Here is a 224,673-nt window from a genome sequence, read left to right on the forward strand (position 1 = left end):
TTTATTAAATTAACTGCAGTAATAATTATGTTTTTATTATTTAGAAAATTAATTAACTAGTGAAGTTAAAAGGTTTATAAAGAATTTATTAATATATAGTTTAATTTTTAAATTAATTAATGCCTTTATTTGCATGTAATATTGTAGGTGTATCTATTACACGGCTACATATAAGTACCAATATATCGTATATACCTTATATACCTAACCGTAAGCTCATGCAAAATTAAAGTATTTATTACAAATATATAAGTATTAGGTGGACAAGTGTAAACAAATATAATTATCAAGAAAGAATGTACAAAATACTTGCATAATATGCATTGGAGTATACTTTACAGTAGTTTCTATACTATGATTCTTTTGTGTCTCATTTTAAAAAAAAGCCCTTACCACGACTAGTGAAATCGATTCGCGTCACGTTCGTATTTTTTCGTCGCCTTTGGTAGATTTCGGATATAAATTTATAAACTTATTTTTTCGACAATGAACGACTCTTTTTATACAAACGCTCGTTGTAATGTCGTCGCGTAAACATCCAAAAACGCTAACGGAAAAAAAACACAGGCTAACTTTCTACCGAATAAAATAAAATATTTAAATAATTGTTGAAACTAATTGTAATTATAAAGTTTAAATAAAAAAAATAAAATAAAATATACATTTAATATAACTTATGGCCTTTATAGGTTACTGCCTGTATTTAGTACTCATCTGCCATTATATTTAATCCTTATTCTACTCGTTCTACGGCTTGAAATTTTCAGTAACACAATAATGTTAATATTTTTATTATGTTTGGATATTATACAATTTCTATAGTCAAAAATCTAAATTTTTGCGATTGAGTGAGAAAAAAACAAGAAATTAAAAATTAATTATTGTGTTACTCTATTATAGATATCTACAATGAATTGGATCTGTTCAAACTATTCGAAAATATTCAACTGTTGGTATGTAATTGAATAATAATTTTAGTTTGAATACGTAAACAAAAATAATTTAAATAATAGTACCTAATGATTTTGTATTATAAGGTGGTGACTGATGGTAATGGAAGATAGAGAAACTTTATGACCTAACTGAAAAAATCTTCTATATTATACTCGTATAACTGAGATCGTGATTCGTGTAACCGTGTGGTCAATATTCAAAATGGGTTATTCGAAAGTGTTTTCACCAAATTAAATGATATTGTTATTTGTTTAGGTTAAACAATTTCACTAGTTATTAATAACCACACAAATTATGAAGTAGGGTATAGAGTTAGAAGTATAGACTTCCCATGGTCACCGGTCTAAACCATATGTAAATTTATAAGCTTTATTCTAAAATAATATAATGATCGTAAAATGGTTGTAAATGTAGGTTGTCACTAATAAACCATACAGAAAATAAAATTTAATTCAGCTCGGGATTCCTATTTATATCTTTTATATATTAAATAGTAAGGGATTTATTTAAATGCAGTGTCAGCAATATATAAACCGCATGGTGTAATAAAATATACCTATTTAGTTATCTTTGATTCGCAAGTTACACAATGGAACAATGATATATCAACAATATTTGGTTGTTTAGACTAAACTTTCATCTGAAAAGTGACCCATGGGGTTTACTCTCTAATATACATGATATTATATAGAATACTATAATTACAAGTTAATATTAAATACTAGCTTTTTAGCTTTTAGAATGAGATTATCCAAATGTTAGTTTTAATTGGTAATTTGTACATGAAAAATAAATGGTTAATATTTTCAAATACACATGGTGTAAGTTAAAGTGTCCCTGATATTGTCAGCTAAACTATGATTTCTAATAAAATTACATATTTTTGACATTTAGAAATAAATAACAATGAAAGTGTGATAAGTCAGTAATGATGATCACATTATTCACATTACAACGTTTACAATGTACTAAATCTCAACTATAATATTAATAATAAAATGATACTTTACGTTTTAATGGTATTTACAAGTAAGAATATAATACAATTATAATAAAAGGTCGAGTGGACGTCCACGCTTAAATCAACATACAAAAGGCAGGTCATGAAAGGTGAAAAAATTTCACACAGCTAGCAGCGTTGATGTGATTGAAGAAGATGATTGCTAATTTTTTCATGTCCCTGCTAACTTATTATGGGTAGTTGGACGTCTTTGTGAAATGCAATATCACAAACAAACCATTGAGCATTAGATATTATCTTCAGAACTTTGGATTGAAATATTTGTATTTTGTATATTATGTAGGTTTAAGAACAATTTTTACACAGGGACTGCATAAAAAAGTAATATTCGTAAGATTTGTTTGTGCAGCATGAGAGAACAATTCCAACTTAAAGATGTGTGTCGGTCAATCAGTTGGTACCTATAGTATTTTTAGTCTTTGGAAGTTTTTTTGCAGTTAAGAGGTAATATGTAGATTCAATATTAGTTTCTGTTCAAAATAATTACACTAAGGTATTTGATATTAGGTGACCAAGGAATAGTATTATCGTAGTTTTAAATAATCAAGAGTTTTGGGACGACGGTTGATGAAGAGAACCGCTGTGCTTTTTTGAGGGTTTATAATAATTATTTTCTATTTTTTTCACCACTTTTGAATTTCATTTGAGCGAACTTGAATATTTTTAGTTATTGTTTCGATGTCCTTATAGAGCTTGAATACATGGTACTGTCATCAGCGTATAGTAAGATTTCAGTATTATTAATTGTAGGGAAATCCAAAACGCATAAATTAAAAAGTGTAATAAAGGTGAAATTTTTGTGCCTTGGCCCTTGAGGTACTCTTGCGGTAATTAGCTTTGTGTCCGACCGACGTAGTCTCGTTTACTCGGACTTTAGTATATATCTAATGATTTAATTAATTTAAATTGTATAAATTATTTATACCTATTATTTATATTATAATAATTTATATATCGATTTGAGGATTTTCAAAAAAAAAATTATTTTTATGAGTAATTTTTTTTTCTTCTGGTAAGCATCAAATATGTTAATGTTGAGGGCATTTAATCTCCTGCTAACCATATTTAGTCGAGCTGGTTAACCCTGCTTTCCCACTGAGCTGAACTTATATATTATAAATAGGCAATAGCTATATTCATTTTTAGTTTGACCCAATAAACGTAACTAAATTCCGCCAAAGGAGATTTTACACTAGGCGATTTGAACGCGCGCGTACGCGTTTTTAAGACGTCGCGAATCGCGATAAACTATTCAAAATTAAACCTCCAGTTTTATATGGGTTTATATGGATTATAAATCATAATCATACACATAAAGACTAAAAAGACGTACGTTCGGTAGCGTCTGATGACGTTGAATCGTGTATGTTTAATATTCTGAGTGTTCGGTTGCGACTCTCAGCTTTAATTATTGAATATTATTTTTTTAGTATAGGTAATTCTAATGTAATTCTGACGCTGCAATACATTTGGATAATTTAATCGCCAAGATTTCCGGTTGTAAGACACTTTGTACGCTCATCTAGAAAAATTAAAACCGTGAACATAGTTTGTATCTACTATTTTAAGGTATAGTAACCATAGTTAATTTGGCGGATAGTTTGTACTTTGTACTATTTCAAGTAGAAAAAATGTATCTATACATAATATTTAGCACTATTTTAATTTGATATTACATACAAAATACAAGTAACTAACAGATTATCTACTTCTACTATTAATAGCTCGGCTTTTCGTACAAGTTAATGTAAGGTTTTTCAGCATTAATACTTTATTGTAATAACTTGGATCGTAGTTATGGTCAGTCCATTTTGTAAATAACTTATACTATGGCTTAAACATAAAAAAGTATTTAAAAAAAAAATATTCTGATATTTGATGAAATAATATGATTAATAACTTTTAAGTTATAACTCACTAATTCATAAAGGTTTGTGGTAACTTTACCCATACTAGCAGGGCCGGCGAGAGGGTGAGGCAGGTGGGGCCCGAGCCTCCAGGCGGGCCCGTTTTCTGGGGCATATTTAGGCACAGTCGTACAGGCCCTATAGAGCCGGGAGGTCAATTTTACTAATTTTTTGAGTAGAAAAATTATTTTTATACAAATTATATGTTATATAATTTAGAATTACAAGTTAAGCCGTAAACATTCGCGTCCGAACGCTCAAAATTAAACAGCTACATGTAGCTACTATATTATCATTTATCACATACGCAACACAGTACGAAAGAGTACGCACAAAGATAACAAAACATACGCACTTCAATGCGAGTTAGATCTGTGTAATCGTCTAATCGGTTAGACTACTGTATTAAAGTGTTATGTATATCTTAGTATTCTTAGTCAAATATGAAATAACTATAAGTAAAGGGGCCCGGAATTGATCAGCCCCGGGGCCCACAAATGTTCTCGCCGGCCCTGCATACTAGTCATTTTTGAACACTTCCAATGAATATTCGATTTATTTGTTCTTAAAATGGTATATTCATACCCATATTTTTTAAATAAACAATTTTGGATTTAGTGTAATTTAGTTTTGGTTCATACTTTATAATGTATTTTAGAACGTATAGGTTATGTTCTACTATGTCACCAAACTCATGTATCATACTTATTGCAACCACGATTCGCGTTCTAAAATTTTGAGCAATTTAATTTCATCTTATTTTGTAAAATATATTTCCAAATTTATTTCTACCATACAAAGTCTCCGTGATTGATTTTACCAATTTATTTTCACTGTACAAAGTGTCCATGGTATGCAACTTATAAACAATAGATAGTACAAAATGTCTGTTAATCATGATTGTCTCGCATTTATTTACGTTCATTCATAATTTGTCTTTTATCGTTTTGAAACATATTTTACTAAGTACTTACATATATATAGTTACTGTCAGCTAAAACTATTACAATAGTTGGTAGTTATACTTAAGTATTTACATATTTATAGTGTTAACATAAAATGGTTAACAATGAATCATTTATTATCAAGGTGTCAAAGGAGGAATCTACATGAAATACAGTTAAGTTATCATTAACATATAAAGTTATTTAAATTTATAATCTAACTAACTTAGTTATTCTAAGTGGGTAGGTATGTAGAGCATGCAATACCATAGTGAAATGTTATACATAATAATATTAAGTATTAAATGTATATATAGGAGACAAATTATACCATGATAAAAAATAATAATACAAAAGACTTTGGCAAACTTGAAGAATATGTTAAAAGTAAAAAAGTAAGCATAAAATATATCATGTTTTAAGGTTAATTTAATTTTTTTAAATAACAATAAATACCAATTAAAAAAATATCGCTTTTTCTTTAAATAAAATATGTTGATATGCTACGTACTATATATTACCGAACTCGGACATTTTGCCGCAAAGAGTTAACCTCTTCATGAAATATCAATAATACTAATAATGCACTTACCATTCATATACAACAATACTAAGATAATAACATTTTTTCGAATTAACACACTTAAGGTTGTGAAACATCAATTTTGATATGTTTCTCAATTTAAATTAAGCACGTTTTATTACTTCCACACTGGAATTTGCAGCTTTAATTTCCGTTTGTGCATAAATACGCAGCTCTTAGGCATGCGCACGGGGTATGCAATCATACACTTGCATACATTGAAGCAGACGTTTTTTTAGAGAGCATAATTTGAACAAAGTCCTATAAAACAATACTTTAGAGAAAATAAATAACAACATATTTTGTAGATACGATCTACGTTCATAACTTAGTATATAACAAGAATCATGAAATTGTTACATACTTTTCATTTTTAATAACTACCTCTTATCAAAATATGCTTTTAATTTTAAACATGGAAAAATAACTTTCAAAAACTTATTATTTTTTAGGTAATGCATATCGTAATTAATTTAAGGCAATATCATGAACATTAATTTAGAGGAATTAATTATATTTTCGGGGAGTTAATTATTTTAAATACTTGATCTGTTATGTTCAAGAATTACCTCATATTCATGCACATGATCTATTTAGATTCTGAACGATGTGATTAAATGGGTTATTCTAAATTATAATTATTAATTAGGAAATATCACTTCGGAATACCCAAATGACTAAGTAAGATATTTTTTTTTCAAAGAAATTTACTTAAGATTATTATGAATGACTTAATCATTTACTTTTGAATGGATTTATTAACATTAACATTTTTCTCATAGTATTAGAGTATTTTAATATGTATACGGGAACACTGGGCTATTTTCTTCTAGAATAAAAATTTAAAAATAATAAGTATAATGTACAGTTTGGTTACTTTTAATGTAAAGTAACTAAGTGTTGTTAACGTGAAACTTCTAACTGTGTCATTATTCATCCTTAGTTTCTTTTTATTTTCCCATAATAACATAACTATAAATAAGTATACATTTTAATAAATTTAAAAAAAGAATGTATAGTTTTATTTTTGACTTTAGAGTATGTAAAATAATTTTTATACAATATAGGTACATTATATTTATCAATTATGTTAGGATTTTTGTAAAACGTTTTGTATACAATATATCAATCGTACTGGCTTTTGTTTATAATTGAACAACTAAATAGTCAGATACATATCTAAAAAAAATATACTAGTTACACTGTTACTGGGCATCCATAAGTAAAGTTTAAGAGGAAGAAAAAAATTTCAAAACCGAAGAAGCTAAATAAAGGTTTAATATCATGTTATTTTAACATGTATATAATATATACGCGATATTATACAAAGTGCAATACACCTATCCGTTTATTGAAACCAAGTGGCTGTCAATATTTGTATATAATTCTATTCAATTAAAAGTTAAAGAATAGTTGGTTAGTTATTCCCACCACACGAACCAGTTTGAAGGACCGGGTAGTTGAATTGATACAAATAAAGTTTTCTAAATTATATTTTACGGGTTCTAGAAACTTATGACCTACGTTCATAAACTAACACAATAAAAACGATGTTATAGCAACGTATTACAAGATTTATTTATATAACTAAATACCTATTAATACAATTATATAATACACTATCACTTGAGTAACCCTGTTCTTGAGGGTAGTATATTGAAGATCACAGGTGTACGAGTTGAAGCGATTTAATATATTATGATTTATCTTTAAGGTAGGTTATTAAATCTAATATCTATAATAAATCAAATTAAAAAATGTTACTTGAAAATCTCTATTTCATGAATAAAACTTGACTGATTGGTTAAATCAATGATTTATATATTCTCATACTCTACGTTCCTGTGTTCTTCTGACCTTAGCAAAAACCGCAGTGCGGGATAAATGACGCATCAGTATCATGTATATCGTTACAAAATATTATAGTAGGTAATTAATATTTATATTATCGTGTTTATAACTAAATATGTTTTAATAAATAGGTACAGTAAAAAAAAAAATTTAGCCAAATCAAATCAAATTTATTATTCAGTTCAACTCTATTTCATTCAAAACGGAATATTCGATAAAATATTTAAGTTCTGAGTAAATCCCCTTTTGTACAAGACGTTCACCCTTTCACAATGAATATTTACTACTTAGTAAATTATAAATTCATATTATTTTTTAAAAGAGGATTAATAAACGGTAGAGAAGAAAATCTTGTCTCCCGATCTATAACATTATAAGCATTTATTCTACAAATATTTATGGTTCATATAGTTATTAATAATACGTACGATTTGAAATTAATCATGCGTAATTTTAAAATTGTTCTTATTTTCAAAGGAAATATTTTTTCTTACAGTATAAGTACTTCGTTTATCTCTAATATTAATATTTATCAATTTATATGAGTACATAAGATTTATTTTATATATTTGAGGTTTGATATAATGTTTTTATGCCTGTATTACATTATTATATATATATTGAATAGAAACATTAAATTTCAATGTACGTATAATTAAGTTCTTTTCAAATGAATCACACATGATACATATATGATATATGTAAAGGAGCCAGAAGGGATGCATATTTAAATAGTTCCTTTGTCGAGTTATATTAGATAAAAATGTTTTCAAAATTGTACGGTTATACTTGTATTGTTATACCCATAAAAGCTATATATTTGTGATTTGTTAGTGAATATTAGTGACCGAGTGAGAATAAAAATTATCAAGCAATTTCATCAATATCTAAATTAATATTTCTCGTTAAATTTTAGTCCAAATTTACAAATGATAAATTGATTTTGGAAATGTTCGCGTGACTACTTAAATACGATCTTTACAAATGCGCGCAACCTGTGTATATAATAAATAAGAATGTATAATGTATAGGTTTATGCAGAGATTTTAACGACTTACACGTGTACAATATTTAATTTATAATGATGTCATCCTAAAACGAAGGTCGTTTTCCAGTCTTACGGAAGAATTTATAATATTTATTTAAATTTTAAAACTTCATATTTACCTTAAACTTGTTCAAGTAAGTCTTCAAAAAATATTTATTAAATTAAGACCATTGATCTCTACCAAAATTGATTATTATCCGTTATGACCTATTAACGAGTCGGAAAGTAAAACATAAGTAAGCGATTGTTAACGATTTGCTAGATAGTTACCTTATCTTCTATTTCTTCTTAATGAGCAATAAATATTATTTATTCATTTATAATTAAATATTACACAATTAAGTATAAAAACATGTCAGCATATTTTGAAAATAATTTAATTATTAAGTTATAAAATGATTATTAACGATGAAGAGAATTTCCTGAAAACACTCTTGAGAACCGTCAAATTACAATTTTTTATTTTCTTCACAAAATCTTTCAGGGTGCAACATATAGGCAACTTAAATGACAATTACGCGTCATTTACATTTTAAATACGTGTTTATGAACAATTTTGTTATTAATATCGCCTGTACACTTTTTCTTCACAAAGTAAAATTTTAAAATAATAGAAAATGATTATTAACGTAAAAATATTATATTATATTATACTTACTCAATTAGGTACATTATTTTGTACGATTATATTGAATATTAAGAAGTTAGATATAGGAACTTTTTATGTATACCCATAGGTCAGTCAGTACCCAGTAGATGTATATTGTTTAAACAGAATAAAAAAATAATACCTAGTATGCCATTTAAAAATCAATAAAAGAAAATAAGAGAGCAATTTTACATTTACACTCTTTTATTAATTGAAATGATTGACTAAAGACAAGTAGTTATCTGATACGAGCCTGAAACTGAATAAGTCATCAAAAATAATTCAAACTTGAATCAGGGCCTAAAATACATCTATTTTCAGGGGACACACTTATTAATTTAACTGTTAACTTTGAATTTGACAGATTTCTATAGCAAAAAAAACTGTGTAGGTTGTAATTCCCAAATCCCCTTTCTTTTAGGTAATACTTATTACCTTATACATTAATAATATTTATAGTATGATATTGGTATAATATCATAATAATCTGTTGTTCAAAAATGTTAAAATACCTACAACCTACATAGTATATTTATAAACAAAACCCCACGTTTGAAACAAGAATTTTGTAGAACTAAAGTCCATTGGAACTAGGAACACATGCTTTGTGGAACACCGAACAATGTGTAATGACCCGCCAAAGTGTATGATATCAAATATATATGTCTATCACTCGATATTTGTATAAAATTGATAATGATTTTTAATTTATTTTGAAATAAAGTTATAATAAAATTGTGTTGAAATTCCTAAATTGTTATTACTTATTTCCACAATCAAAACTAAAAACGTATTATAAAACTTGGGACACACATTTGTCATTCAGGGGACACGGTATTCTAGGCTCTGACTTGAATATGAGTCTTTCTTAGATACTAGATTGAGGGTAGCAATAAATAATGATTGTATAATGTATTTTATTTTATTTTTTGATTATCATAATTTATTTCCTTTTGGGACAGTAAAAATGCTTAGATTTTTAACAGTTGGCGGCAGTTTCTAATCATAAATTTGACTTAGTAGTTAGGTAGTCTTTTTTCGGAAAAAAATACTTTGACTTAAGGCTACCTATCATATTATTTATGGAAAAATAAGTTACATTTATAACAATATACTTAATTATTTAAGCAATATAAGCAGAACTGTGTCAAGCAATTCAGTGCCCTGGGACAACATTTTTTCGCGCCCCCATCCACCTTACGATTTATCTACCGATTGTTTTCTTATTAAATAAATCTCCATGGGACACCATATTACCATTTATCACACGCCATGAAGTTACTTTTTGTAGCAATCGACAGTCTTGTTTTTTATTAGTATCATAAATGTTTAAAAATAAACGAATAACGATCAAGGCTGATAATGATATAGATCCCGGAACTTGATCATTTGCATAATTTTTTTAATTTGTTTATACGAAGCTTGTCTTTATAGAAATGTGACTTATACGTATTATGTAAAATTCGATGAAACTATTTTTTTTTTTTTGCATTTTTCGGTAATTTTTGGTGATATGGTCATCATTTTTAGTGATTTTAATGCATTTTTCAATTTTGTAAATATTTTTACATTTTTATTTTATTTTATATTGACAAAACTAAATACTTGAAAACACTGACATATTGTATAGCCCAATCCTTCAATTATTTTTCTAAAAATACCGATTTTTTTTTGTAATTATTTTGTATTAGTGACATTATTTCTTATCTCCGCTTTAAATTTAATTTAGATTCTGTGCCTGTAAAAAAACTATGTATAAAAATATTAATTTAAAAATTATGATTTTTTTGATGATTTATTATTAAAAAAAACGTAATTTTGAAAATGTTATATTATGTTTAAATGTTTTGGTATTTTTAGGGTCATTTTTGGTGTTTAAAAGTCATTTCAATACTTTTTTTGAGTGCATTTTTTTAAAAGTTTTTTAGGTCATCAAGTTCCGGGCTCTAGTAATATATATACAAGTTTATCACTAATATCAGTTTAAAAATATTTAGTTATATTTAGCAATAATATACTAATATAGAGAAAGGGGTATTTCTTTATTGTCCGTTATTGCTATGCTAATCTATTTGGTACCGATTGTACTATAAATGCATTATTCTGAAATACATTAAGTAAATATATTTTATAAATTCATGGTTCAATATTTTATCTTAGTATTTCGTAGTATCATTGATTATAAATAGTAAATACTATAGATAATAAATGCTTATAATCAATGGTAATACACAATACTTAGTCAATAGTCTGTACAATCCACAATCCATAAAATTATATAATGAATTTTGTAGGAATTTTCGATGAGAAAGGTTAAATAGATTTTTTATTTTGTCATTGTTCACCACGATGTCCTTTGTTGTTTATTATTTATAAAATTGTAACACGTTTGATTTTCGGGGTCACAGGTAGCATATTAGTGGTAAATAAAGGCGCCCCCTTATTTTTACAAAACTACGGCGCCCAAGGGCAACTGTCCCCCCTTAAACACCGCTCTGAATATAGGTTGACAGACACTGCTTAGAATAAATTTTTTGTATTATTGAATTCAAATTTAACACATAGGTAGGTACATTACAGATAGGTACTTATTTTTCAACGATGAGGTATATTCTTCCACACAATCTGAGAACTGTATAGGAGAAAACATTTACTTTCTTTTTTTTTTTTATATATAAAATTTAATATGATTAATATTCTAAATTTTTAAATATTTATATTGTTAGAAAAACATTAATATTATATGCATAAAATATAAACAATTAATTATAAATCTGTATCAAAATTAAGGGTACCATTTTGTGAAGAACACCTTTAATGGCTTCTTAGACTTTAATTTAAATGATTCTCTTCATGATTTATAAAACTCAGAGTACTCATGTAGCCATGTAGGTATGACCTATGGGTACACTAATACACCAAACCTCAATAAGTAATAACTATCAAATGATACTAAAAAAATACGCATTAACAAATAATTATATTTGCTAAAAATTCTCTTCTGTAGCATGAATCATCTTTTTTATTCAATCACTCAACAGATGAATGCACATTTCATGTAAATTAAGTAATTATTGGTAGGTATTATATAGCAAGTGTACATTATCAAGATAGTAAAAGTACACAACCTATTTTTAATTTATTGCCAGAAAGGCAAATTCTATTTAATTAGGTTCATATTATGATTAGTGTTTATTCAAAAAGTTTGTTAAATATATTATTGATTTTTTAATTAAATTGAGAAAATATTAATTAAAAAACCGGGCAAGTGCGAGTTGGACTCGCGCACCGAGGGTTCCGTACAAACCTGTAGGTATATAAGTAAAAGTTTTTTTTATTTTTATTGCAAAATGAAATTTATAACATAAAAATATGGAAAGCTGGAGGATCATAAATTAATGACAAAGGTATCTTTATCGTTCCAGTAATCCTTCATTTTATATTAACATCTATCATTTATTTTATAATATACGATTTCACGGCTGTATTTTTTCAATAAACATCAAATATCGTTTACAGAGAAGGTTTTAATTCCCTCGCAAGTAGTCGCGAGTTTGAAAATATGCGGCTTAAATTGTTATTATTTCTTTCGATTGCGTTGACATAAAAGTTTGATTTTGTTACAGTTTAAAGGTATTATAGACTTAAGTATTTAGTATGAATTTTAATTTAATACCTCATCGCGTTCATGAGATAAGGAGTAGTAACTTTGAAATTTTCAAAATTGTCAAAAATATTTTTCAAAAATATTTTTTTTTTATATGATGAAACTAAAAATTTACGGTTTTCGTAATTTTTCCTATATCTGTACTATAAGACGTGACTTCGTACGAAACTTCAAGATTCTAAGTTCACAGGAAGTACCCTGTAGGTTTTGATTCCCGTGCGAGTTTCGAAAATTTGCGGAAATTTGCGGCCTAAATGGCTGTATCTTTTGATTGCGTTGGCTTAGAAGGTTGATTTTTCTACAGCTTCCAGGGACAGTAGACCTGAGTATCATATACAAATTTCAGTTTGATACCTCCACGCGTTCCTGAGAAAAACGCTCTTGACAGACGGACGGACGGACGGACAACAAAGTGATGTTATAAGGGTTCCGTTTTTTTCTTTTGAAGTACGGAACCCTAAAAAATAAGGTAACATTTAATACATACCTAATTTATTATTTTGGTAAATTAAAAACGTATCAAGTAAATTATAAATAATACCATTGCTTTATCATTAAAAAGTACTTATTGAGACACGTATATCACAATTAATTTAAAACATATAAAACTGTATTTTTTATGATCTACCACCCTAGACACAAAATACAATTTATTTTAACAAGGATATTTTTCAAGAAATATATCAATTTTTGCTCCTCTACTAATAGCAAACAAATGTATTTATGCAAGTGATATGCAATTCAAAAAAAAAAAAAAAAAAAAAAAAAAAAAGGTTAAGGAATTATTTAAAGAGAAATAATCAATAATTTGTTTCTTAATTATTGACATAATAACGTTGTTGTGCAATAATGGTTTTATCAAACATTGGTGTGCACTTTATTACTACGCAGTGCCCCATAGTACTGATAAAAATGCGCACAAATGATATATTGATTAATCTTCTTGAAACACATATAAATATTACATACCAATTAATAGAAGGGAAATGCACAATTTTTTTGATAACTCTTCCTGTGTAAATTTCTGTTTAAAAGAAAGAGAAAGAGTTAGTAAAAAAAAAAAATTGTTTACATACATTTTTATCTACTTATGCATTTGCTTCCTCTATTAGTTATCAATATAGTTACTAGTATAATCTATCTGTTTTTTTTTTTTTTGTTCAATGAGGTCAGAGATTAGATAGAACCATCCAAATTTCTTGAACTTGCTTAGGTTAGGTTGTTGAGCAATATTTAGGTTAAGAGTAGATAGAAAATATACAAAAATAATAATACAAAAATACATAAGTAATTAATTAATCTAACAAAAACTGTACAAAGATGTGTCTACAGAAGATTCAATAGTTCATGATTTTATTTAAATTTAGTATACAAAAATACATAATATTGGTTATTATCATAAAGAAAACATACATTATCAAAAAATTGAAATTTTATAATTTTTCATCATTATTTGTCACTTTATCGAATCTAAAGTTTGTTTAAGACATGTCAGTGTACAGATTTTTTAATAGTATATACACATACCAAAATCACAACAATATAGTTATACTGTGTTTTCTATTTCACAATTAAATACAATATTATATGGAAAAAAATATAATAAAAATTTTATTTTTAAACTGTCTAGGATTTGATTGTCTATAAAATTTAACTATTGGAAGGGAGGGAGCAGAGTTCCATCAAAATACAAATAATACAATAATATATATTTTTTTAAATAATACTTATCAACTAAACATTATCAAATTACAATACATTATATATCATTCAACGTAAGATATTGTAAAAATTATAATAATCATACAATTTTTTTCATAATAACAATTCGTAGGAACACAAAATGTCAATATACACAACATGACCATAATCCGCATCTTTTTTTTAAATAAATAGTTTTCTTTTGAAATTAATCAAAGTAATATAATAGTTGTAATACTCTACAGGGAAAAAATAAATTAAAATTAATGGGTCTTTTGTACTTTAATGATCACATAAATATTGACTTGATAATAATATATAAGATTTTTTTCATTGTTATTTATATTCTAAACATTAAATTATTGTGAAAAAGAATATTATTTTTATCGCGTGTATTTATTTAATTGCACTGCGCTTATCACATTTGTTTCCACATATACATGACTTTTTTCACCTTGAAAGGGGTATGGAATCAACTTTTATAATATGAATAATGTCATTACCTATTGATTGCTTAATAAATATATATATATTTAAGTATATATTTTTATACTTTTCACACATAAATATAATATATATTCAATTTCATAAAAAAAAAAAAACACACATTACATTAATACATATGTATAGTGTAGACTGTTGACATTTAGAACTTAAATACAATATGTGCATATATATATATGTATGTATTAACAACTATATTTACTTGAACATCACAATTTAGATACAGTTATATTGTTTCTGTGTCATTATATTTTTTTTTTGGTTGTTATTACATACATTTTATATTACAAAACTGAGGATTAAGTCAATTAATAATTATAATAACAGCACAAAGGTATTAAACAGACATACATTCATATATAATTGTATAAAAGCTTTTATATTTTACAGTATTATATATATATATATACCTCATGATAACGCGTGTCTTTGTTTTAAAATAAACAAATAAATATTTAATAATACCTAACGATAATGCACATCTTATAAGTTAAATAATATATTACCAAGGGGGAAGAATTTGAGATCACATCTGTATGGTATAAATTTATAATATCGGATATTATAGTGTTACTATGTGAGCAGTAAAACAGGATACAGTGCGTTGACTTTAGTCTATACTCTTTAGATGGAATACAACACATAAAAAACTATTAGGTGTTGAAAGTAATCTACCAACCACACTATGCACATCTCAAAATATTTTACAAAAATAATGATAAGAATATATGAAAAAATAAAATAATTATTTTAAAAACTATTAAATGGTAATACAATTATATGACATGCAGATATGATTAAAATTGTATCATAGAGGTAATATGAATTATTACTGTTTTAAGAACTGTAAACGGTGTTTATTCATTTTAATATGCTATATTATAGAAGGTAGATACTGCTTGCTTTACTAACACGCATAAAGAATTCAGAGTAGATCATGATACTTTTCATTGTCTCGAATGCGCTATTGAGAAAAACAACATTGTCCATTCTGTCTATAGATATATATAAATACAAATTTATATATATATATATATATATATATATATATATATATATATACCTACATATTTCATAAACTAGGTACTTTTAAATTTTTTGTTTTTGACGGATATTACAAAGTTCATAATAACAATTATTATTGCTTTTACATTGACTACTGAATACCATGTTAAATAAGTTAAATAGAATATGTTATTTTCCATTTAATATTAGGTAAGCTTACATGCTAAATATTTGGTCTGTCATGCTTAAATGCAAGACAAAAGTTATCACAATATAAATATTATATTATATTTTAAATGACAATAATTATTAATGATTTTTATTATTATTATTCTCTCTAATATTACAATTAAATAATAAGTCCTAAAGGTGCTTGATTGAATGTTACGAACTAGTTAATCTAGGAACTGATCGCGCAAAATAATTATATCCATTAGGATAACACATTAATAACTAATTGTAACACTGAAATATAAAATTTTTGAGTTTGAACAGTGCAAACGGTAGATGTTTTTTTAACGATTCAGTCAAATTTTTTACAATAACGTTATGGTACGTTAGAAAAAGAAAAAGAGAAAAAAGAAAAAGATAAATAATTAGTAATTTGATGGTCGAAATAATTAAAATACCTAAACCGTAGGTATTTTACCTGTAGAATTGTGTTATTATTTTATAGGTCACACACCTTTTGGATGAGAATATTTTGTGTCAACAGGAACTGTGTATGTCGTCTGTGCATTGTATTAATGCAAATTTCATTTGGTGACTGGTACTTGGACAACATAATGCATCAGTCGGGTGGGCAGACTACCTGCATTTAATTGATAAAACTCTACTAGTTGTAAAAGGTCATAAAATTTGATCACACCATTGTCTAGTGTAAAACAAACTTGATCATTAATTGGATCCATTTGCTGAAAAAATATTTTTAAAATTTAACTAATTGTAATAAAATTATGAAGAAATTAATAAATAAATTTGAATACATACTGCTACAATAGGTGTATGGATAATTTTACCACCGCATTTAAATGTTAGTACATATGATCCACATTTACTTTTGCTTTCTCGTATTAAAAATACCCTGAAATGTTTGTATTTAGATGAGTTAAGTTGAACATTTATAAACATATTTATTGTACTTACCCATCTTTATTCCCAAGTCCATTAAGGACATTGGCAGCTTGATCACGGCTCATATTTTTATGATACCATGGCTGAGATAAGTGAATATCATTTTCAAGTTTTGTGATAGCCGTTTGAAGACCAGGAGTTGTTCGACCACTGGATCGCCAGCTTCGTCGCACACTACCAGTCTCTGCTTGAGCAATGGCAAGTGCTTCTTTGGGATCTTCTACAATACGACCAACATTACCAGAGAAGTCCATAGCTACGTGGGACCGTACACTCTCATTGGGCAATGGTTTCTTATTATATTCATATTCATTAGTATCGTTATGCTTCTTCACAAATGATCGATAGTTGTCTCTTAATTGCTTTCCATACTAAATAACCATAAAAAGATATATTAAGTCAATATTTAAGTAATCAATAATTATTTATTTAACAAAATAGTTCAATACTCACTTTCGACAATCTCATAGCGCACATCCAATAAGATTGAGTTTTATCGGAACTGCACGCAATGTACTGCTTTATGCCACTAGCGGGCACCAAACATAGGCAATGATCTGTAGGAGAACCTGGTACTCTCTTATTAGTGGTGAATATTCTAAAGTCACCTAAATAAGCCCAGACTTGTACTTGACATTTATCTCGTGTTCCAAACTGTAAAAATATAGTGAAATATATAATAAAAATAAAACATTCAAACTAAATAGGCAGAAACAAATGAAAAATAACACCTAATGGTATCTCTCAAGAAGGAAATGTGACTATTCATATTATTTTAATAGTTACATAGAACAATATTAAACCAAGAAACAACGAAGTACTTAAAAAATATCATGATATTGTGTTAAGACAAAAGCAAATTCAGCTAGAAAATGTTTTAAATCAGCTATTTTGAATATTTATAAACCTACCTCAACATAAAAAACATGAACTATAATAATTATATGCATTAGCATAAAATCTATGAACAGTAAATTTTATTGGATACATATGAAAATAAAACATTATTAAACTGATCATTTTCTTTTTTTAGTTTTTAAGATTTTTGAATTTTAAATTTAAATTGTATTTAAATACATTTCGATGACGCTGTTGAGTGCGAGTACAATACGGTAAAATATGATTTAAATTATGGTTAAAAACTAGATAAAAAATTAAACGAACCCACGTACTATTTACTTCAGTGGATTGATTAATAATCACGATTATAGAAGTACTTTACTTACAATACACCATAAAAACATAAATTCATCGACAAAAAAAAAAAAAAATGGATTCTTTATAATCAAAACATCTGCGATATAAAAAACTACATTAAATAAATAGGTTACATTTAAATTTTTTGTAATAAAACTAAAGTATTACAGTAAGTGTATAAATGGTGTGAAAAAAATGGATAACATAACATATAAATTAGGAATACAATTAGACAAAAACGATCTAATGTTTAAACAAATTTTTTTATGCCGTACATGGAATACCGTCAATTGTATTTGATAAAATATGTTGGGGTATAAAATGTATAACAATAAATAATATTCTCGTTAAATTTTTGTTAGGATTCTAAATTGTTTAAAATGCCTAAATGATATAAGACTTGTTTAATGTATAATTCGTATTTATAGTGGAAATAGAAAGATTTTATAAATTAATTTGTCAGAAAAAGACCTTTGAGAACAATGACATTAATTTAAGATTTTCCCCAGGTAATAAAATCTTGATAAATGGTATATAATAACATTTAATTAGTAAATGAAAACGGGATTGTTGTTAAAAAAATCTCAGATAAATTGTTATAAAAACATAGTCATAATATTACTATACTAAATATTCAAATATTTTAACATTAATGCTATTTTTGGATTGATAAATAAAAAAATTATTTATAGAACAGAATGACTAATACTATTATCATTATACTTACAAATTAAAACCTTCACTGTAAATACCCAAATTAAATAACGGCTATTTCAACTTCTAAAACTTATGAAATAATTTTATGGGTAATGGTAAGTAATCGTTATGGTTTTGTTCCAAAATAATTAATATTAAATATTATTACAAGAAATTGCTATTCTTACACAGGATTCACGTTATGAAATAAAAAAATGATTCAGTTCCAATTCAGATGAATGAATGCAAAACGTTTTTTTAGAAAGAAAAAGAATTTTTATTTTTAACACAATACGATTTTCTAATTGAAATTTTCGTGAGCTCATAGTCTGTTAATCAACTTTTACTTAATCAAGATTGCCTATATAATTTTCAACTTCAAGAAAACGAAACTTATAATATATATAAAAAAAATAATAATAAACGTTGTAAGCTATCGAACGACGACTGACGAGCTTGGAGCTATTCATTGTCGTCTATCAGTCTATTATTTTATCGACAATCAACTATCAAGCAACGTTATAATATATCTAAGTTATTTTTAGTAGACAATTGATATCAAGAACATTATGATCATAAAAATTAAGATAAGATCTAAAATTTAGATATCGTATACAAATCGGACAACATTATCTTTGTACGTGGTATTAAAATAGATTAATAATTACGACTATGGGAAATACACAACTAGATTCAAATTTGGAAATATTCTGATGCGAGTTTATATCGTTGACACGTAAATAGAGTACATAATAACACTATGTATGTTGTATCATTGTACATAATACAATACAAACTAGTCATGTGATATGTGAAAAAAATATGTTTGTCTAGAATTCTTAATCTATAATTAACGAACCCTAACACAATTTCTATTAACACTGTTAAATTGTAAATTTGAATTAACACAAAAAGAACAACTTGCAAAAGAATCGGCATTATTAATCGTTACGAAATAAGATAATAATTATTAGCACATCATTAAAGTTATTAAACTATAACAACAGCATACGATAAAATTGTAATATATCAGTGCCACGGTTTTGTATTATAGGTATAGGAATTAGGAGTGGCCAGGCAGTTAGAGTGCAATCAAAATGCATTGTGATCAATCAACTACAAGGACGAATTTATGACGCATCGAAACTAATATCTATAAAAATGGTGCGCGACGGTACGAGTGCATAACATACATAATATATAGTTATAGTCACTAAGCTTCAATGTGTTAAAAGATATTATACTAATGCATGTGCATGTGCATGCCCGAGAGATACGGACAGAGATTGATTACGATAGATAATAATTTAATAACAAGCGTAATAAGATGTGCTTCCCCGCCGGGTCAGCGAACATGCTTTTTGCAGCGTTTCGTTTACTATAACGAAGGTAACAAATTATTACTAACAGAATTATGATGTTTTGACGACTGCACGGATTTCATCGAGGTCATTTCTCAAAGCAAATGTAGTAAATAATATATTTTATTAGATTTAAACGGCAACACTTTTTGCTAATTTAAATAATAAAATATAATAGTAAAACAACTAAAACATAATATATTATTAAGTACATGACTACAAAAAACTCAATGTACCGATAACGTTTTATCAATTTAAAGGGAAAGAGTATTAAAACCTGAGTACCATTAGACTACTAGCTACCGTATACATGGTAGAGTATATAATTGTACATATATATTATTATTATTATTAAACAATAAATTGGACATGGTTTTTATTTACTTTTATTATTTTATTTTAAAACACGTACCAGAATAATTGGAAATGTTGACTGTATTCTGAACATACATCTTAAAACTAGGAAGTTATTATTCTTAGACCAACTCCAAACAAAATTGAACACATAAAGAGTAAATATCTAAATGATTTAAGTAAATTGAATAAAATTACATTTTTGGTTTAAATAGTCTAATAACTGACACGTCGTCAGCAGATAATTCCAGACAAAGAATTCTGCAATGTACTTCAAGTTTAAAGATTATACTCATAATATATATATATATATATATATATATATAAATAGGTAGATCTTTTTTAAATAATACACCTTTATGGAGACATTTTTTTCGGAATATTTAATTTAATAAGCAATTACCAAAAATGCATTGGAAACAGATTAATAATAAATAGATAGATATTGCTTAAAATTCTGGTTTGATAACATATTTACGCTATTTCAATATCAGTCATACAGTCATACTTGACGCACAGAGTACACGACGAAGTGTGGTTATCTTTTCAAAATCTTACATTTACGATCCACTATGGTATCCGTGTATAGTGTGTGTGTGTGTTAGTGTGTGGTACTATTTATATTTGTTAATAATTCAAGTGTTGGTGTGATTGCATAACAATTATTCCCTGTTATTTTTTATTGATTTCGTAAATTTTTTTCTATGAGGCAGACAAGCCCTGTTTTCAGTTTTGCTACCCGCCATCGTATCTGTTTCAATAAAAAATTGTCTAGTTGAGAGTCATCGTTTGTTCGATGTATTTACTTACTTGATCTTGTAAATTTATCACCCGCCTGTGTATAAGATTATAATACATATTATTATAATATAGGTAATCAACATTTTTTGCTACTTATCTGAATTATGGTACCTGTATTATAAATAAAGTATAATATACCTAGGCCTATCGCATTTTTTGCTATTAAAATTACATTTTGTTAATAAAATATGTTGAGGTCTTTACATAAAGGTATATTATTATTTTATGTTATCTTTTACACATATTAATGCATTCAGAGTTGCCCGATTGCGGCCCGAATACAGGTAGTCGTATTTTATCCCAAATATAAGTATCCCGATTGCGTCCAAAGACGCATTGGTTCACAAAATACCTTATAATTAATAAAATAAAGTCAATATTTTAAATACTGTATAAATGTTTATTGGACGTATTTGTGTTTGAAATTCAAACTTTTATTATAATATTATGAAGTACGTCGATATACCTAAATTATTATAAAATAATTATAAATAAAAATAATATTTAAACACATGGCAAGTACACTATAATATAATTCTTTCTCAACGGATATAATAAAATGAATGGTTTACAATAAAAAGAGATATGAAGTACAATTAATTTGTCAATAAATAGGTATCTAGTCAAATATTAAACCACTTAAATAGTATTTCCTACCTACTATGGACAGGCCGCAAGGGTTAGGTTAGATAGGGATAGGCAAAATGGTAAAAAGTTTACTTTGGGCCGCAATCGGACGATGTATTATTAATCTGTTCATTTATCTGCACCATCTCTTCTTTATTGTACAGGCATCCCAATAAATTAGTAGACGAATAGTTATTTTTCCAGAAATATACAAAACATTTTACTACTAATTAAGAGCAATTATTAAAGTTTCTTTATTGATGATTGTATTCAATAAATTGTAAAATATTATAAATTATAGTTCTAACTATTAACCATTATTATTATTATATTTCTTTTTCAATTACTATTTCACATATTTTGTGAAAATATGTATAATATTTAATAAAATCAGACAAAATGCAGGTAGCAGGAGTTTAACTTTGTGGTCTCCCAATCAAAAATCTTTGGGAATGTCTTAGAAAAATACACCTTATGCATGCAGAGAAGTGCCTGCTGTGATTAAGTGTACATCAGAGAATAATAAATTCTATCAGGCTGGAAAAATTAACCAAACTGTAAGATTTAAAGAAATATACAAGGTAAGATTATTGAAATGTATGTTTTAATCGAATAGTGACATACCCCCACTTTAAATGAAATACACGTCATGGTCACAATCGCCAGACTATAATCACTTAATACGTATTTATCGTCTTATATTGTCAACACCCACAACACATATTATAATCTTTAGTACGCATCGTCTATCGTGAGTAAATTCTACTTGACATTTTTACAGTAAAATAATTATTGTTTATTAATTTATTAATTATTTCGATCGTATACGGAGAATCGTAACAAACTAACAGAAATAGCAATCGATATTCGATACACATATAAATAGATATCAATATGTATAAAAACACGTGGTCGATGATTTTAATTTTTAACTTATGGTCGGAATAATATATAATGAGATGATTCATACGCAAGACCTTCATGGTTGTTGGCTATAGTACGCGAGATCGGTTTCTCGATAGGCTTCTATCTATTTCAACTAAAGACAATAATATACTAGTATTTTTCATATTAATAAACTTTGCTCAACGCTTTCTTCAGCTAGTGGGCGCGAACTTCAATATGCCACGTTAACAAATTATTATTATTAATATATAATATTATGTATATTATGTGTGTTCTCGCGCGAACACAAAGATACTGTTAGAGTATTTTTAATTTTAAGCTATGCAACAAATAGGACCGCGAATAAGTATAGTAAAAAAAAACTGACAACTTTTTTTCAAAGTATTTAAAATAAACTACAAATTTTAATCTCTTTATTTTCTAGTGAAATAATATTGTATATATTTTAAATTTTACTAGAAGACTAAAATTATTTTTACTTCTTAAAAGATTCTACCTCTAGAAAAATAATAAAATACTTAAATTTAAGTAGATATATATTTATTTGTTACCTAACATAGATAAAGACAATAAATACAGTTTAAAATGCTTATAGACAAATTTAAAAATATATAGAAAATTATGAAGAACTAAAGTTAATACTTATACTTATAATAATAATTAGTAAATAGTAAATAGTTACACTAATTATTAATTAACATGTAATAAAATTTAAATACACTAAAGAAAAATTATGGTATAAAAATAATTTAGACAATTGATTTTTTTCCATTTTTTTTAAAAACATTTTCTATTGTTACCTATTTAGAATAATGAATGATAACATTATCGAAATATTCAATAAGTTCATACATTGAAATAATTTATCACGGACAACGGCTTAATAAATAACTGTAAATATTTAATGAGACTATTTTAGATTACCCAACTAATAAATATATATAAATATATATATGCTATCTACCTCTATATAATATTATTATGTGATTGATCAATAAAATCTTAACAGGTATTTAGTTTTTTAATCATTATCTATCACTAAAAAAGAAACAATAAACGAATTTATATTTAAAAAAAAATCCTACAACAAGATTTAGTCACATCAAGGTCTTCCAATTTCATTAAGTAAGTTTCTGAACAACCGAACGTGATTTAAAATATTTTATTGAAATTTATTTTGCTCGTTGTTTTAATCCACGTTATCTTTTACATTATTGATTATCATATTCCACCGAACTAAAAATTGTATTAACGCATTTGGTATAAATAAATATAAACATTTTTAATTCAATATCAATATGTATACATTTAACATAATTTTTAATGGCCATAAGCCTATAACTTATATAGTATTACACAAAATTAATAACAAAATTGAAATGTTTACATTTTTACTAAGTAAATATTTAAATATACGATAATTACCAATTAATGAACACTAGAAAATCTGAACTAGATACTAAATAACTATTTTTTATATAATTAATTTATAATTCAATATTTTTAAATTATAATATGTGCTGTTAACAAAGGGATTTAGTAATAGATATTTTTTAGTTCAATATAATATTATACTAATAGTTATATCAAAATGTATCTTTGAACTTTATATTATGTATATGATTGATAAATAGTATATTTAACGGTATATAAATGAATAATATTTATCTTACAACATATTTTGCTTAAAGGAAACTTCTTTAAAAATACATAAGTACAACTTTTATTTTTTCGATGATTAATTATGTTATAATATTAAGAAAATATTCCATAGACTGTAGATAAATACTAAGTTACTGAAAAAAAAAAAAAAAACAAAAAATGCAAAATTCAAAATGTTTTAAATATCATTTAAAATAGAATAGAGTCAATTTATAATGAAAAATCGTAAACTAAGAAAGCTCTGTTACTCTTGAAAAAGTTTTGTCTATTAAAAGCAATGTTTACTCATAAGTACAGTGTTATGTTTGATTATCTGTATTTCAACGGAAGTAAACCATCCATCATTAAAAAATAACATAATGCAATTAACCGTTCAAAAAATTGAGCAAATTTTTAATCTACCTAACCTTGAAAATTAACATTTGTTTGGGAAAAAATTCTCGTTATTAAATTAAATTGTCACATTATTCCGTACAAAAAGGTATTGTTTAACATTTTGAATAAATTAATTAAATTTAATCATAATGCACTGAAATACCCAATAAATAAATATGAATTTTACATTGATCAATAATTCTTCCAAGATAGTTCATTTTTATTATTAGATAGTAACATATTTATTTTATGGAGATAAGTGATCAATAATTCATGCATAGATAATAAGTATTAGTTGTTGAAGTACGATAAATATAATCTAATTTCATATATTATAATGTGTTAATACTTTGATAAGGTTAAAGTTGCAAAATAACTCAGTGAAAAAGATCATTACTACCTACTATATAATGGAATTTGGATGGCTTTATCAACATGATATTATTGTCTACGAATAATTAGGTAATTACCTATGATATTACACAATCCTATTACTATATTATTGTTTATACACATGTATTAGATGGTACTTTATTACATATAAAACCATTGTATTAGTAATAATTCCACACAATAATGTAATACATTTTTTCGTTACATATTTCTAATTTTAACTCATATGATAATATTTCGTGTTGACAAACTAAAAATGGGAATGGGACTATTACTATACTATATTTCTGAGGGCTAAAATAACTAAATGTCTGAACTGCATAGGTACTTTTTAAGTGGCATACACAACTGTGAAGCCTAAGATCCTCACGCATCCCAAATTAAAGTTGAAATCAAGCAAACCTTAAATCGATATAAGTATTTTATAAATTATTGATTTTATAAAAAATCAAAACAGTATATTTATTACTTATAGGTTGTAAATTTAAAATTATTAACTATAGAATATAACTTCCAAAAGACAATTCTAAAAGGCAAAAAACATATAGAAATCCTTAATATATTAAATTTATACATACATTTTAATTAGTTTTGAGTTATTGAACTTAATTTTAGTTACATTATTTAACAAATATTAAAAAATAACAACTTAGAAATATTGTAAATTCAAAAACTTATAAGGTTTGTGTTCTCATTTGATTCAATTGAATTAAAGAATGTTTTAACATTGGTTATTTTAGATCATTCTGTAGACTCCTCAAAACAATAATTTAAATAATTGTACATAACTGTATTAACACTTAGCCATAAATATTAATTTTACTTATTGTAAAAAATCATTACATTTTACTTATACTAGTCACTTTATAGAATATAATGAAATACATGAATGTATTTGTCTATTTAAATTTTAAATTAACGAAAAGAAGATGTTACATTATAACATAGGGAGATCAATATTCAATAAAGATATATATAAATTAGCATTTTTGAACTTATCTATTTGGTAGTTTGGTACTTGTCGGCTGTTTGCGTTAGCAATTTTCATGAATAGAGAAAGAGATACACGCACACACACACACACACACACACACACACACACACACACACACACACTATATGTATAATTGTGAAAGTATCTTGATGCCATCGGCTACTAGACAAAAGCAGTGGTTGTGTACGCACAGAGTACACCTTCACTAGCTAAGTATAGGCGAGGACAGAAAAATAAATTGGTGGTCTTTTTTATTAGGTTCTAACCGCAGGTTAAATACGTGCAAATAGAAACAAAAAAAAAAAAAATTGTAAAGGAAGGAGTGGTCAAAGTGTAGTTCAGCGCGTGTGTAGAGAATGATAGAATAATAGTGCTAGCTAGAATAGGATTTGATTGCAATGTTAGTTTCTAGTTATATTAAAAAATATAAACAAACATTTGTGTACCTAATCTATCTACTCTATCTTGATAAAAATATGTGAAATATATTACCTTGTAGAACAGAAATACAATTAGGTAGTAATAAATAATAACATATAAGCTATCGCTATTTAATAACCTAACTTAATCCTAATTGAATACAATATATTAAAAAATATTGAAAAACTATTTTACATAGTTAAAATATTTTTAAGCTTTTGTTGTAGTTGAATATTTACAAGTGATAAATTTACTAAATTTTTAAATGTACGAAAAAGAATCTACTTATATTATTGAATCTACAATAACCAAATAATTAAAATATTAAAGTTCAATTGTTAAAAAATTTCTAGAAAACTATAAATTAAATTACCAATACCTATCGATCACAACATTTTTTTTTTATATTGTTGAAAATAAAAACGATCTACACACAATACACATACATAGATACAATAATAGTTATTAATATCAAGTGTAAAAAAAGGAAATAAAATGTATTTATTTTGCCTGAGTAATAAGTCATAACTCTAGTTTCTATATTGAATCAGCGAGGGGCTCATAAAAATTATTAAAATGTTTAAATATTTAAAATCACAAAGCGTTGTTTGCAAAACTATTTATAGTCAGCGCTCAGTAAGTAGTAAAGAGAATATATTTATAATTCAAAATATTAACTAAGATGTACCATAAACAGAGTTTTTAGTAATTAAATTTAACTGTATATACTATATAGTAATAATATAGCTTCATAACCGATTATCAAGATGTGTTTATACTTTATACTTATATACATGCGACATTAACGAATTGATACCTAACGCATATTATTTATAGTTGTTTAATACATTGCTAGATGTAACATATTATAATATCTTAAATTATTGTTCAGAAAATAAAGATATATGACATATATGTAATTAGAAGGTTATTTTATGTCTCTAATGTGAGATTTCTAATCATGTCACTATTCATTCCCAGTTTTTCTCATTTCTATAATAATTATTACTTATTGTAAACATGTATAAGTTATAATATTCTTAAAATAAAGTCATATTAAAAAAAAAAACAAGATGCTTTAAGCGTAGGAAAAAATGTAAAACTTGTAATCTTGTATATACAAAAAGTATATTACGAGGTATATTATAATAAATTTCGGACCACTAAATAATAATAGTTAGGTAACCCTATATTTGCGGCTCTGTGACCTTTGGGCTTTGAGCTAAGGTATTTTACAAAATTAGAGATAAGAAAATTTTAATTTACTGCAAAGAGTATAATTATTATAGTTTTTAAATTGTTCTAAAGATAAAATCAAATGAATTGATTTCAAAGTTACTTTTATTTATCACAGTTAAAATGAAAAAGTAGAATTTTAACTTACATTTTCAATATTAATAAACTGCACATAAAATATATTTATGCACAATTATTGGATAAATGCATTTAAGCTTTTTTCATAACATTATATCGTTAGAAAAAGTTTTTTTTATATGGCTTTGTTAGTAATAAACCCGACAATAACCTACATTTACCTAGCGGGTTAACCGTTAAATAAAGTATATTTTATTGTTTTATTTTTTATGTGACTTAATACCAGTATGCCACTACCATTAACGACCTATAGGACAAAACAATTTGTTACTAAATTAAACACAAATATCTTTTAGTTTCACATGTCATAACTATGCAGTGTTCTTAAATGCAGCTCTCAACCATAACAATAAATTTACAAAATTATCTTAATTGTAGAGGTTTACTTATCTCTTTCTGGATAAAAATCTAACTCGCGGCAAAACTGTACACTTAATCGATTTTTCTCTCTCTTTTAGCATAATTTGTCATCATAATGATAGTACCTCATAATAATTCTTGGGTTAGAATAAATTTTCATCCATACACAAAGGACATTTTATTTTTTTAGTATGTCTGAATTTTGGTAATCAAAAACATAAATAATAATAACAATAATATTGTTATAATTATTTATTCTAATATATATATATATTGTCAGTATACTCGCCGGTATCGTATTTCGATGGTGCTTTAAACATAGAATTTGCGAAATAAACTCGATAGTATAGTATAATTTTATTGTTATATAAGCTTGGATATAAATTAAATGAACGTAAATACTATATAATTTAAAGATGAATATATTACTCACTATAATATAATAACTGATTGTACAGTTAATATGAATATTTTATAAATTTCGAACAATAAGTTAAATTTTAACAATACACATGCCAGGTTGCATGAAAAATTGATTAATTTAATGGTTCAATAAAAGTTATTGGACAATCACGGGCCAATAAATCATTTTTAAGGGACCATTAATTTACTATTGATTCATTAAAAATGTTAAATGATTATTTATGCAAACCACCGGCAATAGACTACTTAAAATATTAAACCTGTACTTTATATTAGTTATCTATCATGTATATTAATTGTTGAAAATGTAATTAACCTAACTTATGAAAATTATAATTCAATACAATCATTTTAAATGATAAATTAATGAAACATTTCAAATCCAAGTATTGTAATATTTAGAAAATTTGTTTTGACACCAATTCGAAACCGTATCCTGTACAAACCGCTGAGACGATCATCTACTGAGATTACTGATCGGAAGAATCGTGTAATTTTGAGAGAAAAAACTAAAAAGTGGGTAGAAATTTGTTTTTGAAAGTTTAGAACCTAGCCCCACCTAGGTATATATTATAATTCAGTTTATGAAATTTGATTCGACTTTTGGGGAAAACGCAAATGCTGATCGAGCGTTGTAATAATATAGATTGTTACTAACCGAGAATGGATAAAATTTCAACGCCAAGTGCACACTTATGCTTATCAACAACACTGACACAATTCGCGTGGCAATACTCTGCGTAAAAATGATTTGGTTTCGAATGGATGAAAATTGTTTGCCGAAAAATTTCACGATCCAAATCGCATAAACATTGCTGACGCTCGTCGTAACAAGTGGGTCGGTACGTACCTTCTCTTGTTCCTGGGTAAATGATCGCAGCAATCCAAAACGGCTGCTCTTGAAAATTCTTTTAGAAAATTCACTAGCGGTTTTCACGTCCCGTACATGGCGGTCGATTTTAACTGCGGTCGACGACGCACGGAAACGCCGGCGACTGACGTTCTTCTGGGATTTGTACGGCAATTGAGTCGAAGGTGTGAACGTTATAATTATTATTATTATTATGGTTGTTATCGAGGAAAACGACGACGCCAAATCGGCTCGGTGGACGGAAGGCGATAAGTGAAATACTGTAATATATTTTGTGTATCTCGCGACAGCACGCGATTACGACGGAGGCGGCGACAGTAGCTGTACGCGGTCGGAGACGACGACGACGATTGGGTTTTGAACGCGACGGATAGGCATCGGGGCCGCCGGACGAATACTTACACAAAGGAACAGCTGATATCGAACGGATTGGGTCGTCGTCAGTACTAGTAGTGATGGTGATGGCGGAGGAGGTGGTGCCGGTGCTGCTGCTCACTCGCTCACTCACTCGATGGCTGGCTGGCGGAGTTGGCGGACCGGCCGGTAACACCGTCACCACCACCACCAACATCACAGCCACCGCGCGCGTATAACGGTTGAATTGAGCGATCCCCGTCCCCGCCATCCGACCGCACAGCTGAACCCACAGTGTGGGCGACTCGCAAACGTACAATTACCGTATCGCGCGACCGACCGGTTTTTTATTTCCCATTGTTTGGTTTGTTTGTTTTTTCACCGGACGAGTATGACAATAACTGGGTACTACTAATTATTACTGATAGTATAACTAATATTTTTATAATCAATGTATTTGAAATAATCATACGATATACCTATCACGGATTATAATTACGATTTATAAACAATAAACATAAATTCCGCCAAGACTCCAAATCGGAAAAGCCAAATATATTAAATAATAATGGAAATATAAATGAAAAGACTATTCAGCGGCATGGTATGGAAAAGTAAAAGTTTATGATTACTCTAACGTAATTTTAGAATGTCGTGTCGATAGAATTAAAATATTTTTTTAGCTTTAAAAATGTAAAATGAAAATATCTGAAGGTGATAATTTCGATTTCTTTACTAAATATCTTAAAATTATAAGGCATATAATGCTACTTTTCGGAATTTATAAATATATATAATTAAATATCAAAGTTAAGAATATTAAAGATGACATTTTTTCTTAAAATGAGTAAAAATCAAATTTTCTGAATATGCATTATTCTATTCTCTTAAGTCTTAGATAAATGTATACAATAAACTTAAATAATGATAAAACAATATAAAAACGACGATTGAATCTGTCAACTGTTATATATTTTATTATTCATGCATTCACGACCGATTGCAGATCGGATTCAATAAGGTCATATAATAAAGTCAGTGAAGATATACACAGCGTCTCATCGTGTAGTTTATCCCGTTCGCCTACAAAATACCATACGTCCATACATTACATTTTTATCTATCGGCTATTTAACTTATAATATTAATTATTAACTTAAACAAAAACGATTTGAATTCTAATTTAATAATTGTATATGTATTACATATAAATATTATAAATAAATAAATAAGTATAGATAATTGATTTTAAAACATTACATGTTCATAAAATAGCTCTATGAATTGGAAATCTATTTATAGTAAGAAAATAAATTTTTTTTTGAATTATAGGAAGTCAAAAACTATACATTGATAAGTAGATAAGTATAACTTTCATATATAGTAATAATATTTATTTACAAGAAATCTGTCATATAATATATTCCAAGAAGATTATCAATTAGAAAAAGTTTAATGACAAGGCTAAGTCCACCAAGATATCCTAATAGGATACATGGAACAATGAATATGCCACAAATATATTTTTGAAAAAAATCGTAAAGCGAACCACACCAACACATCAGCTGCGTGCGAGACCACAAAGACGATTATCAGCGTGAATATTATACATGTGGGTCGTGGTACGCAGCAGATGGTGCAAAAACGTATTCGGACCCTAAAACCTATTTTTCCATCCCTAAAACAGAATTCGAAATTGGCGATGACGTGAGTGTCATGTATAATGGGTACGTGGGTGTATATAAGTACTATGCAGTCCCGTATTGAATTAATGACTTGGATATGTCGATTAAAATACCTCCATCTAATATCCTTGCAATCGTATTCATAAATAACGTATCAAAAATTTAAAAATTCCACTTCTCGAATGGTCATCTTCAATCTTGTGATTATATATATAATGAAAATATTAATCATAATTCAGTGTAATTCTAAATGTTAAAAAAAATGTTATTTTCTCATTTAAGATTACAGATGTAATCAAACTTAAAATATGTGCTTCATATCATTTATACATACATATTTTGACCATAATAATATTACTATTTTATTTTACGTATGAAAGTAAAGTACAAAAATTCTAATTAATACTAACTAAAAAAAAAAAAAAAAATGCCAACAAATAACTTGAGAAACGTGTAAAAAAGAAAAAAGGAAATAATAGTTTCGAAAGGCATCTTATGATTTATTATAAAATTGTTCCCTAAGGCCTGTGAAAATAATGTAGTCAAGGATTTGACATTTGACCTAAAATTTAATATATATATTGGTCGACAAAATAACATAATAAGTATTGATAACATGCAACGTATTGTTTTTATTTAAGAGTAGGTCTACTGTTAAGTAGAACTTTGTCAAATTGCGCTCTACACGACTATTTCACTAAGATTTTATTTGGATTTTATACACCTTTATTATACGATAAACATATAGAGTTATTCCGGTAGCCTACTATGCAATAGGGATATTGCCCGATGGTCTGGGTTGCTTAAATAAAAAGTAGCCTAATGGTTCGATAACAGACCTTTTATAAATTTATATGATGATAAACCGGTTGTTTGATTTTGTAATAGGTTGACGTTATAAATAATTTAATATAATGTAGGTACTTGGAATAGTGATAATTAAAAACATAGTAGGTGAGAATATTTTATTTAAAATTACAGTTTCTGACTAATGTACTAAAAATTCGTTCATGATTATTGCAACTCAAAAAATACACCCCTGCTATCATTTTTACACTATATACAAAAATAATAGTTTTGATATGGGATAATAACCTTTAGTATAACCAAGTATAAATATTAGTTTTCATTCTGATATAGAACTTTTATATTTTTATATAAAAGTACTATAAACATTTACATTTTTAAAACTTGTTATTAACATATTTATATTTATAAAACCTAGGTTATAAATAAACAAATGATTTTTTCTTAGTCAATAAGAATCAAAAATTATAATTTAGGATTTTATCAATGTCTTATATTGAACAGTAATATAAAAATTAATGATATTGATATAATATATTTGGTAACCAACTGCCATAACACAAGGCATTAAAATAATCTTTTAAGTAAATTATTATTGTAATTAAAATTTTATTAATCTCATTTATCATACATTTTTTGTTATAATGTTGTTTATTTTAATTATAAGCTATAATTTTTATACAATAAAATAAGGTAGATACTAAATATTTAAATTTGTTAGATATTGATATTTAAAATAATGTAATATCTTTATCTTTATGTAATGAAATTTATAAGCTATATTAAATGATAATTTTGAAAGTAAGAAGAAAGAAGTAGGTGGCTAAAATACATTTTACAAAAAAAATGTATAGGAATAACTAGTAAGCAATATATTTATAAATTGATACAATATAAGAAAGTGGGATCATTAAGTCGAAAGTTGTAGCATGATTTTTTCATGTTTGTAAAGAGAAGGGATAAAATGTTCGTACACTTTACCTCCTTCAAAAATGTATGCATCATAAATACCCCTCAACACAATTATTGTGATATGTGTAATACAAGTAGGTACATATATAAATATTTGTACACTTGAAAACAAATAATTACATAATATTTAAATATTCACATACAATTGCTATAGTTATACGTTATAGGTAGATACTATGTCGTTGATCTTCGATCAAATATTCGACCATTATTCTGTACCTATATTTTTGTGACACAGTACAATATAATGTAATATATTTGTGCAATAATGTTTATTATGAAGTAATATTATCTTAGTTATGTAAACTAGCATGAAAGGTTTTTATGTATTATGTGTAAAATATACAATAATAGTGTTAAATAAGTAAACAAAAGTGCTGAATTAATCTTTAAAAATTTTTGGCAGGGATACGCACAGCATCGAAATCACTTCCCCTGCAATAACACCACAGTGCATAGATGCATATATTGTTTAATGAATGTTTTTTGGTTTAGTGGTTGATATTATAGCAAAAATAAGTGATGATCAATTGTATCATTTTAAAAATTATCCCAATCAAATATTCAAACTACAATTGCTATATGTATATTAACAAATACATGTCAATGATAGTAAGAGTAAAATTGAAAAATGGTATTTAATTGGCGAGAAATTTAATATGCTAGCTCGAAAAGAATTTTGGTGACACATCGCTTCTGTATTCATACATTTATAATTATGTTTTCAAATTACCGTGGAGGAACCAGTGGAGTGTGAATAATATATTTAGATGACTTATGGTACGTCTTACGGTCCTTAAAGCACTACTTTTGGCTAATAACCCTAGGAAAATTGGCGATAGGTTTTATTGTAATTTTGTCATACTGTAGTACATCACTGAATTATATATTGATATAGTATGCGAACTTCATAGATTTAAAAACGGGTTGATCAAGAATTGGGCGGCGCGTAAGAGAAAATAGCCGACGGCAGGAGTCGTTTTTCTATGACTGATTGACCGAAAATATTGCGGTTACCAGGTCGCGGAAATACTGTAAACATTTAAATAATATGGACCGTGGTATAAAATCTACCAAGAATCAAGATATTTGCCTTCTACATTATATACCTACAGTATTTTCGAAAAAGTCAAGTAAATACGATATCTTTTGAAGGTTAACCTTTAGAAAAACGGTTAATCGCTGCACCGGCCGTATCATCCGCAACCGTTGTTTTTCAATCAAATTTTTTTGGCGTCGCCGTCCGCGAGTGCGTATAGATAATAGATACTAGATATTATAGATATTTACTTAATACTATATAGTAACTATAGTGGTAAATGGAGTGTAATAAAATTCCAGTTTATCGTTATACGTCTTCACACCATTGACTGTGACTTTTTCCGCAAACCGCGCATGACAGATATATTTAAACTTTGGTGTTCGCTCCATCACAGATACCAAGTAATCGCGAATGAGTAATACCAATTTATTATTTTGCATTGAATTATTGATAAATCGATCTCCACCACTCGTTTCTTTCGAGTCAGATTATCAATCAAGATGTTTTTTAGTTCACAATAGTAAATGTAATATAATATCTTGAGTGCTTAAGTGGGAAAAAATTCTGATGAAACGAGTCCTGTATTAGTGTACTTGTGAGCCTATCATCACTTCCGGTTCGACAAAACGTGTCTCTCATTTTTTGAGGATTATCGGCCAATGGCAGCACATCAAGGTAAGATTTACATCAGTCACATATATTATTCACAGGTTTTTATAGAAATAAGACAGTAATTCATATCCATCTTTTAGTATATAACATATTATATAAATATGATGTATTGTATTGTAGACTATCGTCAACTGTAATATTATTTATATGAGATAATAATAAATATAATACATAGATAATCTTTAGTAGTATTATATCAGGGGACCTATCAATTCCACATTTCCGCCAATATAGAATCGACTTTAATAACACAGGTAGTTTAAAAACAACCTATTAATTCCGCAATATACTAATTTTCATCTATAGCCATACTATTTATTTCTTAACTTAAAAAATATATTTGTAATTTACTTGATAATGTAAGTAATATTTATGCCTTTTGTTAATAATAACTCTACATAAAAATAAAAGATACATTTTAAACAAAATTTACACATTATAATAAAAAAAGATGATATACATATAATAAAAAATACCAGTATAATATTGACCTGATTAATGTAGACTAAACTGCATGCCAAAAAAATAAACATAAATTGGAAGTCCAAATTACACGTCACCTCTTACAGAGGTCTGTTCGAATTGCATGTTGTTTATAATTTTACTAATCGCGATATATATAAATATATAACATTTTATTTAAATGTTTTAAAACCTTTAACAATTTTGTTAATATTAATTGAAAACTTAAAACATTTGCCAGCTATTCATAATTCGCAGTGTAAAAATCATAATCATACACCACTCATTTATTTTATTACGGGAAAAACCAGACGAATTTATGAAAATGTTTTAACTAGTTAATTAATACATAAATATGAACAATTTGAACTTAAATTTATCACCAAAAATAATTTACAATGACTTTGAACTAGCTATATATTCAGGACTATTAGTTGTTTTTCCAAATTCAATAAGAAAAGAATATAATTTTCACTTAAAACAAAGCATATGAATAAGAAAATTTAATTTATAGGTTTATAGACTATAGTCTATAAAATAATAATTTTAAAAAGAAAACAAAAACGGAATATTTTTAAGATAATTTTTGGACTGTCATTCTTAAATCCAAATTACGTAAGCTACTGTTTTACAAACAACATCGTAGCAATTCAATTTGATGTTGATAGGAAATGTGAATTTTGTGAATATTTTTTAGAAACTTATGTCATGGCTAATAGTTTATTTCTTCAACTTATTTGGGCTGAATTTTTGAGTTCTACAATGCGTGCACTAATATTTGTGAATCATTTCATTCTAAACCGAATAGCATGTTTCACTCTCTACATCCTAATATATTAATTAAATTAGTTGATATTTTAAAGTAAGTATAATGTGATATATAGGTATGTAAAAATTCGTAGTTCAAATTTATAAGTAGAGCGATGACGCATTTATAAAATAAAGTAATAAGTAGAATAATATTAGTAAAATAATTACCATGTATGGTATTAATAGATAGAAAAATGAATAAAAAAAAACAATAAATTTATAATTGATTAGTATATATGACGTTGAAGATGATAATGTAGATGATATTATATTATAACTAAAATAATAAAATAGTATAACAAATTATTTTTAAATTAAAACATTTAAACGTTTAATATGAAATTGAAAAATATAAAACGAAAATTAGTAGAATTGTACAATGTTTAAATAAAATGTTATACATTTATACTAAATATATACTTATTGTGATAAGTAAAATCATAAATGGTATGCAATTCAGATACAGCCGAAATCGATATATATATATATATATTTCACAAATATAAAAAGGTCTGGCAGAATCGAAACCCTATTATTTTAAAGGCGACAATAGTAGTGCAATTGATTAGAGTAGGTAAGTACATAATAGGTATATATTTATCACCCAACTATATATTGGCTAATTAATTTGTTGCTAAAATATTGTTTATATAAATTATACTTATGCTTTTAGTATAATCACTAAATATTTAATAAATAAACACTGAGCTAATAATCCCTTAAACATAATTTAATGGCCCGTGATTGGTTGATTAAATTTTAGTAAACCATTGAGTGCATCAATTTTTTTTTTTTTTGTTACAACTCGTCATTAGAATTTTAACCTAGTCTAACATAGTTACCATCTTTTAGTATAACCAAGTAAAAACATACCCATTTATATATTTTGTTTATATACTTCGGTAAACGAATATACTATATGAATACTTTCTGCAACAGTAGACGGTGGATTATATATTAAATAGTTTTCTCTTTTATATCTATGCCCATGTGAGTTGTTTTCGATTAGTCTTCACTCTTTACATAAGTTTACATAGTAATTATATGGCTGTATTAGAAATATTGTCTTGGTAATTAATCAAATCATACAATATCAAACTACATATTATAGGTACATGAGTTTAGTCTTTTATAATAGGTCAAATTGATTGTAATAAGAAACGATCATATTCATTAATTTTAAAACATTTAAATAAGTTGTCCTAAAAAAATGTATATTTAAATATGTACTTAACCATTTAATAAGCGTTTTTATTGGCAATAGTTAGTTTAATAAATAACATTAAACAATATTCAACAACATTTGTACACATTTAATAAATTTATTAAAGTTAGTGTTAAATGCCATATGGAGGACAAGGTTTTTATTTCAAATTAGTATTATACATTTTAATCATAACGAACCAGAGTATTACAATCATTATACTAACTACACCTATACAAATTAGTAATAACACACATACCATATTAAGATGTATTGGCGATCATAATTTATTGTTTGTCAATTTTTTCATGAACTAAAATTACGTAATATTGATATGAATATAATAATTATTTTACACGTCTATGAGTTTAAAAATCTTTTAAACTCAAAAGTAAGAAAAGTAAACATTTATTTATTGCTGTAAACAACAATTGGAGGAAAAAACCAACAAGCATTTCTATAATTTATTTAGTGCATTAATATTTCAAAAGATATGGCATACAAAAAACAATAGATTTTTAATCGTCATGTAAAAATTTCAGTTGAACATTAATAATTTCCTAAATATTTACCAAACAGCCATAACTCCCAATAATCGAGCACATTTATTGTAAAAAAAAAAAAAATACATAAACTTTGAATTAAAAATTTAAAAACAAACCCAATTCAAATACTTAATTATAATGATATTCAATGATTAGTATTAATAAAATAATGTTAAGTCATGTTTGTGGTATTCAAATTTTATAAAACAATATATATCATTAAACATTAACCAAGAATTTTAAATTTTAATAGGTAACAAATAATTTATAAGTTTAAAAAAAAAATATTTACATGTATAAAACATTAAAACTGTGTATTTTATATTATAATTTAAATTCTTCAATGAAAGAATAATTATTATTCAATTAGAATAATATTTCTCAGCAATATTTTATAGTTCATATTATATACTAACAGATTATAATATATAGTAGCTAGTAGCTACATAAGGTACCTATTTACTATACATGGAAACATCTGCATTTTTCTATATACCACTGACAAATGTGTTTAAACTGTATTTATCGCTGTGTGCCCAACAAAACTTTAATTTCAAAAAGAGTTCTTATATTTTATAACCATCTAAATTCAAATAAAAATTACATAGTGTTTACACATACAAAATTTGTTTGATTAAACAGAATAGAAACGGGTTGCAGAATTATTACTTCTAAAATAAAAATATTTTCCAAATAAATTACCAAGTTTACTTATGTATATACAGAACGTAGGTTGTTAAAGTTAAAATTAAATAATATTCAGGTTGGGTATTATCGGAAATTAAATTCATAATATTATATGTTAAGATTAATAATTTACATTGATAAAATTAATCACCAAATTAATATTTAAATTATTTAATATTGTTATAAGATTGTGAGACTTTTTTTTAATTTCAAAATAAAAACTATTTCGTATCAAATCACATTGAAAATAAAAAAGATAAGGAAGATAATTATGTTTATTATGTTTCAGCAAAAATTGTATACGAATTAAATGTATTTGTAAATTATTGTGCACAGACATTTTATAAATGGAAAGTCATAGAAAATAATATATAAATAAACTAAAAAAAATAAATAATCTTTTACACAACAATCAATTACAACTTTAAATAAATAAAATAATATTGTAAAAAATATTTTTTGAGTTTAATTAACCATAAATAAGAACATATTATTAAAACAAATATAATACAACTTAAATGAAAAATTAAGTAGAATATCTCATGTTTTCTTATACAGTTTTGTATTCAATAAAACAAAAGAAATAGAATATTTTGTTTGAATAAAGTATCTTCATTTACTTGATGATCGTATATTTATAAATTATACCAATACGGCTATCGCTATATATTATTCAAACAAATTTTTCGATCGATTTATCTCATAAATAAAATATTAATTCTATTGAAAAAATCCAATTTCATATTATAAATTAGATCATTTAATAAAACAATTTTAAATTAAATTTTATGAATACTAGAATATTAAATATTTTGTAGTTTATATAAGTATAAATGTATAGCGAGACATATATTATAAATTAACGCTCTGCGTTAAATGTATATCAGTAAAAAAATTAGAATTGAATAATTAATATATATAATTTATTAAATATAAATTACATTATTATATTTTAATAACTTCCTATATAATTTTGGTGTAGAAATATTTAATATGACATTATAATCATTATCAGTGGTAGTGGTGTATATATCTGTAGAGTAATGAGTATATATATACATTCAGGCGCGAACGCAGGTTTTTTTTGGATGTTTAACCTTTCCTTCCCGAAATTTTTTCCTGCGTTCGAGTCAGTATATATATATAAAAAAAAATACAAATGATAAAGCTCGCTACACTCCAAAAAATATAACAGAGAGGATTAATAACACTATAATAGTTATACAGCGTCTCTTATCACGTTATGTTTGTCTTCGTGTACACATTACACACCCGCTTGAGTAAAATAAAAATTTTACCTCCCGACACCTGTCTAAACTTTTAAATTTACTTAACTATCAGAATTAAAATTACTTAATGGAAACTTAAGTAATTTAAAATCTAAAATATTTACATCAATTAGCGCTTTAATAATTAAATCTCGAAAATGATAAGGTTTTATTTCATGAACCAACAGATTTTATTTGAATTATAAAAAATGAACTACACTAGTGCGCACTACTAAAGTAATAAGTTTTCAAAAACATATTTTGATCATACGAGTATGAACTATGCAAAATAGGTTAATTGTGGGAATAAATCGAAAGCTTGAAGTCATCCTCTAAACTTTAGAGTCTAAAGTGTGCCCATATGCGTATACATAGAAATAAAATATAATAAATTATAAAGGTGGATATGTATATAATATATATAGTATATACATTTTTAGTTATATACGATTTTTTTACATCCTATTGTTTATCCTAAAAGAAAAAATGATGGTCACTGTCATTTAGATTTATATTTAATAATATTTCGTAGAATATAGTATAGCAGAAGAGAGGAGTACATGTGTCATATCACTAACAGCCGTTTTTTTGTGTTATGCTTGTTACTTGTACGTCATTACAAATTAGCCTTTGAGCAAAATTATTATTCAAGAAATCGTAAAAATATTAAGTAGATACATGATTTTAAAAATATATATATTTAATCTAATATTTCCTCCTACGTCAAATATAACTGAGCATTAATTATACATAACTTGCACTGCATCAGGATTACCCAACTACCAAATTTGCACTGCAGAGAGCGAACAGCACGAACTAATTATAGTATCATTGTTAATTGATACTAAACTTATAAATGCGGTATAGTATAAAAATCTGTTTGCTAATACAACTGATACCATTATGTATTAACCGCAACATTGTTACAAATCCTTCCTCTGTTGTATAAAAGTTAATTTCTTTATCACTTAGAAGTTTCTGCGTAAATGAGAAACATCGTTCTTCTCTTCACTATGTTTACCTAAAAGTAGGTATGTTAAGTGAAAATAGGAATGCTGTATTTATAAGTGTAGTATCAATGATTATCAAATAGCTGATGCTGCTTATAATTATTCCTTTTCTTTTTCTTTCGCTTTGATTTTAAATGGCCCTCTAAATTTGACTACTTGTGTGCTGTCGCTTAACGAATTTGTTACTATCCAAAAACTAGTGAAAAATAATAAAAATCCATCTAGATATACCGAAGTAATCGTGTAAAGAATTCTTTTAAAGAAAAAACTTGATGATATATGTATAATTGCAACGCACAATAATGATATTTTTTTTCACTGCGTGTATTATTATTATTATTGTATCGTCGTCGAAACAATGTTGCCCTGCAACACTCGTAGTGCATCATTAATTATTTCACAATGGCAGCGTTTAAGAAGCGGTTTTTTCCCTCTCTGCAATAACTCCCCTTCCTTCAAACATTTATTCAAAGATAAATCACAGACAAGTCGGAGATTTTGACAACTTAACAGAATAATAAATCGCCAAAAAGTGTGCTCCGTCGTCACATAATAATAATTGGTCGAACGGGAGTGGCGAGTAATTTATATACATTGAATAGACTATAATAATATGTATTATTACACAGTTCTTTAAGTTCTTTATAGCATAAAAATATTTTATACAATTTTTTTTTTTTAGACAATTGTATACAATGCATAGGTATACTTATTCGAGTTTAGGCCTTTAATATTCTGCTACTGCAGCATACATGATGTTAAATGATAAATATACATACGACAATAAATAATTGGCATAATATTGAAGAAGGGTTTTGCATTTTGGATGACATTTTGAGTGCACACCGGCGCATTATGTACCAATATTGCAGCACAAAAGGTTATCAAGGTTAAAACCACGTATAACCTATACAACACCGGTATGACCTCGGTTGTGTTTGTACAGTGCAAAGAGAGGGAGAAAGAGTAGGCGAGTGAGTGAGTGACACTAAATCAGAGGGGAACAAAAATTGAAAAACTTCTGACTACGCACACGGCCACACAGGTAATTATTGGTGTGGCGTACTACAATGCTGCAACAGTACTACAGAGACTGTCAGAGACAGACTAAACTATACTTATTACATCTACATATACTACCTGTCTAATGCCTATATATACAACATAACAAACGCATTGGGCCGGGCTAGGTATTATACGCGCAATGAAACTAGTTCCACAATGTGTTATACTCATTAGGCTACGTTTGCTCTGTGCCAAAATAAATAAGTTGCAATTTCTTTTTTAACTTGTTCATGCACTGTTTTCCGGTGAAAAAATGCTTGTATTAATGACAATTTCGTAATTTGTAACAAAGCCGCAAATGACAAATCGCGGTATAATATTATATATAAATTAACTTGCACCATAGTAGTTAGACAGCTAGCCAACTTTTGCTATAATACTTAGCAAAAAAAAAATTAGGTAAAGCCTGGCAGGTAAAAGCGATACAAAAAAAGTAGAAAAGTCGAAACACAAAAATAGTCACTATTATACCTATATAGATACGTTAAGCCCCTGCAACAAAATTGTTGTTGTCATTATATACAATATAATATATTCATGAACAGTTATTCGTTTTTATATGGCGTGATTTATTTAACGTAAAGCAATCATTTCAGAAAATACTTATACAAGTATACGTTTTGAAGATATTCCTTTTACATATTCATTTCAAATCAACACAAAATAACATTTTTAAGTCTTTTACACTTTTGAATGAACCATTTACATTTTAAAAAAAAAATATTAATTTTTTAAATTTTCATTTGCTATGTTTCATTAAAATTGTAACTAATTCAAAGTAATTATTATAACATTTTATTTTTGTTTTTATCCGTTTTTTATTTCTTTTCAAATCGTACAAATTGCATATGCATATTATATTATTTTAAATTGGAATTAATTTCTGATCAATAATATATATATATATATTATTTACTTGTCGCCACTATAGACTGTGGCCCACAGGTCATACTATATTATAATAAAGGATTATTTAGCTTATGATACCATTTGATATTGAGAATCATGCTGCGGGGATGTAATATTTCGGGTTCCCCAAAGAACATTATAACAAAGAAACGAGTTCTTTGTGGGCAGTTAATTGCTAGAAGTGGGGAGAGATTTTAACAGCGAAATGACGTAGTGCAATATTTTTCGAATTAATGAAATTGATTGATTAATTCTCAGCGGATGAGTTGGGTGAAGGATTTGGACAAGTGATACGATAATATTGAACGATTCTGAGAGAAACTGCAGCTGTAAACTAATAAATTAATAATGTGTGCATGTAAAAGTTGTTTGGTGTTTTAGTGTTAATCTTGTAATTGGATGAAGATTCTTATTAAGGATAGATTATGGTGAAAGCTAAAAACAATGAAATTTTAATATTTCACGGATGACTATGCACATATATTTATGAAAATATGAAATATATAAGTTACTCAATTTGGATTTTTTTTTTTTTTTTTGGCATTGATGAACATTTTAGGAGCCAAATCTTATCAGGCAGTTATATATAAAATAAAAATTGTCAGGTAAAAATAACCAAAGAAGAAAAAGTACATACCTACTAAAAATATACATATAATTTATAGACACTAGATGGGTTAATAAAATTTATAATATTTTATAACAATAATAAAAATTGGAGAACTCAATTTAGTTGAATAGTAAGCTTCAAGTATAGGTCACTTTAATGGATGAGATAAATTTGGATATGTTAAATCATCGTACACAAAAATGGTTTGAGTGACGAAGACGAGTTGTATGAGATATGTTATACCAGGAAACTTTGTATTCTATTATTATTAAGTATGTATTTTTAATTCTGTATAAGTTGAACTAATTTTGCAAAAAAGATTGCATATAAGTTTTAAGTCAATTTTTTTTTTTTTTTTTTGTTGCTATGATTAAATTTACTTAATCCGTTATTCATAGTCATGTGATTGGTAAAAAATACTAAATACTACACACATACATACAAAATAAGTATAGATTAGTATAACTAATATAGAGGTATAGGTACTATCGCCAAAAATTAATTTAAAACCGCATAAAATTCTATTAACATTAACTTTACATTTATAACATTAAATTATAGGTACTATATCTTTTTTTGGGAAAATATGTACTCAAATATTATATTAATTTGAAATTAAATTTATAATTTATGGAATAAAGTATAAATAATATAAAAATTACTGTAAAATTATTTGATATATATAGATAAACATTAAAATCTGTTGTCAATATAAAATAATATAATTCATATAAGGAATTTTTATAATTAATTTTACGATTTTCTTTAACTAATCAGTAATATTTAATTCGCATTTACTTCCACATGTAAAATTTAATACCCTGAATATTTATTATTTAAATTTTTTTTTTTTTTTTGTGTGTATTACAAATTGTTTATTTCAATTAAATTGATTAATAATAATAACACACATATATCTCTCTTTCTTTATATCAATAGTATACATTATTAATATTTTCAATTTTGTAATAAAATAGCTTGGTTAGTAAAAAAAGTATTTTAAGCATTACTGAGTTCGCAGTTTTTTAAATGAATATTTTAATATTATAAATTATTTTAACGATGTATTTCGATCATTATAAATTGTAACGACTAATAAGTAATAACATTAATTTAAAACCGCATAAAATTCTATTAACATTAACTTTACATTTATAACATTAAATTACGACTTAAAATACATATTTTATCATAAAACTAAATTCAGCTAGTGTCTAATTACAAATAATCGCATTTATATTTTTGGCGATAGAATTTATGTCATATTTTACACAAAATTCAATGTTCTATTATATAAAAACTCTTAGACTTTTCAACTTTTTAATTAAAATTTTACTTTAATATTTTATTTTTATTTTTACTGTTTACTCGACAAAGTAGAATAAAACACCGATTCGTATAACAAATAACTGTTTATATGCTTTATACATGACAAGTCGTCTTGATTTATTTAAAATTGTTGTTCTACTTTCATTAGACGTTTGAATAACACAAAAATGCATGCAAAACTTGGTAATTGACAGTTATAATTTTATATCAGTCGTAAGTATATTATTTAAGTTTTTAGTAGTTAAATTATTATAAAATAAAAATTGTTTTTGTGAAGATAAAATTGTTATAAAATTTTCAATAATAAAACCATATAAACTACCTGTATGTAATATTAAATTTAAAATTTTGATACAAAACAACTTATAAAGTATTTAAATGACAAACGTTAAAATAAAATAGCAGAAAAATAATTTTCTTATAATTTCACACGACGAAAAATTATAGGTATAATTCAGATCACATGCTGTAGTATTATCGGTAACTATACTATATACTTAAGCATGTTATGTAGCTTCAGGCTAAATTTATATAGCTTATATTTTAAAAATAACAATCAATAAGTTTTAATATACGTGACACAATATTTATTATTAAATTATTACTGTAGGAGCTCTTAATTATTTTCATAAATCATATATTTCTAACATCCGTTTTATAATTATATTTATTTATATATATAAACTACGTTATATATTTATGAAACTTAAATGTAGTGATAAGTTATAATGACTTGATTATATATCATGTAATAGTAAATTCATTTTAAATTTTTATAAAACCAATTCGATGACATATCGAGATTACCAAAGTGAAATTAATTTGAATACTAAATAATATTAAATAGTGAAAGAGATATCACAAGGACAGTTTTTAAGAGTTCAACAATAACTGTATTGTATAGTATTACAGTATAAAAATACAGTAGTGTTACACAAATTAATATGCCATACCTAGGTTAGGCTATATAGTATATACATATAAATAAAGAGACATATTGAACGTTGTAACATTTAAGCGTAAACAGATTATGAAATAAACAGATGTTCGGTATATTTTAAACGAAAATTATTACTTTATATTTCTTTAAAAATTGAAAAGTGTTTAAAGTAATAATTTTTTAGGAACTAAAACGTACATGTTTTTGCGCATTACTAACTTTTACCGTCTTTTTTTTTTTTGAAAAAAAAAAATGCTTATTTTTATAGTTTCTGTGTAAAACAATAAATATATTATATTTGATTTACAATATGTGTATTTTATGTCTTTAGCAACAGTAAAAATTCTCCTCTCTTAAAAATTGAGAGTAGTTTCTGATAGAAAATTGAATTTAGTATTTACATTGAAGGAATATTTACAGAAAATCATTTAACTGATTTTTTACAATCTATCATATAAATTGAAACATCCCACAAATACTTATAATTACTTATTATTAATTATGCACAAAAGTAATTTTTAAATTATTAGACTTATTTCAAGCTATTTTTTAAATTGCTGAATTTCTTTTATTTAAGTCTAAAATAAAAACTTAAAAATTTAATAAAAGATTTTTATTAGTTGTTTTTATATACATTTTACGGTATCGAAGGTAAATAGACATTATTTATATTTTTTAAGTTTTTCAGTTGAAATTTTGAAAAATGCACCAGATACATAAAAATATGCCAAATAGTTTATATAGTAAAAAATGCATTGAATTTCTTATTTTAAAACTTAAAATTTAATAAATATTATTATACAATATGTTTATGCAATGTTTTTGGAAACAATTACCTAGTAACCAATGTCCAATACAATCTTACTAACAGAAATATAAATTTATTATAAAATAATCTAATATAGAAACAGAGTCCTTTAACAGTAATAACACACTGTTTCTGTTCAAATCGTTTTTCGTATGCAATAATGTATCATTAAATTTAAATTTAGTGCACTCATCACAGTGACCCCTACTTAATTACAAGGTATACTTAAAACTTATTAGACAGTAGTGCGACTTCTACGATTTTTCTTTTTAATTTTCATACTTTATTACTGACATACGTATACTTATGAATGTCAATTTACTATAATTAATTGATAAAATTAAATTAATATTTCGTTATATTAATTATTTATACTAAAAATTATATATTATAGACTATCTGTATTGAAGTAAGAATCATTAATCAAAAAAATATATAATTCACTATTATTCTTGAAAATATAAAATTAGACTAGGCATAGTATACTTAGGTATACAAAAAACATCTAGATGCGGATTTTTTGTATTAGGTAGGTAAACAGTAAGAAAAGAATGGTATAGTTTTAATATATTTTATTACCTGAACTTTTACTATACATATACATATGCGATTAATTATGAATATCATGAAAAATCCAAATACATATTACGTGCACGGTACGCCAATCTTATAATTAAATTAATCAATACAGTTTTATTCTAACATAAAAATTATCATTATGATACCTGTTGTATACACTATGTTAATTTTCGATATTAAAGTCTTACAAAGAAAACTCAAGTTATTAAAAGAAAAATACTGATGAATAATTTATATTTATATATTGATAAAGAGCAAAAAACTTCCATCTTAATTTTTAAATGAATGCGTATTCAAAGTAAAATTATAGGAAGATAATTATAAATAAAGCATAAAATTATAGATACTTGATTTAAGTTTTGCTACCAAGTAGTTAGCTGCTATTATTAAGTTATTACATAAAACGATTCAAATTTGGTGAAATTTGCCATTGCTCGATAAATGTCAAGTATTTTTAAACTTAAGGAATCTTGGTCATATATTATATATAAATATACAATAACATGTGGTTCGTTATATAATATATTATATTCAATAATACAATAAATTATTACTTTATCCTACAACTTCGAAATTTTAGGAACAATTATATAATCGATAAGACGCTGAAGTAGTTTAATATTGTAATAGATGTAATAAACAGTAAAACTAATGTAAAAATACAAACCAAAATTATCTATTTGTACATAAGTATATTCAAAAATTAATATTTAGATGAAATAAAGGTTATTCAAGTTAATATTCTCAGCACAGAAATATGCATAAAGTATAGACAAGCTATAAATAACTATAATTATTAATCATTAGAGCCGTTTCTGACGAGATAGGCCTAGGCCACTAGCGTAGTAAATAAGGAGTGTAAAACAAAAATAAAATATGACAAGGTTGTTACTAATATTAATATATATAATTTTATTTAGAATATGCGCAAATAGCTGAACTAATTAATGACATAAATCATAAATATAGACAAATTTAAACTATTAGATGGATTATTATTCAAAAATACACGATAAAAGTATATGTTTATTAGTACACAAATATTACAAAATGCTTTCGATATAAAATATATGACGCTATAATCATAGGCGTAAACAGAATTGAATTTTAGGAAATCCTACAATATTTTTGAGTCCTTTTCTTAATATTTTTCCTTGAATCTAGTATTTATTTCTAAACAGAGCTCGAACTTGAGGGGTAAGCAGAGGGAAGAAGGCTCTTCGACTATTTTATTTGCGTACCTCGACTGTTTTAAAGAAATGGTGGGACTGCGGCGTAATCTAATGCTCATAATAATTTTTCATCAAATATAGATTTAAATTGTTGTCAATGATACTGTAATTTCAATTTGTTGAAAAATATAATAAATTTTATAATTTTTAATATTTTTTTCTGAGAAGTTTCAATTGTACTAAATGACAATTCTTTAAGTGAAAATAAATTCATGTGTTTATTAACATTAATTAGGTGTATATAAAATAGAAATGCAGTAATACACATTTAGAGATGATTGGGGGTATGGGGTAAAAGCTCCTACAAGGTACTGTGTTGAATTATTTTATACCTACAAGGAACACAGTTTTTAAACCGTTGAATTGAGTTCTTCTACTTAATTTTTCCCAAATCAAGCACTGTTTTTAAAATAGTTTTTATTTAATTTATGAATTCTGCGTTCATGTAACATTTAATTATGTTATATCATGAAAAGGTTTTCCACATAAATTTAAAATATTTTAGAAACTACTAGGTTTATGTAAAAAAAAAAAAAATTATGTTTTATTTCAGTAACATCAATTTAATATGGACCTCTAGTTCTGAAATTTTAGGGCTCAATAATAATTTTGAGGGTGTACAATAATGCCCTGCATCCCCATGAGTACGCGTATGTTTATAATATTATACCGATTAATAATAATAGTTTTAAAAACTGATTTGCATATTATTATTATTAAATATAAGACACAATTTTAAGTTAAAAATAGGATTCAAAATTCAATTTCCGTTATATATTCACTTTCATTAGTAGGTAGACTCTATTTATATTTTAATATTAAATTATTTATATTACATAAATTCATGAAAGTAAGTTCTAGAAGAAATTCTAAGACGAGTTGTTTATAATTATTATTACTATACAAAATTAAAAACTTATACTAATATAAGTCGTAATCTAAATTTTAATAAAATAATTATACATAAGAATGAAAATATATAGGTAGTAAGTATTAAAGAGCTTTAAGAAAGCTATAACTGATCGTTAATTTTTATTTTTATCGATTAATTTAAATTCAAATTATACAAAAAATTTGTTTGTTGACACGTTAAAACACAATAACTAAAAAATTTAAATCACCATTCAAACATTTATATCTTATTTTTAAAAAGGTTATGAGGATGGGATGATGGGAAGGAGGCTTAAAAAAGTACAATGGGAAGAATACGTTAAATAGCCAGGAGCATTCTGTTAATCATGGAACATTTTTAAAATAAAAATCTAATTATAAAATTAGATTTATTCTCATCTAGAGTAAAACAAGATAATTATTGATTAATTATTTTAGATAATTCTAGAATTTTTTTGGTTTAAATAAAACTCATTGGTATATATTTACATCAAAAATGAAGAGTAAAGAATACGCATCTTTTTAGTGTGCAGTTATATCACGTTAAATACGACACCTTTAGACTCTCGCTGGTCAGCTCTTTTCCCTACACCCTCTACGATACACTATACTGGCACTAAACACGTACACCTATAAATAATGCCATACCCTATATAGTTATTTTTAACTTAAAATATAGTGATATTATACATGAATAAATATACTATACTATATATAGTAACGTTACATCTCTAAACATATATAATAATAATAATAAAAAAAAACAATAATATATACGACACCGACACGGCACGCGTAACCCCGACCTTGGTACACTATAGCGAAATCACGTTGCGCGGTTGTCCGTCAGTGCGGATGCACATATGAACACGTACCCATATTATACCTATATAATATTGTGCCATGCGTGTATGCAACGCGCGTGAGCCAACAACCAAGAACAGCGTAACACGGTGGCGGGTAAGTGTGAGCCGGCGGCGAACGAAATTTTTTTTTTTCTGATGACGGCGACGGGCGAGGAAATCACCGCGTAGGTATACTGAGTGTATATAACAACATTTCGTGTACTTTTATGTATGTATAAATGTATGTATATGTAGATATATAAGTGATACGCGTACAACACCGCCGGAAGGGGCGACGTAGGAGAGGAGTGCGACGTTGCCGTTACGAATAATGCCGCCGCCGCCAGGATGCTGACGATGCCGCCGTCGAGCGAATGCATATTGTGAAAGCGGCCGTCGACGAGTCGCGAGGTTTATTGCACATCGAGCGAGAGTAGGGTTTTCCGGTTGCGGTGGGGACCGAGAGAGAGGCTTTTGTTGCCACGCGGCGTTTTCGATGAAGGGCGGAATTCCGGGCTAGGAGGCATAGGGTAGGTCAATAAAACGTTAGTCGTGTGACGGAAGGGTGATGTAGACCTACGTGGCACGTGCGTGCGTGTGCGGGACAAGCCATGCCGACCCGCGCGCCGTTCGTATCCGGACAACAGAACCGCGGAAGTCTAATCCTGCAAGGGCGGAGCGCAAACAGCTGTTCGGAGTGGGGTAGGAATGAGTAGGGGTGCTGTACGCTGCGTGACGTTTCGTCTTTGTGTCGGCGCGACGACCGTTCGACCCCCTCCCCCCGCTGCTGCAATCGAACACTGTGCGCTTTGAACACCCTCGGGCCGACAGCGACACCCTTTCCGTCCATGCGCATAAAGTAAAATAATAAATATAATAATAATAACAACACGTCGGCTGTCGATAAACGCACTTGGCCAACAACGGAGGTTTTCTTTCTTTTTAGACAATATTAAGCAGGCCGTATTGCAATATTTCTTTGGTTTGGTTTCAAAAAAATTTCAACTAGAACGACAACTACGATCGTAATTTCTTGTCTGAGATTTGTACCTCGCAAGTCGCAGTTATGACGATGCGGTAACGGATTGTAATTATACGAGTATAACACCTCTACTTCTATTAAACAATCGTTTTACCTATAATAATTTAGGTGATTCAAGTTGTACACCAGCCAAAATATCCAAAAGAACTAATCGCCACTCAAATACTTACTTTAATATACGCTTGCTCTATACACACAAAAGCCAGTTAGGGTATAACACTCCCACTTAAAGATAAAACTTTACAGTTTTCTTGACAAATACAATATTACTAGGAGATATTTTCAATATAAAAATCTCGAATTCTGCATCAGGTTTTTAAAAGATAAGTTATAAATTATATATTGATATGCATAAATACATTATATTTTATACATTATATTTGTATAGATAATAACCTAATAGATATAGAGTATAAAGTATTTACAAACTTAAAAATTGAAAAAAAATGGAATAAAAACATATCATTTTAAGTACACTACTTTTATTTTATGATAAAACATAGTAAAATATCTGTAACTTATATCAAACTATACAAAAACATTTATTTTTTCAAAAATAAAAAAGTTAGATGTTTGTCCTATGTTTATCCTAATGATTCGTATTTCCATTTATTTATTTCAGCTTAGAGGTGCTTTTCATGATAAAAATAATAAAATAAATATAGTTGTATAGTTCCGTGAACATTTTACCTTATATGGTGGAAAAACGTAGGGTGGTAATATAAAAGAACATCTAATGTGGTTCCATGTTTTATAAAATTAGAATTACATAATAATTATAGTTATATTTTATTGTCGTACTAACATAATAAGTAAGCATTTATAATCATTTCTTATAACTTTGTATAGTAAAATATTGTACGAAACTAATATATTCTTAGTATATAGGAAGTAAAATATTTTTAAGCTATTAAGTAAAAAACATGAACATCAGCAAGATACTTAAGTCTAAAGTTTATACAAGACTATTTTAAAATTTTCTCTAGAATATAAGAATATGAAAATTTTATTTTTTCTATTAACTGGTGAATATTGAATAAAATAAGAGCTTTTTTAAATATTAATTTAATAAATTAAAATTATTCCAGAACATTTCTAACCTAATTGGTTTATGCTTTTATTTTTATTGTTTCGAACATTTTTTAAATAAAAGTTCAAAGTAATTCAAACTCAATGACCTTACCACAATAATAATTTGAGATTTTTTTTCGTCCTTTGGGAGTGATTAGTAAAAAATAACTTATAGTAAAATTTATCAAAAATTCCACAATTCAACTGATAAGTCAAATATTTACAATTTTAAAGAAAGCTTTTTCATATATATATATATAAAACATCAGCAGTCGACAAATAATGTGTAATTAAAAATATTAGGTACTTTTAAAAATTTGTAAAAAAATATTGAAGACAAATCAACATCATACTATTTCCAAATATTTAATTAAAAAAATTGAGGAGAAATTATTTACGTTAACTGAAAAAAAATATTTCGTTTGACTATAATATAAGCATAAACAGTTGTTCTGTAATAATACCAACTTTTATTTTTCAAATGAAAATCATTCTTTTAAACTGTAAATTAATAATAAATATTTCGAAAATACTGATATACCTATATCATAATTAAAATGTAAGCAAGTGATTTCAAAATTATTAAAATGTATAGGTACCTATTAGCCCTTTTAAAAATGGTGTTACAAAAATATTGAATATACATAATATTTAATCTATTATAATACCCATATACTTCAATCTTCAATTTTTACAAATTAAATTAATTATTAATTACTATAATTTTCAAATCATCAAACATTCTATGTTAAATAACTCAAAAAATACTGGTTCAAAATGAATCGTCCTAATTTATTTTGATTAAAATACATTAAAATTTTCAAAAAAAAGAGTTTCTATTGCTAAAGAACATTTCTTAAATAGCATAAAAATAAGGTTCTTAAGTATACTTTAAAATTCTAAAAATCAAAACTAAAATAAATTCATAGTAAAAAAGAAAAAATAGCTTATCACCCTGTGTATATACGATGGCTAATTTTATTCTTCTTAAGTTTAATAATTGAGACAAATATCAGGTAAAATAAAGACTGTTAATTTTTAAATAAATCGTCTGCAGCTTTCTAAACATACGTAATAACCAGGTTTGCAGTTTTAAAGTATTTAAATATTTCTTATGAGATGCTTAAAAAATAGCAGAGTAAGCTAAAAATGTATTTCATAAAACAGAGAAATCAAATTAAAAATTTTATTTTGCATATTTTTGCAATATTTTTTAGTTTTTTTAATGCTTTTTTTGCATTTGTATCTGTTTTAGAATCAAAATTGGTCATATTTTAAGAAATTATACTTTAGCAAACCGTATTTTTAGATTTTTGTCAATCGAATTACCAAGCAAATTGTAAATGTATAGATTAAATCGATTAAGTTGATGTAACGCCGTAAAATTACAGCGATAATATATAGAAATAATATAGTATTACCATAATTTCGTATTAGGTATTTAGTTTTAATTTTTGTTATCTGCTGATTTTTGGGTTTTTTTTTTGTCGATTTATATTGTACGATTTCATTTTTTTTATATATTTTGTTATTTTTATTGCATATGTTTAGCGTTAACCCATTTAGACATACGAGATCCAACTATGGGGCTCAGCCAAACCCTTCAATCTAAACCGTATACAAACATTTCAATCTAAATGTCTTCGTCAAATCATTAAGACTCCTAATTATGTAACTAACCACACACGCCATCAAAATCTTTCGACCTCTCTCATTTAAAAAGTCGCCAAAACTTCGAATAAAAATTTCATTCCTGCCTGCAAAACCATCCAAACCCCCTCGGGACCGACCTATTAAATGCTATTAAAAAAAAATTACCATCCCTGGTGATTCCGGTAGACGATTAAAGCGTAACTGGTGTTGTGACCTACTAGATAACTAAAATCAACTACATACGACGACGAAGTGCTACTAATAGGGTGGCCTCTTCACTCCTGACATCTTCAACGACCATTTAATAGAAAAAAAAATTACATTACTTATGCTTATTGTAAACTGTTTCATAGATTGTATAATAAAAATATTATATGACAAAAAAAAAATTAAAAATAACATGTTTAGCGTATAATTAGTTATATTTAAGGTAATATTATAGCGCATATTTATGCAATTTTAAACGCTATAAAATCCCAACCCTAGTAATAAGTAATAACTCATTCTTTGCGAAGATCTATTCGCTACATGCGGAAAGACTATAAATAGGATTCATCATAAGAATTCAAAAGGAACAGTTATTGAAGGATTGAACGGTTTTATTATTTTCTCGAGCTTACCACACGAAACGTCGTTGCCGATACGGCAAAATTACCTATATGCAAAAAAAAACACAGAACTAAAATTTCACATTTTTTATGAAAATGCATATAAATTCAAGGTTAAGAAAACCACAATGGTTATTAACAATCAATCAGAATCTGTTATTACATGCTATTTAGCTATTGAAATAATACATAATATTATACCCATTATTTTGTTCCAATACATAAAAAATATACATTTTTTAAAATTCAAAGGGGAGCAATGTGTGTGTTTATTCTACAGTGTTTTTTTTTTTTTGTGTTTGAAGGTACTTTATTTATTGTAGAAGTAAAGCTCCAATCTTTAATTTGGAGAAAGGCTTCTGATAAAAAAAATGACTAAAAATCACCAGTTTTGACAAAATTGATTTTGTTATCACAAATACATCAAATTTTTTTCTATAAATATTTGAATTTCAAATTTTGACGAAATTTGTGAAATTGAGAACTATTTTATAGATTTATAGACAGTTATTTCTCCATAGAATCGTATTAAACTATATACAATGATTTATCACTGAATTTAATTTGACACATCCATTACTGCAGTGACCTACTAAATGACAAGTATACTTCAAACACCTACTATACAGCAGAGAAATATCCCGGGTTTTCTTTATTCCATAGTTGTAATCTTTATAACAACCAAAATTAGCCATTTCTAATAATTTATAACACGAGTTAGGACACCTTTAAAATAATTTTTATAAAACCTGATATTAACGCAATGATAAAACGACTATAAAAAAATGAACAATCATCATTTTTATTTCAATTTTAACTAAGCTGCAGTAATGCATATTTGTCGAATTTATTCAAATAATTATCAATATCTCATTTTCAATAAAATACAATATTTATTATTAGTTTTTCAATGCATCGAATATGTTCACGCTTTTACGTATTATTGAAGTATACCGTACACGAATTTACGCGCAAGCTGGCAACATCTCACCATAAGCAATGTGTCAATCAAAAATTATGTTTGGGTTCTGGTTCGCATACGCTGTTGCCAACTATTCCGAAGACTTATTATTACTATTACTATTATTATTATTATTACTGTATGCTGATAAAATTGACCGAATTTTTAAGGCCAAAAACCGTGTGGCACGGTCCCAAGTTATTTTTCACTATTTTACATTGGTTTTTTTCTTACACAGTCAAGAGATCCAGATAGAAGAATAATTCCTATTTTCTAATCATTTTAAATTTTATAAAGTGATGTACGTTGGAGTTTATATTTGTATATATCAGCAGGATCACCAAAAGTCATAAGAAATATCACTGCAATTACATAACGTTTATGCAATTTAAGGGGATCAATCTACAAATATAAAATATTTTTGAGACTTTTTTTTCAAAAATACTTATGAGGTTCAGGTGTCCAATAGTTCATTATATATTTCAATTTACATTTAAATCTTCTCTAGAAATATTGAATATGTTTTTTTTTTTTTTTTTTAATACTAAATTTATAAATAAATGTTCGAAAAAAGAATGACATGCCAACAAATCAAATTTTAACAATTTGACAACTGTGTGCATCAACACTAAAATCATAAAACTAGCACTTTTTAGATGAAAAAAAATTTTTTTTTCTAAATTTTTTATTTTAATGAAAATTTACAATCTATATAAAGTACAATAAGTAAATGAAAGGTAATACAATATGAGGCAGTGAAAATGAAATATTAAGTAAAAGTTTAGAGCTTTAGAGGAAATATAATTGTTAATTCTTATGTTTTATTAAAATAGTAATCAAATTATGCAGACATTAGTTTATGTATATGATAAAAATCATAATATATTTAAATAAGAGAAACATATTCAATAACATGTATCTACTTATAAAAAAATAGATAAGCTATAGCTTATATTTTATTAGTAATTCATATTAAACTACACATATTCTAAAAGATATGAATTATAAGTTTCTTTACGTCATTACAATCTGATAAGATGCATAATAAATAGTAAGTAATAATTGTTTTGGATTATACATTAAGAGCATTAGTATTACCTAACAAAAGTTTATATAGTAATAACTTATTATTTTTAATCAACCAAATACATATTTTAAAATTTTTTATTGCATATAAATCCTAGCCTTACTAATAAGGTACTCCACATAAATTATTTATAATAAAACAAAAATTACACCATTGTTGTTTATAATAGAAATTGTAGAATCTGAACATAAATGAAATAATAAATGGAAATTACTGAACTTGTTAATATTGGAATAAATAATTTTTGCTTTCTATTAGTTGAAAATTAATCAAATTGAATTTGGAAGTATACAAATAACAAATAAAATATAAAAATAAGTTAATTAAGTAAATATAAAACATATGCAATATTAGCCCATCTTGAACTCCATAAAATTCAATAAAAGTATAAAATATTAATCGAAATATTGTAAAATTAATAAATAATAATGATAAGCTAGTATAACATATTAAGTATCCATAGAAAGAAAATAAATACATTTTTAAATATTTGAATAAATTTCTAGACTATCTGCTATGTACTAATAAGAAATTGAAAAGCAAGATTTATGATAACTAATAATAGAATACATAGGTAAAGAGTAAATTTATTAATAACAAGGTTAAAATTAAAATAACTTAAACAATAATTATAGTTTTTTTTTTTTTTTAATTAAAAGAATTTACTATAAATTTTAAAATAGATAACAATAGATATTAGATTTAATTGTCCTAAATGAGAAAGTAAGTATTTCAATTTGAAATGTTACATTATTTAGTAATTATTTAGTATTATATAAATAATTATAAGCTTCAATTTAATCAAGCAAAAAATTGTTATCTATGATAACCAAAGGTTTATAGAGGCTTAGCAAACCTAAACCTTGGTACTCTACCAAGAGAAACACGTTAAGTTTTTTAAAGACTATGTAATATTTTAACTAAATTTAAAATTTAAAGTTTAAGAAAATATAAGCATACCAATTATTTATTTATTTATTTAACTAAGTATTCAAAAAAATGCATAATATTTTTAATTATTTAGATTTTTAAAGAAAATTTATTTAGATAACGTTTATATACCACCTTATGTTATTGTGATTAATACATAAGAATTAGTGTTATGCTTGAGGAGCATAATACATTTTTATCTATATCATTAATAAATAACAATATTCTTTTATTGTATTTATTTAAATAGTTTTTAATTTCTATTTAAACTTTATAAAACTTATTTATTTTTATTCTCTTGAGTATATGTAAATACATTTGATGATTCAATAATTTGGAATTGATTTAAAAACACCTGGACACCAAAATTATATTACAACAGATTAAATTAGAATCAAATGGTTTTGATCATTGCATACCTAAAATTTCAGTAATGATATATTTCTAATTTAAATCATGTATAATAACTAATATAATTAAAAAAATTACCATATACATAAACTTAAATTAATAATTAAATAATAATTTAAGTAATAAATTATTTGGCAATTATTTAGTTAAGTTAAAATATTAGGTATTTCGAATAGTAAATTTTTTAGTTACATAATTGTTGTACATAGCCTATAAATTTAAACGAGTTCATTATATTGAATACAAATGAAGTAAAATAAATTTAAAGCATTAAAAAGAAAATGAGAAATTAAATAACTTTATCTTATACACATTTTATCCTTTAACCAAATCTTGACATAATGAATTTATTTTGCATTCATAAATTATACTTTATTATTTTCATTTAAAATCTCATTATTTAAATGGCATTGAGAAACATCATCTGTAGTTACAGAATGATAGTTATTCGTAATAAAATGACAGGTTTCTAACTAGTACTAAAATAAAATTAATGGTAGTATGAAAATAAAAATGAATTTAAAATATTCATAGTAAACTTAATTTTCTATTATTTAGCTAGTACTAAAAAATAAATTCATATATTATCTTACCATAATACTGTTGAGAAAGCAGCTAATTCCGGCTCTCCTAATGAGTGGTACTATGTTTTTGTGCTGAAAAATTATAAACCAAGTATAAATTATATTGTAATTACTATGTGTACCTGTGATTATTAGTTAACTACTAGAAATTTGAAACACTTACATTTGATGAGAGATACAGATTTTTATCCTTGAGTAACAAAACTGTTATATCCCAAAAGGGTTTTGTTTTATTACAATCATAAACCCATACTTGACCAAAATGTAATGGACAAATGTCACCATTAAGAACTTTCTAAATAAAACAAACAATAATATTGTATTATTAACTACAGAATAGTAACACAAATGCTTGAATTAATTAATTATTACACTTTATTTAATATTTTGAAAATAATTTTATTGTTTTATTTATTTATGATTTTTGACAATATTTTACAAACATTTTTAAATAATTTAAGATTTAAGCTAAAAATATATAAATTTAAATAATAATCAAGTTGTTATGTCAAAATTAAAAATTAACAAATAATTTGTTTATTTAAAAAAATTTGACAAGAATCTTTTTTATTCATTCATTTAAAAAATACTTAGTTGATAAAATTGAAAATATTTCTGAAATCAAAAACAGCCACTCAATATGATTGAGTGTTGATGCACAATTTAATGGACAAATAATAAAAATAATCATTATGCCAAACATCTTGAAATCATACAATTTTATTATTTGATAAATTTTATAGTAACTTAGTATACACGTAGAAAACAAGAAAATATAACTTAACACTTAATGAACCTTTTATAATTAAAAAGTATTGTTAAAAGTAATAAAGGTTTTATGAAAGGAAAATTTTAGTTAATTTTAAACACAATTATATTTTATAAACTATTATCTAAGTATTAAAAAAATTGATTTACTTCAAATTTTGAATTTAAGTTATTATTTTTTATTAATAATAACAAGAAAAAATGTTTATACGTATCTCAAATAATACAAATTACATTTAAAATAAAAATTATTTTAATGAATCAATAGATTTACAAAAGATAAAACTTTAAATAAATAATTCAACTTGGCTTCCAATTGATACTCTAAACTTGGCTGAAGATCAAAATAATTAACATTCTGATTAAGACCAATCAATGCAATAGGTGTAGAGCTAGAATAATAAACAAAAAAAAGTGGGTTGTTCTTCAATTTCATATAAGTTTTAGACTAATTATGAATAGCTAAAATATATAAAATACTAGGTCAATAAAGAAATGGTTTAATTTTTAATGGTGTTTTATATTTTGTACAATAAATGTAAAACTAGTTAGATTAATTTAAATCAAAGTATTTAAATAAAACATAGATTATAATTTATAAGATATTTAATAACGAGGAAGTTCAACAATTATATTATAGACATATAGTATACATCAAGGATGGCCAACATCAAAATTTTTGAAGGCCACACAAATAAATACAATGATTTTAGCTCTTGGGTTAAAATGTTTATAGATACATTTTAAATAATTTGATAATTTTATATTAGTACATTTCAAAAAAATTTTAATTTATAACAATAATAAGTAAATATATATTTTATAAATAAGACGTGAGCTTTACCTGACAAAGACAAACGCCACAAGTTGATCACCCCTGGTATATACTACTTAAAATATACTACATTTATCTAAAGCTGAGCACCAACTAATTAAAAACTTAACTAGTTTTAATGCTTATTAAATGTGTAACTTAACTAGTTGAATTTAATGTGTAAAATAATCGAATCTAAATCGTTAAAACTAATAAGTAACTAGTTATTTTTGTAGTTTTTTTTTTCAAATAATATATTATTAATAAATATGATTATTATTAAATATTTCCATTTCTCAATTTTATGATAAAAATATTATTTTACTTTTATGATAAAACTATATAATATATTATATAGACAATTCAGAAAATATAGGCTATATTGCATAAATTATGTATGAATTTTTATATTTAAATTGTGTCAATAATAAATATATATTACAGATAAATATGCTATGTTATACTGTTTGTATGTATTTTGTTTAAATTTCTATATTCTAAAGAGAAATATTTGATATTCCAGAAAATGAAGTTATTACTTATTACCTACCTACTTGAAAATTTGATCAATATCAATTTGTTCAATTTAATTGTTCATTAATCTCCAATAGTTCAAGTTTGTAACCTACCTACTTAATAACTAATTTATGTAATACATTAAATTTGAAAAAACAAGTTTTTTAAATTAAAAAAAACTAACTTCTAACTTAAATAAGTATTTTTACCAAACTAACTTCTAACAAAGTTATAAATTTAGTAAATTTTAAAACCAACTTCTACCTAACTTAGTTAGTAGCCCAACTTAACTTTTATATTGATTAAGCATTATAGTTAGGATTTAACTTCAATTTAAATTAAATGAGATAAACTGTTTTACATCAAATTAAAATACTACTACTATATTCTGCCAAGGTTAGGTTAGGTTAGGTTAGAAAATCACTAAATTATCAACCTATATTTCTATATCTTATGAAATTTTTTAATAAAATGCAACTTAGGAAAGTTATCAATAATTTTATTTTATTATTATAAATTCATATTTTATGAATAGAAAAAATCTTTATTTTTTTTGTTTTTTGTTTAATTGATTAATATTAACAATATTAAATTACCTGTATGACTTTAGTTTCTTTTTTTTTATTAAGATCCCATGTTCTATAGAGAGAAAATTCCTATAAAAATAAATAAATAAATAATTAAAATTGTTGAATAATATATAAACAAAACAGGCTTTAAGAATCAAGAAACTAGACTAGAAAATTATTTATTTTATTTTAATTCTTGTGGTCCACTCTATACATGAAATAAAATTTACTTCTGGATGCTTGAACATGTGAAACATTTTGTTGCTTAGACGGAGAACCAATATTCTGTTTTTCTCGGGCCCCATTTTTTGGTAACATAATAACACAGATTCGTGATTTTCTAATGTTCTCTCTTAACAAAAATGAACAACATATTAATAGTTATACCAACTGTATTAAACAAAGGTAAGGCATTAAACACAATTACCTATCCCTTCGTCTTTCCAAATTTCCACAATTGACCAGTCGTAAGTTTGGCAGATAACTTTTTTGGCTATTTGGGAACATATTTGCTCGGATGTTGTACTTGGGGTTACTGAAACTGTTTCATACGTACCATCAACATGATAAACATTAATCTCAGTCTGAAACCATCGAATTTACATAATTACCACTAATATTATTACTACTTACTGTAATATCACCAAGGACAGTAGAATTTTATGTTTTGAATATGTCAAATCGTCAACGTTATAGTAAGTATACAATAACAATAATACTCAGAAATTGTCTAACTTCAATAACATTGTGTTGTTGTTGTTATTAATTATTATTATGATAATGATATTATGATGTTGATAAGATTGTTTTTGAAAAACAATTCATGGAAGAAAACATGTGTTCATTAACTACGTTTTATTTGAATTTTAAATCGTAACTACGCAGTATAAGCCATCACTATAATTTGTAGTTTATTTGAAAATTTGAATAGTATTCAATCTTACCGATGTGGAATTGAGCTCCAATTGGTCATCTGCATTGTTATCATCTTCTAATTGTCTGTAAGGTAAGGACGACGTCATGTCACGATTATGAACTACTTGTTTAATTAAAGACCAAATCCTGTAAAATTTAAAAATATTTATATAGAAAATCATATTTTTATTTTATCATAAAAAGCATTATGTTTAAAGTCTGTAGAGTCGTTTGACGATAATCGATGTATATTATATCCTATATTTTTGGTACTTTATATTAATACCTATCCGTTAACATAGGTATACTACATCTCATAGTGTTTGTAATTCATATCCACCATTGATAATATTATCCACTAGGGACGTACCAATTTATCACTTATTCTATATACATGGAATGATTTATTTAATTGATAAGTAATTACATTTACTCAAACGTAAATGACCGCATAATTTACTAAATAATATTTAGTAATTACATTAATTAGTATTCATAATAACTTCCCCCCTCCTAAGTTCATAAATTGGAAGTAGTGTCGATCATAGAGTATATTACTCTATGGTGTCGATGGACGTTCCCTTCCCTAACGCTTTCCACGTTTAGTATAGTATATAATATGTCTTCCTATTTACTCATTATATTATGTACCTATTATTATTTTTATGTGTTTACAGATTGTAAATGTCTTTTATAATAAATATTAAAAAAAAAAAATAGTGACATTCTAAAAAGATTTTGGTAATAATTACCTTTGAAACCTACACAAACATTTTAAAAACAGCAATAAAATTTTACTGAGAAAAATATTTTAAGCCAGTTAGGGTCTAGAGGAGCACTCTTATGCGTCATGTACAAGTATCTACCTAACCTACAGAATGCCACTGCAAGCTATATTATAGTGTTTATTCACGCCCTCCTACTGCGTGATGTATTTACTCGTTTACTTATATTTCAACTAAGCATAAAAACTGACATTACTATATTTAAATACTTAATAAATATTATTAATTCAGATTACAAAATATTTACATAAATCTGAGTTAAATCTTTGGAGCTGATGCAGCTGCGTACTATATTATAATGTTGAAATACGAAATCAACATCACGAGATACCCTGTTTTTATAAATAACCATTAAGATACCCCCTATTGTGCTACAGCGTGTCACACGAGTATCGAATAAATATTCAAATACTTACAGTGTATACAAGTATATTATTTATAACAATACAAAGTGATCCACTTAAGCATCTACACAATATACAATCATTATTTTTGGTGTCTTAACTTTTTGAAAATATTTTTTTTTTTACATAATTTGACATCACTAGCATAATATTGTTCGAAGCGATTCGATATAGGTACATAATAATCGAATTTTGGATAAGAATTTATTAATTAATTGGTTATAAACATTTAAAATTTAGTTAAGTAGCGTTGAATGTTACCAAGGATACTATGAAAAATGTTGGTCCACTACTCCGATCATCTAAGTTTTAAGTACCTACTTTTATGTTATAAGAATATTTTGCTAGTAAGAACGATTTCTTTTTAATAATTATTTAAATTAATTTTTTTTTACATTTATTAAATCAATGAAAGATTAATTAAAACTAATTCTGGTACTATAGCTACATTACAAGTTCAAAATTTTGATTTTCATTTATCGAAATACACCAAAAAATATTCTACTTTAAAATCTTTAAAATATAAAATCCTGTGTAAAAGCTTAATAAATTATAATATTATTAAACTGTAAAAATAAAATAATTTTTTTTTTTTTAAATGTTGATTTCCAACGACTTAGAATTATGTAAAAGTAATATTTTCAAAAGATTTAAAACTTTTTGAAATAATGAATGTTGACATTGTAGGCACTATTTAGGCAATACACAACGAATAACGGAATCATCTAATACGTTATATTTATACCAAACACGTGTTACCGACCAAATGTATAATATATATACGATATACCAAATAGTGTATGCGATGTGATACGACTCCATAACAGTGGCGGCGCATACATTAATTTGTCACGAGGTTGCTTTTTAAATTTTTTTACTTTTTTCTACACCTGTAATTCCTATTTTGGATAAACTTTACTCTATTTATATGAAGTATAACACTTTTTTTTTAATAAAATATTTATTTATAATCTCCGTTTATTATGCACAATAGATAAAATAATCAATAAAATGATTTAATTCTTAAATCTTTATAGATACTTAAACGTTCATACGATAACATGTTACAAATTATTAATTTTTAAAAGAATATAAATTTATTATAAGTACTTATAAATGTATAGTTAATTATGACACATTGATACATACATATTTAGAAGTATTTAAAAGTAAATATTCAATTTAAATAAAAAAAAAAGTTATACTCAATAGCATAGCCAATGGATGGGGGGGGGGGAGTTATTTTGGTTTTGTTACAACCCCTCGCCTGTGTTCATACAAAAATATATTTACTAAGCGTGTTTAAGTGCTTCAAATATGATATGATATGATTCGATTTCATATTTGATAATAATTTTATTGTAGACTATTAATTTTTAATTAATTAACTAAAACGGAAAGTGTATGAACTCCTCTCCCCAAGTTGTATTCAAATTTAAATTAAAAACATTCTAAAAAAATTCTGATTACATGCTTGCATATACCTTTACCAATCAGCTTCTATCAGTAACATCAGGAGACTGAATTATTTACTTATAATTAATAATTATGAAACTGTGTTGAAATTTTAATAATATAATACCTACAGAACAAACTGTTAAAAATTAATTACTGGTTTATAAAAATAAGTTTTTTTTCAACTATAACTTTTTCACCAAATTCGTGGTTTATGTAAATTTGAACAACTATTAGTTTTTAGTGCTTGACTATGCCTACAGGTGCTGACAATGTTTTTAAAATGGAAAAGCTGATTGTGTATTTTGAATAGTTCTAATGTGTTTTGGCCTACGGTTAATGACACTTCTCTACTCTCTACCACCTTCGATAGATAAAAATATTTTTTTCATTGGTAAAATTAATTTTTGTTTAGCGGTGGAGAGGATGGTTAATCAAGCACACATGGTAACATTGAATGTATGATAATAAAAAGTAACACTAATACATTTCTTAGCAACAGATTCAAATAATATGAGTATTAAAAAACTGATACTTAAACAATACAATTTAATACCTTCCTATATAAATTGGACAAATTTGATGTGTCATATATTTTATAAAAAAAAATAGTTCATTTAATGTAATAGGATATTTAAAAAGATAAGTACACACAATGATTATAGAACAATAATTTAACTATATACATATTATGTATGCAGATATTTTATTTCCGTCACAAACGCTTATTTTACATTCACAAGTACACAGTTTACATAATAACTACAAATATTTATTATCTTTATAATAATTTAAATATTAGGTAGCGTTTTGTATTTGAATAGAATATAGATTCAATACTAGTGTTATAATCAAATGAATAATGATGTATCGTGTACCTATGTGTGTGTTTTTTTTTGTTGAAAGAAATGGAATCTATAGACTAAGTACTTTTTGAGCAGAAAAAATCTCAGTTAGTACTTTTAAAATAATCGGGAAAAAAGGAAAATTTAGGGGTAAGTGAACATTTTTACACAAATAAGCTAGTTTTTGACAAAACCTTTTTTAGAATTTTATTGGTTTTCAAATACAAATAATTGTAAAGAACTAGACCTCTGTAACATTGTAATTCTTATAAAATGTTCATAAAAGCATTTATTAGAAATGCCAACATTTAAAAGATATTTTTACTATTTGTATGTTATACATAAATATTATAAATCTTAAAATTGTTTTAGTTTATTTTCGAATAATGATTTAAATTTCGTATATGAGTAATATCGATATACTAAATAGTCAAATTTCTTACAAAATTCGTTAAATATTCAAAAATATATAAGTTATTTTATTTGTAAAAATGTGTAAAATGTTTAATTTTAACATTTAAGACTTTCAACTGTACTAAAAAATTACAGCACTAAAAAAATATTTGATATTATACATATCATGTAAAACACGATAAATGATTTTTATTATAGATATACGCTGTTTAAGTTGTAGTCATTCGCAGGGCCGGATTAAGAAAAAATGCACCTAGAGGCAATGGTTTTACCTAACCTAACCTAACATTGGATATAGTTTTTAGTTCAGAGAAATCAAACTTAAAATTTCGTGTACTTATTTTTATAATTTGGAAAAACGGGAATTTTTACGCAAATTCAATTTTCGATTATATAAATATCAATAAAAAATAATCCCTAGGTCAAAACTCTTGAAAAAATAATATAAAATCCCACCAAAGTTATTTTTTTATCTTCATGAAAATACATTTTAAATTAGAATTTTAACGAAAGTCATCAAAATCACAAAAAGATGCAAAGCATTTTGTGGTTAAAAATATATAAAATCTTTTTTTTTTGTATCTAAGTTTTAAAAATTTAATACAAGATTCTTTATGAATAGTTCAAAATGTTTAAAGATAATTGTTTTTTATAGATATTTAAGTTTAAATTATGAGCAAGATGAGCGTTATTCGATTTTAATATTTTACATACTCAGAATTCGCTTAAAATTAAATTATTAAAAAAACCCAATGAGACAACAAACATAATGATAAACCCCCACCCCCAATTTATTCTTATGGTTAGAAAGTTAGACAATTTTGCGATTATATTATTAACATATTATGTAATTTCAAGGCTATGTAATAATACGCAGTAGGACAATCGTAACAAAATATTATAACTGACATATTTAGTGTTTAGTATTTATTCGTTGATCGTCAGATATAATATTGAAAATTTTATATTTTTCTTGTTTGATAATAGGCAATTTTTATAAAATTTAAGATAAAACACAAAGTAGGTATGATGCCTTCTTAATATACTAATGAAAACGCCAAATTATTTAAATAAAAGTTTATTAATTATTATTAATTGTTTTGTTAGTAATATTAAATACAATTGACAACTCGAAATTCTGAAAATTATGTTATTAAGTAGGTACAAATATTACAATGAAAGTAAATAGTCTGTATTAATTTAAGACTCATTTACAGAAAAAAACAAGTATATATATTATTTTTAAATGAATATTTAAAATAATATATATAATTATATAATGAAATTTAAAATATTGAATGATTAATTCAATTCTTTATTATTACTTTTGAGTAAATACTGCATATCAGTGTATTATTGTATTATAATGACATAATTATATAATAAAATGTTTGTTTAAAATTGATTAAAATTAATTTAAATTCGATATAATAAAAAAACTTATCATTTTTATTTAAAAATGATTGAAATTTAAATCCAATTAAGTGTAATTTTTTTATCCATATGAAAATGTTTTTGTTTAGACATTCATTATGAATTTTTTCTTGCAAATTCAATAGATATGGATAATACGCATGAGTAAAATATAATAGGTACATAGATTTTCTACAGTGTTTAATGAAGTGGATATACGCAAAGCATAAGGAGCTGCTTTGTATTGTGCAGTACTTTCTCATAATTTAAAAATATTAGCTCCCTTTAAAATGAAATGAAATTTACAATTTTTATGAACTTAATCAAAATACAATGTAATTTTATCATAGCCTATAGGTACATAGTTTAATTACAGGTTATATATAGGTAGATAACGCATTATAGCCCCTTTAAGGTCGTAATTTTTCAATTAATTTGTTTATTGCAAATTGTGATCTATCTTTAAAAAAAGTATAATTAGCATTTAGAAATTTAATATCTACACACACACACACACACACACACACACACACACACACACACACACACACACACACACACACATACATATATACATATATATTATAAAATTAATTGAAAGGTACTAAAAATGTAGAACTTGAATGAGTCAGAGTATGTAAAAAAATCACAAACATGAAAGAAGATTTAGTTAAGCTTGGTGCATCAGTACGGAAGATTATAGGTTCTAAATGCAAATTTATTAAAAATAATTACATACATTGCATGTCGATAACAAGTTCTACAACAGTATTTATCTTCAAATAACTATTGCACTTGTCTTATTTGAATTTCTACTTAATAAATAAGCATAGCCAACCTTATTTTTAATTTACACGCAATCAAATTAAAATGTATATTAACTAGTCATAATATTAATAATAATTTAATTATGAATATTTTTTCGTTAAAAATATATAAAAATGTATATCGATGTAATAGGTTTTAAGTATATAGATATTTATAGACATTATATTGAAACCCTATAAAAGTAATTTAGATATAAAAAAAAAATCAGTTTAGTAAACGAATAAATAATTTGTGTCTTAAATGAAATAAATCAATAGGATAGGTCACCATAATAATAAAAAAATTTAAAAAAAAAAATTATTTATCAACCTGAATGATGTATACAATACCTAACAAATTTTATATTTTAGAGTAAATAAAATATGTTTTTAATGAAATTAATTTTTATGTTAGTGTATTGTGTATAAAAATTAGGAATTTTATAATCGAAATATAAAAATATTCATGGTAATTTTTACGTTTGCACCTTATAAGAACCTATATTACCTATAATATAATATACAATTTATTATATCACATGGAATATGTAGCCGGTATGTGACAAAATTAATCTAAATATTCCAATAAATTAAATATTGTGATAACTAAAATCATAAGACCGTATAACGGATTAAATATACATCATACATTACAATGCAGTATGATAATTCTTGTTGCCCTGAAAAATAAAAAGTCAACTTATGTATATAACTCTTGGTTTTTTCACCGTTTAATTCATAAATATCGACCTGTATTTATATTTTTAGTTCCATTATGATATATAAAGTAAAATACTTATTAATATACATTGATAGAGAACGAAATTCGTAATTCCAAAAACTAAAGTGTTACTACTTGCTGTTAGGACAATTCGAAGACGAAAGCGGATGTAAAGTAATGACATACGTATGCATGTGTAACTATCACGATTATCAATATAATTAATAAATTATGTGAATGATACAAGTAGGTAAATAATATAATAGTATATACCATTTATGATACTAAATACTAGTGAAATATCTGACATTGACAAAATTATAAAATATAATTATTTGTTTTCTTAGAAAACAAAATTATATATTATTTCAATGCTAGATATTATAAGCGAACAATAAGACCCCGTTGTGGTATTTGCAGTGTTATGAAAAAAAAAATTACTTATTCGGTCTAAATATAATAAATAATGATAAATAATTGAAAGTATTATAATCTACAAGTTACAACTGCAAATACCAATAATATTGTAGATGTATATTATATTTTATAAATGAAAAACTAACAGCCTTATAAGTGTTTGTTAATGTTTGTATTCAACGTCAAAATTTTCTGTGCATATGTATTATACATACACGCCACATATGTTCTCCGTTACTTTGGGGTGTATACGAGGACACTTACAGCTATTTTTACGATTGTCAGCGTCGAAATTTCATCTGGCGTATTATTATTATAAACACATATGCATTATGTATATATACCTATTTATTTTTACAAAATCCTCTTGTATACGAAATGACAACGTGAAACAACATTCAATCTTGTGTTGGTAACTATTTAAGTATGGAATTTAATATTAAAACGTAACAGCACACACCAAACATACATCCAAACGAGTCTAATCTAGTAGAATAAAGCATTGTATTTTGGGGTTAATAGCTTGTGACTCGCAATGTGTGTAATTACTAATTATGTTTTTATTTTTCATATTCTCTCAACGATTATTATTATATAAAATATAAAATATTCATGTTTAATCATATTTATTGAATTGCTTTAAAACGTACTATGAAGATACTAAAAATACTATACGCCGTATACATCTGTATAGACTACAGCACTAACTGCAGCTAAAAGTTCTATATACATATTTAATAACATATCGTTATTTAATATTACAATTAAGTCATTCAAATAAAATACATTATAGGTATATTAAATATGTTTAATCGATGAACTCGTAGGATTTTTTTCTTAATATCTGCGTTTCGCAATCGGACATAATACCTACTATTATTTTTATTGGAAACTACTACCAATAAAATTACTACTATAATAATAATCATGTATTTGACCCTTTTTATGCACTCATTAATTACAATGACATTGAACCAGTAATCATTTCGCGATTTTTCATTTAATTGCACACTAATATGTTGCGCCTAGATAATTTGGCGTAGACAAGCTTCGTATGAAAAAATTAAAAAAATATCCCTTGCATTTAGCGAGAAGAAAATTAGAAAACTATATATTAATATAGCTATATGTTATACCATTATTTATTAAAGACCATTGCACGAGTTCCCGCGGCCACGCATATGATAATAATATAATATAAGTAAAAAAGTAAAGATTAAAAACAATAAAAATAATAAAATGTCTTCGAATTACAATATTATTCATGATTTACATTACTGTTTTAGTAGAATATTATAACAACCATCGTTCATCGCGACAACAAAGAATTTTACTGTATCAGCACTTTAAGTTGTATGAATATAATTCGTGGGTTTACGTGCGAATAAATTATGCGATTTGGCGAAACATATATTATACTCGCGATTGTATCTATATATTATAATAATGATATAGCTATGTATATTTAATATAATTTTATTAACATTACAGCGTTTCGTTAAAAAAAAAAAAAATAATATAAACGTTTCACAATATTATCCAGTATTTCTTTTCTGTAGATATTTAATTAATGGCTTATAAAGAATGATGATGATAATTATGGCTTATAATATGTATTTAGTGTTATTGTGTTAATGATGGATTCTCGACTGGTATATATGCACTCACAATACCATAGTAGTACAGCTACGGTACCTGTGTTTAATACAGCCATAATATAAGTATAATATAGGTACCTAAATGTGTTAAATATATATATATATATATATATAAACATCATTATAATAACCGTTATACGGGTTTTGTGTCCCGAAGAAGAGAAAGTTAGTCGACGCAGAGGCGACGGAAAAACTGGAATAGTATTGTATCCATAAGGTCTAATAAAAACAGTATCGTATAAATAGAGATAATTTACAGCAGCTATGGCTATTAATAAAGGTAAGATTAGGTATCGAAAAGTGATAACGTATATAAGTTGTGTAGAGGCGTTTCCTCTTTCGATGTATAGGTCATTCGTTTCACAAACTTCACCAAATAAAACCACAAAGCTTTACAAAGAACAAAAGAAAGAAAAATACAGTTATTTTATATTTTTTATATGTTTTTAAATGACAATAAAACATGTTGCAACGTATGCGATTTGTTAGAAATGGTTTCATCGAAATATGCGCTTTATACACCATATTCAGTATAATCATAATAGTTATAAAACTAAAATAGGTTTGTGAAATAATGTTCGTCATCATTTGTAATTTATAAGATTACAATTTTAATAATATATTATAATCATATTTTATTGATAGAATTGAGTTTTATTTTCTATTCGATTTCGTCATATTGCGAAAAATGCTGTGCTTTTACGATGACAAATAATGCGGAAAACGATAAAAAATCTTATTATAGTACGATACATTGATAATTAATATATGTACTTGTGAGAACAGATAATATATAAAAATCATATAACTTTTATATTGTTCGGCGGAATTAGCCTTTTAACATTATAACCACCAAAAGTTCATAATAATTATTAATTTAACTTATTATAATAGAACATAATATTCTTTGAACAATAATCGTAATCTTATAGATAATGTTGTTAAATAGTTTTAATTGGTACGTTAACTGATATGAAATTATCTTTGTATTACCTTCATAATTATTATTATTTAACACATAATATTAATTTATGTTATTTTTTCTATTTTTAATTTTTAACCGAATATGGGACACAGTTGCATGGGCTATTGTAATGATAATCAGATAATATTATGTTAGAAATTATAGAATTTAAATTTGAATCAATACACCTTATGAATAAATTGTAACTTTTTGATGTTTGTGTTTGTATTTACCTAAAATTCGGCTGGTATAAAAACTTAATACTTAAAAGCTATTATTTTTTTGTAATTAATATAAAATATTATAAAACTACAAGATGACAATGACCCCTAATATTTCCTAATTTTCCTGCGCCGTCGCATAGCATGAGTCATCACTGTTAACATGTTTACCTGCGAGAAGAGGTTTCTTTTAAACAGTAATTTGTATTAAAATGGCTTGAGATCTTAATATTTAGTACAGAGTTGAGATTTGCAATGATGCGTTTCAATAATTGCGTAAATTCATGCTATTATTGTAATTGTATTAGGCCCATATGTCATGAAAAAATCTGCGATGAAAATACAATCAATAACGTTTTGATGAATTAATTTCTAACATTTAATAAACACTAAAACTCAGAATAATAAGTAATTAAAAAAAAAATAACATTTTAGTATTATTTACGTTTATAGGCGTTCAAATAATATAAAAGGGTACATTTTTTAGATTTATACTAAGTTATATCATTCAAAATAAATATAACTAAAGGATTTTTCAAGTATTATATAATTAATTAACAATTTTCAATTTGTATTTTATTTTCAGGTGTTAATGTGTATTTAACTAATTAAATTTATTATTATGATTAGTGAGTCAAATAAAATGTACAAGTTGTCTTATAAGTTATAATATATTATATTATCTAGGTAGATTTTTAACAAAACACCAATAAACGTGCAAAATATTATACTAATATTCATAACCAATGATAAATAATGTAATATTATCATATTTATTAGATTATCATTTTAAAACATTTTTCCTGAATTAAAAAAAAAATTCATTCAATCATTGAGATAGGTGAAATTGAAATTATAGTTAATAAAATATAAAGTATAAGTTATTTTAATTTTAAACATAATAATGAGTATTATATAGGTATTATGCCAAATTAAATATTAATTAATTTTTGTTTTAAAATCATTTAATGTGATTTAATAGTATTAAAATTTTGGGTAGAGTATAGTTTGGTTTTGGTCAAATGTATAATGGTCTGAAATGAATAGTTAAATTATAAAGATAAAAATGATTTAATTTGTGCTTCATATTGTTAAAGAATTAATAATCGAAAATTATTTTCGACGCTATCAATATACTTACAAAATGCAAGTATATTTATGTTACACTTGCCTGATTATAAAATACGTTGTGTAAATTTGACAAGGAAATACAAGCCAATTAATAATATTCACATGATTAATAAAAAATATTATAATATCAATCAATAAATTAAATTTGAATTCGCTTAGGTTAGTTATAGACTTATAATTATGGATACCTCCTAATCAATGGTTGAGTTATGTATTTTATAATTTATGGCTGAAGCACGAAGCCACATTGATAACACCTATACAAAAATATGAATTTATTCATTCAATTTATTATTCGTACCACGCATCTGACAGTTCATTAATCTGATGTCGAAGACAAAGCAATTGACAATCATGTAAAATAAGTTACAACCTTATAGCCTATAGGAATTTATATTTATTTTTTTTGTGTTAGGAAATTTAAATAATTAACGATATATATTTTTTACGTGATTAGAAATTATTAAAAGATTCTTATCGAACAACAATTATGTAATTTCTTATTACAATAAAGATGCTAATAATATTCTTAAGAGTAAATTTACAGGATGTTGATTATTATCAAATATTATAATGATTAGTATGATATCATATAATATATAGATACATCCGATAGATTAAACTTTTCTTTTAAATTTATATGTTTAATAAAAATAATAGAGTTCATAAACAAATTTAAATTAAAGTCATAACAAAATATGTAATTTTGAAATGTATTCAGTGGAATTCGGATGACTCGATGCGCGATGTTAAGGTTCAAGTACTACTTGGAAAAAAAGTGACCAAAATAAGAATAATACATAGGCAAAAATGTGAATTTGTGTTGAATAATTTAATCGTCAGATCTGTTGAGAATTTCGATTCATCAAGATCATAATATTCGACAACTGTTCGTTTTATTATTGTAAAAATAAAATCATATTTTTCAACAACAGTTATTTTATTACGTATTATATAAATAACTGTATTCTTCACTGCAAATTGATACTTGTAAATGAACCATATATATAAAAATTAATTGCTACTCGCCTACTCAGGTGGCTACTAATTATTAATTAATAATGATCGTATTACCAGTTATATAGGTATTATTGACAAGAAATTTATAAATCCTTCACTTGAAATCTTAAACACCTGTCGTCCGTTATAATATTATGTAATGTAATTCACGTATAAATAGTATGTACGTAATATTATGGAATTATAATTCAAATATTTTTAATTTAAATTTAAGTATATTATATTGTGTTGTTTAGTTAAGATAATCCTTTGTAATAATAAAATTACCAATAATATAATTGTTCGTATACAATAGTTTTAAAATAAAATAAATATAAACAATTTAAAAATTATTTGTTTTTTTGTGGCCTTCTAGATGACTTGATTAGATAGATACCTAAATAGTAGTTAATGTGTAAAATGTACCTACATACTATAGACACGAACCAAAAAATGCTAATTTTATTTTTTTAATAATTTCTTATTATTATAAATATAGACTGAACTTCAATACTTTACAATTCAAGCTCTCAAATAACAATTAGGTACATTATTTAAAGAATGATCGAGAACTTAAAGTTCTAAATTAACACAATTTACTCATTTATTATTTAATAGTGATCTATACCTACTGTTTAAAATTTATTGTATCAACTATACAATAAAATTATGTTCTTTTTTAAATATTCATTTAATTCAGAACCAAAAAATGTTAACTAGTAAATAAAAATAATGTATGAATATCCAAGTTTTATTTATTGAGTATTTTGATTGTTCGCTGGAAATTTCTACATTATTGTTTTCTCTACGCTACTTACATTTAGCTTAAAACCTTTATAAAAGAACTTAACGTAGAGCTTTGTTCATTATCTTTGATAATCATTAAAAATTATTCACTATAAAAGAATATATTACTCATTGCAGTTAGAATTTAAAATTTCTTTTTTGAACAATGTTTAATACATTGTAATTTTGACATATCACCTTTTGGTTTTGAGCCCACGACACTGTATTTGATGTATAAATCTCTCAGCCTTTCTCTCAAAATCTTTGGTACGAGATCTATAAGTACGATTAACTGAATGTACCGAAACGGGTTATGCTTCGAAGGTCATGTTTTCGAATAACAAGTGTTAGAAAAGTTATTTGTTCGAATAGTAATGTAATCAAAAAATTATTTATTCGAATAGATATATGTTCGAAAAGTAGTATGTGCGAAAATTATTTATTTTAATTAATAATAGCTATCTAATATTTAAAAAAAAAAAAATAAAAAAAAATTTCGTCAACGGTTCCCCACAATGTGAGATAATATTCGCTTATATCGCCTGTATTAAAAGTCGAAAGATTAGCTGAAGTGCAATTACCCTTCTCGCTTGGTGAGGGTTAACGGCCATGACGGTGCGATATTCGGCTATATTGGAGTCACCAGACTAGAGGTTGAACAATTAGGTACCCGTGCGACCTTAGCTGGTACACCAATAATATTTTTATTTTTTAAAATTAATCTGATATATACCTTAACGTAATAAAAAACACAATTTTTAGGAGATATTCTAGCAAACATCCACGTAGTATCTCCTGGGTAACGCAAATAGGCTAGTCCCAACTCATGTACTCTCATAATACAACTCATGATATTTATTATATTATTTTGTTTATAGAACATTTCGTACATATATCTATTCGAACAAATAACTTTTCTAACACTTATCATTCGAAAACATGACCTTCGAACATAAAACATTCGAAGACATGTACCCCACCCGAATGTAGGACGATGTTTATTTCGAACGCGATGCTGTATAGGTGCACGTTGAATAAGCAAACGTGTTTAGAGATGAAGGTTGTATACTCGGAAAAAGAAAAAAAAGTAATAATAATAATACTGTATTATGGATATTCGTGGACCATGGTATACTCGTCCGCGTGTGCTCGAGTCGAAGCTTATAAAAATAGAAGACTTGTATCGGTATAAAAAATCGGATAGGCGCCAAAAAATAATGGTGCGCACATAATAAACTAATCTCACAAATTCGAAATGTCACAAATTCTTAATTTTTTTTTGGCTAGCAGTTTTTCAGCAGGAGTGTTTTTCTCTGTAGATTGTAATAATATAATATAGTGTCATTAATTAACGGACGCGTCCAAAACCAACTACTGGATTGATCGTGTATGATGTATATATGTTTAAATAAAATTAAAAAAAAAAATTAAAAACTATACGACTATTTTTAAAATTTAAAGGAATGGAAATGTAGTAGTAACTTGATTCTAAATTACTTATGATTTATAATATATTACTACTGTAACACGTATCAATATAATATTTAACTATTTCAATAAGTACCTATAGGTACTATATATAATATATATATTATAATAATTAATATTTCTGCAATATAGACATTTAATACTATACATAAAGTACCTACACGAATGGAAACTAAATAATGACAAAATATATACTATTCAAAAACATAAACAAATCCAGACTATAATGTACACGACGTGATTTTTTTCATATTTTGATTTTAACCACCTACATTTTACAATCCTTAAAAATAATAGTAGTGTTATGGATATATAATATAAAATATAGGACAGGTATACTTGTAGCAGCAGTCAATATACCAAACAAAATATATTTAAAAAAAAACCAAAACCCAATATCACGTCATCAAATATACGATATTTCCATATAATGCAGACTTTTCTAACAGTATTTTACCTAATACTTATATTTATGTTATAATGTTATAAATGGCGTTTGTCAGGTCTCAGAAACCTATTTTATATTATTGGTAGTATATAACGCCAACCCGAGGTGATAGGTAAGCAGATTGGATCCAGTTTTTGCTCATCATCGTTCGCAAATGAAATAGTGCTACTACATCGAGTATATATAAAATAAGGACACTTTAGTTAAAAACTAATGCGTTAACGCGTTTTTCGAATTAATTAGAAAAACTTTTAGTTGGATATAGATCATATCATTTTCAAAGATTAACAGTATACAATATATACTATATATAGGATTTACATCATAAGTACTCGAATATTTTTATATATAATATTATAACCTGTAAATGCATGATGAATGCAAACTTTTTTTACATTTTAGTATTTAAAACCCTTAATATATGTATCTAATTTAACGGAGAAACGACGGCTTTAGCGGTTGATTAATTTAGTAAGCACTATATAATTAACTAGAAAATTATTAGAAGTTAATTTTAATGCGTTTTATCTTTGAAGAATTATTTTTATTTTTTTTTAATGAAATGAAACATTTTATGATATTTATATATATATAAATTGTAGAATGCATTAAATTATCAGATAGTCTAATAGCAATTTAGTAATGCTAATAAAATACATATATTTTATTTTATTGCGTAGTACATCGTACAAAATGTTAACACGTATCATTTTTAGTCATAATAATTTTCCAAATAATCAGATATTACTGATATTAGGTCAGCTTATAACACATTAGGTTTTAGATGTTTAGCAAAATATGTTTATAGATTTTTTTTTAAACTATTTAATTTTTTTTTTTTAATTATATATTTAAAATTTTTTTTATGTTTACTTATTTATTTATTTTCAAAAATACGGGTTTTATAAAAAATTTACATTTTAAAGTATAAGTAATTATTATTTTTTAATTTCAAATAGTAATAATTCAATGTTTCAATACATTATTATTCTCATAAACTATTTAGTATTTAGTAAGAAAGTAATTAGAATAAATTGAAAAGTTACTGAAACTACAGGACAGCTTTATTCTCATACATTTTATAGGAAAAATAAAAAATAATTTACAGTTGGTTAGAAATTTTCAATACATAATCTATTAAAATGATTATTTCTGTATAGGATTACAAGTAATAATAAATAAAGATAAGACCTTAATATTATTATGTTTTTAATTACTAAAATTTAATTTCTAAAGTTAATAACTACTTGGTGTTGTTTTATTGTAACGCTATTTTCATTAGATTTTTGTTTTATGTAAAAGACTTGAACTATAAACATTTAATTTAAATTTAATAAATATAAATGTTATTTAAGTATAAATACGTTTTATTTTATTTAAGGATTGAGATAAAAAAAAGTGCTATTTTAAACTTTGTTGCATTTAAAATCAAAATTAGACAACTCAATGTTACTAATAGGGAATAATTTTATGAAAAATAATTGGAGATTTTCATTTGTTACGCCCATTTATAGAATTTTTTTCTCTTTGTATTTTAAATGAAAACTATTTTTGTTAAAATAGTACAATTGTCTGGTAGTTGTAGCAATTTTGGTAGACCTCAATTTTAGGTAAGTACTAGGTAGTTCACATATTAAATTTTTAAATCGTCAGCATGAACGTATTGCGCCCACCAAAGTACAGGAACGTATTATTCTTTTTTAATACTTATATCAGCTACCTACATCATTTGTTATTATTAACAACGCGATCGTTTGCTGCGTACTTAAAAGTAGTAAAAATTAAACGATTTAAATAACTATAAAATTAGTCAGTACTCAGTAGGTACAAAAAAACATATTGTATATAATATTAAATATTTTTTTAACATTTTCAAAATTCTGACGTTTTTTGGTAGGTATGTAAAATTATAATTGTATTATTTTATGTCAATCGCTGCAGATATTATAATGGTCACCGAAATCCAATTAACAACAAAAAATTACTCATTATAGCTTAAAATATTGTTAACTCAAAACATACATGCACACTGCATAAACGTTACAGAGGTAATTCACACATAACATACATATTATTCAATTATTGCATTGTCTTAGATTTTTAGAATATGACGTGTGCAAGTGTGTGTGTATAAGATTATGCACTATAGGCGTATTGTGTCTGGTGCATTACACGTACGATAAGACTACAACTAATATTATACTTTTTATAATAATATACGATGTAATATTATATGCTACACTGCTACAGTTCCACCGAGATTCGTAAAATTGGAGTTTAAAGTTTATAAACGCGCAGACCTTGAGACAATTTAGGATTTGTTTTTAGATTTATTACGTATATAACTGTATATATTATATTATATTTTAAAATTCAAAACACACTCCTCTGTTTATATTATGTTAGTTCCATCTATTGAAGCTTTCACTATCTCTCATTGGACAAACAAACAGCAAGATAGTATCTACGCTTGTCGCTTAGTAACCATCTTAAAGTACCTACCTATATATATTTTCTAAAAATGTTTTAAGTCCATAAAGCTAATAACGATGTTATCGTATAAACATTTTCAACGTGACAAATTCATCTGTAAAAACCACATTTTTCAAAATGTTAAGTTGTAAACTCATTGCACGTGGCATAGAATGGTAGATAGTAGATAATGTAAAAATACTAGTTGGTACCTATATAGTTTTTGTATCACACGTCTATGATCAAATTACTTATATTTAATATTTGTCCCCATTATGAATGCGTTATAAAAATATATTCTAGTGTGGCGTGGTAGTCCCCTATCTGAATCGAACGATTAAAATAATTTTATGTTCGCAAGAATTACCTAAATTATAATGTTTAGGTGTACACTATTAAATAATAAAGTATGATTATGTAGAATATTTAATTATTTTTCTTACTGAATTGATTTTTATCACTATACACTGTTACTGCATATATTTTATTACTCATATAAAATTATTATCAAGACAGCTAAATCACAATAATTATTAATTAGGTACAAATAAGGTAACTTATTCCATTAAGTGTCGAAAATAAAAATTTAACGAAAAATAAACGAGATTTCTCAAGTTGTAATGCCTACTTACTTTATTTATTTTATACTTACATAAAATAATACGAATACAAATACATAGATTTATATGATAAGCTATAATCGAATGTATAAAATAATTAAAATATAGTTTCTGTTTTCTTTCATACATTTGTGCGTTTGTGTACAATTTCTATGTTTTAATGATTGTCGATCAAGGAAAGTATATGAATCATGATACACAATCGGAAATTAATATGTCATGTGTTTGATATACATAGTTAAAAGTTATTCATGTTTTTCATGTCTAATACGATATAATATCCTGTACTTAGTCACGTATAATACACTACGCCTAAACATTAATTATTATTTATATTTCCATATCTACGATTTCATGATCACCCATTAGTCTATTTTTTAAAATAATAACGAATTATTTGTTTCATATTTTGTTCTGATAAAATACAACTATAATATTATTCTTTAAGCACGATTGGTTCGTAGACTGTAATAAATACATCAATGAATAAATAATATACAGGCAAAAAGTAAAGTTGTACAATTATAACTACGCAATTTCACATATTATTATGACGTGGTACATTGATAAATTTATAAACGTTTTTTATAATAAAAATAGATACATTAAATGTGTTAATTATGATTTATGGTAGGCCTTTGATAAAAATAAATGTATCAGATATTAATCTTGATAAATCTAACTTCTAAATTTATACTTATACACATAAATATATTTGGAATATACAAGTTATTTAGCTATATATTTTACTTAATATTCTATCTTAACAATATATCAGTCAACAAATACAAATTTATAAACAACACACAATAAGCACAATTTTTAGATTCAGGTAAAGATTTTCCATAACAAAATAAAACTAGAATCGTTTATCCTTACGCATCATAATAATAGTTTAGGTTTGATATCTGAATATGCGTTTGGGATATAGCTTCTTTATACTTAAGCATTATTCATTATATACGGTTTATGTAAAATCATTAAACTAAAATAAAAATAAATAGACGTATGTTTAGAAAAAAATGTGTGTTTCAATAAACGAAATATCGTTATAAATAAAAAATCATAAAGTAAATTTAAAATAAATTTTTTTTTTTTTTAAGTGACAAAACAACCAAAAATTACTGTTGCAGTTATAGATACTTACACATACTACAGACGTCGATCAAACCTGCGGGCATTTGGTCAAAATTTTTACTTCGAATTTAAAATTGCTTATAAAATTAATTATATATTTTTAAACGTTTACCTCAAATACTTGTATATACTATATGCAAAAAAAAAATTATTCATTGTATGGTGAAGTGTAAGTTAATTAAAATCGAAAATTTTCTCCTCGGGCAGTATACAACGAAATCAATAACGTAAACAGGACTCGGAAGGATGAAAATTTAAGCAAGACGATTAAGTAGTGTGTATTCAACATTTTCAATAATCTTTTTTCACTTTAAAAAGCAACGTTCTGTGAAGAAAATACCGAAACAAATATACTCATTTTTCATAGATTAAACTTAATCCAAAAATAATAAAAATTGTTTCTCTAGTCATTTAGGTTTAAGATAATTTACAACATGACTTTTATTTGTTCAAAAGAAAAAGTAGGCCTATAATCAACGATGTTATCAATAGAAAAAAAAAAATGAAATAATAATATTATTTTAATGTCAAACACAACGGCACGATGACTACAGTAGTGCGCGAGACTTAAAAATATAAATATCATTAAAATGCATAATAATACAAAGTTCAAAGATTTTATATACTGCGCATTATACGTACCGTAATCGAACGGAAGAACTGCTGCGGTTGCGTCGGAACAATTTACAATAAATAATGCATTATCGCGTTAATACGTAATGATGTCTATATACTGAGACGGATATCGGACCAACGGCCTTCCACACACGGAAAACGATCAGAACGTCGAATATCACTGCTGCGATATGATGTAATGTTCGCCGGTACTACAGCCGATGTACAACGCCGCCGGTCCGACATACGTATCATTATTATATTGCACTAATTATTATTACTTCACCGCGCGGCCAAGACCCGCGATTGGCTACCTCCCCGTGACCGGTCTCGCGGTACGCACATTATTACAATACACGTAAAATGATATTATGATGATAATATTATTTAATTAAAAATTTTCTAGTGCATCGCGCTCGTACGTAGACATTTCACTTACGTTTAAATATAAATTTGCGGTTAACTTTATAAATATACCTACTAAGCGCGTCCATAATTCATATTTGATATTTATTTAATATAAATTATAATACGAATATTATATCGAAAATATCAATACAATGATAAAAATCGAACAAGCGTTAATAATAATTATTTTTGTTCGTTGTTTTGTGAGAAAATCCAATCATTCACAGCTAGAGATATTAGAGTGTAATTAATTATTGTCATTTGGCGCAAAGGGTCTAAGTTCCTTATTATTGCATCTGTTGTTCGATGCATTCGTTCAGCTGTTGGTATTTGGTCGAAACACGATAGTGAAAAATATGTTCGCATAAAGATCTACCTACGTCCTACATACTAAAACCTACATAATATTTGATGTTGTTGTATAGAATAATTACCAGACTGTTTAATAATACAATGGTTGATATTCTTTTTTTTTATTGCAATGGCTAAAAAAAAAAATAAAAATATTTTTACCAAGACCCATAAAACGTGATAAATTTTTTTTAGATGGATAGATTATAATTTTTACTTTATTTTATAATTATGTCAACATAAATAATTTGTTTTGGTATTTGTATTTTTATTAATGTTTATTATATTACATAAAATAATAGGATTTAAAAAAATTGATAGAAAATTTAAAATGTTGAGATTTTAGATTATGAATATTTTGTCATAAATAATGTTTTAAACACAATTATCTATTAAATGTTAAATAATGATTCATTGTTGAATAAGGAGTCTCTGTAAATACTTCAAATTTTGAGATCTAAATCCACGGATCCCATGCAAATATAAACGTGTATGGAATTCAATGTTTTATCATGATATTTATATTACATATTTGCTTTCCTGAATTTAATTAATTAGAATATTTATTCACAGATTAAACTTTTAAGTGTTTTCAAATTCAGTTAACATTTTTTTTTCTTTTAGCAAAATATTTTATTTTAATAAATTTAGCTTTAAATTTTTAGAATGATTTGTTTTAGCACAACATATACAGTAATCCAATTTTTTTTTATCAATGTTCTCATAAAATGATTTTAATTTGTCTAAAAATGGCTTGACATCTTCAATCTTTCTATTACTTGTAATATTAATTTGAACTGCTTTAATTTTGCAATTAGGTTATAAGAATATGAACATTTTGACAAACAATTGGAGAGTATATTATGTATGTTTTCATTCAAAAATATCACTATTTTTTTCTCAGAATAAAAAAAACCCATTTAAAAGCTGTATAATTCATATTTGGCCGAATCACTTATTAGTGCATAAATTATGCTAAATGCATAATAAACAACTCTCAACATCATTATACTATTCAGTTACAATTTCTTCCAAATTTTGTTGAAAATGACTATGAGTCAATCCAATCCAAATTCTTTTCAAGCCATAACTTTGAAATATAATCCATCCCGATGCAGTATACGATAGATGATGGAATAAAAAATGTATAGGCATTTCAATTTTTGTTATTTTCTGTATTCAATTATAAATAGATAGTTTATTATTGTTGTATTAATACGCATTGACAGCCGTCACTAATTTCTTAAGAATACGTTTAATATAAAAAATACGTTTTGTTTTGTGAAAAAATCAATAGTAAGCAACACATATGGTTTGTATTTTGATAAGTGCCAGCCATTAATTTCTCCAAACAAGTCGTCTTGATGGTGCAAAATTGTTTCAAAACATGTGATTTCACAAAAATGAACACCAATCCAAGTAGTCCTACTATATCGACGTGCTCGCTAATCGTTATTTGTTTTCCTTGATTAAACCTTCTCAACAAGAGTGCTACGGCAGTCGGTAGTATTATGTACGTACCATATTTACACAACACAACAAAGACGGCTAATGGAAATTTCGCGTGCAAAAAACACAGGCGTGGCATCGTATAAAATCCATTTACGTTCCAACGGGTTTTCGGCAACGCAATTTACGAAATTAAAATAATATAATGTACGGCGCAGAATTGGCGTCGCACGGAATGCATAGATGTCATAATAATGTGACGAATCGTCATTCAAATCTGGGCAAGTTGGTCATTTTTTCTTAAAGTTAAGTCGCGTTAAAATTAAAACTAATTATAAGTTAAAATATAAGTTAATTTCTGTTATTTCCCGAATTTTTAAATTAGTTAGTCAGTAGTTGGTTGGTGAAAATAACCGTAAGTTAGAATAGAAGTTAGAGTAAGTATTTTTTTCGAGTCAAAAATATGAATTTAAAACCCCTTTTATATAAATGTAAAGCATTTTGTTTCAACCATTATATGAATAATTAGATACTAACTGCATTTATATGTTATCTATAATAATCTGCTGTGGTTAAACTATGTATTACAAGAAATATAAGGAATTGATTTGGTTTTTAACGCGTGAGATTAGATTATTTTTGAATTAAATTCAACTTGAAGAGTTATAATGTTATTATGAATTAAAACCAATTAGTTTTATAGTAACTTTCTAACTTAATTTTAATTATCTAGCTAGTTAATGCCAAACTTTGCTATTCATCTGTAATATAATTACATGACTTAAATTGAAATCCTTTTCTGTCAATAAAAATTAAAAATCGAAAAAATTGCTATCATATTATATTTTAATAGATAATATACTAATTATCATGTGACGTCACGCAGCCCATAGATCGTCATCGGAAATCTTTGGCAAATTGCCTACACGGTACGCCGTTCGCTGCTTTTAAGCGCGATTTTGCATTGTATTTTAATAGCGCAATGTTTCATTATATCAAACGTACAGACTGTGCGAATTCCCCCTAAAACGTAGACCAGAACTCAGTCGGTGTTGCGATTTGTTCATCTAACCTTCGGCCGGACGGAGTACACACATACATATTACATACAGTTGAAAACTTTTTTCGATCGTTCACTGCTGTCGGAGTGCGTATATAGAGAAGAAGGGTCTTCCGTAATCGAATTATTATCGTGATTGGGATTTATAATACGCACAACCGGCAGGCAATGCTTCTACAATCGCATGGATGTTTCGGTTTCGCGGGGCCAAGTTAATACATTTAATAGGTACCCTATATATAACCTATATATATTACGTGTGTGGTTTGGTGCGTATTTGGGAAAACGTCGTACATAAGATATATATATATATGGTAAAGTAACAATCGGGGTGTAGGACCAAACAGAGTAGCGACTGATAGGGGACTCTCACAGTCATACCGATGAGTCATCGAAACACTTGGCCTAGGATCTTCTATATCTTTTGTCATCGTTTTCGCACAATGTTTTATTATATATCGGAAAGCTTTTTGTCCGCGAACAATCTAATAATAATAACAACATAAGTTTAAAATGTTTAACAATTTTTTTTCCATTTATTTTGTTTTTATTTTCAAAATGCACTTTTTTATTATTATTTGACTTACATACACTGTGACTGCTGTGATCCACGTGTAGACGAACTTACGTTGATGTTCATTTATTTCTACGTTTATGTGAAGCGTATTTTCATTAACTGCTTTCAATATATAGTTTTTGTACAGTATATAATATATTCCTAGTTATAGAAAATTTTTGAGATTTATGTGAAAAAAATTTATGCAAAGTACAGTAAGCGTTTATAGACTGTATAATGATAAGTGATGAATAACGCGTTTGGTTTTATTTAGACAGTATAATACACAATATACCTACCTACTTATACTGTTTCCTGTTTAATGTAGAAATTTGTTTTGTCGACTTTCCAGTTTCAACTACGTATTTAAGATCCAAATGAGAACTTCATCTTTCCAAATACGTTATAGGGATAGTAAACCAAAATATTAACAATGTGTATAGTATATATTATAGCGCACCGAATAATCTTATACGACCTTATCTATATTGCAGTGGTCTTCGATCTTATTAGACTCACAAAATCACAAATCATTTAAATTATTATTTATTTTTAATTCATGCTTCAAAAAGAAAAGAAAACTGATAATAAATATTGTTTTATGTATATAAAAACTGACCAATTTTTAATTAGTTTAATATAATTATTTTATTTGCTTTGTACAAATTGAATAAAACACATTTTTCCTGCAGTTCTTAATTTTAATTTTAAGTTTATCGCGACTCAAATTTAGGATACCAATTATTGGTTTAGGACTAATATAACATATTATATTTTATATAAACTACATCGATATATCACATTTATTTTTTTTTTTTTAGTTTTATTGTTAGTATCGTTAATCACAAGTACCTACTCTTTTTTACGATTTTTAAATACTTTTTTTTATTTAGAATCGATAATTATTAAAGTATAATATATAATACACATATTATATCGATGTTTTTAAAATGTTTGTATCAAAAAGTTAGGACTTTGGATCTAGGTACAGAAAAAAACTGTTTTTATAAAATATTTTATCAATACTGATAGGTTAGAAAAAAAATATAAAAACAGTTCTGAAAAACCAACTAAAAAAAATATGTATAAGATATTGTTATTTAATATTGATTTTGAAATTTTAGTAACAATCTTTGTGTTTGTAATATAATAACTAACAAGTGTTTTTTATATATTCTTTTATATTATCTACAGTTATTGTTTAGTTTTGAATGATAGATTTGACAGATAAAAAATTCATCTGTATTCTAATACTATAGATTAGAATAAAGAATATTGTCAAGAATACAATATTATAAGTGGTCATTACACATTTATAAATGTTTGATCTTGAATGTGCATAATATAAGAGTAGTACAATACATAAAGTATATATTATATATATATATATATACTTAACTGTATAGTATATCTATTCAGAATTCGTCAATCCACAGGCTATGTTAAATGTATGTTTACGTTAGGTTCTAAGTGAATGTATAGATAATGTATTTAATATTAGTAACAACCATAAATATTAAAATGTTTTTATAAAATGAAAAATCAGTAAACAAAAATTAAAATAATCTTGATGGCTTGATGTATTTTAATTTTGAGATAATATTTCCTATTCTTCCAAAATATGGTTTTGAAAACAGAATAAAAACAGTATATATACATTTCAATCATTTCACGATATAGATTTTGTGGCGATATGTACGAAATCCGATCGATGTTTTTCATTAAAGATATAATTTAAAATGTTGAGAGAAAATTGGTATGTCGGGCAAACTGAATATATTATTGGGTATTGTATGTTTTGTTTTGTGCTGCACACTGTGGTAGACAAATCCAAAATTACCTGGATGGCTACATGAAATAAGGCTGTTTAAATCATTGAGTGTGACTCGTGAAATATATGGACGGTTAATATTACAGTTATAATTATTATATTTTAATTGATCATAAATGGGGTTTTTTTTTAACTATAAATATAGAATATAATTATAGTAAATTTTTTTATTGATAGTTATTCGTTTCATTGTTTATGAATTATATTAAATATAATTTATTATTACATGGTAAGCAGCATTATTTAATCTTTTAATTAGATAGTTATCATAACAGAGGTTAATATTAAAGTAAGCATTTTATTATTATTTGCAGTCTGCAGTTTGCAGTTCTAAATCAAAAAATGCGCTACTAACCAGAAATCTAATTCAAAGAAATATTGCATTGACATAATTCATCATTAAGTGTACAATCAATAATAATAAAACGATAAAAAATATTAGTTACATTGATGTATGAATCTCATTGTTTTTTCTTAGTTTGTTAATTATAAATAGCCCGAGTAGAATTTGTAGTATTTGGCATTTCATTGCTATCGCACCTAAAATTTATTTAGAAAAAAAATTAAGCTGAATATATAGCTATAAATAAATGTTATTAAAATATTATAGGCATAGTTATGTAGAATATATTCAATGTTCATGTTAGAATTTTTATAATTGTATAATATGTATACCTATAAATAAATGTGCTAAACAAATAATATTACAACTTTACTGATAGGTATAACTAAGAATTTGAAAAATTTAAAAAGAAATTATTTTTATATTCAAACGTTAAATACATAAATTAGGACTTAAATTTATGTGAAATATAGAAATAATATTTATAAAGAATAATATTTTTTAATGCATGTTTTATTTAAAAAAATATATAAATTCAATCTTAATAATTTTATCTATATATATTATTTGCAGCAAAAAAAAAAAAAAAATAGCCGTTTTCCGGTATTATTATAAACAAAAATATATTCTGCATTGTTATAAAGTTATAATTTTAAACATAAATCTTTTGACCAATCCCCACAATCAAGATTAAAATAAACATTATTTTCAGATTCAATTGATTTCATTCAGTTTTTAGAAACAAATCTGTTAAAGAATTTTAAACCTGATTCATAATATCTTTTAAATTTAAAAATAAAACTTGGTTTTTAGATAAGGCATTAAAATATCTTTTTTGAACAAACCATTACATTATTATTATTAATATAATATTTTTTATTTAAAATGTTTAAGCTGAGTACCAGATTTATTTTATAATCTTGATTCTATATTGGTCATTGCAATCCAGATTGATATTCATGTTTTGTTTAAATGAACGCGATCCAGATTTGTTTGTAGGCATTTTGAATAACTGCATTGCGTATGCATTAAGTTACCACTAATCGCTAAAACTTAGACGATGGACCATTAACCAGCAAAAGTGAGTATCAAGTATCAACTAGTTAAAGTTAATTTAAAAAAACAAATTTTAACTAGTTAGTTTATTTTTTAATTATCATAATAATTAGGCTAAGTTTTGATTAATTTAAAGTTTTCCATTATATGTAATAATTTTGTTTTTTTCAATTAATTAAAAAAAATAAAATAATAGTTACGTATATATGTTAAGTTAAAATTATGTTTAAACATATCTATAAAAATTGAGGCAAGAAACAAATTCAATTTAATTTAATTAAAATCTATATAACTTAATTGTAAATAATTTATAAAAATTAATTACCTATGTAAGTATTAAATTATATCCATAAACGAATTGCTTTAATTGTCCATGTTTTAGATCTATGTAATAAAATTAAAGTTAAAACATTAAAAATTAATCAAATAGTTATTTATTTAATCAAGCTATGTATAACAACGATTTTAGATAAAAATAAAAATAAAATAAGTAATGAATCATTTTTGACAGTTGAAAAAATATTTTTCTTTAAATTAACTTTTAAATTCTTAGAGTTATATTATTTGTTAACTTTTAACTAATAGCGGAATGTTCATGACGTGTTATTCACGAATTCAAGTTAATTTTTGTCATTAACTTGTCCACCTTTGTTAACCAGTACTCAACATTGATGATTTTCTTTTATCTAACGTAATTCTATTTTGGTCTATGCAAAGTGCAAACTACAAACAATATCTCAGGCTTCAGCTCCTATTTTTTTTTTGTCTATTTTTACGAAGATTATAGCGATGACTTTATCATATTTTAGTCTTTCACCTTTCATTAATCCCGGCTCATAACTCGTTGTCTACTCTTTCACGCTTAAATAAATTATTCGCATTTGCGGAACTCTGTCTTATTCTTGAAGCGTTCATTTACATAGACTTCGAAATATTTTATAGGTATATTTTTGTTACTTCTATCCATTTTCTTGGGAGAACAAACACCTCCATGAGGTACGTTTGCAAGAAGTTACTAACTTGCGTAAAACTGTATATTTTACATTTAAATTCATCTTAATTAAAAACAAAGAATAAAATTAATTAATGTGCATAACTGACGACATTTAAAACAATAAGTGACTTTTTTTATTATTATCAAAGTATCATGAAATAATTAAATTAAATTAGATATATATAAAAATACTATACGTCATATTTTTCTGATTATAAAATTAAATAATGAGATATTTTTGTAGGAACATATTATGACATAAATACGAATGCCACAATTTATTGAATATTTTTTCGATATTAAAAATTTTTATTTGTCCAAAGCTATAATAACAAGCAATAAAATTAATTATATGACTTGGACATAAAAAAAATTTAGAATACTCCCAATATAATAAATTTCAATTGATTAATTTAGCAATAACTAATTTTTTATTGAACTTTAGATAAAAAGTTCCAATATAATAGAAAAGAATCCATTGGTCTTCAATATTTAAAGTAAATTTAATGAGTATTTAATAGCAAACAACGATGAAGACTTATTGTGAATATAGGAGTATCTTTTTCCAAGTTTGAGCGTTAAGTTTGCAATTTTTCAGTTATTTTTAACTTTTTTAATCACTATTTATTAAGCATGACTGGTTAGATAAAGCGTGACGTGGTCTGATAGTTTCTCCTTGAATCTTCGCTTAAACATATTCGTGATTTACGTTAAATTATAACACAAAATATAATGTAATAAAATAATAAATACTTTGTGTGTAAATACAACCAATACATTCCAAACTACATTCGTGATAATTAATACTAGTTTGTAAATAAAATACAAGTTTAAATATCAGTATGTTGTGAACATTGTGCCTTCCCACGTTTCTCCGGACAGAAATAGTGATTCCAAATGTATGTCGTTAACATTCCGACTTATGCCATAAGTGATTCGATAGTTGTCCAATAATATGTTGTAGTGAAACTGTTGCTAAACAATGAGATAAATGATCGACTACACACAATAATACATGGTTTATTTTATCGATACTATTTATACTATGATAATAATATTATGTTTGATCAATATAAAATGTTTCGAAAATTAAATTTTCTTTACTAATTTTTAACTCTTGCAATTATTGAAAATGTTTATACTCTTTTATCCGTATAGTATTATGACGATTTTAAATGACGACACACAGCACTTCGTATAATATTATAGCAAATTCGATTAAATTATTGGCGATAATTATCGCTTGTCGATTTGTTCCGTGTGTAGCTGCTCTCTAATTATTATTCTTGTGTCCGTGTTTAAATTTGCTCGGTTAATAATTATCGAATGATCTTGTCAACAATTTAAATCACGTTGAGGCACTCGATTATAATAATTATGTTATAATCGAATTAGTTGTCATTAGACATTAGACATTTTTTCGAATTGAAGTTTCAACGTCCTAAATTGCTTTTTGTTGTATCTATGTTTTAAATAAAATTATCACATTGATAATTTTTATTTAGTGTTCTTGTATAATAATAAATTGTATGTCACTTATGTGTATTTGTTATCAGTAAGAGGTAATCAATTATGTTAATTTACCCAGACTTACTACTTCATAGTTAATACTGACTTTAAATAAAGTCATCTTCGAGTAAATTTGAGATCAATAAAATATGGATTATCTTGAGTGTGTCAATTTTTAATTTTTGTACTTTTTTAATTAATATTTATAGTAATAATATTTTCAATTTTCAGATTAAAATTAATGATTTTATATCTTACATTTTATTCAATATAATTGAAAAATTGATTTAATATAATATGTTTATTACCATCTTCGTAATGTGTTATAATATTTTTTTGTTTTTAAAAGTTAAAAATGTTTTATATGTGTATAATAGTTTACGAAAATATTAATTTTCATCCTGATCATAAATTAATAAAATAATCATCTATTCATTCACATTTGATGTTCCTACGTTAAATAATGTAATTTTAAAACAAGTTAACGTTCGATCATTTTATTGCATAATTGGTAGATTGGTTATTTATTTTTTTTTTCGATGAAAAATTCATAACTATTATTTATTACGAAGAATTTTAATAACTTTCTATGTTTTCTGTTACTTTAAGATTTCTACTATACTGATTGCTGAATAAAATTTGAATACGTTAATGTTGATTTCGTCACGATTAAGTATGTTTAAAAAAAAAAAATCTAAATTTCCTAAAACTTACGATGTCATTTAGTTTAATTTAATTTAAATACTATTTATTTTTATATAATTTATAACGTCAAAAAAAATAAAATAGACTTTAGAAAATTGTTACCATTTTTTAATACTTTAACATTAATTAATCTAATATTAATAATAAATATAATGCAAAAACTAAACATTTTTAATGAAACATTATTTACGATATATTATTTTATTAACTATATGTAACAAAGAATTAAGTGTAAAATTAATAATTCATAATATATAAATAATAAACAATTATTATTTGATAATAATTCGAAATCGTGTATACCATGATTTACACATTTTAAAATAAAAATTTTTTAAATTAATTTTTATTGATGGGATTTATTGTAAATTGAAATGTGAAACAGTCATTCGGTATGGTTATCATATAATTTTTTCGAGAACAGATTCCATCTCTTCTATGACGGAGAGTAAATGGTGACCAAATAACCGTTCTGACTATTTGAGGATAGGTGACCAACTGGTGGCTGATACTCTACCACGTTATTGTTGTTTGTGAATTGTAAGGTTATGTATGGTCGTACGAATTCCAATCTTTAACATTTCGTATTTTCGTAATGGACATCATGACTAGCTAATAGCTTATTTATGTTCTTTGAATTTCGATACCATCCCATATTCAAATAATTTATGTCAACTTGAATTTAAATTAATAATTAACTTACAGTTTATATGCACTATTGAACGCGAAATATGTAAAACACTTCGGTGTTTTGATTACTATATTTTAGAGGTACGTTATATTTTACTTGTACAACTAGTATAGGTACCTATACCACAGATAAAATTTAATACAAATTAAAAATTATATTAAATCGATTATGTGAATCCGTAAACTGTGTGAGATCGCCATTTATAAATATTATAGTGTAACTATGTAGATTATTCAATTATTGCACACAGTTAATATTCGTTTCACTGTTGGTAACACACACCCGCACACATATATCCATATAAAAGTATCAAATTTCTTTAGGTACCAATACATTTTTTACGCCAAACTTTCTCTAATTATTCAAGATAACTGTTTACAAAACTATTAAAACCTAAATGTTGTAAATATATTTTAATAGTAAGTAAAAATAAAATTTGACGTTTTATAATGTTTGAATCATTAAATAAAATATGTTTGTAACTTCTCTACAATACATCGTTCAAATTAATATTTCAGCAACATTGATGCATTTTTAAAACAATACTATTTTGAAAATTAAAATATTTTTGAACTTCTGCAGTTTAAATTAAACATTATCGTGTAAGAAAAACTTGTAATACATATCTGCATCGTAATTTATTTTAAATATAATTTTTTTTTTTTTTCATAAAACTAATATCAAATTAAATTAATTATATTTTGTAATCGGTCCTCTTGACGTTTTCTGTCTCTTACAAAATGAGATAATTATAATAACTTATTAAAAATAGAAAAAGAGAACCATAATTAAACAATAATCTATATAGTTCAACTGATTAAAACATAATCACAGAGTAATTTCAGAACTCAAGTCTCTCTTCTGGGCTTATACAATATTTTAATTCTAAATTTAAATTTAAAATACAAAAAAATAATTATTTATTTTAATTTATATTTATTGAAATAATGTTTAAACTTTAAACATTAGAATTACTAAATAATATTATACAGTATGAACGCTTAGAAGCTTAAAAAAATTTAATTTAAATAATCAATTTAATAAATTGAGATGTTTTTAGTTTTATTATTAGGCATAATAATATAAATTAATATACAGACCTTGTCGGTGACATTGTGTAAGCAGTAGGTACACTTTAGTGCATTACCCGTTACCAAAATCGTAGTAACAAAAACTCACGGTTGATGTAGTGGTATTTTTTAAGAAAAATAATCTTTTTAGATAAATTATCACGAATTCACGCGAAATAAAATGAAATTATCATAAAATATATTTGTATGTACGTAGATAATAGTTAGTTTAACGATAAAATAATTTTTATGTTTTAAAAACTAAATATCAAGTATTTGTGAAGTGAACTCATGAAAATACGGTAAGCACAAAAGAACTACTACTGACGTACTGCCGTACTGTCGTACTGGTTCGACGTATGGCCGACCACACTTGTAGGCCGCTGCATACCAATAACCACTACCCTAGATCGCCCGGTTTGCTCGGTGGGAGAAATCAAAATAATAAAGGCGACGTGGAAGACAGAAACGTGGTTGAACACTGCATGCTACTTAGATTACTAATGCTACACGACCGTGACAATTTATTATGTTTTCAATGCTTCAAAATAGTTTTTTTTTTTTTTTTTTTTTTGAAACTGTAAAAACTGCTTTCATGTGTCGATGGTTTATATGCATGTAAAACAACAACCCTTTAATACTTTTGACCTTGTCTCATGTATACAATTATTTTCAAAATAATATTGGTAATTAAAATATCAATTTTTTTAGGTTAATAACCGCCATGAAATTTGTATAGATGTTTTATACATAATATATACTTTTCTTATAACAAACCTACAACCTATAAATACGTTTAAAAATGGATTTTTATTTGTAAAAAGTTTCTCGATCAATTAAAAATATATAATAATATTTTTATATATTCATTTTAATAAGAAAAAACAGTAATCTTGCATTCTTGCGTACAAAAATAACACAATTGTATACAAAACAAACTAATAAATAGATTTTAAAGATAATAATGTGAATATGATACGTAGTTACTAGTTACAAATATTAAATGTAAATAATAAAAATATTTTTAATCATTATAATTTATTTAGACATTATTATACCTAAAGATAAGTTAACGCTTTATATTTGTGTTGAACAAAATTTCTTGCATTCATTTTTAGGCCGAGAAATTATAAAAATCGTAATTATAATTGATTTAAGTAGGTATTTAATAAGAAACGGGTAAAAATGTACTAGTACCATAACATGCTCTAAATTAAATTAAAAAATAATTAATACTTATTATAAATGATGGAGTACCTACTGAAGTATTCTGCTATAAAATTATTACATTTCAATAAATTAGAATTTTCAAGTTTTATTGAGTATTATTATAATATGTAATGATAACTTTTTACATTTTGATTTCCCAAAGAGTATTTTTTGAAAAAAAAACTAAATAATCTAATACTTAGATATCCTCTTAAAAATTATAATTTAAAATATCACGATAATGGTAACATTGTTGATTAAAATATTTATATAATTTATTATTATTATATTATTAAATATACCTACAGTTATTTTTATTTTTATAAAATACTGTAAATAACTAATTTATATAATAAAAAATATTGTTTAAAGTTCAAGTACAATTTATCAGTTAATATTCCTTATAAATAAATAATAATACATTTAATTCAACCTAAAGAATTTTTACATGGAACCTATCATCATGAATAAATTATGTCAATATGAATATAGTCAATTGACGTATTATAACTCTATACATATGAATGATATAATTATACATAATAAATAAAAAGTTGTAATTACATTTAAGATGATTTTAACGACAATATTTTATTGTAATTCATCACTATTTTATCATGATTTAATAATTTTTATATAAGTAATATACATGATATTTTAAGTAAAATAAATTAAAAAATTAAAAATTACGAGTGACAATAAAGGGAAATATACGAATAATATGATATAGGTGTAATATATTGTTTAGTCAAAGAACAAGAATGTTAAGCTTTAAAAGAATGTCTACATTTTAAATATGATAAATATAAATAGTGAGAATAAACTCTAACTCTGTAGTTTGTACTTATGCACTATGATCTTAATTCTAAAGAATAATAAAAATTTACAAATCAAATCTAATTATCTAAAACACAAATAAACTGCCATTATCATTGGTATATTTACCAAGTCTCATGTGTAACTTTGATAATCGGTGGTAAACGTGTTTTGTATCTGTTTCACATTCCAGAGGTGTTAAGTGTAGTCGTTTATCTCAATAAGTCGTCGTCATTAAATAGTCACTATAAAGCCATGGTATTTAATAAACATTAAAGTTTAAAAAAATTAAAGTAAATATTTTTTTAATTCTATGATATAAAAAATATCTTTTGCGAGAAACCAAAAAAATCAAATAACTATATAATAATAATCGGCTTCATATTATGCTAATAAATCCATAATTATTTGTATAAGCATTACATTTTTGTGCAATGTCTAATTTTTTTTTTAAATTGATCAAAATTATTATGTCAATCAATATCATTAATAAATAAATGTGGGTATGCGACCTGCAAATATAGTTTTGAACATTATTGTTAAGTGAAGAATGCTTCTATTAGTACATAAAATTAAACAATAAACCAATGTAATACAAAATAACAATTCTGACCAAAGGAGGTGTGTGAAGAAATCAGCATTTATTTCTAAGAATAGTTTATATAATAAATTTTTATTATTAAAATATAGTTAATAAAAGTTGAATATTTAAAATGTTTATAAATAACACATAACGAGCCAAATATTTTCAAAATAATAATATACGTAATGTCTAGAAAATGCATGAAATTACAAGGTAACTTTTTTACGAGTGATATGTCAACTCTTGTCGTTTCAAGTTTTTTAAAAATATTTTTTCCATATAATTTGATATAGGTACCTAATTTCTATAATTTATAACCTAAATAAGAATTATATCAATTTAAATTATTTAAATTTTTCAAGAGAGTATAATATACTTTAATGCATTGTCTTCTTCAATTGTCTTACTAATGAAAAAAAAAAATAACAAATTTTATACTTTTTAAATAATTTATTTTCTTTGTTATTTTTAATATAAAAATAATTTACCATCAATCAACTAAAAAAAATACTATCTTTTGAAAAAATCAAGTTATAAGTATTTTAAAATTGCAAATTTTTATTATAATAATAACTAAGCTATATTTTTTTATCAAGTTAAATTAAGAAATAAAAAAATAGAAAAAAATAAAGAAATATAATAAGTCTGATTGAAAATCAAATTATATTTATACATTAAATATCACTAATTAGTAATTATTCATGCTTTATATGAAGTTATCGACTAAAGTAACTTTTTCAAACTAGATATCGCAAGATTTTATTAAAAAATTAAGCAATGACCAAAAAAAAAATTACAAAGTATTGTATTTGTAAATGTTTAAAAACTACTGGACTAAATTCTAAAAATTATGAATAAAATGATAGGCAAATGGGTACCGCTCTGATGTAAGATTCAGGCCATCAGTAGTTATCGAAGGAGTCACTGTTGTGATTTGTGGATGTATTAAGTTTGAATACAATGGTATTGTATTAATTGTACAAGAAAAACTATGTTAAATGGACTATCAGCAAATATTCTTTATTAGTAAATATATTTCATATTAATATTTATTTTGTTATTACAATTAAAGTAATTTATTTTATTTGTATTAATTGTATAATAGGTTGAATTAATTTTTACCTAAAGTTACTTAAATTAAAAAAAATCATTGTGTGTTTAAAACATAATTATACGCGTAAATGTTTTATGTCTTCACAAATAATGCTCGTATAAACTAAAATTTTAAGTTTCAACGCTCATAAAAAAGAAATGCAGTGACTGCGTGTCAATATATTTTTGATATTTTAAATTGGTTCATGAAAATTGAAAAGTTTATGAGTAACCTTGTTTCATACTTTCAAATGTCTTTACTCAACTAAAAAAAATAAAAAAATTCTATAAAAGTTAAAATTGTCTTTAAATAACTCAAAAAGAATCAATATTTTAACATGCATCTATAAAATATAACCATATTTGGTGAAAATTTCAGTACAGTTATTCGTTTTAGAATTATAACAGTAAAACAAAATCGATTTTTTCAAATACTGGTTTTGTACAAAAATTCCTGTTTATCTAAATTGTCTAACTTAATTTTGTTTTTGTTTTTTTTCGGTTATTTTAAAAATGTATCGTTGTTTTCAATTATTTAGACCTGTCTGAAGTATAAACTAAATCTAATTTACTATCAAAAATCAACCACAAAGTTGAAAATCGAAATATTTCTTTCAACTACTTATTGTAATATCTTATACACAAAACAAAACGCATAATTGTAAAATCAATAAATTCATTGTTCTTTAAGAATCTAAAATAAAACTATGTTGGAAATATATTTAGAATATATTTGTTTGGAACTTAGCGACGATCATCATAACCGCACATTTTCAAAAAAAGATCGTCGTTCAAATTTCCACATTTATATCCATCAATTAGTTATAAAGTTTTTATAAAATCAAACTATATTTACTAGTATGCATCAATAATGCATACATTTATCTAAAATCACATTATAATTTAGAATCGCGCACTAATTACTATATTTAATCAAAATTACAAAGTCATAAGTAATGGAAATAATAAAATAGAATATTTGAAAATACTTGAATGCACATTTATTCGGTTATTCTTATCTATTATTCATTTTATCCTATTATATATTTAATTATTTTTACGACAATATGTTTAATAACAATAAGTGTTTAACTTTTAACAGTCATTCAAATTATCGACCTTCCAAATTTTCCTTTTTGTCAATAGATAGAACAATTTTTTGCAACGGTCTAAAATGTACGATTATAAATGGTTAAGTTAAACTAGTTACATACTGAGCGATTTGACTGCGAGCGGTTGCAGATTTTATCCGTGGTGGTTTAAACCACGTCTGCCATTTTGCTTACACGTATAATCGGTTTTTCTTGGCATCATAATAGTCAAACTCAATATAAAATAAAGTAAATATTGGCATGAATTAGGAAATAAGTAGTTGTGCTGAACACGTATCTGAGGTAAGACCTCTGTATAAATTTATGTTAATAATAAAATTTGAAAGTTAAATTATACTTGTATTATGGACTGACTAAATAACTTTGGAGTCATATAGCTATTGCATACGTGTTACATAAACATAATTGTGCTGTAAAAAGAGAAAAAAATCTAAAAAGCGAGATAAGTTAAAGATTATCGTTTATTGATATACATTGTACAAGTCTTGGAGATAAATTTTATGTTATTTTGAAAATTAACGTACCAATATCTGTTCCTTATTAGTTATTATATATTGACTATTTTACCATATTCATGAATAGGTACTGTACCAGTATGTAAGTACTCTTTAAAATTCAAGTCTGTACAAACTTAGTGTCGATATAATTAACTAAAAATTTCTAAAACTTAAGACCTTGTAACAATATACCACTATGCGCAGAAATGTAATTAAAAAAATTTTATTTTTGTTATGAAAAAAATAATTAAAAAATGTTAATTTATTTTTTGAGATAGTGAATGTTTACTGTTTATAGGATTATTCAGTGCTCACATAGTCATACAGCTTTTTAGACATTGTGTTTAGTATTTATAATTAATAAGCCTTTGACTTTTCACAATATTTTAGACTGAAACTGTATAATTATTCATAGACCATAATTATAACTTATAAGTTATAACTTATTCACTTATAACGTATAATTAAAGTATTAAACTTTAAAATGTTTAAATTAAACTGAATATTCATTAAATTTTTATTGAAAATTATGGAAATAATTAATATACCATTAATTCATTATCAAAAGTACATATTAATTACCTCAATACCAAAATTTTTTTTATTTTTATTTTTTTTTTTTTTTGAGGAGGTGCTGATTTTTATATGACTTATTTTTAGTATGATAAAATACTCTATTAATTTATTGATACCAATGATATTTTTATACATAAATTGTTATTCACGGTTTTTTTTTTTTTTTAAATAAATCAACATTTTCTTAAGTAATAGGTATATTGTAACATTTAATTTTAAATAAAAAATAATTATTAAAATACGATTGTTAAAGAAAATTAACTAAATGACTATCATTAGAAACCATTAAATTGAGTCAAGGTAATAATAATAATAATTAAGTTAAATTTTAAAATTCAAATGTCTATATTTTAGAAACAAACAAATAAATAATTTTTCAATATTTTTTTGATGTCTCTATTAAGCTTTAAGTGCCAAATTATTGAACTGATTTTCATTAGTAAGACACCACAACCGTTTCCATTTTAAAAACGTTCAATTTTGCCAATTTATGTTCAGAAGTTCCAATTTTGTATAGTAAGCTTAATTAATAGAGTAAATTAACCAACAATAATATATTTAAATATATATTTTATAGTAATGTTTGAACATTAGAATATCTTCATTCTTCAGATCTACATATAGTATAATAAAACGCGTGTTGGTGAACATTACCAAATGTTTTTTGTATATGTTTATGAAATAAATTTAATAAATGATACTTAATACACATTATTACAGTTAACAGTAAATGCCCAACTCGGTAACCAAAAAGTCTAAAAGGCAATAGTTACTCTCAACACTTGATATAAAAATTAAATTAATTTTAAATAATTTTACCTGTTATATTACAATTATTATTGAATTATTAGTTTGCATAACTTATGAATAACTAAAAATACAATTTCAGAAAGGGACTGATTAATTATTATTTTATAAATCCAATGCTAAAGCATATGGTAATAAGTAGAGCTTTTAAATATTAAATTGTTTATTTATTGATATTGTGTATAAAGTCTGTAAGTGCACTTATACATTGATTCGTGAATCAAAATGTGTGCAATTCATTTATTACATCTAATTTAAATATATAATCTAATTTTGAAAATATTGTGTAGTTGGAAGATTATTGTGTATTTATAAATACAAATAATATGCACATATTTAACATTCTTGTATTCCACATTTAATTTAAGATAAATCAATTATAGGAAAAAAAATAGTAAACCATTGATACCGGTTAAATGTTTTTTTGAACATGTTTATGTACATTATGATTAATGAAAATCTTTTATCGATAATTTTGTAAATTATTAATTTAAAATCAAAATATTAAACATATTATTAAAAATAAATTTGTTCCCCTTAAAAAGTCTCATTATTATTTATTAACTACTTATTATACTGACTATGCTAAACTATACACATCATAGTATTTTAGTCTTTACACAACTTGCACAAAAATTAGTGAACTGTTAGAAATAGAATATCTAATATTTAAAGTACTAATAATATCTGCTCCAAATATATAATATTCTGTTGAACGATTGCATAACTTTTCAAATAGTCCGCGCATGAAGTTATGGAAAATTATTTGATTTAAAATGTGTTTTAAGTAAACATAATAGTACTTACATAATAATATAATATAGAATATTAACTTTTTCGCTGGATTAGTTATTAATTTACTCATCTACGTTATAAAATAAGTAGGTAATAAAAGATATAATGCTGCACTTATAATAAAGTTTATATAAAAAATAAACACTTAGTATTATATATTTTTGTAGTTTTATCATTATATAGATTAGTAATTTATTTAAAATATATTATTTAGTAGCTAGGTAATTTTTAAGTATGTAGACTAATGAGATTATATAGGTACTTATTTAAGAATATTATTATTATCGTGGATAAAAGTGCGTCATTCTTATTGTAAATTAGAATCATAGGTACTGGTAAAATGTAATAGTTATTCATCACTGCACGAATGTGCATGTGAACCTTAATACATTTTTGTTATTAATAATTTACCATTTGTGACATTGACATCGAAATGGTCACTAAATAGACTTAAAATAGTATATAGCTATAGGTACTTTGTAATATATTGGTCACAATGGCTATAAAATAGGCATTGACGGTCAAAACTAAAACCAAAAAGGTATTAAATAAATAAAAATAAAAACTTAAATTATGTTATTAATAAAATATTTTGATAACTTTTGTATATATAATAAATAATAATGTTTAAGCTCTGTACATAACTGTGATTTTGAAGAAATGATAAAAAAAAAAACATAAAATATGTCATAAAAACCAGACACCCCTTTACCAATATAAACATATTTTTGTTATTTTACCGATTTTAATTCATAATAAATATTGTAAAATCACACTACAATACTGTACTCGTACTCTATATAACAGGCATCGGTAACCCTGAGCTCGTGGAACTTTTTTCAATGTCTTCAAAATATAGTAATTAAAATTTTAATTTAATTAAATTATTGTTAAATATATTCACATAAAAAAAATTATTTCTAATGTAATTATAATTATATTACACAAATATATTGATGCATAGTGCTTGGATTATTTCGTATGTTGTAAAATTGTAATCGAATCATCCAAATCAACTTCATATTGGGAAAATATAAAAATTAATTTTTCAAATATCACTGAAAACCTACAAAATGCATATTTAATAAGATTTTCTGACTTTTATGTACACAAGAAAAAATATCAACTTATTTTAAAATCATTTTCTGTTGACATTGAAGATGTTGAATTTAATTTACAGATGTATATGTCATAGAATTACAAAACAATGATGTTCTTGACTGATAAAATAGACACACAGTATGTAAGTACAATTTAATAATCTATACTTATAGTTACGAGTTTTTATGACATAATAATAATATAATGTATTCAAACATAGATTTAAAACAAAAAACAAGCATTAAAAAAAAAAAAAAAAAACACCAAACAGTGCAGTCGACTTATGTTTTCGAAGAATACAGAGGGAATCAGTTAAATTCAAGTGAATGTATCACATATTGCCACAACAACGATGGAACGGCGCAAGTGATAATATTATTTAAATAAATTATTCGAAAAACCGCATCCACTGCACAGTGCACATAATATTATATTTTACAATTCTACATAGGTATTAGGTGATTCGAGGTAATAGGAAAAACTAAATTTAAAAAAGACAAATTTGCCCGTATCTTGAATTACATACACACGCACCCGCCGTAACACGGTTAGCATTTATTTTTATTTATTGGAATTAAAAAATGTAAATTGTAAAATGTACTTAAAATCTTTAATTTATAATACTAAAATATTGGGAAATGAAAATAAATTCTTAAAATAGAAAGTATTATATACAACAGTTTATACCTTAATTTTAAAAATATTCGAAGAGAATTTCTACTGTAAAATGCCAACAAATGCTATAAATTAAATACAAATATTTATAAAAACTGATATCTTATTCATATTTTATAGATAAACAAAATATACCTAACCAATTGAATTTATAATTCACACTTTAATTTGTTCATATATGTATTCAGCAGTGTTTTTTTTAAATATAAAATAATTAAAATCTTGCTTCTTTTTTTAAAAATGTTTAGCATTTTTTCAATTAAAAGTCAAAAACTAAAGTTGCATTGCTTTTCGTTGGTAAAGTGTATGACTAAAGTTTTATATACCTATTATTCTATCATAAAATGCTACCATTTTTTAGTTATTTGTTATGTTTCTACATTAAGTATTTTTAATTTTGAACTAACCTTTAGGTTTCAAAATAAAATCTTTGATTCAAGATTACTTATGATTCTATTTCTATAAAATCAATAGCATGGTTATTAAAAAAAAAACATGATACATTTAATTCGTTTTCTTAGATAAACAGGTGATTCAGTATTGTTCCCAGTGGTTTTTTTTCTAAATTTCACGGACCATGGACTATTATTTTCTCAAACTTTACTAGTTACTACCGAAATACTTAGTAAGTTTAATAGCTCAGAAACTACTGTTCATACTTGGATAATCATGTATTCATCAACATTAAAAAAAATCTTTTCAATAGTTTTTATTGAAACGAAACTTTTTATTTGAAAACAAAGGTTTGAACGCTGCAGGATATTCATTAAATTTAATTGTTATAAAAAAATACGAAATACATAATTGGAATAAAAATATCGGTAAAGGAGAAAATGTGAATTAGTGAATCATCCGTTTATTTATAAGTGGCCACATCACGCGGTTTTTTTTTTTCAAATTTAGTCTGGAAAACTGCATTGAATTTTCGTACGCTTTGTCCGGAGATCTATTACCCTCCCCCCCCCCACAAATACTGATGTCATGACCGTGTCGCCGAGAATGCGTCATTTACGTCATGTATCTTATACACGGACGGTCTGTCGCGCGGTCGACGGACCGCGACGACAAATAAATGGTCTCCCCGTCGCTACCGCGGCTGACTCATCGGCCCGTCTGGCGAGTGGCGACCGACCGGCCGACACACGACCGTCGTGTAAGTTGTCGGCGTCCGCGGATAGGTAGCGCTCCACCACTACCCGGTCGATTATTGCGTTAACGTGTGCGACGCGGACGTCCGTGCCCTGTCGGATGTAATCGGCCGCCGTGCTCCACGACAATCATGCGGTATAGCGCGTTCGTTGACTCATTCTGTGTAATATCATTTATCGTCTACGACCGTGCCCCTGTCGGTGGTGCTTTATTAGTGTTGCAGCGCCAGTGATCGGTCCGGCGTTATCACACCGACACGGTGGTCGTCGGTTGTTGTTATTGTTGATATTATTATCATCGTTTTTTTTTTTTCTTCGTTCGTAGCAACATAAATACAGTACGTTATAAAATCCTATTTTAATATTATTACATCATTGTTTCCCTGGCACGGACCGGATGTTCGCCAAAACGCGTTCGAAAAATCCCGCGTAATTCCGTGCGTTCTAAATTTATTCTCTAATGCCATCGACGTTTGTTTTCTTACCGCCGCAAACCGTTGTTCTGATGCCTATCAGTACGCACACCGCGGATAGGCGTTTCTGTTCACGCACTTCGTGCCCGTAACGTTTATCGTTTCGATTTATTATTTCAGTTCCGTCATCCATCCGTCGCGTATTATTATTCGACATCGACGGACATCGTGTGTACGAAGACGAAGAGGCGTCTCCGATCGCCAGGTAAGACCCGTTATTATTATTTTAATCAATGTTGTACTTATAGGTCCAATGTAGTAGTTCTAGTCGGAGCCAATTTTTTTTGTGTGTTATTATACAAAATGAATTGTTGGGTGGATTGGTGGGCACCACTACATAATTATAAAGCGTAATACCTTTCATAAATATTTTAGTTAATAAAATGTATTTAACTTAAAAGGCGAAGTCTGACACTCGTCGTGCTTGGTACTGTCGAATAAAGTAACAACTGTGTAATACAAAAAATTGATTTTGGTTTTAGACTTGATTTTACTTATGTGCGGCAATATTGGTCGTAATACTTGTCGCTCGACGCTTTCAATTGTGTGGTTAAAAATACGAATTGGATTCGTCGAAATGTACCCATGTATTTTTATGGCCCATTTTTGTTAGTCTCACGACTAACTGTGATTTTGATATTTATATTTTAGCCTACAGTGTCTGATCAGTTAGTAAAGAAATAAAACCTACGTGATTTGTTTTGTATGCGCCGACAACGGGGAATTTGATGACCGTGTGCTCGAATTGCTCGTGGCTCGCTGGAATACAATAAATTAGTATACAATTAAGATAATAATGTGACATGAACCGCTCAATAATCATTAATCAATAGTCGTATTTCCCATAATAGCGGCGCCGACGAAGCGAGTGTACAAAATAATACCATGGTCTATAAATATCCTGTATGCGCACCTTGAGCAACATCTTGTAACATGGGATTGCTGTCTCTGGCCTTTTTAAATTATACCTATTATTTAAGAAAACGAGTTACGATCATCGATGCGTTTTAAAAGATGGAGCACTCTTCTCATAAAATTGTAATAGAACACAGACGATACAAAAAAAATATATGAAATATTAAGCAATCAAACACGAATATTTTGAATGCCAAAAGCTTTTTTACTCCAGTGACTGCGTCACCGAACGTATTTGTACAGTCAAATCGTTTAGCAGCGGTCCCGATTTAACGATATTTCCGAGTATTTGAGCGTACACACGTCATAGTGACGATGGTAATAATATGAATATGAATAATAATAATAAGTAATAACATACTGTATACGTTAAACGGTTCTGCGGTATTCCATTATTATTATCAACGCGTTTACGACAAAGACCGGGTTCTCCGCCTAGGTTGGTGGGTGGGGATCGGTGTGCGGGTTCAACCGTCGTGTCGTCACCAGACACGGTTACCGCGGTCGTCGGCCGTCGCACACGTGTGCTGTAGTCGGCGGCGTCATCGTCGGCTTCCAGACCCTTGTCGTGTTAACCGTGTGTGAATAGCCGGTCTCGTCGTCGCGTCGGGGCAAAGGGACAATCTGGGCACCCGGGACGTATTTTTATTATTTTTAAAAATGTCTTGTGAATGTCGGTGCGGCGATGTTAGGGGTCAGGTAGTAGTGCGGCGTTCTGGGTATATCGGACCCGGACTAAAACTGGTTTCGCACAGCATTTTCTCTCGGGATCGGGACGGTTTAGATCGTGTTCACGCGATATGGTCGGATAGTCGTCGTCGTCGTAGATAATAGCCACGGCGACAACAACGGCTGCACGACGTTCGCGATGGCGCGCCGCTTGCCCTTACAATATAATAATAATAATATAATATTGTCGAGAACGTGACGGCGATACAGAGTGTGATCGAAAAAGGCCGCCAAGGCGGTTTGACAGGACGTTGTTTGACTACTTTGGGGGGGGGGGGGGGGGAACAAGGGTGTCTGAGGTTTTCAGAATAATAATAACATTGTCCGTTTAACACCAGTATAATATTATTGAACATCATGTGGTTTATGATAAGTCAGTGTTAATGACCACTACGGTTTTCCGCCTATAATATACGCGTACAAAACGGTAATACTCGATGTTATTCCGGTTGTCGGCCACAATACTACAATTTACTATTGTAGATTGTAGTAAATGCTTAATGCCGACGTTTTATTTTTCACTGATCATCGCTTACTGTAAATAAAATAATTATTTTGGAATTCTTGAAAAAAATCAAATCATTATCATTATTGACATTATTCTAATAATTTGACAGTTCTTTATTCACCAGGTCGGTCTTTGATGATGGCCCAATCGACGACATAAAATATAATACGTATATCAGTATAAACGAACTGTTATCGCACGTCACCAGAATGTGACTGTCACGGTTATTTTTAATGGATAATAAACAAGTCGTCAGGCGTAGTACAAGTAGTAGTAGTAGTAGGTAGTAGTAGGTAGTAGTAGTAGTAGTAAAAGTAATAGTTGTTAATAGTAATAGTAATACAGTGGCCCCCAAATTAGAATTCAGTGTTAGCCAAAGAAGTTTAAGCCTCTTATTCTTCTTAGGGACAATGAGTTGAACTTGGTCCAAAAATTCAAAAACCCGGATAGACGTGCTACTAGGGGCCAAAAGCAAATGCTGATCTCGTGGATTATTCACATGAATCATCACTCAGACACGCTTAGTGCACCGTGTATCTGTTACCCTCCCCTCGTCACCGTATAGAGGGACGATATGATTTAAGTGGCTCCGACGACGTCGAATAGACACGGACGGATGGACGGGACAGTCGTCAGTATAATTATTTAATTGTCAGGACTTGTAATTATTGACGTCACGTTATTTCGTCCAAATTCTCCGAGCGACAATAAATTGTGTCAAATATGTATTATGCATTATATTGTTGTGCTGCAGACGTCATTGTTGCTATATTATACATCGACATACATAAATGACAGTTTCTCGTCTAGTTGCCATTACTTTAACGTACATATAATAATAATAATATGATGGTTATCGAATTACAGCAGTTTTTTTCCGCACTGTTAATAATATAATGAACAACAATTACACGCACTGCGATAGCTCATCAATTACAGGATAGATAATGCTTTAAAATTTTAAAGTAGTGTTAAAGAAATTCGCGAACAAGTTTAAACGGTAATTATATTTCCATCGCATCTACGAAGAAACTATATGCGATGTCCTACATTACCTATAACTATATTTTCCGGATTACATTTTTTTTAACCACCTAAAACATCAAATGTGATTATTATAAATTACACTTAATGTTAATTCGTTACACTCACTTCAATGAATTCATTGCTATTTTTAAGTATAGAAGGTACTTTCGTGAACTGTTTTAGTGCAAATCATAAATAATAATAATAATAATGTCGTTCAAGATTGTGACCTTTTCAGTAATTATTTGAAAAATATGTTACATTAACGCTTTCTAAAAACTTTTGTTATGAGATCGTAATTTTAATGTTCATTCGAGTCTTGACGCAAATGTTTGAGAAGATTTAAAAACCATAGTTATTTAAGTTTAAAATTTATTACGAAGATAAAATGCCTATTTTTATAATTCATTTCGTTCTCTAAACGTAATATAATGTTCAAAAATATTATCGAATAAAAACTGGCATCAACTTTTACTATATAGAAAAATAATTTTTCTTAAGTGTTTTAACGATGTAACATAACTATAGATAAATACGACGCCATGTTAGTCACGTATCTATCGTTTATTTTACCAACTGAAGTACCTTTTGATATTAAGAATTGTTATTGATTTTATGTCAAAATCGAATTCATATTGACTTCAGGTGATTTTAAATTATGTTAGTGCCCAGGAATTAGGGGATGTTATTAAAATTTATTTTTTAATCCAACGAAAATTTTTGAAACATTGTGTTTAAAAGTAAGATACTATTTTAAGTTATTTTTTTTAATTAAATGTCTAAAAAAGCATTATTATAGTTAAAAAAAATAAAATTAACTAAATTTTATGTGGTTTTTAATTAACACGGATCTTGAAGAATTCAACGCTATTGCATTTGTTATATGCCTATAAACCAGACTTTTAATGTACATTTTAAAATAAATTATTTGTGAAAGTATATAAAATAAAATGAACATAAGTTTAATTTTACATGACAGGCTTTCATGTGTATTATAAATTATTTGTTTATTTTCAAGTGTTCGGAAACATTTGGTGGCCGCTCATGTATAAAGGTACTAAGGGTACATCGCGATGTTTTAATTATTTTTAAGTGGATTGATAGTATTTTTTCTACAGTCTCCAAAATTTAAAAATAATATAATATGGCGGGATGGCTTTTAAATATTTCTTCACTTTTAAAGAAAATTATTTGAGGAAATTATAATCCATAATTTATTAAAATACCATAACAAGATCCACCTATAAGTATTTTAAAAATAATTTACGCCTTGTCTAAAATCATTAAAAATAATAATATGTATTTTGTTTGTGTTATATACTTGATATATATTTAATTTCAGTTGTACAAGTTTTGTAAGTATATGTAAGTCGTATTTTTATAATTTAAAATTCAGGAAATAATAATATAGGTACTTACCTATACATTTTCTACGATGAAATGTGTATCATTTAACGACATTTCTTGTGCTTTATTGATTATCTGATAATAAAATAAATAAATTTCACATTTAATCAAGTTTTAGTAAAAAATTAACCATGTAATTTAAGTATCTATGTTTATTTTGTTTTTATTGAGTACACTTTGTCTGGGAAAATTCTAAATATACAAATTAAATATCATGTCTACGTATGGTAGCATATTAAATAAAACATTTATATCATAAATTTAATTGTCATTGTGATTAAGATTTAAGAGCACAGTAATAGTTGTAGTTTTAATTTCTTTAATTTGATATTTTATGATTTATTTATATATATATATATATTATTTGTATTAATTTTTTATTTATTTATACACATTTTAGTTGCATTTGTTAATAATAAACGTCGAAAGTCAGACAAGTTAATTTATTTAATAATCATGTAATTTATCATCCCAATTATTATTTATTAATTCCTAGAAGTAATACCATTGTTTTATTGATAATTGAAAACTTTTTTTATCATCTATTTTGCATTTATTATATTCGTAATTCATCAATTATATTCATAAAAATAAATATGACAAAATAATAATTAATATCGTCTTCATATACTATAGTACGCCTGAGTCCATATAAGGCCAATTTATTTATGTTTTGTGTCTTGTGAATATCGTTATTGACCCTTCGTATACTGTAAAGGAATTTCTAAAAATATACTGCACATTTTTTCTTTTATCCCAAGTTTGGGATCTACTGTTATTTATACGACAAATATATTCCTCTCCGGTGTGTTCTATCCGTCATAAGTACATGTTGGTTTTAAATTTTCAAAAAATAACCATAACGTTATGATTTTTAATATAATTGTATTCGCGTGGGAAGGGGAAAAATATCGTTACTTGTTCGGAGGCACAATGGGCCTGGTTTCGGGATTCTGTGGCGCCAGACAAATACAGCATTAATATTTCGGAGAGGTGTTTAAAAAATATATAAACTCACATAAATATGTATAACTTGCCCTCTTCTAAACCATAGTCTATGTCGTTCTCTCGAATATTTGTAAACAATTTCACCCTAATTTTTATATTGTTCGTAAGCATAATATGTTATTCAACCGAATAGCAATTACTATTTATTTAAAATGCTACGTATTATTTACTTGGCTATTAAGCGTTTGATAACTCGTAAAACTTAATGTATTAATGATGTTTGAATTCCTCTGTATCATTGTATTCTTTGAACGATCAATGGATATGTGAGTATAATGCGTTTGTACGTAGATATGTAATATGTTAATGTACTGGTTGACGTTTACTGTAGGATAATGTTATGTACTCAGCGACAATGACGTCTTAAAACGATGATCGACGATTTTATAAAGTTTATTTATTCGGCTTCACTATAAAGTATTTGTAAGATTTTTGTTTCTATAATTGTATATTTATTTTTTATCAACCATATTTCACTTTGGATGATTGTAGTTTAAAATACAAAAGGGAATATGAAAAGAACAATTATTTTTTTTTGTGTATGTTTTTTTTTAGGGTTTTTAGTTTACTTCACGGCTGGTTTTGACAATGGTTATTGAAATTTAGAAGAGTAACCCCGGTGTCTTGGGAAAGAAAGATATATAGTGGGTTGTAGCTAGGAGGAAACGTGGGACGTACCGGAAACGATGTATCTTGTATATTCACGGCTGCTCCTACATTATATTCAGTGTTGCCAAAACATTTAAAATAGAGCTTTAATTTTGCGAAATGATCACGTATGCTAATAAATATAATTTGATTAAATAAATTATTATTGAATTAATTTAATAAATATCTACTCAAAACATAATGTTTGATAAACATGAGTTATTGACATGCAATACAATAAATTGATTTGATGAGTACCTACATACTATATTGTGTTGTGTCTCAATTTATTGAAATGCTGATTAAAACTAAAATAATTTAAGTCAGAAATGGGATACTGGAACCTCAGTTGTTTACACTTTTACAGGTTATTAAAAATTATGATTAGTTTGTGATTTTCATTTGTAAACATTCTAAGAACGGTGAAATGTGTAAAGAATGCTAATTGCTAAGTCACGACATCTGAGAGATTAAATATTATCAATTTTGTACTTGATCAAAAAAAAAAAAAAAAAAATCAAGAATAATATACGCATTCAAAATAATATTATTACGTTTTACTTACACAGGAATTTGTTATTATTCTTTTATTAAGATAGTAAAGTATTTATCATCTGATATAAGGTAAGCCACGTGCGTGATTTACAAGCAATACTTTTTGAATCCTCAAAATGTTTATTTATCATCTCAGTAAAACGTTTATATCCATATAATTTATTTTATTGTACCTATCAGTTATAAATTATAACTAATAGAAATTGATATACTGTAATTGATATTTACATGGTATACTATACAATCTAAATGGTAAAAATAGTATCTATACAATTTTATTATCACGTATTTATACTTTTTAAATATTTTTTCATGTATTAATAACATATAAGTCATATTATATTATCTATAAATATTTTTAGTTTTTACTATTACAATTATAAAACATAAAAATAAGTATCTACTAAATTAATCCCATTTATATTTTTAAGTCTAATTAATATAAAATAAATTATTATTATTTATTAAATATAAAAGTAAACTATAATGTTGTAATTATTTATAACATTGTATTTTTTTGATATTTTTTTTTTTGCCCAATATTGTATTATGACATTGTATACGTAATACGTTTTCATAGTTAATTTTGTTTCATTCTGTTTTAAATTGCATTTTACAATTGACGTTATCATCACTTGTCAATACTTTGAAATAAGAAAACTATTGAACACGTGTAAGTTGTGTAGTGATCGATTACTAATTAAATGTTAAAAACATAGTTTAAAATATAATATATCAATTTATTATTAATATTATATTATGTTCATTTTCTTACCTTCTTATCAACCAGAAATCGATAGACTTTTCTTTTGTTGTCGATTTTTTTTATTTGTAACACTTCCTTGTTAATTTTATTGTCGGTTAAGTACGAATTAGTCATCTATGAATTTGCTAAGATTATTTAAAATTTTGCATCATAGAACTACTTTATTTACTTTGCACGACTTAAAATAACAACTCCAATACACACCTTAGACCGTCACCGTAAGTACTGAAACATTACATTCGTGTTCACAGAGTAATTATCAATTGATACTAATCATATTGCAGTTTATCGTTGGGTATTTTCAATTTCAGCGATAAAGACAATACCTAATCTGTTTTAGGCATTAAATTATATATTTTATTAGTGGACGTCGCTATGTCGGTATTATATATATATATATATATATATATATATACATTTAAAATCCATAAATTGAATCGTGGTATAATATAATATTAAGTATACATATAAATATGTAATATACCCTTTCGATTATAAACTTCAGTCAAAAGCATGTTGTATAAAAAATTATATTTTTTAAGAAGATACAATAATACATTTTTTTTTAAATTTATTATACATTTATACAAATTATATATTTTGAAATTATTATTCTATGATAATTATTTAAGTATACTTGGCTTGTGTCTTTATTCATATGTTAAAATTAATTTTTTAAATTTAATAGTAAAATTAAATACTCATTTGTGCTTATATATTATTTAGCCTACCTCTGTAGCATATATTACTATAATATAATATTTACATATACAGTTGATAATAAATTTGATGTTAAATTAAAATGTAGGAGATTAAAATAAAAATCCTTCATAAAACAGCTGGTTAGACATTTATTTGGGTTTGTTTTTCTCTTTCTACAGGTTTTACATGAAGTCATAATTTTTATTAATTTTTAATTTTAACAAAAAAATAATCAAAATATATTATTTAGATTTTAATTTATTATTCGGTACTGATTTGTTTTTTCATTAATATAATTTATTAGCATTTAAAAAATATATTAACCTCTTTTAAAAGGGTATATTTAAATAATTATTTTAATTTTATTAAAAAATATATTTGTTTGTTGTTACACTTACCGCACTCAAGTACATGATATTATTGTTTATTTAATTTATATAATACATTTCTTCAAGTTATATAATTTGAAACATAATTTTACAAACATATTTTTATTTTAGTATATGCGATAAATTATAATATATACCATATTATATGATCTTCATTTTGACATATTTAAAATTGTCTAAAAGTTTTGTCTATGTGATACTTAAAATATATTATATTTTTTGGTATTTTATACTTAAATTTAAAAGTAATAAACATATTTAAAAAAATATTTTGTAGTGTAATAGGTTTAGATAGTATTAATAGATCATTAAAATGCATGAGCATTAATGTTTAAAAAACGTCAAACGGTTTTTAATGTTTTATATGTTTATATAATTAGCTTAGCAAATCCTAAGAAGCTATTGTTCAAGAATGATTCCATGAAATCAAAAAAAAAAAAAAAAATGATCATTATATTCAAATAAATATGTTCTTGTCTATATATATTATATTAACTATCTAAATGAATTAATTTTTCACTATACCTATAACAGAATGTCATGTTATATTTTTTTATTTTTTTATTTGCGGATTTCGTGATACTATTTTATCATTTTAAATCCAATGTTTTTAAACATTTTACCAACTGACTATAATCTATATTGATCCAAGAATCGTTTATGAACCATATTTTCAAGTTTTACATTGCAGGCGTGTATAAGGCTTTATAATTTTAATTTCATGAGTACGTTTTCATGTCGATGAATTCTCTTAAAGTTGCACGCGGCACATTATAATAGTAGTTATGGCTAATGTAAAAATAATAGAGACAATAACGTATCTACTAATATAATATACAAAACTAACTAATTAAAAAAAAATTAATCATCAAACCATTTTATGACAGTCATTAACATTTGTGTTTTGTATTTATTAGTTAAAATACATTATATGTTTCATAATGTTGAGAACATTTTTTTGGGGGTTAAGAGTGGAGTATAGTCTTATATTGTCATATGGGAAAAAAATAATGAATTACAATATTTTTTCAACGTTAAACCAAATTGAACGGATAAAAACAAAATAGTATTATACTTACTATTGGTTATCTAAAATAATACTGACAAAATATTAATAATAATAATAATAATAGTAATGGTAATAATAATAATATTAGTAATTTTAGCATGTCCCCCAACCGTTTTCCTATCGTAAAGTCCCACTCGAGACACGTTTATATTATATTATTATACAACAATTTGCGTGTGAGTTTTTACGGTACAAGCTACGGCGCGGCTCATCGGACCGTTCAGTATAAAGCTAACGTTCGCGTCGACACGATATGTCGTTCGTGTAGTGAGTGCGTTATCACATTTTGCCCGGTCGTGTCTTAACGGTGCGCGTAGTTTGTGTGGTTTGCAAAATTTTTGTTTTTCTCTTCACAATACAGTATAGGTTAGTGTCTGTTTTTTAATTGTTATCTATCAAGATTTGTTATTAACACTATATGTAAAAATATCAGACTTTCTTATATTATCACTAAAATGGTAAATTTGTAATTGTTTTTGTAAAAAGATTGAAAATTATTTTTTCGTAAACCAAATTATGTATTATTACTTTACTCCGTACAGTTGGCCGATGGTTGCTGATTTAAATTTTTCTAATTTTTTTAACTTGTAAAACACTTTACAATAACAATCAAAATATTTTAAATATGATATGTTCATTTATTTATTATTAAATTATTTACCTACATACATCCACTTTTATTTTTAAAGTATTTTTTTAATAAACTAAATTATATAGGTTAAAAAGAGAATCATATATGTATTATTTATTTATTTTATTTATAAAAATTTAATTTCATAAACCTAATTTGAAAATTTGTATGATGAATTTATAGGTACATATAATTGTTATAATGAATTTAGAAAAAAATATTTATAATTTAGTATAAATATTTGAGTGTTTAAATTTCGACTTAACCGTTAGGCCACTGGTGTAATATAAAGTTTAGTTATTTACTTGTAGATGGTTATTTAATTTTGTATTTAATACATACTAAGTATGTTTTTTCATGGTGAAATATTTGTAACTGAACATGAGAATTATTTTATAATTTATTAAGGTTTCAATTATGTATAATATGTTATTTAGACACCCAGTTAGTTCCCAGTGCTTCCGATGATTTAATCAATAAAAAACAAAATAATACTTGTGCGTAAATGATGTATAAATAAAGTTTAAATTATATAACATATAATATAACTGTAATGTTTATATCATTCTATTGTAATATTAGTATTTTATTTGTTGTGTAATATACAAACATACTAATGTTAGCTTTACCGACTTAATATAGGTACACTTATAATTTTAAACAAATTATATTTATACATATTATTTATTTCTCGTTACACTGTATTGGCAAATTAATCTGATTAAAGTAGTTACATGTTGCGTAACTTAGGCCATTTAGCGTAAAATGTCACTTATACCTTTGTTATATTTAAGTCTTTTCGGATTAAAAATCACGAGGTTAATGATATTATATTTAAATGTTATTGTTTGTTTAAGTGTGTGACAAAATATTTCTTTTTGATAATTATATAAATGCTGTAGGATTCCTAATCTTAATGAATACTTTTGAATTGATTTCTACTTTGATGAAAGGATTATCTAATAGGTATAAAAGTTTTTACTATAAAAGCACTTAGTACATATTTCAAAATAATTTTTTTCTTAATTAATAATTCAAAAGCTATCATCATACTATTGTTAATTTTCTATTTTCCGGAAATAATATTAGTATTATTATGTAAAAAAAATATTATTATGGTTTTTTTTTTATTATTACAATAGAATCAAAAATAAAAATTTGAGATTGAAAGCATCCCAGAAATTATTATTTTATTTTTTTTACCATTTTAAAACATTTGTTTAATGTGGTATAACAATTTATTTAGCTATACTAATACATAACTACTTTTATGATGGTATTAAGATATTTATACTTAGACAAAAAAAAAAATTAAAATAGTAGCAAATGATGTTATCTTAGAAAAATTTAACTATTTATTTCGAAATAATTTGAATTGTCTACTCATTTTATTTTATTATTTTATGATAGTGTATAATCTATATTAAAGGATTGATTAGTAAGTCAATATATTTTTTATAGCAACATAATCGTTTTAAGTAATACTCAGTCATAAATTACCATTTCTGTGCGTCTTATTTCTCTTTATGAACATAAATAATAATACATAATATCAGATTCGTTATATTTTAATTATTCATCATTATTAATTATAAATAAATGTCTTAAACCATTTATACCCTTAAGACCACAATTTTAACTCAAAATGTATTATTTATAAAATACCGTATCTTGGCTTTTTTGTCTGTAAATACATTTATAATAAATATATTTTGTTATAAGTGTATTTTAACAATTTTAAATAACAAATGCTGTTAGTTTTTTTTTCTAAAAATATATAAAGATAAATTTTAAACAACATTAAGTAATTAATAAAAAAACAAGTTAAAAAAAAGTTATTTTTCCATAACGTTAAAGTACTAAATTTAAAAACATAATAAAATGAGTATGTATTTTAACTATATATAAAAAAAAAAATTATATTTAATATTCCATACTTACTAAAATATTTCGTTATGGATATACCACACATATTTCATTTCAATAGAAAAATTATACTTTTATAACCTCACGATGTATTTTTAATTACTATTAATGAATAAGTTATTGTAATGTAGGTAGTTAATCATATTTTTTTGGTTTATTCTTTATACTCTTGTTGTATTGTGTATTTGTGTCTAATAAATACGAAAACAATGCGGTCAATTTATAGGAAGTTTTTGTACTTCAATTGTGTTTGCTCATATGTAAATAAACATGTTTTTTTATGTATTCATTCATGTATAGACTGATATTTAATTAGGGTTAATGCAACTTTTGCACTGAATTCATTGAGATACTGCCACATAAGTTTTCACAGCTTTTTTTTAAAATAAAAAAAATTATGTTAGGATTTTGTCGCTTCACTCGTTCATGACTTGGAGAAGGGAGATATTAGTTAAAAACATTTTCATAAATCGACCAAAACGTGACTCACGAGCTTTGGCCTTCCATGACTTGTTTTGTATACAGATCAGCATTGGCAATATCAGACGATACCCCAAGGAAAAAAATAAAAAAATATATATATTTAAACAATGAGTTAAAAACTTTTATTTTCATCATCTACATATAAGTATATAATTTATTTGAGCATGTATTTAAGAGCGTGGGAAATAATCATAAATTAAATGAAAAATTATCATAGTGCACATACAATTGTTAATCAATTATGATGATCCTGAAAATAAAACATTTGATATTATATTTTTTTGATCTATATAGAAGAAATAACCTATTTAAAGTATTAATCTTTTAATACTTGTATAATACTTATACAAATTGTTTACAAAATAAAAATGTAATGCATTACTTATAGTGACTTTAACTAAATCAAAATATTTACAATAAAAAATAGTGAACAGTGTTTAAATATATACTTATGCATCATATTTAATTTAACAATAACTGTTTTAGTTAATATAAATTATAGTTCATTTCATATTTTATGTAATAACTCGACACCTTTTTACTTCACAATCATAGTTAGGTAGTGTTTAACTTATCGTTTCACAAATATAACCGTTAGCTAAATATAATAATTAATTTGATAGTTTACAATGTCCATCAATAAAGTGTAACTATATAATATCGTCAATAAACCAGTTTCTTTAATTATTTGATACCTCAAACATTTAGTATACATCGTGTACTAATTTATTTTACCACGTTCCAATTATTTTTTCTTAAATAGGTTATATATTTTGATCAATTATTTTAATATTTATTAAAAATTAATGATGAAATCTATGTGTTTTACAATAACGAATTACATTCATTGGAGGCTACCTTTTTTTCCCAACTCTACTATTGACAAATGCACGGAGATCCTGAGTAACGATTGGTAGTCGATTGTTGGTAACGTTGGAATTATCGAAAGAATTTTAAGAATGTAATCTCATGCGGCTTGTCGAATGAATCGATTCTTTTAAAAAATTATACAAAGCTATTTTTCCATCACCAACCACTTAACAGATAATTGGTTAAAATGTCTTGGTGCTCTTTTGTTTCAAATTAGACTTATCCATATATAGTGCAATAGGTTTTCAAGGTGAGCAGTTTGTTTTAAAAATGCACTCGGGAAATCCTACAACTCGCACTCGCATGTTGTTGACCCCTGTGCATATTCGTTTGGACACCACTGTGTGTGCACCATATGTTGTTCAGAATCCGTTCCCCCGCCCTTCACGTCCTGTCACCCAAACCGTTCGTAGTAGGCCACTCGCACGTCTCGATTATACATCGTCTGTTTGAATTATCGGGCACCGATGGCAGACATCACGCACATGAGCCTTCGTAATAAACTAACATACATGAAACTTTTTTAAATAAATGCCTTTCCCCCCTTTTTTTTACATCGTTTGAATATAATTTTAAACATTTAAATTTAATCATGTCAACCCCGTTGTTGGCCACCCTCTAAACTAAAAGTCATCCGTATAATGGAAATATAGCTCTATCATTTATATTTAAAGCAAAAGCTATTGGTTTAGTTTAAAATACTACATTTTATTGTAGTGTTGATCGCTGCATATTATATAAGAAGACCTTTGAAAGGACTCGTGACACCAGCTGCAAATCAGTGGTTCACATCATATACTTATCGCTTACTGGGAGGTCACCGAAGCGTGTATAATTGCGGGTCGATTGAGAAGAACAGACTCCCCATGGTTTTGGGTCCACTGGTCACGGTAGTATGCCTCTAAAAACTGGTCACACTTTCTATGAAAATCAAACCGTAGGTGTCGCATGCCAACTAGATCTGATACAACACGTGATCAACTTATTTTATCTGAATATCTTATCAATGCTCTTCTAATATAATTGTATCTTTGCATTTTTTGAACGCTCTTATTCATAGAGTATATATTTTCGAAAATACAGTTAATAAAAATGCACTCCAGTACTTTTTTACGTAGTAGTCTTCATTTATAATTATTTTAAGTTATAACAAATATCAAAAATTACAAAAGAATTATCTTTAGCTTAATTTTATAAACAAATTATTGTCATCTGCTTGTTTTTGGACATATATCATACATTGATTAAGTTTTAAGGATTATTTCAACTTCCTTTCCAATGTCCATAACCTAGTTGCGTGTTATTTCAGATTATTCTTATCTATAAAATATATGGTTGCATAATGTTTATTACAAGTTAATAACTGAATATTTGCGAGTTTGTGACTATTTCCTTTGTAAAAATATACTGTTGGTACATTTGATTTTAAAATATAAATTTATATATATATATATTGTACGCGCTTACTGGCAATAATATATCATTCTATGTGACAAACAAGAGTTTAATAGACAATAATGGCGAAACGCTGGAGCATGATCATATTCATTAAAATTAATGTGCAATTGTCATGAAACCGGCAAAAGACAGAAAGACTCTACAGCGGTCACGTACATCCTACATCCTCTTTATTTCATTTTTTTTTTCAATTTTCACTCCGGATATTATAGTCAATTTTAATAAACCACTCTGTGTCTGTATGTGTGCATATTAGTATATTTGTCGTTTACGGCCTGTAAAGATTATCAATAGCATAATTATGGGTCACGAAACCGCATCATACGTATTACCTTAGTGGGCGTTTTAACACAAGTACATTTCAGACGAATAAAAAAAACTCCCACTTTTATGTCGATTAAGGTTTATGTTTAAATGAAAATAAAATAAAATATTTACCATCTGTTCAAAATTAAATGTTTGAATGCATAATGCAAGTGGGAGGCAAGATCCATAGATTGTAATGATAATTTTTATTTTGGTGGTAATAAGTACAATATTATAGTGTAGTATCGACCGTCAAATGGTTTTTGAAATAAAATAATTTTTAAGTGCATAATATACGTATATAACAAAATGTAAACTAATCTGTTTATTTAACTAAAATAAATCAAATTACACATATTAAACACTACAGTAATGTTATTTAATTTATGTCAATAACATACATAAATACATTATACGTATATTTGGCTTGTCAAATATCATAGGTATTGTATTGTCAACTGAGAATTACTGTATAGATCAAATAGAAACTTTTAGCTTTATTCTACCAATAACGGTTGAAGAATTTATCTTGTTTACTGTTTCAACATTCAAGATTAAATATTTATGTATATTACTCATAATTTATAAGTGGTAAACTTAAATAGCAACCTTTTTATAAATTTGAAATGTAAAACTGTTTCTATTAGTTTAGTACTAAGCCATTCATTTTTTAATAAAACCATATCAAAAACTTATTTAGATTTAATGTGCCTACCTTTATTTAAATATTAGAAAATATAAACACTTGAAAATAATGCGACTTTGGTGTTTGATAGTTAAATTCATAATAAATGTATTAGGTACATGTAGATATAAGGCAGTATTTGCATTATATTTATTCCATATAAATATGAAGTACTTGCGTTCAATGTGCATATTAGATCTATTGTTCCTTGATATGTTGAATACATAATGTTTTATGAAGATAAGATATTTACAGTATTTGTGTCTTTTTTTTATTCGTGTACAATTTAAAAAATATATTATATAATATAAAATAACACACTGACCTTATAAAATATTTGGTATATTGTATTTTTAGAAATTGTTTAGGTTTAACATTTTTAAATATTTACACAATATCTTAATCAAATTTAGTATTGTAGTATAGTTACAGGTATTTATTTTGTAAAATTAAGTACCTACCTAGGTAGGCTCTCCTCCTGTTTATTTAACATTGTGGAAAATAATTATTCTCCTGTTACCTTCAGTTTTGTATTTTTCCTCTTCCGTAATGTTATCGACTATTGCGCTGTCATCACTTTTAGTACTATTTTTCATGGCATAATATTTCTTCAGCAGTGTATTTTTTATCAATTTTTCTGTCTATCACCATTCATGTTCATTAATTTAACTTAATTATTTTTATTTTGACGTATTTGTTAACCATGTTCAGCAAATTCAATAAACATACACAATAATACAAAATTCAGATAATATTATAATATAATATTTCTCTGTAATAATTATTTTTTAAAGTTTTTCTCAGAGATTTTCAAGATTAGTAGTATCGTATTCATTGTGTATAGGTATATATGTTTTTATATATTTCAAAGTTCAGACGCATTTAATAATATCACACTGTGTTACATTTTCTCTCTTTTTTTTTTTTTTTTTTTGTAGGATATGTTAAAATGTTTATTGCGAACGTGTACGCATAATTAAAAATAATTCGTGTTATATGATTAGTGTTGCTTGTTTAATGAAAAGGTGGAGGGGTTGCGTTATAATGAAATTCTAGGAAAAAATTGTTTAACCTATGACTCGCTCATATATAATATGCATATTTTCTCAAGGTCATTACGTGAGCCGGCGAATAAATTTAATTCGAATTCATAGATAATATAATTTTTTGACTTTCGCTCGTCGTTTTGGCTTCAGTGTAATAAATACTGTAGGTTCGATGTAAGTTATAAATTGCGCCATTAATGATAAGAGACGTGTAATCCATAATACATTTAATTTCTAATAATTAATAAATAATAATTATTGTGCTGTGTCGGCTGCAAATTATGTTGGCGTTGACGCGTGAATAAAAATCTATATTATAATATTATACAGACTTGCGACATGCGTATTATAGTTAGCTAAGTAGCAGCGCGCGTACTGCAAGTGTACAATTCAATTTTTTAAGTCGACTGTACGTTTTAATTATAAGAATATTGCAAGTTGTTTATTTTTTTTTTAGATAACATACACGTGCACCGGTTAAAAAGTTAATTTGTTCAATGTAATATACTCTTTGCACAATGTATACACTATACATCGTGCTTTAGAATGTGCGTTACAGTCCATAAATACCGTAAGATTGAATATTATCACCTACGTAGATGTTTGCTGGGTAGAAGGTTTTCGCAAACAATGTTTTGTAGCGACGAATACATCTACTACATTTAATTGCGCGTACAAAATAATTTAAATGTACTTTGCTAAACACGCATGTTTTACATAAGTTTACTGCGTCGTTTGTTTTCAAAAGTAAACCGTTTGGGTTCTATTATATTATATTATTTGGTTGGTATTCCTTTTTTAGGGCTGTATGTACACCATTTTTTTTTTTTACGTTGGTTATAAGTATAACTTATATCACATTATACGTAACAATGGTCCTTTTTTTGTTGTTGATTTGAACACGAGTGGCGCTGTAGGTTTTATAATTTGAACATTGAACGTTGTTCGCTGGAAGCTATTGTTGTTTTAATCGTTACGCCGTAGACTATTTAATGTGATAATGCCCAATAAAAAAATATATTTTTGATATATTTGTTTCTGGCAAACAATAATAATAATAATTTTTTTTACGGTGATTAAAAATAAAAAGTAATAATAAAGAATAATCGTTTGAACAATGATTGGACATCAACCCTTCTTTGTCACGCGTGTTGATTTTTTTCATCCACAGTGATAATGTTATTAATTATATGGTATATATATTATAGGTGTTGGTGACTGCAGTTTAAACAGTATATAGGTAATACATAACAGATTTATAACCGGTCTCGACGATTATAATTTATAACAAATTGTATTATTTTTGCGTGTGTACACATTTAAATATTTTGGACGATAAATTATTCTAAATTAAAATGCGTGCTCATGTACTGTTCCTATATCCATACTTAAGATGTGTTTGAAAACTGTATAACAAATATTTAAAAAAAAATGTGTTTTGATAAGTTATTGAAAATAATAATTTTCTTTTCGTTATAATTTTGAATATAGTTTTAAGTGTTTAGTCTATATCATAGTTTTCATTTGAGCATGTATGTCATGTGAAGTAATAATATTTAATACCATTAATTATTTAGAAACATTTTTCATATACTGATGCTTAATTAGCTTATATAATTCTATTAAAATATTCTGTACTTATCAGTTATCCGTTTGGTAAGATTGCGGTTTTAGCAAAATCCTGTTGTTATAATATATAACTATTAATAAAAAGCAGTATCAATTTCTCAATAAAAAAAACAGACCGAAGTCCAAAATCGACATTTGATAGCATGCTATTTTTTTATACGTATTGAAGGTTTCATATTTGATAATGTATTATAACGTTTTTTTTCGTTTTATGCAAATAATTCAGATCGGTGTACCTTCTAAAATTTCAATTATTATTTACGTACCTTTTATTTTAACAATATTGAAGTTTATATGAGTTTCTTCGAAAAAAAAAAAAACAATAAAACGCTTAAGTAAAATTATCAGTAATAAATTATAATCTTTCAAATATGATAGTCGTACTAAATTCTGAGTGAAAAAAGAAGCTATTTTGGTTTTACTTTGATGTGAGTTTTATTTTTGAAGACTTGAATTTTTGTGCAATAAAAAAGTCTCAAAAGTTTATAGTGTCACATAATAGCACTGCGCTGTTTTATTTAACAAATATAGATGATGCTGGTACTTTAGAGATTTATACTTTTTCTAGTTTGAATTATTTCAAATAATTCAAAATATTGTGTGTTGAAATGATAATTTGAATGTTTAATATATTTTTATTTCACTTATTGTACATTCTTGTGCGTATTAATATTTTATATCATTAAATTAGTAATTTTGAAAGTTTTAACTCGGTACCTATTTATTTATTTGTACTACTATATTTATATTTAAAAAAAAAAAATATGAAAAACTATTTTTAAATTGCAATGATTTATTATTGTTTTATAATTAAAAAAAAAAAATTATCGAATATCTTGTCAATATGGACAAAGCAAAACAAATACACCATGCTCAGTTATATAGTACCTATTTTTTGACATTTTAAATTATTTTAATATTATTTGAATATGATAAAAGGTTTTTAAATGCAAAAATTAACCCAAACTAAACGAGATTTAAGCTAAGGTATTATTACATTAAACGTCAATGGTATAATTACAAATGATATAGGTATATATGTTAATTATAGACAACACCTTATTTTGGTATATTATATTATAATATTATAATCCTTTATTTGATTAGTGTTGTCTGTTTAGTATTCGAAATACAAATAACGTGCGCGTGTTCAGTGTACAAATCTTATTAAATTGTTAATTATTGTTTATTTTATTCCTGTAACAAAAGCTATTAAATCCGTGTACGAGGTTCCATTATAGAACTGAATTATAACTTGCTATAGCATTATAACATTCATAGTTAATACTTTATTGTATTGCATTGACACCAAGAGAAAAAAAAATCTTTAGACTACAAACTTAAAATATTATATTATTAAAAATACGACAAGGGGTGTATAGTTATAAAAAGTACAGATACCAGCAAGGTCCATGGAAAAAATATTAAGGACCAATAACTAAAGTATCTTATGTAATAACATAATATTATAATATTATTGGCCACGTGAATAATACATTAACAGATAATTATCGTATTTACCATATAATTTATATATGTATATTATTACAACTGTAAATTGTAATAAAATATTACATACGTGTGGCATACTGACGTTAACCGAATAGCACCGGTAGATATAAAAGGGACGTGCATGATATATGATACATCCTGTGTACAAACAGCGTCAGTGGTCCTTATCTCAGTAGTTGAGTATATAAAGTATATTATATAAAGGAGGGGTCCCTCGGCTGTGCAAAGAATCAGCCTGTCTATTGTAATATCTGAGTCTTTGAGCACCTGCTTGTCAGTTTGTACTCTGTATCATATTGGTTTTGATTTTTCCAAAATATTTCATCAGTTCTATGTTTAATTGTATTTTTAACAGTAATTATCCATTTTAAAACGATTCAAGCCATGAAATACAGTAATACGTATGCTAACATATTTTTTCTGTTTTTTGCATTTATTTCATAAAGTATTTTTATATTACTCGCATTAGTTTATATTTCAAGATGTCACTTATTTCTTTATACAGATGAAACAATTTTATTATTTATTTTTAACAATTATGGTAAACGTTTAATTAATACCTCCAATGTAAACAGTTTATTTTATATTAAACTACTGTAATCGCGAGTCTGTGCAGTTATCCAACTACTTCTAAGTAGATGTGTGTTGTCTGCTTCAAATGCTGAAATAAGTGGTGTTGATATTGTGTTATATTTTCAAAATTTCTAACAGAATAGTCAATCTTCACAAGCCACGTGTCGGTAACATGTGTATGGTGTGAATTCGACCTTGAGTGTTTGCCTTGGTTGACGTGATAAATATGAGCCCTCATGTTTGATGACAGGTGGAAGTTATTAAACCACCAGAGGGCGTTCGATGATTGATTATCGATATATAAAATAATATTATATAATTCGGTTCGTCTGCCAACACAACTATACAATATCACAACATTAACGTCTAACTTACTATAATATAGTATTATGTTTTATCTAATTTGTTGCACTATATGAACTCTGTGCATTCTTGTCTATATAGTTATTTGTTGTTGTAGGAATCACGTGATTTTTTTTATGTGACTAAAGATGTATGAAGGACAATCGTGCTTCTAAATTATTGATATACAATGAATTTATTCCTATTGTTCACTGGTTTTGGTCTCCGAATATCATATTGATTATTATATTACAGATGACTCACGTGTGTACATAGTATAAAAGCACACAGCTGCCGAAGGGAGAGTACATAGCGGTATGTGTATCATGATTTTTACGCAGGATAATATTCTTACAGTAGACATTGAAAAATCTATTTGGTATATACATTTGCATAACATTTCGACGTGTGAGTATTGAACGATCGCTCTTTAGTTTTTTTAAACAATCATAAAGAAAGTAAACAATCTATTATTCATTATTCACTTTTGGAAGTCATGACATCGTTCCGAACAGTTCATTATTCAGACTGATTTAAAGGGTGATTTCAATAAGAGACATTACATTAGGGTCAAGTGTTATGCTATGCCGTCAGCTGTTAAGGGTGACATTAAAAAAAAAAAATCACTCATGGTGATAAAGTTAAATATTCGTCTGATATTAGATGCCCCTTATTGTTGTTTCAAACAAGTTTTGTGTTATTTTAACAAACACGTAATGCTTTTACATATAATATATTGATAAATATTTATATATTATACTTCTGAAACTTCTGTGTAAGGTAATAGTTAGTCGCGTACGGTGTACGAATCTACCAATTACCGTTGCCATAATATACAGTGTATTCAAAAAGTTTGATGAAAACATTATATCTTCAAATTCCCTAATAAGCAATTTTTAATATTAATAATATTAATATATATCATTCATTCAGACAGCGCATATTTTAAAATATTTTCAGTTGTAAATTTTTCCCTCTTTTTTTTTCTACAGAAATATTGAAAAAAAACAATTATTAAGTAATTAATTTATTTTAAAAAATTTTTGAAATATGCTCAATTTACCAAAAAATAAATTAATTTTAAAACAAGTGGGTAAGCATGCTTATTACAGCGTTTTTTAAACTGTGTTCCGCGGAGATCACTTCAGGGTTCCGCGAAGCATAAGTATTTTTTTTTTAAGTTTTAAGAAAATTACTCTTATCTTATTAAAATTAAAATTTAGTTTAATTAAAGTAATTTAAGTATTATTATATACAATTATCAATATTTTTATTTTAACATGTTTTTTTAATTAAAATACCTTTAACACACTGTTATTGTATAAAGTAATTATTGTTTTTATAGCAAATAATCTTAAAAAAACTAAAAAGCTAAACAAAATATTAGAGCTTCCATGATAAAAGTAGACATAAAAAGGGTTTCATGGATAAGTAAGTTTAAGCAACGCTGCTCTACTGTAAAGCAGGTATCGAGTATCACTTTAGTACAATTATATATTAAACAGATTTAAGAGGCTTTGTTGAGATAGATCAAAAGTAACTGTCGGGGCCGGATTTACGCCTAGGCCCGTGAGGTCCGGGCCTAGGTTGGCAAATTTTGTTAGAAATGGAAAAAAAATCATAAAAATATTTTATGCATTTATGTAACTGCGTAAATTAATATTATATAATACTTTATATGTATATTTAAGAAATATAGAAGTAAATCCATGAATTTGAGAAATAAATACTACATTTTTTTTTTTTTTTTTGAGGTAAAGGCGGAATATTTAAAAGAGCCTAGAGTGGCAACTGTTCTAAATTCAGCACTGGCAACTGCTCTATTATACATTAGACTAGTGCTATCAATTTAAAATAAGTATATAGTAAAATAAAAATAAAAATCAATTAAAAATTGCAGTATTCTAATTAAAGTTATTTTATACATTTTTAATATTTTACATAAAATGTATTATGTAATACTAATTTAAAGATTTTTGTTAACGATTGGTAATATTTAAATCTAGACTAGATTAATGTAGTTATATATTTGAAAAATGTATTCTTGGTTATATAAGTTCTCAAAAATAATTCAATATCGACTGAATATCTATTGTAGGTAATTAATTAATACTTATATGGTATCGAATTTACACACAAAGAAGTAGATTATATTGAAACCGAATATTATCAAATGTTGAAGTCTGTTCAGATTGAAGGAAAGTGTACTTAAGTATTTATATAATTTTTCAAGCTTAAAATGTTAATAAATACATTTCAATTAACAGATATTTAATTGTTTGAACTATTATCAGAATTCTAATAAAAATAAAATTATTATGACCAAAATTATAGATACTCCATTTTAAGTTTTAACTGAGCACAAATAAAATAATATAACTATTATACTAATGCATTTAATAAATAATATATACATATATATTTATACACCGTTTTATTCCTGTTAAAATTTCAATAATTCACTATTTATTGTTAGTTGCTTATCACGCCTACGCTTTGTGTTTACTTGTTTAAAGTAAAACAATTTTTATGATTACAGTTGTAATGAGACCATATGAGGGCAATTACGACGTCGATTGTCCAGCGGACTCCAATTATTGTGGCGACTCGGAAGAAGAAGACCCAGAGCGATTATTAGACGTTTGGCTCGGTGAATTGGACTCGTTAGCTTCGGTAAATATATGAATTATAGTATATACTGATTAATGTGTTATTCAGCATTGTCAATAGCTCCAGGCGTTTGTTAATTTTTGCACGTCGTTTCCAAACAGCTCATTGTTTTAATTATAGTCTATAAAAGATCCGTTCGAGATAATATATATATATATATATATATATCATAGCCATATATTCGTTTACAATTGTTATTAGCTTTATTTATGTATAAAGTGTGAAAAATAAGTATCGATTAAATGGTGCCAAAAATTTAAATATAAATTATATAATTTGTCATTAATTGGAAAAGCTGTTCAATAGAAGAACATTTAACGTCAAATATTATATCAATGAAGAAAAGCTGAAATGGGATTTGAATTAAGGTTCACACATACGATAGTAAAAATCGGTAGAACTCTGTTTACCAAGCCTAAAAACAATGCATACCAAAGTATTCTACCAAGGATTTTAAGAGGCATATAATATGTCGAAAAACAAAAAATAAAAATTCTATTTAAATATAAGTTATCAAAATAACTGATAATAATAACTACATACGTGTGTGTACGTTTAAACATATTGTACTTTAACGATAATCTGGTAAATTTTTGATGGATCTAGGTCAGTGGTTCTTAATTTTTTTTGTACACGGCTCACTTTAGTGTTTAATAAAAATCTCGTGACGTCTACATTCTATAATATGTATATTATATGAATGATTTATATTTTCATTTGTCACGGCACACCGGTTGTGAACTACTGATCTAGGTATTCCGGATAATATTTATCGCATTCTCAAATAATTCTGAGCAGAAATAGGTGTTTTGTTTTGGTAATACGTAATGTTTATGGAACCGTAAATATAAAGATAATGTGACCTTATGAGTAACTTTGTATTCAAATGTCAAGTAATAATATTTAATATTTATAACATGTGTGCCGTATATAGTTTACTAATCTTAGGCAATTTTTCACTTTTTTTGCGTGTAGTAAAATTTAGAAAAACTGTCGTGAATTAAATGAATACATATTACCTCTTAAAAACGTAACCAACGTAAGTTGAACGTCATATAAAACTGTTACAAAGTTTTTCTATCCTGAGATAAAAATAATTATCAACATAATATAAACATAATAAACGAAGGAAAAAATAAGACCTATCGTTGTATAACCTTATGTGTATTCACCTTCTTCTCGCCGATCTAAAATCTAGAAAAATCATATAGTATATTTAAGGATTGATTTTTATTATTATTACTTTGTAATGGTGTTATAGCGTGTAAATTGGGTGCTTTTCAAGGCGTGACTATAATTTATGTATCGAAATGTTATAAAATGTGAACGATATTTTTATTTTATTTTTTTTGAAACCAAATTTATTTTATTACGTTTTACGGTTTGGGCGTGACGCGTCTACGATCTCCACAGCAATAAGCAATCCTCCAGTCCCAGAAGACGTTTTATTAAACGGAAATAATATTATATTACACTCGAATCTCACTAAATACTCTTATTACGAAAACCACATAGTCAATATAAAATGATAAAATCAAATATTTTCATTTAGTTAACATTAATGCGTGTGACCAATATCTACATAATATCATATTATTATATTTATTAAGTGTTATTAAAACGGATTGTTATACCTAATATATGAAAATTATTCAAAAAATCGACCAATTGTAATATTAATAAAAAAACAAAAACTACAGTGTCTATCTACTAAACAATAAAATAATTATCAAAATTGGACTTACCGATGCATATCGAGCAAAGATGTATTGTTTTAAAAATTAACTGCAGATTTTAAACGTAATCGAAATCTAAAATATATAACAATCTGGCAAAAGATGAAACGACTAAAAAAGCTCAAAAAAGTAAAAAAAAACACGAGATTAAGTAGCATGGCTAGCTCGCTGAATATATAGTATTATAGTATAGTTTTAAGTGATTGGAGTTTGAATCAAGAAACGCATGAGAAGTACTTAAGAAAAAATGGTGTTTAATATGCAAAAATAAAAGACAATCATAGTAGGTACTCATAAAATTGTTATTTCTGATAGTTATTTCATTATTATTTCCTCCCCCCGTGCTAGAATTTAGTTTGCTCTCGAACTGGCACGGGTCTGGTCCGAATAATAACATCAGCAACAAAAGTAACAATAACAACAATATCGTGTGTACATACAAAAACTGCTCAACTACGAATATTATATATTATATCTTTCTTTCGGATCAACAAGTCCGTCACGGTTATGTCGGGATTTCGATCGTCAAGGACGACTTTGCGGGTCACGTATGGCGTATAGTGAGTACTACCTATACATCTATGTGGAACCCATTTACCCATAAGTATATAATATTCGGTCCGTCAACAGATGGCATGCGCCCTTATTACGGCGGCATCAACAGCAGCAGCTGCAAACCTATCCTTGCCCCGCTTCGACGTGTGCACTGCACGTGTCTGGTTTTCGGGGCAGGTGGCGCGTGTTGTAAGTACGCTGCACGATGATACGAGCGGTATGCGCACGACCGCACCTGGCCAGGTGCTCTACGATGGTATAATGTACATGATTTATACTTCACCTACTGCGTGTAAAATAAGTATATAACACAACACCCGGGTCAATTAAGTAGCCGAGATGATTGTAGAAAACTGATGCTGCTGCGGCACATCTTAAATATGTTCAGCGAAACCCGAGCGGCAGGCTCCGGATTTGAATTTCGTCCACTGTCATACAAACGTGGTACATAATACATAATATGTATACTTATATACACCACACTGTATGTTTTTGGACAGGTACACGCGTTCAATGTTCACAATAATACATAATATAGTATTGATTGTATATATTTTAATAGATATAAAAAATAAATAAAATAATTTACACCTATGTACTCGATGTACGGAAATTCGTATCAAAAGTAAATACAAATAATATGAACAAAAATTCAGAATTTGAATTAAGTCAGAGATAGAAAGAGATGTATGTGAACATATTGGCCGAATCCCCTTTTAGTGTATTATAATATGAACTACGAAGGCGGCTCTCCTTTTCTTGAGTTAAAGTTAATAATTCTGTTCCATCGTTAACATCGATAAACTGCACAATATATATTGTATACACAGTACACACATATGACGTAGCGAACAATATACTTTTGTGTATTATCGAAGCTACGTATATTGTTCGCCGTTTTGGCTGTATATTAAACATGTGTGGCACATCCCGCGAGGATACGGTTACCCGTTGTACAATATACTGTTCGCAGCGTGACATTATGGATTTATTATTGAAAGACATAAATTCGTGTTTGCGTCGTTTACGAAGACCCCAGAATACAACCCATAAGTAAGCAATAGTTTAAGATGTCGTCCCTCCGATTGGAACAGTTTATAATGTTACGGCAATTTTATTACATTTTGATTAACACGACAATGAAATAACGGCGGTGGCGCAAGATTGTTTTGCAACGCGCGCGCTCGATTACCATTTTTAAGCAATTCACAAATATATTAAATGTAAAGCATATTATACAGTTGTCCAATGGTTTTATAAACATTCAATTAAAATTCAGCTTCGTTTAACTGCCACACATTGAATTCATTGGTTATTTTTATTGCGGGTAGAAAGTATAATATGTAACGGTTTCTTAATAACTGGTTTAAAATTTAATGATAATTATACTATGAATTATGATATAGTTTATTGAAATATTGTACTTGAAAAAAAATATATCCACTACTCGCTTCACTCACTTCTAAACTGGAAAGATAGTGGTGCGTATCATATATATATATATATATATTATTCTACACGATAACGTAAAGTGTACTGCTTCCTATCACATTTGCGGAACATTCGAAAAACAGATTTCGAACTCGAAAATGTCTAGATGATTAAAAAACGTATTCATGCTTACATTTCAAAATTCCAATTATATGACTTATTCAACTGTCAGGAAATAGTTTTTATTTTTAAAACTATAAAACATATTTACTTAAGTTAGTAAAGTTACGATATGCATTTTAATGTTAAAAAAATATCGACTTATGTACAGTTAAGACAATGACTACATTAAAATTTGAATTCCACCGGATATATAAAAATCATCATCGTCATTTTATAATGTACACCAGCAATTTATACATATATACGTATGCCAATTAAGATTTAAGTTTATGTATTTTTAGAAATAAAGATAAATAATCATATGAGCTTATTTTTTAAAACTTACACACTACGTCGTGGTCCCATGAAACACGCATGTCTGAGACTATTTTAAATAGTATATGATCCCTGTATAACTTGATGACTTTTATTATTAGTCACGCTGCAGTCGTGTAGGGTTTTAATAAGTAAAAGGTTATAGCTATTTACTGAAATTTACGATGATGATATCTTAATGAGTTTCAAAGGACAGGAATTTTCATTATAAATCCATTCCAACTGTCCGTTATCAGCGAAACAAATTAATTTTAAAATTGGAGCTTTAAAACCACTAAAATAGTACACTTATATTAAAAATATATCGCTAAGTGTCAATAATTATATTCTGTCAAGTTAACTTTATTATGCAGTATTAATATCAAATTAAATTCATTTTTCGAATCATTTTAAATAGCATTTTATTATTACTACTTATTTATTATTTAGGTTTTGTTACATAAGAGTAATTAATAAAAATTATAACAAGTTTACTCGCCATGAGCGAAATTACGCTTTATGAGCGTAACTATAGAATTTAGCAGTCACTAAGAATTTGAAATCAAATGATAATTTCGTCATTAAAAAATATGAAATCAAAACAAATAATAAAATATTAAATAAGTATATAGTTTGAATAGCTTCTTCACTCAAGCCAACCATGACCTATTATAATATATCATTCCATCTATTGTGCTTATTGTAAATATATTTTATACATATTGTACAAATAAAAATAAATATGTGGAAAAAAAAGTATATAGTTTCCATTTATTAGGAAAAATATTTATTTAACATTTTATAAATGTCACGGCTGTTTCTAGAATTGAATAATTTAAAATTATCATCATTATTATTATTCATTATTCTTAAATTCATTAATCAAATTTAAATACTTTTTCAATTAAAATGTCTATAACAATGTATTAAGGCATAATAGTTTTTTGTTGAATGGTTTTCACGTTTTATTAACATTTTTATGAAATTATTATTATTATTTTATTGTTGGATTTTTTTTATCAACAAACTAAAATATGTATTGATTATTACATAAGCTAACAATATTTTTAGCTTAAATATGGTTAGATATTGTTTATAAGATTTTTACTAAAATTTTATCGATTCCGTCTATAAGTAGACAATATTTCTAATTGCACTTGGACATATTAGTAGGTACAGCTGTTAATATTTATATTTGATAAACATAGATTAATTTATTGTTTTTAATTCATCAGAATTCTCAATTATCGTCAATAATTTCTATACACCAATTTTAGATCCCTATTACAATGATGTTGTAGGTTAAATAATTTTTGATATTTTTGAATGATATGACATTTAAATTAGAATCCAATAAATCGATGGTTGCATTTACAATCATTAGTATAGAATCTATTTGAAAATACATGTGATGCGTTTGTAAATTTACGAATACGCCACAACCAACTGTGCCGATTGTCCTGACTGGGTAATCTTGATTTCTGGATCTTTTATTCTTCAGTCTTTGTTCTAACCTAGTAAACACTTGGAATTTAGACACGGTTTATGCCTCGTCGTTTTGTTTCTGATTTAGTCGTGGATCAATTAAATCTGTGTTAGTAGTTACGGTTTATTTTTCTTTATTCATAGATACCGTTTTGTAAACGTGTGATTTTTCTTTTCTTTTCAATTAGCCTTTTCCTATTTTAACTGTCGTCGATTGATTAATTTAGCGTTTTACTGTTTCGTGACACTGATGAAGAACCATTTTAGGAGATAGATATTTTTGTTATACCTTAGTATTTAGTACCTAAGTTTTTATTCTCTCGGTATTATAAAATTTTTGGATATGCAATCGTTTTTAATATTCCAAGTTGAGATCAAAAACATACTGACAACAGTCAGGAATTTCAGTTTCGATATTAGAACAATTTTCGGGAGTAACAGGACGGCTTTCTAAACACTAGCGAGACCATATTCTTCATACTCGTTATTCATCGGTAGACACAATAGTGTTTTTTTTTTATGTACAATTAGATAAAAGTACAGCGGATTTCTCTTTCATAGGGGATTTAGTTTGTGGTGCACGTTTAATTTCATTTTCATTTTAAGTCTCTTGACTGTTTTGCGTTTTTCTGGGTGCCGATGAATTTTGAAACAATTTATTGTTCGACTGACAATTTTAAACCTGATTGTTGTCAACGCGATCAGTTCAATCGGGAAAAGTTAAAGCACACACACCACAACATCGATATAAGTAGGGTATTGTAATTCCCCTTGTCTCATCCGCGTGACAGCGTCCTTTGTATAATACATAATAAATATAACAATATATACATCACGTCGTGTGTGAGGTGAGTGGTTATAATATATTATGCACTACTGTTGCAGTTATCGACGACCGTGGTTTTCCGGTTTTCACACGCGTCATTGTGTATGTATCGGCTCCGACGTGTAAACGACAACATTATTTTCCTCGCGAAGCCCGGCCGACGGTCTACTCGTTAACCGCGGAGCTTTAACGTTGCAATAATAATATTATAGTCATATCGTGTACAATAATAGATATTATGTACCTCTACAGTCTACACTACTACAGAGTACAGACTTATTGCATGCGATCGCGTTTTCGTCGCGCTATCGCGGAAAGTCGTCGGCACGCGAGTCCCCGCGTGCACATACCTCAATACCTGCAGCAGCAATAATAATAATAATATTAATGACGACAATGATAATATAATATTTTATCACGGAACGCGTTCAACGCTGTGTACGTACATTGTACACATATTATTATTATTATTATTGTGCGGTCGCACAAATCACAATGTCGTGTGTACGTCGTCGTTAAAAGTCCAACTGGTTTATCGTGTGCCAGTCGTCGCGTCCTCGCAGCGCTGTTGCTGTCGTTGGCGTCGCTTTGATCAGCGGGTGTCCGCGACGACATCGGCGGCGGCCGGTGGCGCCTGCGTACACGATTCTTATTAATTCTCGTCGGTGCGTTCGGAACAAGAATAAAAAAAAAATAAAAAAATATAAATAAATAGTCGTCGACCGTCTGGTCGGCCATATGGCGGTGCTAAATCGCAAAAAAAACCACACACACACACACACTTTTCGAGATTTGTTGTTTATCGAAATCCGTGCGCGCATTCCCCGCGGAAGGGCGAACAAAATAACGTCGGGGACGATAATAACAAATAGCAGCGCGGTGGAAAAAAAAGCCACAGGTAACCGACGCGCGCGTAAACTGTATAAATAATGTAATGTATATATATATATATATCATGTTAAAACATATTATACACAGTGTGCGTACGTAGATGTACACCCGTATAATAGGTATATATACCGTACGTATACGTATAATAGGCATAACGACACGACGTAAACGAGTTTCGATGCCGGGCGAGAATCGGATTTCGAATATTTTTATTATTATTATCGTTAATGTTAGTGCTCGCTGCGAGAACATCTGCCGCTCATCGATCGCCGAGCACAGTATAATAATATGTGCATGTACACGCACGCTCTCCCTCACTCTCCGGAGCTGCTGCACCGGGACCTCGATCTGATGCGGTGTTGGTGTCTCTGTCGGGTATACGTATTGTGTTACTGGCCGAGACGCTGGCGGGACATGTGTTGGGCGCGCACTCACGCACACGCACGCGGTGTCTTCGACATTGCACCTGGCGGACCCGACCGTATTACCGCGCGCCAGCTGCTCCGGTCCCGGGACACCCGGTCGCGATCCTCTACACGACCGGCCACCCATCCCGAGACACACGCCGGGAATCAGTTCTCGACGGACGTCCGCGGACGACTCATCTCGCGCTCCAGCCATGTTCTCGTGCAAGACCCGGTACGCTTGCGGCCGGAGCCGGCAGCAGCACAGCGACAGCGACGAGGACGGAAGCTACGGGTTCGGGGCCGTGGGAAACCGGACCAGGGCCGCCGCCACCTCGGCGTACGGCAAAGCCGGTCAGTCGTCGTCGGACGAAGGCGACTATCACATTTACGGAAACGTGACGTTCGGTTACAAGCCCATATTGAAGACGCGGCTGTCGAGCGCCGCTAGTTCGGTGCGCCGACGGGCGCCCGTCAAGCGGACCGTCAGCTTTTCCGGCGTGTTCCGGTCCCCGCCGTCCCCGCCGTCACCGATCAGACGCCGCAACAGCTTCCGGCCTCCGCCCCCGTGCTATTCGTTGGCCGTGCGTCGTGCTTCCAGTTTTTCCACTACCCGCAAGAACGTGGCCCAGATGATCGCTCAGAGACAGCGCATGCCGCTGCCCGGCGAACAGACCTTTACGTCGCTGCCGCAGCCGCCCACAGACGGACGACGCGTTTTCGCCGCGCCGCCGTTACCGCCCGCGAACGATCGACGCGTTTTCGCAGTGCCGCCGTTACCGCCCGCAGACGGTCGACGCGTTTTCGCCGTGCCGCCGTTGCCGCCCGCGGACGAACGACGCACGAACAGCGGCGACATTACGTCGACCGCAACCCTTCACACCAGCCGAGTCGTCGTCGACGTGCACAAGTCGTCTAATCGCTCGGAAACGCCTCCGACCGCGGTCGCGCCCACTGTAAGTACCGTGTTTAACACACGTTTGGCTCGTTAACTGTTGAGATTATTGCTCCGTTTTTCCTTACGCGTTTTTCGCGGAAAATTCGTCGTTCTATTATATGTCCATGTGAAGCGAGTTACGTCTTCGTCGTCTTTGTCGTGATTATTATTATTTTTACTATTGTTACTGTTTTGCTGACACGGCACACTCGTGAAAAGTGCGCACGTAACGCGTATCGCTCTTTTCCTTTTCCTTAAAGTATGTTTCAATAGCAATGACAATAATAATATACAGTGTAATGCATATCATATAGATAGTGGGTACCACGCCTATTGCGTGCTCTCCGGTGTTTTTAAATTATAGTTGTGACAATTACATTACTATTATTGTTGTCGTATAGTGTCGTATATTGCAGAGAGCACGTATACATTATTATACAGTATATTACTGAGTAATAAAATATATAGTAGCTGCGACGCAAGTTCCTGATTACTGAATGTGTATTGTAGGATTATGTAGTATGATATTCGTCTAAAAATAATTATTATATCAATTCGCTGGACGAGAGTTGAGACTCATACCAAGAATATACTTCTTATACTTACGTTACGTTTTCTCGAGTGTCGCCGGTTACGTAATATAATGTTATTATTTATTTATTTAGGATTAAACGAAGTATTCGTGCGTATAAGTATTAAAGGATAATGCAAAACATCGATAAGATTAATAAATAAATATACGTATCAAACTAAACAGAGGAAATCAACTTCCTAGAAGTATGACTAAATAAAAATAAAATTTAATAGAATAAGCTCATCGAATCGTGCTTCTGTACATAATATATAGGCCGATTTTGAAGTGGGATTAATCATGAAATATAATGATTTCTGTAGAAGTAATCAATCGAAGCTTGCGTGTGCTCAGAATTTAATGCTAAATTCTGAAGATGTGCATGTTGACAACGAATAAGCGTTCAATTTAGGAGTACAGTCGTGTATAATACAATTATTATTGTTATAATATCGATAGTTATGAACTGATGAAAAATAATTATCATTTCCATAGTATATACACGACTGAGCCCGCTTCATCGTGTGTTAAGGTAAATCACGTTATTTAGGTATTTTTCGCATGAAATGGTGTATGTATGCATCTATCATGCTACATTTATTAGTATGATGGCCACCTTAATGTCACAAGTAATCTATTATTCATATAAAAATATGAATTCGCCAGTAGCGCCATCTACCCAATGAATATTTTAAATTATAAATACAAATATGCATTTTACAACAATAACCATTAACCAGTAAATAACGCGATTTTCATAAATTTTCAATGTTCACTGAAAAATTTATTATGATAATCAAATTGACATTAGCATTAAAAATCGGTGTAATAATAACAGTGATGAGATAATTCGGAAATGCTGATTTTAGTAATATCACGGTCATTGGTAGTTGTCGAAATATATCTGAACGTCACAACTGCCACAGCTGCAAATCGCGTCAAACGACGCGTTATTGTTCGCATAATCCCGTATATATTATGTAGATTAAACATACACAAGGTTGTATTGAGAGATGCTTGTGATATATGATTTTTTTTTTGGGTATTAATGGATAAAATGTACAACAAATTTGCACCCCCCCCCCCTTCACAACCTCTAACGTGAGCAAATTACATCACCGAACTTAACATCGTGTAATAGGTCTTTCGATAACAATAATACATTAATCATATTATAATATAGGTCCTACGCTCTAACTAATTATCAGACGAATATTTAGTGGTTTAATGGAAGAGATATTAAATTTTTGCTTATTATTATGCATCGCGTACGCATAGTAATGGTAATCATCGTTACGGAGTATATATTGTTATATAGACGAACGCGAAGAACAATGGCGCATTAAAAACATTATAATTTATTATGGGCTTTGGAGTCTTAAAAAAAAAATGCATAATTTTAATCGAGTCAGTTGACCTAACACAATGCGTATACAGGGATCATTGTTTCCTTTTTAATTGAAAACATAATGTTTTATTTTTTATTTTTGTATTAAAACGATCGTGCGCCGTCTACGCTGTGTACTGTATGCATATTACATTATGCGGGGTTGAGTAATACTCTATATTAACGCGTGAATGTTTTTTTTTTATAACTATCGCGTTGTCTAGGAACCGATACTTACAACGTTCATCCATTTAAAGGCTTGTTTGTTATTACTATCATTGGATTGACATCGCACAATGACGATAAATTAATCGAAAACCGCACGAGCGATATAATGTTATGTGTACGATGTAGTTTAACATAGCTTGTTGTAATATATTATAATAAATGTGTTTTGTTTAAGAAGAACTATAATTTTTAAACTATAGCACCGTTCACAATAAATGCATAAACGCCACTGCCTGGATCGTCGTCGTCGTTAAAAATATAAAATTTGTGAATAGATAATAATTTTAAATAATAATATTGGAACGTGTATAAATTTAAAGAACGTATTTTCAAGTTTTTATATATATTTATTGACTTTATGCAGTTCAATGGGGGTGGAAATGTGGACGACTTATTCGTAATAAAAGTTATAGAAAAAATGTATTTTGCATATTATTATATTATTCATTTGACGCAGGAAAAACGTGTTTTAATTTAGAAATTAAAAATGATGGTATGATAAAATTATTGATTTGTAATTACACATATCGAAAACTGAATAATTGTTTAATTTTTCAAATGTAACTAAATTTCAATAATTTTCTAAAAAAAAAGGCTGGTTCAACAATTATTTGCAAGCTTAAGCATTTAAGCATACCATTTATTATAATATGATGTTCTATAAACGGAGATGAATTTAAATAGTATAAATTTGTTAAGTTTTTAACTATTTAAAGTTTAAAAAAATAAATATATTTTCTATATTTTCAACATATTTTTTTAGTTTAAAATTTAATTAAAATAATATTGAAAGAATATATTTTAATTCCGCTCTTTAGTTACAATATAATACATTATCTGTGTATATATAGTGTTAACATCAGATTATAATTTAAAAGCAATGTCAGAATCTTGCGTGCGTGCTCCAGAAACAGTGGTACTATATGTAATAAGCAGTTGAAAGATTATATAATAACCATTGTCGGGGGAAAAAATTGAAAAACTCCGTGTATTTCAATCCCGTGTTCATAGTTGGGATTTTAATAAAATAAAATACGAACCGGGGCGGATTCGTTGTATGCAATGGTCGAGGGGGGAGCAGTCGCGTTTGTGAAGAAGTTTTGACGTCGCACGAACACATACCTACTAGAGTATAATAATAATATGTATATAATATGAAAACCCAAAACGTCTGAGGGTTGTTCCCCTCGCCACTTACATGCAGGTGGTTCGTGTATAGTTGTGTGCGCACAAATCGAAGACTTACTGCACACGCGTATAACTGTATATCAACGAATATATGTTGTTCGATTACGTTCGACTGATGGTTTTGTCGTTATTATTATTATTATTATTATTAACGTATCAACATTTTTGTCTATTTTTGTTTTGTAGAGTTTGGATAAAAGCCCGTCCAAGCCAGTCGACAATGTAATATTAAAAGCACCTAATGCCACAGATATAGCTGGTCAGCGGATGGATTCTTATAGATTCTCGATGGCAAATTTAGAAGGTAAGAACGTCGTTTACGAAATTATAAACGCGATGCCGAGTTATAGCTGCGCATATAGTCGCCGGCGTCTCGTCACTATGCAACGATGTTTGATAATGTTCTATTCGTTTTTTTCGCGTTTCAGATACTCAAGACGTAGACTTAGACGCCGTGTTGGGTGAGCTATGCGCATTAGAATCCCAATACCAGAGCACGAATAGTCTATTAGATTCGGAAAAAATCGGTATGCAAATCGTTATTGTCGTCCGTTTCGCGTTTATAGAATATGAACATATATATGTATTACAATAATGACTATTTTTTTGTTTATTACAGATTACAATACAATAAACAGGATGCTGTCAAATTCAAATCAGCCGGGAACAGGTAAAACCCGTCATTTATTTTTTGAATATCAGCTGTTATTGTGTTGCACCGCGATTTATTCACGCAGACAACAACAACCATAACCCCTTATTTTTATTATAATACGCCGGCAGGCATTTCGGGTTTTCCGATTGTGCGGCAAATCACAAAAATCTTTTCTTTACAATTATTTTTTTTTATACATATTTGATATATATATAAGTAATGCCCATTATATTATTATAACTCACAATAATGTTATCGTTCCAATAATAATACGTCGTCTGGGAAGGGTCAATATCAGAATAGAGGCACCTGGCCAACATGACGTAGTTACGCCACCATTCTACTCTGGTCCAACAATCGCGGTTTCATTTTTGGCCATGGTTCAAATGGTAATGAATTAAAGAAACGTTTCGTGACATTCGGCCTGTATACGTTTAAAACTGAGTAGTAAGCTCAATTCTTTGGACTTTACCCAAATCTGATAATGTTATAGTAACTCGGGGGAATACCCTAGTAGATTAATCGCGTCAGTTCAATTTCACTTACCCCCTTTTTATCGTTATATTTTTCTCCCAACGCATTTTTCACCATGACTCTATGTATAGATTTACACTATATAAATATATACTATTTGAATCAAAGTTTTATAAATTTTTATATTTTCTAGTGAGGACTGATAGCCCGGATAATGATTCCGCGTTCTCTGATTGCGTATCGTTGTTGTCGAGCAGCGAGAGTTCAGCTTCGAGCGGCACTACCAATCATTCTAGAAATAAAGTATGTAATATTATTATGCAGTTAATCGTTTTTATATTATTAATTTTATTGTCATTATTATGCATGCTAAGCATATCACATACTATTGTAAATTATCATCCGGCTATAATGTATATTATCGATTATTACAATATTATATTACGCGTTGTGCCGCGTCGACAGAATTGTTCTAACGATTGTAATTCGTGTTTGTGTGCAGGAATCGTCTAAAGCGGATAAAATTCGTCTGGCCTTACAAAAAATGAAGGAGGCTAGTGTAAAGAAACTATTCATCAAAGTGTTCAACGACGACGGGGGAGCAAAATCGTTACTGGTCGACGAGGGTATGCGCTGTAGTTACGTGATGCGATTGTTAGCCGACAAACATCACATTAATCTCGGACCGCGCTGGGGGCTTGTCGAACATCTGCCGGACCTTCATATGGGTATGTCAACTAAAAAAAAAAAACCATACTTTTGCAACACGTGTTAAATTTCTGTTATTTATTTATTTTTTTTTATTTAGAACGCGTTTACGAAGAACACGAGTTGCTAGTAGACAATTTAATGTTATGGACCAGAGATTCCAAGAATCGTTTATTGTTTGTCGAGCGGCCCGAGAGGACGTTAATATTCGAAAATCCGTCGTTGTTTAATACCAGCACTCAGTCGCTCAGCCACGCGACTAGTAACTTTGCCCAAGTAAGTACACAAATCACATATTTAAAACCTAACCATGATGTTTTAGAAACAATTTTTTGTTCGATTATACTCGTAGTTTTCTTTCATTCGTTAATGAAATAACAAAGAATTGTTTAAATGATACTATAATTACCACGTGTGGTATAAATTCAAAAATATCGTTATGTTAAGCGATTTGTATTTAATAAGCTACATATTAACCTATAATATTGACTTAGGTTGTGGTCTGATATGCGCCCTAACTCGTTTTAAAAAACGTCGTTATCAAGTTTTCGATTATTTTTAAACGTATTTTCGTCAGTAATATGTCATGCATCGGATCGCAATCCGCTTTAGCGACTTGTATTTACCGTACGAATAATTATTATATATTATAATATCAATAACACCGGACCTATATTAATCAACTGTCGCAATACCGTCAATATTTGCTAATCCGCGTTTTTTTTTTTTGCTCCGCAGGAATACTTTTGCAACGGCGGCCTCCCGAGCGTAGAAGGCCCGCTATACATCAAGACCGACTCGAGGAAGGGCTGGAAGAAGTACCATAGCGTGCTCAGGGCTTCGGGCCTGTACTATTATAAGGACAAGGCGTCGCGGTCGCCGAAGGATCTCGTCTGCCTGGCCACGTTCGACGTGAACCAGGTGTACTACGGCGTTGGCTGGCGGAAGAAGTACAAGGCGCCCACCGAACACTGTTTCGCGATCAAGCACCCGTGCCTGCAGCAGCCCAAGTCGACCAAGTACATAAAGTACGTGTGTGCCGAGGACGAGCGGACGTTGCACAAGTGGATGTCGGCCATAAGGATCGTCAAGTACGGACAGCAGCTGCTCGACAACTACGAGTCGGCGCTGGCCGGCGGAGACGGTGACTCGGCGCAGACGTCGTCGTCCATGTCGCCGGCGACTCCGTCGTCGTCGTCTGGCACGTTGCTGCATCGGGGCGATGGGTCGGTAGGACGAGGATCGGTGGGACTCGACGACGACGACGCGGCCACCATGATGCTGGACGACGGCGAGAGCGGACTGTCGTCTGACTCCGGAGGTTCGTCATCCGGTTGCGACGTGGCGTTCGAGTCGGACTATCCGCCGTGCGGCACTATCAAGAGGAAACCGCCCAAACTTCCGCTGACGGCCACCACGCGCCAACTCACCTGTTCCGCAACGGAGACGTCGGCGGCAGCAGCGACGGCGTTCGCCGCGGCCACGGTGGCTGTGGGCCAACAAAAACCCGTCAAGTCGGTCAAGTTCGCCGACCACCACCTCCACCAGCAACCGTCATACCAGCAGCACCATCACCAGCAGCAACTGCAGCAGTACCAACAGTACCATCACCACCACCAACAACAACTACAGCAACAACAACAACAACAACAACAACAACAACAACAGTACCTTCACCATCAAATGCAGCACCGCCGGACGCCTAGTCTGGAATCGTTGCCACCTCCTCCCCCCGAACTGTTGGTCGACCACGATGGCGGCGCCGACGACGACGACGAGCTGATGAACGCGGTGCCTCCCCCGCCGCCCAAGCTGCTGTCGCCTCCCAGTACGGCATTCCTGGCCGACCTACACCGGGTGGTGTGCAAGAAGTGGCAGGTGGCGCAAAAGTGCAAGCTCGACACGATGGCAACCCCCCACGAAGTGCTCGGATTCCGGGACCCGGCGAACGGGCTCCAAGTGCAGTACGCCGACGGCGGCGCCGCCGGCACGGACAACAACAACGCGTACAGCCGCGAGGCCAACGTCAGCAATTGGGTGGCCGAACACTACGGGCCCAACAACCTGTACGAGAACGTGTACCCCAAGCAGCAATCCGCAGGTCCGGGCCCGGCCGCTTGTTCGTCGCCGCCGCCACCGCCGCCGCCGCTGCAGCAGCCGACGGCCCAGCATCTCCGCGGAACCAACAAGATCAACAAGCGACCGCCTCCGCCGCCACCACCGAGGTCCGAGAAGACGCAACTCACCACCGTCGTCTCGTAACGACCGGTGCTGTCGTCCAATCAACTGTTCGTTTTTCAAAATTGGCTTTTCGATTTTTGTCGCGTTTGGCATGCGGCCCAACGCAGTGCGCATCGTCGTCGTTAGTCGTTGCCGTCTATTGTAATACAATGTCTTGTCATGTATTATATCTACTCATATTATTATTATTATTATTATTTTTTTTTTCTGTACAACCGAATTGTGTGATATATTTGTTAGATATCGTTTTTTTTATTCGGTTTATAGTGTAATATTATAATATATTAATACCGCTGTAGTGAACGTAGGGAAAATTAAGCCGTATTGCAGAGTATCCTGGATTGGTCAAGGACGCCGGGGTCGTGCTATGTGCGTTATGACAACCGACGTTAACTGCAACTGACTCAAGCAGACTGCATTCAAATCGCATAACCACAACATTATTGTGTGCGTTTCAGCCGTCCCGATTAAACATAAACTCATTGCCCTGTCATGTCAATGGGTTTGTCGCCAAAATGAAGTATAGCCTAATTTTTTTACTAATAAATGTCAACATTGCTACGGAATTATGACAATTGATAGTTAATATGATAATATTGATAATACCATAGACTTTTTTTACTCTATTTACTTAATTATTATATGTCTATGGATTATAAATTTCCATGTAGTATTTAAGATTTTCATTTTTGGTGACAAATTTTATTGGCAGTAAATAATTAGTAACAATAATGCCTGCTGTTGTCGACTGGCTAATTAAAATACTATGGAAAAAGTGCATAGTATGACCTCATCCTGATTGTTAATTTTTTTTTGTTCATATGGCCACAGGCGTCCAAAGGAGACAAACACATCATACAGCATCTTCCTTTACTCCTGTGTTTTGTGTTTATTAATTTTTCTTTCTACAAATAATATTGTTACTAAAAGACTGTATTTTTATTTATTTTTTTTTTTTTGTGTTAATATTAATAATCATAATTGTTTATATACATTTATATTATATGTTTATTCGTAACGATATTACAAACATAATATTGCAGTTTTGATATTGTCTTTGTTGCAATAGTATCGTAATTGGTGCTTAATTTATATATCTTTATAATAAATACATTATAATGTATGTAATATGTTAACATTTTTTTCTTCATATCACAATGTTATGTTACATGGTACAGTGATTATTATTTGCTGCCCGAGTCTTCGAGAACATTTATCTTTTTATTGTACATTAATTTCCAATCATTATAATTATGTTTTCAATTTTTTTTTTTCTGATATATATTATAATATAACTATAATAATTATAAGTTATAACAAATAAAGTAATTTGTGACTTTTATTGTAAATTAAGTGTAAAGAATTATTTTACCACCAACAATGATGTTGAAGTTCATATTTTCTTGTTTTAAAAAAAAATTATATTTTGTGTGATACCATATGCTTTTGTGTATACCATGAATTTAAATTAATTAAGCAAATTAGACAAATTTCATTTTGCTTTGAAAGTTGCTGCACTGCTGTAAATTCTAAATTTATATTGATCAAGTCAATCTATATTATGCCATATAGTCCTCCATTTTAAGAATGTAAATTTTTAAATTACCGAGAAAACCAAATACTTAAAAAACATAAAAATGTTTTTTTAATTTTATACCTATTCAACTTAAAATAAAATACATTTTATACAACATTTTCTAAACTATTCATATGCATATAGACCAAAAAAGTCATAAATCATAATTAATTAATTAAAAAGAGTAATTATTATTTATCTTTCTATAATTATACAAAATTCAATGGATATCATTAACATTTTTGATAGTTAAATTTTATATTAAAATAAACCTTTTTATATTTTACTAAAATTTTAAAATTTGTACTTTTTATACTATTGAAAAAATATTGATGATAATTTGATTCAGTAGATAATATTATTAAATTAATAATTAAAAGCGAGATAAACAGTGGAGTATGAACTTACATATATTTTGTCTTGAAAAATAAATGATTGGTGAATGTTATCAGATAATGTTTAGAGTGTTTTTATTGTTATTAGTTTTAATTTCAGATTAAATTTGATGGTCTTGTTTTTGTGAAACATTTTTATGAAAAGAAATAATTATTAATATAAATTGGTGTTATAATATAATAAATTATGCTCAAGAGTTTGTCGTCATATACATGCAATTTTAATCTTAAAATCCAATAAAAATAAATAAATTTATTAAATTTTAATAATTTTTAAAAAATAATTTTTTTTTTAAAAATAAATCCTACTTATTTATATATATATATATTATACTACTCATAGTAAATATTCGAATATTTGGAATAACATGATAAATTCTTGGTCATGAATAGAAAAAATGTATTAAATCCATAGTGTAATTTTTTTTTATAATTTTTAATAAGTAGATAAATATAATTTAAGTAATCAAAATTAGTCACTTTTTTTTAGTATTTTGTTCATTTACATAAAACTATGAAAACTTTGCGGTTAAGACATTGAAAAACTAAACATAATTGACAACATTCTCCCATGTTTATATTGAAAGACCAAGGTTCAATAATACCGTTATGATTATTTTTTGCTGAATAATATTGGATTGCGCAGGACTATTTTTATTAATTGTTTTTTTAGTACAAAACAAGTTAGTAGAAGTAGTGCCATAACGTATAGAAATCACTTCATACTTGTAAACATTTTTGTAAATATATTTTATAATAAAGATTCTTGTTTTGTTTAAAAAAGTATATGATTCATAAATAATTTATTTGCATTATAAAAACAAATAAAACTTACCGATGTTATTTTTTTTTTTAAATAGAATTATATCTAGTGTGATAATGCTTGTAAATGTGATGTAGGTATTTTTTTTTATTTTTACAATGAAAATGCTGTAACTAGTTTTTTCAAAAATACATTTTATACATATAAAGTTGAAAACCTTTGAAAAATACGTTTTTCATCTTTATAAAAAGAATAAACAAATATATATATAATATCAATACATTGTTATATTTTTATTTTTTTTATAAATTATTTTTAGTTGCCTATATAGAACCCCTTATAAGTAATTATGTTAACAATCAAATTATTCAAAGATATAAAGTTATGCTTATACAACATAATAATATTTAGAATTTATTTTCATATTTTATAATAATAATAATAATAATAATATGTCCTATTGGCTATAAATGTGGTTTTCCAAATTTTCTCATCTAGTATTCTATTATTTTGTCGTCATGTAAATATATTAATTTATGTACACTTTAAATTAAAACAATGTTGTGATAAAAATATTCAACGTGTTCCGGTTGAAAGTGATCGGCTTGTGTCGTAATATGATAATATACCTTAAATTATAGAAAAAAACTTTTTAAAGGAAGGGTGTAACTTTTTTTATTTTTTTTAGTTATTGGTAGTTACACTTTATTTCAAACTTAGCTAAACCCTAGCCTGATTGTTGATATTTCTTCAGAACTTTTCAACTTTTTATCGTAATTTTTTTTAAATTTTGAAGTTATTTTATTGTGTTAACAACTAACATATATAATTAAACCACAAACAGATTAAATTAAAAAAAAAAAAATTGTAAAAGATTAGAATTTTGAAAATTAAAATACATATACTCAACTCCAAATAAAGACGTATTTACTAATTTTTATTTTTTTTAAATTATTTTAATAAATAATCCCTAAAATGTCTTAAGTTTTGTTTTCGTATATTTCATAATTTTTAATTAATATGCTGCGACGTGATTATTAGAATTAATTATTGGTTTACATATAAGGTTAGACAAAGCAAAAATTGTTCATACTGTGGTTTATTATGTAATATATAATAGACCAGTAGCGTATTTATGGAGGGGATAACTCCCTCCCCTTGCATTTTTTTAAGACCCTTATAGGTATAATAGTATATTTGTAACTTATAACTTTGTTATCCTGTGACCTTTGAGTGAGATTATCATTGATTAAATATACATGTATAATCAATAAAATTACATAATAACGAAAACAATATATAAATATATAAAATTAGACTTTATTTTATAAATTAATAAAACGTGTAGTAAGAGTGAAATGTATTATATTAATTTATCATTATTATAAAATTCCTTATACAGAGTAACTGAAGTTAAAAAGTTGCAACACCTATACCCAATTTTATTTAATGATGAAAGACTATTTTGGGCTGGGATACCAAACACTAGCATTAAACATATCATACACAATTTTTGAGGGACTTTATTAGTTATTTCATTTATATAAGCACTAAAAATTTATTTCATATCCCTCTTCTAAGAAAAATCATATATATATACACATGTATAGAACATAATTGTGTGTTGTGTGTTCGTTAAAGCTTAATTGTTCGTATTTAGTTAGCAAATGTACAGTAAGTTTGGTCTTAATTATAAAAAAAGAAATTAATTTTATCACAACTAAAATAATAAAAGCGTTAGATCTTCATTTAAATAGACTTTTTTTCATAATTTCAGATATGACAATGGCCGGCAATTCCTCCCATCACGAAATACATTGTATAGCCTTAATGATACAAAATTATGTCATATAAGTTATATAATGGTATTAAGTATATTATACCATAATATAATTTTAAATTGAAAAATCAAAAATGTATTAACTTAAATTTTTAAGTTAGAATAAACTTTTATACGTCGAAATAATGTTGTGATGTAAAAGGTTGTAGAGAAAACATCACAGGAAAAATATATAAATTTATTGCATTTATTTTATTTTAATTTAATTTATTTTGCGATTTTACGTTAAAATAATTGTTTTGCAGATAAGTAAAATTTATCAATTTCTAGCCAGCATACAGTTGTTCGTTATAAATCATAATTCATACAAGAATATGCTGAGCTAACTTCATGCACGGTATAAACATATCGTACATTGAACAAGATACTTTTAATTTATAATTTAGCAGTTTATATTATTTATAAGTTCATAATATTCAGAAAAATATTTTGTTTCGGAACATTAAATATTCAATACAGTTAAAGTTTAAAAAATAATGATTATACTATATTATATAGGTAATAAAGTAAAGTTTGTTTTCTGAAATGTAGTTTTGTAAGGACTTCAAATAATGCGAAAAAAATATTCAATAATTAAAATTATCCATAGAAATTGAAATTAATTTAAAATGAACTAAATATACAAAATGTACTTAAAGAAAAATGTAAATGAGTTCATATATATTAGCTAATATTTAAAAAAAATAAATAAACAACACTTGACTAAGCAGGTACTTTAAGAATTTTTAAAATATTTTATTAATTATAAACAAATTAAGATACTTAATATATTGAAGTTTTTACACATAATAATACCTACAGTTAAACAGATCTTTTTAAGATTATTTATGGATTAATATCTTATAGTAAACTATGGTTTTTAAATTAAAAATTGACTGTATAAAAGACATTTCAATTTTAATAAATAATACATTTTTACCTTTTATTAAAGTGCATAAAACAATTTATAATTATTAAGTATTGGTTATTTTTGAATAATTTTAAATATTTTTTTTTTATGGAGACATTTGAAAACAATAGTCTACAAAGATTTACCAGATTTAAAAAATAAAATTTTGATTGCGTGTAACAACCTTATTGACAATAAAAAATGTAAGAAACCAATAGAGGATGTCTACAACGTTATCAATTATATGTGTCGAAAATAACGGAGAACATTTTAAACAATTTATTTAATTAATTGTCTAGTTATAAAATAACTGCTGTAATCGATATTAAATAAATAAATGTATACCCATTACCCATATTATGTAAATGTTGTTATAAAGACGTATAAAAAAAAAAAAAAAAATACGTATAAAAGTATTCAAAAATTAACTAATAATAAATAATTATAAATGGTTTTATTATAATTGTCTTCATACGGCTGCAAAAGTCGGTTTTCGATCACACTTTTTCCGTTATAAAATGTAAAATTATTCAAGCTATTGATCCACTACCTTTTATGCAGCATTGTTATTTCCTATCGCAATAAAAACAACAATAATCGTGAACTTTCCACCAGTAGGTATATTAAAATGTTATTAATACTATTATAATGTCCAAGTGATGAAGATAAAAATTCACTGATGGGTCACGGGTACCCAAATATTAATGGGTTTACTAGCGATTAAATATAGAACGATGTCTAGTATAAAATGAACCTATAAAATTGATCATGTTATTATGATGTATAAAAATTATTATAAGGCCATATTATTTTGATAATTAATATTTTGAACGAACATATAGCTTATTGATTATCGTTAGTATGTCTGATTTAAATTATTAATTATACGCTATAAAATATATCGTATATGGTATATACCAGGATAAAGTGTGTACATGTACCTATAGTATACATTATGGTTTTGTGATAATGAACAATATTTTTAAAATATTCATAATAATAATTGTCCATTAAATAAGAACCAATGTTATGATATCATATTTATAGGATTATTATACAAATTCGGTATTCTTCGGTACGCGATAAGGCCATGGCGGTTGACTGTATGGCTTATGAGATCTATCATAATTTAAATCGAATCGATATTGTCTCTGTCTCTATCATCTACAGCCAGTTCTCAGCGCGTGTTGCTATATTTCTGTAGTCTTTCATTTTTATCCTAAAGCTGAAAAAATTAATTAGCAGTGTCTATTAGATCTATCCAATGGTTTCATGAAATTACATGTATATAATCAAAATAGTTTATATTGACATCGAGTTTTTAGATCAAACCAGTCTCACGTTTTCATTTCACTACAGTAGTGATCTGCGACGGTAGTGGCGCTAGAAATACGACTTTGCTTCTTCACGACCTCGTAGGTTAAACAACGGTTAGTGCCCACTACGGTGCCGCGCTGTAAATACGTATACACTGGCGGTCGTCTCCTTGGCCTGGAACCGAAAAATATTTAACTAAAAAATATAAATTAAACTTCACTTGTTGGCCGTTTTATTTGAACGTGGAAAAATGTTTACTCAATCCGTTTTCGCACGGAAAACCATGATTCTCGCCGTCGCATTTATTTTTTCGATAGCCACCGTAGCGTACTCCGCTAACGCCGAATCCGTTCGCATGTGTATAATCCAAAAAAACCCAATCGCCGAGGAACATAATATAAACCCTCTGCACAATATCTACGGTGAAACGTGAGTACACACATCAACATTTATATTGTGCTTTAGGAAGAGACATGAGAGAACGGAGTAGGGCCTCATCTGTCCTCTTTATTTTATTTTACAAACTTTTAGCGTATCTTTCGTACCTAAGTATATCCTAATCAATATGATATTTAAATCTTCTAGTATATAACCGCGCTTTTATTTTTTTACACTTACATCCCTCATATTTTTTTGAATATTGTAACCTATATGCGTACCTATACCGCCGTCATAAAAATAATATATAATGTTGTAAAAACGAGACAAAATCAACAAACGTGATAATAATTTCAAAAACATAATATGTCATAGTCATATAAATTTTGACAACTTTGTAGTTTTAATTCTATTAATTTTGACAAACTAATATTATCTACACAATAAGATATATCTTAGGAATCATTAAGATTCTAGAATCAATTATAAATACTTATAGAATCATTTAAAGGTTGTATAAAATAGTTTATGTTTTTTGTTTATATCAATAGTATTTTGCGGAACATAAAAATATTTCTGTAAATTATTACTTTGTATCACTATAATATAATAAAGAAATAACAATAAATACTAGAGAGTCTGATTATATGGTTTCTCAATATAAGTGTATGTATTAATTACCTAATTATCAATTACCGAGTTGGCCCAATCAGGTATATTAAGTAATTAGAATATAAAATAATAAATGTTGACTGCAGCATAAATAATTGAAAATTGATTTTGTGAAAATAAATGCTGAACGACATATAATAATTTACACTCATGACTACATTCAAGTATAATTTTAATATATAATATTTATACGTCATGATAATGTATAAATGTTTAATAATACTAGACATATTTAAAATTTAATCACGTGGAGTCAATTAATATCTCTTTTGAAACATTATGCTAATAGAAAATAGGTAGATAACTATATTTTATTATCATTATTAATTATTATTATCTTTAAAATATTTTTATGTGTTCTATATCTATTGAAATTCGTAAATAGATCGACACATTGTACATAGTAGGTACTTAAACCTAATAAATTTTAACATCTAACTCTATTTATCATTATTATTAATTATTAAATATTAAAAAAAAAATTAGACCTAGTTTTAGATAACTTTATTTATATTCTCATGTAAATCATTTTATATTTTTAATCCAAATAAGTCTTACAATTTTTGTATTAAATCCAGCAATTATACCATTTACGTTAATTAAATTGCATATTTGTTTATTTTTTGTTATACGATATTGCTGAATGGTTAGTTCCTCGTATCGTGTAATCTTAATGACTTAAATACCATTTTTATTTTAATGTGCATATATTTTTTATTCTAATTCAAATTATATTTTTAGAACAAAATTGTAGTGCATTTTAAACGATTTTGAATATGCAATATCATTTGAATATTAATTAGGTATTAATTGGTTTATGGTATAGACTGAAATAGTGTATTATAATCTTATAAATATCTGTAAAAAAATATGCATCTATATTCTAAACTGTATTCCCAACGATTATTAATAATTATACTTGGCGATTATAAAATATTATATCATTGCACAGACATTAATTAAAAAACAACAAACACAATATTAATACTTTAAATAAGTATAGATTACATTATAGTCATATAATAAATGGTTGACGACGGAAGCATTAATATTGATAATAATTGGATTATGCAACTTTTTTTTTTTTTTTTTTAATGAGCTAGACATTGATTCCAAAGTAGACAATTAATTTGGTATACCAAACGATGCATTATCCGATCATCGTAGTTTTAATACCAGCTCTATAGTGATACAATTAATAATATAGTCGTCAGTTTGTTTTTATTTTGGTTATTATCCACAATGATGATCGATGAAAAAAACGTATTCGGTCACTAAAGCACAATAATTTATTAACGTACGTTATTTATTCGGTCAAAACTCAAATTTTTATTTAATAGAAAGATAGTGACATTCGATGTTTCATATATTAAGTTGGATATACTGGAATACGATCTCCTGCATACCCGCAGACAAAAAACAACGTAGGAATATTTTTCATTTCCATATTCCATGTTTTGTACTGGTTGAACGAGTAGTATACGGATTTATCATACCTACGTATTTGTGTATTTATTTATACGACACATATTTTATATAATCATGTTTTAAGTTACTATGAGATGTTGGACGGCAGAATTTTAAAATAATAAAGTGTTTGATATTAAACCAAACAACCGTGTTTTTGATTGGTTAGGTTAGTTTTAACATTAACAAAACATTAACTTGAAACGTGAAATCATATCGAAATTGTTAAATGAATCGAAGATTTTAACTGGTGACCTATGCATATTATTATGCTAATATAGGTACATCATACAAGTTTATTAGATAGTATAATATTATGATAAAAAAAATGTGTCAAACAGGTTTAACAAGTAATTACTATTTAGTACCTATTTCACATTTTGGTTAGTTGTTGGTCTAGCCTAGTGGTTTCTAGACTGTGGAACGTGGCTCCCTCGAGAGGAGCGATAAAAATATTGATATTGTACATAATATACACTATAAGTACTAATCTAGTACTATACACTAATAAAAATTTCTGTTTCATTTATTTAAGGGTGGTGCGATTGAATTTTTTTATTTTTGATGGTGCATGAACCAAAAAAGTTTAGGAATTGCAGGTCTAATCCATACATTTTTTTATACTTGTGTATAAAATTACGTACATAACTACTATAAAAGATGAATATTTTAATTCGACATTTGTGCTCAAATAAATACGTTGAATCAACTCAATATATTTATGTGACGATCACGATTTTATCCACAAATAATACAAATTGTTTTAATTCATATTATACGAGTATTTGTATGGGTTGGTCGTCATTCGTCGGATTAAAAGAAGTAAATTAAAAATTATGTATAGGTATTATACTACAAATGTTTGATTTTGTTAGAATATTATGTACGAAAATAGAACGATACCTACATTTCATTTTTATTTCACTAATAAGATTAAGTTTCTTATAGATTGTTTATCTGTACCAACATCATGATAAAATTACATTTCAATAATTTTATTTATTGAGTTAATATTTAATTTCGAAATCGTTTTCTTCATCCTGGGGCTAATGTACATATACTCCATATTAAATAACATTCATCATGGGATGTAAGTGTAAATGTTTAATACGATATGTCCTTGAATACTGTATTCTTGGCAACATAAACATTTTCATGCTTAATTATTTATTCCATATGTCCAAGTTTTGTTGTATTTGTTGCAAAATATTTTCTGATTAAAAAGTATAAACGAATAAACACGTAAATTGACTAACAAAGAAAACTTTTCTTCAAATAACAATTCATGCTTAAAATTTAAATTATATTGTATAGTTAAAATATCTATGACATTAATTGTTATATTCAACAATTTAATTATAAATTAAACAGATAAAATGTATGGTTATTAAATTCGTTATCTATTTAACTTATATTTTGTATTAATATCAAATAACATTAATGAACTATAAAATAAAATATTAATTATTACTTAAAGTAGATAATTGATAAGATTATGATTTATATGCCTACGCAAATAATAACATAAAATATTGTATTTTTTAGTTTTTATGTAAATATAATTTTACCGTATTAATAAATTATAGTAAGATAAAAATTTGTTCAAAAATATAAGAATAAATATAATAATTTATAAAACTCATAAGAATCTTGAATTTATAATCAATAATAACATTTTCTCCATGTAGAAGAAATATATAGAACAATTCCTAAATTACTCATGATCGAATCTTTTCACTTTGTACATCTAATTATACTAATGTGACTATCTTTATATTAAATATTACCAATGAATAATTGATGTATGTTAAAGATAGCTAAAAAAATTTTTTTTATAACCTTTGAGTATTAGATTTTAAGTGAAGTGATGAATGTATTTTACAATGATTTTTTTGTGTGCATGTACACTAAAATCAATTTTTGGTACTTAGTATTTTAAGTGTCACTCAAAAAAAAGAAAACTGTAACTTATTGAAATTTTCACCAAATACTTATATTAGCATTTTCTATAAATAATACAATTTTCAATTTTTTTTTCGTGTTTTTTAAGTTATACATAGACATTTAACAATTTTAATTTTCTATATTTTTTTATTGGACTTATAAACTTGAAAATTTAATGCAAGATTCCTCATAATAAGTTTATACTGAAAAATTTGAAATATATATTTTATACATTTCTATACAAAATGGACAAAATTTAATATTTTAACGAAGGGTTCCGTTTCTAGTTAATTTATTGTGATTCAAAAATATTTTACTTGATATTTTGAAATTCAGCATGTATTATTATATTTTATATGCAAAATAACATTTTCAAAACATTTAGAAGATTTATTATATGTTATTGTCTATTAAGAGTCTAAACCATATTACTATTATAAAAATAAATTAATATGATAAATTAATAGCAATATATTTGTCTATATACTTATAGGCTGACAGACTATTTTTGCTCTGAATTGTTTTTTATATACAATTATTAAATTCAGATTTAACACATGACAGAGATGAACTCAATGATTAGACAATACTTCTAAAGCACAATGATTATTTACTTTCCTTTTCTATTTTTATTTATTATTTTACTAATATCGTTGACTAGTACAAAATTATTTTATTTTTTATATTATTTGGTAATCATGCCAATATTGTATATTAAACACGTCTCGTAAGTAGTTCTTTTCATATGTACCTACTTTATAAATTATACATATTTCATACTTTGATACATATAAATCATATAACTATATAAATTATATGAATCCATTCATGTTCACATTCTATATTTTTTTAGTTTGATAAAAGTAATTATATTGTTTAATATTGGCATGAAAAAATGCTGTAAATACTCCAAATTGAAACTCGAAAGTTGCGATATTGATGTGGAGATGTGTTAAGATGTTAATAATTTTTTCATAGAATTATTATATAATTAAATTATAACAAATATTCATCTAAAAACACTTATTATATTTACATAAATACTTCTATAATTCTAGTATTTACAATCAATAGGTAGATACTAGATATTTATATAGATTATAATTATAAATTATTAGTTATGACGATAAACTTTAATTTTATTATATTAATACTCATATTAAAAAATATAATACTGTAATCGGTTTTTTTTTTGTCTAATTGTTATTTATCTAAACATAAAAAATTGAATAATAGGTACTTATGTAAATAAAACATATTTTTTCAAATTTTTTTTTTTATTTTTCTACACAGACTGATAACTGAGTGGAATGAATATATTTATGTCGTATCAATTTGCTGTAATGTACCGGAAATGTTTTCTGATCCCAGAAAAATGACTGGTGCTATTAAATTAACGGCTGATGGCAAAGCGATCGATCTTGGACACATCGACAAATCTAGTGTCATAGTTAACGGTTTGATTTTATTTGCTGTTTAAAATATCATGTAAATATGCTTTATCTTGTTTGTTACGTTTCTAGAGAATAGTATTATGCTTACATACACTAGTGGTGATCGAGACAGATATACAGAAGACACTTGCAAAGGTTTTCGATGGAAAACACATGTGAAGTTCTTATGTGATCCGTCAGTAAACCAAGTAAGTTGTTACTTAAAATTGTTGTGTTTTAAAATATAGAATATATTTAAAGATTTCCAAAACTACTAATGAAATTTAAAAATGTAAATAACGATTACAGTTTTAGGTAGGTACATAAACTATAGGTAATCATGAAATATAATATATGTGTAAAAAGTAGTTAAAGCTTATATAGGCACCACTTAACTATTAGTTTTTATAAAGCATTTAAGCAACACAATTACGTATACTATAACTGTATAAGAATATAAGATATACTTCTTGACAAAATATGTTATGTTATTTAAAAATGTTTATTACTATTGCAGTATAAAAACGTGACTATATTTTTCCTCTTATAATGGAACTCCTGTACATTTCAACAAGAAAACACATTTATTTTTATTTATTTTTTTTATTATTTTTTTTCGCATAAAATGACAATAGTAAAAATAAGTAAGACATAATATAAAATAATCAAATTTAAACAGTTTGGTAGTCTGATTTTCTATGTTTTGTTAGTTGAACAAATTTTGTTTAAAATGCTAGGTTAGATTTTTAATTTAGAATACATATTTTTACATAGCTTTTTATTATTTAATAGTTATTAGTAGGACAGAGAAGTTATAAGAAGTAAAAGTGGAAAAATATGTATGCAAATATGCATATAAAAAATTTTAAATATACATTCAAATTCATTAAACATGCAAAATAATATGAACAAAAAAATTGTATTTTAATGGAATAAAAAAAATTGGTATAAAAGATAAATAATTGCATTGCACAACTAATGTTTTTTAAATATTTTCTATGTCGAATAATCATCGATGTCAGCCAGTATGGATTTATATTTTATATCTAGAAAAATTTTATTAGTATTTATAAAATGTTAAATCATTTCCCGTTACATTTTTTGGTAAACCATCTATCAATGAACTTTCTACATTAAAAATTTTTAAAATGTTTAATATTATTGCAAACCCATTCATTTTTTCCAAAACTTGGTTAAATTTGGTTTTTACCTATACTATATTATAATATCATTTAGTTTTTAATTAATTAAAAATTGGGCTCAAAAATGTATGAATATGTATAACACTTGCATAAAATATTCACAAAATAACAAAATATGCGTTTAAAAAAAAAAAAATGTTCAAAACACTTATATGCAAAAAAAAATGTTAATGTTTCAACTATGGGGCTTATGACTTATATTTATATCTCAGTTTGCTATAAAATAGAGCTCAAAATAATGCAAATCCTATAATTTCTCTGCCTTAGTTATTAGTTGATTACGTATATTATCATTGTCGTCCGGTGATGACACTGATCTATCGGCTATTATTGAATGACTGTAAAGGGTGCCAACATATATATTATGAAATATGTACGAACGATTGACGATACGGCTGTGATAACGAATATAATCTTATATTATAAAAGGTGCTTTCCTCGACGTTTCACATCTCCCAAGCCTTTGTAGAGTCTGGCATTTGGGTCTTCTCTATAAATTAAAACTTCTCTTTCTTAACCACTACTATCTGATTTTCAAATTCTACTTTGAAATCGGGTTTTTTCAGTACGAGTAGGTTCTTCTTTTCTTATTCTGCTGAAAAAAAGCAGGCGTACCACAAGGCGCAGTAGTTGCTCTCCTACTCTTCAATATCTATATCTCAGACCAGCCTACCTCACCTTATGGCTTATACTCTTGTCGGCGACTTTGCTGATGACAAAGCCTTACTAACAACAAACTCAGATTCGGTCCTAGCATCTTCTTACATTCAAGATTATCTCAACACCCTTGAATCATGGTGCAAAACTTAGGGTGTAAAAATAAATGAAACCAAGTTCATTCACGGTACCTTTGCGCTTTGCCACGAAATATGTCCACCACTTTACCTTAATAATCAACTGCTTCCTCCTGCTCAGTGTGTACGTTACCTCGGTATACTTATTGACCGACGTCTTACCTGGAAATCTCACTTAATAAGTCCGTACACTTAATGACCGCTTACGACTCCTTCGACCACTTCTAACATCGAAGTACACGAAGCTCTCCAATAAACTCCTGTTCTACAAACTTCTTCTTAGGCCCATCTGGACCTATGGGATTCAAGTATGGGGCGCTGCTAAAATTTCCAATCTAAATCGCATCGAAAGATTTTAATCAAAAACTTTACGCACAATATTAAAAGTGCCATTCTATGTCTCTAACTACACCCTCTACAACCCCCAAAAAAAATTAAATTAAATGTCATTTGCATCACATCTAAAAATATATTTTGGTAATTTGCGCCAAATAAAACTAAATAAAAAGGCATTATGTACCTAGGTACTAAATTTGTAATTTTCGCCACTAATATTAAAATTATAAATAAATGTATGTAAGTAAAACAAACTCCATGTATAGTAAATAAGTAAATTTTTGTTTAGTAATAAAATGTATAAAAATCAATATAAAAATTATATTGGACACGCGTTGGTATGTATTATTGTATATCCTATGCGATATCAGTAAATTTATCTGCTGGTAAATTCCAACTGCAATTAAAGTTGAAAGTGTGGCGAAAATTTCATATTCCATTTCATTTACTGCCGAGACGCCAAATATCAAAATTAATTTGTTTGTGTGACGCAAAAATGCAAAATACTATTATAATTTTTATTTTTTGGCGCAAATTACATACGTAATTAAATGCACCTATTCGTGGCGCAAATTAAAAGTAATATAATCGACGCAAAATACTATCTTCCATAATAACACATTGTTATGAAATTTTAATATTTAAATTTTTATATTATGGTTTATACAATATTTTACTGTAGTAAACCTTGTTATTTTTAATGTTGTTTTTATAAAATGCAAATTTATATGCTTAATAAAATATGAAATTATGTTTTAGGATGTTTTAACATTGATTAAAGAAGATCCCGAACATTCTGAAATATGTCAAGTGTGGTTTGAAGTAAAAACATCTAAAACATGTAACTGGCATTCAAATACACCATTAACTGTTTCGGAAAATGATTTTTCTATTAGTGAAAATCTGGTAACCAAATCTGAAGAGTGGAGGGTAATAAATAGTATTTTTTAAACCAATGTAAATTACAGTTAATACTAATATTCATCTTATACCGAAATTGCTGGCAGTGATATTATTTTAAAATTTAAATACCTATTATTTTGTATTTAACTACTCATGCTGAGATTTCAAATTCTATTTTGCTACTAAAAAATTACAAAAAAAAAAAATTTAAATCAACACCTTCGTGATTTATGAAATTAACTAGTATAGTAACCGGAATTTTAAATTGTAATATAACAAACAATTGTAAATTACTAACTGAAATTAAATTTTATAAGTCATAAATCTATTGAAGTAAATTCACGTTCAACGTTCAACAGGACCAATATTGAGTTTTTTAATAAATTTATTGCTTAATTTAAATTTAAGTATATTGTCTGTGTTTTTATTTTTACTTAATTTTTTTTTTTTTTTATAATACTTAAATTTTTATTCCAGTTATGAGTATATAAAACAATATGATTTAATATTATACATACTTCGATTATAAATTAAATTATCGTAAAAACTAACTTACTAATACAGTTGAATGTTTATGTTACATAAATAAAATAGATACATTTTATCTAACTTATGAAAACAAACAACATAATATTAATTCAGCTGAATATAAATATAATTAGTTGCGAGTGGGTCAGAGATAAAAAAATAAATATTGTGCTGATATATTTTTAAAATAATACATTTATTAATAATATTATAAAACAAATTTAACCACTCGTTATTATTGTTTCAGACTGATTATGATAAATACAATGTAAGAGAGTCAACCAATTTCCATAATATACCTTTAAATAACGAGGAAATTAAAAATAGAAACTCAATTAAAATTACTTCAAAAGATCAGAAAAATCAATTCGACAATGAAAATTATTTAAATGAGTATAAAAAGTCACTTTACGAGAAAAGTGAAATGGAGAAAGCTAAAGGAGGTAATTTAAAAATAAATACACCCGAAGACAAAATGTTGATAGATCATGAGAATAATTATAATTATTCAAGTAATGATTTGGAAAATAAACTTAATAATTCCAAAATTAACAACTTAATAACTGTTCCTGTTATATCACTTAATAATGAATACAGTTATCCTGGAAAAAATGAAAATATCTTGAGATATAATAATTTGAAAAAATATTTAAATAAAAATAAAAATTCGGAAAGTAAAAATGAAAATTTGCTTATAACCAAGTTAATAAAAAAAGATCAAAATAAAAACGGTAAATTAAACCAGAATGTTTCGGAAATAGAAAAATTTTTAAGACAAAACACATTTGAAAACCAAACATCAAATAAAGAAATTAATGATTCTGAAGATAACAAAATACCATCAGATAACGAAAAAAAGTTTAATCAAGACTATTTAAAAAAATCGAATTTAAATAACGATACTAAAAATAACACTTTGAACTCATACAACGGGGTTTTAAATAGTATAATCAACGAAGGAAAAATAGCCGATACTTCAAATCAAAGCCAATCAAAAGATAACACATCGATTATTTATGATGATAATAAGGTGCCAGATGATACAATTACAAAAAATTATGTAAATCAAACGTATTCGCAAAGAACTAATCTGGAACCCAAGTCATTTCAAAAAGTAGATTCAAAAACTGTAATGAAAAACAATAACTCCAACATCAATAATTCCATGACCCCCCGTAAGGACTCTGAAAATAAGCCAATAGTTAGTGAAGATACTGTTGATACTAATCATATTTATGTGACAAAACAAAATGCAAGTGATGATAATACAATTATCGACGCAAATGAAAAGAATAAAATTAAAAGTAATTATAATTTAACTAGTGGTAATGATGAAAACGCTTTTGTGGTTACTATTCAGTCGACAACAAATAATCCATCAAATAAAAATGAAACTAGTGAAGTAAATGGTTCGTCTACTGAATCATCATCAGTCAACACGTCGTTAAATAATATTAAAATGAATAATAAATCAGAATCAAATGATACAAGTATAAATAATATAGACAACGTTAACAAAAACACACAACCAGATCAATTGGAACCGAAATCTAGTGCAAAATTATCGGATAATATAACAACAATAATTATTCCGTCAAATAAAAATGAAACTGGTGAAGTAAATGGTTCGTCTACTGAATCATCATCGGTCAACACGTCGTTAAATAATATTAAAACGAACAATAAATCAGAATCAAATGATACAAGTATAAATAATATAGATAACGTTAACAAAAACACACAACCAGATCAATTGGAACCGGAATCTAGTGCAAAATTATCGAATAATATAACAACAACAATTATTCCGTCAAATAAAAATGAAACTGGTGAGGAAAATGGTTTGTCTACTGAATCATCGGTCGACAGGTCGTTAAATAATATTAAAACGGACAATACATCAGCATCAAACGATACAAGTGTAAATAATATAGACAATGTTAACAAAAACGCACAACCAGATCAATTAGAACCGAAATCTAGTACAAAATTATCGGATAATATAACAACAATAATTATTCCGTCAAATAAAAATGAAACTGGTGAAGTAAATGGTTCGTCTACTGAATCATCGGTCGACACATCGTTAAATAATATTAAAACGAACAATAAGTCAAAATCAAATGATACAAGTATAAATAACATAGACAACGTTAACAAAAACATACAACCAGACCAATTGGAACCGGAATCTAGTGAAAATTCATCGGATAATAATAATAATAATGATAATTTAAATGCTACTACAAATAGTGCAAATCAATCAGAAAACAACTTCAGTTTTGGCGATTTTTTTTCGAATATCTTCAATGACGGCATACATGTCAGTGCAGCAAAAATAACTGGAGCAGTGTAACTATATATTAAAGCTTATTATAAGATAAAATAAATTATAAATATGTATTTTTAATATCCTAATATTGTAATGTTACAGAGTTGTATTGTTATCTGGTGTTGGAGTTGTTGGAACAGCCATAAATCGTTATTATTATAAAAAAACTGGTACAGATCAAATACCCTTTAAAGGAACGTTTCAGTCAATTATTAATAAAATTAAAGTATGATATAAAAGTTTAAACGATGCAAAAATATCTGTGTATCACCATATTTTTATTTTTATTTTTTTATTTTTTATTTTTTATTTTTTATTTTTTTTAGGTTTGCTGTTGTTGTTGTTGTAATTTTTCTGGCGACGACTTAGAAGCACAAAATTCTACGAGTGAAAAATCGCCTCTTTTACAACCTAAAAATATATCGTCACCGCTATTGGTAGATGAAACGTCTCAAAAATCCAAAAAGCGCAGTAAAAGAAGTGACGACGAAAAACAGCAAAAAAGTGATAGCGCTGACGACGATAGTAGTCAACAAAATAGTAACAAAGATTATGGGAGTATGAAAAATGTAAAAAAATCGTCGGCTTTTGAAACAAAATTCTGGAAACGTAAACGCAATTCTACTATAGAAGATAAATCACTAGTGGAAAATGTCAAAGAAAAACTTATTAACGTTGAGAATAATTTGCAAAAAAAATCTATAAAAGAAGTTATGGGTGAAAAAATTAATACATTATTCACTGAAAAATTAAAACCTACAATTAAAGAAATTTTTGGAAAATTTGGGAAAACAGTTGAATCAAGTGAAGAAATTAAGAAGAATTTGGATACAATATCTAAAGATGCAGCAATAATATCCAAATTAGTAAAAAATGAAAAGTCAGTAAAAAATGTTGATGACGTAAATGTTGAAATCAAAACTGAAAATACAAATTCCCAATTAAATAATGGTGAAAAACAAATTTTGAACATAGAACAAAAAAATGAAAAAGATGTTAATAATATTATTGAAATCAATACAAATGTCGATGAAGTAAAATCACAAAATAATTCAGAAAAAGTACCTTTGAACGAAAATGAAATACACAATGCCGTAGTAGAAGAAAATAACAGTAGCATAACGTTTGACGAATCGCAAAAGTCTCAAAATGTTAAGCCTATTCGTGAAATTACCATTCCAAAAGTGTCTGTACCGGATCTTCAACAAATTGAAACGAATAAACAAGCATCCGACATGAAAAAAGCGAGTACATTAAATGAAGTTACGGCCGAAGAATTAATTAAAAATAAATATAACGGAAATACCATTTTTACGAAAAATAATATTGAAAAACTCGAAGATACCATCGTTACTCCTCTCTCAGAGACTGCGGCTAAAATTAATGAATCTAAATTAAAATTCTTAGGAATCGAAAAAGAAGATAAAAGTATACAAAAAGTGACGACAAACAATGAAAAAAAAGGAGAAAATGAAGAGGATGAATTAGTTGAAGTCATCGAAGAAGTTGTATACATTGATGGTTCTAACGGAGCTGAAGATGAAGAGATTATCGAAGAAATAATAGAAACTACTACAATCGAAGAAGAACCTGACTTTTTGGACGAATCTGGTTCGGGACACACCAAGGTTACAGTCCGAACAACTCGTAAAATATCATCATCTTCGTTGCCCGGGGAAGTGACAACCACCGAAGAGACTGTGGTCACTGATGGTATACCAGAAAATAATAGAAAATTGTCTGGTTTTGAGTTGGGTATTGGAAAATCCGGAGTCAGCATAAGTGACGGCGATAAAAAGTTGGAGGTCGGTGTGCCCAATTTGAAGCTGAATCGCAGCAAAAGTAAATCGCCGAAGAACGTAGGTGATAGTCCTGATAAGCGAGACACCAAGTCTCCAGAAAAATCAAAGAGGTTAATATCGATGCCCAAAATATTTAAGAGATCTATTTCTCAACCGTCTGGCGATGATATCCAAGAAGCTGAGAGCGAGTCACAGTTGGGATCTACAACTACTAAGAAATCGCCTCGGCCTAGTGCTGGCTTATTGATATTTGGAAAGTCACGATCCAAATCTTCTATGATCCTTGATGAAAATGACATCAAGACGAACACAGGTGTGGTGTCAGACTTCATTGATAACGAACAAAATGCGTCTCGTATATCGAATGAAGGACTAGGTGAATTCGACAAAGCCGCAGATAATGCAGATGTTAACACTACAGTGGTTGTACGTAAGACGTCCACAACAACTTCTACAGGAAAAGATTTTTCAGCAAGCACAGATACCGCCGGAATGTCTCCTACAGGTTTAAAGTTAGAATCGGCTGAGGCCCAACAATCGTCTAAAAATGCCGACACCAAGTCGAACACCAAATCCAAACGTGAAAAAAAAGACAAAACAAAATTAACGACATTAACGCGGCCATTTTAGATTTACATGAATCTAAGAAATATTTTTAAACTTACTGTGTAAAAAACTGAAATATTATTGGTTCATTTGTGTATTAATTAAAAAAAAATATTTTTCGTTGATGCGAACTGTATCTAATAGAATTTTAAATTCAATACTCATTATTATAAAATTGTTTATGTTTGGATTTTTTTATAAATTCAACATTAATTTTATTTGTGCATATACTTGAAATTTGTTCAACTAATTTTAATTCTATGTTTCACAATTTGTTGTTCACTTATTCTTTCTACAAAATTATACTTTTAATCGAAAATTATATTCCTAAATTCAATTATTTTTATACATAAAATGTAATAATACTATTTGAAAATGATTGTGAATAATATATGTTTTCTATTTTAAATATCGAGATTGCTAATAAAAACACTTGATGTTCTTAAATGTATCATATCAATTTATTTAGACTTGAAATATAATTATATAACTTATTTCCTAATTGATTTATAAATGACCAAAATTCAAACACCAATGAAAAGTATGATAAATGTATGATGCTAGATTAATATTAAGTATTAACGTCATACCGAAAAAAATAAAACATATTTTATACAATAAATAATAAATTTTTCAAATGCGATTTATTGATTGCAGAATAATAATTATTATTTGTATGGTTATAAATATGTAGGCTCCGCTCAAAGTCAATTTTTAATCTCGATTATGTTGCGTTGAGTATGATTTAAATCACAAATTATCGTGTTAATTTATTTAATTTCATAATATATAAAAATCTTGCCATAATGTTTTTTGTTTAATTCTTCCGATCTGTTTCCTTGAATAAAGTTATTGATAATTTTTACTTTAAAGTTACATATCATATATATATATATATATATATGATATAGGTATACAATGTAATTAAAATTGATAAAATAATATAAAATCGTGAATAAATAAATACATAAAAAAATATACTGTTTTGTTGTAGCTTTTTAGATTTTTCGACGTAGGTTGAAGCTTCAACAGCCTAAGCAGTAATATGGCCTTAATGGTGGTGTACTCGTAGATATGTGCGTCAATTATTCTCTGTACTGAATGTAATAATGTATGAAATTACTGGTGATGTTTTCAAAAACATCATAAAAACCGAAATTATATTAAAAATAAACAAAATTTATAAATCCGACAGTAGCGTGGTCTGATATGTGTCGGATTACCGAAATTCTACTGTAGTATTAATATCAATACCGAAGTACCGATATTCATCATATCTCGCAATACCTATAATTAAAGTTTATGGTGCTATGACGCTATGTCATAAATTCTATTCGATTAGGTTTACCTGTTTTTTTTTTTTGATATTTAAATAAAAAGTAGGTTGAATAAAAATCCTATTTGAAATATTTAAGGTTTTTGCTTATTTAAGCATTATTTAGCTTATTAGTATTTTTTTTATTTAACAGTTAATTTAATTTCTAGAAAAAAATCGTTTTAAAAAGTTTTAATGCCATAAATTTTAAGTAGCATTGTGTATACCTACCTAATTTTGAGTATATCGTGATTTTTCTCATAATAATCTCTGCGCTTCTAGTCAATTAGCCCTTGGTTGACAAACGTCTTGTCTGCAGGGGGGGGGGAAGTAAGGATAATTGCTTCCCTTAGCTTTTTTCTAGGTCAATTATCATAATAATTATGAACCTAATATAAAATATTACAAAATAAATATTTTTTAAATTAAAAACAAAAATACAATATATTTTTTTACCAAATGATTTGTATTAAGAAAATGTCTTTATTTCGTGAGACTATAATGATCAGAAAAATATAAAACTATAAGAATTTTTCAGTGAGCATCTTATTGAGATAGTTGAACAATTACAAATAACATCTATGAAAACAGACGTTGAATGACAAATAAAAAGTCAAGCATTTTAGTTACATAATACAGCAACTAAATCAATACGTTTAATATTTCGTAATGTTTCCATACAAACCAATGTGTTTCATTTAAAACAATATCATTTTTCGTACCTATATTATACAATCAGCAATTAATACTTGCTATTTAGCTTGGAATAAGCATGTGACCTCAATGGCCCTAGATAATGATACACTAATGATACATATACCTATGTATATATATTATATGTAAAAGCATATTATAATTCTTTGTGCAAACATTTTACTATTACTGTTTGCGGTTTTAATGAAAACTATTAAATAATATGAAACCTCCAAGTGTTTGAAAAATCAAAATATTTTATAAATATAGTTATAAGCAAAATTTTGTACGAAATTAAAACTGATATCAGCTGTATAAGCCATTTCTACACTAGATATGAATTTTTAAGAAGTATAAATTATTTATGGCTTATAGATATTCTGGGCGTGATGTAATTAAAATAAATCTAGCTAAGTAAAATATAGCTATTTTAAAATATCAACATTTTAATTAGAAAAAAAGCTGTATCCGAAATTATTATCATAAAAATGTAAGAAATAAAGAGGAATAACATCTTTAAATATTGTTATAAATATTAATGATAAGATTTCTTTATTATCTAATATCTTACCAAATACAAACGTAAAATCGTAGGAAACACATTTGTTCGTAAGATTATTAATCGGTAAGAATTTATTCATTAGTAGTTATAGTGAAATTGCACAAACATTAAATTCTTTGACTATATGCCTAGGCATTTAATAAAATGACTGATTTGACTATATATGCCTACGACATATACATAATACACATGCATACAAATCGCAAAAAAAAAAAAATTGCGAAAAAAAAATAAATAAACATGAAATTTGTTCTTAAACGGGTTTGGGGTAACTTACGTTAATAACATAACGTCGTCTGCTGCAGTCACTGTGTTCGACGGTACCGATAACATAATTAACATAAATAAATAATTATCAGCCGTGCGGCGCGCGTGTCCGGCACGCGCCCACTTGAAACCATCGACGACATTTTCTATTTATTCGTTTTTCCACGCTGAATCTGGGACGGACACAAACCAGCCCCTTGCAAACCCTCTCAGCATAAGTCTCCCGCAGACGAGACCGAATGACCCGCGTTCGATCATTCGAACAGTCGTCATAGCCGTCGTCGACTTGCTGTTATATTTATTGCTTATATATTATTATACATAGTATGCGAACGACCGCAGAAACGCGTCATGAGATTAAATCGTTTATTATCGTCACACAGCCATTATCAACCCTTTTCGTTTTTTCGTTTAGTATTGACCAATACACGCGATACTGATTGAATCTTTAGTGTGGTACAGCGATTATCAACTGTAATGACTGTACCTACACCTATAGCTGCACTCATTTTCCTATTCAATTGTTGTGTTCTTACGTGGTTTTAAGTATCCTTAGTGTAATAATATATAACGCTACGTTGACTTAATTTAAGAAAGGTTATTTTGAAATCTAATTTAAAAATTCTGTAATATGTATGTATAATAATATTTGTTATGATTATTTATTTTCATTTTTTTATTATTATTTAATATTTACTACTATTTAATGTTTTTGTAATTTCTTATTATGAAATTATTATAACAAATATTAAAATTTATAATACATTTTCTTCTAAAGTTTTATGTACTCTATGCTTATAATAGTTTTGCATTTGTTTGGAATAAAATTTAATTTATAATCTTACTACTTAAAATACAAAGCTTATTATTGTTTCCAGTGTTCGCGTGTTTAAAATTACGAATCATACTATGTTTAATTTTTAATTAAATAAAATAACCAATAATTCAAATAATTATATATAAAAATGAATCGAATATATTTTATTTGAATAATTGTAAAAAAATCAATTGAATAAAATGTTATCTAAGTATTCTAAATTTATAAATACGATTCCATTCAAATAAATAAAACTTTAAAACTTAATATACCATATAAATATATAATATTTTGTAATTTCAGTTGATTAGATTGAATTGTCCATAGTGCCGTTCATTGGTTGTCTTTATATCATTAAATCCATTGAGTTTTTGAACAACTAAAAAAGATAAGTCTATCCTTACTAGATGTTTGATTGAACATTTCCGTTTAAAGTTATTATCATCTATACATTTTTAAAACGTACAAAAATAAACAAATTAAAAGAAATTTTTTTTTTCGTATAAACATTTTTCAACTGATTTCAGTAAATCATCAGAGCATAATGTGTTAGTATTTTATTATACATAGTACAACGATCTTGAAGTGCGTCCACGAACTTTTAAATATGTGTTTAAAGTACAGGTACCTGTTAGACGATGTATTCGACCGCTTTTTAGTGCATTTATAAATCCCAGTTTTAAATTATTATTCGTATAATATGGCCTATATCGAGTACTAGCTTTATAGTTAACGCGAACGCAGTAGAGGTCACGTGCCCCAACAGCGGCAGAACACAGAAGCACGCGCAATGTATTAATTTAATACAATATTATGTACCTACCGCTGATCGGTGTTTACCGTTCCCACCGCGTATATGTTTGCACAGTCATCGCGGTCGACTTCAGGTGTACTATTTTATTTACATGAAATGAAATTTGGCCCACACACAACAGGACCGAGATGATAATACGGAGAGAAAACAAAAACGTTCGGGTACTTCTACGTTTATTGTATCGACATGATTATTGTACCTACGTAAAATATAATATTGTACGAAGGTACAGGTACTTATCAGTGTTATTAGGGCGCGGGTCAAGGGGTGTCTCTCGAAGGGGATATTGTACAAATATTTGCACCCAGGACCAAAAAACGTACTCATCATCACGCGGTCTCATCGCAATAGTATACTATTATATTATAGTATCAGTCGTGTAACCACTAACCGCGTAGGTATTGTTGTGGGAACCCGCAACGACGATGATCGTGGTGCAGCGGTTAATGGGCCGTTACTAATACCGCGCGGTCGTCTCCCGCCATTCATTACGTCGTTCTCGTATATATTATCATATTTTATATGTGATAATATTGCAGTCCGCCGATCTGGTCTCGTTCTAATTCGACGCGTGTCCTCGTCGTGACGTATCCCCAAAAACTTACCCTCGCGGCGTGTGTGTGTGTGTTCACTGAATACAATGTCAATGTGGTATACGCGATCGAAAACCGTCAGGCCTCACTCATGCGAGCCCTTTCGGAAAAACGAAAATCTCACACAAAAGCCCCGGACGCTATTTCACTTTATCGCTATCAATAAATGTCACGCGGAAATATTTTACCAAACCGCGTCGGACCTTTGGTCGCTTGTCTGTATATGTATAATTGTTGCGGAAATGTTATACATTATATTGTTGTTATTATTATTATTATTACTGTACTACGTTTTATTCTCCCACGTGCCGCTCTTAGTCGAGTGTGTTTACATACTGCGTTGTCCGACACGCGACTTTTACGAGCCGTTTTAATCGGCGCAGTGTCATCGTCGATTAATACATTATACGCGTGTTTACCGTATCGTGGATAGCTCAAGCACGTGATATTATTGTCGACAAGTATAAGGTTTACATATTATGTGTATGTATAGACGTATAGCACGTTGTGTGGGACATAGGCAGGTCTTATGTGACAATTAATCGACGGACGATTTTCGAGAGCGCTTATATTGTCCGGCCAGCTATGTCTATCCGCTAGACACTACAATACAATGTGATTCACCGAGTTACTTTTATACTACTTAAGAATTAATGAATTTCCTGTGGTGATAAAAAATATTGTTTTTCAAATAATAACTCCCTTTTCCCTCTTACCGTAAATTATTTTGTAAATAATCTTTTTGAAAATGTCGATGTAAATAATTCGAAATTTAAACGAGTAATTTCTAAATAATTAATAAGAAGTTTTTATTAAAAATTAATTATCAAAAAGAGTCTTACAAAAATATAAAATAGATTTAAAATTGGATATACGAGTAGAGTTTAATTTTTTGTCAAAATTGGTTGAGTGTTTCTTGAGTAATTTTATTGTAGGTACATGTGAATTATAAAATAAATAATAAATTTAATATTTTGTAATCTTTTATTCAAAAAAAACTACATAGCATGGCAGGTTGGCTATTATTGCTTTTAAATTTTATTTTTGTAACTAATGCCAAACTTATAGGCTATATGTAGACACTAATTAACAAAACACTATTCGGTTTTCGTGAGCCAAAACAAAATTTATGTTTAAGCCACTCTATATCAACTTATTAAGATCGAAAAATCACTCTCAAATTCTCAAAGAATTTATTGATATAACTTTAATTGAAATCGATCCAATAGACTCGGAGATTAAATTTTACTGAAAAATAATTTCACATATACGAGTATATATTATAGGTAGGTACATAGAATATGTACAATATAATATAATCACTTACACCCTCTACGTGGACTGAGGTCATAAAACAAAATTTACTTTATTTAAAAATTACATGTCCAGGTTTCCTTCAAAGTACTTTACTTCCTAATGCATACACTTATTCCAACGATGTTTCTAGTTTTTGAAACTGTCTCCTAGTATACTTCTTGTACATATCCTCTAGTTCATTCGTTGCATTTGTTTTAATCTCGGGTATCATTTCAATTTTTCTTCCTTTCAAAGATCTTCTTAAAATTGTTTATCATCTATCTCTTTATTTAATACTCAAGTAACTTTTAACTATTACCGAAATAATAATCGATTTTTTTTATGAAAATTACAATTCATATAGTCTATTACTTGAAATGATACAAATTACAAACATTTAAAAAATTTTAGTAGAAAATATATAAGTTATATATATTTTGGGTCAATTTTGGTGCAACAGATTGAATTGATTAAAATCATAATTTTATATTAATTAATTTATAATATATTAAAATAACGATGAAAAATATATTTAATTATGTATTTGTATTATTGTTATTTAAACATTAAATTGCTCATTAAAAATAAATGTATTTAAAAAAAAAATATATGAACTTAAATGAAACCTAAAATAATAAATATAAACAATTATTTAAAAAATAGTATAGAATCAAAGCCTTTTAAAGTATAAACAAAATACCTTAGGAATCAAACGTACTATTTCTGAAACAGGGGTGTCATTTGGGGGAGGATCAAGGTGTACGGTTACTCTCTCTACTTTTAAGATAGTACTAAATACTGAAATTAGGTATTTTAGCCTTATTTAATATTAATTCATCAAATAGAAACTAATCAAATAACATAACAAAACATTTTTATTTATGTAAATCAATATTATTTTCAATAACTATCCTAATATATTAAATAGGTACCTACCTGATTTTTATTTTAACTCATATGCGCAATCATAAGTTTGGACATTATAAATTATATTATTTTTTGCACAGTAAAACATGAAACAAACAAATTGTTTTGTCCTTTTTCACGTCGAACGGCGTTTTTTAAGTTCGGCCGTTGTTACCACGGGCTTTGTTCCAGCACTGCATCTGGTTATTGCAGAATCTATACAAGTGTGCACACAGGTCAGTGTTGTTTCATCTTCAATTTCAGCTAAAGCTAAAACTTGCGATGGAATTCACTCCAATTCTGTTGCTTCGGTCGCATCAAGAGCCATATGAATGTTCGGCATTGAACTCTATAATTTTCTTGATAGACCGATGAAGTAGTCCATTGCCATGTCCGATTTAGCCGAGTCTCACAAACCTGCCATATCGATGACGATCGAATTTCTGATACATCATCCACACCAGATGTCATTGCAATATTAGGCGTTGATCTATATTGCCTTATGATCGACCCAAAAAAATTGCGGCATACTTTTTCGGATTGACAATTTGCTAGTACTAATTGGCCTGCGCCCTGCTTAGATAATGTTCAAAATTAAATCTTCTTAAATAGTATTTTAATTTTAATGTTGACATTTATCAATATTGATATACTGTCAATTATTATGATTGTTAATTATTTATTATATTTTAGTTTTTAAATTTATTTTTCCCATTTATATTGATGCAATAATTTGGTACATGCGATGACGATGTTTGGAAATAATAGAAAGCAGAATTGTGTACATAAACGTGTATCTTTTTTTATATATTCTGGTGAAGTTTCAAAATAGCCTATTTGAAACATAGCACTCCCAAAAAAAACCTGAAATAACGCCACTGCTCTAAGAATTCCTGGGGAACAAATGTCCCATCTTAATTTTTATCAGGGACGAAACTTCGTAAACTCAATTTGTTGATATGGACGTCATTATATTCATTATAAATGCTATTAAAACTTTAAATAACATCCAATATAACCATTATAAACTATGATAATTAAACTAGGTATAGAAAAGGATTTGTTAGACCATTTAAATTACTAATACGTATAATTAATATAATTATTAATTACACCTAAATAGTAAATATCTAATAGACTTTCATAAATTATAATGGTATATGTTAGATCACATGAAAAGTTTTAGGTTCTTTGCAACGGTTAGATTATTAGTATTTTAGAATTTTCATTATTCTATCCAACCACAATTAAAAAATAAAACTTACTAAATAAATAAGTTAAATTAAATATGGGACAATATTATTAAAATAATTTGAAAATTTCTTTTCAAGAAGCCCATTGCAAGAAAATAGATTCATCTAATAACGGGGATACTGTGTAAAATTCAATGAAATTCAATTTTTGTTGATTTATTCTTTATCGGCTAGACTTTGATGGATTTGTAGGATTTACAGAGAAAAAAATGTGATTACCATCGCTATAAAATTCGTATTTATTGTATTTGATAAATCCGGTCCAACCGTTATCGTCGTCGTTTGGTTACTGGTCGACGGTCGTGTTCAACGAACCGACCAATTGTTGTGTTTGTTTGTGTCGCGGTCGTCCGCCGGCCAAATTGCATATTATTATTATTGTTTTCCTCGAGGGCTGCGGCGGCGGTACGTCCTGAACGTATGGCGGTGGCGCGCGACCAAAGTGCCGTGCGAGACACGTGCGCGTCCGATAGACCGGACAATAATTTTTCGTAATCCCTCGGGCACGTTTTACTCGGATCGAGAGCGGTTTTTTTTTTTTTTTTTACTTCAGTCGCATAAGAGACGAACAAAAATGTATAAACTTATGTACATTGTACGTATAACATAATACAATATTAAATAATATACGCTATAACCGCGAACCTAATTTGCATAATATCCAAACACGGACGAACACGCTGCGAACACACGTACACGGTTCAACACCTATACCGACGGCGGTTGAACTTGCGGATTTGAATTAATTAAGTTCTTACAATTATTCTGTATAGATGAAAAAAAATCGGACGACGACGATACGGCATAAAACATATTATGATTATTGTCCGAGATGATTGACAGCGACGTCGGCCGCCTGCATCGGTTGTATTATAATAATTATTTATGGCATATAAATATATAATACTATAAAGGTATTGTATTTATGCGTACATAATACTACAGTTTATTAGCTGCGAACGACGTGCACGCAGACGTTCGGTTTTTCGGTTTGGTCTGCGGTAACGTTATCGATCCGATACCCGGTATCAATAATACGGTGCTCGCACAAATCGACCCGAGTTCATTATATTATCATTATTATTATTAGATATTATGCAAATCATCGTTTCGACTTGACTGTTCTCGCGCCCGGTTATACCACTTTCACACACTTTAAGTCACTATATACTGTTATTACTTTTCCTCGTTTTTCTACGCGATATTAGGTTTATATTATGAGCGAATGTGATGTGAGGCATCGGTTATCAACATATATACATCGTTACAAATTTTGAAAATTTTCACATATAACAATTTAAAATAAAATTTATTTAAGACATAAATAAGATTTATGGGTAAGATGGGTAAGTAAAAGAAAAGTTTTGTATTAGGGCGAAAAAGATGTAAATGATTATGCAAAAACTCGACTTCATCGAGTCGTCGATAATCATAAATGTATTGTTTTTCAATTAATTAGTTTCACTGCTTAATGCTTTATTAATGCTCACAGCTTGCAGAATAACCAACGTAACTTTTTAATGCATACCTATGATATTTAATGCAAATACTATAATAGGTAAGAATTGTTTTTCAAAGCTTTTTTTCTCTGTGTATGACGTATATGAATCTAACCACTAAATTTTATGTAGATACCACTGGTTGGGAATCATTGTGATATTGGCCTGATAGTCGGTCATCGGCGACACTACTGCACAATTTTTCGAATTAGTTTAATAGAATTATCCCCTACAACGTTTTAAAGTAAGTTAAATATTGTTCACCATTATGCCCGCAACCCTTCTAAATTATTACGCTTTTTTACACACATTGTTGAATTTATTTTTGAAATAATTGACAAGGGTTATACGATTTTTTTTATGCAATTGACATTTTACTAGCACAAATATATAACTAATAAAAAATATGCTTGTGTCTTTTATAAATGTATGCGTTATTTAAAAAAAATATATTTGCTTTTATTATACAATTATAAATTATAAATGTATTAATTAATTTTATTTAAGTAAATCATAACTTCAAACATCACATTAATACTATAATTTATAAGTAACATATTAGTAAATAATTTAATTTTAAATTATTAAGTTACTGATAAAAAATTTTTAGAAATTGGGTTACATAAATATATAATCATTAAACAAATATGTTATTACACTCACATGTGAGGTCTTCGTCTTGTATACATACAACATTGTAAACTCGCGTTCAGCAAAATCCATTATAATATGTTGTTAGGTTTCATATTAAAGTAAATTTATTTTTATCAAACTCAAAGGTAAAAATATTATCGAAGCCATTTTATAGACTTTTATAATTAATATTATAATTTTAATGTTATAATCAAGGTGGATATATATATATATATATATATATATATCCACCTTGGTTATAATGTTTTACATAGTTATAATTCACTTATATACACTCCATGTATATAGGATGAAACAATACATGCAGGCGTGGAATTTTTTTAAAATAGTTATTGATAACTTTTAAATATATGGTCAGGTTGTAAGTTATTACTAATCACCATTAAAAATTAGCTCTTGTAACAAAGTTTTATTAAATGTTTTAATAATTAAAATAAAAAGTTTTTGGAGGATTGTAATGACTAATGAGAATCATCTCTACGTGGTGTCCTCGGCTGCAGAGTAATGCTATCTGCAGGTACTTAATTATCAAGAATAAAAACATAATCAGAATCCCACAACTCACTCGTAAACTTCAGTAGCACCACCCGTTAAATTGAGGCAGAGTTTACAATTACCAGTTTTCGCATCGAAAGACTGATTGTGGGTTGTTGTCATTGAAATAAAAACCATCAGCTAATTACGAACAATAATAATATATATTGGCCTCAGGCTTTGTGCGACCGGTAGGAATAAAAAAATGTTCAAAATAAAAGGGGTGTGCCGGTCGAAATTCGACATGTATATATGTACAACGCCGCACGTGTAAACACAAAATATAATATATAATGTTATAAATAGGGTGGTGACGGCGGCGGGCTCCTCGACGACGACGTTCCCGCGCTCAATCTTTATTTACCCTTGAGGGATTTGTTGTTATTGTGTTGTAATATGTGTGTATTTTTTTTTTTCACGGTTCTCTGTATTCCGCTATAGCCGCGCTCTTCCCTGTTATTATTGCGTCCAAATTGGCCGTGTCCGTCACACGATCAAAATAAAATAATATTATACTACGTTATACAGATCGGCAGCGATCCGCCCGTACACGCCACCGTCGGCACCGGTACGGCCGCCGACAGCCCAGTTATTGTAGGGTTGGGGGTGGTGTGTGGTGTGAGGTGGGAGAGAGAAACGCCGTCGCCGAATAAGAGTTTTACCATTTTTCCGCCTACACAACCCGTTCTCGGACACCAAAATTATTTTTCTCACGGTTCCACATTATAATTATTGTACGTCATTTGTTCTCTGTACGGTTTGTCACCACCGCTACCGATTTCCGCGTATTGTGGATTTCGATCGCACCTGCCGCCTCTCCAAATAAACTGTGTGTAGGACGTAGGTACACTATATGGTCACAATTTTTACGGGCGGGTTATAACCGATAATGAGCTGGGTTCTATTGGCATTTATTCCATACAATTATCCGTGTTTTCTACCGAAAATAATTCTGACACGAGTTATTTTAAATTACCTAAATTGACTTTTTATCGCAAAAATTATAATCATTATATTTATTCCCCATCAGGTGTATAAAATACACGATTAAGAAGTTGCTTTTTGCAGTCAAGAAATTTAATATTGAGTAGATCGCCGTAATAAAGGTTTTAAAATAGCTGTATTCAATGATAAATTATTTTATACGAGAACAATTCTAAGTGGAGATCGTGGTTTTCAGCCTTTATTTCTAGAGATGTTTTCTAATATTATGTGTACCTATATTATATTATTAGAAATTTATTTTTATTTTAGTGCCATGTATTATTGTATCACAATAAGAGTAAAATTATACACACTTTCGTAGTAGGATGCACTATATTGAAATTTGAAATATCTTTCACCGAAAACATCATATTACATTTATTAATAAATTATTATAATAATATACCTATATTATATAATAAACATTATTATTAACTTATAAGTAAATACCGTGTAACGTTTAATATTGTGAATAGATTCATAGTATTAAAGTATGTAAGTAGGTAGCTTATAAAAATCTAAATAATTTTTAAATGTTATAATGTAAAGAAAATAGTAATATTGTTATAATGCAAAAAGTTTCAAATCCCCTAAAAATACTTGTAATATTTTTTAAATTACAATAAATAACTAAAAACGTTATTGTATATTTAAATATCTAACTTCATCCGAAATTTTAAAATGACATGTCAATTAAAAAACTGATTTAAAGAAACTTATGAGGAACTCTATATTAAATTGTTAAACTCTATATTAAATTGTTAAGCCTTAGGTATTAACATAAAAAAATTACATGCATTTTAGACCAAATAATAATTTAAGTATTTTTATTTTATTTTATATTATATGTTGTCAAAATGTAAACTTCTAAAGCTTATTTATTTTTATAAATGTATTGTGACTATTTATATATTTTTGACGTTATTTAATTTCTTTAAGAATAATTTATCACTGATAAGTTATCAAAAACGTTGTATTAAATGTTCAAGCTTTTTAAGCTTACAAAAAAAAATGTAAATGTTATCACACCAGAATAAAAACTAAAAAACTCATTATATATTTTATCTTCATTTACTGTTCATAATAATCATAATATCTTTATTTAAAATTGGAAAATAATTATTCAAAACAAGTATTAACATAGTTATATGCACTCGTATACAAATATGTTGTAAACCAATTTGTTCACAATTTATATAGTTTACTACCTACTGTAGAATTTAGGTTACATTAATATGATAAAGAAATACGTATCATTTATTGAATTAAATAAATTATAATAACCAACACTCGACACATAAGCAAATATAATACATCATATTACCTATGCAGTACTTTTATTCAAAATTCTCATAAGCATATACTTTCACTTTACATTTATCACTATTAAGCTATTATCTAATCAGTGTTAGCTACAATTATTTTATCAATAATATTTTGATAGGGTAGAATATCTGTCTTTAAGTTTCATAAGTTATTTTTCTACTAATAAAAACATTTATAAGCAAAAAATCTTTTTTTTTAAATATTTATTTCATAAAGACAGTTTTAACATTTAATTCCATAATGTACACGCCATACATATTTATAATGTACGATGTATGATAAATATCGTTAAAATATTCACTCATTCATTAAAGCGTATTTGTGTATATTGATCAAAAACTATTCTACTGCACACTACCGTGTATGATTGGTTGGTGTGTGTGTGACAGGTCGATTCGTAAACTGGAGTATTCTCCACCGCCCTTTTATACCATCCGACTTGCGTATACATACCACAATCGTTATATACCTATGTATACTAACGGGGAGTTTATTTTATGATATATGTCAGACGCACAACTAGTGGAGTGGGTGTACCTATGCTTTCTAATCTCCCTCTCTTTCTCTTTATATTATATATGTGTATATTGGGTAGTACTTGGAAAATCTGATATTATTTTCTTCAATATTTACTATATATTATTATAAATTAATAATACATAAACGATTCGCAATAAAGCATATAATAATATTAGACTGATAGTGATATCCATTGCTCACAAGAATATTTCAAATATCGATATATAGGTCGATAAAATGTATAATATTTTATAATATTCAAGTCCTTGAAAAACAAACTATGTTAAAATATGAGCTTTATTATACATATTATATTGTATTACATATAACAATATGAGTAAAACTACTAAAATTTAACTTGTATTAAAACTTTCTATCGTAAATTGACATGGTTTTATACTTAAATGATGATCTAAAAAGCAAATAATAAATATATATAATCTATATAATTTATACATCCAAAGCATGATTATTATATAGGCTAATTAATCTGATTCTCAAACTTGATCTTTTATAGATAATATAATAGGTGTAAACAATTTGGAAATTGATTAATTTGAAGATCGATCGTCGAAGGTGAAGTTGATGCTCCAAGAATACTTAAATTATTTAGTACTATAGCTCCTAACAATATCTGATTTAAGGTCTTGCTTTATCCCCTATAATACTAATACTAACTTTTCTATGAATACCTACTAAACTATCAAAAATAATGCTAATATAATAGGCTATGTTATAATATCAATATTTTCATTATACAAAGCCATAAAGTATATAGTATTTTGGATTAATTATAAATATTAATCTCTTGTATTACATATAATATATTTTTTCCTTTAAAACTGAGGATGTATTTATACATTATACTTACCTATAACTATTATATTATATTATTTTAAATTCTGAGCAAATAAAAACGAGAATTTTTTTTAGTTTGACAAAACTGATTTTGTTTTTTTATATACTTCAAAAACGAATAACAGTTAATACTTGAAATTATTATCAGATGCAATTTCTATATAAATTGTTTTCTTTCAAATTATTTAATGACATTTAAAATTTAAAATTTATTTAGTTTTTTTTTTTTTTTTTGTAATTGTCGATAAAAAATTATTCGCTGGCCAAAAATACTTGAAAATGTATTACAAATTGTAATACATTCAAATCATATGTTTTTCAAAATCCAACTCAAACCTAAAAAATACAATAGCTTTTTAATAAGCAATTAAATTTGGGATTTTAATAAGATTCGTGAATTCTAAAAATTTTTAAGTTATTTTGTAGTTAGAATTTTATAAAATATATTTTTTTTATTTAAGATTTGAAAATTGAATATAAGATTTTCCATAAGTTTGCAACTTATATTGAAAAAAATTTCTACCGAAAAGCCTAATTTGGTAGTGATTGTTTGAAGTTCAAATTTTTTTATATTTTTACGTATTCAACTCCGTAAAATAGCGTTCTTCTTAAAAGATTTTTGATATTTTTTTCTAATTCAAAAACAAAAACAAATAATTGTAAATACTTAAAATGTTTATCAAATCTTTATGTAATCTATTTCTATAAGTCTTAAAATATTACAGCTACAACTTAAAAACTTTATACTGGGTCTCATATAAATTACACTAACTGGTGTGTAAAAATAATAAACATAATTTTTTTTTATAGATATTTTAAGTTCAAATTTTAACGGAAATGCATTTAAACTATTGCGAAACGTTATTCATTGTTTTTTTATAATTAGAAAACACTATTTATAGGGACATGGAACTTTTAAATGTATAATTATATTTTATATAGATAATTAAAATTTTAAATCTAATGTAATCGGAAAAAATAAATTCAACTTAACCTAATACGAATAGTAAAATAAATTATTTTAATAGTAATATTAAAAATATAACACAAAATAAACTTAATGATATTATAAACCGTTTACCATCCAGAATAAATTTTGTGTACAACGGTATGTTTATAGGTATCATTACATTCCATTTAAATACATCCAATACAGTAACTTAAAGCTATTGTATAACAAAATGTTACTAGCCAATTTTTTATACTATACATTTTGCTTGTTCAATTGTAAAGATTTAAAACGTGTTAAATTTACTAACAATAATAATTTATTAACAATTATTGTGATACATTTTACAAATAATTTACACATTTAATATTTATGAACTATGATCTTTATTCATGTGAACATGAATGTCCGCGTTATGGTCATTGCTAGATATAGGATATTTCATATTTTGTATTCTTGGTGTTATCTATTATAGCTATTATGATTTAGACTGTTAAAATTTAAGTTAAAAAATGTATTTTCAATTAGAACAATTTATACATAATCCCTCTACTTTAAATTTTTTCGAAACACTTTTTTTCAAAAATATTGCTTGATTTAATATGATTTTAAATTATAATTGATACACCTGTAAGTATTTGAAAATTTAGGAAAGAATATTTCGATACCTACATTATTACCTAACGTAAAGATAAAACGATATACACAATCAATCAATCAGCTGAATAAATCAGTATATCGATAATATCGATAATATTGATAACATATAGATCTCTGGTAGATGTACATTAATGACAGATTAATACCAAACGGGAAAATACGAAATTATTTTTATCCTAATGATACTAGACAACTGACAAAACACTTGGTTATACTGAGTATAAGTGTTTATTAAAATAAAATATTTAATACAATACATTTTACTTTATCAATAACCTGGTATATATGTTGCCTATACATACAGAGCAAACGATAAAACTAGGTACCTTCATCACACGTGCGATATACGAGTATGTAGCAGATAAAATGATTATTACTATACATTTTTTAAAGTAAAAAAATAAATAGTTATATTCATATGGTGAGATATGTAGGATTTTATACGTGTCAGGGATATATAATAAATACCAACTGATCTTGCACGACGTTGTCCGTGGATTTACTCTTTTTAAATTCTGTTAAAGGTAAACTATACAGATTTTTTACACAGTTATGTCGGATTGTTTTGACCAAATATAAAATCGTATATCCAATTATAATAACTATTTTATTTGCTATAACTAATTACAATCTTACATAAAAAAAAAAAATATATTTGTTTTTCATGGAACAACAAATCTTTATGCAAAATTTTAAATTTTGGCTTTAAGGTGCATATCCTCGGTTATAAAACTACATATTTTATAAAATTTCAGAACTATTAGTGTGATAGAATAGGACAACAATTATGTTTAAGAAATAATTGTGTAAAATTGTACCGTAAATAGTTTTGAAGATAGATTTTTGTGGATAATCAAAATGATTTTAGTCAAAATATTTTTTAGTTGTGTGACAACATTAAAAAAAATATACTTCTATTCAGGTAATATACCTACTGTACTTCTATTGAATAATTTGTTGAACTGAATATATGCTATTAGTCTTATGGATCATAAAACATTAAAATGTAATAACAATTCGTAAATCACAGAATGAATATATTACTTATGTTTATAGTCATTATTTATTACTACGAATACATGCAGTGAATAACACAATTTGTATACTCCGTGTAGAAATGTTTTAAAAGTATTTCTTGTTATCTTTTTTTTAACTTTGTCATAATTATTATTTATCACTCAATTTATGATATTGAATGCCATTTACTCAAAAGCGGATATTTGATTGAATTTTAGGGGAGAGGGCTTAAATCTTTATTTGTATTGTTGCAAAATAGGTATTTATTTAATACTTTGAAAATGTTTAATAATTTTGTAGGGCTTTCGATTTTTGGAGGGCTAAGCCTTCCAATCTTCACCTATGCAATTATTATTGACGTCATAAAAATTTTATTCTTTGCTAAGTTGTCAGAAACCTTGATGTACATATATCAATAATATGACTTTAAAATAGTTACTACAGTATTATACAAGTGCGCTTATACTCGATTAAATTTTCAAATAATCCGATTATATAATATTATAATAACTATCATGAATTCACTAAAATAATCAGAATTTGAAATGAATCTTATCCTTCAAAAGATCTTCACCTCAACAAATATTGGAAAATTATTTTTATTTTTCAATGGTAAAATAAATGGTAGATTGGCAGATAATTTATTGTATTTCTTATATAACTTTAATAAATTATGCCATTGATTATTTGTAACATAAAATTAATAAATGAACCATTACAATTTTTTTTCTTTTTGTACGTGTCTAATTATGTCTGTATAACGATTAAACCTATATTTTTTTAACATTATTTGAATAAAATAAACATTAAAATCTGCAATTACAAGTTTCAAAAAGTATTTCTTGAACAAGATTAAGGGATTGGTTATCTTCATCGCTTACTATAACTATTTGGAAAAACAATGTTTTTTTGTTTTACCATCCAACTATAAATTAAACACAGAAATTGAAAGAAATAACCTGCAGCAGTCAGGCTTTCAGATACAGACACGATTAATTCAGGAAAGGGATGGTCCGCCATTTTCCAATGTAATGCTTTGGCTCCGCCCAAATGGGGTGAACTCCAAGTGCAAAGGGACGAGCAATGGTTTTAAATAGGTCTCCGCCGCCGTCTGAATATCAGTTAGTCGTTGAACCTCGTTCGCCAAAACTAGATAGATTTGTAGTTATATTAAATCTAACTCAAAATTGTTCACTTTGAAATTATTTTTTTTTAATGTTTTCTCATTTTTCGATTAATACGACTAACCAATTAACCGTAAAACTGTTATTATTATGAACCATTCGATGACGCCGTCACCGGATATGCACAACATTTACGGTTTTCACCATCATCACCATCAACAGCAACAACACCAACAACAATCACCCGATTTACTCAGAAGTGGTGGTCACGTTGTGACTACTAAAGCCGATTCTTCGTCTTCGTCACCGTCACTCTGTTATAAGTAAATATATAAGCAAATATGAATACGGATTTCATTAAAAATAAATGGGAATCGTATTTTTTATTAAAACTGTGTAATTGCTAAGCTGATTGTTAAAATTGTATTTTTTACCAAAACTTTGAACATAAAAGTTAAAACTCATTGTATTAAATGTTTATAATGCTTATAGTAAAGTATTAATAAATTAAAGGCCATTCTAATATATTATAATGTATAAAATAATTAAATGTAATGCATTTTATGTAACAAATAAAATTATGTTAGTTCATATAAGTACCTAGTTAAAATAGTAGTTAATAAATTCACTTCGCTTAGAATTCAAAATAAATAAATAAAACATATTTTAGGTATATGTATATACAAGTAGGTTATTACTGTAATTTAAGCAAATATAATTATTGTATGTATAAATGTTTTCCATCACAATTCTACTAATGTTACAATACAGGAAAATACTTTTATATTGTACTTAAACGCAGTGATTCTCAATCAGTGGTACGTGAATAAAATTTCAGTATGAGAAAAAACAAATTAGAATTAATATTAACATTAAATATTACTATTTTATTCTTCTAGAATGTAATAGGACCAATTGAACATAATAATTGTTCGTGCGGGAACTAGAAGCTCATGAGATCACAATTTGAAATACAAATTCTACAAATAAATAATTCAATTAACGATACTATATAATATATTTTTCTATACAATTATAAAACAATAATATTTGTCTAGTATTATATTTGTATTTAGTTTAAAAGTATATTTTTAAAAATATAAAATAATTTTCTCATGGTAGTATATTCATATCATTGTAAATACATTTTGTGTGATATCTTAAGGCAGGGGTCGGCAATTAAATTCTATGAAGATCCAGAAAATCAAAAAAAAAAAAATTACGAGGGCCAGTAAAAACTAAAAACTCAGATATTATTAGCTAATAATTGTTGTGATCGCAACTATTATTGTAAAAAGCAATAAACGATAAACACCATCGTAATTTCTAAATACATCATAAAATAGATAAAATATATATTATGTGTGGAAAACCAGAATTATTAAAAAATATATTTTTTGTGGTCCAATTATTTTTCCTTCGCGGGACGGATTTGGCCCGCGGGCCGCCTATTTCCGACCACTGTCTTAAGGCCTTTGAACAATATTTTTTATTATTTTATTTTATAGTTTTTTTTTTTTAATAGATCTATTACTGTTTAGTACACACTTCTCTTAAATCTTGTAGAAACACTATAATTAACTATGAATTGTTTTAGTGTTTCAGTATTTGATACTAGTTATTGATGCATAACACAATTTTTTTAAGTTGTATTATGTACCATAATCGAACTAAGTATAAACACGCTTACCCACGATAATTACTTGAATGATTTAAGAATGAATTAGGAATTATTGACATTTTATAATACTTTTGATTCCGAACAACACTTATTTTACCATTTAGGCTATCAAGTACCAACGGGATAGTATACGTTAACAGAATATTCAGTATTTGACTATGATTATTGTTTACAATTTCAGTAAGACTTCGACTTTCACCCAAGATTTCATGTTAACCAACAACTCATGTCAAACACAACAACAACAGGATGATGACAGTTGTAGTGACGGCGAAGATTCAAGTCAACCCAGCTGCACTTACCGATCTGTCAACCACAGTTTTGTAGAGACTTCGATAAGACAAGGTAACAATCATAATATAATTAACGCTAGTTTTAATAAAGGTATTAAATAAATAAGATATAATCGTTACATTTTACTTAAAAAGTATTGGAATAAAAATGGTCGATCCTATTAAAATCAATGTAAATTTGAAACAATAATTTCAAAAATCAAGCAAATCTCTTGACGTACCTATCATAAATTAATATATGTATAATTTTATAATCATTTAAAAACTATTGATTTAACAAGTAACCATTTATTCTTTATTTATACCTTACTCTAAGTACTTTAAAACCTTAATATTACTTCCCCGCTTACCACATCAAAATGTAATTTTTTGATAAATAATGTATACATATTTATAATAATAAATAAAAATGTTGAATATTTATATATACTTATTAAACTGGCCTCAACTGCAGTACTTATTCGATACAATACTATGTTTGTTAACGATGGACGAATTATTTATTACAGGTTTTAATTAATATACGAGTAATGAATATATAACCATTGTTCAAGCAATGTCATTTGTTGCCCTCCTGTTCAGTAACTATATTATATATATGTGTGACGTGTGTATATCGTGCCCCATCATCACTGACGTTTAGTATAATATTATACTTAAAATTAGGCATGCTCGTATACCTATGTATATAATTATCTTTTGTTCTACTATATCTATTGTGGTGCTCATATTCTATTCTTAGTTAAAAAAAAATTGATATATCATATATCTTATTGTTGAAAACGCTATCTATATAATATCATGCTATAAGTTCCATTTTCGGCACTTTGATCATCCATTTGGCTTAAGAGTATTATTTTACAACCCGTATATGATTTCTTGACTCCCTCTCATTATAAAATAGAAAAATTATGTAGAATAAAAATTGGTGAATTTAACGCTGCAGATGTTGAGTGTCTAATTATCATTTAACTATTTTTTGAGCTTGGTCTTAAATTTGCTATACATGTGCAATATGCTTGCAGTGATTGTGTGTATATTGTAAATCGTTAGGTCCCATGATAATTTTGAACATCTCTCTAGTCATTACTTGTGATCTCGGTAGTCTTTTTATATTATAATGGTACTTTTATAATATTTTTACAGTTATATCATTTATATATTATAAACCTAGTACCTACAGTATAAAAATGAACTGAAATCGAAAAAAATTATCAATTTATATATATAATACACAATATACGATAGAAGTCGCTTATTAAGAACATTACTTTTTTACCAAGATGAAGTGAGTCAATTAATTGATTATTTCTAATAAGTGATTGGTTTTATTTATTATGAATAAAAAAATGTACAAGTAAAAGAAGAATATCTATTATAAAAATAAAATTAATTATTTTATATGTATGTCGATGTCTGTTTCTTTTGGATCAAGTAAGTTTATGACAATACTTTTATAGATATAATTGTTCTTAAATTCGAAACACTAACCACCTTTACTATACACGCTGAAGTTGAACTAAAAGGATAATAATTAAGAGTATGATAGGCACCTACTGTATTTATGATAAGGAACAGTAAGAATAAAAAAAATTAATTAGACAAGTGGAATTCAGTATCGGTACATAACAACAGTTAAATTAAAATTATTTAGTACCGCAGAAGTACAGTAATACTTTTCCTTTAATTGATTTAAATAACCAGTGTGTTGTTTCAAAAATTCGATTGATTTCCAATGTTTAAATTTACGACCGGTCCTACAGGGTCGGCCTAAAGTTTTTTGCTGCTTTAGGAAATTTTAATTTACGCCACCCCATTCAAAAGTTAATTTTTTGGAGAGGAGAGAGTTATATAAATTATAAGCATTCGTTTATAACCCGCCGCATTTATCGTTATTGCCATTTTACTTGCATAGAAACAGCATTATACGATTACGGTGCGTCCGCAGTAAACGAAATATTATTAATATCATACTATTAAATATATTTTTATTTTTATTTTTTATTTTTTATTTTTTGTATTTGTTGAACAATGAACATACATTTCTGTATATTAGATAATATACAGAAATAATATAATAATATTAATATACGATTTGGTTCATTCAAAATTTGTCCCCCTTAAACTAGTGTCGCCCTTGTGGCTGCCTATTTTACTGCCGTATTTGGCCGGCTCTGCCAGACTGTCACTAAACATTTTCTTTCAATCACACGATTGTATTAATTATCTGTGTTTATAATAAGCGGTTTTTATTGTACATACAATGAAAAACGATTAATTGATTTGTTTAAGTTAACTAAATAGTTAGTGTTTCTTCGGTTTTTTCATTTTTGTATAGTCTTAAGTTAAAAACATTCATAAATCATAGCTATATATATTAAGTCTGATGTCTGTAAAGTCAGCATCCCGACATTGTCCGATTCGAAAATTGTGACAATATTTTGCAAATTAATTGCAAATAATAATTAAAAAATCGATTTTTATAATTTGCAAATTAGAATCAACTCTGTGTTATAATTAGTTTAAATATTAGATTAAATTGACCTATCATTGTAAACTTAAAGTTAAGAAAATTATTTGTATTAATACGTTGGCTTTTTTACGATATTTCAATTTTAATGTAAGTTAAAAGTTTATGATTTTGTGAGTTTATAGTAGATTATAATATTGTATTAAAATATTTCAATTTAAAAATGCTCATAACTTGATTTAAAATTAAAATATCGTAAAAAAGCTAACGTAGGTACTAACACGAACAATGTCCGTAACTTTGAGTTTAAATGTATTATATTTTATCTATGTCAGTTTATTCTAGTAATAAAACTATCAAATTAACACAGTTAACGATTATCGGACAATTTTTTTCATAAAAATATTTGGCTTAAACACTACACCAAAAATAGATTTATTAAATAGAATATACATACGTCATGTATCGACTGCAGGCAGCCGGTAGATACCCTTTATACCTATCAAAGCAATATATTTTCGGTTATAATGATATTGAATCACGATAAAATGGTATTTTCAATCAAAGTACCGAGTATTGGTAATTAAAAAATATAGTTAATTACCGGTATAGGTACCAATAATACCAACAGCCCTAGCTGACATCTTCTGAATAAACTATAGAAAAAAAATGTATACCATTTGTTTTATTTATAAAATATATTTACAATCTGTATAGGTACTTACTATACTACAGTATACACTGAATACAATAATAAGTACATAGAGTATTAGACGCGAGTACGCGACAACGTGAGGGAAGAGAGCGTCCATCAACATTACTATTCCATCGTAATGTATCTACACAAATATATTGTGTTGTCTACTAATAGATAAAATAGATATTTATTATTATTGCTATAACATCTAAAAATAAATATGGTTTTCTGAAAATTTCATCTTATTTAGTAAAAATTAATTAAAACAATAGTCAATAACTTAATAATAATAGTAATATACAATAATTATAATAATATAATATATAAACCTAATTATATAATTAGGTACAATACGTTATAATCCACAATAATTGTGGAAATTATTTTTGTTCACTTCAATTCATATATTTTTAAGACAACATTTAAAATTTGATTGATTATAACTCATAAGTTTTAATAATAATTGTTTCCGATCAGGTGCTGACTTGTCGTCGGCCGGTTCAATAGGTCGACACAATATGGTGGCGGTGGCGGCGGCAGCGATGGCCGACGGATATTACGTTGGAGGTACCGGTAACCACGGTAGCGGTAGTACGGGCAACCATCATCACCACCATCACCATGGTCACCATCATCACCATCACCATAACAGCAACGGGAATGGCCATAACCATCATCACCATCATCATCACAACGCCTCTGCGGGAATGGCGGCAGCGACGATTGTGGATGCACAAAGTGCGGGCGGTGTCGGCGGTGGAGGCAGTGGTGGTGGCGGGTACAGGGTGCAGAGACAAGCGGCTAACATACGGGAACGTAGACGAATGTTGAGGTCAGACCTGGCGCCGACTCGGGCAGCGGATAGGCCCACGCCGGTCAAAATGTAAGACCCTGACGCGGCGCACGCGCGCGTAAATGCCAATGCTCGGGAGGGTCGAATTCGCATGACTATCATATTTTCGGCGAATTAGTCAAGGAACAGGAGAACTCCTTAGCCGACATGCAGTAAAACGACTTTTCAATAATTTTTAGAATGCGCACACAGGTCACGCTTAATATGATTGATTAGATAAACAGCCGTTATAAATTTTTTTGTTTAATTGTTAATTGGTGGTAGAATTACCACTTATCGCCATGATATTTACATAAACAATCATTAATTTATTTTTTTTTCGTACCATATTTCGTCGTTTTTCAGTGGTACGCGTAAACTTACTATAGTACTGCAGTTTAATAATCTCTGGTATAATCAATATAAGTAGATCAGTGTGTAGGCCAAAGAAATTACTGTTGAGTATGAGTTATTGTTGACAAATAATAAATCATTTTTTTATTTATTAGTTGTTTAGTTAACTTTAATTTTCACTTTTTTTTTTTTTTTTTTGTTTACTGTTTTGTTTCTCGAATTTCTTGTACTCAACTTCTTTTAAATTCTTAAAAATCTCATATTTAAAAAAAAAACTGATACCTTTTTATTTCTTATACTAGCAATTTACAATATTAGGTACTTAAAAAATGTAAAAATATAAATAGCCTTTTAAAATCAACCAACTATCTCGTTAGGTTAACTAGACATTTATATAAAATGTAAATCTTGAATATCTACCTATTAAAAATATTTATTGTATAAATATATATACTACATAATACATAATATAATTTTATTCATAAAATTAAATTATATTAATTTTGTTATTTTATTGCACACAGTAATTTTATTATACTTTTAATTACATTGTATGTCAATGACATAAACTATAAGAATACAATTTTTAAAAGAATCGGCCCTCTTAGCACCAATTTTAGTAAGCCAGTCCATCAAATTTAAAAATATTCACACGAGAGCAATAGCACAATATCTATAAAATCATTAAAATCACATTTTCTACCAACGTAGCGTAGTTTACATTAAACTTACTTATTAGGCCTAATTATTAATTATTAATAACTCAGGCGCGTTTTACATAAAAAATAATATTATATTGTTTTATTATTTACACACATAATATTATGTTTGTTGATACTTTACGCCATTCGTATATTAAACTTGTTTTATTTTAACCATAAAAGTAAATAATGTATCGTTTATAGCTTAGTTTTTGGATCGTAATTGTCTCCTTATATATGTGATGTTGTTCATTCGTAATCCGTCACACGATCTAGCGCGAAATCCCGATTAAAGACGATTTTTTTTCGACACGTTATACCTACACTTGTAATAATATGTATAGGCGGATGTTGAGTTCCCGTCGCTACAACCATATAAATAGTAAATACCGACAAACAAATGTTTGCGGTCACACGTAACGCAATATTATATTATAATGAATCGTCTGGTGTTTAGCAGCATCAACTCGGCGTTCGACGAGCTCCGCGGTCATGTACCCACGTTTCCGTACGAGAAACGGCTCAGCAAGATCGACACTCTCCGTCTGGCGATCGCGTACATTGCGCTGTTGCGCGAAGTGCTGTCGGCCGACTGCGACCCGCTGACTTATGTCCAGCGATGTCTGAGCGGCGAGAGGACGCCCGAACGCGCCGAATGGAACACCAGTGGTCAGCATACTTGTATAATACGTACATTACATTACATTTACTCCAGTTTTTAAAACACTCGCAAAGTCACGACCAATTTAAATATTTAAAATGTCGAAAAATCTCGCGCACGGGGCGAACGCCGACAATGTTGTAACTTTAAATTTGACAATTTTTTGACACGTTCACTCACTCTAATATAAAAAATAATGAAAACTATTAGAATACCAAACTATACTAAACGTACGTAATATATTTTGCTATGTTGCGTGCTTGTAAGACAACAAATAAGGTGCATCATCCCATACTCTTAAATCTACTATAATGATGCATTGATGCATAATTATTAAGAATTGTAATCTACGAGAGTAATTTTATGGACATACTTTGATCAATTTATAATCCAATTTTACGTACTTGTCTTTAACGTTCATAACTTTATACCCGTTGCAGAAAAGAATAACCCTTTTAGATTTTATTAATGACATCAAAAACAATGTTCAATATTATACCCTAATAAGTTATTTATTTAGTTTTAGTTTGTACGCTTTGTCGTATAAGTATCTACTTGAGTTAGTAAATGCATGGTTGATTAATTGTGTTTGTTTTATTCCCGCAGACCTAACAGCTAGACTTTCATGGATCAACTGGGAAAATTTGGGCGTGAATCCCAACAGGCAAGGCGTTTTGACGTCTTACTCGATTCCTGACAACGTAAACAACTAAAATAAACTTGTATGCTGGCGAAAACTTCGATCGTCGATTAAAATTATCACTGTTGTATATTACATCATAATATGTATATTATTTTCGTTTAAATGATTTTATTCACTGTTAATATTTTATTATATTGATTAATACAATTTTAGTTTCAATAGGGAAATGTGCAATAGGTACTTTCTTAAAAGTCAAAAAAGGAGAATGCATATTGCTGACGTTTTGATCCTTATTACTTACTTGTTAGCGTATGAATATTGATATTAAAGGAGATTCATTATCGACTGTTAATAAGGAGTACAAATTCATTGACGCAAATAGACATTTGAACAGGGGGGTGCTTAAGCTCCAAGTTTTTTTGTGACTCAGTAGGATTTAACACCATTATTTACCAATATGTAATAAAGTCAACACATACACAACCACTAAAACAAAACAAAAACCATAACTTAGAGTCCGCATAGCATAATCCAAATATTGTTTTTAAAAACAGAAACAAAAATCATACTTGGTATGGACCTAGCATAAAGTCACTTAAAGTAATTTTTTTGATTTGATTTTTAATTGATCTTCTAAATAATATATATATATATATTATTATTTATAATCCTAATACATAATATATTTTATATAAATTAATTATTATTATATTAAATCCATACGACGGTCTTTCTTCGAATATTCATCTAGTATAATATCAAGATCAAGATTATTAACAATATCTCTCTCATGTGCAATGCAGAAAGATAACTGAAACGATCTTGTGTCAAAGATGTTTTAGTCCAGTTTTTGATTCGATGCATAGCTGAGAAAGATCATTCACGTGATGCAAAAGCAGAACTGATAGGTAGTATCAGGGCCATTTTTAGTAAGGAATAAATATTGGGATACATTTCTTTTGAAATAATTTTTTTTTAATCTAAACCAAAATTTGGTTCTAACTGTATGGCGTAGTTTCGTGATACAGTAATTTCACAACGCAATGCCTCTTTATCAATAGAAAACAATGCCTAATAAAATAAATTAATGATTACCTACATTTATCGATGTATTAAGCAAATATTACATTCCATTTTTATGTATTTATTAAAATTTACTTACTTGATAATGATCAATAAACATCATGCTTTTATTCATATTTAATTTAATAATATTGCCTATTGAATTTGTAAACTATAAAGTATAAACTCTCTTTTGAAAACCTTAACTCAAAGTGACTTATAATTGCATTCAATATAGTATAAAATGCATGAGATCACCAATATTGTTTATTGAAATTTGTTTTATTTAGGTCAACACCTTAATTATAGATGTCCTTTCCTTAATCTACTTACATGACAATATTATATTTAATAACTTTTTTTGCTAACCAGGTGTATTAAGTGAAATATTCATTAATATTATGTTTTACTGAAAATTGTATCTCATTATTTCATAAGACATCAAATGAATTTTCATTCCTCATATTTTTAATTGTTTTTATCACAGCACTTATTTCAATAACAACATTTCCAATTGAACTTTCTTTTTTTGTAATTTTCTTCTCTAAAAATTCTTAAGACTTCTTTAACTTTTTATTTCAAATGTTTAAACAATTTTTAGGGGTGCTAAAGACCCAAAGCACCCCTATAGTTGTGCCAATGAGTTCAATATAAGCAATTTAAGTGCATGCATTTAAGAACTTCCTGCAAATGCACGCACATATTACCAACCTCTAGTCAAAAGGAATATTTTTCATCTACCAAATTTTTGTCAACTATATTAATAAATATTCTACTTTCGAGTTAAGAAATCTGAAAAAAATATTTGCTATGAAACTTAATTCGATTCTATTAAGATGATTTATTTATACAAATCTGTGTAATTAATGTTTAAAAAACTTTCAATTTTTACATTTTTAAGTCAAATTTAAAGCAGTAATAATTAATAGTTAAAATGTGCAGAAATGCGACGATAGAACTAAAATAAACTTCATAAATAATAACGAATTCAAATATGTTTTTAAATTTCTGATCACAACATTAACCATTAATTTTACAATATATCTAATTTATAATTTATATATTTAAAACATTTCTGTTACCTAATGAGTAATGACTTAATAGTTCCTGACAGTGGCGAATTGGCCAAGGAGCAAAGGAGTACCTAATTACTTCTCAGGCCTTTGATAGCGTCAATTAATAAAAATTATACACATATAAGTATAAAATGTAATATTTTTCAGTTATAAACAGTTTTTATGTATATTGTTATTTTATTAATTTATTAAAAATATCTGGTGTAATTTTTTCTTGCATATTTGCATACATATTTTGACTTTTTTAGTTCTAACAACTTCCGAGCCCTACTAATGACTAAAATTTAGGATACGTTTTCAATAAACTTTATACTCCTTAATATTAATTGCTTTTGAGGCAGGAAAATTAAGCGTTATAGATCAAAATAATAATATTTAAAATAAAAGTACATATTTTTGTAATTTATATCATAAACCGTGAAAACTTTTTTGTATGTTATTATATGTAATTAATTGTACTAAAAACTCTTTATGATAGTAAATTATAATGACTAGATTAATCCATCGCAAAAAGTTTAGTTTTGCTATTTGTACGTTATTTCATAAAATATGACCAAAATTACACTCTTTAAAAATATAATAAAAATATCATAACTTTAAAATTTATATGGTTCAACTAAAATTAAATATCATTGGCTCCGAATCTCAATCTAGCCCCAGTCATCAGTACGTTGTTACTCAATTTATTTTTATTAGTTTTTTTATTTCACCCGAACGTTTTCATTTGAGTTCATCTTCGTATTATCTACAACGCTGTGTATACACAATATACACATCACAATATTATTATATATCGTACATTCTATTTCACAGAAGTTGATTACCAGATTTCGTGGTGCAAAAAAGGCCCAGATTCTCCCGATAAAAATATTTGAGTTATACAATCACTGCCTCAATGAGAAATAACCGAAACTGGTGTATTTCGTGCAACTCTTAAGTATAAGACGTCAAAAAACATTAAGCGATCAGCCAAACACCGACTAATACCAAAAGCGGACGATAAAAAGTGCTTTTCTGTGAAGCCATTATCACTTATTTACAAGCCATCGCTTCGAATTCTTCAACTCTCTAAGTCCCGGACACGCGTGGTGAAGACTTGATCATCGCTTCAATTGTTATTGTTATTAGTAAATAGTAGTACGAAATAGCCTGTTTTGGACCCACCCGCTTCAACCCCCGCCAAATCAGTGGCTCCCTCTATCTACTCTCCCGGCCAATACTATGACTCCCGGTCCACTCCCCCCGTCAGTGGCTCCTCTATCTACCTCCCTCCTATAGTCATACGAAATATACATACATAGTATAGCATACATCAACACGTCATCAGGGCAAACAACCTATATATATAGTATATACTATACATCAGTGGCGGATTTAAGGGGAGGTCAGAGGGGCCTGCTCTCCTTTGGCCATAAGATGTGTAAGAATATAACTGTGACGTAAAACTTATAATCACAATTCACGAAAAATTCAGATTAAAAAAAGATCAAAATAATTTTAGTCGGCAATTTTGAAGACTGCGTCCCTCCACGATGTTTTTTAAGATCGTGCCTGTATGTATTACTTGAATCATAGCATTAACCAGTTGTATAAATAAAGGTTACGGGTAACTGTATACATTTATACAGAAATCATTTTATTGCAATAATCAGATAGTAAATGTTAAAACATTCGTTTTAAAATAATATAAATATTAGTTGATGTAAATTAGAATTATTGCAAAAACACCAAAGGTCTAGACACAAGTTATTTCATTACCTATTATATCTAAGAAATTGCAGTTGTTTTTTTTTACAAGGAAATAAATAAAGAAAATTATAATATATAGCATTATTAATTATTTACTATATTTCAATTGCGACGCATTTTAATTTAGTATTAATTTAGAACTTTTAATTGGTGAATTGTTTTCATGAAAAACATAACTAAACACACAAAAAAGGTATATAAAGAATGATATTTTCCACATAAGTAGATTTGAGACGGATCAGTTTTATAGACTTAGTAAAATTTATTTGAAAATTTTAAATTATAAATTTCATTAGACAGCTTTTTTATTAATTTTAAGAACCATATTATACCTATGTAATTTAGAAATACGTTATTTCTTAATAATCATTAGACCAACTTTACGAATATGCTGATATAATCTTTAGACTGTGAACAAAACACGATAATTTTCCACTTGCAAATTTTTTTCACCATAACATTGTAAATTTAAAAACATAACATCAGCGTCTGACCGTTTGCTATTTATTATTATTTTATAAAAAAATCAATGAAATATGTAATCAAAATATAGAACATCCATTAGTCATTCTTTCGATAACAAAAAATGTAATTTTCATACAAATCCGCGTTAAGATCGCCTAAAAATTAGATATCGTTAACTTTAGATTACAATATTTTTTGCAAATTTATTTCTACGTCTTAAATATATTTCACCACGTTAATAATTGGTGCGTTAAATGGATTTTGTTGATCATTTTGAATCAATGTTATTTATTAAAAATATTATAATGCATAATATGTAACATATATCCATTATATTGTATATAGTAGTATTTAAAAACAGTGTTGATTTTTTTAAATTAAATTGTTTTAGTTTATGTTATACCCTTTTATTAAACCAATAAAGTTATTAAATTATTATTAAGTTTGCAGGTGATTAATAATAATAGCACTAGACTATTGTTGTTTATAAATTTGTAGCTGAACATGTATAAGCAACCGTGTATAGGACTGAATAGTAGTCACTTAAGCTTAAATTGGTCTATGTATTTTTTTAATAATTTTGAACCATCGACATTCATAGAAAATATTTTTAAAAATTGTCAAAAATGTTTCGTGTTTTAAATTTTTCAAAATATTTAGAAATTTCACCATGTAGGTATGGAAAATTACAGTATAATTATTTTGTGAAAATTTCAAGTACCTTAAGTATTTTTATTCTTAAATTATAACAAAATAAAGAAAGTAATTTAGTCAAAAACTGATTTAGCGTAAAAATCCCAGTTTATTTTAAAAAATGTATTGTTTGTTTTCACAGATTATAAAAAAAAGTATTGAAAAAGACATTATACAAACTTAATTAAATTTTTTACCCAAAACCACTCTCAAAGTTGAAAATTGAAGAATTTTATCAACTACTTATCGTGTACAAACACATACACAATACAACATACATAATTCTTAGGTCAATATATTTATCACTCCACTCAGAATCTAAAACAAAGTTATTGGTATTGTTTTAAAACGTTGGCTTAAAAAATATAAGTATACACTATAACTGCATCCCACTTAAATAAAAATTAGTACATATTATTTAATTATTATGAGCAAATAATCATCTATGGATAAAAATTAACCCTTCCATAGATATTTATATCACTAAGATTAATAATGGATATACATGTGTATAGATTATAAATAATAAATTAATTAAAGAATTGTCACATCTAATACTTAAAACTTGAAGTACCAACTATGAATAATGTATTAATACATATTAAATTCAATGACTTCAAACTCAAATTACCATTTATTTTTAGACCACTAATTTAAACAATATTAAACAAAGAGAATTCTTCCTGATATACAATTTAAAAAATAAAAGTTAAATAATAAACATAAATTTATAATATTCTTATATTGCACAAAAATTAAAATTATAATACTACATTCTATACATAATAACAAGTGTTTTTAAATATAAATTTGGCATCACATGGCTTTAATTTGATTTTACTTTTTTTTTTTTTTAATTACATTTTTTTTTGAACAATAAAAAATATCAAAATTGAAGTTTTTGAATTAAAATTCACAAATATTTACAAACTAATTAGTTAATAAAATACAAGTCTTTTAATGAAAATTCTTTCTAAGTTAAGAAAAAGTAAAAAATTAACCATACATAAAATGTTATTATTCATTATCACACTGGTTAGTAGTATTTAAATATTAAAATGAAATAAGCACTGTTTAAGTTGTAGTATCATCCAGTTTCAAAAACATATTGAAATCTGAAAAAAAAAATATTGTCATTTTTTGTATATATATCAATTTATATATTCCTACTACTTATAACTAAAATATGAGTATAAAACTGAAAATCATTTTTATTTTGAAATTTGTGTCTATTTTATTATATACTATTAATATTAAATAAGGTTTACAATATTTCTCAAACACGTGTAAAATGATAAATTATGATATTATTATTTCCTAATTATCATTACACATTTGTTTTCTTATACCTAAATCTAAATAAATCAATATTATAATTTATGTTAAATATGTTTATTTTATTTTACATTATCTGAGTAGATATTATACTATAAAGTGTCTTATATTATGATATTGTAAATTATTAAATTTAATTGTGTCATTATTGTTATTAAATATTATTTTTGCAGGAACAATTATTTATTAACTAGTGATTCGAGTCTATTAGAACAGACATTTTTTAAAAATAAAATATTTTATAGTTCATATTGAAAATTGTATTGTTTAAAGTAGCCTATAAAAATAAATAATTTATTAAAGAAATATAATTTTATTAACCTACTTAATAAACTTTAATTATGAACATAAATAATTATTAAGATAGTGTAAAAGTAAATGGGCCATTTGGAATGATGAAATGATCAATAAAAACTAATAAACTCAAATATATTTTAAATGTTTACAGAATATCAATTTAATAAGATTTACAATTAACTTTGTATTTAATTAATAGCTTTAGAATCATTTTTGTTATACGATAACCTAACTACAAATACTTTTTTTAATTTTATAATCACTAAGTTTTGATCAATATAAAATTGTTTATAGATTAACTTAGGTGTTTAATTTTTATTATAAATATAAGAACTTTATTTATATTTTGGGCACAGAAGTTTTGTTTTAAGTGTATGGCATTCTACATAGTATATGTAATAAAACAATCTAAAAATGTTGTATATTTTATAACTAGAAAATAAATGAAAAAATGATGCATATAAATTTATAAAAAACTAAATACACATCTGAACGTCTTGTAAAAAAAAAAAACAAAACAAAAAAAAGAACAACTTTTATGATTCAGAACTGATAAAATACGGGAAAATTGTTACATGAAAAATATAATGTAATATTTTTTTATCTAAATAAAAGTATAATTGTTAAAAAAAAAAATAAACATAAATTTCTGGAAAGCAGAACATGTAGCAAAAACAAGTGTGTGAATATTTATTACTAGTGGTATTAAGCTAATTTTAATATTAATGTTAGACCTACACTATTTCTTATAAAAATTATTAACAGCAATATTTCTAAAAATGTATACCTAATACTATGTTAAAAATGATCCTACAATTTAAATAAGCTTTAGCTGTAATACATCTTTAACAATTTAAGTAATGAACTAAGTAATAAATCTAATTAATTTAAATTGGTAATAATTACTATACTTATACATAAAAAATTTATGTGATTTAAATTATGAATTATTCATACCAAATTCATAAGAGTCGGGTATATTAAAACCATTTGATGGCACATTACTTTGAAGTTTGCTTGTTTCTTCTCGGATAAATACTTTATCATTATCTGTTAGTTCACAACCAAGATGTCTCAATGCAGTTAATACTTCAAGCTGTTACATTTAAAATAAATCATAAACAAAACAATTACATTAACAGCACACTACACCTGCAAGTGGTGTCTCCGTCTTTCAAATGCATAACACAGTATATTGTTTGATCTGAACAATCCATTGACTCTGACATGTTTAATATAACAATGAATTGATTTATTATTAAGTTTAAAAGTAAGACTTATGTCATAAATCACTTTAAAATGAAAATATAAAAAAATTCTATGAGGTTTGCTAGGTAATATTTTTACTTTTAAACTTGATAATAAGTAAATTCACTGTTATATTGAACATGACAAAGTTAATGGATAATTCAGAACGAATAATTTGCTATGCTATGCATTTTTTTAGACGAAGGCAATGCATTTGGGTGTAGTATTTTTTAAGTCATAAATTTAATTTGAATAAATCAAAAACATATTAAGTATATATCTATTTTTAGATAAATAATTCTAACCTTTTGTCGATTTCCAACCTCCAAGCTTAATTTACCAAGCTTTATATTCCTTTCAATTTGATTGCGTTTGTCTTTGAGTGCATTTGGTTCATTCTTGGCAAACATCTTAATGATAGAAGGTGTTTGAAATGCTTCTGTTATGGCTGCACTAGTTGCCTTTAAATAAAATATATTTATTATATAGTTACTTTGAATGATTAATATTTATTATTTAACAATTTAATAAAATGTATTTTAAAATATTGAAATAAGTTCTATTGTAGTTTAATTTAATACTAACTAAACGCATAATGCTGAAATTGTCATGTAGAGTCATGTTACCAGCAGTAATTTTATTTAATCTATCATTAAATTCTTTTAGCTGTTCGACAATATCTTCTTTTGACTCGTTATATTCATCGTCAGTCATGTCACTTCTATAACATAATATTAATTTTTAGACAAAGAAACTAACTAATATTCTTAACAATATTGTTAAATCAGTTATTCATCAGGAATGAAAGCATCCTTAATACTTACAATTTACTAAAACAATGTCAATGGCTTAAAACCATTAAAAGCATTTAAAAATAATATGATAATTTTTAAGACATATTATAACATTTAAGTGGGGGATGGAGTAGCCGAGTGAATTAAGATGTGGATTGTGACACACACTGTCGCTGATTCAAATCCCGGCTACGGGTGGCATAGCTTTCTGGGCAGGCAACTGTCTAGGTAGCAAGGTCACTATCCCCCAATCGGGCATGGCAAAAACCTACGGTTGCCCAACTAAGAATTTTACCAAATAGGCGTCCAACTAGGCTTTCAGGCCTACTCCCCGAACATAAGCGCCATACGCAAAAAAAAAAAAATAACATTTAAGTAAACGGAAATAAGTAGATACTGTAGAACAGAAACTGTAAAGACACATAAAAGCTTTACCTGCATTCATCTATATCGCTAAGTTCTTGGACTAAGCGATCCAATTGAGCTTCTAGATTCTCTCTTAACATTTTATTTTCGTCAGACATTTTGATCAAAGTTTAGAACAATTCTAACAGTAATCGAAAAGGAACCTGTTTTAAAATTGGTAGACAAGTTATTTTTTTATATCCTAGATACTTTCCTACCAGTTGTAAAAAAAATGTAATTTTTACTATTTTTAGACTAGTTACTAGTTAGTAGTTATGACTTTTGAATAATAAATTGTTGAGAAATTTGAGACTTGTCAGTTGTCACTGTTATCAGTTATCAACATTTTATCACTTGCAAAATGATATTATCAAATCAGCCTTATTCGACCAGGGTTATCAATATATTTTAAAAGAACCGCAAAGATAAAGACGTGATCGCCGGTCAAGACAAGTTTTGTAGTTGATAATAGCTACTAGCTAGGTAGTAGGTACCATCTCAAATCTGTAAGATCTGTTACAGTTTGGGTCGTTTGGGAACCTAGTCGGTTGGGGATACAAAATATAATAAATTAATAATTTAATAATATACAACCGTCTTTAAATACAGGTATGTATACAATTACAGAATAAATAAAATAATTGATGAGATTATGAGCATTAAGTTCATACCTTAGAATCTAAAGGCATAACAAATAACAATATTATAGAAACGTAATGTATGTATATCTACCAACTTACTGTATAATGAATATATAGAAAAAAGCTACATGAAACAAAACCAACTTATTTATCATTAAAAAAATGATATTATTTAAAAATATTATTTTGCTTTATCAGCGTACGGTCGGCCAAAACTCTAAAGTATTCGAGTCATCTATCATAATGTTTTATCAAAGTGAAATAAGTATTACAGGTGGTGAACTATATATTATGTTGAATGATTAAAAAAAGTGTTAAATAATATGATAGAATAATTATTAATTATAATACGATACTATAATAGGCATTAGGCACCATGGTTTTAACCTAATATTTCACTTAGATGAGCAAGACACAAAATAGTATAAAACACTAATAAAAATTTTTAATTGTTTTTTATGTTGTCTATAAGTTTGTAAATATGTTTTGCTATAATGAGTATAAACTACTTAGTTATGTTTTATTAGAAAAAAAAAATCACCTAAAATAGCTCTTGTATTATATAGAGCAGGGGTATAAGAATAAGAGATTTGCGGGTCACTCAATAGATTAATAATTATGAAAGAACTAAAATAAAAAATAGTTCATATTGATGTATGTTTATGATTATCGTAAAAAAGATAATTAAATATCAACTGAAATAAAATGAAAAAAATGTGAAACAATAAATTATATTAATTAATAATTAAAAATAAATACATATTTAAATATTATATCAAAAACACTGTTTTTTTTTTTTGTGTAAATTTTTTCTATAAATTGAAATTTAATAAAATATTATACTTCTTCAAAATGAATACATAAATTCATATAAAAAATAATTTTTTTTTTGTAATTATGTTTGTATCTCACATTCTTACGATAAGAATGATAAGATGCAAGCCATACGAGTCTATAACTGGAGCCGCAGTTTGGCCACCCCTGATATAAAGTATATTATGATAGTGATGGGTCGAACTGTTCGAATCTCGAACCGAACCCCTAATGTTCGGTTTAGTTCAAAATTCGAACTCAGTACGAAAAAAATTCGAACCGAACTATCAAGTATCTTTTACTGTTCGAAAATCGAATTTGAAAATATTTGTCGAACCAGACTTTCTGGCCATGATAGTTCAAACTCATTCAAAGACCAAATATTTGTATAATTCTTTAAAAGTTATTTTTACACGTTATAATATATAATAATTCATAATAATATGTTATTTTTCCACTGGGCCGTTACAGATCCACCCCCTCCAGCCAATACGCCAAAACATTGATATGCTTTCTATTGCCAATAGAGGTGCGTTCCTACATTTATAATATTGCTGTTTTTGTTTTTATCATAGTGAGAAAAATCTATTTTGGGTACACCCATGGTAATATTCCTGTACCGATATGTCTCTATTTATAACTTTTTTTCCGCGTATATAATCGTTATCGAAATTGTAATAATTGGATGTTTATCGTTGTAACAACATGTCTAGTTCGTAATTAAATAATTTGTTTACATACTTAAAAAATAAATGATAAATAATAAATACAACTATTTCTATTATAAATTATATTTATTTCTTATTAATAATCAATTATTAAATTATTATTTTTCATTAGATGGGTACCTATATAAAAGTAAAAAAAAAATAAGAAATCATTTAAATTTATTGTAAATACAATTACATAGACTTAAAAGTTAAAATATGTAATAAGTAATATGAAAACTTAAAATATAATAGTTATTATGGTATAATATATACATGATAAAACATGATAAGTTCGGTTCGGTTCGGGTTCGGAAAAATAATTTAGAGTTCGGTTCGATTTAAAAAATCAGGGTTCAACCCATCACTAGTATATGACTTGCAAATTGTGCAATTATTGTGATCATGATTAATATTCATAACTATTTTTTAGTTTTTAGACAAGGGTGTAGCACTGGCCCCATGTCCCCCATCTCGTTCACCGTATTTTATACTGTGTTTTTTTTATTATTGAGTGTATTAGCCCCTTGGGCAACTGGACAACTGACGGCGATCCTACCTTTTTTTTTTTGCTTTCTATACTTTTGATAAAATTTTAGATAGTGAGTGCAAAATACAACATGACTACATGAGTTGCATCATGAGAAAAAAATTAACCTAGTGGCCAGCAATTACATACTTACATCACACTATAAAAACTGTAATCAAAATAATACAAAATCGATTATTTTTACTGTGACTTTTTGGACACATACTAGTTGTGGACAAATTATTCAAATCAATATTATAACAATTGTGGACATGAGTTTCGTTGTCATAATACTAATTGCGTACAATTTTTTTTTTTAATAAAAATCACGTGCCCTATACCACTTTCAGGACTCGGACAAAATTTTTTTTTGAAACAGCCTGTATAAATAATACTCTACTGATTTCACTATTTGAATATTGCAACATTTATTTGCTGATAAATGCCTCCTTTTTGATAGTTTTTTTAGTTCGTTCTAAATTTCGTACAGCAGTTTTAAGTAGGTGCAATTCATTTTCGTATAGCTAACAATCTGTACTTCATTTAAGGCGTCGATCAATTGGTATATAATAGGGTGACTGCGATAAAACATTCCATTAAGGTTAGCATGAATACTTTCACAAGCATTTGCGGTTCGTGAAATAGAAGAAAATTAAGTTTTTCACTAATTTAAATTTGTATACAGAAAATAAACGATCAGAAAGACAAGAGATATTAAGCAAGCATGAATAAGGTTGTGGTTAAACTGATCAAACATATTTTTTGACAGCTGTCTCAATGTCGCGATATCGCCAATATCAAACAGTAATTTCCCAGCGTCTACGATCGTTAAATCAAAAATAATAATTGAAAATTTGTCTGCAATTATAGTAGACACATACTAGTTGCAAAAGAACAATCGTTATTTTTAAAATTTTATTAAATTATCTAAAGTTTTAATTTTGTAGCAAAATTTTTTTTGAAACAGCCTGTATAAGTGATATTTTACTGATTTCATCCCTTGAATATTGCTACATTTGTTTGCTAATAAATGCCTCTTTTTCGACTGTTTTTTTTTCGTTTTAAATTTCATCCAGCAGTACAATTTATTTTAGTATAACTATTAATCTGTACTTCATTTAAAGCTTCGATCAATTGATATATATCAGGATGACTGCGATAAAACATATATAAACAATATATAAATCGTATAGTTACCTTGTTAGATACCTAAATCAATTAAATATTCAACTATTTCATCTTAAGTTATATCACTATTTAAGTGTGGTAATTTATGACTACTTAAACGTTTTGTCTAAACAATATTAATCAATGTGCAAATAACAAAATAATTTTGAACATGGGCCGTGTGACACGGAATATGGTGTGTAAAATAGTACCTTTATTCTATAGTGTATTGTGTATAATATTATTTTGTACATAATATGTACTTACTGTACTCAGTATTGGCGCTTCATGATAAAATATGGCTAATTGGTGAACATGAATGTAATATAATATGCAGTCAATATCAAATCAATACAATATCTGATAAGTGATAGTTATTGCCTTAATATTTAAAATTTTTCTTTTTGAGAAAAGAGTGATTTTTGTGTTACTATTACATAATTAACCTCTCTTCATCGGCGGAGCTAGCCTTCAGGTTCAAGGAATGCAAATATTTTTGGAAATTTTGTAACCCCCCCCATGAAAATATTATAAATATACTGTACAAGTACAATATTATGTATTGTATTTAGTAACTAAACTACTAAACGTTAAAAACTACTGTTAGATTATTTGTATCATATATTGTACACAATGACTTTCTCCATTCAGAATCTAAAAGCGTTATGTATTATCTAAAGAACTTTTTGTTTATTTAAGGGGTGCTACCGTATATCCTGCACACTCCCTTGCAGTGCTTAAATAGGTATGTCTCTCTATACCCACCCATTACAAAAATGAATCTTGGTAATTCAACTGAAAATGATAACAATTTGTACCCGGAAATCATGAACAATTAATTGATAAAACAATACTATGTTAATAATACTCATTGATTGCATTGCCATAATTATCGGCGATACAGATGGCACGTATATACAGAAGAACACTATTATACTGTTAACTTCAAAGACAATCTAATCAATTAAATTGCTTTCTGCAATGTATTACAATGAGTATCAGATAATATTTGATGAATAGATACTGTAAGAGTTAATATCTAAATTACGTTTATATAACAATATTGCACAAATAATATTAGTTGAAATTATTTTGTACAGGGGTTACGATTTTAAAGTTCCCTGGATGTATAGAAATAAACCTAATAAAAATTAAAGAATCTAATATCTTTTTGTTAACGGATTATGATTTTACCTCAAGTCTGACTAATAAATTGATAAGTATTACTTAGATTATAATGATTTCCAAGCTTTGGTAGATACATCGTATATATGATAGAATAATGATATAATATTATGCATAGCAAACGCGTTTTGTAAAATGTGTATAAACTATAAAATAAATGCCAAAGACATTTTTAAAGGATGGATGAGTTTTGGTCGATAAACATTCTCTAACTATATGTGTAAATTGGAGAAGGGATTAGTCCCCGAAAACTTTTGGAGCACTCTCCTTCCTCCTACATTTTTTAAACTGTGTCAGTATTATAAATTATGTTATTATTATTATTTAATTATTATATCATCTAATGATCGAGTAGTATATAATATTGAACGTTCAGTTAATTTACAATATTACAGTATAATATCCAAAGATAATTACGGCAAATCAATAATATATTAGGTACGTTGTTAAATAACACGATTTTATCATGATATTATACTTTATATAGGTTTACGTCTGAACCCATAAACTGATTTTCATAAAAGTACCGTGTTTTTATACATTATTATGTTATTGTGACAAGTCAAGGATACTAATCATGTAAAGTATAAAACTAAAAAAAAAACATTAAAATTCAACAATTCTATTCAATAAGTTGTTTCAGAAAGTAACACATTGTATATATTTGTAGTGTGATTTTAGTTATAATTTATAAATCCTTCAAACACAATACCTACGTTAATACGCCCATAAAATAACAATTTTTTCGTTTTATTTCATATGCAATGAATCAATAAATTCATTGAATAATATTATATGGTATAATAATATGATAACTGACAATTATCTAGATTCCGAATAGAGATATTAGTCGACAGATTTGAGTCTGACTTATCATTTTAAAATACAACCAACATAAATGTGAGATTCTTTGCTTTTAAGTCTCAATTATGTCTACATAAAAAACAACGGTTATCATACGCAACTGAATAATTTTCTACTAAAAAATTTTTTATTTTAATGAAATATTAACACGAGTTACCTATTGTATTTCAATAATTATAATATGAACTATAAATAATAATAGAAAATGTTATTACAAATTATAATTTAGAATTATTTATTAATACCTAAGTGTCATAAATTAATAACACAGGAATATGAAATAATGGAGTTTGGGAAATTTATTTGTGTAATTTATAAAAAATTATACTAAAATCTACTCCAAAAAAATTTTATGGGAGCTTATATTAAAGATCCAAATAATGTATTGATAAAGAATTCATATTGATAATAGTTTCTTATCTCCTAATTCAAATTAAAAATGTACCTAACCGTTAGGAATAAAATATAATAATGTAATTCTTAGCAGAAAAGAAAACAATAAAATGTATTGACAATTTTTTATGAACATTTTTTTTTTTTTTTTTAATTATTATTATCAATAAACACCAATCCATTTATATTATATCACAATTTCTACAGCCTATAAATATAAGTTAACAATATTTATTAACACATGGATATTTTTTTAATATTTATAAAAAATAACATACAATATAATATAATACACTACTTAAAGTAAAAATTACTTATTTTTAAATGAGTATATGACACACCTAATTTCCGTTTATCGTAACGAACAATGAAAAGAAAAAGTAAAAACAGTGTTTAAAATTAATAATAGTAATATGATATTACTAAAGCTACACAATATAACACCAAATAATAGTTAAACACAATAAGTTTAAAATGAACGGAAATTAGTACACAATAATAATATGTTTATTATCGAAATTTGCGTAAGACATGTGACTAGAAATAAAAACATTTCCATCATTTCTAAAGGTAAAAAAAAATGAACAATATTATAAACAACATTTATGCAATATTATTATAAACGTTGTACAGTGATCAGATCCGTTATATATAATAATAATAATACAACAAAAACTGCATACACACGTTATATTTTATATTTGATGTAATTTTCAACAAATTTTTAATTCAAAATATAACATTATAGTTATAATAATATATTATTGCGATAAAATAATGTACAAGTTTCAAATTAACATATATTTTTTTTTACAAACAGTGATAACGTCATAACGATGTTATAATCGTTTACGTTTATCTATATATTACATTTTGCGTAGTAAAAACTTTGCGAATATGTTATGTATTTGCACGTGGATTTACACTAAGCGACTGCGACGAAAAACTTCCTTAAACAGAAGAGACTCATATCGATGTCTACATCCTCATATAAAAAATCTACTGCCAGTCAGTGTGTGAAAAATTTAAAAACTAATACCTAATAGTACGATTGAGTTAATTATTAAGTATAATATTTATACTTAGTGGTCTTAGAAAAGATTCGTACACAATGTTGAACTCAGAATACGTTTTCAAAGAATGGTGAGAGGGGGGTGTATGAAATATTAAATTCTTAGGTGAGGTTGCGTAGTTTGAGAAATTTTTGAAGAGGGATGTTTGAACTCTTAATTAGCCCCCTGGGACAACTTTGTTTGTACAGTATAAAAGTATGTGATTTATAAAAAATGTAATATTATAGTTGAAGGCAGAATATTTATCTCAAAATTAGTAATATTATACGAAATTTGGCTTTCATAACATAACGCAAAGTTCTAGAAATTTGGTCGCGGGTATAGAAATTACAAATGACTGTTCAATCGAAAAATGTAACGTTGAATACGGCCAATTCCATTGAAGCCACCTCCACTTGGTCGAGTCGGTCGACAACGTCCATTGGATGCATACCGGTGACGGTGGTTCTGGCGATCTGCAGGCGGTCGAACCCGACAAACGCGGTGCCTGTGTCAAATACGCCCTTGTCCCGTCTGAGCTGGCACTCGGGTATCCGGTAGCCTTTGTCTACCCGGCAGTCGTAGCCCTTCCGGTGCAGCACCATGAGCGCGGAGGGTGACGGGAATTGCTGGAACACCGGGTCGGTGTTGGTCCGGAAGTTCATCAGGTGCACGTCGCACGGTACAGGCCTGTCTATCATGGCCAGCTCAGGCCGTAGGTGGTGTTCTGCGTCTGGTTCGACGACAAACACTTCGGCTGGATACAGAAGACTCTCAGACAGCTGATTGGCCACCAGACTAGGGTTGGACACCCGGTCACCACCCTTCGAGGCGCTTCCGTCGTCCGACAACGTCTCCAAAAGTATCCAGTATTTGGTGATCGTCGGCTTGTTGTCCACCACCCCCTCACCCATTCCTCTCGAGTCATCGTATAGCGTTCGCCGGTCCAGCATCAGCTCAATTCGGCCCGGCTCCCATCCGGCCGCGCCCTGCGCGTGGTTCACCAACACGGTTAGTCGGTGGTGGTCGTCCTCGATGTACGCAGTCGTTGTGGTCGGATAGTAGTTACCCTCGATACCCACCCTCTTCACCGTCACTCGCTTCTGCATCTGGAAACCGTTGGAGTCGGTGTAGATGACTGCAGGTTCACCATTGGAAATGCTAGATGATAGCCGCATAAAAAGCTCAGTCTCCCTGTTCTTGGGCGGCTGCTTGAAGTCCACCACATTCTCCACGTATAGGCCTTTACTTTCCAAGCCCTTTCCGTGGTATAGCCGCACCTTGTGCGTCACTATACCGTAGACAACCGTGATTTCGGATGACAGAGGACCGGACGTTATAATCACTGTCGATGGCCCGGGGTAGTCGTCAAGTACCTTCTTCTCAGTATCCCGCAGGTTCGGGTCGGGCATGAACAGGTATGCGCCACTGTGCAACTGAGCCGCTTGGTAAGCCGCAAAGTCGATATTTACGTACTGTAACACTCCAGTGCCTTTGTCCACGATTGAGCTCATCAGGCCCGTTTTGCCGTCAAACAGCACCTGCATGTGATCGTTCTCCAACTGGATGTCGCCGAGCCTCATAGGCTTGATGGTGAACACTGAGTGCCCAGCACAGTTTTTGCAATAAACTAGTGCCAGGCCTTCCGGGTTCGGTGCCTTTTGGATGGTAAACGTGGTTAGACTCAACGGTTCCAGCACGGCAATAAACAACAGCTCGAAGCACACTTTGGACATTGCTAATGGCTGTTCGGCCGTTTCGCTCAAGTTCCACACGGGGTTTATCTGGTGCCGGACGACTGATCCATCACTGTCCACTACCCGGACGTTTGGTTCCGATACTAACACCTTGATGGGTTCTGTTTTCCGACGACCATGCGGGTTAAATACGATTACGTTGCGGGGTCGAGACTTATCAATGTTCAATGCCAGTCTGTATGTCGGCTGATCGTATGTCTGACGATCGCTGTCGGGCACAACAATTTTGGCGGACAAAGGCGCGCCCGAGTCACCAGCCTTTGACAGCAGACACTGGACCGCAAAACTCTGAATCGCCGCGCAGTTTTGAATGCCCTCGAATAGCTTAAGAGCATAATCGTTCATCACGAACGACTTGGACGTGCCCGTTATGGCATCGTGGTGTTGAAACAGCGCCAAGTTCTGTCTAGCCTTGGTCAATTTCTCGTAGTTCCTTTCCAGTAGCCTGACCGTCTGGAGCTTTTTCCGTCGTGCATCGTTAACGGCAAACGTATACAGAATTTCTGTGGACCTAAGCTTGCTCTCTAGCTCCCGGTCCAGTACTTTCCAGTACGGCCGGGTTGTGTAGTACCCACTCCAGTAGGCCGGCCGACCCTCAGAGAAAACATCACTGTACACAAAAAAATCGCCACGCAACGTGGGGAACTGACTATCACTCCTAGCCCTCAACGCCCGGAAGAAATCTGACGGCGTGCCGAAACCTACTTCTGCTCCATGATATCTTTCTTTGTTGGCATTTATGTAGTCAAACAGTTTCATGTAGTTAGTGTACTGCTGGTCCCACTCGGTGTCGTGATCGTACCGAAAATCGTCTCCCAACGGTATCAGAGCCACATTGTATGGCGATACGGAAGCCGTGCGGCCGTATTGATCCATCAGCACGTCTGCCTTCTGTTTTACGTTCTGGTCGTCTATGAAAACCGCTAGTTCTGAATAGTCAGTGAACTCGCCGGGAACTTTTCGAAAGTCGTAATTGATGCATACCTTAAAAAAAAAAAACAACATACGTTAAATATTTTAGGATGATTATTATATTACATATTATTACTATATTAATAAACTATGATAAACAATCGAGGATTTCATCTCGTCACGTACCTGTGGATGAGGACCACAAGAGCCTCTTATCGAGTAAATGGAAAACGGCATATTGTGCACCAATGTGTCTGTGTGACCTGTCCGGTCCCAGTTCTGCCTCCACATAAAATCACCGTTTTGCGTCCGTGCAAACCATTCCTTCCACGCATAGTGCAGACGTTGGATGACCGTTCCGCCAGTGATCTCAGATTTTTTCAACAGATAAGGCACCGTAGGACCGTGTCCAAACGGGTCCACTGACCATCCGGTCTTGATGTTAACTCCGAGGTTGTTCTTCACCCATTGGTGACCTACACACGTAAACGATGAATGTTAAAAACAATGATTTATCTGTGGACTGTATTTTATTCTGTTTTTGTTTTAAATATTTCTCTTTTGTTTTTTATTTTTATTTTAAATTTGAAAAAAATAGAATCAAATTATTTAAATTTAGATTATAAGTATATTAACACTTATATTTTTAGAATTTCCTTTTTACACGTGTATCTTTGCTATTCAAAACTACGATTTAATAATAAGCGATCTATTAAATTATTGAACATGTTTATTAAAATAATAAAACATATTTTTATTAATGCAGATATATGGAAAACTGAAGCTATGAAAATCTACCTTTAATAAAAAATCTAAATTAATATTTATTACTAAGTAAAATATATTGAATTAAATTATCCAACAGAAAAAATGCTTATTAAAATATCACAATTGATTGTTTTGTATGCAGATGTTAAAGCAATCATTAAAACTTAATATTTTATAGTAATGAAATTTTTTTTTTTTTTTAATAGATTTATAATAAATTGATATACATATAGTAAATAAAAATATATGTGTGTATTCAAAAATAAATAGTCTTACTGAAGGTAAAAAAAAACATTTAAATGCGTAGAATTAAAATTTTTTAAAAAATCTGTTTGTAGATTTTCATAAAGTAAACATTTTTGAATTTACAATAGTAGTTTTTAATAATACCAATTTCAAACACACTATTTTGGTGTCATATTTTTATTGAAACGAAAGGTTTAGCTTTCATAAAAACATTTTATTGATTTTAAAGTTACGAGCAAGTGTATGGAAAAATTATTATTATTTACTAAAATAATATAATTATTGTTTCTTAAATGTATAACAGACTTTTAATTTAATTTTTTTTTCTTACTTCAATAAGTAATTGTAGTCTTTAGGGTTACCTATGATATAAAGTAAAGTATTAATAATAATCTATTTAAGAATAGTTATTATTTATATGCTAGTTTAATTATTAATTATTATTATTTACTATACCTATGCGATATAAATTATATTAAATCAAATGCTTTGTTAATAGAACTCGGGGTTTAATGTTCGAATACGAATTATTAATATTTATGTATAAATAAAAATTATAAACTAAGTGACGTCACATTAAATAGTTTTGTGATGGTAAAAGAACTTTATCATTATGAAATTATGAAATGCAATATAAATCATCATTACTTTAGATTATATTATTATAGCAATGTGAATAATGCAATGATTCACATTTCATACACGCCAACTTAAACACATTTTTCTTTGAAATAAATTTCAATTCAAAAATAGATAAATTTCAAAAGTGAGATATATAATCGCGCCATAGACAGTTTCGGGTGAGTTTATGACTCTATAATACAGTCAATCAAAACTCGTTAACTAAGTTCACGCACGAAATAAACTAGTTAAATATTATACGCACGTGTATTTAACCGACAGTGTTCGTTATAGGCATATTATGCGGGACCATAATGTTGCACGGTACGCATTACTTTCGACCGTCGCGTGCCGGTCGCGAATTTCACCTTATTTTACTCACTAATCGTATACCTATAATAGTTAAGTTGATCAACGATTTTCTCAAAGAGGGCTTCCGTGATTCGATAATGAATTACGGCTGCAGTTTCAGTCTTAATTAAGCACACACACACACGCATACATATATACAATGTAAATTATAATGGAAGCGTTTCTCGCAATTATTTTGCGCCCTCGCCTTGCTGACTTACATGCACTATCAAACTTTTTATAAATTTAACGTGAAACACTAATTATTCCAGAAGACAATAATATTTATGAAAAAAAAATTATACTTTTTGTCGTTATTGTTTTTAATTTTTTTACTCTTTAAAAAAACATATATTTTTAATATAATATTCCGATGCAGAATGTTATTCAGAGTATTTTAATCATTAAAAATCAAATCTCAGACAAATAAATGTATTAGTTATAACTTAATAAGTAGTGGAGTAGTGGATCGACATTTTGTGTGGTATCCCTGACCACTCTCTGCTTTTACTTAAACTTTAAATACTTGTAACTTATAATTTATACAATTATTATTATTTTTTTTAAATTTTTATTAGAGAAATTCAATGATCCGTACATAAGTACAATAAGCCAAAAATATATCTGGATATGATTTGACTGGCGGGGGCTTGATTGAAGAAACCGTCCAGTGATGGTACTTCGGCTTAACTCATAAGGTACTCGTCCAAAGTTTAATTTTTTTGTATCGAAATACTTAAAAAAATATTTTTATTTAAAATAAAGTATTAAAAATATTATATACTGCCATTAAAAAAACTATGAAAACATTTCTTTGAGAAAAATGTTAAAATTTATGTACCATTAAATGGATCATTTGGTATTGCAGGTATTTGCAGCAATAGTGCTTTTAGATTTACCATTTTATGTGTGCGTTAGTATATTATATAACGTCGAATGCGACATGGCATTTTTAACAAGCTCCGACTATTATTATCTTTCCGGAAGAGTTGTCAAGTGTCGTAATATTGTGTGTGTATGTGTTTACCTGTCTGTTTCGGAGGTTCTAAAATGAAACGACTGCAGTCGACGGCGTAACATGAATAACGCACGTATATATAAGTACTCGTCGCCTGCGTCCCGTTGAAGTAGGTACGCGTATGTACATTATATTATTATACTTATAAAAGTGACAAGATCGATACACCATATACGTACTATGCAATAATATATATATATATAAATATTTCTCGTTGCAGGAGACAAGTTGTGTCATTTGGTTTTCTATCGGTTACCGACAATTCCTAAATAGAGACGCGAGATCTAATACCTAACATGACCGAATGATGATTGACCGTTGTACACACCACACCACAATACTCTAGCTATTATAATACTTATAACCAGCATTTAGTATACCTAATTAGAATTGAATTTAGCACATTGAAAACACTATACGAGACAGGCTAATTAATAAATAATGTGTTTCGAGAATTCCAATATAACTGTAACTTAAAATGACCTGACTTTAATGTATAACATTCGTCCTATTTTTTTTTTTAACGTTTTGCATCCTTTAACTTACTTTTTAACATGTATATCAAATCATAACGCATCATTAAATGGAAAGTTATAATTTAGTTTTCGACAAAATAATATAATATGTATAACTTATATCACACTACAAACTAATAATTAATATCTAAAACCGAGATTCACCTATCTAATTGTAGTTAACAAATATACATAAATATCTTAATATGTTTTAATAAAAAGAAAGAACATGTATTCTGAGTATTTCTGATATTTTGATAACCAATATTTGTTTTGAACCACTTTGATCGTTGCATGTATAGCATATAAATGAAATGAAGCTAATAATCTGGTTAATATATAAAATTTATCACTCATTAGGGTGGTTGGTTTGTTGAAATAATAAATTCTACACTTGAACAATGTACCGCCGTGCATCATTATCTTTAATCGAAAATAATATAAAATGTGTTAAATTATTATTATTATCAACACGGGTGTAATGTACATAATAAAATTATTATGCAACCAATACCATGGTTTTATATGTGCGGGTTAAAATATTGCTATTATATTATCGTTGTATAGAATTTACTGAATTTTTCTCTGATAACATTGTAATAATATTATATAATATACGATATTGTTTAATATATCATCGCTGCGTTACTATGATATATAAAATATTATGTTATGTTCGTCCGGTCATGGGCAGATGATGATTTACTCGTATGAGAACATCGCAAAGAGTCTACGTTGGAATAATATTTGGGTTTCTATACAAGCACACGGACATGAGAGGTGGACGTATATTTTTTTGTTGAATAGGACGCAATAACGACGATCCATCATATTATTATTATTTACTCGATTACTCGAACCGATTATCTTTTACGCCACAAAGTCATAACTCTCTCTTTATCTATAATGTACCGTCTACATACGCAATGGGACCGCGTCCAAAATATATGAATAAATAATAATCCTCCGAGCAGCTGACAAATCGTACATCGAACTACATAATAATATTTTTAATACTTATCCGCGGTGAATCACAAGAGACGTTCACGGAATCGCTACATTATAATATTTATATTGTACATATCTATACCACGCATATGGCCGAGAAAAGAAATTATTCCGCGGTGGCGGTGTATCGTCCTCTAGAGAAATCACTATAGCACAAGTCGTGGACAGAATTAAACGACTATGCACGATAGTAGTAGTTGAGCACAATATAAAACTGTCTCCGTCGCCGGTTAATATACAGTATAAACCTCCGACTTCCGATAGACGGAATAACGAATAATAAAACGTGCAGGATTGAAGAAGGTATAAATTAAAGATTGATCAATTTGTGCGAGTTAATATATTTAACAAACATATACATTATACATATACTGTATACACAAACGTATACACAATTAAAGTTGTATCTCTGATTCAATTATTATTTTATTGTCGTATCGATAAAGTTTACTCGCATATATTTAAGTCAAATGCACAATAGACGCGTGCTCCTCTATATAGCTGGACTTAAATGACATAAATATTTTGTTATTATGTATATTAATAAAATGCAATATTTGTATCTGTGTGGAAGTGATCCATCGCATTTATAGTTCTCAAACTTGGTTTATACACCTGGTTATCCTATAATCAACGAAGCGCACCTCGAAGCCAATTTTTAAAATTTTGAATTTTTTTGAATAAAGAGGGGCTTACGCACGGATTTGTTGGCTCGCAAGAAATCAAAGTTTTGTATATATATAGTGGTGCCATTGGTTACTGAAAATAAAGTAGTTATTATAATTGGATTAATTTTAGGCTTGTATTTTATATTTAATAAAACAACAACAAAAATAAAAGTGTTAAACATCTGATTAATTTATGTATAATTCAGTTTAAAAAGAGGTAAATCTATAGGCGACGCTGTGGAAGTTCAGATAATTAAACAATAAGTGCTGATTTATGATTTATTATATTTTTGGCCGTTTTAAATTTACATCAGAAGTATTTATTTTTATTTTGTTGTACAGAAATATTGACATTATTGTTTAAAACATTTGATATTTGAGTAATTTAAAATGGCGTTCTTTAATATATTTAACATAATATTATAAATAGTTTTGAACTTGAATAAAATAATTATTAGTATCCATTACATGCAGTTTAAATTTTTACAAAATAGTATTGCAGCCTGCAGGACGTATTGATCAAATTAAAACAATACATGTAATATTATCAGATTTATAAATATTATAAAATTTTTGTAAAGGCATATTAATTATTATAATTCTCAGAACTAAGTAAAACGCAAATAATATTATCACGGCAAAAGTAAAATCAAACGAGTCAATTTTAAATCTAGACTTTAATTATACAAAACAAAATGAATAAAGTGTTGCTATCTAAAGAATCATTTTTAAAATTATTTTCAAAGTCTAATTATGTTTGGTAAAACTAACTAGTAACTAGCTATACACCGATCGGCGAAAATTTAAAAGTTGAAAATATTATAAACCAATAAGATTCGGTAGTACGCGGTTGAAAGGATCGTTTCAATTGTTTGTGCTTCTTCTCGAAGAGAGAAAAACTGACCGCAGTAGATAGCGAACATGGATTGATCATGATATTATAGATTATTATTTTGGAATAATTAATATAATATAATATAATTTTCGTGTTATTAAGGGTGACCGCGTTTTAAAATAACAATATAAAAATTTTCGCAAAATGCCCATTGTCAACCAAAATATTACAAAAGCAATGACTCTAAAGGCTGTGATAAGTGTATTGTTACGCCCATAATATAATATAGGTACGCTTCGCTACACGCGAAAATACTATACAATATACGTATAATCTATATAATATACGCGCGAAAAGCTCAGCTGCGTGTTGTGCATAACGAAGAACAATGGTGTGGCATAATAATAATATAATGTACGGCGTTCGATATAATATTTGGCACGTCAGAGAGGAGCATAGCTGCTGTGGTGCTGTACGCAATCTACCCGGTGGGGTTACGCCAACACCGTCCCTCCCCCCCCCCCAAGAAAGCGGCGGCGGCGAGGGAGCAGACAAATCTCGGCGGAGTAGTTATGCCTAATATTTAAAATCTTACGCACAGGTACGCGATGTAAACGTATTACAGGTATACACATTAATGTAATATATATAGGCGCGGTATAAGGCATGGAGGAATTCGAGATGGGTCTCGGCACGAAGATTTCGTGAACACACGTCCGTATACGTGGCGGGGTTGCGCGGCACGTGCGTTTGCGGGGGTGTGCGAGGGGGGGGACACGCGAGTCTTATGACGTGACGTACTGCATTATGTAATAATAACGATATGCGTGTAAACACGTTGTATATAATAATATAGGTATATGTATGTACACCACGCGTCATCCATCACCCATAAAATTCACGGTCTCATGATTTCGCGTCGCAGTCGATGCAGACGTACGGCGGCTGTGGGTTGTCGTGTAGGTAATATCATGTTTTATGACGCTTATCGACTACATATTATACGAGTATATTATGACTAAATATGGCCCGCGATCCTGAGACCTGAACGCGTGTATGAATGCGCTATTATAATATTATACGCATAATACAGTCGTTGTTATAATTATTTTTTATCGCCACATAGGTACAACGAGTATGACGAATTCAAATTTCACATAGGTAATATATATTTACACATAAAGTTGCCCGGGCTCGACACTGCAGTTCGCCACGGCATTATATAATACCCATGCATGTAGATGGGTATAATAAACGATTATTCGTCAACGTCCATAAAAAAACATAAAATATTTTAAAATTTATCATAATCCATCGGTGCACGCGTTTCTTGCATTGGCTTTCGATCTTGGAGAGGAACGATCGTCACTCGTTTTCGAGTGGTAACGTCCAACTTAATTATTAAAATATTTTTCCCATGGATATTAAACGAGTACTTACATTACTTAGGAATTAATCGGCGTGTTATTGATCTAATATTTTATCTTCCAGCGAAGTGTGGTAAAATCAAATATTAAATCAAAACTACTCCTAAGCCATCATACCCCGCGTTCGCCAAATAAGCGCGGCCTTATAATGATAAACAATTTTTCATTTTATGTATATATACTAAGATTATATAAAACGTGTAAGAACCTCTAATTTTTCACCCTATCCTTTTTTATTACAATGACGAAAAAAAAATGCGGTAGCAGATTATTTCTCATTAAAATAATGTACGCGAAGTGATTGCACTTAGAACGCGTTCCGCGGAGAAGTCTAATAAAGTGGCGTTGCTGTCATCTGTTAGCTGCTGTTCAAAAAAGCGAGTAAAATAAAAAAAAAACGTGTACGCACACTTAAAGAGGGTATTATAGTAGTATAACAGTTAGTAATAGTAATAATAATAATGGAAAAAAATGAACGGAGTACTCCTACCCTACCCTACACCATAGCTGCAGAACAGAAGTTCACGAGAATGACGAAACGACGACGACGAGAAGACGGAAAGCTGGAAATTATTTGAGTTATTAAAAGCGTACTCGAAGAAACGCTAATAAATTCATTATACTTCTGTGAGTCTAAATCGGTAAATGCGCGTCGAGGAGGCGGTGTAAACGGCCGCGTTGAGATCGTGACCAATAACATTGCACAATAATAATATTTGATTAGAGAGAGCAATCAGCTCTGAACTCCTAGTTTTGAAGGAGCGCATATTTAAAGTTGTGCAAAATAAAAAATATTTTTATATAAACTACACTTAACTGTAATATAAGGGTTGTATAAAAACGAGAATAAATTGTTATAAAAACTAACGCTAAAAAGATGTTAGTCGGTCTTCTAACATTTTTCTTAGAACCATATTACTGCAGTCTGGCACGAATGAGTTATTTAAGCGTATAACAATTAATTGTTTTATATACCATACAAATTATTTTAAAATTTATAAGTGAGAAAAACGTCTCGGAATTATACAACTTTAGATGAATTTACTGCTTGTAAAAAGTATCACAATAAGAGTATATATAATATATAAGTGCCAACATGGAAATTATTCTAATATTCATAAAAGATAATTGTTGTTGGGAAATTATTAAAGTAGCAGTTTGAGAAAATAGAAAAGTGGTATCGTTTTATAGAGTTTCAAAATGCAATACAACTGGGAGAAAATCATCGAAAATTAGATCTTAAGGCAATTATAAAGTGACATATTATTATGCTTCGCTTATATAGCAAATATTGAGAGAAACGCTTTTCATAATATTGTCGAACTTAATACATAGAAGGATTGAATCTAAGTGAGAAATATTTAGTTTAGATCGAGACCAATATCGTACAATACTATAATAAGTAAATAACTATAATAACAGTGAGTATTGGTGTTGTTCCATCAGACTGTTTTATTGTATACATAGTATACAGATACTATACATAATACGCCTTCTTTTTTTTTTTCCCCTTTTGAAACCGGGAACGGGTGGAAACTGTTTAGCGTAATACTTATACATAATACGCCTAGTTGTATGAGTTTGTACTATTTATGTAATTTCGTTATTGTTACATTACCTTCGATCAATTGATCCAACATGGCATAGATGTGTGTTGTGGCCTCGTCCGTCATCACCCATCCACCAGTAGTGATCTCTAAACGTCCTTCCGCCAATAACCGCTGGACCACTTTCTTTTTCGTCGGATGAGCGCTGAAACATTGTAATAACATTTTAAAATATTTTACCATTACCATTTTGTTGTTTAAAGAGTAAGTGGTCTTATAATATGTAGGTATATAAATATTTTTTTTTTATAAAATGTATATAAGTGAAGTATAGGTAGTTGAAAACTTATTAAAAACACGCGGGCTTACGATTAAAAGTTTGAAAAATAAAAGCATTAAACTTTTCACAGCATCACCTGCTATTTATTCATAATATATTTAAATCAAATATTTTTCAGATGATATAAAAACAGGTTTTTTTTATATTTAGAAACGATTGCGGTACTTAAAGAATTATAGATGGCAATGAGAATATTGAAACTATTTTACAAAAACATGTTTTTGTATCATTGCAGTCACCTGTATAGTGATGCCATGATACAATTAACGCCTGAAATTTCTGTATATACACTAATACACTATATAAAGTAATCCATAAATAAATACTGATTTTTATTTAAAAAAAATTATTTTAATACCTACTGTTTGAAGATTTTAAAACATCACATTTAAACTTTGTGTTTATATCGTTTACTTGTTTTATTTAATTAGGTGTTATAAATACTTCATACTATAATATTATATAATTAATTATAGATACTTTTTTAAGGCTAAAATCTTCCCGTTTCAGAATTATTAATTGTAAGAAATGTATATGCATTGTAAATTGGTAAATAATGCATAATATTATACGATACGTGAGCTATTCACTCATTATCTTCTATTATTGAATTTTTATTCCATTAATATCTATACCAGTTAATATATACAATATACATTACTTGTTTTTACTTTTAATAAATCATATATTCATGTTTTAGAATTTTGATTTTTGAAATAAATTGTGAGTAATTCCTTTAAAATGATTACGTAAAATTTTTAATTTATTCCATTATTTGACTATTTATAAAAAATTATAGTGAATAATGAACATATTTTATAAAAATACATTAACGATTGGTTTTGACCTTTTGAAAAATTGTACCAAAAAATTTATAAGATTTGATTTAATTGATAACTATGCATATTGCAATAAAAATTACTAACTACTGTATTGAATATTAAACGACGTGTCAAAATTGATTTAGGAGATAATTAAATACGTAAAATAGTTTTTACATTTTGAATTTTTTGTTGGGTACAGCAGTATCCTATTAATAATAAATTTTATTAGTGTCGTCGTGTCGAACTTCAATGGATGTTTCCAATTAAATAATATTCGTGTCAGATTTTGTATATGTATATCGTCTGTACGACTGTACACTTTATGTGTAATATATACATAATAATATGGGAGTTTGGTGCAACGTTGTATATAAGCGTTATATTATACAACGCTACATACAACATATTATTGTGTTACAATGAATAAAAGTTACAAATTGTATAAAAAAAAAAATTTCTTGTTTACGTAACACAAATGAAAAATAGATTGCATTATTTTACAAATAACGATTATAAAAAAATAATTATAAATTATTAAATAAGGTTAAAGCTTGAAATAATTAATTTTTTTTAGAATAATATATCTTTATATAGTTCAATAAGTTCTGATTTTCGGTGTCATTTTTAACATCGAAGGAATAGCCGGAACAAAGATTAGAGAGTTCTTACTTCTGCAATATGTGCAGAATTATTTCGACCATATTATTAAGGTATAAAGGTATAGACACAAGATAGCAAATAAAGAAAAAAATCGGTAATCCGCTATTGTACTCTTGGGAACAATAGTGTATTTATAGAACGACCTCTATGCCCATAATAAATATTTGTTTGTATGTATACTGCTCGAAGAGTAAGTTTGTAATCGGTATGCGGTTATTTTTTTCCCATTCAACAAGAGATTTATTCGAAAAAAATATCCACAGTAGTTTTTTTTTGCAATGTTTTTAATTACTATACATCGAATTACATTATATTTTAAAACGTTTGCTCGAAATAACGAGAAATTTTGTGAAAGCCTCTTTATTGACAATTTTGACCATCGCGTATTATTGTGTATTAATGATTATATTAAATTAAGATATTTCATTTCAAAGTAATGAGCGAATACGAATGATTGCCATTAGGCCGTAGTCTTTGATCACAATACAGTATCATAACACACAATTGCATTATTAAAATATATTGTACATCTTTTTTTAAATTTTAGTAGTTGCTTACGTTTTTTTGAAAAATAAAATCTTTGTTTATTCAGATGTTACATTTATATGGTTGTTTTATAAATGCAACCAAATGAAATTAATTAATTTTGAATACAAAGGTATTACTTGTTTGTATACGACATCATACGTACATTATTGCTATTGAAATGTCATTGAATTTCATCACGTTATACTTGAACGGAAAATAAGTATTCTTCTATCCGTTTGATAACTTAGGATTTATAAATAAAGTGGTACTAATGTAACATGCCTTGCTGTTCTGCAGCTCCTCTTTACACAGCTAAGCGTTATGTAAAATTATATTTACATTTTCATAACAAGCGCCACCAAGTAAGGTTAAAATGGCGCTTATAAATTATATATTTTATCGTGCACATAGATTTCATTAATACTGCCTATAGCCATATTATTTTAGCATACATTCCCGTTTAAAAGACCACACATTTAAAACGAATTATTAATATTCAATAATTATATTATAATATTGACCGTATAGTTGAGCACGCGTGTATGGTTGAAGGTACGGACGACATCATAATTCCATGTAAAATCACAATTATATTAATATTATAATATCGTCTCACGCTTCAATGCGTACATTTTGAGATTTAAATCCTAATCAAAAATATTTATGTACCTATTACATTAAATAATAATTCGAGTATTACGCGTGTATGCATAGGTACTTTGGAGATTATTTATACCTCGTAATTCGTATATATAATAATAATAATAATAATATGGTCGATTAATTTACACACACACACACACACACACACACACACACACACACACACACACA

The 224,673-nt window shown here is 27.3% G+C and overlaps 6 protein-coding genes across 11 annotated transcripts in view; 3 read left to right on the top strand and 3 right to left on the bottom strand.

Annotated features, from left to right (window-relative positions):
• Positions 1-15,918: 15,918 nt before the first annotated feature.
• Positions 15,919-112,819, bottom strand: LOC112593544 (growth factor receptor-bound protein 14-like). The gene is given in 12 exon segments (XM_025337984.1): positions 15,919-16,748; positions 16,825-16,918; positions 16,981-17,339; positions 17,422-17,622; positions 58,865-58,927; positions 59,019-59,150; positions 61,550-61,609; positions 61,753-61,874; positions 61,950-62,106; positions 62,467-62,584; positions 112,715-112,764; positions 112,766-112,819. Coding segments are annotated over 12 exon segments (1,569 nt in total). The 3' UTR covers positions 15,919-16,589.
• Positions 104,827-146,147, top strand: LOC112593543 (amyloid beta A4 precursor protein-binding family B member 1-interacting protein-like). Of its 4 annotated transcripts, none has more exons than XM_025337981.1 (9): positions 104,827-105,348; positions 128,866-128,999; positions 141,299-141,416; positions 141,541-141,639; positions 141,732-141,782; positions 142,435-142,544; positions 142,744-142,969; positions 143,050-143,225; positions 143,688-146,147. In XM_025337981.1, the coding sequence occupies exons 2-9, from the start codon at positions 128,871-128,873 to the stop codon at positions 145,209-145,211; spliced, it is 2,433 nt and encodes an 810-aa protein (XP_025193766.1). In that variant the 5' UTR covers positions 104,827-105,348; positions 128,866-128,870; the 3' UTR covers positions 145,212-146,147. The 4 variants fall into 4 exon arrangements, with proteins under 4 accessions (XP_025193766.1, XP_025193765.1, XP_025193767.1 ...); XM_025337980.1 differs by lacking the exon at positions 104,827-105,348 and adding an exon at positions 115,084-115,231; XM_025337982.1 differs by lacking the exon at positions 104,827-105,348 and adding an exon at positions 115,266-115,323.
• Positions 146,148-152,075: 5,928 nt separating this feature from the next.
• Positions 152,076-166,479, top strand: LOC112593538 (putative uncharacterized protein DDB_G0282133). The gene is made up of 7 exons (XM_025337972.1): positions 152,076-152,399; positions 157,725-157,888; positions 157,955-158,073; positions 160,956-161,126; positions 161,875-163,979; positions 164,062-164,185; positions 164,286-166,479. The coding sequence occupies exons 1-7, from the start codon at positions 152,221-152,223 to the stop codon at positions 166,389-166,391; spliced, it is 4,968 nt and encodes a 1,655-aa protein (XP_025193757.1). The 5' UTR covers positions 152,076-152,220; the 3' UTR covers positions 166,392-166,479.
• An 18,514-nt stretch (positions 166,480-184,993) lies between these two features.
• On the top strand, positions 184,994-194,550 carry LOC112593594 (MOB kinase activator-like 2). Of its 3 annotated transcripts, none has more exons than XM_025338067.1 (5): positions 184,994-185,330; positions 186,870-187,033; positions 190,626-191,031; positions 192,493-192,704; positions 193,303-194,550. In XM_025338067.1, exons 1-5 carry the CDS (start codon positions 185,158-185,160, stop codon positions 193,407-193,409), a joined length of 1,062 nt encoding a protein of 353 aa, XP_025193852.1. In that variant the 5' UTR covers positions 184,994-185,157; the 3' UTR covers positions 193,410-194,550. The 3 variants fall into 3 exon arrangements, with proteins under 3 accessions (XP_025193852.1, XP_025193855.1, XP_025193856.1); XM_025338070.1 differs by having other exon boundaries at positions 192,496-192,704; XM_025338071.1 differs by having other exon boundaries at positions 190,626-190,980.
• Positions 194,551-199,388: 4,838 nt separating this feature from the next.
• Positions 199,389-202,804, bottom strand: LOC112593711 (protein LZIC-like). The gene is made up of 5 exons (XM_025338229.1): positions 202,494-202,804; positions 201,850-201,985; positions 201,570-201,725; positions 200,974-201,112; positions 199,389-199,499 (listed from the first exon to the last, which is right to left on the bottom strand). Exons 1-5 carry the CDS (start codon positions 202,580-202,582, stop codon positions 199,459-199,461), a joined length of 561 nt encoding a protein of 186 aa, XP_025194014.1. The 5' UTR covers positions 202,583-202,804; the 3' UTR covers positions 199,389-199,458.
• A 6,727-nt stretch (positions 202,805-209,531) lies between these two features.
• LOC112593569 (alpha-mannosidase 2) overlaps positions 209,532-224,673 on the bottom strand; it is a 133,140-nt gene continuing 117,998 nt past the window's right edge. Inside the window, exons 4-6 of the mRNA XM_025338028.1 lie at positions 221,559-221,692; positions 212,670-212,959; positions 209,532-212,555 (exon numbers count right to left, since the gene is read on the bottom strand). Of these exons, the coding sequence (XP_025193813.1) occupies positions 210,177-212,555; positions 212,670-212,959; positions 221,559-221,692 (2,803 nt within the window). The 3' untranslated portion in view covers positions 209,532-210,176. The remainder of the gene's footprint in view (positions 212,556-212,669; positions 212,960-221,558; positions 221,693-224,673) is intronic.

This window comes from Melanaphis sacchari, unplaced genomic scaffold (assembly GCF_002803265.2).
Source record: "Melanaphis sacchari strain LSU unplaced genomic scaffold, SCAv2.0 Contig20_pilon_pilon, whole genome shotgun sequence".
Taxonomy (NCBI): Eukaryota; Metazoa; Arthropoda; class Insecta; order Hemiptera; family Aphididae; genus Melanaphis; species Melanaphis sacchari.

Coding starts and splice junctions, on each gene's coding strand:
- LOC112593543 (XM_025337979.1), top strand. CDS start 137,017: ATGTTCTCGTGCAAGACCCGGTACGCTTGCGGCCGGAGCCGGCAGCAG. Junction 141,783..142,434: donor TTCAAATCAGCCGGGAACAG/GTAAAACCCGTC, acceptor TATATTTTCTAG/TGAGGACTGATAGCCCGGAT. Junction 142,970..143,049: donor TCTGCCGGACCTTCATATGG/GTATGTCAACTA, acceptor TTTTTTATTTAG/AACGCGTTTACGAAGAACAC.
- LOC112593538 (XM_025337972.1), top strand. CDS start 152,221: ATGTTTACTCAATCCGTTTTCGCACGGAAAACCATGATTCTCGCCGTC. Junction 152,400..157,724: donor CACAATATCTACGGTGAAAC/GTGAGTACACAC, acceptor TTTTCTACACAG/ACTGATAACTGAGTGGAATG. Junction 164,186..164,285: donor CAATTATTAATAAAATTAAA/GTATGATATAAA, acceptor TATTTTTTTTAG/GTTTGCTGTTGTTGTTGTTG.
- LOC112593594 (XM_025338067.1), top strand. CDS start 185,158: ATGAACCATTCGATGACGCCGTCACCGGATATGCACAACATTTACGGT. Junction 185,331..186,869: donor TCACCGTCACTCTGTTATAA/GTAAATATATAA, acceptor TTACAATTTCAG/TAAGACTTCGACTTTCACCC. Junction 187,034..190,625: donor AGAGACTTCGATAAGACAAG/GTAACAATCATA, acceptor GTTTCCGATCAG/GTGCTGACTTGTCGTCGGCC.
- LOC112593711 (XM_025338229.1), bottom strand. CDS start 202,582: ATGTCTGACGAAAATAAAATGTTAAGAGAGAATCTAGAAGCTCAATTG. Junction 201,726..201,849: donor ATTTCAGCATTATGCGTTTA/GTTAGTATTAAA, acceptor TTTTATTTAAAG/GCAACTAGTGCAGCCATAAC. Junction 199,500..200,973: donor ACCCGACTCTTATGAATTTG/GTATGAATAATT, acceptor TTTTTTTTTCAG/ATTTCAATATGTTTTTGAAA.